We start from the raw sequence: 220262 nt of genomic DNA on the forward strand, positions 1-220262 counted from the left end.
TTTAACAAACTTAAAGCTGCAGAATGTAACTTTTACAAAAACATGATTGTTTACATGTTTGTTACAACTATCAGCATGTTGTCACAGTATGATATGAAACAGATAATGAGTGAAAAGATCAAGCTCCTCCACCTCGTCCCTGAACTACTATTGCCTTCTAAAAAAAAATGCACCGCTCCGGGTCAAGACACCCAATCAAGTCCAGGAGGAGGGTCTTAGCGCTGTCAATCAACTTGTGTTCATACTGCTAAATGTGCTAATGGTGGAGAAACAACTTACCGTTCCCAGAAAACTGTTCATCCGCTGTCATAAGTGGCCATGCTAACTAGCCTTAGCATTCAGGACAGGTTCTTCTGATGGGAAGAAGCTGTGGTGTAGAAGAGAGCAAGGGGAGGATGTGAGTCTACGTGAGAGTGATTGACAGCACTAAGATCCTCCTTTTGGCCCCTATTGGTTGTTTCTGATGAAGTGGTGTAGAGGAGCTTGATTTTTTTCACAGATAATACTGTCACAACATAATAATTTTGACAAAAAAATGTAAAAAAAAAAAAAATATATTGTTTTTATAAAAGTTACATACTTTGATCAAAAGTATGTAACTGTAGCTTTCAGAAGCAGGTTAATCTGCTCAGGAAGTCAGCCTGCAGTTGATGCCACTCAGCTTTTCTTCTCTTTGTTTTTCACAAGTGGCAGTATTTCCAGATTGCTGACTTTTCTTTCTACCAATCAAGGGGAAAATGTAGCCACCTTCTTTCAGCCAGCTGACCAGGAGTGTGCAGCAACAGCTGGGAAAGAGGCTGCACTTCATTACAGATGAGGTGGATTATTTTTTATCAGTTTTGAAACTGCAACCTCCTGTTAATATTAATAACTAGTCCATGTCTACTTGGTTGGGCTCTAAATGTCCAGATTTAATCTATAATGCTGCAGCGTAGGAACAGAAAAGGTACAAAATCATGGGGTCAGGTTGGTTAACTGTATCAATTAGCAGTGACAGCATGAAAAGCCACACAGTGACATCACATTTCAAATGTTTCACACCAGTTCCTGTTAGTGAGACGGATTACCTGAAGCAACATAAACTGGATTTGCCTCATTAGCTGTCCATGTTGACTTGATATGCAGTAAAACAAAGCCAGTCACTGCTAAAACTGCTCAAAATTGTCACATGAGAGGGACAATAAAATGTCAGAGTGGATTTCTTTAGAGAGTCAAATGCAGAGAAATATTTATGATTGATTAAAATGCGTGGATAGGTTCTAATGTTGACCCCAGATAAACTGGGAGGCAACAAACCGGCAAGAAAAGATAAACAGCGGAGTATTTATTCATGACCCTGCCTGCCAGAGAGGGAGACAATCCGGCCACTAAGTGGCAGTGTTGGTCCAGTGATGATCAGGCGGCAGCAGAACAAGCGGAGCAGCACCGCGGGGAGCAGATTCATGTCCTACATGGGTGATTACAACATGTTTGACATGCATTAAAACAGTCTGGAAGAAGATGCATTACACCTGATAAAAGAATCATCAGAATTATATTCCACTTGTGTTTATTTGTTGCTTTGTTTGCCAGCCCGATCCTGTCTCATCTCCTCTCGCGCCACCTCTTGACCGTGAAGCAGACGCGGCCTTCCGGCGCGTGCCATTACCGACTCAAGCGGCTCCTTCGGACGTCGCGCGGCGTCACCCTGGACTGGCCCCGGAGAGCAACGTCGCGTAACTCCTCTGAAATGTTCACGTTCCCGAGCCCATCTGAGGAGGATGTTTCCGCCTCGAGCGCCCCCACGAGTGTGACTTGTGTTGAATAGTAGGCAGAAAAATGATTGCCTCGATATGTGAGACCAATGTCAGGAGGATGAAAGCTCGACTGGAGTTGACGAATCAACAGTGGCAAGTAACACATTTACTCTTAACCACTGCCTTTGAGCAAGGTAGGATATTTTCAGCTTTCTTTTACATAACCTTAGACGTTTTTTTTTTTTTTTGGAGAAACTTTCTCCTTACTTTACCTATTTTAAAAAAAAGAAGAAAATGGGCACAACAGAAACGAGAAGCTCTTACTTTACCAAATATTGCATCATGGGAGATTGATTTTACTTGAGAAAGTAGAAATGGGGTCTTCCTGGAAAAATGACCTCTGTCATGGTGTCTGGAAGGATGAAAGTTGTGGCCCAGCAGAGATTTTCCCTGTGGTGACAAAAAGCTTCACATGGCTTCCCCTTGGTGCTTCGGGTGTCGCCAGCACGAATCCCCAGTCTCTCTACCCACGGGTGAGAAACGTACCTGGAGGAACCTGGACTAAGGTTTGTCTTCCAGCATGAGCCAGTCCTGCCATAATTAACACAGCTTCCCTTCTCTAAGGTTAGCACGGGGCGAAAACAGCCATTCATGAATTCTCGCAAACAATGCTCCACCTCTCTTTAGTAAGAGTTCACAGATTTGTCATGCAATGCCCGCAGGAATACAGTGCATTTTCTGCTCAGTCGCAAAATCACTTTCTGCTCCACTGCCGTCCTCTCGCCCGTTTGTTGGGGCCATTCCCCCACTCTCATGTGATTTATTGAGTCTGATTTCAAGGCACGCAGTAATTCACTGCTTCCCTGCCTTCATTAACGGCGTATGATCTCGGCAGAGGCCTGTCTAATACTTGCTCACTTCCTTGGTTACTTCTTTTCAAATTATCCAGGGCTCGCGTTTTATCCGTCTCCGGGTTTAGAGCATACGCTGCTTCACGCTCTGTTAGTTGACAAACTTTTTCTTGTGCGCAATTGCAGAACATTAAACCAGCGGCGGCGCATGTGAGGATGCCGTCTCCGGTACGCTTCCGTCACATCATCGCCCACTGTGTCACTTCTAACGGAGAGGGAAGGCAGAAAACACTTCCTTTTCAAATGATGTGTTTGGGAATAAAAAAAAAAAAAAAAGAAAAAGGCGATATGAGAGAGAAACCCGAGAAAACGAGGAGGAATTACAACAAGGTAGCCACGCAAGGCTCCGGGACCGGGGAGATGATGAAACAGAAGCCCACTTTAGAACAGAGAGACCCAAAAGTCTCACAAGCACCCCCACCCTACCACCACCACCACCACCACCACCAGGTTTTCAAAGGCAATTCAGGGAGGCAAAGCCGCCTCCTTCCCAGTCATTTCATGCCCTCACGCAACTTCTCATCTCACCAGGGAGGTGAAGTTTGAAACCAGATAAATAGCTTACCCCATTTACCGGCAAGTTGAACACCTTGATTTCACTCGGAATATTTGTTCAGTGTGGCTGGGTGCCGTTTCATCTGGAATTTTTGCATGTGCTTGTTTGCAAAAATGGGGGTGTGCGATGGCTACTAAAAATAGCTCCATTGACCCACTTTTTCAACAGGGACTCTCTGGCATTGTTGAAAAGGATATATCGCATCCCGGAAACAATATGACAAACTTTAAAAGGAATCATCTTCTCTTATAATCTGTAGCCGGTGAAGACATCACCTGCAACAGTTTCTGTCTATGCCACTTTCTGTTCCCTCTGCTGTTTCATTGATGGCTGTGAATCGCTGGGGTTTCTCTACAGTGTCTTAGGTAATTTTAAACTTTAGAGGAAAGTTCTGAGAACTACAAGAAAATTCAAATAGTACGTAGAAGTAAACCTGCAGTCATTACAGGTAAATATCTTTAGGATTTTGCCCAAAGACAGTAGCAGCTCTTGCTAGCAGTCCCTCCTTTTGTCGCCTCTTCCAGTCAATTGAAAAGCAGGAAATTATCTGAGACTCTTGGTGGAATAAATAGCACATAAGCTAGTTTCCCTATTCAACAGCAAGCAGAGTGTGCCTACTCCACACATGCACAAAAATAAGTGCCAGGACCCATGTGTGCTTGTGTGCACAAACAATGAAAAAATATTTTTTGGGTGTAACGAACACACCTTTTTTCCCATCTGGTACTTTTGTGCTCCCCTTTCTAATGCTGCCCTGGAAAACTGCCTATGTAGCTCATAAAAAAAGCCTCCGCCTTGGGTTCACTTTTGTTGCAAAATTTGTTGAAAAATATTTTTGATGCGCATATTTCTGTCCAGTAAGTGAATTTTTCAACCTAATTAAGATGGTGTCAGAAATGTATTTAATTTACTGTCATGGTAGCTGAAAACATACAATGGCTTGCCAAAAGATTTGTATAAACCCAGGAACATTTTCACATTGTCAACTAAACACATATCAAACAAGTGCTGCTATTCTCTTAGGATTTCGGACATTAACAAAACGTTTTCTTCTTCACAATTGCAGCAGACTCCATTTTTTTCCCCAAACCAATTTCTTTAATAATTGGGCATGAAAATCCTGGCAGATTAGCAATTGTGAATAAAACCTGCAGGCTGTTACATGGACTTCACAAAGTCCACCATCACATGACCAATAGAACTGGATGTGTAAAATTGGAGAGTTATTTATTACAGTCGATAAATTATACAACTATCCAACTTAAATAACATATCCCTTACAAGCTATGTTCTAATGAAGACAAAGTTGTGAATAATTTCCATTTCTGCTGAGAGTTTGTGCTATATTTTTTCTAGGGCCAGGGGTTTAATTTTGATCAATTACATCGATTTTAACACGCTAAAAATAAATTAACATTCAAAGGTTTTGGCCAGAACCTTTGCATTAGTGCGTTTCTGGTACATCCGTATATCTGATGCGCAAGAGATGTCCGCAAACAACAGCGATATCGACGACAAAGCCGCTTCACTTGGTCCACTAGGAGTTAATTTTGTGTCAAAAAAATGATACGATGGAAAGCTGGTAAAGTCTATTGCTGTGTGCAATTCGTGCTAAAAAAAAAAGTTAGCCAACCATCGAAGCTATTCAAGCCTAGAATAGCATTTAGTGCTAAACATATTGCAGCACAGACGACCCCAACGCTAATGTCAGCATCCAGTTCACATTTGTGAAGTACGTGTTTAAAGAAGTTCCATCAATGATCAGGAAGTAGTGAAACAATTGAAAGGTGAAAAGGTAGAATAGCACTTTGTACCAATCTGATGGTTGAGTAACGTAAAAACATTAACTGTCACAACCAAAAAATGTATTTGCAAGTCAGTATGAGGACACTGATGTCCTCATGACAGTTAAGGGTTTAAAAACAATTAAATATCTTTGTTGTTGAACTCATATGTAATTATTCTTTAAATTTGTAGCAAAAAGGGTCTTTGATTTTAAAATATTGCTGATTTTGTAGATATGTACAATTACAGACATAAAATTAAACATTTTGAACGAGTCCCACCACTCATTTTTTCCCTTCTTGTTTTTGTTATCTACTACTAATAAACAATCAACATCGTTGTTACATACAAACCAGTTTAGTCCAGATTAATTTGATTCAGTGATTCAATCCAGTCCAATTCTGTTTATCATACAGTGCAGATTAGGAAAAAGGTTTCTTTCAAGGAAAATCATCAGACCCCATCGAGCAGTTGGCAAATTAGCTAAATTATTTAATTGGCCAAAAGAGAGCAAAGCTGGCGCTATGGACCAAGAATTAAAAATATTTCAGACACAAAAAACGCTCAGGGGCCACTAATACAAGAGAAAAGCAAGCCCAGAGTGGAATTTTGACTTTTTCTTTTTCCACTTGATTTACAGAGAAGTCTCTTAAGTCTTTTATAAAGGAGTCATAAATCAAACGCAACATCACAAAGATTTGAAAACCTTCCGAAAGAAATCAAGGTAGAAGAACGACAAAGACACTTTAAACGTGTTCTCTTTTACAATAGGAGATTGATGTTCTCTGAAAGCAGGCAACACACACACTCTGGTGTCAGAGATCTGCCAAAACCACACTGCAACATCCTCATGAATGGCTCTGGAATAAAAACCATGTTCTCAACTAAATATTCTCTCCAAAGTGAGCTGCGAGTCATGTAATGGGAGCGATGATGAGTGTAAAATCCTGGACTACTCCCCTGACACCTTCTTGTTGATCTGAATCCAGACAGTGCGCTCTGAAGTGCTGCACTTTCAAGGGAGGGAAAAGGCAAAAAAAGGAGAAAAAAAAGACGCCTGCTCCTATGGCAACAGAAAATCAGTTAAATGAAGACAAACAGGAGGCCTCTGAACCTCCACCTACGCATGCGGTAAAAAACACAACCTCCTTTTACAAATCCATCAATGTGGTAACTTTGTAGACTCTCTGAATGCTAATGGCTCGTAGCATGCTCCACTTAAATAGGTCACGACTGGGAATAATTGTATTAACTGCTGTAAATAGAAATAAACAGGAGAAAGTGGAGAACAGTAATGGCTTGTCGGGATCTATTCAGAGGCTTTCTCAGAAAATCGGGGAGAAGTCTTGAGGGAGGCACTCAGTGTCAGAACTTGGCTTTTTTCTAAAAACTGCCATCTGCCTAAGAACGCCAATTATCAACAAGGAGACAAGGAGAGCAGGAAGTTTAAGACGCAAACATTAGACCTTAAAATATTCTTTGGAAAAACAAATTCCAGGGAGGTTATCATACATGGATTTTCTTACTTTAGAGCTCTTATTAAACTATTGTTTCTGGAGCGTACATTCAGTTGTGATTAAGAGTCATTCAAGGTAAGGAATACATTGGAATTAGTTCTTCAGGGTGAGCTGTCAGATCTACTCACTGTTTTTTTTTTTTCCAATCCTCTGTTCACTTCAGGACTGTCAGGACTGAGACATGAAGCCAAGAACGAACTGTTCTCTAAACAGCCCACAAGTATGTGCAGCAGAGGCTGTTTGCAGGGAAAACATCAGGAAGTTGCTAAATTCTTCAATCAGCCGAAAGGGAGCACAGCGGGTCAGATGTGCATGCATGAACTCTTTGCACATATCATCACGTCCATGGACATTATCTGGGCTTCAAACTAATGTCTTTTGTCAGTTGTGTCTTGGTTTCTAACTCACACTTCACCCCAGACAGAGATCTACATTTACTCGACAGTACTTTTTTTTTTATAGCTGTTGGTCAAGCTACTTGACTCTCACAGGCTGACAAGAGCAAGATATTCTTTAAATCTTTAAACAGATGGCTCCCAAGAAGTCTGGGGGTAAAAATAAAAACACGTGCATAAGGCCTGAGAGCTCAAGATGTCATCTATTCTTCATCTCCTCTTCTTTGGGGACCTGGCTGGAAGGGTAATGGTTGTGTGAGTACATGTAGCATTTTGCCTACAATATAGATGTGAATCATTACTTATGATATATAAAAATGTAATATCTTCTACAAAAAAAAGTACAAAATCTAAACTCCCACAAGAGTAACCTTGGTTCTCTGAGTTGCAGGAGAGAGATGTGTCACATTGGGATGCAATGTGAGCGTTCCTCCAAAGGATTTATTAAAAACATGAATCCTGATTGGCTGGTGGTTGTACTGCCTATGTCACCTATCCTTTAAGTAGTCTGCAATATGACAGAGCATCAATCAAGGAAAGTGACTGTTCTCCCTTCATTAAGAAAGCATGGCTGTCCAGGGACAGTGGTGGTAGGAGTTCGTCCCATAATTGGTGGGTTACCGGTTCGATTCCTGCTCCACCTGTCTTTGTCATTGTGGTGGTCAGAAGGCATTGTGGCTCCATTAAAGTAGCTTGTCACCTCCAGAGTGTGAATGTTGATGGTGGCAAAAACTATTAGTAGTATGAAGTACTTTGGGGTCCTTTGGATTTGGCAAAGTGATTCATAAGTACAAGCCAAGAACAAGAGTTATTCATTTTCATGTCTCACGATGGGATATGGAGGTTGCTGCCAGCAACTCATACAGAGAGACACAATTCCAAGGATTCAGACCAGCACTGCATGGGCTGGGACATGGAACTAAGATAAACATGCAAAGCAAGTTGAGAAAACCAACTAGTAGCCAGAGAAATTCCTCGATACCTTCACAAGGGGACCAGGAGTCAAGAAAGAAGGGACACCACTGCTAACTGGAGCCTTTTGCTAAGGCAAATTATCCTCTGATCCTAGGCTGACCCCAAAGAGAGAAGACTGTCTCTTGTCTGTCTCTCTGCCATGAGAGGGAGGCTAAGGCCCCTCTAGAAAACAAAATTAAAGTTACGTTAAAATTATGGACATAATTAGTTGTAAATGGGCTGAAGAACTGAAAAGAAAACCCTCCGTCACGCGCTTCTCATCCAAACAAGAAGCGCTGGTGAGGCCGGTCGCAAGTCCGCGTCTTTGGCTGGCTTCCAGCTGTCGATCTGACGGCATCCCTCTTTCCTTTTTTTTTCAATATATTCATTTTGAGAGGGCAATAAAACACAATTCAAGTGCCTCACCTTTTTGCTGACAGAAAAGCCAAAAGGTTTTTCCTAATACCAAACCTGGCACTGTTGTGCAATGTCAAAACGGCGTATACAAAGGGTATTAGGGCATTAGCAGGATCATACTGCTCCCCATGAGCAACAGTCGCCACCAACAGGGGTTGTAAAGTCTGCAAACAGTTCTTGACTTTGCGTTTTGATCTGACAGTGGCACATTTATTCTGGACATGAACATCTGCCTGTGTGGCCGAGAGATAAGACAGAGACCACTGTCCTGGCATCTAGCATTCCTCTGGAAGGGAGCATTGCACTCTGGCATTAACACACTTGTTTGGGCCAGTGGTGGGGCTGTCAAACTGAAAACACCCAGTCTCTTCATTGGGAAAGACGTGGATCCACGGGGTCACCCTCTTCTGTCCTCCTGACTGCCAACGTTGGTGGGTTTTCCAGACGAGGCAACAGACGGTGTCAGACTTTTCTGGAGCAAACCCAGCCTCGGCTCCCAATTGGATCGAACGGCCAAAAGAGACAGGAGCATCTGCCAATTGGAGATTTTAAAGTAAGTAGGCATATTATCTCCCAGACCTTTACTTAGTAGGAGGGTCAGTGTCTGTTGGAAGATAAAGAAAAATAACTTTGTCCTTTTTCTATGCGTCTCCCCTCTGCTGCATGGAAGTAAGCATGGCAACAAAATGGAATCAATAGTTTTTGGCGTGTCCAGGATATCTTGTTCTCCTGGTCTGACAGATTGAGCAAGCTCTTTTGCTTCTGCAGCACAATCACCATCATAGATTTAGATTCTGTAGCATAAACTGTGCAATTCTGCATACACAGCACAGTGGTTTCTTCCCATAGACCAAGGTCAAGTTAAGCACTAACGTCATTGCTTAGTCTTGAGATTCTTGAGTAAATATTTAGCCTGAACCATTGCTTTGTACATTCTCTCAATCAATGTTGACTGGAAGTGGCTAGATTTCATTGCTATGAGAGGTCTGAAATAAATCAACAGTCATAGTCCTGGGTGCAGGTGAGTTGATCTTACCAGTTTTCAGACAGTAAATGCCAGCTTTTTTCTTTACTGCTAAAGTCCTGGGAGGAAACTCTTTATATCAAGGCCTTGATGTGAAGTTATGGCTTTTCTGTATGACCGCAACCTTCTTCAGCAGGTCTGGGACAATTGGGAGAAGCTGCTGCTTTGAGCTGGTTGTCTGTCCTCGATTGTCAAGATGGAGGAATCCTGCCTGAGCCGGACTGAGTAGACTTGGTGAGAGTCTTTGCTCAACATCTTGCACCTGCAGGTGGAAAGCCAGGTTCCTGGGTTGCTGTCTACTCAGTTGTGAGCAAGGATAGCTTTTGTTTTAATGGAAGCTAGCATTCAGGTATTTGCCGCTACCTTCAGTTGGCAGCGGCAAATACTTAGCACTCAAGTGTACAAGCTTTGGTCTGTGGACAATTAGAGTGGGTTGCTGATGATCACAAATATATGCAGGCAGGCTGTTGCATTTTGAGTTTGCAGGAGTTTGGCTGGTTTTATGGGACCAGTTAGGTCCTGTATTGGTACTTAACTGCTTTTGTTACTGATTGCAAATTTAAAAAAAAAACTTTACTGACATTTGTTTCTGAGGAAGATACTCTGAAAATCTGAAATTGTTTTGGTTGCATTTAGAACAGGTTCAGCTTTAGAGTTTATCTATTACCTTCCAGAAATCTGCGCTGACCCAATAGTCTAAAAGATCCCAGAAATGGTTCTCCCCGTATCCTAAACCGTCACGATCCGCCAAACCCGGCCTGAAAGAAAAACATTTGACAGAAACAAAACATGGATCTCTCTAGTTTTCAATGTCTGCCTGGGGAATATGAGATGAAGATTCGGTGTGAAAGGTGATATGTATAAAACATGAGGCGGCTGGGAGAGAGAGGTGAGCGCTGGGCAATGCCTCTGAGAACAGACTAAATATATCGTGTATGTCAGATTTATGACCCTATAACCTTTTAACCTGAGCTCTGGAGCACGCTACAGTACAGTGCATGTCAAATAATTTAAATATGTCAGTTTATTTGCACTTGTTAAATTAATTTTTTATCATCGCTTTCTTTTGAAGGAGTAAACAGTGGTTCAGCTGTTATGTTTTTGAGAAGAGACATAAGAGTCTAGAAAGTCCAGTTTTACTGCGGAGCCACTGTGTGTACTGCATCAGTTGGCAGCTTAACACTTTACCTGTCTTTTGTTTTTAGAAGATATAAGAATTCAGAAAAGTAGAATCAACTGTAGTGAAACACAGAAACAACAGCAGACATCTCTCTTTTTGCCTCCTGAGTACCTGTAAAACATGAAGACAACATTAGGCTCATTGCTGGAATCCCACATAACTCCAAAGTCGTTACAACTCAAAAGGATATGAGATCAGACTGACATCTTCACAGGAAAACACATTACTATTTCAGCCTGCATTGCTGCTCCCGTGCTGCTTTCAACCATTACCAGTCAGCCTTTGCCGCTTCTTCTTAATAGTTAATGATTTCTTCAAGTGTGAGCTGGTGTCGTTCACACATTTCCCTCCGAAGGCTTCACATCGTAAGATGATATCCACGTTTAATCCAGAAATTAGCTCTTTTTCTGGCAGTGAGCGTCGATTTTGTGAGAGTGCGCAAACCTAAAACCACAGATTAGATCTTAAGAAATGACTCGGATCCTGTAAAACTGAAGAATCTGCCACAAGAATGTGGAAGATGTGGAACCTGGCCACTGAGCAATGTGTAAGCTGAGATACTGAAAAAACTAGACGAGTAAAACTCCAGAAGCTCAAGTAGAATGTGTATTATACACACAGGGCAGCAATATTCAGGTGGGCGCCTGATTAACTAGTACAGTGGTTCCCACATTATATTCTCTGCCATAGAGCAAAAATAAAGTCTAGTAGGAATAGTTCCAGCTTTTCAAAGGGAGGTTTTCTTGAAAACGTTTTCAAGAAAACCTTCAGTTGGCAACTTCATTTAGTAGAAATCCACATTAGTCAGTACTACAGGACGACGCCATCCCATAATGCTTAGCATGAATTATGTTTCAGACTTCCAGATGTTTCCTACATTTAAAAAAGCATTCTCTTTCAGAGCTAAAATTTATTGGCATAAATAATCTTTACATTTTAAAATAAATAATTTAATCATAGCGACACCCTCATCTTTATAGTATTCATAGAGTGATTTGGATAAATGGATTCTGATTACATATACAGTAGTAGTATATGCTTTGACAACCACATTTCTATGGAAAAAAGGGTAAAAATGTAATCTTTCAAGTTTCTTATTCTTTTCATCACAAAGAGAGCATTTATTACATATTTGGCTGTATTTAAGGATTACTTTTCTTGCACTTGCTATGAAGAATGAAGTCATATTTTTGGTTACCGAAACAAACTGCTATACGTCAGCTGCCACTGTCACACTGGCCACTACAAACAAACAATGCTACAGAAATCCTGCCAGAAATAAGTTGGATAATATCTTTGCTATTTCAACTTTACTAATGCAAACATGGTGAGAATTTAAAGAAAACAAGCCAATCTTTACATAAACCACTAGTTCTGTGAGAGTGAAGTTGTCTTAAGACAGCAGAAGTCCACTTTTATTCTTAGCTAACTGTTAGCTTTAGCCTTCTGGACCAAAACAAACAGAGACACCAAGATAATTATTAACGGCAAGTAAGAGGTGTGAACTACCTTTAAGATTTTAATAGAACCTAAATTGCTAATTATGTAGGAGGAAGATTTGGCGAACAGTTCTAATGTGACTGTATTCCACAACTGGTTGCAGAGGACATCCAGCAGAAAATAAAAAAAATAAACACCTAGCTACAAAATGTAATTTTAAAAGCTCTTCTCTTAGGTGTTTTAGAAGGTTTATGGAATATTTTGTAATAAAATAATTCCGTACCTTTCTGTGCTCATAAAAATTAATCCTCTTAAAGAATCCTGCTACTTGCCACAAAATGAGAATGTCTACAGCTGTCCAAAAAAACTGAATGTACTGACAGTGTGCACACATGCACTTTTGTGAGGAGATACCATTCGTGGGGACAGAAACCGCAGCTGGAAACCAGCTGTATCTCTCTTAGCAGTGCAGCTGCTACACAAATTGCATCCTGCTACTGCTCTGGTTGTAACCAAAGGTATTTCATCAAACCACTGAGACAGAGAATCCCTAAGTTCAATTAAAATAAAAATGGCACCATGCTCAGGTTCTGTGCACGGTGCTACCGCCTCCTGAAGAAAACTCAGATCACGTCTCAAGGAGACTCTGTGGAAGTGGAATAAAGTTCTTTGGTCTGATGTAAGCTAGCTCAGAGAGAATGGAACGTGAAAACAATTAGCTTGATGTGTCTAAAAGTAAATTTACTCGGCGCTGCTGATTTTATACCACAGACCAGATGATAAAGGAGCAAGATTTCAACGAAGCTCAGGTTAATTTGAGAGAATGTTACAGAAACAGTAAATGCTTCTGATTCCTGTTGTTGCGCTATTAAACAATCTTTTTAAAAAAATGTTATTAATAAATAAGTTTCCGTTACTATCGTCATCACAATAAGTACAAGATCTGTACAGGAAATGAAGACAACCCAGAATGACAGGTTGCTAGGAGACTGTGACACAAAGGGTCCAAAGAAACGACCTTTAACGAAGAAAAACGAAAAGCAAAAGAAAATTATGTTTCCCTTTGTCTATGCCTTGTACCGAGGATGTTAAAAAAGCCACGTCTATAGAAGTCATTCATTGATCTTTTCCAGTTATGATTAAGACTGGATCCTCAAGTGCTGTTGATGAGTTGGCAGTGGTGTGGGTACGGACAGGCCTTCAAACACATGGAGCTGAAAAGTAGATATTAGATGTTGACCACGTGTACTGCAGACAGACAGTCCTGCACTTCACAAATATAACCTTTATGGAAGAGTGGCAGAAACTGTGTAAGACTTGGACATATCTGGAATATGATTATGTGTTCTGCAAAGAAGAATAGGTAAGAGCATGGAGGATAAATGCCATAAAGCTGTTTCCTCAAAATATTAGATCAGGGAGCTTGAAGTCAAAGTCACAAACCACTTTGGATTTTTATCTGTAACAATTTTGGAAAAAAATCACCCCAACTCAAAAAGCACAGCCTACCAAAGAGGCTGCTGGTCATCTTCTGTCGCTCCATCATTCACCCTGTCCTGTGTTCGTCCATCACTGTGTGGTTTGGCTGGTCCACAAAACAAAACGGGTCCACACTTCAATGAACAATTCCATCTGGAGAGGGGATCGTCAGGGCTGACCTTCGAAGCTTGTAGAGGTCAAGGGGTTAGGAAAATGGCAGCTAACATCTCTGCAGGCCCCACACATCCTGGACACAAACAGAGCACTAGTTGCAAAAACCAATAGAGACAATTTCTTCCCAGGAAGACAGGATGTCTTTATGATGAACATAATGAATACATTAGTAGCCTGAGTAGTTAGCTAAGATTTTGTTTACACTCAGAAACACACAAATCTGCTCTTAACCCATTTAGTCCCAAATTTTTACCAGACATGAAAATATTAAAATCAGATGTCATTTATAGCTTTTTGAACTAATCAAGGGGAAATAATAAAAAAAATTGTGGAAAAATATATGAAAAGGTGTATTTTATGATCGATCACAATTGTGACCGGTGAGATAATATGGTGTTCTTACTGAGATGAGCTAAAAGTGCTTTTTCCAAATAGAAAAGATCATAAAAGGTCAACATTGTTTCTTTATTTGAATATACCTTGCAACTGCATTACTTTAGTGCAACATTTGCTCTGTAAAGTACAAATTTGACTATCTGTATATTCTAAACTAAGGTAAATTTGAGTGTTTATGCATAATTATATTGAACTTCAGTCTGCTGTAGTGTTATGTTATCACATTAACATAGATCATAAAGAGAACATCTATAGTAGAGGCCTTCATTTACATTACTAAAAACCATGAACATTTGTCAGTCACACTGTCATACAGTAATAAACTTAGTCCAGGGGTCTTAAACTCCAGGGACTGAGGGCCGGTGTCAGGCATCTTTTGCATCCGTCTCTGCTTCAATACACCTGAATCAGTTGATTAGCAGGACTCTGGAGAACTGGACTGCATAGGAGGTGATCCATTTAATTCAGGTGTGTTGGACCAGGGACACACCTGAAAGCTGTAGGATACTGGACCTCAACCCCTGGAATCAGAGGTCAGTTGTTCGGCTCCTTCTCACCATTTGGTGACTTTGGTATTCTTCAGTTTTGGGTTATTTCATCCCCTCCTTACTTTCCATGATCTTTCTTGAAGCACTCAATGTGCAATAAAGCCTTGAATTTCTCCCAGGCATGGGCGGGGCAAAAGCAACATCTCTGGAAATGATTCTTGCATTGACTGACCAGTAAGCGTCTTGGTCACATCTTGAAGAGAAGTGTCCATTTGAGATCTATTTCCATGACCTACTGACTTTGTGCCAAACCTTTGCATATCACAAACCATGAGAAGGTCAGCAAATCGGTCGTCCCTCCTACAACACATTTTTAAAATAATATCTAAAAGGTAAACTGCCTGTACTTGTATAGTTCTTTATCAAGTCCAAATGACCTGAAAGTGCTTTTCTCCACATTTAGTCATTCACTCATTCACACACACATTCACACACTGATAGCAGTAAGCTACTAGCACAGTTTGACAGCAGTAAGGAAATCATAGCCTGGCACCACCGGGTCCTCTGACTACCACCGGCAGGCATGGCGGGTGAATTGTCCTCTTGATCAAGGTCACAACGACTGACACAGACAAAGTTGGGGTTCAGCAGGAGACCCACCAGTTACAAGATGAACTTCAACCTCCTAAGCTACAGTCACCCTACTTACAGGTGCACTTTTGAGATGGGCCACCACCACTTCTTGGACCTGATCATGACTCTGTAGCTTGAGGGGTTTTGGTCATGAAGGTCTCATGTGCTCATTGATCTATTTGACATCACTCTCTGTGTAGTTGTTTCTCATATTTGTTTCCACTGTGAAAATATTGTCTTTCTAGAGGACCAGCGGTTTCTCATCTTGTGTCAGAACGTCATTTGGATTCTCTTGTTTTAAAAGGTACATCATAGAGACAGTTGTCCCTTCATCATGAACTTTGCAGGTGGTAAAAGAATACCACATAACTGGTGAAGGGTCAGATCATCCTCTTTTCCCATGAACTGATCATATACATTCAAAATCTGGCATAGAAAATGGCCTCTCTTTCCCTCATAGTCCCTGTCTAAGCTACCACTACCAAAATCAGTAAGGATTCCATCTTTCTCACAACTACATTGTCGTACACTTTGTCTGGCTATCACTAAGTCTGACAGATCAAGAACCACATTCAAAATTAATCTTAAAAAGGAAGAAGTTTGGAATAGGAAGAATATGGTTTGTATTTAAATAAGCATACCTAGATAAAATGTATTGTCCCACCGGTCACTATTGTGACCGTCAACATGTTCACACATCCTGCTCACACAACAAACCAATTTTTGTAAATGCAAAGGTGAATATCATAACTAGACACTTTAAAGATGATGTGCACCAAAAATCTTTGTCGTATGTTTATTTAAACACACGTTACTAACCTCTTCTTTGGGAGGTTTGTGGCAGTCTTCTTCTCGCCAAGGTGCAACCAAGATATAAACAGCTCTGGTCATGTGACCATTTACTCTAAACAAGTAAATTAGTGATGCTGCATCAGTATTATCCAAACACTCTAAACTTTCAATATTTGCTGAACATTAAATGATTAATCAGTAAGCTTTTTGGAGTCTTTGAAAGTGAAATTAATTTCTTGGTGACTATAGTGACCACTGGGTTTTATGTCATCATTTGTGCACATTTTCAGTGTACATTTTATGTGCACATAGAAAATTTGTGCACATTTTCTGTGCACAAACTTAGACAGAAAGAGAAATTCCATGGAAAAATCAAAGTACATATTTCTTAATTTATTCTTCTAATACTAGTTATACTTTAAACTGACTTTCCACACTCAAGGTTGCACCTTGCAGTGAAGAATTAAAAAAAAACCCACATCTGATATTTTTTCTTAAAGCAACATTGTTCCTATGTACAAGGTGAGGAGCTGAGTTTAACAAACAGCAGAAAAAGTTGTCTTTTCATGTAACTCAGGAACAAAGTTACTCTGACAAGGACAAAAAAAGTGTTTTTGTATGAATGTTATGAAGAAAGTTCTAAGAAACTCTTTCTTCATAACAAAAAAGCAAGATGCTTTCTCGGCTCACAAACACCCTTCACCTTTGGCGAAGCAGCTTTTTGTTCCTTCATGATTAAGACAAATTCTCAAACTGGTTCCAGGGGAACTGCTTTTGTAATTCATTTCACATCAGCAAAGACTGTCAAAGAAAACGAGAAATGATCAGTTTCCTGGTACATGTAATAATTGAATTCTTCAACAAATCAAACACTGAAGTCCCAAACATGTACACCAGAGATTTTCTGAAGAGTTTTTGAAGAATTTTTAAGAATTGCGCCACTCACGGTGGCAGCATGTTAGAGAAGCTCTGTTTGCCCCGCTATGTTAGTTCTGATTTGTTCTTTTTGTAGACTTTTGTTTATGTATATAAATATACTTTTACTTCAGGCTTTGCATGCGTATGCAATTGTGGCAACACTAGATGGAACTCAAGATTATGCAAAATAAGTAGCTCACCAACACTGCCCTGGGCATTTCACCCAGGGAATATTACCTTCTTTGTAAGACACACAGGTTCAAATATGCAGGGAATTGAGACAGAGTTTCAAATTTATAAAAACTATTTATTAAATTCTTCTAAAGTACTCTTTTTTTAAAATCAGTCCTTTATAACAGAAAAACAAATAAGAAAACAGAAGAAACTACAGTAGCTGAGGTCACCGGCATCCACCAAACACAGCGAATAAAAACCCTTTAAAGCACCAGATACAGCGAGACAACCCAAACTCAGGAATCACAGCACACAGGAGAGGAAGACCCCGTCACCACGCCAACACCGCCTCGGGACCTCAGCAACTGCAAACAGAAAAGACAGTTAATAATAATAATTCCTTTATTTAATCAGGTAAACCCCGTTGAGATCTAGATCTCATTTTTAAGGACCTGAAACAAACTTCACTCCCCGTCGGGGAATCGAACCCCGGTCTCCCGTGTGACAGGCTAAAATTTATATTTTGGCATTGTCCAATTATGGTGATTTGAAGGCGGAGTTGGACATCTAACCCTGCCCACTATCCGACCACGGCCCATTGCATAGTTGTGCTAAAAGAGAAGTGTCCAAAAGGATAGGAGGTTCTTAAATACACAGAGGCCAATTTCAAACCATTAGACACAGCTGTGATGCAAAGTCAAATTTTATTTCAGTTGTTTTTGATATATACAGAATTTTTATAACATCTGAAGGTAACATAGTTACTTGACTATAAAATGGCACCATGTGCCTAAAAAATACCTAACACCCCCTCCAGATTGATTCACTCACTTATTTAAAAATGTCAATATTTCTTTAACGTATCAGATGAAGAATTATTTTTGAGGGTACCCTTACATCACATTTTGCTGCATTCATCCTTCATCGACTCCAGTCCACATTTTTTCTGCCCTGCCAGCAAAACGATCCACTCAGCAGTGGAAGTGTAAAACTGTTATTTCAAATTTGGGAGAAAAGCTGTTTGGCGGTGTGTGGAGCATTGTGTTGATGCCTCTGCACTTAATCCACTCTGTCAAGTGGATTGACTCAGTCATGATAGCACACACAACCTGTGACATTCAGCTGTTTACGCACAAATGTCGCTGTGGTAATCCACCAAATCCCCCTCAAATCCCCTTAACCACAGATGGTCGCGTCTGAACAAAGCGCCGTTAGTTTCAATCACTCAGTCAGGAGCGTCTGATAAACCGGAGACCTCAGCCTGAAACAGGATATAGGACAAGCGCTAAGATCAGGTTAATGGAGCGGCTTAATTTAATTTTGAATGGGAGGAACTTAAATGTACATTAACACTGCATAGGCAGCATATAGAAATGGATCATTTAATTAACACGCAATGCACTAACGTGTGTTTTCTCCAACGTGAGCCACCCTGTTAAATAAAAATGATGTTTTTGTCTTGAGTGAATCCCGTAGGCTGTGAACATGGGAGTAAAGATGAATACCAGTCCAGGGTTTGGATTCACTGGACTTTAAGCTAAAGTTGTGAGTGGTTGTGTGTTTCTTTATTGTAGCTGCCTACCAGCTGCGTTCCTCCTGTTCCAGAAGCCAAACTTCCACTGTAAAACATTCATGTTTGAGGAGCAACAGCATTATAAATTCAGCTTTGTGCCTCGCTGATTATTTCCGGTGAATTTATTTTGTCACAGCTGGACTCTGCTGAAGCATCTCACCAGGAGTGACATGGTACTCAAACTGTGTGCTGCTGTTGCATGAATCCAGATTGACAGTTTAAAAAAAACCCAAAACAAACATCAGCAGCACACACTGCACAAGATTAACATTAGACTCACCGTATCATATCAAACTGCAGGAACCGGGTTGTTCTGTATCTGTGGAGCTGCAGGTTTGTCCTGGAGGATAAGAAGAGCTGAGTGCTACGCTACGCCACATGCTTCAAACTCAAGGCACAGGGGCCAAATCCGGCCTACTACAGCTCTATGTGGCCCTCCAAACACAAAATTGCATCAATAAGTCTCCCAAGTTTTTTGTAATTCCGCAAACGTGGGAAATTCATGCAAAATCAGCAGATCCCCGCATTTTTTTCATGCTAATGCATACTTGTGAATTTATTCCAAATTCTCCCTGAAAAATGGTCAAAAACATCCTGGGTTTATGGGGCTGCTGACCCCCACCTGTTTTTTACTTTTGCGACACTGTTGCCTCAGCCTTGCTTGATGTCAAGTTACAGTCCGCGATCCTTACAGCGAGTCACAAAAATGCATGAATACTTTTAACAAGACACGTTAACCTAACCCCTATTTTAACATGTTCAGAGGTGGAATTTGTCGGCACAGGTGGAAAAACAACAGTGGTTTGAACAATAAACCATCCTTCAGGGGTGACTGCTCCATCTGCCGAGTCCTCCGAGTGTCTCACCTTCGTGTTGTTTCTCATTCATATCACCGCCCTGCTGGTCAAAGAGCCCTGCTGCCTCCTCAGGTCATAACTCCCTCTTGAGACTTAGAAGTTAGAGATATAGATGATGAAACTGTGAGCTGCTGAATCGTCAGATTAGTTTTTATTTAATTTAACTAAAAATTTAAATTATTGTGTTTTTTTTTTAATGGCCTGTTTAAGTATCCTGCTGCACTCTCTATGTCATGCTGCCAGCACCTGCTTAGGGGACTTTGGGAACCACAGACAATTACTTATGTCATTTTTGCATCAAGCTGGAAGAAATTCTGATTTTAGACACATTGATTCAGTGACTATTGTTAATATAAGTAGAGGCACAGAATCCCAAAGCTGTGTGGCATCTCTAGAGATTATGGAAGAGACGCTATAACATAATATGAGCAAAGTGGACCACATAAATGCTGCATATAAGCGGGCCACATGTAATATATATATATATAGATAGATAGATAGATAGATAGATAGATAGATAGATAGATAGATAGATAGATAGATAGATAGATAGATAGATAGATAGATAGATAGATAGATAGATAGATAGATAGATAGATAGATCGATCGATCTTTATTATCATTGTCACAAGAAAAACGAAATTTAAAAAGTGCCATCAGTCAGTGCATATGCTTAAAAACAACAAAAAAAATAACTGTCTCACAATTCACACACAATGTAAGAAATAACAAATAACTGGAAAAAAACCCTAATAAATAAGAACAGCCACATTCTCACATACATCATTTATGATGATTAATGGTTGTTTTTGATTGCATTTAGTTTTGTTATTGCTATCGGGTAGAAACTGTCTCTGAGACGGTTGGTTCTTGTTCTGGTTGCTCTGTATCTTCTGCCTGAAGGCAGCAGTGTGAACAGAGAAGGTCCGGGGTGAGAAGTGTCCTTTGTGATGTGTTGTGCTTTTCTTAGACAGCGGTCGCTGTGCAGGTCCTCCAGTGAGGGGAGAGGGCAGCCAATGATTTTTTGGGCTGTATTCACAACCCTTTGGAGAGCTTTCCTTTGAGCCGTAGTGCTGCTGTTATACCAGACGCAGATACAGTGGATGTATGTTTTCCCACCCTAACTCTCTGCTGTCGGTTGGTCAGTAAGCTCAGAATCCACATGCAGGTGGAGTGAGGGAGGCCCAGGTCCCCCAATTTGTCCACCAGTCTGTGAGGGAGGATGGTATTAAAAGCAGAGCTGTAGTCTACAAAGAGCATCCACACATAGCTAACCTGTTGCTCCAGATGTGACAGAGCAGCATGGAGGGCCGTGATCACAGCGTCCTCTGTGGATCTGTTGGCTCTGTAGGCGAACTGGTGGTGGTCAAAGCCAGGAGGGAGAAGTGCTGTGATTAGGCCTGTCGCGATAAACGATAAATCAATCAATCGTACGATAAATTAAAACTATCGACTTCATTTTAATTATCGGCATTATCGTCTCTTCTGTCCTTTTTCTCTTTCTGTTGATGACACCAAATGAAAAAAGGCTCAACTCCGGTGCTCTCCACTGACCCTCCTTTCTCATTTCCTTAATGTAAAGCCCAGCTCACACGACACGATCTTACAGCTGATTGTTGGCCCATTTTCAAAACCTGACAGACCACACATTAGTCGACAGAAATCCTAGGTATAACGGTTCGATCTGGTCGTTCCTGCCCTGTGGTATCCAACAATGGGCACAAAATAATGGCTACAAGTTCAGTTAACTAATTTTAAAATCAGGCATTAATCAATGCTTTACTGTAGTAAGAGGGCTACCTTGACAGCAACAACAGCAGGCAGGTGTGGCAGGGAATCCAGCATCTCACCAACTACAGGACCAACCTTGCAGCTGCGGAAGGTGACGCCACCCTGGCAGAGGAGCTGAACCTCTTCTTTGCCCGCTTTGAGGTGAAGCTAACAGAGGTAGCCACACTACACCAAGCGACCCATAACACCACACCCCTCGTTGTAGAGGAGCATGAGGTGAGGCGCACACTGTGGGCTGTCAACCCAAGGAAGGCTGCTGGACCAAAAGTTTTTCAAAACACTTCGTCACCACAGGGATTAGTGCCATTGGTTGCACTCTCAGGTTCTCAATGAGCTGCAGATTCTCATTTGCTTTTCCTAAGTTAGTGTCTTTCTCACTTCTGACCTCCTGCTGATATGTTTTCAATCTCTTTCATACTTGCAGTCCAGGTCTTTGTATGAAAGCTTGAGCTGGTCCAATATATATATACAGTATATATACTGTATATACTGTATATATATATATATATATATATATATTGCCCCAAGAGCAATTTATTTTTCTTTTTATCAATAAAATAATGATTTCTACATACATTATCAAATATATATTATTGCAAAAACAAATCACTTCATAGTGAAATCGTGTGTTTTTGATATTATAATGACAGAAATTGTTACTAAAAAAAGAAATTCTGATCAGCAGATCAGATAAACTCGTCCCATAAAGCTTGGGCAAACAAAACTGTGGCGCTTATTAAAAACTCAACAGACATTAAATGGAAGAGCTACTACAGCTATAAATGATATCTCCCCTTTTGTCCCTCTGTATGCAGCAGAGATGTGCAGTGCAGCAGATTTAGCACGTCATGCAGGGCCGGTCCGAGGCTGTAGGAGGCCTTGAGCAGAATTTGATTTAGGGGCCCCCCTTGCTGCTATGAACATCGGCATCTCTAAAAGCAATTTAACATGGATTTAGTGAAATCTGGGTTTAGGGCGGGTTAATTTAATTGGCCAACCTCAAAAGCAATCAGTGATAATTGTAGTTTCCTGAGATGTGTTTGCGAACTAACAGAGCTCAAACTCAAAGATTAAACTCGCAGCATCAGACTGTAGCTATGGTAACAAAACAACTACGGATATTGTTCTTTGAACTTCTACAAAGTAAACTTGCCAGCTCCTTAAAATCTAACATTTAAATGTTGAACAATTTAAAATCTTTTATGTATGCTGAAACCATTATGTCAAATTTAGCAGCATTGATAGATTTAGCAAGAAAAATCCAAATTTAATCCAAAATTTGGATTAAACAGAAGTGTGTTTTAATAGTCATTTTAATTGTACCTTTTTAATTTGTTTTTAAGACTCTGTGGGTTTAAATAGTGTTTCACTGGCAATGTCTTCACGTAACATATAATTACCAAGTAATATTTTCACATTTCCTGTCAACTTCACATCTTTTAATCCTAAAACACGGTGAGCCGCGGGTGAACCGACCACCAGGCTTAGCAAGTTTTCTGGGGGAAACCCTGAAAATGTATTGTTTGTCCAAGTTCTCAGAGCAGAAACAGCCAATCACAGGTGGAAAGCATGAGACCTCTGACTAGTTTTAAAGGAAATGTTAAGATCAAAACACAAAGAAAAACGAGGTGGACTGTTAAAATGCTGCACCACAAATTCTCGAGGAAAACATTTAATAGTTTTCTTTGCGAACCAACTTTATGACTAGGACGAAGTGGAAAGTGTTTTGCCGTTGATCGCCTGCCTAATGTGGTCACCAGAGCATCTGTTCTGATGGTTGGATAACAACAAGTCTTTAACGGTGGCTTGTAAACTTTATGACTGAACACAGAAGGAAGGAAAGTTCAGGCACGACGCCAAAGAGGTGGAGCTGGATGAGTTTGGGGTGGAGGAGTAAAACAGTGAAGGGGTGGAGGAAGGGAACAGTGATGAGTTCAATGTGAATAATTTATTACATATGATTTTAGCCACTTTGTTCTTCATCCAAAGGATTGGGGTTTAAAGTTTGGCTGGACTTATTATGTGTGATCAAATTCCCATTCCTTGTATTTAATAAAGAACAAACATGATGGGAAATCACCTAACAGAGTACTTATTAACGTCACATGAGTGTAGTCCACTGGTTTCCAGTTTTCCTATTCGACTTTGTTAAACAAACAGATGTCTCCCTCTCCCCACCACCATCATAATCTAATGCCAAGTAAAAATATGGTGTTGCGTTTCCTGACCCACATCCAGAATCACACTGAGGAGACGAGTCATAAAAGGTGAAGAATTTATTACACAGTTTGACACAGAGAACGAGACGTGTAATGACGAGGCTCTTTGGCTTTTCAGGAGCAGGGAGCAGACACGTCTGGAGGACGAGAGAAAAGTTATCTGGGGTATCTGCAGGTTGGGTGAGAGTTATTTAAATTTGTTCGGGAAAGTGAGGCTTACGGTGACTCGACGCTGGGAAATGCGTGGGAGGAGCGGATCGGGTTCTGGTTCTGGTTCTGGTGTGCGGCGAGGAAAGAGGGTTAGTGGTCAAAAAGGTGAGCGTGGTGGTTTGAGGAGAGTTCGGTTTGAGAGTCTGATGTTGAAGAGTTTGGTTTCTGAAACAGGTGTCACACTGACATATGGAAACACACTCATCAGAATACTGACATTACGGAGGTGACAGAGATTTCTTGTTCATCTGAGGCAAAAAGTAGGAGTTGGTAGTCAAGAGGTTATTCAAAGCATTAAAGACTGTTGGAGCAGCACAAGTCAGACTGTTGTGGACAGGTGAATCCTTCAAGTGGAGCGGTGTGATGAACATAGACAGCAAAGTGGGACAACAAGCTCCCCATACATACACACTATGTCTAACCGTTAAGTTTGAGCTGGGAGCTACGTACCTTAGCAGTGCCAAACTCCTTCCAGATCCGAGAGACCAATTTTGGACCTTGTTCCACAATTAGCAGGAACGAAATGAAGACATGAAACATGTTTGGTCAGGCATCAGACTGTTTCAAGAGATGACAGAAGTTTTTGTAAGTGGAAGTGTAATGAGATGGCATGCTTTAGACAAACGGTCTATAATGGTTGAGATGATGGTGGAAAGGGAGTAAACTACCAACAAAGTCTAGACAAACATGCGACCAGGAGCGTCTGGAAACTGAGAAAGGCAGGAGAAGATGGCAAACAAAAGTTTCGTGTGACTAGGAAAAATTGCTGGATGGCAAGAAAACTTTGTGGCATGGGCCCAGGGAATAAGACAAGATCTGATAGACGATGCAACACAAAGCCGGTCAGGAGGTCCATTGCCTGAACCAGGTTCTTTTTTGATTAATCCCTCTATAATCAATACGACGTTGTGATCCATCCTTTTTTCCAACAAAGTAAAAACCTGCTCCTTATGGTGATCCCAGTTGCTAATAACTTATGTCCTCAATGATCTCTCTCACTGGTTTGGGCAGGTCATATAATCGGCTGGATGGTAATGGTGCCCTGGGAATCACATGGGCGGTAAGGAGGGAGAGAGAGAGCTTTAGACTTACTGAAAACTTGGTGGAAGTCGTGATACACCGGTGGGACCTTAGAGCGGCTGAAGAGACCACCTCCTTCTTGGCACATGAGTTCTCTGAAGACAGCAGTGCAAACTGAAGACATTACGCAGACATTGAGTGCTCCATGCCTCCACCCTGCCGTTTCTCAAATCTACAAGTGGATTGTTGGAAATGAACAATGGATATCCAAGAATGATGGGGGTCAGGGGTGAAATAACTTCCAGAAAGTTATTTCATGATGTCTCGTACTAAGAGCTCTACGGCTTTTGGTTAGACGCGTGATGACGTTTCTTCCCATTTTAATAATACTTCTTTAGTAAACATTTTGAGCATTAATAGCCTGTTTAAGGATATGCCACATCATCTCAACAACTAGGGGCTCTCCAAACCTTTTCAGGATCTTTCTGACTCTTTGTATATTTATGCAGAGCTTTATGGACCCTGCTGAGTTCAACTCCATTGCTTCTTTGGTTCCACAATCCTGGTCTTGAGTAGTGCGGTACTTGTCTTCATGGGTTCATGCCGTAAAAGTAGGCTACAGGTGGGGAGCTCAGAGTAGAGTGGGTGCTTCTCTCAGTTAAAAGAAGTCCGTTAAGGTGGTTTGGCCATCAGGTCAGAATGAGGGTGACTCCCTATGGAGACCCAATGGTAGACGATGTATTTTTTCCCCCTTACGCTTCAAAACTAGGCGCTGCTTTGTCCTGATCTACCACAGAAAGACCAGGTAAAATGTGACAATAAACATTTCTGTTTAGGTTTGTAAAACATCTTGTTAACCAAAGCAGTAGTTTTGTTTACTGAAAGTCATCATTGTCAACAGAGTCAGAATCCGCGAGGGATGCTAGTATAGTTTTCCAAAAGATTCTCTTCAGTCACTGTTTGCACCACCTTGAGATAACCTCTGTTTGTGATCGTGACAATCTCCTCTGCTTCACATCTGTGCATACCCATTAAAAGTTTACCCAAGCCCGTCCAAGCAAAACTGCAAAAAAACCAACTCTCAAGGAAACAAAGTTATTCATTTTGTGCCTGCTGCTCGAGTATTCAGATAACCTCGGCTGGCTTAATCAGTTGGCCTGCTTTAGTGTGAGAATAAGAGTTCAAGCTGAAACACAAGGTATTGCATTAAATCCACAGACGGCTCTCTGCTGCTTACTCTTAGGTCAAGAGGTGACAGCTCAAAGAAGGCTTTAAATCATGAGAACTGCTTTGCCTTCCAGTGGAGCTGCGGAGACGCACCTACATTAAGTCAGTAAAGTCTCCGGATTTAGCCAGGATCTGAACGCTTCCTCATGTGTTGCATATCAATAGGTCGGCCCCGACAGCGAGCGGCGTACGGGGGAGAGAGTGGCGAACGGCGAGCGGGTCTAGCGCAAGTTCTCACCTCCGATACGCGTTGGTTTGTATTAATAAGAGAGAGACGGGCCACACACACAATCAATAAGTTCAGAATGCATTTAAAAGATGATGCCAAAGAGTCAAATTCATTTTCCTCTGTTGAGAATAGAGAAGAGTGGCACATTTTTAAAAAGCTCATTGGAACAAGAATCTGTGACAAGATGCAAGCAATAACTCAACACATTACACTGTGAGAAAAAAATCATAAGCAACAAATGATGAAACCAATGATGAACTGTGTGTCCTGTTAGCTTCAAGCAACGCAACGAAAATACAGGAAACGTTTTAAATGTGGCAAATTAACAATACAAAATATTTTTTCAGTTTTCTAGCAGGATTTTGAGACATTAACAAGTTTTCTAGGATTCTTCTTTGTAGGACTTTTAGGTGAAATGGAAATGCCATAAGGACCCAACGACAGCACAGTGGACCCCTCAATATTTGTGTTTCGGTGTTTGCACATTTTTCTCAGTCACAAATAGGTGAACAGCCGTACTGTTGGCTGGCATTTGCATACCATTTCACAGTTACACGCTTCTTTGTGTCGGTATGTCAGATAAAATCGCAGTAAAATACACTTACGTTTGCAGGACACACAAAACATTTTGTCATGATTCATTTGTCTTCCACTCTGGTTTGTCTAGGTCCAGTAATGCCCAATGCAGAGGATGCTTACTATCACTGAAGTAATACGTTCATTTCTGGTTCAAATCAACAACAAAAAGTTATTCAATGAGGAAAAAGTACATTTACTGTAGAGGGCATCGTAAACCTCGAGGAGCAGAGAAACCTCACATTGACAAATGTTGATTTGAGCGATGAATTGAAGTGTTATTTTTACTGAATGCGGTACACTGTGTGTGTGTGTGTGTGTGTGTGTGTGTGTGTGCGTGTGTGCGTGTGTGTGTGTGTGTGTGTGTGTGTGTGTGTGTGTGGGAGTATGCGGATGTATGAATAAGACGACAACCAGGAGACTGATTTCTCTGGGAGTGTTGTATAACTGTAACTTAGTAACACGCGGCAGGGTGCCTCAAATGGTTCTCTGTTAGCGAAGAATAGATTGCCCTTTGGCGAAGCAGCGGCGCTTCCAGAAATCCTGGCACTTTAGGCAAATGTCCTTTGTTTTCAGTGTGAGGGGGCTGAAAACACACTGAAAGGTCCCTCCAAATCTGAGGAAAAGCACATTCATATTCTGGTCCCAAAACAAATGAGCCACAGTAATTAACACTAAATGTAAAAAATGTCCTGCTCGGAAGGGTTCGTCTCCGCTCACATGCCCCAAACCTCATCCGTAGTAAGCTCATTCTGGTAGTAAGCTCTGCCAGACTCTAAGAGGTGAAACCCGCCTCGTGCAGAACCGTCATGGCACACGGTGTTTTATTACACCCAAATCTTTGTGGCCGCACCTTGTGTATGTTAAAAAAAAATTACAAGCAGAAGGCTAACCTGCTCCATATATCAGCACTAATCCATCTGTCATCTTTGTCGTTTGCTCAAAATGTTCTTCCTTGAGAGCAAGCGTTTGTATTTTTGCTGTGACACCTGTTAGAGAGGCTGCCAGCGAGGATGAGCAAAGCAGGACAGGAAGTGTGTGAACGCTAAAGAGTTCATCAGCTAGAACAACTTTCCCCGACCATCTGGCCCCCAAAAAAGAAAAAAGTTTCTGCTTCCTGTTTTGGATTTTAAATGTTTTAAATCATTAAATAAGTGTTAATACCAACGACAGTTTGCAAAAAAAAGAAAAAAATCCTCAAAACACAAACACATCATGCGTCACTATAAAGAAATTTAAAAACAAGAGGGAAACTGAAGTCTTCTGGACTCCATCGAACCACAGAGTTATTATCCTTCAAATGAAGAAAACACAGAACAATGGAGAACGTTCCAGTAGCGCGAAGGTTCAAAATCCTCAAAATGAAAATCCTCAAAGGCAGAAATTTAAATTTTCTCTCCAATTAAAGATGCTAAAAGAATATTATTGTTTATTCTTTCTCCTTTACTTGTACAAGAATAAATTAAACAAATACTTTAGTAAAGCAGAACAGTGTGACATTTGCCTAAATGCTTACTGTAATTTAACTTATTGGATCAATTGGCTTTTAATTTTATTGGTCTACAAAATGGTTGTAGTTCATTTCCAGCAACAAAAATGAGAATTTCCTCCTAAAACCTTCGCTGTGTTTAGCCAGTGGCTGAGCCCACATGGGCTTCTGAGGAAAAAGGTCACTGGATGTTTGTGGCATGACTCTATATGAAAAAAAGGGCTAATTAAAGAAAAATTCTGTGTTGTGCTTAACATTTTCCATTTAAAGGGCCAGTATTGTGTTTTTCAGATACATAGTGGCATTTTATAGCACAATCAAATAACTATGTTTACAAATCAAATATGACTTAAACAAAATTTGACCTAGTAATTTAACATTTTGATATTGGGCATCTGTCTCTTTAAGAAACTCTTGAGCTTTCTGACATGCATCCTTCAGCACATCATCACAACAACATTCCTTTATCAAAAGTTTAACTTTTTTCTTCTTTTTTTTTCACTAGTGTTGCTCTGAGCAGTGGCTCCTATAATGAGCTCAGCAGATGTGCCGTTCCACCAGGTGTTTGCTAATTGCTGCTGGCTAGTCTGAAGGATCTGAGAGGGGAATTGGTAGCTCAGAAACTGCAGCTCTGCGGAGGAGCTGCGCTCGACGACGGCACCATGTCCAACCAGCTCTCTTGTACGGTGGCCGACAGGTGCAAATGCGCAGCAAAAGAGAAAACATGCAAACAAACAAAAAACACGCGCACAAATTAAATGCGGCAAGCAAAAAGCGAATAAAATCCAGCAAACAAAAAGAGAGACGCAAACAAAAAAGAAGACACCCCCGAATGAAATGCAGCAAACAAAAAGTGTTGAAAACGGAAGTGCTCCAGACCACTAGGGGGAGTCAAAGAAAATAGTATTCATTTCTATGGGACCAGATGCAAGATTCAGAGAGATACCTTTACTTTCTTTCAAATAGACCCTTTTCACAGTGACGTCAGACAATGGCCGCCATAACTCAAAACTGGGTATCTTTACTTCCGGTGTGATTTTGCCTTGGGAACCAAGCTGAAAACTTCCCGCATTCTCATAATCTTAAGGATATAATAAAAGGTAAGTTTAATAATAACAGCATTTAAGTGTTAGATAGCTGTTACTAATCATTGTAAATTCACCATTCTCTATCTGTGTATAAAATAAACAGCCTCCGATCGGAGAGTAAACCACCTAGCAGCAGCTTTAGCCACATTTAGGAAAAATATACTCTCTGTCAGCGCTGTAACGTTTAGAGGTTCACTTTCTGTATTTTATAAAACAGTGTTTATGTGCTAGATAACCGTTATCAGTCATTGTCAATTTACCATTCTCCAACTGTATTCAAAGGAACCAGCTTCCGATCATGAGTAAACCAGCTAGCAGCAGCTTTAGCCACAGTTAGGAAACATATACACCGCCGCCTGTCAGTGATGTAACGTTTAGAGGTTCATTTTCTGTATTAATGGAAAATAAAAACAAGACAAAAGCCACAAATAACAGTTGGGCTTGACGATATTTCTGTTTTTCCAGCAACAAAATGCGCATCTCCATGCACTGTTCATGTTTCTGTCACTGCTAACTGTCACAGAGTCTCTCCCAAAGACGCAAAGAAGGAATAAAAATAAATACACAAGAAAATATTAATGTGCAATGATTTGGATAAATAACTTTAATCTGATTACTGGATTTGAAATACGAACTCGTTAGATTATTCGTTACCGAAAAAGTGGTCCGATTAAAGGCATTACAAAGCAGCGGCGGCACCGGACATCTCTGCTTATAACAAACAAATCCCTATTTTATGGGATGAGTGGCAACTCCAGTCTATAATTTAATAATCTGATCAAGATTAGAGCCTAAAACGTTATAGTTCAAAAACAGTAAAAAGTTCTGGTTAAGGAACAGTTATGTCACGTAGTTAGCTAGCTAACAAAATTCACTAATGCTAAGCTAACGGTTACGCAAAACAAAAATACCTACCTTCATAGTCAAACAGGTATTGTTCGGTGAAGAATTTGTAGCCTTTGTCTAATTTAGATTTTTTTGTCAGAGAGAACTGGTTTGCAAATCGTGATATATCTTCAAATCTTATTTTAGGCAAATGTTTTAGAGACTGTGTAAACTCCATGCTCCGGTGATCTGTCTGATCAACATATGCTGTCAGATTTATACATCTCTCTCTCTCTCTCTCTCTCTCTCTCTCTCTATATATATATATATATATATATATATATATATATATATATATATATATATATATATGAAATAGACAACTTTATCATTACTTACTATGTACACCGGAACTAAGGATACACAGCTTCGAGCCAAAACGGAAGTTGTGTGACGTCATGTGAAAAGGGTCTATTTCTTTCTCTGAATCTTGCATCTGGTCCCATAGAAATGAATACTATTTTCTTTGACTCCCCCTAGTGGTCTGGAGCACTTCCATTTTCAACACTTTTTGTTTGCTGCATTTCCTTCGGGGGTGTCTTCTTTTTTTGTTTGCGTCTCACTTTTTGTTTGCTGCATTTTATTCGCTTTTTGCTTGCCGCATTTAATTTGTGCGCGTGTTTTTTGTTTGTTTGCATGTTTTCTCTTTTGCTGCGCATTTGCACCTGTCGGCCACCGTAGTCTTGCACAGCTGAATGGTTGCTACGGGAGATTAAAGAATTTCTCAAACATGCATGAAAGAAACAAGGCAACACTTCAGGTATGTTTTTGATGAGGTAATAAAAAAACGTTCATTTTACATAATACTGCCCCTTTCAGAAGATATAAACTTGCCATGAAAATCTCATCTGAAAACAAATAGCAAAAAGTGTCCAACTGCATCGACTCCATATGCTGGAGGGTCACATTTCTACAATTCTTGAACTGCTGTTAGGGGGGAAAAAAATAATTCCTAGGGCCACACTTTGGACATCTGTGCTGTAAACCTTTCTAAAGGACTCAACACGCTGGCTGCCTGCAGTAAGCAATAAATCAATTAATTGGCTGATAAAGTAAAACAATAAGCTCAATGATTATTTGTTGCATGTGTCTCAGACTTTCTGCCAAAATCTAGATAACAAACGTCTGCAGTCTGGTTCTCTGGTTTCAGCTAGCTTGTTTGAAGGACGACTTTGTTTACAAAGACTTCGGCATCCATTTTATTTTGTCGTTTCAGCTGTTTAGTTCATTTATTATACATTTAAAATCTCTTCCACTTCCAGTGTTAAACGCTCATTAGAAATTAAAGTTTGTTGATGTTTGAGGATGTGTTCTTGCATTATCATGCCATTACTATAACATCACTTGAAAATGGCCTCAACAATATTATCGTTTATCGCAATAACTTCTGGGACAATTGATCGTCCAGTAAAATGTGTCGTCGTGACAACGCAGCCTGGCTAATGCCAATGAACATGAATATTAATAACTTATGATTGACTTACGACGCCCCCAGACATGTTTCAAAGAGGAAGCGGGCTTCAGTTCTGTCAGAGTCTGGTTCAGCGGTGGTTTCTCGCCGACGCGCGGCTGAACTCCGAGTCGTCCCTCCGCTGGACGCCGGATCCTCTCGGTCCGCAGAGCAGAAGCCAGCCGCTTTCATGTGACGCTCACCCTGGGACGGCTCGGATTCTTCAGTTTCAGTCTAACAGAGAGCAACCCTGCCTCCGTCATTACATCACCGCCTTCAGCCAAGTCAAGGACGCACCAAAAAAAAAAAAAAAATCAATGCTCCTGATGCAAATGCACAGTGGGAACTCACTTAAAAGCTAATAACATTAAGCTCAGAGTGCCGCTAAGTCGGCCTACATTGTAATGTTATGTAAATCTGACCCGGATGACAGCTTCATTTAAATCGGAGTGCGCGAGATTATGCACGATAGCGGCCCCCGTTTTGCTGCCTCGCGCTCATCTCGGGGCTTCCCGGTAAATAATTCAGGCCCGTCAGTCTGAGCATTAGACGGGAGACATTCAAGAAATTGCCAAAGCGGGCCCCGGAGACTCTGCGGCGGATTTCTTATATGCAGAGGAAGAAATTGGAGGGAACATCATGTTGGCTGGAGGGTCCATCACTCATCAATTTGTTTGTAAACAGCAGATTTATGTGCAGTAAAGCAAGTCAGCGGCTCATCCGCTGGAGGCTCATCTCTCCCTCTCTTCTCTCTCTCGGATGCTCAGATTATATCCTCCAGTATGTTTAGGGGAAAAAAAAAAAACATCACCAGGAAATTTTACAGATTCCTAGCAGAAAGAGGTCAACACTCCCCTGTTTGTGTCAGAGGAACACTTAGTTCATGCTTACAAGCAGAAAGATACATCTTTTCTTTTTTTTTAAAGGGATAATTCAGATTTTTGACTGTAGATTTCACTACAATAGAAATGTCAAAACTCAGTTTGTATTAAAGTGGACTTTAGGTATTTAAAACAACTCAGTTTTTTTAAAGTACATAACTAGGACACATTTTTATTCGTTTTTTAGTTATTTTTTTAATTTAAGTCAAATATTTGCTTTGGAGATTTCTTTCATTTTTATTTTTTACAGATTCCTAGCAGAGAAAGAGGTCAACACTCTCCTGTTCACACTTAAAAGCAGAACATTTGTTTATTTTATGTTCAGATTTTTGGAAAGGAAAACATCGTTACGTTAACTGAAAAAATATTACTGTAGTCATTAGTAATATCCCGAATTATAGTAGAAATGTCAAAAGTGTGTGGAAGGAAAATTGAAATTTAGATGGTTTTAGATATTTAAAACAATTAAGATTAGAAAAAGTGAACAGCCAGGACACATTTTTATTCATTTTCTATTTTATCTATTTATTTATCTTTGACTACATTTAAGACGGAAATGTGTTTTGGGAATTCTTTGTTTTTGGCACAGACTTCTAGCACAGCGGTTACATCACGGACAGCTCTGTGACGTAACCGCTGCATTTAAAGTGAGCAGCAGGTCAGCTGGAGATAAACGAGGCTGGATTTTAATCTCATATTCCCTCGTCGGCCCCCAGACGACCCCACCGCGGCTCCCCGTGTTCGGCCCCCCCGTCCTTACGGTTCCGATCGCCGCCTCTGTCTGCAGGAGGAAACGAAACGCTGCGAGTAAAGATGACAAACGAAAGGGATTAAATCAAGCAGCTCCTGAAGAGGCAACAGCAATAAAAAAATAAACAAATAAAAAAATGGGTCTTTAAATTATTCTAACAATCCCATCATGCTGATCTAAGCAGTGTGCAAACTTTATCGCCGAGTGCATTTCCTGATTGTGTCGGCTACTTCTCTACTAGGAAAAAAAAAGGAGTCTGTGTAATATACACACATATTATATATATGTATATTAATTAATTAAAGCGTCGTAGCAGATGAAAGTTGTCGGATTTCTCTCAGATCAGTTCATTCAGATGTTCAAAACAAAGTGTGAGAGCGAGTGTTTGTGTCCACTGAGGGCTTTTTTTAGTGACTCTTGAAAGACGTGAAGCGGTTTCATTTTGTACTAAAGGAGCCTCTTTAGTCTGCAGGATGCCTGAGCAGGAGGTCGCAGGCAGAATCCAGGGGAACACGACGAGCAGACGGCGAAAATCTGCTCATTAACCGGCCCGATCCGACGGGCTGCGGGTCAAAAGGCCAAGTGTTAACAAGCGGCAGGGGAGGGCGATTGGGGCCTGCTGGACACGGATCAGAAAAAAAAAACATAAAAAACCCCCAAACAAACCAAGCATACTTTTTTTTTTTCTTCAGGATAATTAAGAACGCTAGAGGAAAACTAAAAAGAAACAAGGAGACACGATGTTTTTGCAAAGCTTTTATTAAAGAAGGAAAAGAAATACAGGACTACATGACGGCCCCCTGTCTGCAGATTCAGACCAGACGCTTTGGTCTGACAACAGGCTGGAAGAATTTACTCTGATCAACACAAAAAAAATAATTAAAAAATCAGCTGCTTGTGGCCCGAAGCGTCCAAAACGAGAAAAAACTGTATTTACTTTGGCTAGAAAACAAGTAAACAAGACCAAATCTTTGAGGCACGGCTGGATCAGACGTACGGCATCGTGATCTGATGCTGCTCTGATAAAAGGCACTTTTTACAGGCGACAACAGAAGAATAAGAACAGACCACCAATCTTCACAGCGTCTCTTTCAGAGGTCTCGTGTCGCACTGTAAACTATATAATGCTTAAAGGAAGTGAGAACATATAAGACATGAGGACACTTTGTAGATAACCTGCTCTTACAGCCGACACAGACGTGCAGGCATGATTTAGTTCACACTGAAAAGCAGAAAACTCCTCTTTATTTTAAAGGGATAGTTCAGATTTCTGAAGTTTGGGTTTAAAATAAAAGGAGATTTTAGTTGACTGTGAACTGTGTCTCAAAGCTCTGCAACATGGACACTTATTAACCAAAACGTCGCAGTGTGTTTGGTTTCTCTATGCGACGAAGAACTTGGTTGTCGGGGGGAAAAAAAAGAAAAGGGCCCTAATATTGACGTAGAACTCCCTGAGGACCCGGGGGTTCAGGTTGCCTAACCTTTTGGAGGAGCGGCCGTCGCTTCCTTCCTGCTTGAGGCGCTTCATTCTGTCCACCGACCTGCCGCCTTCTCGCCCCGACATCGAGAAGCCTCACATGTCAATTTCTGAGTTTATGCTGTTTTTTAGGGTTTATTTATTTATTTTTAAGGAAAAGCCAAATCAAGGCAGAACTCGAGAGTTAGGTAAAAGTCTCATTAGCAGAGTTATTTCCAAAGTGTTCCCATGGTAACGATATCGCCACGGCCTAATCACATCTACAGTAACGCCATATGCACTGCAGAGAGACGTTTTTTGTTGTCGTTTAGAACATAATAGGTGAAAGAAATAATAAGAAAAGAGAATACTATAGTTAAAGTGTTTTTCCAGAATTAAATCAGAAAATGGCTTTTATTGGTCTTTAGTTTCCCCGGTGTTTGCTGCTTGAAGGCAACCTGTGAAGTTTTCCAGTCAGCCGTCCGTCGGGACGCTCTAGTGTTACTCATCAGGATTGCTTCTTTAATTGTTGATTTACGATCACTCATCGGCAAACCCGATCATCCCCCTCTAGGAAACAACACTCAGCCAACAAAATAAAAACTGTTTCAAACTTCACACGGCACCGTGAACTCCCCGTCATAAATACTCACAACTCCAACTGGAGCAATTAGGCTGAAGAGAAAGAAGAAACCAATTGTTCATCTGGCACATTAAAGATGGTGATAAAAAAAAAAAAAAAAAAAAACTTTTCAGGAAATCTTTCTTCGTCCCTTGTTCTCCCAACAACTTTAAACTAACACTACATATAAAAGCTGAGGCTAAATACCGACATACAGCAGAGCGTACCGACATCAGCGTGGGTCTAAGGTTTTGCTATAAGGACACTTAAATTCCAATATGTACACGTAAAATATTTCCTTATTCATCATTTAATTTGTCTAAAGTGTCGATGCACTTAATGTTGAAAATTGCATAGGAGTGTTTTCATTTTTATCTCTTAAAACTCTCTTAAAATAAAGGGGGCGGTTCTACAGTCACATATATAGAAAGAAGTTTGAATCCATCTGAAGAGAAGTGGGATGATTTTACCATTTAGGCCACTTGAAGGTAACCTACTGAATACAGCAGAGAGTCGGAAAATAATGGGCCATAAAGGCACCAAACGTTTTGTTCCCGACAGAGGAACTGATTGTACTGAGAGTAAACAGCATTTAGCACACTTGCATATTAAACCGAGGAAACAGGAAACGCTGAGGCTCATCGCCGGGTCTTTGGTGTCGGTTCATGTGGCGGTGGGGTTGAATTCGACTCGTCGTTTTTACCCCCTAATGTTTGGTGTTTCTGCACTGAATTTTAGAAACACTTTGGGGGGAAGAGAAAAAGAAAAAAAAAGGCCAGCATTCAGAGACACACACACACACACACACACACACGCACCCAAACATGTCCAACCATGACCTCACCTGCTGGGTTTATCTGACTGGATCTTAAGAGGAAAGTCTGACGGAAAAGCATTTGGGTTGATGAATAACAAAAACTCATGCAGCCTGACTTAAATGAAGTCCATATAACACTTATAATAACACTGGGGGATGTATTATTTTCTGATTGATACCTGATAGGTTGGGCGTGAATATGAAAGGCAGCAGCTCACTTCCTGTAACTAGAAGCTGGCTTTAAAGCGAAGCTCAATAACACAAAGCTTCCCTGCAGTGGTTGTACCGCGTCGGTGCTACGTGTCGAAGGTGAACACGTGATGCCGTTTCTCGTATCTTAAGGTGAACATAAATACAGAGGGATATACAGGTGTGTGTCTGTGTGTGTGTAGCTTCAATGGATGGGTATGTGGGAATGAAAGGAGGAAGGAAGAGAGCGCTTGCTGGGTAATCACAGTGGAGCTGAGCGGGGCGGCTGGCTGGGCTGGCTGCTCAGAGATCAGTGGTGGCCTTGGCGGTGAGCGCCTGGATGCGGCTGGTGTTACAGTTTTTGCAGAGGACGTGTCCATCCAGAGGGTAGCAGCCCTGGTTGTCCCCCTCAGACAGCAGACAGCCGCAGCCCTGCAAGACACACGCTCACTGTTAGGAAGATGACTCGAACTCCAGGAAGTGTTTGGCCACCATTCAGGGTGAGCCTAAACACTTGCTTTCACGAAGCTCCTCCCATTTACCTAAACCTCCGCCCTGGACCTTACGTCTTCAGCTGAGCTCATCAGACTAGTGGCAGCAACAATTAAACACCAAACTGCGCTTTTGCTGAGCTCATTATACAAACCACTAAGCCTGTTGGGATGATACATTTTGTTGGACGATAAACTGTCCCAGACGTTATTGCAAAATGTATAGAAATAATCTGCTAGACAGATTATAACAAATAGGGTTTGTTTTCTTTTTACAAGTTTGTCTACAAACTTAGTTGGCGTTTCTAGATATGTTTTCAAAAGATTCTGCTGCTTTGATTTTGATGATGCTTTATGTACAGCAGGTAGAAAAAGCTACACTTTTTTTCAGTCCACACTTTGTGTTCTTCAGTGATGTGATGAGGCGCAGTGTCAGAAAGGATAGGTGGATCTTAAAGAGACAGAGGCCAGTTTCAAGGCATCAGATATGGCTGTGATGTGAAGTCAGTGTTTGATGTACAGTACAGACCAAAAGTTTGGACACGCCTTCTAATTCAATGAGTTTCCTTTATTTTCATGACTATTGACATTGTAGCTTCACACTGAAGGCATCAAAACTATGAATAACACATGTGGAAATATGCACTAAACAAAAAAGTGTAAAACAACTGAAAATAGCCCTTATATTCTAGTTTCTTCAAAGTACCAACCTTTTGCTGTGATTACTGCTTTGCACACACTCTGCATTTTCTTGATGAGCTTCAAGAGGTCGTCACCTGAAATGGTTTTCACTTCATAGGTCAACCTGCCCTGTCAGGTTAATAAGTGGGATTTCTTGCCTTATAAATAGTCATGAAAATAAAGAAAACCCATTGAATTAGAAGGTGTGTCCAAACTTTTGGTCTGTACTGTACACACAGAAAAACAACAACTGATAGTAACTTAGTTACTTGATTGTGTTAAAACATGTCACTATGTGGCTGGGAAATACATAGTTAATATTTAATATAGATTCCAGTAAACTTGTGAGGACACTGAAAATGTTTGCCCAACATACATTTTAAAGGCAAAAGGGAGTAAGATTCAAAACTTCTCTCTCCTGATTCTGGCATTGAACAACTAGAATTAATCGTGTTAATCTAGTTATTAAATCTGACAATTTAAGTCAGTGAAAAAAATGCTTCTCCACACTCCAGTTTTTCTATACATACTCAGAAACCTGACGCGTGCTTGTTATCGTGACTCAGTTTTACAGTGTAAACAGCGTTTAAAGAGTGCACTGAACTTGTCTGTCAGTTCAATCTTTCTGCAACCTTGGCAGCATTTACAGACTGGATTTTCAATTTGCCTTTTTTTGTCATTCACTGTGCAGCACCTTGGCCTTCTCCGCTGTTTTTTGACAACATTATGAGGAAAAGAAAAAAAGTGTTTCCTGAAAAGACCTAGCTATGTTATGACAGCATAATGAATCACGTCTTATCCTTGTCTGTTTATATCAGAGTGCAGAGCAACGTCTGCCATCTCTGATCGCGTCGGAGAACATCGGAGCAGCAGGACTGGAGGGAAGCTTCCAGGTTTACCTCAGCTGACCTTTTCTAATAACGAAAAGACAACAGACACCCTGAGTCCTATAAAGACCTCCGCATAGGTGCACAAAAAACGAGCGCTGCAGCTGTATTTATGATAAAGCACATCCTTTCCTGCTGTGAAGAAAACATTTCCTCTAGAATTAGAACATGACAACTTCATTTGTTTTCAGTAATTCAATGCAAAGAAGTGAATCTTGTGTATTCTCTGGGTTTATTACGCACAGACTGAGTTTATTACAGTGAATGAAAACCCAAAACCTGAACTATATGTCTGTGTGTACTGAATCTACACAATATGTTTTTGAAGTCAGCTACTAAATCGATAATATATCAACATTCAGTGACATGCACATCAATTCCATGGGAAAAACTGTTTCCTATTTGCTTAAAAAAAAAGTAATTTTTTAGTTTTATTTTGTTCAGGAAGTAGAAGGAGGGTAGAGTTGTCATTAACATCCCTACTGTCTGCGACTAAAGCCTACAGTCGACCTCTGCCTCCCTCCTTCCTGCCGTCTCCTCCATCCTCTTCTGGCTCCCTGGTGACAAACTTCTTCTCTTGTTGAGCCTCTTCAGCTGAACTAATCTGCCTTGCTTTCCTCTGACCTTTCCATCTGCCAGCAGCGCCGCGCGCTCGCACCAGCGCGGCTCTCTGACAACGTGATGAACTCCGTCTCCTTCAGCCAGGCACACATTGTCTCGGCGGCACTTATCGGCTAATCGCGCGGGCTTCTGACAGAATGGTTACTGTGTGAGTTCGTGAACGTCGCCCGGGAGAGAGCGAAAGTTATTTCGGAGCTGGAAAGAAGAGCGATGATTCACTCGTCTCTCCTTGGAAAGGGTGACTCGGGGACGAGCTTGCGAGTTCAGGCTGACGGCTTCACGCTGCGGATACCTGGCAAAGAAAAACACACACACACACACACACACACGTACCTCGCAGCGGTAGCACTTCACGTGGAAGTCACGATCCAGGGCCACGATGCGGACGGTCTCCTCCTGGCCCGGCGCCGGCATTATGGGCTCATGGCACACACAACAGCGCGGAGCAAACTTCCTGTGAGAAACAGCGGAGAGGAGCTCAGAACAGCAGCACATGATGATGATGATGATGATGATGATAAAGCACGAACTGAAACTCTGAGATTCACACCTCTTGTTAAAACTACAAACTAAAGTGTATCTCATTGGTATTTTACTCAACAGACCAACACAAAGGAGTGAATGATTGTAAACATGAAGGGAGGTGATGTGTGGGGCGTGAAAAATCTTCTACAAATAAAACTCTATTTTATGCATATACCCCCTTAATATAATCCAACTTTACTGGCCTGATGTAATATTCTGATCTTAAATGTTTCATTCGATGTAAGCAACAAAAAAAAAAGTAATAATTAACTGACATAAAGCCTTGAAAACATCAGTGTTTGTGTAGCTGATCTAAATAATGGAATTCACTCAGTGAACTTAATTCACTTCTCGATAGTTTTCTAATTTATTCAGATGCACCTGTGCAGTCAGAGCTACAATGAAATGGTTTAAATTAACATGTCAGTTTCAACTAATTACATGAATTTTGTAGTGCATTTAAAAAAAAAAAAAGTTATTGAATTACTTTTCTTTTTTTTTGGGTACAAAATTCCCAAGCAGGAACCTTTGTACTCGTGTGTTTCTGATACGCCCGTCAACTTGATGCGCAAGCAATTCAGGACAGAGCCGCTTCTCTCAGCCCACTAGGTTCATTTTTGGTTCAAAAAAACAATCTGATGGGACCCTGGAAAAGACGATTGTTGTGTGCAAGTTAGTTAAACTATCAGCGAAGCTATTCCAGCATACAATAGCATCTCAATGCTAACCATGTAGCAGCGACAAAGACGTCCCCAACGCTAATGTTGGGAACGTCGTTGCCAACCTGATGGCTGAATAACTTAAATAACCAAACAAGAAATATTTTTGTTGTTGAGCAACAAAACCCATTCAAGAGCAAAATGGGTTTTGAATTGAAAATGTTTATTTTGTTGAGATGTAGTTTCCAATTCAAATACGATTCATTTTGATTAACTGCAGACCCTGCAATTTACTTAATTAAAATGTTCAGTAGCGTTCCACCACTAGTTTAAATGTACTATAATGACACATGTACTTTAAACACATGTACTTTAAACACATGTACTTTAAACACATGTACTTTAAAGAGACTTGTAGTTGTAATTACAGTGGAAACAAAGGATTGACCCTGAGTGGCTGAATGCAGATGAAACAATTAATTAGAGTTTTCCAAGCAACTCTCCACTACTTTGTGTTGGTGTGCTGCGGAAAATTACAATAAAATACACACAGCTTTGGGGTTGTTTTGTGACAAAATGCAAAAAAAAAAAAAAGTGGAAATCAGTAAAATTCAGCTAAGACAAATTTTTTTTTCTTCTTTGCTTTACTATTGCTTTACAGGATTTATAAAGGACAAATCCTTGTACATTAGCATACATTTGTTTTCTTTTCTCTTGAAACTCAGTGTAATTCATTGTTCACCAACAATGAAACAATGTGGAAATATTCCCACAAATCAGACGGCACAGCAGGTGCTTTTCACTCTGTAGCTTTAGAAAAAAAAGTTGCTCCGTTTACCGACTGTGCATAGCAAACATTCGGAGCCTCATTTACAGAACAAAACTTCACGAGTGTAACTCTGGAAATGCCTTGCGGAGAAGAAGTTTTTCTAACAATAGCAATGAGGATCTGAAAAAAAAAAAAAAACTGTCTGAAAATGTAGGTCCCGCTCAGTGACCAGAAGTGAGGCGAACGCTTCCTCTATTCCAGATTGTCATTCAGTATCTGTCAGGAAGTGAAGGCTTCTGGTGTGGCTGTGGGGGAACCACGGCCGTGCAGCAACAGCACGGGCCGAGGCTCGAAGATTCCTCGAAACAAAGGCCCGGCTGATGAGGTCATACGTGCTATGTGAAAATACACAGCGTGCCATACTGTGTGCACACACACACACACACACACACGCCCACACACACGCAGACTGAAAGCCAGCGGTTTCCCTTCTGGTCACTGAGGAGAAAAACATTTCTGGTAAAAATGCTGCTTACGCAATTAACTGATGTCTGATACAGTGACAGGAATGCACCATTAAATTCATGTCCACATCTAAGGATCACATGGCTTTCTCAAAACGTTGACCGTAATTCCCTTCAAGGAAGTCGGAGATCCTGCACTACTGGCACGGGCGGCACCGCAGCTAGTGACGTGTCGGAGCGCTACGAAGGGTTTCTGTGTTTAAATGTTGACGAGAAAATGACCCAGATACTCTGGCAGTGTTTGGAACGTCCGGCGGGCGGAGCGGCGTGGAGCTGGTCAGGGCTTCAGGTCATGAACGTTTGAGAGAAAAAAAGTCCCACATTCAGAAGCAACATTTTTAAACAAAATCACAGGTGATTCCCTGCATGTACTAATATTCCTGCTGCATTTTGTTACTTCATACCAACAAACTTCAAAGAATTGCTTTGGGCTGAAACGATTAATCGGATTAATCAGGATGAATCGATTATTGAAATGATCATCAACTAATTCACTGAGTAGACAGACTCACCATACTCAGAGCAGTAATAAGTCAAAACTGTAAAAAAACAAAAAACACTTTGCATTTAAGAAAGAAATGTTCTTTGTCTGTAAATATGTTTATATGTTTACCTTTTTGAGGTAGAAGCTCTGCTTAGAAGTGTTTTGTGCAGCTGACCGTTTGCAAACAGAGATCAATTTATTTTGTATTTCTTTATTATTTTGATTTTAACTACTTTCACATTATTTCATTAACCAAAATGGATTTTGTTCTATAACGAAATGGCAAAATGTCAACAATTAGACCTCCACAGTTACAAACGTCTCTGAAAAACCACGACTTTTTATCCAAACAGTTTGATTTATGTTGACACTCTTATTTTGAAATGTAACCGGAAGCTCTGTCTTAAGATAGGTGGAAGAAATTGTCATGGCCGCTGATGTCAGGCGGGCCAACACAATCTGCTTCCCGTTGCATCGCCGTCTTCTGAAACGCTCGGTTACAACAGAAAGCTCGTGAAACTAAATAAATTAATCAAAGCCTGATGCCAGAGAAGTAAATTAGCGATATTTAGAAAAAGAAAAGTCAAATGACAAACGTTAATTTTGTCCAATCAGGTGTGGTCCTTGACAAGCGGCCAGGATGATGTGCTCGTCCAATCGTGCAACGCTTCAGCTTGCTCATCCAATCGGGTCTTTGAGAAATACTTTCCTTTAGAAACGCCTACATAGTCTCCTGACGTACCTACTCGGAAAATAAATCCCACTAATAAATCCCACGAAATAAATAAAAGATTGACTAGCCCCGCAACAGCAAAATGTAAGACCTGTGATCAGCATATTTAAGGCAAACATAAAAATAAATGAATTTAAGACATTTGAAGGTGATAATTTTGGATGCGTGAGTTTAAGCCTTTTAAAGATTATTTAAAGCTGCGCGGACACCCTGCTAAGAGGAATGAATGCTGCACTGGGACCAGTCGGGCTGCGTACTTGTGGAAGTCCTCGATGCAGTGGATGTGGTTGGAGGCGTCCACGGTGAAGGGGATCCCGTCCAGGCTGCGGTGACACACCACGCAGGTGAAGCAGTGAGGGTGGTAGGCCTTGCCCGTCGCCCGCAGGATGCGCTCCATGATCGGCTTACTGCAGATGTTGCAGGTCTCCAGAGTGTTCTGCGAACACAAACACACACACACCGTTACGCAACAAAGGCCTCTAATCGTCTAATGACTGGCTGACAGTCAAGTCCATTTGTACGGCACATTTCAGCGACGATGCAGTTCAAAGGGCTTTACATCATAAAAACACAACATCGTAACTAATTATGACGCTTGCAATAAACATTACATTTTGTCAAATGCCATCATCAAAATCCTCAAGTCAATACACATCAGATATGTTGGTCAATGTTCAAGTTACTATGAACTAAAGGCAGCTGTAAACAGGTGGGTTTTTACCCTTGATTTAAAGGAACTCAGTGTTTCAGCAGCTTTGTAGTTTTCTAGAAGTTTCCTCCAGATTAGAGGACAAAAACTGAAAGCTGCTTCAGATTTCTAGCAGCTTTCAGTCAACATCTTCTAACGTGGAACGTATGATTTGAATCTCGCTGGCGCACCCTCTGCTTCTGCAACAAACACAGTAGGCCTTTGCCTGAGCTGTCCTTAAATGCCTCTGAAGCTGAAGGAATCTGATTAGCGCCTCCCCTCAACCTCCAAACACAAACACAGTCATTTTTCAGCCGCTCTCTCCCTCACTCCATCCTGGCTTATGCAAGAGCGAGCGCTGTAAATATTTCCACTTTGTGATGACTGCAGGTTTTCTGCAGCCAGGCGACTGGGCAGGCAGCCCGCTAGTGGGGGTGTGGGGTGTGGGGGGGTGATGTGGCTGACGCCCGCCTCTGACTTATCTGTGGCATTTCTCTTCTTAATATCTGCCCAGAGAGGCCATTTGTTATTTCAATATTTCATAAATAACGACTAGCTCTCTAAGCGGCGGCGCTGCTAGGGGGGGGGGGGGGGGTGTATCATGGGAGGGTGATCAATGTGTGGCCTGATGAGGCCGTGTGTGAGTGAGCTGATGGGCCCCCGCTGTCGCAGCCTCTCGTTCAGGCATTTCCTGGATCTCTGCATCGCTCCCACCCCCACCCCTCCGCTCCGCTCCCCCATCCTCTCCCTCTGTCTGTGCGCTTGGCTGGGCTAAACAGAGCACGGTTCAGTGGCTCCCATTGGCCCCCGCCGTAGTAGCAAGCTGCCTCAGTGTTTCCAAACACAGCTTCGGGTGTGTAGCAACACTGCGCTGCGTCACGCGCTGCCTCCCAGATGCGCTCGCGGGGGCCCTGCCGTTTAAAATGACACTTATGTGACCGCTCGGCCGAGGTAAACCTAGCACCCATCCCCTCCGCCCCCACGCCCCCTCGCTCCGGTTGCGTCTCACGCGCACTGACATTTATAGTTTACATGCTAATGAGCGGGAAACGCTGATTCCCGTCGGAACGAGGGTAGTTCTCCCTGCTACGTAAAGCAGCCTCTTGATAAGATTCTGGCTACATGATGGTGTGGCACCGGAGGGGTTGAAGGAGGGCAAGAAGAGAGGGGGGGGGCTGATGTACGACCCGAGGCGGGAGAAGAAAGCGGTTTGAAAAACGGCCGTTTCTTCAAAGCACTCCTGGAGAGGCTGTATTTCATGAAAAGCAATGTGTGCAGACAAGCCCTCACCTCCCCCCCACACCCCCAACACACACTCCCAAACACCCCTCCACCGCCCGCACCCCCTCCTCCTCTGCCTCCAAGATGGTAATAGAAATAAACATTATTCCCAGGGCAACATTTGTGTGTAAACAATGTCCATATTGCAATTCTGCGCGATCCTGGAAGTGGAATAAAGCCTTTAATGAGCTCGCTGCTCCAAACCCTGGAGGTTTGCCTCGCGTGCACACACTCGGAGGTAGAGAGATGGAGGGGATGAGGGGTGTGTGTGTGTACGGACGTGTGGGGGTGTGGGCGTGTGTGTGTTGGGGGGGCATATTTACAACCTGAGAACGCGAGTAAGACACCAGGGCCAAGCAGCACTAAACCATCCTTAACTCGTCTGTCTGCATTCCTACTTCCTTATTCTCATCTGGCCTTCATGTGGGAATACCTTGCCCTTGTTTAGCTTAACTGGAGCATATGATTTCACAGCACACAGATCCTCCGGGCCACTGTAATGAGTTCGCTACTAAAAAGACAAAAAAAAAAAAAAAGAGAGAAAGAAAAATTCCTCTCGTTTCCTTCTGATGGTGAGATTCTATGACCTCAATTCGCTCGTGCTGCTGCTGCGGCTCCTGTTGTTCTGGCTTTCGCTCGTGACTCGTCTTGTTTGGGGGTTAGGTAACGTTTATCTGCTCTGTTACCCAAGCCCCCCGCCCCTTCCACCCCTCCACGATTCTGATGTCAAAACAGAGGAACGTGCGCGTGCTCCCGGTCCTTCTGGCTGGGCTCCGCTCCCACTCACGGTCTGAGTGGCTCTGCATAAATCAGAGCGTGCCCTCGCGTTCACATGGCGCCGTCCCTCTGCAGTCTGCCACTAGAGGGCTGTATACGTCTGCACATGTCCGGATGCAGCCTCTGCTTCTCCCCCAACCCCTCCCTCCACTTCGCTCCGTGTGATGTACTCAAGCATATGTATTCTCTTCTTAACCCCCACCCCCCACCTCCACCTCTCTCTCCCTCTCTCTCCCTCCTTCCTACATTTGTGTAAGTGTTTGCCCAGAAGGCTAAACAAATGTCTAGGCAGATGAGGTAAAGTGAATTTAGGTCAGACAGCCTCCTGCTGAACCGAGGGGTGAGTGAAGTGCGTTAAAGTCAATTGTGGCCCCCTTTCTCTTGATTTAAGCCGTTTCCTTTTCCACTCGAAAACTCGACACAGTCCGGCTCGGCTTCTCGATATTTCATAACAGGTTCTGGTACAGAGTAGCACACAGCTGTCTGTTAACATGAGGAATGTGATGAAGGGGGGAAAGAGAGTGGAAAAAAGGCTGAAAACCTCGATGTGATGGAAAGTTAAACCTAGCATGCTTACTCTTTCTTGTGAGTTACTAACTGGTGATTATCTTATTAGTTTTGATTTTATTTTAAACGGGTAGTATTATGTAAAAATCTGCCCTTTTTTAGCTTTACATCATGTTATGATGTTATTCACTCATCAAAAACATATCTGGGGTGTTGCTTTTATTCTTTCATGCATGTGTGAAAAATCCTAATCTCCCATGGCAACCATTCAGCTTTTCAAAACGCCTGGGTGGGCCAAGCTCCGCCTTCCTATTAGACCTATTAGAGAAGCAACAATAAATCAGCTAGATTTCAAAATCTGCCCATTGTCCTTTGACTAGAAGGTCTAATACTAAAAAAATCAGACACAAAACATTTTCAGTGTATAAGCACACATGTGATGATGAACTCGAACCACAACCTGGACTACATCCATTTTCATTTATGTCATATATTTCCTACGAAAAGACGACAAGCAGAAATCTGCACTGGCCAGATATAGCTTGTTTGGCCCATCTCTTAGACCTATTAAGATCAAAAAGATTCCTGATATATTCAGTTTTTACACGAAGTAGAGCTTCATTAATCAATAATACCAGGGTAAAAGATGGAAAATGTGATTGACTCTTCAAACAGAGAAGCTTTGATGATTTTACAAACCTACACTCAATCAGAGGTTAAAATAAGAACGCACTCTCTTCCCCTCTGATCAGAAATGCAACAGAAAAAAAAAAAAAGAGAAACAGTCCACAGCAGTCAACGCTGGTAAAACCCAGGCCTGAACCAAGGATGTCTTGCAGCAGAAACAAGTCAACACTTGGGAATGTGACGGAGCATATTGCTGAGATTAAGCTGCTTGCCAACACTATCAACACAGGTTTTACACCTATCTGTTCCCTTTTTTGTTCCGTGCGGCCAAGTCGGGCTGAAGGGAGGCCGGAGTGCGGCGAGAACGCACGCAATTCCTGTCCTGGCACGGTCAACTTCAGAGTGGTCCAAATTTACAGATGATCTGACGGCGTGTGTATGTGTGTGTGTCAAAGAATGTGACGGTCAGCGCCAGGCCAGGCTGTGCGAATTAACAACACCATGGTGAAGGCAGCTCAGTAATATCTAACAAGCGTCTGATGAAAGATGGAGCTCTGCTGCTGCTGTTTGGCCTTTCTTTGGAGTGAACAACGGATACTGACTCCTTGGTGAACTATGAGTCAAAACACTGACCCTCTTACTTCCTAAGGGAAGGTGTCTGCTGATTTAACAAACCCTGACAAGCAGCTTCTCTCCCTTTTTATTGTTTAATGTGGGCCAATCAAGGAGGACAAAAAAGAAATCCTTTCTCCCAAAAACCATCACAGGCTTAATTACCAAGCGTGGAAGCTTGCAACATGACAGGTGGTTTCATTAACCTGTCAGGCGTTGTAAAGGATGAGGAGCGGGGGGAGAAAAAGAGGAAAATGCTTCAAAGCAGAAACAGCAACAAGGAGATGGAGTCAGGATTCGGTGGAAATACTTTTTTTTTTTAAAGAGATGCTTCAGCGTGCTAGTCTGCACCGCCAACCTCGGACATTAGGAGGCGACTTTTGCTGTTGCACGCTTCAATCTAATTCTACGAGTCTTTCAGAAATCAGTTCAAGCCAGCATAAATACAGTGACACTAAATTATAAGAAGATCTAATTATACAGACATATATTCATGTCACCATAAAACTAAAAGTAGATAGCTAGTGGTCAACTGGGCAAAGTTTGGAAACAGGAAATCTTTTTGGTCAACGGCCAAGACCAGCCAATCAAACTTCATTCGTGGAACATCTTTCATACGGCGTAGTGTAGCACAAAGTGTCTAAGAACAGATATTAACCAAGTAAATGGACAAATAAGTTATTTTGGTAAAACAGCCAGGAATTAAAAGAGAAATCATTCAACTATAGAAAGTAAGGAACTGATGGAAACACAGCTGTGTAGGTTAGAAAGAAAACACTGGAGAAATATTCAACAAATTTAGAAAAGCAGTGAAGTAACGATAAAATTTACAATAGTAAGGTACAATTTGAAATATAGAAAATATAAAAAGATGTGTCAAACCAAATGATTACCAGACCTGGATTATTTTTAGGCACTGACCAGTGGCTGGTCATTTTTAAAGCTCAAAAATAAATGCATACAGTTAGTCATGCTAACCTCGCTAACATGAGATTCTAAAGACTAAATGTAATTTTCAAATACATTTCCTTGCTTTATATAATTAAATAAATACAGTTATCTTGCTGTAACATGCACTGTCGTGTCAAGTTTGCTTTTCATATAAATAATTACATAAATCTTAAGAACACTAGAAAGAAATATTTTCAAAGCCATCAATTGTGGAGAAAACCAAACCAGCTGAAATGTTCATCTTTCACTAATCAATAGATTAGTTAAAGATACTGATGTGTCCAAGTTAGGGGCCACATATTTTGAAGGCTAGTTATGTCATAGCGACAGTCCAAATTCAAAGGCTCCTCTAGTTTAGCTAAAACTAGTAAAAACTTGTATTAACAAATTAGCTAAAACTAGGTCAAATTAGTATTGGGAGATTAGCTAAAACTGGCTAAAACTGGAATTCACACATTAGCTAAAGCTAACCAAAACAAAGCTGGAAGATCACTGGAGAAAAAACATTGTAAAGTACGTTAGATATCTTAGATAGATGCTTTCATCTATTTAGTGGTGATTTACTCATCAGTAAAAATGTTGATGCTATTCATTTACTTTTCATTCAAAACCTTTGTCCTTAAAATAAATGCATCCTCAATTATGCTTAGTTTCAATAAGTAGCTCTGAATAACCCCATCCCTGTCCTCCAGCACTGAAGAAAACTAACAGAACTAAGGAAATATATTTTTGCATGCCTTTAAGTATTTGAAGTGAATGCATTTTTCAGAAGCAGACCTGACAAAATAGTCTCTTGGTTTCAAACATTAATGATGCTTTTAAGATTGAACTCTTAGTTTCCCCCCAACAAAAGAAGCTTCCAACTGTGAGAAGCAGCTTGTGAGATATTTTGCCTAAACCCCATGAAATGCAGAAAATGCAGCAAATGGACAGAGATTTCGGGAGCCACCTTTAGTCCGCTCGCTGAGCAGGAGAAGGATTTATCACATGTAGGGGTTAAAGGGTGTGTTACTGCGTTCTGAAGCCAAATCACGGCGGTGTTGGCCAGAGGAAAATGCCAGAAATTTGCTTTTGGTTGAGGGAAGCTCAGCCGGTTTTAAACCTTCACACATTTGTGAAAGTATTGTGGGAGCACCACCCTTTCCTGATCCGGGGTCTGCTCTGGCCATAGAGGTGGAGACGTTTAGGAGTGCATTGTTTCAGCTGGTCCAGGTCGATGTTTTGCAGCCCGACTCTGACCTGAGAGTCCTGATGTGTTCACATACACAGCCTCTGGCATTTGGCGTGCAGCTTTTATATCTGATTGCTTTCCAGAGAGCGATTCCGACACCCCAAGTCCACTCATCCGTCCGCGGTGAGTCTAAGCATCAGGATTGTATGGAGACACGCAAACAGGAATCAACACCTTTAGAAAATCTTGTCTTTTGACGAGCGTGTTATGTAAATCACCCACTCGAATCTTCTTGTCTGCTGCCCATAGTCGAGGTGTGCGTGCTGTTTTGTTTACGTGTGGGTGTGAGTGAGCATGTCATGCAGCGGAAAGCGATTCCACTAATGGTTTGCTAACTCTGAGGACTCAGTGACCTTAAAACCATCAGCTGCGGATGTCGCGGACGGAGGGCTTTGTGACACGCCACTCAGTCCGGACGAGCGATCCGAGGTTTGGGTGTCTTTGACCTGGAACGGTTTTATCTCCGAGTGTGGTGTGCCTGCCACGCTTGGCTCGGCTCATTGTGTCAGTGTGAGAAATTCACACCGGTTTATAGATGACCAAGCGAGTGCAGGAATGGGGTTGCGTCTTGCCAGAGCCTCCCAAGTGAAAGAACCCCGCTGGAGCCATCTCAGGAGTCCCAGCCAACTGAGATCCTGTTTCCGTCGACTTGAAGTTCTTTCACAGCCGTCCGGACAAACTAATCTAACAGCACACGTCCGGTGATGTTTGCATTCTGCGCTTCTGCTCTGCCGCGTGCTTTACTTGTTCACTCAGACATCTTATTCTAGCTGCGTGATAACATCAAACTAGATCCAACGTGGAGAGACAGGGTTGACATGCAGCTCATGACTTGCTCAGGCCTTTCTTCAAAATAAAAAAGGTGGCAGCAGGGCCCCTCTCTCCCCACCCAGATCCTTCTCTCCCTCTCTCTCTGTCTGAGTTGGCCTGCCTGTCTGCCTTAAATTCAGGCTCCGCAGCAGAATGCGACCCCTCTGGACTTTGGGCAATGTCTCCTGCTCTGGTTACAGAGAGAAACTGACAAAGACCCCGGCAGTAGCGCGCGCATGCCATGAGTTGGAGTGACATTGTGGTGGGTCAGCAGTGGGTCACAGAGATTTTCCTCTCCTGCTTGCTCCTGTCGAGGGCCGCTTGGGGTGTTGGACCAACAAAAACACTTCAGGAGGCAAACAGAAGATGGCCCGCTGCGTAAATCTGCTCACGTCTGTTGTCGAAACAATGGGTTTGCAGTTATTAAAGTGTTTTGCAAAACTCAATTTGCTTCTACTTCTGAAATAATTAGAACAAATTAAAGGCAGTTTGAAGGATCTCACATTAGGTGTAAAGTATTACTTACTAGTGAGGAGTAGAGATGCACCGATCCGATATTAATATCAGTATCGATCCTGATACTGGAAAAAATTCTAGATCAAGTATTGGTGGCATTGTGTCGATCCAAAAGGGCAAATCTAGTCAGTCTAGTTCTATGCTTTGTGCTCTGAGTGACATCATGCTTTATTCTTAACTTTACATTATATTTAGGATTCCTAATTGCCCCAATTGCCCTTTCTGAACCATTTGAAAGAAGGTTTATTGCAGTTTATTTTTTTTACGTTTGACCAAGGTGGTTTCTTTATTTATATTTTACATTGGCTATTATACACCTGATGGCGCTGACTGATCAAATGAAAGTTGTTTTTACATGTTTGAACAAACTTGTGATGCTTTTGGTGTATTTAAGCGTGTTGTACTGGTGGAGATTTATCAACTAAATATTTAATTCAGTACAGTCTGTGTTTTAACAAAGGAGAAACATTTTATGTCAATTCAACTCTGTTTCCCTGTATCGGACCAGCTATCGGTATTGGAATTTAAAAAGTAGATCGGTACATCCCTAATGAGGATTGCCTGATATTTTTGCAAAAAAAAAAAAATAATAATAATAATGTTGCTCTTTTAAAAATACAAAATATAAACCTTACAATTGTGTAAGGTTTATATTGGCAGCTTAAAAAAACAGATGTTGAATGAATTTACTTTGTAAGAAAGACACAATTGTATTGTGTTTTATAGCTTACCTTACAGAAGAAGAAATAATGCATTAATAAATTATTATTTGAGTATATTTGGATATACAATATGCAACAATTTACATACATATTCATTTTTTATGTCACTCAGTGTTTGTATGTCCAATTTAGAGGAATGTGTCTTTCTGCTGGGTTTTACAATCTGCAGCATCAATCATTGAGTTTAAAAGCATCGTTCCAGGATTCCTTCAGTCAGATGTTCTTAAGGTTGTATGTTATGATTTCTCAGGTCAGATCTTTTAGTTCTCTGATAAAGAAAAACATCTCTCTTCTTGATCAGATGTAGTTGCTGTTTGTGACTAAAGAGAGGTCAACAGAGACCTGACTCCAAAAATAGGTCAAAATCACTATGGTCTGTTTTTAGTGCAGTTTGCTTTGTGAATCTGGTGCAGAGATGAAGAAAACAGAGCAAACCAGCAACAAAAACCCTGAAAAAGGCTGCACTGCTTTGTGTATTCTAACACCCTCTGTGCTTCCCCCCTCACTCGCCTGTAATAGATAGGACAGCTGCATTTCCTGTAGCACGGGGTCAGTAATAAAAAGTAATGACTTGCTTCAATTCTGTGGGCTCACACCCACTGTACAGGACAAATTATACACGCACATAATTGTCTTGGCAAGTCTGGAGACACACGAAGATGTGAAACCCTATTCATGCGAGTGCTATCTAATTGGCTCTCTCCTTTGAGGAATTAGACCGAGTTAATCACGTCTGAATATACAGAACTCAATTAGAACTCGCCGAGCTAACGCAGAGAGCCATGAATATTTGATGACACAGTCAGCAGAAAGCAGAACCTCTGAACGAGCGTAAAAGCGGTGTAGGTGTGTACCTGCCGCGGCCTCTCGCCCCGTACGGCGAGCACGCGGAGGGCCCTGAACGCACCGCGCCGGCTGAGGTTTCTGGGGTCTGACTACCTGGATATCCATCATGGAGACGTGATAGACGTGTGGGCAGAGTGCAGTCATTTCCGATTAGTAGCGTATCGCGGCTACATTACAAACTTTCCCCAACTTGTATCTTTCTGCCGATTCCAGTAGAGTAGGGATGTTTTCCAAAACACTCATCGGTTCCTACGTCCTCGTCGTCAATGACAGCGGCGGTTGGAGGGGGAGTTTTTGGGGGATTTCCAATTGCTAGTTTGGAGAGTCAATTGTCCTGTGTTGTGAAGGACATTGATCGCTAGGGGCCCCCAATACAGCTGGCACCCTGTCTGTGGCCCTCCTGGTTCGCCTGGGGAACTTGCCTTTGATACATGGATCATTTGATGATGTTGCCCTCGTTGGAGCTCGATTTTTGAGTTGACATTCCGCCACCTTGCTAAGAGATGAAGCCAACCCCAACATAAGCACGCAATCCCATTCCGCATGCACTCATCGCAGCCCAAACAGCAAACTCAGTCCTGCAACCAAAGCACTTTTGTCACAAAAGTTTTGTTTCCATTGCTACATTAGAAAGTTCTGCAACGATCAGATGATGGAAATATTTACAAATGTGTTACAAATTCTAAGTTATACAAATTAAGACATATAGAAAGGAGGGCTTTTACAGAGTTTCCTTCCAGCTTTGCCCCTTTTTTAGCTAGAGAATCCCCATAGCATGATGCTAACCTGGCCATTGCCTTCCCATGCAATTCCATTTGATTCTCATCTCCCTTCACTGCTCTGTCTGGGACTTCTCCCATTGAACTCGATTCTTCCAGCAGAATTTTAACAGGGCCAATCAGCAAAGAGAAGGAGAAGTTGAGAACTATGACAATTTTTCTGCGCTGTTTTAGTAGAAGTCTGCCTGTAGTTTTAGCAATGGCAGTGGTGGAAGATACATCAAGAACAAATGTTAGTGATTGGGTAAAATTTAAAACCTCAACACAGTCCTCGTCTCCAGGAATAAATTGTTTCTCACTAGCTGAGAGTCCAGAACCTTTGGACGAAGCAAATAGAATAGAACAAGGGCCTGGTTCTTACTAGGCTACCATGATGCTAGCACCACAGTATTTCAACTTGGGAATGTTGCGTTCAGGCAAATGTGCAGCCTAAGTCTTTGTCTTTTTGCTAAAAAGTTCAGTTTTGGTTTCATCTGAGCAGAGCATGTTTGTTTGCATAAAGAACAAATCTTTATGCAAATCTTTATGAAGTCCATGAGTAACATTTGCCTCGTTGACAGATTCTTCTGTGGATCTCCGTAGCTACTGGAGATTTAAAACGGGCCTCTTTGCCGATTCTCTGAAAAAAGATTTTTAGACTTATCCACAAAGTTCTCCCTGACCTGTCTGCTATATACCTTGGTCTTCGTAATCCTGTTTGCTCACTAACGTTCTCTGAGGCCTTCATCATTAATTAATAGGCAACTCAAAGACAGTTCGTTGCTGTGTTTTTTATTTTATTTCGTCAAGTTGTATTTGTAAAAACGTAGAAAATCCTTGCTTTCTTTTCTTTAAATTACATTGTTCTTTTGTTTGTCAATCACAGAAAATCTGGATAAAAATACATCGTTTGTGATTGTAACAGCTTGACAACGTTGTATTCCGATAACAAAGTCAGCATATGATTCGTTATGTTTAGTAACACTGATTCGGTCACACCTTGTAAACTCTGCAATCACCTCAGCGGCAGGGAGCTGTTCACAGCTCTATTCATTTCTATCTCTTGTATTCAAATGAGGGGATGTGGTTATCTGACGCAGTCAGACAAGGCAGTTAGCCGGATTGGTACCAGATTAGATCAGCTCTGCAGTCTGTCTGTAGGAAGAGCTGGGAAATAGAAGTGGCTTCACAGCCAGTTCACAGTTTATCTTTTCGTTTGTTTGGCATTCTATAAAAGTACATCTGGTTGGGAATCGACTAACTTTGGGTGTGTTGTGGTGCTCCGAAGAACAGCGAAGATGCAGGGAGTAAAAACGTTAAAGACAGATGAAGTGAAGTACCTGAGGTCATCCAAAACGACAGGCAGGAGAGGAAATGAGAGAGTGGGTTGGAGCAGAGAGAAGTCAGTGTGAGGGGTAAAGTATCAGAGGAGGTTGTTATGGATAGGGTAATGAGGATACAGATGATTTGCAGTTTATGCTCATAAAGGGAGAAACTAAAAAAGGGCTGTAGTGCTGCAACTCTGAATATACTTCTTAATATATACTTACAAAGATTTTTACCCAGTTTGTTACATAGATTTAAAAAAAAAACCTGTTGTTTCTCTGAATCTCATTAAACATTAAAACACCAATTCTTTAACCAGTAATTTGAAATCAAAGCTACAGTCGCACTTCTGGCTTGCCATGTACAGTATGTGTGTTTTGAAATGGGTCTAAATGTGAGAAAGAAGGTGATTTTGATCTATGACGTTTTTAAAATGCATTCAGAGTTCAGCTGAGTCATGACCGGGCATGTTGCTTTTCAGTGACCTCCCTGTCTCTCCCCGCTCCTTCATACGACTGGATCAACTGGACATGTGGGAATGAGTGCCTTAAAGTGCTAATTAGTCGCTAAATAATGAGTAGCTAAATCAAATATGCACTGATGTTTGTCTTAGCTGTCTTCATGGGTAAGTTAATATTATGATGCATTTAGTGTGACAGTGGTGGTGTATATGAGGTTTATATGGTGTAAGACAATGGTCTGCAGACTAGCGCTAATCCGCTAAAAGCGGAGCTAACTTTTTACCTAGTTTTGAAAACGGTTAAACAATTAGCTAGCTTTGAAAACTTGGTTTCCCCCCCAAATTTTTTTAATATAAATTCTAATGTGGTAATTTACCTGGCTGCTTTGTGAAACTTTCAGTTTCAGTTTTGGTTATCAAGTCAAGTATTCTTTATGTAGCTAGCCGGTTTCTACATGGAGGAAGCCCGTTTATACAGCATGTTTTCACTCCTTATTTCCATCTATTTTTCCCCTGCAATCGCTTCATTCCAAACAAGAATCACATAGGAGCAAAATAAAACACAGACATTAGAGAACAAATACAATATCTAAGGGCATCAAAGAACACGTAAACTATAATGTCAAAATTAAATTGTAGTCTTTCAAGGCCAGATACAATTTTAGGGTTAATGATAGCTAATATTGAATTTAACACTTTAGCTTCTGCTGAATACTATGTTGGTGTAGTGCTTTAGCTTTAGCAGAACTCAGTATCAAGGAGGTGTTTAAGTCTGAGAAATCACCAAAAGTAAGCTAGGAAACTATTCAAGCACATTTAAGATATATTTAAATGTCAACTATAAACCATCTGTATAACAAACTTTGCTCTCACACATTTGGACCTTGTCTACTCTACAAATATATATAAATAAAACACAGCAGAAATGCCACAAAAATTCATTTGAATGCTGTTAATTATAGTTCTCAAAGGAAAACCTGTACTTGCTTAAAGTAGTACCTGCAGGTTAAACCTTTACACAAACGGCCACTAGTCTCTGATTGGTGCTTTTGTAGCGCTTACCTTGAAATTCCACTGAAACTTGTGGTCCTGGGGTTGAGGGAGACGAACACATATTTTTTCTTTCCATTAATAATGAAATTGGTTAAAGTAACAGACCAAACAGATTTAGTTAAATTGAAAAGCTATTGAAAGAGGGAAAACAGACAGACAGCGGAGGAGTTCTGACTTTCCAAGACACTTAAGCAAACTGCTGGGGTTAAACGCTCATCAGCCAATCATGCTTCCTAATGGCTACTAGTTCAAGGTGCTTGTCTTTTACAACAGCAGGATGGAAAAGCCAATTTATTTTAAATAACATAGATAATGAGCTTTATTATGCTTATGGCGTCCGTGACCTTGGTGGTCTCAAAAATTTGGTTAAAAAAAAAAACAGGCTGAAATAGATAAAGTTCTTTGTCTCGGCACATCCTTTCATTAGCTTTTCTTAAGAATGAAGCTCGCTTTGTTACTTTACCTCTAAACCCACTGCCCTCCGGAGGGTCTGCTTCTGAGCACGAGAATCAACAGGAAGGCAGAACGGCGGTTCTGAGTCACACGGGACCCGAAACCGTTGCTGTTCATCACCAGAGTCTCAAATAAAATGGTTGCTAAAGAACGCTTTGAAAAGAAATGAACCCAGAACTCGGCAGACCCAAAGTTGGCAGTGGAAATATGGCATTTAAGTAACGCGCTGCTGTGGTAACGAGGAAGATATGATCTGGAGAACAGTAGGCATGGTAACCTGCGTAAGTAATTAACCTCGGTGACGCTGAATCCCACTGCTGAACCTCTTCAAAGACCAGCACAGCTATCAGATATGTGACGGGTCCCAGCTGCTTTCAGCTCGGTTAACTAATGTGCTCTCATGGTTAGAGACACGGTTCCTAAAGTCAGAGCACAAAGAAAATCACCCTTCCTTCCTCTTCTTAATAGATGCCTTAACTCTTATAATCCCCACTAATTGAGAACATTTTGACTTTTAAAATGAAGATGTGAGAGCTGAAAGAACACAGAGCATCCATGTTCTGCTTTGGTTTCGGAGGTAAAGTAAGAACGCCATTTTATTGGGTGCAACTTGCGAGTACCGGATGGGACGGCCTTTCGTCTTTACCATTGCCTGAATTCGTTTTTTTAAATGAGATTCAACAAGATTTCACAATTCAGATTTTTTCCTCACAATTCTGACTTTAATCCTTTAAGATCAAAAGTCAAAATTCTGCAAAAAAATAAGTCCAAAATTCTGACTTTAATCTCAGAATTCTCAGAAACTCTGAACTTTTGTCCCCTCAGTGACCCTGATCCTCTTCCACAGACTTCAGTGTAATACTCAAAGAAATTTCACTTCATTGCACCTTGAATTTACAGGATATTGAATCATAAATGGACTGGCACTCTGTATCAATACTGCCTTTTCTCATCTGTCTAGAATTCATATTTTTGGACCAAAGCGTCCTGATTGGACGATCCGTACAGTGAGTTGTTCTGTCACTGGCTTCCTCTGGTATCCAGCTTTCCGAGCTCCCAGATGCCGTCTGATTTATCCGTTATGTAGCCAGCGATGCTCTGAATCGACTGGAAGTCACTTCACCAGAGAGCTTTCTTGGAAAACACTTGGTGGCAGTAAAGCTGAAAGCTCCGTTTGTCGTTTGCAGTGATGGACGCCTTGCTGGGTGGTGTGTGTGTGTGTGTGTGTGTGGGTGTGTGTGTGTGTGTGTGCTCACAGTCTGTCAGTTCTATTATGTTTATATACCAAGCAAGTGGAAGCAATAGGGATGGGGGGGGGGACACCATCCCTCAGGCAAAAGCTCATGAGACAAAGAGAGAGGAAACAGAAAAACAATGACGTGCCGATGCTCTCTCATTACCACAATTCTGAATCACTCCATGCAAAACGGGACATTAATTGCGCGGCTGTAGAGTTTATCGGCGACGAGGCGTATTCAAATAAGCGGCGATAAGTCCGGCGTGGAGGGAAGGCCGCAGCAGTGTGAGGGCCAGCGGTGTGACCGAGGTTGGCTAGAGAGAGAGATAGCAGCTTGTAAAAACCAGGAGGTGAGAGCCACAACGACAACAGGTGTGGGAGAGTTCCTCTACATTACTAAAAGGAATCAGTAACATCTAGGCAAACGGTCTGAACGAGGCAAATCACGCTGCGGAAGAGATACAGCTCGCCCGCTTCAAATGCTGCCATTGTTCCCCCAACCCGAGTATGTAAAGCGGAGGCCGAGATAAGCGCCCTGATTATCACCTACTATGATACACGGCAGTATTCTTTGTTGGACGGCAATTAATGTGCGAAAAGCGTATTCCTGCAATTCCTGGCAAATGGAGTGATGGCGTCTACTCAGGGCGAGTTTCCCCCAGTGGCGCTGCGTCCACCTGGAAGACGTCCTACAACAAATGTGACAAGGTACCGACACCTTGTTGAAAAGAAAATCCATTTCACATGAAGAGAACACATGACCAAAACCAAAAGTGGGAAATGAGCTTCCAGTTTATAAGACAACGTGTTCAAGCGGTTTATTGAGCGAGGACTTTGCATCGTTGGAGAAACGTTTACTAGATCCTGCCTGGTTTTTAGCTTGTGTTTCTTTCAAGTGAAAAGATGAGTGAGGAGAGTCAGGCAGGTGTGTTCAGCAACAAATTTCACTTTAAAAAATTCTGATGAAAGTTTGGATAAAATGAATGTGATGTGTACATAAAGCAACGATGAATTATCCTTCCTCTGAAGTACAGCCAATTTACAGTTACTATTTCTAACTTAACGTTTGAAATAAAATGACTTCTTTTAAAACTTCTTTAAAAATGAAAACCAAGATGTTTGATTTGAGACAATAAAAGATTTTCTTAGGCTTTTGAAAACTTTCTGAGGCTTAGAAAGTTAAGCATAGTGATTAACCACAGCGCTAGAGTGTGATTAATCTGATTAAATGTTATAATCGATTGAAAGCACTACTATATATAAACCTAATCAGTTACCAGTTAAGTTCACGGACATCGGATCGGTGTTGTATCCTGTTACGTACCTGTTGGCAGAAATCCGTTTCTCCCAAACAAAATCATCTTTGGCAAATTAAGAACAGCTCACCAACTGACCTGAATGCTGCTTTTTGTGGGGAAAACAGTTAGAAAATCTAAAATAAACACAACCAAACCACTTTGCCGAATGTGATCTGAGACGTTCCTGGACTGACTGGAGTTTGAAGTTTTGGCTCAGTGGGCTCCTACACTCCTCCTCGGAGGCTCAGGGCTTCGAGTTCGCTCCCTAATCGTAACCGAGGCGCACGGCCCTCAGGATGGGAATAAAAGAAAAAATTACTTTCATTAAGAAATTCAGATTTCCTCCACCCTTTTGATCTAGTGCCAGAAGAACATTTATGCTGATGAAATGCATAAATAAAGTTCTTAAATGATCCCATTCCTCTTTAGTGCGTGTGTCGGAGTTGGAGAACCTCCAGACGAGACAACCACAATCACAGTGAGTGCCCCCGAAGAGAGATGACTTCCGAGACGGCCTGCCTCGGCTCCGACTGTCATGAGGCTCGCCGTCCAGACCTTTTCTGCACATGATGGCGTTTTCTGTAGAACACTGAACAACTGTGTTTTCACAAGTACTCACATCGACTAATTAGTCTTCAAAATTTTGAAAGTGTCTGCTATAAATCAGCAGTTTGTTCAGAGACGCTCCTGTAATAAGACACTTCATTCCTAACTAACTTACCTACAGAAAACCTGAATTTACTGTGATTTTAAGCACTTTAAGCTCTGTCACTACCCACACCTCGCCCGACTACTGCCAGACCACAGTCACTTCGAAGAACCTGTCTGACGACATGAAGTAGATCAAAGAAATCCTGCCTTGATCTCAAGAAATCCAAGAACAGATGAGAAACGATGATGTATATCAGTCCGAAAAGGGTTGATCAATTTTGGGTGAACAGCGATTGGTTGATACTTGCATGTAAAATCGATCTTATCCACCCTCCTTATCTACCTCCTCAAATGCCTGAAAATCAGCGAGCGTCCTCCTCATGTTTCCAGACTGGGATGCTTTTGAACTCATTTGGCAGGAAAAAAACTACTTTGGGGCGGGTTGTTAAAATTTGGGCTGCTTTTCAGAGGGAAATTCTTTCGAAATAATAGAAATAGTTGTCATTGTGTGCCAGGAAAGCACAAAACCTTTAATAAAATGCTGTGTTATTGCACTTATCTTACCGGCTATTTTATTAATTTGTCGACCGTGACATCATCGATGATTAGTGATCGGTTCATCAAGTGTCACGATGTGGTGTTGTTGTAAAACAGCACTGCAAAATCCCAGGGCAACGTCACAATTTAAGGACACAAAAAAACTCAAGTGTCGTGTTCAAGGGGTAAAGTAGTTAGCAGTCCCTTCTGGTTCTGGTAGGAATATAATAAAGGACGACCTAAAATGTTGTGAATTGTCACAAGTCTGAATCCAATCAATGGCATATGGGACACAAGACTGACTACAGCCAGCGCTATCAACATGAATTTCATTCGAGGTTGAAATTTGGGCTGGTTCTTTTGGAGTTGGGCGGGTTTGATGTTGTTTCTGGACTGAAAACGGCCAGTCAGCTCTGGCAACCCTGGTGCCCTTTTGCTCTACCATGACAGAGCGCTGACTGACGGACCAACCCACCAGGTCACGTCCGCATATGCGCAGTTAGCAATAGTCTCCCAACAGTCTCCCTACTGCTGCCAACTTAGCGACTTTGATGCTATATTTAACGACTTTTCAGACCAAAAAACTGGTTCAAAATTGGAATTGCAAGATCGGCCAGAAGACTAATATCAGTGCATTCCTAGTTTTCATGATTCAACAATCAGGGAGACAATGGGAACAATTTAAGGGGGCGGTCCAAGGAAAAGTCACTACTGACAAAGAGGAACATGAAGACCCATCTCACATTTGCCAAATAACTGTCTCAATTATTCTCAAGTCATTTTAGAAAATATTCTGACGAAATAAAAGTGGAGGTTGAGAGAGAGAGAGAGAGAGAGAGTCCTGTTACATCTGGTGCAAAATCAAAACATTTTCAGTAAAAGAGCTAAACATAGTGGTGGTAGTGTTATGGTCTCTGAACGAGGCCATTAGTTCATGACCTTAAGCTCATTTGAGTTGAGCAACAGGACAATGACTCAAAGCACATCGTCAAGTCCACCTCCGACTGGCTTAAAAAAAAAATACAAGGAAGGAGGTAAAGTTAAGGTCTAAACGTATACCAAATGATCTTAAATAAGCTGTGCTCCTCCAAAGTGGCCGGAGGAAAATTCTCTAAAGCTGGTAACCCATTTTTCCCTCGTCAACTTGTTGCCATGTACGGCTGATCGTGAGAAACTCAAACCCTCTCAGTTCCAGCTGTTGGGGAGGGCTGGGCACTTCTGCTAAATGATTCCCCTGTGGTCTTACCGGATGATGCGCCTTTCCTGACAAAGGAAGCACTTTTACATTTATTGTGCAACGCATTGACAAGAAAACTGCTCATACATTTTTGAAGTGGAATGATAATAATAAATAAAAAAAACCCTGAAAATTAAAAATAACCCTGCTAATTCCTGGGACTTCTGGGCAGACGACTTTTCTGGTAAACTTTGGGTCACCATACAGATTAGCCAAAAAGTGGAGGAAAGATATTTCCTCCACTGAAGAGTTACATCCAACACGATCAGCAGTGATTGCAGAATCTCACACATTATCCTGTTGAGTCATGTGAAAAAGAGTAAAAGTTTTGTACTCAACAATCTCTGAATGCAAGTGAGGTTAAATATGGAATCATAACCTGGGATAGAAAAAGTCTGATCCGAAAGGGCAGAATAAAAAGCGTACGGTGTGGCTGTGTGTGTTTGCTGAAGCCCATTATGTAAAACAGGTACCAAATGTTAGTCTGCTGACCTGCTGATGGCAGAAACGCTGGGTCGGTTTCCATGGTTACAAGGTAACCTACTCTGGGAACCCAACTTAATTAGTGGCCGAGGTTTCTTGAATAAGCCCTTGCATTTTTAAGGACTTCCTGTGTTTTTTGGGGGTTTTTTTATTTTTATAAATCGTTCCTCTGGTTTGAAGGCAGTGGAGTTTGTTTTAGTACATCTTATAAAAAAAAGTTAAATGTAAATATTCAGAGAAGAAAAAAGCCTCAAAACGTCTCTTGCTGCTCAAACTGGTCCAGTTTTCTCCAGCCTCTTCAGCATTATCAGACTAAATTAGCCTGAATTCCATCAGACATTTTAAAGACATGATAATAAAAAATCTCAACAGTTTTAATGAGATACAATTGCAGGAAAAAAATAAATTTGGCTAATGTATGGAGACTGGTGGTGTGATGGGACCTTCCTTAATGTAAACACTACATTGTTTCTATGAAGTCTGTCTTGACGTATGTCAAGCATCTAGTTGTGGCTTTATTATTAGGAACACCTCATTGATGACAGGCTCGACCCATATCGCCTTCAGAACTGTCAATTCAACAAGATGTCAGAAACATTCTCCAGAGATTCGGTCCATGTTGACGTGATGTCATCAATAGCTGAGTTTCTGTGCAAATTGAAATTCCGAAAATAAATTTGCTTAATGGAAACATGACAATTTTGAAAAAAACAAACAAACAAAACAAAACTCACGTATTTTGATAAAACGTTTTCGCGCCAGGATGAGGTGCTATTTCAGCCGTATCTAAATATATGTATTTCGCAATGGAAACAATATTTTTTCATATAAATAATAATAAATGAATATATGTGGGAGTGTAGTCACTCCCACATATATGGGCCTTGTCGCTTCAAAGCCTAAACCAGATGCTGATGTCTACTCTGATTGGCTGATAGATGATGAGCGTCACGGCTGAGTCATGAATATTTCTCATGTAACTGTCAGACTGCATCTGTCGCTGCCATTATTTTTGAATGACTCATCGTTTTTTCATGTGTGATTTTAATTTAATTTCTTATGTAATGAAAGCACTACAATTGCAAAACATTAGCAGAATATCAGCAAAGATTTGCGCACATTTGAAAAGGAAATGCAGCTTATAATAAGATGTACAGGATTTGCAGTAAGTGTGAGAACACCATGACTGGCTGACCGCTAAAAATGCTTTTGTGGATCTTGGCTAGCTTTTAATAATCCCTAACTTAAAGTTTAAAATATTGTGAGTGACTGAACCTGTGACACGTAGAGGATTATGTTGAAAAGGGACTTAGAGACAAAAGTTGAGACAACTTGCAACAAACAGCCAAAAAGTACATGTCAACAATCAAGAGTGTGACACGGCGAGGCAAGAGTAATGGATGCAGCTTACGATGTAGCAGGGCTCACAGTACGCCTTCTTGTCCACAGCGTAGAAGGGTTTGCCACGCAGGGGTTTGCTGCAGGTCATGCAGATGAAGCAGTTGACGTGGAACACCTGGTCCATGGCGGTGCAGCCGGTACCCTCGCCCACCACGTTCTCCCCGCAGCTGGCACAGCGTCCTGGGTGGCAAAGGCAGAGAGGAGGGCCGACCACAGCCCAACCAAACAGTCAATTGAATGTTTTCGGCTTCAGAAAAATCCAGGAGACATATTCCACTTTTATGTAGGCTACAGTGAAATGTGACTCTAGCTCCATTAGCTGGTGGTTCTGACAGAAAACGCTTGACCTGATGCTTTTTGTAATAGGGATTGACCCCAAGATACGAGAGCGAAAACGAGAAGAGGTGCACAAGCATTTTGAGGTATTGGTGTTGTTTGATAAAAAGTACAGATATAACCTGGAGGGGAAGTATTTTATGCTGCCTCTGGGTAGAAACACACATTTAGCTTAACAAATTACTGAATCCACAAACAATTGACTGAAAAAATTAATTAATCAGGCCTGGGTTGACTGTAAAAGCTAATAGTTTCCCAACTGCAACAGATTGATGTGGCAAAAAGTGGAAATGAAAACCAGAAGCTCTTCAAATTTGCTAAATATTCTGTAACTTCAGTGTATCAAACAGATAATGAAGATGACAGTATTGCCAAACTGATGGTCCCATTTGGATTAGGTCTCTGAAATCACACTGCTGTTCAGATCAACAGTCCTCACCTGTAGATAGTCAGACTCCAGCTTGTGTAACCAGGCCTAGTCTGAGTGGGCTTTCAGAGACCATCTAACACATGTTCAAGTGGGGAAAGATGAGAGAGACCCACTGACCACAGGACCGTCAACGTGAAGCAGTCTGTCCAAAAACCCATCTGCCATGTGTGGACGGAAGACATTTTGATGACTGCTCTTCAGGGAGTTCTCAGGAAGAGTCAAGACATTCAGTAGCTGCCAAAGAATCGTGACAATCGTTTAAAGCATTATGTGCTTCATTACCGCCTGCCAAATCCCATTTAGCTCATTGAGCTTGCCACTAAGAAAACTTTTTCAGACTGACCATGTACAACACAGATATCTTTCTCCTCATTTTCCCCCAAATAATTCCCATCATACTACACCGACTCTGAGAAACTTTCCACCCAGTGGTGAGTAAAGATTTACACCAAGAAAACTATCACGGGACTAAACGATAGTCACACACGGACATAATGGCCGACGAAATGGGCAAATGAATTGGCAAAGAGCAGTTCGAAATGTCCAAGACAAGTAGTCAAAACTTCCATCATATGCTGATGATGCTGTGAAATCCATCTATGAGGATCTACCAACCCTTAACAAACCAAATTTATACTCCCACTGTACTAAATGTCAATCAAAACGTTCAACACGTCTAAGACAAGACGGCTCAAATTCTTTTACATCATCCCAGAAAACTAAAGCTGCCCCTTAAATCCATTCCCTAAAGTCAGAAGTGCCTCATCTTCATTTCTATTTCAAACCGACTGGATAAGGAAGGATTAAATACTATAATTATGGCACATTAAAGAGACCATACACATCACTGACGAGTGACATCTGCTAAAAAAGTCGGGCTTTAAACGATAAAAATAAGAAGAAAACTTCAGAAGTACAAGGAAGTCTTTGTAACAGGGGCACAAGTGAACTGATACTATTACTCCACAAAGAGCCTGATTGCATATTGCGGGACATGGCATTTGGATATCTTTAATTGAGTTGGAGATATCTTTAATTGAGTTTAAGATGTCCTCGACTCAATGCAAGTTATCTTCAACCCAATTAATGACACTGTCAATTTAATTACTGGTATCTCCAAATAATGGGGTTTGAACAGATATCTGAGAATGTTTTATGTGTTTTTTTTACACATCTGAGGACAGATGCAATCTCGCAGAGGAAGCATGATACAGTAATATTTAATTAATTCAAGTTCAGTTCAATGGATCGGGTTTTTTCTTTTCTTTTCTCTCCCCCCTGCATTTCGCTTCATCTCAGAGCTGATTTGGACCGATGATTGACGCTCCGTCTGTTCTGAACGGAGCGGTTCAGGCGCGTTACAGACACAGGCGAGACGCTAACCGGGGGCAGATGGAGTATCTGATGCTTGCTTTGCTTTTTTTTCTTCTTTTCCACAGTTCCACTCGCTGTTTTTTCATATCACGAATTCAAACGGAGTGGAAAGCGGGATCTGTCTCAGGTATCAGCGCAACTTTGGGCTGCCGAGATCAAACATCCGCTCGATCTGCGAGGGCTCGCAAAGAGTGCGCTAATCTCAGAGAAGTCATTATCTTATCACGGGGGGGGGGGCTCCGCAAACGGAGAAAAGCGTCTAGCAAGAAAAAAAAAAAAAAAAAAGGACGAGCAGAGCCGCGGCTTCACAGGAAGGCATTACTGGAATACTGAACATCTGTAAATCTGACTGTTAACGAGGCTCATCGTTCGCCGTCGGGGGGGGAGGAAAAGACAAGAGAGGGAAATTGCAAAACAAAGGCCCGACGTTTAACTTCTCGAAATTCTTATCATAGCCGCATTTTTTTTTTTTTTTTTTTTGCGCGTTAATCTCGAAACGACTGCCATCCCCGGCGAAGCCGACGCGCCGACAAGTTTTCATAAAGCCTGCAATCGGTTTTCATCTGCTCCCGCAGCTCTATCCACACCTCAATTACGGCTGCGTTACCTACTGTACGGGGAGGCAGATTAAACAAACTAGTGAAGGCGCGTCTCCGGGGGACATGTGGGTGTCAGTGGAATCACAAGCAGGGTAATCACTTCAGAGAGCCAGAGGGAAAGAGAAAAGGAGAGAGAGAGAGAGAGAGAGACGGAGACGAGCCTGTTAGTGGCTCCGGATCACAGGCCATCTTCAGTGAGTGGATGAGAATGCCAAACATGTCCCACAGGGCTCCCACTTTAAATAACGAGCAGGAAACCTCTCGGAAATCCTTTTTCCTTTTGGCGGTCTGTGATCGCGAGGGGCCCGAGGAGATACCGGCGCGCGGCTGTGGGTGAAACGTGCGCGGTTTTTTTTTTTTTTTGCCTGCACGTATTCACACATATCCTAACATCACAGCGAGGGAAGGGGAAGAAAAAAAAATAAATAAATCAATCTATTCGCCAGGCAACGCCACATATGTAGACGAGATCTGAAGTCAGAGACGTGTGTTGTACGGCGCGCTGCGCTGCGTTCACCCACACAGCAGCAGATCTGAGGCCGGCCTTCAGCCTACTGTACGCTCTGATCTCTGCTCTCCTGAACAAACATTAAGCTCCTTCTGTTGTTTGGAGGACAATGTTATTGAGGCTCTGAAATCCAGTGAACAGAGTCAAACTTATAGATGTGGAGAAACTCGTTAGCAACCCCGGTAAGGATGTGTAGGGAAGTCTTCAGACAAAATGTTATTTATTCGGCAGCAATAGTCTGGCACTGGCAAATTTAGAAACATCCAACTGTCAATTTGTACATTTATTACAAAGGGGAGAAAATAAAACACACTTTAAGACATAAGTGGTATCATTTATTGGCAACCCAGCTGATAACTTTCTACAGCTCCCTTCCTGGCAATAGAAAAGTTCGGTGCTTATATCTTTCGCATGGTTTGTAGCACACAAAGGGATCTTTGACTGCTGACTCCGGTTATAACAGGAAATATGATTAGTTACCGTAGCTACGCAGATGATACACAGAACTACATCACAATGTCAGCAGGTGGCTCTAAAGCCATCGATGCACTGAACAGATACTTGGTAGAAATCCATGATGTGAACAGAACTGAAGTTATTATCTTTAGACCTAAAGATGATCTGGAGTCAGAGCACAGCTTCAGTTATGACAGCTGGAAACTAGAGGTCAGGCCTCAGATATGGGTGTGAACATTCAGAGTCACATAAAAACGGTTACAAAGTCGGCCTTCTATAACCCACAAGACATTCCTAGAATTAAAGGACTAATGTCTCAGCAAGATCGAGAAAAACAGCCATTTGTTTATTTTTAGTTGCAACAGTGTCTTCACATGTCTGAATAAAAGAAAAGTCAATCCTCCAGCTGCAGCTGAACCAGAACACTGCTGCTGGTGTTCTGACTAAAACCAGGAATACACAGAGCACATCAGCCAGTTCTAAAGTCTTTACACTGGCTTTCTGTAGCTCAGAGAATAGACTTTAAAATACTGCTGGTAGTTTAGCACCACAATACACTAAAGATCTGTTGTTGTATCAACCTTCCACACCTCTCAGGTCTTCTGGTTCTGGTTCTGCTCTGCATCCCCAGAACCAAACATGGAGACGCAGCATTCAGCTTCTATGCGCCTCAAATCTGGAACAAACTTCCAGAAAACTGTAAAACAGCTGAAACACAGAGTTTCTTTTAAAAACCCACCTGTGTTGAGTTGTTTTTGTACCATAATAAATGGAACATTGACCAAAATATTTTATGTTTACTGGTGATTTTAATGAAGGAATTTGACAAAATATAATGCTATTGGTTTTCACGGCTGTTGACTGCACAAGGTGTTACGATGTTCTTCATGTTCTCACAATGCAAAACACTTTGAACTGAAATAAAAAAACAAAACTAACTTACTAGTGACTTTTCAGCAAGATATGGAAGCTTTTTAAGTCAATAATTCCTTAATATTGATGAAAACATACTAGTATAATTATCTATAAATATCTTTTTTCTAAGTGAAATAATCTGCCAACACACCCAGTACTTTTTCATCAATTTGAAGCAATTATTAACTTAAAACAAGGTTCATTATCTTGCTGAAAAGCTGCATGTAAATCAGTTCTGTCTTACTTCAAGCGTACTAAGACTTCTGCACTAGAAAGTAGAACAAAAATACTTGGCAATATTTCTTTTCTTTTGCACTGATCTTACTTCATTCAAATTTGGGGCTAAACTAAATAGCTTATTTAATAATTCTAATCATTTCTTATGAATTAGTCTGGCTTGATTTGATCATCTCTTGCTCAAAAGCTAAAACACTAAGAACTTTAGTTCTCATTTGCTTTTAACAGATTTAGATCTTTTTAGTTCTCATTGGTGAAGAAATGACATGACGAGCCCTTAACTTCTTCAGTAACGTGACACGTGTTGCTGAAGGTCAAAACTGTTCTCTTAACATATTTGTCCTGTTAAGTAAAAGAGAAAAATCAGATTTTCTATTTCTTTAACACAACTCCCAACAATTTCGCCGCCACTCCCGTAAAGTCGTCCGCGACGTTTCCCCCCACCCACAAAGCGTAAATGGTTTCAGAGTCTCTATGTTGTTTCTAAAAGCCTGGCTGTCTGATAACAGGGAGGAGCGCTTCTTTTTTTTTTTTAACCATTCCTCACATCAATTATTTCATACGGCTGTGTTGGAAATAAGCTTTTTCAATTTGGAGACACGACTTCAATTGACTCGTTGAATAATACAGGACAGCGAGTGAAGCAACTCCCCGTATTTACCCCCGTGGAGTTCATCCCAAATACTTTCGAACTATTTCAGCCGGGCATAAAGGAATCATGAAAAAGCCCCGGCGCTCCCCCTGCGTCCCCCTTTTATTTTTTTCGCGCGGGGAGTGGAACCAGAGTCTTCATATGAAAACTTCAAATATTTCCTGTAGAACCAACGCAATGGCGACGGGTGGGATGAGGAACGGGGGGGAGGAGGGGAGTTCATTTACACTTTACTCACTTTCTTTGCTTTCATTCTTCAACCCTCAGAAGTGTCTCTTCTCTGTTACATCGAAAGTCAAAAGGAGGACTGAAGAGAAGAATCTTTTCTTCTTTTCTCCTCTTTTTTTTTTTTAAAAGAAGCACATTCCCTGTGAGCTACAGAGGCTTAGAATGGTTAGACAATTTAATTGGATAAAAGGAAAAGATTAAAGCGGCCCTGACTCCGTTCCATAAATAATTGATTTCTAATGTATTTGTAGTGGCAGTGAGACGCCGTTGTTTGGGATTGGGGGATGTTGAGTGGCAGAACGCTTCAGATTTCCCTCAGTCTTTGCCTTCTTTGTTTTTTCATGCCGTGAGATTGAAGCGGCATGAAAGGCGGAGAGGGAGCACACTTGCAGCTCAATTTGATCTTACATAGTCAGAAATCAAAGATCGTGCATGTAAAGAAGGATCGCAAGGAACTTTTTTTTTCCTTTTTTTTTTTTTGTGGGAGACCAAACTTTTCACACAATGTAACCAAAGGATACAAATTCTGCTGGTGCAACCCTTGCAAACCCCCCGAAGGCAAAGCTAGCGACTGCACCTGCTATCCAAAACTAATAAAAGAAGCTCCACATCCATTTTGGGATTTCATCTGAACTTCTATGCTTGGATTAAAACAACTGATAGATGAGTTGGTAGGGGAGGACAAAGACACAACATTTGAAATCTTAACATCACTGCGAACGAAGAATCAAAAAAACGCATCAAACAGAAATGTGCGTCATTTAGCGCGCCTTCAACTTCTTCACATTTAGTCACATTACGGACGACTAAATCACAAGAGCAGATCTGTTGAATACCTGGCTGTTCTCCTGAACCGACAGGCTGAAGAAGCAGCCGGTACGCACGCTGCCCATCTGAAGGAAGCCATGTTCTGCTACAGCAAATACTTCGAGCAAAACCGGCAAATTTAAACTACTGGTTGGCCGCGAAATTCAATAAATTAAAAATGCAAAAGTTAGTTTGTGATTTGGGTAAGACTTTATTTAACAGGGTCTGCATAAGACTGAGAAGACACTGTCATAAACATGACATAACATCTGTCATGAACACAAAGGAGTCTTTATGAATGTTTATGACTGTTGTTATGAAGTGTCAATTGGTCAGTAGTGACACTTTTAATGCAAAGTTGCTTTAGAAGTTGCTTTAAAAGTGCCAACTTTTAGTATTTTGTAAATAATGACACTTTAATGCAAAGTTGGCACTTCTAATGCAACTTTTAAAGCAACTTTGCATTACTGGTTGTAATGCAAAGTTGCTTGTTGTTTTTTTGTATCTCCTTCTAATTCATGAGAAGCACTTTGAAGAGCCTTGTTGCTGAAAATGTGCTACATAAATAAAATGACCTTTTTTTACCTTACCTCTGCCTACATCTCCCAAAATGCTGTACGGTTCTAGATTGGAGTTCAGTGAAATTATTGAACATTTTATCAGACGCATTTTCTAATAATATTGATCACGTCTCCATAGCGATATATATCGTTATTTATTGGTTGCCCAGTCCAAAGTCCTGAGAATCTGACTTGAAATGTTCCGTTCACAAACACTCATCATTCAGCCTGAGCTGCTGTACGAAGAAGAAAGGACAAAAAGTAGCACACAGCTTCACAGTTATACATTACTACTATTGAACTACCACATAAACACCTAATTAAATACATTCAAGCTGAAAAACCTCTAGGAATACAGTTAACTCTATGAAACACTGTATTCTGGATAGTTTCAGTTCATGATTCTAAGGCCTCAGCAGCTAAAACTGGGTTCAACAAAAGGACGAAAAAGTTCTTGACCTAAGCAGTGGGCCGCTGAGTGTTTGACGGAAACAAAGCAAATGAAAAGAAGCCCGACCACCAGCCGCTGATGAGCCACAGGCCACAATTTGTGCGTTTTCATCTCTTCGCCCTCTGGGGTTAATCTTGGCTGTTGCGTCGGCCTGACAACGCCGCGGCCCTGCAGTCGGCACGAAACGACAAGAGAAATAGCTGTCATCGCTTGTGTTTCAATCTCCGAACGCTTCCGTCCTCGGCCCCGGAATCTCATTCTCAGCGTCAGCAAAAAAAAAAAAATGTAAAAAAAAAATAATAATAAAAGAACGGTCTGCAGAAGTGCTGGGGCGACGGCGGAGAGGACGGAGGAGAGGCCAGGCAGTGCCACGAAGCATTACGGCTCGGCCCGTCAGGCCCAACGGCCGGCAGCGAAGAGGGGGCAGGGAGGAGGCGGTGTAGGTTACATGTTTTGGGAGCAGGTTGGCAGGGGCGACATGGAGGAGCGCCAGGGAGCGAGGACAGGTGAGCGTGTTTGTCTCCGTGTTCACGCCGCTGCTTATCGGCGCGCACCAGTACGGGCTGCGGCGTGCCGACTCGTTGGCCGCAGTCAAACGTTCACTCGCAAGTGAAATCTAGCAACGTGAGCGCCCGCGAGCCTCAGCTGGACTCGCACGCCAGCTGATCTTGCAAGCCTCACTGGAGCTGTCTGATGGAGGCAGGGCGGCGAGCGTCGAGCCTGGCGGGAGAGAGAGAGAAGAGGCGGGGGAGGAGGGAAGGGCGGTCACCTTATGTGAACCGTTGCCAAAAAAGCGCTGAGAAAAGAAACCCCACGCTGGCTGGCAGCTGAGAGACTAGAAAGCAGTAAGGAGAGGTCAGCGGATGGGTGAGAAAAAAAAAAGGCAGCGAAGTCTCATAAACTGTTACAAATGTTGAGCAGAAAGCTCAAAAATACTGATTAAGTACTGAGGGGGGAAAAACACACGACATGAACAATACAGAGAGAAACGATGACACGGCAGAAAAACGGCTCTCCTCCCATTCATAAAAGGACCCAATTGTAGGCAGTTTAAAACAGCAAACAAAAGCTTGCTGGGTTTTGCAGAATTTCCTTCAATCTGGTAAATTTGTAGATTAAGACTGAAAGCATTTCATGTTATTTCCATGAGAAAAAAAAAAGGCTCTTAGAAATCAAATCCGTCGCTTCACACTGACAGGGATGCAGGGTTTTTCCTGTAAAAGGCAGCTATAATGGATCATCCTCGGGTATTGTGGTGGATAATTTAGCCCTTTGCTGTCGTACATTATAATCCACTGTAGGTGGTATAGTGATGCTGGGGCTTAAGACAAGTTGCCATGTCACCAGACTGCTGTGTGTGCTCGCCTCCTCCCCCCTGGGTGGTCCATGACCTCCTTCTAGCAGCATTATCCTTCTGTCTCACAGCCACTGCTGGATGCTTTCATTTCATTAAAAAGAAAAGGTAGAAACCTGCAGTCGTGGTCCCCTGGTAGCCTCCACATGGGGTTTAATACGGCCTGTCATAGTAATTACTGACTGTAAAGTGCATACAGACGACCTGAGCCTGATTTGCAGCGTTCGCTACGTGGGAACACTTCCCAGATTTGAGCCAACATGATGTCGGAATAAGCAGCGGGACGGCTAGCAGCGTGGTGTGAGCTGGGCTAGCATCCGGAGCGCCTCGCTAAAGAGACACAGAGACAAAGGAAGATGCTGAGACATCATCTGACGCTTCTGAACCACAGCCACGCTCCGCACCAGCTGACTTCTACTGTTAAGAGTGAGGTTAGATGACACACGGGTGACTTCTGAAACACACCCCACTGGATCTCAAATCAACTTTTTTGAGCTTTACGTCATGTCATAACGTTATTCCCTCATTCAGTCTGGGTGGACCTAGCCCCGCCTTCAAGACGAAGCTTCTCCTTGGAGCTGCAGCTTCCAAGCTTTACAAAATCCCCCACTCAGCTCCTTCAGACTAGCCAGCAGCAATTAGCAAACACCTGGTGGACCTGCACATCCGCTGAGCTCATTATAGGAGCTACTTCTCAGTGAAACGATGATAAAAATGTAGTTAAAGGGTTAATAGAGGAGTCGCAGTGTAATGACTTCCTGAAGGCGGTGTTTCAGAAAGTGCAGGAGTTTTTAAAGAGACAAAATCAAATTTCTTTTAAGTCATACTTGATATGTGTAAAATGACATTATATGCCTGGGAAACGCATCACATGGCCACTTTAATACAGACCCCACCAGACCCAAATCTTTATTTGTGAAATAAAATTTGAAAGTAGTTCAAATTTTATTGGCTTAATATTTAAATGTTAGGAATATCTTTGCGAGGTCCATGCAGCTGTACAGATGTGCTAAAGACAAAAAGAAACTCAAAGTCTCTTTTGACACTGATTTTCTACTCCATATCTGTACTTAAAGTTTAATTAGGACTTTAATAATGATTCTGAAAATTTCAGAATTTTCAGAATTCAAGGCTGACCTTGTTTTCAATTTATTTTGACCATTACATTAAATATACTGTTGGATTTTAAACACACTAACCTGTCTCCTCTCACTCTTCTAACCTGTGCATGTCAAGGCAATTAGCATTGACTGATTAGCACAGCAGTACTAGAACTCTATTTTAATACCTTTATGAATCATCTGCTTTATATCTGGTATACCAAGATAATATAGTGTTATATACAGTATAGTACATGTAGGGCTGCACAGTGGGGGCTGCATTGACGCATTGCAATAAGAAGGCTTTGGATTTGGAATATTCTTTTCCATAAGTGGGTTTTCTCCAGGTACTCCAACGTCCTCCACACACAGTCCATTAACATGACTGCTAGGTTAATTAGTCTGGGTTATCAAGCTAAGAAATAAACTCACAACCTGTTCAGGGTGGAAAATAATGTGATTTTTATGGTTGAAAAAGGGATGCAACCTTCCCCCACGACTGCCTTGTACAATCTGTTTTAAGCAATTCTTTTGATTTCCACGTTATGTCTCACGTCTTGCATATTTTTTCCACAAACGAGCAAACCTTACAGCCAAAGCTAGTAAACCTGGGCTGCACCGTCACGTTGCTAACAGGTGTCGTAAAACCCACTCCAGACGAGTTTATAGCAGCCAAGGTTAAATACTGAAGCTGCTCCATCAGAACTGGTATGTTTATTTCATTTTTAAAATGCAAGAGCAAAAAAAAAAAACGTTTCAGGGTCCGTGGAAAGCAAAAAATGTTGGATTACATTTAAGCAGACATCTTGAATCCAAGGCGAGAGGGAGGTGAAGGTATTCAGGAAAGCAGTAAATGGCAAAAACTATTAGACACACAAAAAAAGTGTTAAAAAACAGAAATTCTGAGAAAAACAAAAGTGGGGAGAGTGAAATAAGCACCGACGAGCAGGATGGTTGGCGTGTCGGAGGCACACCTTGACGTTGAAGAAGGTTGGCCAAAGGCGCTTCGGAAGTCGAGAGTGAGAACATGTCAGGGAAGATGATTGGGTGAAAAGGGAGTGTGGAGGGGTTGAAAGGGGGTGACACAAAGGTTTTCACTCTGACACACATCCCACTCGTTATGACATGTAGAGGCACATCTAAGAGCAAACTCCTGAGAGACTGCTGAGGGCGACCTCAGTAAAATGCAAATGAGCTCCACCGGAGTGCCGTCGACGCCGCGCAAAGCTGTCTAAACCGGAGGGTCTATTAATACATTAAGTCGTGATGCTTCTGTTGTGTTCGGGAGAATCAGGGAGAGCGGGAAACTCAACTTTCTGTGACCCAGTTACCTCGGTGCGGATACGTTCCGACTCCTCTGGCCCGTGGTGTTACCGGAGTCTCCGCCGCCAATCGTGTCTCTTCCAAGATTCCTCATGAACTTTTCATGCCGGGCGTCTAATAAATTATGAGGCCTCCTCCAGCTGACGTGAGGAAGGGCTGCCTTTTCTTTTCCCTTTTCTCACTCTTATCAAAAAAAAAGACAAAAAGAAGAAAACATGAAGAAACGGGCTCTTTCCCGACAGTTCAGAGTCCACGACGCGAATCTTTCCGCTAATTTGTGATGACTTCCTCTCTCCACGACCTGACAGTAACACTTACTCCGACGGCTCGACGAAAAAAAAAATCCCACTGGAAAATCTCCCTCTGTATAAATATTGATTGGGTATAAAAAATTTCACACTTATGTTAATTCTCGTCTATACAGTACAACACCCAGGAAACAGGGAATCACATGCAGGAATTCCCAAAACGTTGCATGGGTGTAAAAGAAGAAGAAGAAGTGATATTCTGCAGCAGAAGACTGCATAAGTATCATCATCACTAATTGTGAATAATGCAGAGCATCTGATCCGTTCAATTATTCAGCTTTACGTCCCGGTTTTTGGTTGACAGAAACGTAGCGACGACAAAATATTGTAAGTTCCCTCCGATGCACGAATGCCAAGGCATCTGAGTAGCTGTGTCTTATTAGATTTCCACAAACACAGCACACCTACGCGCAACCTAAGTGGATTAAATATGACGGATGATGACATTTGGAGAAAAGGCTCTTTCAGATTACTCAAATCTAATCTGGAACTCTAAATCAGGACTAATCAGTTGCTTTTCAAAGAAGCTTCAATCATTGGGGAACGGGGAAGGGTAGGGGGGGGAATTTTCTGGCTTGCAAACCGGGTTTCTCACAAGAAAAGACGTTCTCCTATAGTGCACCATCTTTTATCCCAACTCCCCCCACCACCACCGCTCCTCCACCTCCTGCTTCTCACAGCTCTACCAGACTTTAGGAGAACGACAGATTTCTCTTTTTTTTTTTTTTTAAAGGAGAACTCTTCAAAGACTTGTCCGGTGTAATTGCCGGACGGCGCAGCAGAACCGCGTCCTGTGGAACTCGGGAAGCTCGGACGAATCTGATGAAAAGTTTCCTGGTGACATCACAGAGCCCGGAGCATAACGCTAATTCGGTCGAATGAACCCCTCTGGACCGATGGGAACCCGCGAAACGGCCGCTCCGGATCGAAGTTCATCAAAGACGCTCAGTGACGGGGATAAGGCCGCTGCAGAATGGAGACGGCGATCCGGTCCGGTAGCGGGTTGAGAGATTGCAGCCACCGCTTTGATTAATCTCGCTAATTACTAGCCTCAGGGTGTCAAAAGCTACACGCGGCAGAAAGAGCCGCGGCTTGCGTGCTGCTGGGTTCTTTGTAATTGCAAAAAAAAAAAAAAAAAGTCTCCTGCTCTGGGACTCCCCACAGCCCTGGACGTACAGTAGGAGCCGGGCCGGACCGGAGCTCATTTTTCCATAACGGGGGTGACTCTGTGTACATTATTCAGCGGGGGAGGAGATGCAGAGCAGCGTGCCTCTGCGCTTGAACTCTCTGCTAATGAGTCCCAGCAGTCACCTCAGTCGTGGGCTTTTTGCCCTCCTCTCTTCCCGTCTCTCAGCTCACTCAGCTGTTGCCTTGTCGAACCACAACGTGACCCCCCCATCCCCCCTTTCTCTCTCCGCTCCTCTGCTCAGACGACAGTCAGCCTCCGTCAGCTGGAAGTGAACACGCAGCCGCTAACTTGCTCTGGCTACCTCGCGCCACTTGTGACCCGTTTTTCAAACTTCCATGTTTGCTCTTTCGCCTGCGGGCTTCATTTTCCACTGTATAGACCTTTGGAGGTGGATGAGATCGGTGGAAGAGATCGGTCTCACATGCGAATTGGCTGATCGCCGATCTCCCAAAATTCAGGAAATTGGGGCCAATTTATCGGTGCATCTTTTATTTTATACGCCTGCATCAGGACTTTATAGAAACACTTTCTGTTGCAATTACTTAGTAATAACAATGAAGCAATCACACATAAGCACAACTAGAGACTGAAAGGATTTTTGTCCGTTCTTACTTCAAGCTTGCCACAGCTTGTCAGTTGGATTTCAATCTGGGCTTTGACTAGGCCAGGGGGTCTGCAACCTTTGACTCGAAGGAGCCATTTTTTGTCTTGAGTCTGGCTTAGTAAGGCTCACTTAGAGCAACAAATGTTACATCACCTTTTGAAAAAAGAGCTTAGAATTTCTGATAAAATATCTGCTAAAATAAATGTCATTAAAGAACTGACTTTTTATTTTTTAAGGTTTTAGAATAAAGTAAACATTAACATTTGCTGAAAAAGGAAAATAATCCATTTTCTTTGCATATGGTGGAGCATTATGTGAAAAAAGAAGCAAATTTTCACACTAACTCGAAAAAAGCAGATGAGATGAATGTTGCTGGTACTTTTAGTGTCAATGTTGTGAAAATTCAATACAGCTTTTCCGTAAAAAACTGTTAAAACTTGCATGTATTATTGCTAATAAAGCTGTATTTAAAAATATTAGCTGAGCCGTTGTGGAAGATCCAAGGAGCTACTTGCATCCCCCGAGCCACAGTTTGCAGACCCTTGGACTAGGCCATTCAAATACATGAACCTGCGTCTATTTAAGCTTAAGAGCTGATGGAACTTTGTACAGGCCTCAGATCCTTAGAGTTGTTCGTAAATTCATGCACTCAATGAATTTCTTCTTTTCAATTTTCCATAAAGGCATCATATGTGTAATCTATAAGATTTTCATTTGTCATTATGTCAGCAGAACATAACAGATTTTCAGTGGCACCCTGGTGAAATAAGGCGGCCAATGTCACAATAAATTTCTCAAGATGAAACATTGCCCCGGAAATTATTGCAATAATCGATAAAATTGCTGCTTTGATACTATTTTCAAATAATATACAAATAACGGCATAATAATCCAAGTTCGTCCAACAAACAGAAAGCTCTACACTTCAACTGGAAGACATTTTAAATATCTAAAATAAAATTCAACAACCAAAAACGAGAAAAAGAAATAAAAAACACCCACAAAAGAAACCATAATTTAAAAAAATGGACTATGGAGTCTTTAAACAAAATTGCCCTTCAAGAATGGAAATTATGGCTCTCGTTTTAATTCATAAATTGAGTAATTGCTTTTTGTGAATCGCGTTCCCTCCACCGTGCTTCACGGTGCTGACAGTGTACCTCAGGGTCATGTGTGGTTACTTTTTTTTCCCACAGGAAGTTTTGCATAAAGGAAAAGAAGTTAAAATGTTGGGTGACTTTTTAAGGCTGCATAAGGCTGACATGACACAGTCATAAACATGACAAAACACTTATTATGAATATGAAGAAGTCTTCATAAATGTATCATGACTGTTGTCATAAAGTGTCATTTGTTCAATAATAACACTTTTAATGCAAAGTTACATTAAACATTGCATTACAAGTGTCAACTGTGCATTATTTGGCAAGTAATGACATTTTAATCCAAAGTTGCATTAAAAATGTCATTATTTACCGAATGACACTTCATGACAACAGTCAGAAGCATTCGTGCAGACTCCTTCATGTTCATGACTCATGCTATGTCAGTCTTATGCACACGCCTTGAAATAAAGTGATCCCAATTTTGGTGTTTGCTGCGCCTCCTAAATGGCTCGTCAGCAAAACGGAAAACTTTTTTTCTTTTCGTACGTCTTTTCTGATCACAGGAACTAATAGCCGCCCTCATCCCACCTGTCGCTGCAGACTGAGCCAGCATCTCGTTTCAGCCAGGAGATCCATTTGACCCAGTGTCTAATGTGAACCAATTAAGGTCTTTACATGCGCGAGCGCTCCACGACGTGGAGCCGAATCTCTCTTAATACCGGTTAAACACACGTCCCCGTTGCTATAATACACCTACACACACTACAGCGGTGTGCGCCGTGTGATTATGAGGCGATATAAAGCCTTCTGCAGAACCTGACTGAATGAGCTATCTAATGGGCATGGGAACTAATTCCAGGGCAAAGGGGATTAAAGGCTAAAGCAAGAGGGAGCAGCGCGGGGCTGGCGCTCTCTGGCAGCTCAGAGTGCAGAGGGCGGAAAAACAGAGATGATGTATAAACGCACAGAATCCCTGCCTCCTGAATCCTATTTTGCAGAATAGCATTAAAACTGGCATCTTGTTTAATCCTGACAGTTCTATATTTTCAGACGGGGTGAGGGTGGAAGGGAAGGAGAATAAAATGTTTAGTGATTCAGCCAAGAGGAGGGAAATAAAGGAAAATATGAAGTAAGCCTCGGAATTTGCTGAAAATCTACATTTTTATTTACTTTTTTTGTCACTGATTACATCTATTGCTTGTGAAATAATTGACAAAAGCTGTCTTGGCAGTTTAGAGAGTCTACAGATGAAGCCAGAAGTTTACATACACTGAATAAAAAGACAGATGGATTTTTTTTTCTCACTGCCTTAAGTCAAACCAGACCAAACTTCTCTTTTTTTTCTTTTTTTTTTAGGTAAATTAGAACAAAATTAGTTCTTCTTGCTAAATATGACAGTAGCAATAGAATGAATATGTCAGAGATTTATTTATGAATGTCTTCAGAATCAGAAGTTCACGTTCGTTTCCTCTGTGCTTGGCAGCGTTGTCTTTGAACTGAACGACTGGGGTCAAACCTTTTGGGTTTCCTTCCAGAAACTTCTCACGACAGTTTGCTGGAGTTTTGGTCCTCCTGACAGAACTGGTGGCTGCCTCACTCACACACACATTTTCAGATCTACCCACAACTTCTCCATAAAACAGAGTGGGGATTTGTGAAGACAAAACTAAAACATTGACTTTGTTGTCCTTAAGTCACTGTGCAACCACTTGGACAGCATGCTGAGGGTTCCTGTCCATTTGGAAGACCAATCTGTGCCTCAGCTTTCACTTCCTGGTTGATGTCTTCAGATGATGCTTCAATATTTCTACATCGTGTTCCTTTCTCATGATTGGTGCATTATTTTATGAAGTGCAACAGTTCCTCCTGCAGCATAACAGTCCCACAAAATGATGCCGCTACTTCACAGTTAGGGTGGTACAAGTATCCCGGTTTATCCTCCATATGTAATGATGGTCATTATGACCAAACGGTTTCACTTTAGTTTCATCAGACCACGGGACATGTCTCCAAATTTTGGTGATTCTAATTGACCTAAAACAAGAGAAGTTTGGTCTAACTTAACTTCAGACATTAAGAAGAAAAAATGTGTGTGTGTCTTTTTATGCGGTATATGTGAACTTCTGATTTCAACTGTATGTCAACATCCCTACATTACAGGAGTAAATAAAGTAACAACACTGCCAAAACATAATGTCTCACCAAGTATTTTTGGTCCAGTTTTTAGTGTAAATATCTTAATACACTTGAAATAAGACAAAATTAGCTCACAAGTAACTTTTAAAGAAAATATAGGAGCTTGTTTTAAATCAGTAATTCCTTCATTTATATGAAAAAGTAATGGTTCCACTGGCAGATTATTTTACTTTTAATAAGATATTTTCACCATGTTATAAGTGAAATAATCTGCCTGTGGAATTGGCACTTTTTTTTAATCAATCTTAAGGAATTATTGACTTAAAAGTTCCAATTTCTTCCTGAAAAGTTACTTGTAAGTTAGTTTTGTCTGTTTTTCAAGTGTACCAACATATGTGCACTAGAAACTAGACCACAAACAAATGGTAAGACGTTGTGTTTTTGCAATGAACACCTTTTCCTGGTTACAGAGACACTCTCTAAAAACGGCTTCTGGTGATGTAAGCTGAACTATTGGGCCTAATCTGGAAAACTGTCCTGTGATTCTGATAACCCACTAGCCCACATGCTCATGGCTCACAGGCTCACACTGGAAGGATTGTGTCTGTTTTTCTTCCGGCTCCACTAAATGTCACAGTGAAAAACACACAGTGTGCGGCCGTTGCACTATTATTTACATAATTACGCCAATGAAACGTGTTTAAATAGCTTTCTGTTTTCTCTACAAAGCTCTCATCAGCAGTCATTACGGATCCATCAGGTGTCCATTCAGACAGCGTTTCTTCGAGCACCTATGACAGCCGCTATCACGAGGAGACTGTTGTCATGCCAGCGGCACTTTGAGCCGAGGATACGAGTCCAGAAATAGCTAAACCTGCTGTTCAGCTCTGTTCAAAACACAATTACAGGAAGCGACTCTTTAAATTGTGCCACAGTCCAACACGGAGGCCATGAATCACCACGGTGAGAGACTCCAGCAAGAAGAAAACTTCAGATTAGCTTATGTGTATTCCTTTTTTTAAAATAATTTTTAGATTAGAGGTTATGGAGCTGGATCCTACGTATTCTCTGTCCTCTACTTCCTGTTAATTCGAAATGCTGGAGGAAAAGGAAGCCCGGTTTTAATCTTGAGGTAATCTTGGCCAAAACATGAGAAAAAAAAAAAATCTACCTGAAATCAGTCAAAAAAAAAAAAAAGTAAATGATTCTCTTCAGGAAGATATAATTGCATAATTTTTATACAGAAATGCCAAACAATAGAATCTGGACATGTATTAATTACAGTTTTGATACTATACTTATGCTTAGGGCTGCAGCTAATGATTATTTTAGTAATCAATTATTCTGTCGGTTACTTTCATGATGAATCGGATGAAGAAAATGGCACAATCTGCACGTTTTTACATCTAACCACTTGAGCCCTTTTTTGTACATAAGAAATACATTAAAAATGCAAATATACAAATAATTAATTGCCTTTTTTAAATAATAAAATAAGTATTTTTGCTGCCTAAAATGCTAGGACACCTCAATCGTTCGGTGTACGCTGGACAACATGTGAACGGCTCAGCAAAGCCTGTCACAATAGGCAACAAGTCAATTAATTGCATGATAAATTAAAATGTGCTCAATAATTTCCATTTGGACAATCAGAGAAATGCCCCCGTTTAATACTGTTGAAATATTTTTCCCCAACTGCACCGAAGAAACAACCTGCACTGGGGTGCTAAAGGAACTGATGTGAATAAGAAAAGGTCAAAACCCTGATTGTTCCTCCGGTTCCACTTGGAAAGACACACAAAGAAGAAAAAGATAATGGTGGGTTATAATGCTTTCACATTGATGTGCCTAAAGCATAGAAATGCAACTGTTCTGTTTGAAAAGTTAAAAACACAAGACAATCTGGGATTTATGACAAACTATTTGGGGGCTGCAAAAAAAAAAGAAAAAAAGTTGGGGGTTTGAGGAGTTTTCTTCTTTAGGAGATCATTAAAACAGGAAGACAAAGACCAGATAAACTGCGGACGTCTTACCGAAATATTCGTCGGACGGAGGGTTGTCCATGTCGAACAGCATCTTTTTGGTCAGGCGCGCGAGTTCGTCCTCTGGGTGCGCCGCTGGAGCTCCGCCCTGGAAAAAAAACAACAAAAAACAAACACAAAACGTCAGGGTTAAAACCTGGACGAGAGAAGAAAACTGAAGCACAGTCTCGAGGGCCAAACAAAACACACTGAGAGTAATTAACATGCAGCGTATGCCTTTGCCTTCTGGGATATCTGACCCTGGTTGAGGGCCCTGGCCAGAAGGTTTGCTTTTGTACCAAAAAAACCCAAAAAACAAACAGTGACACCCCGACTGAACCTGAAAGAAGAGGTAAATATTATCAGAAAGCCGATTTCAAGCTGGGAGCGTTTGGGGAGGCAGGTCAGGTGAGGGGTATTTAGATGAGATCTGAAATGGACTCTGGATTCGGTGACATAACCCTCTGAAGTCGTCTCTTTCCTATAAGCCCGCCCGCCTCCTTATCGCGCCGTCTCTGACATCTGTCCTCTGTCTGTTCTGCTTCGGGGCTGACGTGTCGCGTTTGACATATTCTGCCAATCATCCTTTAGAGCTTGTAGAGGAATAAATAAATACATTTTAAAAAGCCTTTTCTGCTCCAGCTCCGGGCCCGGGCTCGATCCCTCGTCTCAGGTGCCTGTTTGTCCTTTTTCGGGGATCCTCCAGGGGCGATGCGTTGGATTCTCTCTGTTTTGCTGAGCGGAGAAGCTTTTTGTTTTTTTTCCCCCTTCAGATAACGGCCACACGTCGATGGCCTTCCTAGATCTTTGCAGCAGATTTGATTTTCAATAACTCAGAAATCTGCGCCGACCTTTAAGCGGCTTCTAATTGCGACACCTGGGAGAGGTCGCAGTGGTTTCCGTCTCTTGTATTCACGCTTTCACGCGCAAATCTGCATCTTCAATAAAATATGTGATTAAAAAAATACTTGTGGAGACAGAATGTATGGGTAATTATCCTGCAGTTATCGAATGTGTATTATTTGACTGTTTGCCTCTAACCTTTAGGTACTTAGCCTGCGTATAATGAGGGACCCAAAATTCACCCTGGGAAATTTATTACACTTTATCTATTGATATTTATGTTTTTCAGTAAAATGTCAACAATGATTATAAAAAGCTTTTGTGTTTCCTATCTAAAGGGCAGAGAGGTGTTCACGGCACAAAGCAGAGTATTGAGTAGTGTAGATTGTCCGAATAGCAGGACGCTGGAATAAAATCCATAGAGATCAGTGAAGTGAATTTCACTCTTTCAAAATTATTGATGTTAAAGTAACATCACAACAATGTCCTGCAGCACAAAAATCAGTAAACAGATAAAAAATTTTGTTTCGCCTGTTGTGACAGTAGCTGATGGGAACGACGACGTGTTGGGGCTAACGTAGAACAAATTTTTACAAAAGAAGACTAAATTTCCGACAAAAAAAATGTTACATTTTTTAGATTATTTTCTGAAATTTTCTAGAAAAAACTTAGCTACAAAAGCTCAGTCTGTAGCGCAACCATATTGACTTAATATCCAGAGGTTATTACGCCGTGTGGCTTAGCACCACAACAACAGCACACAGGACTACTGAGTAGCAGAACTGAGGACATAAGTGCATCATTTGGGGGATTCGCTGTACTTTCTTTTTCTTTTTTTTCCCGCTACTTCTAGTTTAAACAGACGTTTCATTCAAGTTGCTATGCCCTTCAGTAGCCACAAGGGGGAAAGGAGCTGCAGTTTCTGCAACCCAAATGAGCAAATGCTAAATTACAACAGCTAAGGTAGAACACTACTGTATGTCTGGGATTGGACAAACTTCACAGTTTCACAATAAAGCAACATTTTATTAGGACTGAAACAATTAATCGGATTAATTGTGATTAATCAATCTTTTCAAATAATCGTCAACAAACTCAGTAATCGATTAATCGCTAACTGCAGTATGCAGACTCACAAATGGTCATTTGCTGAAAGAATACCTTCAGAGCAGTAATTATACCAGAACTGTACTAAAGATACATTTATATTTTGCATTTACGAATGCAAAGTGCAAAAAAAAAAACAAAAAAAAAAAACATTTGTATTTAAATATGTTTTACCCAGAACTCCTAAAGTGACAGTCTTTGCTTCACTTTGTTCAAATTCTGATTTTTTTTTTTTTTAAATCTCCAATTAAATACCTTTAGCTGCACAGCATGGATGTTAAGTCAAGCAGGAAGGGCTGAGCTTTTAACACGTTGAGGTTGGAAGGATTTTTCAGCTGCAAATGACAAAGCGTTCACTAAATGAATGCTACATTTAGGCAATAAAATATTTATTTTCTTATTTAAAAGAGGAATCGATTTGCTTATTTACATCTTAAAATGCATTTCTAGCATTGTATTAAATGGTTAAATAAAAAATGGGAAGAATGTGCAATTTTTTAAAATGCGATTAATTAATTAATCGCCAGAATAATCAATAAAATAATCATTAGTCGCAGCCCCAATGAGGACTGAACCGGGTCACCAACTAACAGCTTTTCTGAATTATATGTTCTGTCTGCCTTCTCCTGCCGTTTACTGGCATACTACGACAGAAAACAACACATTTCCATTTGGTCAAAAATCAACATCCGTTTTCCATTTCTAACCATTATGATCCACTTAAAGCACGTCTCTCTGATGGGTTGTACCCAAACAATCGAAAAAGCCTTTTCTTTTTTGCTTCGCTGTGCTTGAGTTTTCCCTGCAAGCCGTGGGAGGGTTTGCTCGCCACGTGCGGCGCGCCATCACGCTGCAGCTCCACGGGGCACACAGAGGTGAGAGAGAAAATGGGCTCATCATAAGGCTCCGCTTGGCAGCTGTGCAGAACTTAAGACCAAATGAACATGAGACGCGCTAGACGTCTTTCAGAAACACTCATGAATTTAAAAAAAAAAAAACCCTTCGCCGATATGTATGAACGATGTGAAGATGTGGTAAATTATTGAGATGACGTAAGACAACCCATTCTCACTCCCAACTCGTCATATATTGACGCATGGGACGGTCCGTCCTCGTCACATGTTGACGCGCAGGGTACCCTTTCGCGTCAATATGTGACGCGAGGGGTTTTACACTATGCCTTACCGTAATTTTTGCCCTAAACCTAACCAAATCGTTGGGTTTTGAAGGTTCGGCAGCAGTTACGAGAACCCTTCGCGTCAAAAGTCCATGTAAAACATGTGACATTCCCAAATCGTCAACATGTGACGCTGAAGGACCCTGCCCAAGTCGCATGGTCAGAAATCGTCCCAACTCGTCAATATATGACGAGTCGGGAGTGAGAATGTGTTGCGTAAGAAGATGCGGACTCAACGTTCCGTATGGAAGGCAAATTAATATTTTGTTTAGATGGACAGACAGATTTAGAGCGTTATTTGTTACAATGATTTGGATTTATGCTTGAAATTCGCACATTTTTGTTTAGTGTCATTACAATTTTTTTTTTTAAGAGTTGCCCAAGACTAGATAATAACTGCTCAGGTTCACACACACGTTTCTGCTTACGTCGAGGGTCGTAATGTTTTGCTGGAACTCTTACGACGTGTCTCATCATATTTACACTGGGGGGAAACAGAAAGTGATGGCGCAGTTGAAACAAGTTCATAGAAACTCTGGTTACATTAAAGCTAAATGTGGATAGTAGAATATTTCAGTTACTTCTACGTTAAAGGTATAGTTTGGTCACCAATGACAGTGCCACGGGTGATTTTGTTAAAAACACTATTTTAAGAGAACAAATGCACATAAATTCTTAAACAATTCTCGGTTGTGGATTTAAGCTCCTGCATTGAAAGAAAAATTTGTTTTTTCTTAATTCTTTTTCAAATAAATTCTTGGATTAGAATTATGTTTGTTCTTGGCTTAATTTGACACTTAGCAATTATATTTTAAGAACGATTAAAAATCCACGATCATTAATTAGCTTTAAATATCTTTTGACCTTTCAGCTGTGGTTTGTAACTCAGACAGGCTTGGTTTCACTCCTTATAAATATTATTCATAAGACTTGAGTCACAGAAAGGTTAAGTCACAAGTTAAAGTCAGAAATGTTTTTATTTTTCGTTAGCACAACTTCTGAAGAACTAAGCTAATACTTTTCTAAATTACCGTAGAAACTACCTGGTCCTCATACACAGAGATTAACATAAACGACCCAAACAACAGTGGAGCCATTTTGATGTACATCAAACGTGCTTTACTTCAAACGAAAGCTGAACTTAATGCCAGAGAAGAAAGGATAAATACTGTCAATTGATTTAGTCATTTCAAGGTTGTCTCCACCTACTGGTGCGGCCTAGGCATTACAGGATTCTGATTCGATTCCCAGACTCAACATAAACTGAGATTTTTTAAAATCTAAACCGGAGGAAAAAATATTTGTTAAAAAAATAACGTGCCGTGTAGCCAGAGCCTCTACTATTTTTCTAACTTATGTAGCCAGCTAACTGTGCTGCTGGTGGTAGCTTGTGCTAGTGCTAGCTACTGCTTTTCTAACTTACATTAGTAGCTAGCTATGCTGCAGAGTTACCACTAGCTTGTGCATGAACAGGAACTACACATTTTAGACAATCTGGTTTATCTGTGTTAGAGGTTAGATTGGGCCTAAAAAAGTCCAACCCGGACTGGCCCAAGCCGGCATTGTGTGTGAGCCCAACCCGAACATCAAGAAAATAACTCTGGCCTGAACCCGGTCGAGTTCACGCCATAAATCTAAACTCTAATCTGTGTTCCTCATCACCAAAAAGTGTTTTTTTTGTTTTGTTTTACCTAATTCATCTTTTGGCAGAAAAAGGCGATTAGTTTGGTAAGTTGACGTCATAGTTCAGTCCTCTCCCACCACTGGAAATACGTCTGCTGGAAATCCAAATTTGGCTCCAAAGGGATTTGAGCCAACATCAGTCCAAAAGCATCAAATGTACAGACATGATATTCTGCAATCTGACTCACTGTATATATAGAACCTGAATAATAGAATACAGAGGTATTCCAATTCACAGCATAGACCATCTATCTGTACTTTATATCCAGAGGGAGTGAAAAGCGCTCAGCTCTGCTTACTGCCCACCATGGATCTCGGAGTGTAAACTTTAGGACGCATGGCTGCTGCTTGGCCCGGCTCAGGATGCGGCCCCGCTGATAAAGGAAGCTCAGACAGTAGGCCTCATTAGCTGTGAGGGATCAACATGTCGGACGGAGGAGCGTGTCTGCACTGCAGGAGCACTTTCTTTCTAGAAAGCAGCTGGGCCGGGATGCCTTGGCACCCCGCGCCCCGCTCAGCCGTTATTAGCTCGGATCGCATGATGGGAGGATTAGTGGGAGATGAAAGGGGAGCTCTCGTCAGTGCTCCAGTATTTCTTTGTTGTCACCTTTAAATGCCGCGGCTTTTCTTAGAAACTGCTCACTGACCAAAAGGTGCCACGCGCCGGAAATAGACGCGTGGCACAAGCCGCACAAAGGAGAAACGCTGTAAATCTCTTTTAGAGTTCCCGTCGCCTCGCAGAAGGTCTGCGGCTGTCAACCCGTCCTGTTAATTTAAGACAGTCAAGTAGACAGTTGAACACAGTTAATCTTCGCTCCACATCAAAAGCGGGTTGGAGAGCAAACGAAATGCACCCATTACCAGAAACAGGCTCTTGACTTTAAGCTTCATTTATATCTTATCCAGCTCTCCGCCACCCCGCAGCAGCGCTCTGCCAGAGAGTTTAAAGCACCTTGTTAGGGAGTCTTTTGTGACAGCATGGAATAATTTTTCACTTGAATACGAGAAAGAAATTGCTTCCCTGCGTGTTTTATGATTGCTTCGCGGCTTCTGTTCGGCTTTTCAGAGACAACAATGGGAGCTGTAAGGCAGCTGTGCGTGCGGCGGGCGCGAGTTTCTTTTCCAGTTATGTCTGGCTTGGTTTGGTAAATTGTTTTGCCTGCGCCCTCAGGACACTCGGGCCCCGGTTTCATTGAAGTTGGGGCTTAAATTTAGCAGTGACTGGGTTAACAGCTGCACCTGTTGTCTTCTCTTATGTACAACGAGTCTGAAGAGGCAGAAGGGGGGTAGAAGGGGTTCAGGTCATCCGTCTGCTTTCTTTCATCAGCAGTGATCCTCCTTGAAAGACATCCTGATGGGCCGCCGAACGCCCTCGGACGGACCGAGGCTTCAGAGGCTTGTAAATGCCAGAGCACTTGTAATCAAAAAACAACAATAAGACGTGAAAGCGGCCGCTGCTCGATGCGTTATGACGGACTCTGGGAGCTGGTCGCTGCCCGGCTGCCGAGTCTATGAATAAAGCTGTGAGGAGTGCTCAATGTGGAATTGGCATTGTGTCAAGAGTGATTAAGTGAGTGGTGGAGTGGAAGTGGGTGGGAAGAAAGCTGGAGGGAGAGGGGTGGCGGAGGGAGGGGTTTTGCTCGTGAGATGTTCTCACCTGATGCCCTGACTGTCCTGCCAGGATCCAAACCTCAGGGCCTCTGTTTTCCCACCAAAGTGACAACAACTGCTGCTCACAGAGCATCAGAGGTGCAACGGAGGAGGGCAACGCAACGAGAAGCTGACCCTGTTTTACACCTCACTGCCCCAACTGTGCGGCTCGAGAGGGACGTACAGATCTGGACTGTCACCACAACGCAACTCACAGGTCTCTCTCCGCTCCGCTTCAACCCAAAGGAAGTGGAGCTGAAGACAGGACGTGATCAGTCAAGAACAGAAGTTACTGCTGTAGAAACTTCACTGTAATAGAAAAATTTGGCCGGGAGCATTTCACGTCTAAAAGTGTTACGTAATCAGTAGCCTGAATTACTGTACCAACAATTTGGTACAGCAATACGCTAATGGTTTGGCAGCGTATTGCCAAACCTGCGACAGCTAAATAAATCAAGATGATGAATCAGGAAGGGGCAATATCATGTAAAACTGACTCTTTTCTTTTAGCTTTACATCATGTTATAATTTTATTCCCTCATCTAAAAGTGTTGCTTTGATTCTTTCAAGCATGTTTGAGAAATCCTTTCATCTCCCTTGGCAACCATTCAGCTGTGCAAAATGACTGGGTGAACCCAGCGTCGCAACCTCGGAGCTGCAGTTTCCAAGCTTCCAAACGTCCGGCTCACAGAGCAGCACTCACCCAAGACTCCCACACTCAGCTCCTTCAGACTAGCCAGCAGCAATTAGCAAACATCTGGTGGAACTGAGCATCTGCAGAGCTCATTATTCAGCTACTTCTCGGTACAACGCTGGTAAAACAATAAAGGGTTAAAAGTTAATGTTGTGTTGACTTCGTGGAGGCGGAGTGTCAGAAAGAACAGGAGCTTCTTAAAGAGACAGAAGCCCAATTTCAAGGTGTTAAATTACAAAATAAAATGTATTTTAAGTCATATTTAATAAATACAGCATTTTTATAACAACTGAAGGTAACATAGTTACTTCATTGTGCTATAAAATGATTGTATGTGGCAGGAAACCACACAATACTGCCCCTTTAAGATGATCTTGCCCTATGTGCCCCTTTTAACTCTTAGCACTTGCCCCTCCAAATGTCTCTGCACGGCCCTGCCTACTTAGTTTCTGTGTTTGATGATGATTCAAAACATCTCTGATCCACATCCAGGACTAAACCTGCTGCCCGTCGCCCATTAAAACACCGGCTGTGATGGGAGATGGGGGAAGAAAAACGTGCCCATCCCAGTAATAGTTATAACTTGTCAAGATGTAACAGGGGCCAATAGAGACAAAAGGAACTGTGATAGATCCCGACTATGATTCTTCTTCTACCTTTAGTTGAAAACAGCACTCTGTGTCTACAGCAATATCCTTTGTTTGGAGTTTTGATCCTGGATTTTCTGACTCAACCTTGCTGCAATCCTCCTGGCCCCCAAAGTGTCTCTCTTTAGGCTACAACGAAAAAGAATTGCTAGTTTAAGAGCCAAAAAGACAATTTTACCTTTTCACACACGATAGTTTTCTTTGTAAAAACTGCCGTTCATTTAAAAGGAAGGTTTCTTTACGTGAAGTCATCGCTTTGGGAAGTAGTAGGTCTGAGCAAGAGGTTCAGGCCACTAACATCAGCACTTGTAGGCAGGGGGGGTCAGAGCAGGCAAACATGGGGACCATATGCAAGGTGATTGGAGTTTGACTCAGTTGTACATAATAAGCTGTAGGTCTGGACAGTCCGGACAAGTGTTTTAGTAAGTGATGACTCACTATGTAATCATGTGACATGAGAAAAACATCATGTCTCAAGGAAGTCAATGGGATAACCAGCATCTATTAATTTTCTTCAATCAAGGTCAGCAGCGTCCAGACCCTGAACAGAACATTGGTATTGTGCTCCTGTGAGGTGAGCAGATGACAGAAACACGGCGGCCATTATAACATAAGCAGTCATCTTGACTTTGGCAGTCATTAGAAGCAATAAAGCCATCCATGTTCAGTTCACTGGGAGTCTATAAATAATATAAAGGCACAAATCCTTAATTCTCACAAATATATTTAAATGATCGCTATCATGACTGTTACTAACTTATTTAAGACCTTTAAACGTGGGTATTTTCCTTTTTTACATGGCAAACATGAACAAAACCATTCTGGAGTCATTAAAAGTTGTTGGTTTCTTTTAGAAGTGAAAAAGATACTGACCTTTTGGGCAAACTTTTGAACAGTATTACCCTCAAAGGTGAAAACATGGTGACTGCTGTGTGTGTGTGTGTGTGTGTGTGTGTGTGTGTGTGTGTGTGTGTGTGTGTGTGTGTGTGCGTGTGTGTGTTTGTGCATGTGTGTGTGTGTGTGTGTGTGTGTGTGTGTGTGTGTGTGTGTGTGCGTGTGTGTGTGTGTGTGTGTGTGTGTGTGGGTGTGTGTTTGGGTGGGTGTGTGTGTGTGTGGTTCACTGTGAGGTTGTTATACAAACAAGTCAACTTTATGGGGATGTGACATCAAAACATTTCTCCCCTTGCTTTAAACTTTAAGCTATAACTGTGTTTTGTTTAAAGTTGACAGTGTAAAGTGAATGTTCATTTCCTAAGCATCAACTAAAATTGTTTTATTTTGACATTCTTTTCAACTGCTCTGCAATAAATTACATTCAAGATTTTAACTAAACATGATAGACTGATTTGTTCAGAAAATGAATTATTATGGGGTCTCAGATGTTTTACTGAATAAAGTTTTGTAAATGTTTTATATTTTACTGTTTTATACAGTATTTGTTATATTTTAGGTCAGGAAAATTTTTTTTGGCTTTATTCCCAGCAACGATGACAAGAACTTTGTTTGAAAACGTGTGCCGTCTTTCAACAAATTTGTGTTTAAGTCTGTTTTTAAGTTAAAAAAACAACAACAAAAAACATGGCTTACAAAAGAAATATACATTGTATTTGTGTTGCACCGAACCTTTTCTAAATAAGAAAATTGAAGATAAATGGCTCAGTGAAAATCAGCAGCATGCGGCTGCACCGGCTCCATCTGTTGGAGGGCCAAATTTCTACCATTCTTGAACTGCAGTTGAGGGGCCACACATGGCCTCTGCCTGGGCTGCACTCTGCGCATCCCTGGTCAAAACTAAGATTCTTGTTTTTTGGGGGAGGTTTGTACCATATTCACTCTGCAATCCTTTATTACCCCTTACTTATTACCCCATAGTTGTTAAAGGTTTACAGCTACTTCCTGATGTGGACCACGGGTCTAATTTTGGTGGGTTAAATTCAGACCCCCTTATGTGTTGAGACCTTTCAACTCACCGTGAGGAACAAATGTTCTTGGAGGACATGGGTTAGGTCAATTGGTCTCTCTAAATTGACCTTACGAGTAACTACGGTCATGCGTGGTTGGTCGTCATGTGTTTGTGTGTGTTGGTCTGTAGCGGCTGAACTGCAACGGGTGGATGGAGGTACAGTAACATGGGAAGTTGCTATTAACTTGTGCCTCTTAGGCCTTGTCCAAAAGAAATCATAATTATTCCAAATGTACCAAGGTGTCATTTCTTAAGTACCTCATATTTTCCCAGAAAGGTCATGAACTACACAAAACAAATCCAAACAAAATGGTAGGCCTGTATGTGGAACAGAAGTGCTGCTAAAGAAATACACACAAGAAAAACAGGCAAAGATGACGAAGAGCATAACTGTTGGGATTATGGATGGAAACGTTGGTGTGTGTATGTAGATTAAGAGGTGGGTTATATGTCATCATGTGTAGAAATGACCCTATATGAGAATTGTTTTGTATACCACGTATTAAAAAGTTTTGTTTCCAGGCACCTAAAAGGTTTTTCCATGTGGACGCAAGAATGAAACATTTTAGAGTCTTGCCACTAACAAAGAACATTTAAAAAACATTGGTAGTAAACTCTTTTTCAAAATTCCAATAATCTAGTGTCCCATTTTGATAGAAAAAGGTCTAAAACAACCTTTGCTACTTGTTGACTTGATTTTCTTGGCCGTCTAAAAATGGAAGATGCATGCTCAAAACAGTTTGCTCAGGTTTATTGACTGACGAAGGCCTTCATTGTCATGGACAGTAACATTTTGATGACTTAAAAGTTGTACCCTCCTAATTAGGTCGATTTTTTTCTTCTTTTTCTTTGTCCAGATGCAACAATGAGATCAAGCAGCTGGATAAACAACAACACCAACAAAAAACCCCACTAAGCTGAATGTGACAGCAACAAGAGAGGAAGCAGAGTCCCAATGAACAACAGCTAAACCCTAATCTGTGTCTGTATACCTGCAGCCATCAATCAGCCTCATAGTGCCTCTGTTCTGCTCACCAATGCCAAACTGCACTTCAAACCTCAAGCAGCCGCCTTACCTTTAATAACGGCTAAACATTCTCGTGCACCATCAGCACAAACTCAGGGAGACATAATCACTCGCAGCCATATTTATCCACAGATTAAATGATGATGGACTTCACAATGGAAAATGCTCTTTACTGTCAATGGAGCTGCAGCTTTAAGTCAAGCTTCAGTCGGCTCAATCTGACATCCGGCTTCCTTTTGTCTCCCCAAATCACAATGGAATTATCTGAAATGGACAGACGGCCCTGAAAAAGCAAATAAGGCCTATTAAGGGGTAATAATAAAACCCAGCAACAAGCAAACGGACCACTGCATTAGTGAGGGTTCATGAGGGGATTGGACCTTTATTATTGGATTGAAAACGTCTAAAAATACGTATTTGTTGCCGCAACACTAAACGAGCGATTACAGCAGCTTAGGCGACTCCGTTTTACCACAACAATGAAAGGATTGCTGGATCGGGCCCACTCTCCGTTCCGGGGAGTTTCTGCGCGCTTCCTGCACGTCTCTGTGTGTGTCGACAACCGAACGTCCGATCCGCTCTTAATTTGAGCCTTTCATTAGAACGAAAACACCAATCATCTGGTCCGTCCTCGGGGGAAACCGAAACTTGGATGAGCAACATAAAACCACTCATTATGTCAAGTTAAAGAAAACACAGCACTTCAGGACACTTGTGCTGATTGCTGGAGATTTCGAGCACACCGCTTTGTAAGTCCAGCATTCCAGCAATATTATTCCTCTTAGGAACTTGTAGAACAGCACTGAAGAGGTATTCAGTACAGTGAAATTGCACGAGCCCTATGATACCACACCCCTATGGTGTGGTATCAGTGCCTAAATTAAGGCTATTGTGCACCCAGCAGTGGCTACTTCCCTGTCGCATGAGGCTATATCCATTCCACAGCCAGCTACAGATCTGATTATTTATACTCCGGCCCCAGCAACTGAGCAACCGCCAGAGGTGAGTGGCCGGCTTGGGAAATGAGAAAATTACTCACTTTCCTTAGCATTAGAGAAGCTAGTGACTAGCATGCCTGGTGACCCGCTTCATTCTGGCCACTAGCATGGATAGGCTAGCGTTAGCATTGGATAGGCTGGCAACTAGCATGCCTAGGCTTGTCATCTGCGAGTCATTCTTTCTGTATTATACGGAGCTGAAGTTAGCTTCTGATTTGGTGACTTGTACTTGCAGTATTCACAATTTCTGACATCACTGGTGAAATTTTATGCGTTTCTTCCTTTTAAAGGTGTTTGTTGACATCAAACGTTGGACAATGACATTAAGGTCCAATCAGGTCGTTTCTATTATTTTCCAATGAATTCTGGCATCACCGGTCCACTGATGCCACCATTACTGTGGTCTCAGCTTTTGCCGTCACACAGTTCACTTCATGTTTGACTCCAGAGGCCCACATGATTGATTCTGCAAAGTGGCAAAGCAAGCCCACGTCATCACCCTTCCATCAGCATGTTTTTTAATTTTTTTAAATTTTTTTTACACATTTAATTCGCAGTTCATTTTTTCATTTCATAATGTTTTGTGACATTTTGTAAAGCTACTTTACGTATTTCATGGATTTTATTTTTTAACTTAGTTTTTTTCCCCCAGGGTCTTTTTCCTTTATGTTCTCATATAATAATAAATTATATATCTATATCTATATATATATATATATATATATATATATATATATATATATATATATATATGGGAACACTTACTTTATGGAATATTTATTAACTATTTATCAATAACAGCATTTATATATTTAGTTATGAATGAAATGTTTGTGAGAATTCTTGAAATCTGGCTGAATTTCAAGTGTAAATAATTTGTAATAAAGTCAGATTTTTTATGTTTTTTACTGGAAGGCATATGAATCTTACTTTGACATGACTACTCATTTATTTATGCTTTTCACTTTGACTTTGGGGGGGTTACAAGGCTGAAATCCAGGTCCATAAATGTACAGAGAATGGCTTTACTTGAGCCAATGCTGCAGTTTCACGGGCGTCCTTTTGTTTAAGTTTGCTTTTCGGTGACACAGCAGATCACTTTCACAGAAAAGTGGCGCCGTGACTCAGTCAGAAGCCTGACCAGGCACATTTCAGACGAACAGGGAACCCACTCGCCCTTCTGATTGCAGGTGCGCCACTTGAGATGCAAAACTAAACAGCATAATTTCCCGAGCTAAAGCTGCCCCGTCACTTTTCCATCAGCCGCATTATCGATTCATTTCATGCAAATGCCCACAAAAGGGGGTCTGAATATATTTGTGGCTTTATGTAATCCAGTTGATGAATTTGCTTGCCTGCAATGCTAAACAGGTTATGAGTAATCTGCGCTGCATTACACTTTGAGGAGAACCATTACAGCGCTGCAAAAATTAAGCTCAGGGCCACGTTCTGAGGAGGCGCAGATAAAGTATACATTCTCTCCAAACAAAATAGGTCATGCTGTTTCAGCTCCAATTAAGTGCTGAAGAAAAAAAAATAAAAAAATATCAGTCAACCGTAGAGCAGCTGTGTACAGAGCAGATAATTAAAAATTAACCGATTCTATAACTGACGGGTTTTTATGTTTTTTTTTTTCCCCACAGAAGCTGAAATCTGTGGCTTTAACAGAAATCACATAGCATGATCGACCCGGGCGCGTTCGCGAGACACGGAACGTGTGTACAAGGGTCTTTCTACGCATGGAAGATGGTGCGTGCATAAAAACTAGGTCATCTGTTCAGAACTGACACATCCCCCTGCAAACAGATATTTGAAAATCAGAGAGAGTTGAAGAGAGAGGGGTGCCACGAGCAATCTGGGGAGAAAAAACACCCCCAGAAAAAACAACCACAACAACAAATGACTGCACAAATTGCCGGGACTGAGATAAAACTTATTTGGCGCCTCTCGGTGTACCATTACAGTCCTGTGAACTGCTGCAAACGCCATATTAAAACAGGATGCAGGTTTTCCTGGTTTTGGGCGAGAGAGCCGCGCCTCCGTCCGGCTCCGGCCTCATCTGGGAACCCAGGATCTATATTTAAGGCCCCGTGCGGCGGACATAATGACGGCCCGCACGGGTCAGTCTCCTCAAGTCCATGTCCTGGCAACGAGCGCTTCCCTTCTGCGATCCGCGCCGCCGTCCACCTCCTGTGTAATTTCACTTCCTCGCCAAAATAAAACCATGATTTATCCGTGTCACTCCGCACCTCTAAACATCATCTGGATGACAGTCTGACCCAACAGCCAACACCTCAGAGGGGGGAGAGGGGACGCTTCCTTGATTAGACGGAGATGTGGAAGAAAAAAAAGAGAAGAAGTTTAGAAAGTGCACACGTTTCAGAGTCTCCAACCCGGGGGAGGAATAAAAGCCCCCCTATTTGTGGGCAGGAGGAGGATGTGAGGAGCTCAGGGAGGAAGAAAGTTTCTGCAACTCTCCGCAAACAACAGGGGGACTTGTTTGTGAGCTTTGCTCTGATTGGGGTAGTAGGGGGTGGGGGTGGGGTGTATGCACATGAAGAGCCAACAGGGGACACTGTTCATACAGAGGAAGATGGGTTTGGTTGGGGCTTTACAAGTTTGAAGCCTGCTTCTAGTCATACGGAGTAGTTAATGTGTCTGCATGTGGATTATCGAGGTCAAATACAGTTTACACAAGATTCCTGTTTATTTTAAGCTACATCTAAAACGATACATTTTTCTAGATTTTGTCACGTTTCTCTATAACAGGCAAATTTCCGTGTGTTTTAACGAGATCTAATGTGGCAAGCGGGGAAAATTTGTGAAGCGCAACAAAGACGGGACACATTTTGTTTAAATAAATTACAAACAAATTCATGACCGACCTTTTCTTAAGTTTGCTTTTCGGGGACACAGCAGATCACTTTTACAGAAAAGTGGCACAACAATCCTCATGTTTGTGTGGAGGATTTAAAATTTGACTGGGATTCAGATAAGCCGTTGTTTTTTTGTTGTTGTTTTCTTTACGTCCTGTCGGACGGTGTGGCATTATGAGCCGTTTGAGTGGCGCAGCAGATTTACTTTCACAAGTGGAGCATTACAACTTTTGCCATGTTGCTCCACTTGATATACAGTACAGACCAAAAGTTTGGACGCACTTTTTAATTCAATGAGTTTCCTTTATTTTCATGACTATTGACATTGTAGATTCACACTGAAGGCATCAAAACTATGAATAACACATGTGGAAATATGCACTAAACAAAAAAGTGTAAAACAACTGAAAATAGCCCTTATATTCTAGTTTCTTCAAAGTACCAACCTTTTGCTGTGATTACTGCTTTGCACACACTCTGCATTTTCTTGATGAGCTTCAAGAGGTCGTCACCTGAAATGGTTTTCACTTCATAGGTCAACCTGCCCTGTCAGGTTAATAAGTGGGACTTATTGCCTTATAAATAGTCATGAAAATAAAGAAAACCCATTGAATTAGAAGGTGTGTCCAAACTTTTGGTCTGTACTGTATATATATGTTCTTATGTACTGTATATATAAGAAACTTAAGTAGAAACTGTTTGGAATTTATTTCAGTTGCAACAGACAGAGGCGATTTAAAGTGAAACAAGGAGATAAGAGAGAAGGAAGAGAGAACAAGTCAACACCCTTAAGTCCGCTTCTACACCCGCAGAAAAAAACCCCAAACTAAACTGAGAGGGACCACAGCAACAAACAATCACATACTTATTATAATATCACTAAAAAAACACTGTAAAATGAACACAAGATGTTTTTAGTGGCAAACGCAGCCAAGTGTAGTGTTTCAATTATTTAAATGTGTGGCGTCCACTTGTGTGATTTAATTTAATGTAAATCAGCTTTCCGTAGGTTTCAAAACTTTTATTTTTGTCATTTATTCTCATTTTGTTTCCCATTTAGTCTACTGTATTCACATGTCAGACATGAACTACAAATGCAGTCAAGGTTTCTAAAAACAACAACAAAAATGTTAATATGGAATTTAAAGAGATGAGTGATAATCCACTCATTAGAAGAGTTTTGTTCAGATCAAAACCTTCGCAGCCCAACGAGACAAAAGTCAACTTCTCTCCTCTGCAGACACAGGAGCAGAGCTGGTCAGCCAAGAACAAACTCAGCTGGGATACTTCAGATCGCTCCAGCTCACTGGGCTGCAATGACAGCTATCGATCCGATGGGTTATTTAGCAGCTGTGCTGTTTGTCTCACAGGGTCAGGAGGTGAACGGGACGGCAGGGAGGGTGTTATTTAAGAGCAGGCAGAGTCACAAACACCTAAAAGAAAAAACACTCCACGGTGGGGAGTGAAGCGGCCAATCGGCAGCTGAGTAACCCAAACGTGACATTAAGCTCAGAACCTCCAGAGTGAAATCAACAGGCTGATGAGGAAACCAATCTGCAGTTTGTCACACAGCTGACTTCATCTGCTTTTACACTCCTACTGTCGTCAGACTTTAAAGGATCCTTAGAAATTCTGACTTTAGCTCAACACACTGACCCCACAAGTCAGGGTTTTGTGTGTGTGTGGGGATGCGGGGGTGTGTGTGAGTGGTGTCACTTTGCTCTTGAACTGCATCAGGGAAATCCAGATTCTTCATTTTCATAACATTTGTGCTGCAATACTAGTAAAAACTGTAGAGTACACTGCAAAAACTGAAATCTGACTTTAACTAAACTTCTCAGGTTAATGGGATTCATGCTGGTTTCTACTCTGTTAAGATACTTTTTATATAAGGTGTAATATATACACCTTATATATATTATCTATAATATAATATATTATATTATCTGTTATGCTATTTTATGTTAACATAAAATAACATTATTTTATGTTAGAAAATATTCTAATTTCCCATCATCAAAAGTTCTTTTCAGAATACGTCTAGAGCTCTCTCAATAAGACATTAAAACTTGATATTAAGAATTTATTAGTATATGCTAGAAACTATAAAATCAATAGTTACAAAGCAACTTCACAACTATTTCATCCGTATATGTGCTATTGTTGCTTCCAACATTTATTTACTGTTAAATTCTTTTCTTGAAAGGGAGGGTAAAGTTTAGTATCATGTTTCAAGTGGCTAACCAGCAGTGATCAACAGCAGGGGTAGATCTGTACTAGCTTCATAAACTTGGAGAAAACTCTAATCCTTTTAAAACCTTAATCCATCAGAGACAGCAATTTACTCCATGCGTGCTAATTTCTGCTAAACAGGAAAAGTTTTACAGCAATGCTACTTTAAAATCTTTGAGTAACACAACTCCGTGTTGGCCCTCCTGGCTCCGATCTCTCTCGTTAATGACTCTATTGACGCTGGAGGTCCGTTGATGAGCAGCAAAACTGTTTTAAACATGGAAGCAACCGCTGATGTGTTGCTATGAGAAAGGCGCCTATAAACAGACCCACATCGAGTTACAGACTTCAAGGATCAGGTCCAGCAGAGTGACCTTTTCTCTATAAAGCAGTCAGTAAACAGATCCACTGGGGACCACCACCATGTACTGAGTGATTTGACAACATGGTCGGTGGCACAGCAGTAATTTTAAACAGCACCACATACAGTACATGCCGAATGCCAGGAGAGCCTAACTGATCCCCGTCGCGGAGCTCGACCCGCTTCGGAGCAGGAAAAACACGTGAGGATCCTACAGGAGAATGTGCGCCGCATCATTACAAGGCGGTCAGTCAGTCAACTGATATGAGCCACAGATTTAGTATTCTTAACTAACATGAGCTGCAGGGTGAGAGGCTGGAACTGCCTTATGTGGTGCCCTTAATTGTGCATTACCGGAGCTCTGCTCACACTCCACTTATCACACAATTTCATGTCTGATTTTGGTAATTACGTTTTTTCACAGCCTTAATGTACAAGCAGAACTATTTAGGGGAATGGTGAAAATGGATACAAATACTTAAATGTGTTCAACCCAGTATAGCGATAGCTCAACCAGTGGTGTCATCAGATTAGCATAGCTAAACTGAAATCTGTAGACACCATGTTACAGAAAAATCTCACTCTCATTTGTCTCATGTAAATAGTAATACGTTATTTAAATAAAACACAACTCCTTTTCATTTGAGACACCAAAAAACAGAGATTGTTACATCAGACACATTGTCATCAGACAGGCTGCCATCTTTATTGTCTGAACTATTATGTTCAAAAAGTCAAGTTCAAAAAAGTGTCACCCTGTAGAAGAGGACAAAACTTCATGACACCAAAACTGCACAATATTTCTGAGAAATCTCAACTCTGACTCAAAGTAGCATCAAGTTGCTATGGGCATATTAATTCGATTAGGAAACAAACTCTAAACTGCTAATGTGATGGTGAGCGCCTTCAGCTACATACCATGTAGCTAAGTTTTACACTCTTACTTTGAAGTAAGACAGGAAATAGTTCTCCAGTGTCCGCTTTGTGCTGAGTCGTCTAACAAAGGCGGCTCACACTGGCTAGCACTGTGTGTACTCTGTAGAAAAACAATAGAAAAGCTGTATCTGCATTGTAAGAACGCCACAATTAGCCAACTGTTAGCCGCTAATGATGCTAATGTTGACATTTGCTTCAGAGCTTCTTATCAGCACATTTTAATGTGCCTGGGCTTTATTGAAAATTACTGGTTCAAAATCAGCCAGGTAATCTTTATGTAGATTACCTGGCTCTTACTAAAACTGAACAGTTTCTATGAAACATAGTGTAAGATTTATTAAACTTTCACTCCATTTGTGAAGATACAAAAGAAAGCATTTTCAGTCCATTTTACAGTATAAACACCATCTTAAAATCGAACAAGCATAAAATTCACAGTACTGGGTTATTGTACACTGACTACACAGTTTACCATTTTTGAAAACATAAAAAGTTATTTAACTTAAGCCGTGTTTTCTCAATACTGGGTTATCCTGTGGGTTGACTGTATTGTTAGAAACATGGACAAAAAAAAATCTTTGACATAGATCTTGTCCAACTGAACTGAAAACTCCACAGGATGTAAAAAATTTGACTTTTCTGCATATATTAAAATATTCTTGAAGTGTAAGAGGAGCACAGAAAAAAAAATAAAGACAGAGAGCACTGAGGTATAACTGGAGTATTAATTGTCTAACATAAGCTGGTTTGCTTTAAAACAACAACAAAAAAAAGAGGTAAAAATCACGCTTATGCTTTTAATTGGGCTGTCAAGACAATATCCCCGAGAAACTGCCTGGAAAATGTTCTAATTATACTCTTAGGTTCATTACCTGAACACATCCAGCCACTCACCCACACACAGGCTTATTTTCTACAGGCATGATTTTTCAGAGAGCTACTGCATGTTACTACATAAAAGAAAGTGCCGGACAGAAATAGACAATGCGTCCTTTATGTGAAACGGCATTTGAACGACCAATGAATACATGTGTTTATGAAAGACGCTTGAATTCGAGGCAGCTTTTTTTAATCTCACTTTGTTGACGTGGTAAAAAATAGAGAACGGCTTTAAGAGTTTTCTCAGAAAGTATTTATTGGTTTTTAATGCTGCTGCCAGAGGGAAATTTCTGTCCAGAAGACTATATAAAAAAGAAAGATTATATTTAGAGGAGCTCTCTCTCTATGATGGCACAGTGAAGAAATTAAGCTAGACTGAGGGTTATTTACAACAGAAAAAACCAAACCAATCTGACGGAAATGGTTTTTCTTCTTAACAGAAAATCTCTAATAGTGAAAAAAGTAAAAAGAAAGATGGGTTGATTTGTTTGAGTAAAACTGGCAAAGAACAAGTGCAATTTGTTTCAAGGTGTGTCTACACGGTAAAGATCACAGACTTGCAGATAACATGCCTTGATCTTGTTGAAGCCTTGGGCTCCCGCTTTGTAGTTACACATTTCAACTCTGCGCCAGCCGCACAAGCCTCTCTCTGGTGATCTGGAGTGGAGCAGGTAACCCTCCACTCTGTCTGCCTGCATGTTTTTTTAAATTTTTTTAAGGCCTGCCCATGCCATGCCTCTCATGTTTAGGGTAAGTGGGGTCGCCCAACTGAGGTGATGACATCACACGGGAAAAGGTTCACCCCCGATCAACTTACAAGTGCAAAGGGTTCAAGTTTAGCAAACAGAACAACCAGCCGTTTCTTGAAAACCATAAAGCTAAACTACAGTGCTTTATGGTTTACTACAAAACTACACTTTGACTTTATAAAAAAAAAAACACACGGTGAGGGAGGACAAAGTTAAATCAGCTATGCCACAATTCAAAACATCAACCATTAAAAACATGACTGATGAGATGGGACTAAAGGTTCCTTATTTCATATTATTATTTTATTTTGAAAGGCGAGCAAGTAGTTACAAAAACAAAAAAAAAGTATATTTTTGTCTATAATTTGTACGTTTTAGTTTTATAAATGTGCAATTTAATTCCAGTTAGTTTCCCCCATGAATTACTGCTTTTATTTATTTCAGTTGACAAAAGTGGTTTCTCAGTTTCAGTTGTGGTTATGCCGCTGGTTTCAGTCAACCATGATAACCTTGGAGGCCACAACCGGAGGGCAGAAAAATGTGAAACGCACTTGAAAGCTGAAGCCAAGGTTGACCTTCCAGAGGGGCTTTCACTGTCTGCGGTTCCAAAATAATCCTCGCCTTGTCAAACGTCACTCAAGCTGAAGCTGTTACACAAAGTTCCCATCCAGCTTAGCTTTCCTCTAATGTCACAAAACAAACAAAACAACAAAAAAAAAGACAGAGAGACTCGTAGAAATTGGTATGTTAGCTGGCAAATTTGTAAGAACTGCACTGGAGATCAAGCAGTGGTGAAAGTGAGCATCCTTCGTAGTGTGTTGGGATATGAAGCCGTCACACACACACACACACACACACACACACACACACACACACACACACACACACACACACACACACACACACACACACACACACACACACACACACACACACACACCCACACACACACACACACACACACACACACACACACACACACACACACACACACCTTGGTGGAGGCTTCAATTCAGGGCGACGCGGGGTGAAGCAAAGTGCAGAGATTACGGGTCTCCAATCCGAGCTGTTTATCTTGGACTTCTAATGAAACTGACCTTCTATGAATACCCCTAATTATGCGAAATGATCCTTTTAATGAAGTCTTCAATCACAGTCACAGATCCCCCAGCTGACAGAGCTGTTACGTAAAAACCGCCGTTCACATGAAGAGAGGGGGAGGTCAATTTTTTTTTATTATCGTGACAAATGGTAAATAGTTCCTCTTAATTGACTGTATTTTTGGCTCATTTCCACAACAAATTAACAGAAGAGCGAGCTTTTCAAGCAGATTAAGCGGCGTTTGTCGAAGGTAATGAACATGTCACAACATCGGGTCGAGCAGAGCGATGATCGTGAAGTCGGCTTTCTTTCTAATCGCCCTTTCGGAAGATCTTGGCTTAGTTTTTCAGCGACACATCAGAGGACATAGTCTGAAGATGGCGTTGACTCCATGATGCAAACGGTTTCGTGTGTTGAATTTTGGGTTTCCAGACATTTTTAAAAGCATGCAAATAAAGCAGAGAAGGTGGGGGTTGTTGGAGTTGGCGATGGAGCGTTACCTTGCTTCGCTGCATCCTTGGGAAAGCAAGACAAATATATACATAAAGAGCAGAAGCAATGTCTGCAAAATTAGCAAATTGCTTTTATCTGAAATCAAAGAGACTCCTACAAATCTATTAAATGCCACCTTTTGTTATCTTTTTTTTTTTTTGGTTTTGTTTTGTTTTAAATAATGCATCATACTGGGACCAAAGCCAGCTTTTCCAGCAAAATGTAGACTCTTTGTTTTGAACAAATATAATTAGAGTTATTTTTAATGTACTTGCTGCAATGCTGAAGCTAATTTGTATTTGGTAAAGCGCAGTCCTTGATGAGCTATTCCCCGAGGCTGAGAGGCCCAGTTTGGATTTTTGAACCAGCATAAAATCCTTGAATTAAAGAAAACTCAAGGGCCCTCTACTTTCCAGAGATCGGCGAAGGCTGGGCATGTTGAGATGTGAATAGATGTCTCAGTGGCATCCACCGCTCTGTTCTGAGCAACAGGACAGGGTTTTTATTATTCCACTCCATTAAGTTCTGTTCTATTAAAAAAAAAAAAAAGTCCCAAACACGATCTATTGTTTTGTAACATTTCCACCCAAATTACACGTCTCTTTATTTCTATAGTCGAAGAAAAGAATCTGCTTTTTAAATAGTTTACTGAAAGCCAGTTGGAGGACAGCTTTTCATATGAAAGAGTGACATCTACCAGGTTTTTTATTTTGATCATTTTTAAAGTCTTTTTTTTTGTATACTGCAGAGAGTACTGGGAAAAATAAAAGTGGACAAAAGAGAAACACAGAGAGAGAGAAAGAGAGTGAGAAAGCAAGCCAGCAAAAGAAAGACAGAAAGAATGATAGAGTGAGAGAGCAAGAAAGAAAGAGATAGAACGAAAGACAGAAAGACAGAATGAGTAAGAAAGCAAGCAAGAAAGAGAAAGACAGAAAGAACAAAAAAAAAGATCAAACAAACCAGTTTCTCGGTTGGTGACTGTATGTTGTTTTTATGACCTTTTGTGTGACTTGATGATGTAAAACACTTTGAATCTTATGGCTTTAATGTGCTTTATGCAAAAATACGTGATTGATCGACACCAAAATGTTTTGAATCAGATTGAATGTCTTCAATAACATCTTAAAGATTCTACATAAGCCTAAGTTATGATTGCAATAATCCAGGTCCAGAGCCAAGTTTGTGCTGGAGCTCAGTGAGCGTCTTACCTTTGGTTGAACATCTGGTCCAGCGGTGTACGGAGCCAAGCTTGGGGGAACATCTGTGATGTAGGTTTTCCTGGGGCCTGGCGGTTGGTACGCCGGGGCCGGGTCCAGGTCGGGCCTCCTGGAGCTAACTCCGCCCAGCTGTGGCCCCCCAGGGTACTGCTGCTCCTGATATGCCATGGGGGAGAACCCGGGCTGCGGCGGCCCGTACGCAAAGTCGGGACCTCTGGGCTGCGCGGGCATGTACTGCACCTGAGCGGGGCCGCGGATCGGCTGCTGGCCGTAATGGTGGCCGGCCGGGGCTTGGTGCTGGGGGCCGGGCTGGGCCGACCTCACCTGGACGTTGAAGGTGGGCTGGCTCGGGGTCGACGCTGTGGTGTAGGAGGCCGGGACGGGCTGAGGAGACATGTTGCCTTGAGGCCTGGCGACGGGGCTAATGGAGGGAGGAGGCACGGACGAGACGCCCCCTTGAGGTTGGGGTTTGGGCATCGTCTTCTTGGTGGCGGTCAGAGGCGGCTGATTGGGGATGACCATGCGCTTGTAACCCGTCACCGGAGCGTTGGGGGTAGAGCCAGCCGAGGAGCCGGCGTTCTGAAAAACAAATGAAAAGGCTCGGTTCAAAACTCAGAGGTTTATACACATTTCTGTATAAAACTCTTAACCTCGGCCCTTCTAGTTTTCAGATTCTAAGTGCTGGAGGAGAGAGCTGGAGTATTCGCAGCTTTCTGTTCCAACGTGCTTCTATGCCAGCACTTAGAGTTACCATGACCTGGGTGATTGGCGGTGTTCAACGAGAGAGATTTTATGTTAGAGAAACAAAAACCCGCACCACAACAAAGTCGTAATGTCACACACGAGTTATGCTTCCTGTTAGCAGGCTTCCTGTTGAGGATTCATCACAGACTATAATAAAAATGTCCACCCACAGCTGCCATACAACCGGCATACAGCACAAAAAACGTGAACCATGATATTTGACATTAGATTGTTGAGAATCATGTATAAAAGGATATGCTGCTGTGGAAAACTAAACTTTTCACTGTCTCAAAGTAAAAAAAAAAAATAGCATGATTGGTGGAAGAAGAAGCGAAACGCTAAGTGCTTTAACCTTGTCATTAGGAGGTGATGTTGTCTTAAAGTTTGTTCATTTGAAGGTAATTCAGCATTAACATGGGTTAAGGCTTATTTAATAGTGATTTTCCTCAAACAGTGCATTGTATGGCACAGCTGAAAACTTGCCAAGATGTGAATACTGAAAACATCAACCTGGAAACAAACACAAGAAAACCTGATAGAAGCTGCAACAGACTAGCATCCCGTCGATTCTGATTTGTTTGTGTTACAAGTTTTCTACAAGTTGCACCAACTCAAATTTAAGACATTTTAAGACCATTATGAATGGAATTTAAGACTGGTATCGCAACAAACATACACAAGAAATTTTATTACATGTTTTTTTTTTAAAGAATGGAAACCTATTGAGAACGAAACGGTACTTTAATTACCATTCCTTTGATTCTTCTCCCCCCCATTTGTCATCTGTGACTCTCTATTCTCTTTCAGCTCCATGTTCTTTTTCTCGTCCTTCTCAGCTGTACTTCCCTACATAGTAGCAACTTTGTTGAAATAAAATCCATCAACAGGTACGACAAGTGCTAGATCGCTGCGTTTAAAAACCACAAAATCTCCGACTTCAGAGTTCGTGTCTCACCAAACGCTGCTCTGATCAGTGCTAGCAGTAGCAGTGTCGAACGTTTTCTGGGAAGCTTTGGCATCAAAAACTGTGACATTTCTGGGGTCTTTTAGGTGACAGCAGCTTTGTGCTTTTCACACTGCATACGCCTTTCTACAGTCTTAACCCCCGCAGTGTCAAGTTTTATACCAAACAACACACGTAGCATCGTACGGGTTAGCAACAGAAGTGAGCCAGTGGCGAAAGCAAACATCGTCCAGCTCACCGGCAGTAAATTTGCACTTAGCTACGTTTTCATTACAAATGTATGCAAAACTTTGTCGATATTTCATATATTTATCATAATAGTTGTTGTAAATTAGAATATTTGTCAGTAGTTTGAAATCGTGATGTTTCCATTAACTCAGAAATGCAATTAAAATCACATGTGAATACGTTTGTTCACGCAATAAGTCACAAAAAAAGCAGCCGTCATTCTCCTACCACTTCCTGTTGCCTCCTTCAGGAAGTGAAGAAGGTGTTATTATTTAAACTAATAAATAATAATAATTAAAGATGATTAAATAGTCCTGCCATGTAACCCCTATGACTACAGTATTTAAGGTCAACTTACATTTTTTTAAAACAGCTTGAGACATTTTAAGGCCTTGATTTCAGATACCTGAATTTATAACTTTTAAAGAGTTTGTAAGGACACCTTGTGTTAGAAATATTGAAAACCACAAATCGATTTCCTCTCACTTCACAATTGTCCACTACCTTGTGCTGCAATGTACAAAATCCCATCTTAACAAAAGAGAAAAGTTTAACAAGTTTGAATCCTTTTGCGAGCCACTGAACTTTATGATTCATTCGGCTGCTTTTGCTGTTGAGGCTTCCTGGACAGCGGAAAAACTACCCCCTCCATGGCTCCCTATAATCTATGGATAATAAAGCGAGAGGGGAGTTAGGAGAGGGAAAAAAATTGCTTGGCAAAGGATACTATGACAGCCGACTGGCAGTGGCAAACGACACTTCTGCTGACACCAGCTGCTTGTACGCTGGAGCTGTTAAATCACTGAAATTTGTGGCGCTGGTGTTCCTGGGAAGAGATGGCAGTAAAGCAGCAGGCCTCTGCTGAGATCCTGAATGACTGCAGCATTTCGATCTAGCGTCCAACAAAATATAGCAGCTAAAAAAAAAACGCGGGCAAGCAGCAGAGAGCTTCACTGAGATGTCAGAGACTCGTACGGCGAGTCTCTCTCTCCAACGGCGTTTTTTTCACCAGCGCCGCATATTGGTGTCAGACGTTCAACCATTCTAAAAAAGGTCTATCATTAACCTTGGACGGCCTTATTAGGTTACCGCCTGAAGCCAAAACTCGGAGTCAATTAGTAAATTTGCAGCGCCACAAGAACAGGAAAAAAAAAAAGAAAAGAAGAAAAGAACACTTGTAGCCTTGTCCTCCAAAATGGGGCAATTGCTTCCCCCTCAAAGGTGATCAAAGCTGTGCAGACAAGTCACAAATAGGCAGGTTTTCCTCAATCTGACAAAAAAAAAAAAAGGAATCAGTGAAAACATACATCAATCTGTTATCCTCCTCATGCACAGGGATAAAGAAAATTCCAAGTTTTGGTAAAACGCATCAACTTTGTGTAAATCCTATCTAATCTAAGTCAGAGGGAAGCCCCAAAGGAACCGACGGAAAAAAGCTCCAGAAAATTTTTTATTTATCTTTTTTGCGCTCTCGCTCTGATTTCTGCCTCACTGATTAGCGCTGATGTTTATTTAAAAAGTGTGTCTGTCTGCATATGTATGGAAACGGCTCCACTATGCCCTTTAGGAAGAGATATTACTTAATTTAAATGTTTCATGGCTTTTAAATACTTGAGATTATTCATTTATCTTTGAGGCCTTAGAACCTACAGTAGCATTTAGTTTGCACGGAGCAGGCAATGCAAATCGGCCCCCTCAAAACGATTACGCTGTCATGGTGGGTTTTCCACAAATTACATTAAGAGAATAGATTCATCCTTTTCTGGGGGAGGAGCAGGGAGGGAAGCGAGGGGGATCGGGATGAAATTAATCAAATGTTTTAATATCGGAGCAGAAAATGTCTCTGTAGTGGAAAATATTGCCAAACGAACTGATTCTACAGTTTGTCTTGGACTGGTCAGCTTCAGTGAGATCAAAGAGAGATGGTCTCAGGCCTAAACAAGAAAAGCAATGAGTCAGAGAGAATAGATGTCAATTATTATGCAGTGTAGTAGAGTATCAATATGACATTAGCAGAAAGAGCACATGGTTTGAACAATCAGCAGTGGTTTGAGGGACTGACTTGGTTGGAAGTCCGGCCAGTGGACCAGTGGAGGTCCCGCCTCGCAACTTATGGGGAGTCAAAGATCCGCTGCCGACATTTCTGTGTCAGATACTGCAGCAAGCGTTCGGCGGTCCAGTGGAGTCTACAGCCCCGTTCAGATAATGGTTCTGCAATAAACAAGCAGTCACAAACCTACCACGCTGTCCTTTCACGTCATGAAAACTGATTCGTCAAGATCACGGTGGTGTGCGCTCTTACAGCATCATGTTGAGATTACAGAACCAAAAGGGCGTAGCATACAACTTGCAGAAATCAATATGTGATGTGTAATGGGCTCGACACACGGGGAGTGATGGACGACAGCGAGCAGCGAAGGTTTTCCGCCGTTTGGGGTGAGCCCAACACACTGGATACGATAGCGACAGAAGCGACGCATCAAAAGTTGAACATTTTTCAACTTCCTTTTGTCGCATTGCAAGCTTGCGAGTATGAGCTCAGAATTTTGCCAGTTGGAGGGCAACTGGTTGTTACTTCATCACACAAGTTCCATTGGAAATAAATGGACAGAGAGCAACGTCGCCTTCCTTGGGTCAAGACAGGAAGTCTTGGGAAAATTACGGAAGGTGCTGAGCGTATGTCGTGAACCTGATGCAGCAGAGCTATAGAGCACCATCGTGTTCATGTTGTTATCCACTTCAGATTCTGAGCAACATTCCTAAAATTACATATTTACTCAATAATACATCAAGAATCGGTTTTATAACAAAATATGTTACGGCTTTACAGAGCTGCTGCTGCTGAAACAAAGCTCACTCTACTTTCTTTTATTTACACTTTTTTTTAAACCTGAATTTGATTTGAATAAAACAATAACAAAATCCCATTACATTTGCACTTAAGGGTGAAAGGTCTGTTTTGATGCAGCTTCTGTATATTAGTGGCAGGTTCAGCATACGTGCAGCATCGGTGTGACTCCCTGCTGTTTCTCCAGCTACACACACACACACACACACACACACACACACACACATTAATTTCCCAAAAGTTTTCTCCAACACCTTCATAAAAGTTAACCCTCACTCCATACCATAATTCAAACTGACTTAGCAAACAACTTAAGTGTGAAATTTCACAGAGATCCTCAAGAAAGCCTTTCGACACATTAAAAAAGATTAGGAGAGACTATACAAGCCTTGAAGGGGGGCTGAGTAAAACTGTTAACTTTGCACTTCAAACCACACGGGTGAGGGATTTTTTTTTCTCCCCCCCCCTCTTTGTCTTTTTCTTTTTTTATCCAGCGAGCTCGGGAAAAACCCCTAAAGTAGAAGAAGTTCTGGTGGCATCTTTACAGACTCGTCTAAGGCCTTGGATATTCCTCTCAGTAAGCTTTCATCCTGATTCTCATTCAGCTGCTGTCGACGGCCGCCTCTGCCGTCCATTTGCATCTGCCCGTTTCAGCGTTTAGGGCGACGGCCGTGGAGGAGTTCACAGTCGACGCCGAGGCGCTCCCTCACCGCGCATCCACGGTCAGGCGAAAGCCGCGTTAAACGAGCCCCGAGCCGCGCCGTGATCGCAAAACACGGGTGTATCGGTCCTCCGCCTAAAATAGCTCCAGATAAAGCCAATTAAAAGATGATTAAACATTGTGTTGGGAAACGTCACAAGACCCGGAGCTGTTTTCTACTATCTCTTTAATTGCTGATAGTGAATTTCTTTTCTGTTTTACACATGGAGAACTTTTTGGTAATCTGTCTGCATATCTGCTGTTGTTCAGCTACTGTTAAGTGACGCCCTCAAACGTTCCCACGCACGTTCAAGAATCAGAGCACATATTCGATCAGCCAACAGAAATGAATTTTTACCAAAATACCACAGTTCTCAAAGGCATTAGTGCTGCTGCCCATTACACTACCAATGTGTTTTTGCTGCAATAACAACTCCATAGCACCTTGTGATTAGCACTGAACACATTCACTTTGTTCTTATTTGCAGTAGGAATTCTAAAAAATATGTGCAAAGGAAAAAGTAGCTACATTCTTTAAACAGTAAATGGAAATGAATAAATGCAAAGACCAATGCCAATTGGACCAATCTGTTGGCAGCACTCTTTCACATGGTCATGTGTTGCTTCATTCCAAACCTGCAGGACCAAAGCATGTGGTTCAAGCAAAAGGGGCAGGATTATATGTTTTCCAGGCACAGAGTTACTGAGATGTAGCTCCTATAATCAGTTCAGCATAAGTGCAGTTCCACCAGGTGTTTTGCTAATTGCTGCTGGCTAGTCTGAAGGAGCTAATTGGGGTAGTTGTGGGAGGACTGCTGCTCTGTGAGGTAGAAGTTTGGAAACTTGAAAACTGCAGCTTAATCAGCAAAGGTAGCGTTCGGTCCTAACAGACATTTTGTACAGCTGAATGAAATAATCAAGGCAAAACTCCAGGTGTGTTTTTAATGAGGGAATAACATTATAACATGATGTAAAGCTCAATTTCACATAATACTATCCATTTAATGTGTGGACAAACTTGCCGTGTTTATATTTGTAATGGTAGGACAGAAGGGTTTTTGTTTTGGAATCATGCCACTGTAACAGCTTGACATGTAGATGGTGCCTAATGGTTGATATGAGGGCTTGGTGGCCCAAAGATGTCACTCTGCTGAATTCCTTAGGAGTTTTTACCTCCTTCAACATCCAGATGAGTGTATTTGATGGAAAAATCTAAACAAATCCTCAAGAAATGGGTGACTGTCTTATTTATAACCCAGGGAAACAGAAAGTAGAAGATCACGCGAAAGCAGTTAGTCGTAACTCTGATTAACTTAAAAAACGTGAAGCATGTCTCAGTTGCACTTATTGGCAATGCAAAGAATCCCCGTTTTGATACGATTGAAAGCAATAAGTCCTTAATCTGGATTTTTTTTCTCTCCGAACAGATTTATTCAACTTAAAGGTTGGGTTTTCTCTGTGTGAAATGTTGGTACTACAATAAAAAGGTACATTTATTTTAATGCCATTGCTACATGATCCGTCTCACAGATGGCAACAGATTTGTCTGCCTTTACATGTATCCTGGCTGATATTTTCTGGTCCTGTGCCGGAGCGACACAGAGACTTACATTTGTCACACTGGCAACGTGAAACAAGTATAAGTGCTGTCTTTTAGTCATGTTTTCGTTCCCAGCTGAGGTTTGAGTGGCACCACTCTCTTCATCTAATCTAATGAAGGCTCTTGTTCAAACTTAATGGCATCTGACAGGAAAATTACACGCAGCAGCTGTTACTGGATTTGAACAGGAACATGTAAGAAAAACACACTGTTACTCATTTGTTCAAAAACTAGTTTTGACTCCTTCCTTCCTGAAACAAATTAAAGTATGAGCTGTGTCAATACAGGTAATATTTTTGTTTTGACCAAGTAAAATAAATTCCTGTAGCACTTCCTTAAAATGATGACATTTTCATCTCCTTTTCCCCTGATGAACTTAAATACTGTCATCAAGTTTTGAATGATCAAAATGATATCAAACACATTTTCATTTTTTGACTACATTTATTTAAAATTGCAGTATACTGTACATTTTCTCCATTATGTTTTACAATGTAAGAAATGTGGCTGTTAGAGATAATCCAGTCAAGACTTTGTGGTCAATTTCCAATCCCTGATTTTTGCACATCTTTGACCAGCCAATACAGATTTAAGCCAATTGGGATTTAAATAATATAAGAACATCACTGAAAATTAGTTTTCCATGTTTTAGTCGTATTAAGAGTAAAGGCATCAGGATACAGAATGCACATTTTAAATTTGGAAAATAACATCTTCTTTTGGTAATTAGCCCAGTTAGCATTGTTAGCGCTGCAAAAATATCAGTCTCTGTGTGTATTCGCCTTCATTCTTAATTTCCGGAACATTTCAGAATCAAGCGCGTCTCAAGAAAATATGGTTAAAATAAACAGAGAAAACAAATAACACAGAGAAACTTTGTCATACTTTACACGTTATGTATGTTACATGCTTTAAATTCTGCTCTCTCATGCCTTCTCGTAGCCAAGCTGAACAGCAGACGTGTCTTGGTGCATCACAGAAAGAAGTTTCATGTTTAACATGAAACGTCTCTGGGCTTTCGCGTGATTTCAAACACCTCACAGGTGCTAAAACTAGTTTGCTTTGAGACTTAGCTCAGTAGCGGCTTCCACGCTGAAGAGTGTTGTTGATAGTGCAACCTTGTAGCACTTAAGTATGAGAAAGAAACACCAGCTGATTTCGCACACTAAATGCCTAAATGAATAAATTGTATTCAATTAAAAAAAAAAAAGTCAAAATCATTATCAGTTTGAAATTAAACTAAAGATTATTATATAAATATTGGAATGACGTCATATTTATTGTTGAATAAGTTGAAGACAAAAAAGAAAACTGTGAAATAGCATTTACATCCACGTCCAGGCAATCTGTTATGCTCATCTTTTCTCTAAACCAGAAAGCACTCTTTGGAAATTAAACTTCATCTCATGTTGTTATTTTTTAGAAACCAAAAGAACATTCTGCTATAAATGTTTAAAACGTCGCGAAGCAACCAGTCTGCGTAAGAAAGACGGGTCAAAACATTAGAGCTGTCGCAATAAACAGATAATTGAGCAGCACATCCTGTCCTCTGACTCCACTCGGCAGACAGACATAATAACATCCGACACGCAGATTCGTTGAATTTAAAAAAAAAAATTCAAATACAGGTCAGGAGATGATGTGGTTGAACATGAAGTTTATGTTTTAAATTTCAGGTTATATAATCTTTTTTAAAAAAAAAGCTGGGTTCTAGGGGAAACGGTATGCAAGATTTCTGGGATGATGTAACAACATCATACAAAGTAGGGCGTATTACTCACTGATGCAACTGAAAAAATTATTTTCAGGGCTACCGCGCGGAGAGAAGGGGGGGAAAAAAAGTCGATGAGAGTCACCAATCATGACACTTCTGCAGGCTATCTGTACAAAAGAAGGGTATGTGTGTTTTAGCCGTGCTCCCACCGCAGAAACTAATTGTTTCACTCACCTCCTGCAGAACTGCAGGCCAGTCTCTCACCACACGGCCCTGACTCATCCCTAATGAGCTTTCATGCACTCGTGACCCCCTCCCATCCCCCTCCGCTCCCGCTGCGGGAGCCGTACACTCGGAGGGGAAAGAAAAAGAAAAAAAAACCGTCAGCCGCTTACAGTGTCCGTGTCATCAATCTCTGAAACGGTGACTGTTGCACCAGGAGCCACGGCTGTTTTGCGTGTTAGCTCCCGCGCGTTACCGTAGGGGCGGATGATGTGCAGCGACAGCAGCAGTTGATTTCAGACCTCACAGCGCCGTTTCCAGGACTTTCTGATGTAAGAAGGCAGGTTGCACTGACTGACACAACTTCCTGGATCAAGTTCAATTTATCGTCGCTTCGCCGCCATAAATGAAAGACAAAAGGATGATGGATTTTTTTCCCCCCCTTTCTTTCCTTCCCACTAACAAACAGTGAGATTACAAAACCGAGCGCCTGCGGGCACGCTCGTCTCCCCCACAGTTGGCTGCTCCTGTCAAAACTCAGAACCCGCTGCTGGATTGGTAAATAGACGCCACCGGCGCTATGGTTGCATCTCTGCTTCAGGCACCAACAAACCAATTAGACAATTGCAGCTTAGGAAAATAAACAAATGAAACCATGGTTAGGTTGTAGTGAGAAAAAGACATCCAGTACCACAGCCACAGGCCCAAACAGTGTAAATAACGACCTTTCACCTTCACCTTCTACTAGAACAACCAAGCTAGCTAGTTAGCTCGACCACTGGAGAACATTGAACTGGGTGTTTTGTTCAAGGTGCCAGTTTGAGATGATTTGCTTTTTGCGTCGTCCAGTATTGGCCCTGCTTGAAGTAGGATGAGTGTTGTGGCAGTTTTAAATTGGTAATTTGGTCCAAATTAGTAGACGATAAGATGAATAAGATAATATAGTTTAATCTCTGTGCTATAGCATGTTTCATCACAAAAACAACAATAAGCAGCTTTTTAGCTTTTGACGGCAATTATTTAATACATCACAGACACACAGAAACGTTTTATCAAACAACTCGTGACTAAAAACAATGCTTCTAAAGTTAACAAAAATAATAAATGATTATAAAATGTCTTAACAGTATACCGTGTAAAAAATACTTGACGTCTCAATCAGCATTACCTGTAAATGCAGGAGAAATCCAGGCTTTTCTGTTCACACTAAATTCTGACTCGTCTGCCTTAATGTTACAAAAATCAAGACTCATCGGACCGGGCAACATTTTCTAATTTGTTATCATCTGTGTGAACTGCATACTCAGTTTTCTGTTATTAGTAGTGGTGAGACCCAATGAATCTTTTAAATAGACTTCATTGGAGGGTCTGTAATAATTGAAAACAAAATAAGCAACATTTTTGATTCAAAAACCGTTTTTGCTGCTATACTACTGAATAAATAGACATGATCTCAACAACAAAGATAGTTGTTTTTAATCTATTATTTAGGTTATTGAACTATCAAGTTGGTGCAAAGTGAAAATTCCATTCAGCTTTCCAGTGTTTCAGAAACTTCTTTGAAAAAACACATCTTTAGAAATGTGGACGCTGACATTAGTGTTGAGGACGTTTGTGCTGCTGCTGCAACATGTTTCGCATTGAGATGCTATTTAAGCCTTGAATAGCTTCACTGATATGCTAACTCCTTTTAGCACAACTTGGACATTACAATAGTCTGTTCCAGCATCCAATCAGATCATCATTTGAAGCAAAAATTAACCCCCGCTGGGCCAAGAGAAGTGGCGTTGTTGATTGTCGCTGTTCTTAGTGAATGTTGTTTGTGCGTCAGATTTACGGTCGTACTTGAAACGTGAATATTTTACAGAGGTTCTGGCTGGAACTTTTGTATATCTACAGTACAACAACAAAAAAACCTGATTACAGTAAAAAAAAAATACATGTTAATATCTATGACTAATCAAAACTAAGGCATTTAGTTAGCTATTATTAGCTAACAGGAGTTGCCTAAGAGTCAGCCAGGACTCTGTGTGGTCATCATCTGCTGTAGTTCAAAAGGTTGGGAATCAAGATAGGATTTTCTGCACACCTTGGTTACAAGTGGCTTCTTGAGCTATTGCTGCTGTTCTATCATCTCAAACCTGTCTGTCCATTCTACTCTGACCTCTGCGAGGCATTTTTGATCATAAAACCACCATTCTATTGCAATTTTATCTTTTTTGTGCCATTTTCCATCAATCCAAAAGGTGAAAATTCATGTTTAAAGTTTCTCTCATCCTAACTCTTAGGTTTAGTCTGAACTTCATCACCGGTAGAAGCTTAAATGAATTGAACTCCTGACATGTGATTGGTTAAACCACTATTTGCGTTATCAAACCACTGAGTAAGAACGTACAACTCAGACGACTCAAAGAGGCCCCACAAAACATGCACTGACGTTGACATTTGGATTGGTTGTAAAACTTCCACAGATGGCTGTGTTTCAAAGTTTTATTTTCCAAAGTTGACCTAGATGCCAACCAACATGCAACGCATGTCGTCAACATGATGCACAATAACGTGGACGTGATGGAATAATTGATGATAAACTCCAAAAAGTAGTTTGCCTCTCTCAGGGACTTAAAAGCACAAATCATCATCAACATAAAGACTGACAGGGGAAAAAATGACAGCAAAGCTTTCCAGGAACTCCAAAGAGTGCCTCCACTCATTATTATTCCCTCAGTCACCTCTGTGCTTCAGCCAAAAACAAACGAAGCGCTGCTTCCTTCCAGAGGGATTTAATTTTCTACACTGATGAACATGTAGGTCAGAGCCACTTAAGAATTATGCAGGGAAAGTCAAAAGTTTGTTGTGTTGCTTAATGCAGCTCACCTCACAATTTCTCCAGCTGATGGAAAAGAAAGATGCTAAGTCTAACTCTGGAATGCAAGCATCCCTAACATGAAACCTACAACGCCTGTAGATATTGCTTTTGTGGCATATTTTAGGCCTAAATAATTTGTATTTTCAGATTGCACAACAAATTATCACACATTTTCTAATTTCAACACATCCACTTGTGTATATCCCCCCAAAAAAGAGCTAAACGTGACGTAAAGCTGCTCTGAAACTCGAGCGACTCCTCCTTTACCTTTATGCCCTAAAAGTACATTAAGAGAATATAAATATGGCAGAAAACATTGAGGACAATTCTAAGGGTCATGCATGCTGTCCTCTAACTTGATCTAAAGAAGACATCAAGTCGTATCTGCGTCTCCAGGGATGGTTTTGCATAGTGTGTGATCAGTGGGAGATTCAGGGGCATGCAGAGAGGGGCCTATCATTCCTGCCATGTTGTGACAGAGGGTGCCAGCTGCGATGCTCGGTCTGCTGAGCGACAGTGTGTCACGGCATGGCTTGACTGGCACAATGTGAAGTGGGGCTTCCTCGAGGCACTAATGTGATAGGATCCATCTCAGCAGCCTTTCAAGCACTCGGCTTCAGCCGAACTGTCTGCGGGCTTCAACAATGCCCGGCCCCTTCTGCGTGCACATGACAAGTTACTGAGCAGACGTTGGGCCATTTGGGTCCAATACAAAGTGCTTGACGAGACTCTTGCGTTTGATGCTTTATGGAGTACGGCGTCTTGAAAAGGTGCGACTTGATAAAAATCACAAGAGACGCGAGACTCGACTTGGCTTTCTACAGCAGTGACCTGTGAGTTTGCTTGGACTTGAAGCCAGTTGATGTCTTGCGCCAAAACGAAGCGCGTTGCGAGTCGGACCATGTGTGTGGAGCACGAACCAGTTCGCTGCTGCTGCAATAGGTCGCATCGACATGGCATGCAGGAAGGCAGAACTACCAAAAATGTTTGGGCATGATGGTACACAATGGATAAGTTATCGTGGTGGAGTTTTCCTTTTCTAAGAACCAATTGTAACAACTTAGAAGACAAATATCCCCCTAGGAACACAGTTCTCATGTCCAGCATTGCTAAATACAAACTACACTCGGTAGCTGCTGTGCAGGGTTTTCACAGTAATGTCTGTGAACACCCTGCGCAGACTTGAACACCCTCCCAGAGCCCATCGGGGAGGTAAAGCAATCAGAGCAACCACAGCGAGACGTGACAGGCTATTGGCACAAGCTTTTAATATGAAAACCTACATCTATGAGCTACACCTCATTCCTAGTTCTGCCAGTGAAAAAACTCAATGAAAAGAAAAACTGACTTTTGCTATATTTATTTGAAAATACATGTATATGAGCAAAGAAAAGTGTGTATCTCCAGCTGTTTAAAGTATCGAAAACAGACATTCAGTGTTATTAGAAGTTATAAATACATGGAACTAACATCTTAATGAAACAGAATTTAAAAAGAGAAAAGAAAATATCCGATCGTAAACGTGTGTGAACTGAAAGTGACCTAAAACTGGAGTTTCTGTCGCTGGCGATGTTTGGTCTTTTCTTTCAATCTCATCTTTGCCCAATCTAGAGCGCTCTCAACCATTAGCTGACTCTCGGCTCTTAATGTAGCCACCGTAGCGATATTATTCACTGTGTGTGAGTGGGGAGGGTTTGACGAGCTTAAAATATTGAAGGCGAGAACTCTTAAGTTCACGTCAGAGGAGTGCGAGCCATTTTCCTAAATGGAATCCCAGTAATCCTCAGCTCCATCCGTCCTCACAGGCAGATCCGACACGCGCGCAGACGTCTTCTACACGGATCCAAACGAAGCCAAGTAGCTTTTAATTGAGGAGGAGCCACGGCTGAGTCGCACGTCCTTGTTCCCATAAGTTCTGGCACTGCCAGAAGGCAGCCTAGTTGCAGTTGAATAGTTCTTCCTCTTTGAATCCATTAGGAAAGATGCTATTTCGCATAAAACACTCCACACAGACGAGCACAAACACACACAGAGACCCAACTGGGGGAGGAGGAGGGAGTTTTTCATGGAGCTAAGTTTGTGTCATTTAGCAAGGCTGGGTTTTCAATATTTTATTCACCGCGCCACACATTATTGTTTCACAGAGTGCGGATGAATCAGACAGGGAGAGCTTTTAAATTTCAACTTAAGTGTTATTAAAACAGACAGAATCAGATCAGGGTGAGTTGCTACTTCAATGGAAGAGGCACGCTGGAGTTTAATTGGGATAAAATGTCACCTTCCTAATGTGTAGAGATAACAGTAACCAAAGTGGTCATAGAGTGGGGAGCTACTTACGCACCTCATCTTAGCCAAAAGGAAAAGAAAAGAAAAGAAGAGGAAAGAAAAGAAGTCACGTCGCGGTTAAAGATGTTTTTATTCCTGACGTACTTTTTTGATATAAAAATAAATCCCTGGCATTAAGGGGTGACATTTGTATTCGCTCCATCTGTTGTAGGTTTTTACCGTGTGGAAGAGTAGAAGGAAACAAGAGCAACAATTACCTCCTGCGGGGCTTTGAAAATGCGACTGTTTGCTGAGCAACCGGGAGTGGGCTGACTCCATCAATCTGAGCCAATGAAGAGAGGGACTCTGAATACATACATGCACACTGAATCAGACGGCGCGCAGCTGCAGTGGATCAAAGTGATAAAAAAGAAAACCTTCCGGTTTCCTTTAAACAAACAGCTCCCCACGTTGGGCTGCTTGTGAATCTCTTGCTGATTCATTTGTGTACTAGAAATGCACCAGGGGTCAGAGTGACTTGGAGGGCGCGGCGGTCGGAGGTTCACTGTGCCTCGACGGAAGCGGCGGTGCGGCTCCGGAGCATGATGAGCGCTCAGTTTTGACACTCATCTGGACCTCCTTGTTAACTCCCCCACAACAGATGTGATTCGCTCAGACAGGCCTGTGCGGCGCGTGAGCGGGGGCCCGGTCGGGCTCAGGCTGGAGAGCGGCATACTTGAAGGATTTAACATGAATATGCTCTCTTGTATTTCCCCAATGTGGCCAAACAAGAGAATTAATGGCATATTAGAAAGGGGGGGTTTCCGCACGCAGGGTATGTTAGAGGAGATAGTGTAGGGTAGCGGAGAGGTTCTACCTAAACGCTGCGAAATCCAAACTCAGCTGACTCAAACATTAAAATAAGGACTCTCTAGGCCTGTTGCAATAACAAATTGTGCTAGATAATAAATTGTTCTAGAAATTATTGCGATAAACAATAATATTGTTGTTTTGAGACCATTTTCAAGCAATGTAACAGTAATAACACAAATAATGCAAGTACACATTCTCAAAGATCAATAAACTTTATATTCTAATGAACATTTAACACTGGAACTGGAAGACATTTTAAATATCCATCATAAAAAAACACAGAAACAACTAATCAAAATAATTATTGTCCTTCAAAATAAGAGCAAATTGATACCAAAGCACAAACTGAAAACTTTTTTCATCCAGTTTTTTGTAGAAAGTGAGAAAAAAGAAAAACTAAATCAATCAAATGGAAATTATACGGCATTTTAATTTATGTGATTGATCGATTGATTGACTGATTGATTAATTGAGACAGGCTTAGAAGTACATATACATCTTATAGAAACATCTGGACTCGTTTGGACAGGACGTGTAGAAAATTATTGGTATCTCTGTATTAATGACCATCAAATCCTGCAATTGTCACTGAAATACTGTAACTACAAACTGACAAAAGTAATAATAAATGAAAATTTACTGAAAATTAACCTATGAAAATCAGACACTGCTTTTAAATTGTAGCTCAACTAAATTATTTTAATAAATAAATAAAATAATGAAACAAGCCTTGACAAAAATGACGATACCTGTGCTTTAATATTTTGTTGCACAATCCTCGAGGCGATCACTGCAATCAAGCGGTTTCTGTAACTATAAACGAGACGTCTTTACCCGTCCACAGGCATTCTGGTCCACTCCTCATGGACTAACCGTTCCAATTGTCTCAGGTTTGATGGGTTCCTTCTCCAGATGTTTAACAGGATTTAGAACAGGTCTCACAGAAGGCCAGTTTAGAATAGCCCAATGTTTTGTTCTTGGCCCGTTCTTGGCTGTTTCGAGTTGTTTTGGGTCAGCATCCTGTTGAAAGACCCTTGACCTGGAACTGCGACCAAACTTTCAGACACTGGGCAGCACATTTTTCTCAAGAACGCCTTGATAGTTATGAGATTTCATCTGGCACAGATTCAAGACATCACGGGCCAGAGCTCAACCCAGCCTCCTGAATGTTTCACAACAGGGTCGGTGTTCTTTTCTTGGTATGCTTCGTTTTAACATCTGAACATAGAGTTGATGCGCCTCCCCAAAAAGCTCCAGTTTTGTCTCATCTGTCCAAAATACATTCTCCCAGAAGCCTTGTGGCTTGTCAATATTCCAGTTTTGATTTTTTATGATTTCCTTTCCCACTTTGGCTCAAGAAACGACAGATGGTGCATTCTAATTCTGCAGCACCTCGACCTTTGAGTTCACCTTTAATTTCTTTGGAGGTTGTTCTGGCTAATTGGTTACATTTGTTGTATCTTTCTCTTTAATTTGTTATCAACTTTCCTTTTGTGGCCATCAATTTATTTTTAAAAAGAAATCACAAATGATCACAAGTATTTTCAAATACTTGCATTTATTTAAGTCGTCCATTTTGGGAGTTGACTTGAATTTAATGCATAAATAAATTCAAGCTGTGAAACAAAAGAAGGCCGGCCCTGCATGTGCTGACGTCACTCCGATCTACTCAGGCCCAAGGAGCACATTGGTGAAAAAATGAAAAAATCCAGGTATTACAAAAGATTGAATAATCATAAATAGCTAATTTAATTAGTCAATAAAAACTATTTATCACCCATTTATCGCTCAATACTAAACATCCAGGCAGATGATCAAAGTGTATTCATGAGTTAGAATGGTCTACTCAATAAATTTTAACTCCTACTAGACTTGACGTGCCACATAAAGAGAACATGAACGTAATCTTGGTCGTTCCAGGATCGGCTCTAAAAAACCTTGTTGACTGTGTCCAAACACAAAAGGCAAGAACAAATGGGAATTACATAACACTAACATTTTATTACCCACCGTGATGTCACACAGAATACCAACAATGGCAAACAAAAGTTTCCTCTGTTGTCTGTGAAGTACCGTTGCACGTTTGTAGGAATGATGCTTGGATTTTTATGAATGAGCGCCGTTCCGTTTTCATTCGGCAAGATTCCTTTTTCCAGACACTCCGAGCGCAAAAAGCTGCATTTCAGGAGCGTTTGTTACTTGTTTGCTCGCAGGAGCGGAAGGTTATTGTGCAGCGGTTGCAGTGAAGCTACAGCACGAAAGCTGGCCTGTGAAAAAACAAAACACACACACACACACACGCTACTGTTACGCTGCAGAATACTGTATTAAAGGAGAGCCAGTACTGACTGACAGGAGCAGCTTGGCAGGGGAAAAGGTCAACCAGAGTTAATCAGCTACAATCAGCATCAGATGAGACGGGGGGTGAAGGAGGGGTCGGCACGAGTTTCTGTGTATGTCAAGGAACCAATCAAACGGAGCTAAATCTCCTGCACACGCAAACGGTTCTGATGGCCAAAGCATAAAAGGCCATGGAGATAAGAGAAAACCCAGAGTTGCATCAGAAGCGGATTCAGAGAAATTCCTGATTAAAACGTGTTGGAGAACGCGTGCGCACAAAACCCTGAAAGCCTGCAGAACGGTCAAGCTTTCAGCGACTTTGATCCCGACAGGTAGAACCACTCCGACGGCCTGACCCAGCCCGACCCAGCCCAGCCCGGTCCGGCACATTATGTCAGGCGTGCGTGGCCCCTCACGCAGCTGTACCAGTACTCATCCATTTTTAAACACCTGCTGACAAAAGCTTTCAGACTCCAGCTCTAATGTGGAAATCCACATTTCTCCCCCTAATAAAGATACGCACTTCAACTATATTCTACGCTTGGGGGGAAAAAAAGCACATGCAGCGGTTTAGAAGACCCAGAACCAGAACATGGAGAAGCAGCATTCAGCTAGAGTTGATGACGCGTCTTTGGTTCTCCAAACTGGTGGAGAAACCCGCCAGCTCTCAACAAAGCAGCAAAGTTTGAAAGCACCCAAACTGAACCAGTTCAAGAACGAGCATTATTTCAGAGGAGGAGGGCCATTATTGGGAGAGACACACCAATCAGAGTTTTGGCATCAAATTCAGCTTCCTGGTTTGTCTTCATGTTTTATTTTCACGTAAATTACATAATCAATAATGCAATAAGAAATTCGAACAGCATTCGTGATTTTTTTCCTCTCCCGCTTAGGGGAAGAGGCAACGTCACATAGTGTGTATGTATGAATGAGGAAAGCTGACATTCACTCACAGGTCATAAGTCATTTCTATGTTTCTGAGTCTATGCTCAGGATGTGGAGCACTTCTTGTTTTTGCTCCACAAAAAGAAGACACACACACACACCCCTACACATTCACACACAGATGAATTTATTTAGCTATATGTGTTCAGTGCAGTGATCAGTCCAAGAAGCAGGAATCCGACCGTCACCCTTTAACCAGAAAACACCTGCTTTCATCCAGAGCCTCGTAGGAAAACTAAAAAAAAAAACTCAAGATGACCGTTTTCTAAATGCTTGCAAACTTGTTCGACAGCTTTGAAAACATTACAGTTATTATCAGATAATACAATTTGTCTCTAACATAACCAGGGAGGCCCGGTAAGCCCTTTAGTAGAAAGTCTTTTTCTCTCACTTTCACCAATAAAGAAAAACATGTTTGGCAGACAGTTATTGCCATGGCGATGGACTCATCTGCCTCTGGAGTGTTTACCCATGTTTAAAAGAAGTACATGCTAATGTTAGTGTAACAGAGTGTTAAGGTTTTGGAGGTAAAATTGACCTCAAAAGGGAAGTAATTCTGCTAAGCTAAGCAGCTGCCGGTTGTATGCATATATCAGTATCAGGATGTCTTCTGCGTTTCCTTTTTCTCGCGGTTTTGCAGTGAAACCCTGCAAGTAGCACTAAGTGATGGATATTAAGAACATCTTTTTCTGTATCAAAATGGACTTGTATGGGTTTTCAAGCATAAATCTAAAAGTCTAACAACAGGAGGATGCTAACAAACCTGAGACGACCAAACCAACTGTGAAGCCAAAGTGGTTTCAAAGTGACTTGAGGGCAAAAAAGGCAAGATTTAGGAGGCCATTACAAAGCCCTGCTAATAAAAATAAACTGACTGAGCAAAGTTGAAAAGGTGGCCTTCAAACTGGACTCAATAATATCTGACTCTTAAGAAGGAATGGGCCAAAGATTCAGCTGCGTATTGTAGGTTGAAGCTGCTGCTAGGATTTCCTAAATTTTTGACCCAAAGTAATACAATGTAAAGCCAATTCAAATGCAAATGGATGCAGACTTCTGAATATCAACAAAATAAATACTAATAGTAATAATATTAATAATAGAAACTCTTTCATTTTGTTGAAATTTGGCAAAGAGAAAGAATTTTGAAAATGCCCCGATGCTAAAACAGTAAATATTGAGAAGTTACGTACAAATGACTAAATCAACAGGACTTCAGCACAAACACCTCTCTGCTGTTCTTCCTGGAGTCCACGCCACAAATATTACAGTAAAATGAGATTTTTTACAAACATCCCAAAATACCCTAAAACACACAAACAAAATCGTTGCTCTGAACAGAAAGCTGGGAGGTGTCGATCCAAACACACTATAGGAAAACATACAGAAGTAGTTGAGCAGTTTCATATTTTGTCATGTTACAACCAAATACTTCAATATTTTACTAACATTGTGTCTGTTTTGTTTGTTCTTGTCACAAATTTTCAACTGGGCCTACGTCTTTTTGTCCATTTCTTCAAACCATTCCATTATAGACTTGGCTACATATTTAAAGTTGTTGAAAATTGTGACTCCAACAAACATTTGAAACTTTGTTAACCATCCAAGTCAGCTTTAAACGTCCTCGCTGTTTTATTACTCCACCGTCTGCTGGGTTTCTTGGTCTTCATGTTGCTCTTTGTACGCCTGAAAAATATGCCACGACGTAAGCGTTTCATATCAGTCGATATCAAAAAATGATCAATTTGTTTTAGAGATCTGAAATGCTGCCAAACTGGTGACATGACTTTTCCTGTTTTATCCGCAGTTTTCACTCTGTTTTATATTGTTTAAAGAGTTATTAAGTTACTCAACAGGTTGTTGCTAGGTAACCAAAGAGGGAGTGAGTTAGTTGATGCTTGGCTGTGAGAGGTTAAGCGGCTAAAGCCTTCCCTCTGCCTACATCCCCCAGAATGCTTTGTGGTTCTGGATCCAAGTTGAGTGAAACTATTGGATATCAGACGTTTTATCTATTGATACTGATGACGTGTCTATTGTGACATATATTGCTATTGATCTATGGCCCAGCCTTTTACCAATGTAACCTGGACTGAACTCAAACACACACCACCCTTGTTGTGTTTTCCTTTTTTTTTTATAATTTATCATTTGAGTTACACTTCATGACTGTGTGCAGCCGCGTGTGGATCTACAGCCTAAGATCCCAATAAAAACACACTGAAGGTTGCGGTCGTAACGTGACAAAATGTGAAAACGTTCAACTGTAGCGAGGCGCCGCACATCAACACACTCACTCGCCTCATTCCTCTTAACGCGTATAATTTCAAAGCCACAATGTTCACTTCCTTTCTTATGGTATCTACTGTTTCTTCAGAGTGGGGCAATAATTGTAAGTTGGTTGATACTAACACCCCCCCGCCATCCCACCCCCTTTGGTTGTCCTAACCACAAAGTCGAGCGAGCCTACACCAAAGGACCTCAGCGCCAGCAGCCGTCGTCCCTTTTCTCTCTTTGTCTTGCTGCAAACTTCCCTGAAAACACCAGGTTCCTCAGACTATTTGCGAACCAAACTTTGTCTTGCGCCATTTCCCACAACGACGCCGTTTCACATTTGAACCCGACCGCAGTTGAGAGTTTTCCCTGCACATGAATAAAGACTCGTGCGCGCGCGCACACCCCTACACACACGTACACAAGGCCCGTGGTTCTAAGCATGTGCATCTTGTATGAGGGCACAGGCCCTCGTCTGTACCTAAATGAAACGCCGTGTCAATAATTTACCATCTTAGCTCTGTTTTGAGTCTTATGTTTGCCTCCTTCAATAAATAACGAAAACAGACAACATTGAGACATGGGAACAACACAGGAAACATCTACAGAATGAGCCTCAGAACACCTCTCAGACTTTTTAAACTTCAGTAACCTTTTCTCCGCCGTGTGCGCGGTCCTCACCGATCGCAATCCTTTCAGGTATTACAGTTTGCCTCAAATATTTCACTGGAGAAATTATCTGCATGCTGCCCCAAGCCCCAAAGAGCTTCCCCATTCTAAACACAATTGCTTTGGATGGTTTTTTTTCTGTTCTTTTATTCACATGTCCTACATTTATCATGTGTCAAATAATTTAGTTAAACTGCCCAAGGCTTTGACTTTCTCAAGTTGCTCTTAATATCGTTTAGCATCAACTAATGATATAGGTCAGGACTCATTTTGTCATGGCAGAATTTCTTCCAGCATACATGTTGGCATGTTTTCTACAGAGAAAATCTGGAAAATCTGTACATGTTAATAACTGGTGCCATCTGTCCAGTTTCCCTGAGCATATAACTTGTCGCGTTGTCAGGCTAAAGCTAGCTTCATAACTGACTCATTGATCTAGGCCTCAGGGTGCATGCGCATCAATCCCGTACATCCGAAACTTTTGTAATTCAGTGCAGACTGAACTCGCGCCGCCTTCCACTCAAAATGGACGATTTGTAAGGTGTTCCTGCAGAGCAGGTTCACTTGTACCGGCATCGGTATGATCCCTCTGTAGCTGTGCTTTCCTTCACAAAAGTTTGCAAAATGTTTTCCATATTCCACTAATGTAGGAAAAAAAATTACATTTTGTAATTGAGCTTTTTCCATTAAATAAGAACTGTAATCAAAATCACAAGTGAATAAGTCTGCCCATTAAGAGTCTTATTGAGGTATTGGTGTGACAAGCCCCTTATACTTGGAAGTGGTTATGTATATGTGTGCCGTTTTTGGGAAATTGTAGTTGGTTACTTTACAGAAGAGTTATGGATTCAACACTTTCGAATGACATTGAACTTTGGATGAACTGTTCAACGCTGAGAGACTTCTGGTGGAGACAGCTGGACCCTGTCCAAGGAGTCCAGTGGCTACAAAGAATCACCTTGATGCTGTATACAAAACACAAATTTCGATACGACTGAAAACATCACCATAGCGCAAAAACCTTTCATAAACAAATGTGAGGTTTTTCAAAATTGCCATGTATATTTTCATTATTCCAATTGGCACAACTTTATGGTCAATGGAAGCGTGTTAATTTTCTTGAAAATATCCCAAGACAACCTCCAAATTATCCATTTTGAGCGAACGGTGGCACACCTTTAAACAGAAAAGTAGGATTTGGGAAAACACAAGAAACCTTAATAAAATAGATAATTTAATTTTGTACCCTAAAAATATTAAATGAAGCATAAAGATAAGTGCAAAAAAATTATATTTATTCTAATAGTATTTTACTATGTTTGTCTTTTTAACATTACTGGTGGTGTGTAGGTATTGTTAATATTGTCTTCAATAACACATAATTTAGTCACATTTTCAAACTTCCTGTCAACTTTCAACATGAAAACACAGAGAGCTTACCACCAGGCTTAGGTAGTTTTCTGAATTCCTTCATGACAAACTACAAACTGTTTAGCTCAGGCAGCTGTGGTGCGAACATGCAATACGTGCCTTAAGAAAAATAAAATCTTCAGCTGGCTGTTTATGCAAGAGGTAAATAAAATTCCTGCTTGGATCAGAATGCTGCTTGACCAGAACGGTGGTGGTGTGAGATCGTTGCTCAGGTCTCAGTCAAACATGCCGACATTGTTAAGAAACTACAACTACCGCCCTGCATTTGGTTTTCTCCACAAACAAGTCAAGTAGTGATCGATTCCCAAGTCTGTCTGAACTCAGATGACCTATAGTAAACGTATGCTGTCTTCCAGTCAAATATAGGACTTCCGATCCACAGACAGTCAGTTTTTTTCTCAACCACCTTTGTTAATATTCCTCTGTAGTAGGAATAAATATGAATGTTTAGGAGCCACCTGGGAGCTTCCTGGCTGTTTTGTGCGGGTCGCTATGAGTTCTCTTCGGGTTCTTGCCAAAGTGTGAATCTGAGCCCGAGACTTACTTGCGTGCCTCGTGGCTTGTAGGGCGAGCTGCTCTCCAAGTCTTCCAGGATGCTGGTGAGAGAGTCGATCTCTGCATCCAGGCTGGAGCGCCTCTCCTCCAGAGTCTTCTCAGGTCGCTTCATCTGAGAGAAAACACAACACACCCGGCTTTAGAGAATGACTGACACACTGCAACCCAAATGTTGGACTTTTACATCGTCACAAACAGAGTACGAGCGTATGAACCGCTGATGTGACATCCTCCTTGTGCTGTGTTTAAATACCCTCAGCTTTTGGTGGAGAGAGCAGCTGAAACACCAGTCATTAAACTTTATGACGTTTGAAGTAAAGTGCAAAGTTATGCAGCAGGATAAGTTTTTCCACTCAGTTTTAACCAAAGACAATAATTGAAATTGTGCTAAAAATTATGTTACAAGCTTAAATATCAATGAGTCATATTAAAACAAAGAGCAGCCTATTAGTCTAGCACTTAAGCTAACTGCTCTGTATGAGAAGCAGAGTAGATAGAATGTGTTGGAGTAACATGTTTAGCCCATCCTGAAGAACCTGTAGTTAGGACAAAGTGTCTGTCAGGTGTTGGTTCAATTGGGGACTAAAGTTGCAACATTTGTTACATTTTTAGTTGATGCGGTTCTCTTTCACACTACTCTATGTCAAGTGATACAAACGGTTTCAAAAACCTCCTCGCCTGTGGTGGCGCTGCACCTAGAGCTACTGAAGGAAACATGAAAGCAACTTCCTTATCCACAAAATGTAAACAAAAATGGAGCGGTATCAGATTATAGCGATTGTAGGATTTCTTTTTTGTCTTTGGTAAAACACCAGGAGCCATTTCTCCCACTGGCGTTAGACTCTTGTGTTTGTTTTGGTTCAACCAAGAATGATTGGTAAATACAACCCTGCACTATAGCCATTTCCTGCTTTTAGAGCGGTCTCCCGTTCATATATGCATTCAAACCGCACCAGAGTTCACTTCGACCGAACCGAGACTTAGGTCTTTAGGCCGACCAGAGTTCTCTTTTGCAGGGAGAGCTTGATTGCTCTTTCACACCTGCCCAAATGAGCTGGACTTTCTAGAGAAACAAACTAGAAATGGATATCAAGGGCAACCTTGAGAAGAATGCATCTCTGACCAGAGTTCTCCTATGTGGCTAGCCTTGACTAATGTTAGCTAGCTACATAGCCAACATTACTCCTATTTCTATCCTATTTCTATCAGATAAACATTCCCCGGCCTCCGGTTCTTCTGGACGGGTCCTCTGTTAAAAATAAGATGATGCTGTTTGTCTGGAAATACTTCCATCCAAACATGGCTCTTTTTAGGGTTTTGCTGGTTTCGAACTATGATGCTGGCCACAAGCTGCAGGAGGTAACGTGTCTGTCTGGAAAAAAAAGCCGAGTGCGTTCTGAATGCCGGGACACATGGCATGTATAATTAACTCACTAAGCTTTACAAAGAAAAGAATGCTGGGAGGGGGAATCTATATTCAATGCGAAAGGCATATTTACCGTTTTACTTCCATACTTTTGTTCTTTCACCAGCAAGTTACATTTTTAAAACGCGCTGTTGGCCCTTGAGCTGACACCAGCTTAACATTAGATCTCATTACTAGAGAATGAAATGGATTTTTATTCCAAAACAACTAAACTTGATGTAAAAATCAATGCTTTGAATATTTATATAGGATGCACACTGACTGTTTGTGTCCCAATATTGATATTAAAGAGGAATCCATCAACTGGCCAGAGATTGTGATTAGCCTTTTTTCTGCTAGCCGGCTTCAAATGATAAGGACTAAAAGACAAACATACTGTATATATACTGTACATATATACTATATGTGCACTTAATGACTTATTCATTAAGTGCATCAAAGCTAGAACCTTCCACCATTTTCAGTCCATGCATCGTTTGCAACAATTCACAAACGTTACCTATTAGCCGTCTTTGTCGACGCATAATTGCTACAACCATAGCAACACATGGAGGAATATTTTAGAAATTAAGTGCTAAAAGCAGCTATTAAAATAGTCGATGGTTTTAAAGAAAGTCTGAATCAACAAATTTGACCTGTACCAGATCCAGAGGAGGAGACACAGATTTATGAGTGATTAGGTTGCTGAATATAGGGCTGAAACAATTAATTGAATTAATTGTGATTTATCCATTATTGAAATAATTGTCAACTAATTTAGTAATCGATTCACTGGAGTTAACTGGAGCACACAGACTCTGAACCAGGCCATGTGCTAAAACAACAACACAGTCAGAGCAGTAATGAAGCCAAAAGACAAAAAAGCAAATACATTGCTTTCTAGTTATTAATCTGTGAAATGACAAAATAGTGAACAGGTCAGCTCTACACTGCACTGATGTTAAGGTGAGCAGAAAGGGCTTAACCTTTCACATGTTGATGTTTGAAGCAGGTTTTTAGCTACAGGTCCATCCGTTACTACAAAATGATCACTAAAGGAAAGCTGTGTCATCGCATTTCAGGCAATAAAATGTTTATTTTCTTACTTAGAAAATAATTGAATTACTTCTTTATTTACACTTTAATGCATTTTGAATGCTGTATTAAAATGGCTAAAATGGTTAAATATCGATTTTTTTATCTGATCGATGGATTACTCATCAGAATTATTGAAAGAATAATCGACTACTAAAATAATTGTTAGTTGCAGTCCTAATCTGGAAATAACTTCTAAATAATACATATTTGATGTCACCTCTTTGGGGTTTTTTTTGTCATTTGTTGACTAGTTATTGCTTTGTTCTCCTTAAGAGTGGAGGACAGGAAGTTAGTGGACAAACTAATGCAAAGGCCCTTTGAGCAGATCAACAACAGTCTGATAAAGTTTGGAGACAGGTTTTATGCAAACTTGGAATAAACTTGGAATTCGTTCATTTGTGTTGGAAGAATACTAACAAACTTAGAAAATAAATCTGCCATTATTTAAATCTGGAATGGTGTAAGTCAGACCTCAAAAGAAAACGGTAATTGGTCTCTGCCAGGAAAATCCTGATTGGTGTACGTCCGATTGTTATAACTTCCTTTCTATTCTTCGAAACTTTCAAAATCCAAGTCTGTTAACCTGAGCTTTCTAAAAGAAAAGCTTTTAGCTAGACAGGGTTAAACTGCCTTTGCAAGCTGCTCTCTAAAAGTTAATGTCAAAGCCTTTAACAATCTCAGAGCAACTCTGCCTCTGTACCGCACAAAGACACTTTCCCTTCCTTTCTTTCCCGCCATCCTTCGACTTTTGGATTATGCTTTTCAAAGTTCCCGTTTCACCTCGACCTCACGCGATCCTTCCAAATGACGCACATCAATCGCGGAGACTTCTTGGAGGAAGAGGCGGCGAGAGGGAGAGAAAAAGAAAGAAAGAGAGAGAGAGACAGAGAGGCTTTCGTAAACTTGGTGCACTATTCACCTCCAGCTTCTTCCTGCTCTTCCATTAAGAAGCAACACGATCGCCGCGATCCCAGCTGGGGAGGATTCACTCAGAGGCAACAGCAGTCGAGATTAAAGCCGGATATTTTCTAACTAATATTGTCACCCCGTCTCCTCTTAATGGAGACGAGAAGCGCCGTGTTTGTGGGGGAGCTCGGCTTGAAAGCATCACGAACGCCACAACAGCGCCTACTGATTTATTAATCCACACATTTCCGTTTTTTTTTTTTGTTGTTGTTTTGCCTTAGAGAAATATGCTACCTCATCACATTATACGACCCCTAAATATTCCAGCAGAAGAAGCACAAATATTGTGACTGCGATATCTGGGAAACACTTAAAGTGACGTGACCATTAGTGGCAGGGATTTCTGCTAAATTCCCGGGAATTTCTCCACAAAAAAGACAGATGTATTTTTAGGGCCTCTGAACCGCGCTCGCGACTGCAAGACGACTTCTTGCAATCGCCTGCGGGGGCTTTTTGAGTTGCTTGGATCAATGACTGCTTCTCATTCTAATGTTATGTGTTTGGATTACCTGTCACAAGCCATTACGGAAGCAGGGCCTGCCTCCGTTTGGAGCCGAGCGTCTCCCTAAAAACATCTGAGGCAGTCGCGAGTGGGGGGTAAACAAAGAGGCGCGCTAATGGCTCCGAACGAATCAACAGAGGAATTTCACCCCCCAGCCCCCCCCCAAAAAATAGATATTCAAAAATAAAACAGCAGCCAAACTTGTTTAGGAGTGAAAACGAGGAGAAAGAGGGGAAGATGTCGCAGTCTTTGTGGGAATTTACAACGCGGATGGCGGCCAAGATGAGAGATTTGTCTTTTTGCGTGTCATAATCCACACGTGTCTCTCTGCCTGGGTGATGAAGAGCACTTTTTCTGCCTTCTCCAACATTAAATACACTTTAATCCATGCGTTACACATTTTGCATATAGGATTTCTCTGCTAGAGCCAAGAGAAAGACGTTCTGATTGATAGCCGTCATCTTTTTTTTCCCCACCTGGTAAAGAGGAAAAATGGAAAGTTGTGGTTTGATTAGGGGATCTATAAATAGGATAACAGTTCTTTATTAGGGAATTAGACTGTCAGCAAGAATCCTTTTAGAGGCTGAAGAGCAGAAAACGGGAAGTCCAAGATGAATAAAAGAATAAGACGTTAGTAGCTGGCATGCTTTTTTTTTTTTTTTTTAAATAAAGGCATTTAATGGGATTTTTTTTGAAAGTTTCAATAAATGTATTTATATGTGTGTGTTTTTCCATTTGAGGCTTTGAGAGGAAAGCAGAAGTGAGAAGGCTTTGGGTACTTTGTAACGTTGGCATTTCTTCTTATGACAGGAAAAAAAAGTTGACATTCTGACAGCGAGGCTTTCTGAGCGAAAGGATCCATCAGGTTGCATTTTTATCCCATTCAACGGCGTAAAGTCACATTTTGGACACTTATTCAGGCTTCTCCGTCTGAAGTGTGTTCAAAACGTGGTTTTCCTTTGCCTTGTTGAAAAATCAATGACTGGATCTTAATGCGTTGAGGTCTTGGAAACAGCACTGGTGGCACTTAGTCTGCCATTCTTAAAAATGGAAATCAGTTTTAGGTAAAAACAAAAAAAACAAAATCCTTGATATGCAGTTTTTATTTTGACTTGTTTCTAAACTCAAATTTTCCTGTCTTAAGTGTTTTACAGTCACCAATCATAACTCACTTAGATTTCCAGGCACACAATCCCCAAAGATTCACATTAGGGAATCTTTATATATCAGGGTTTTTCTATGCAGGGTTCTTCAGAGAGACTATGAACACTTACTATCTTAAATGCCTAAGAAAATGTAAAGAGTGTTTTAACCTTATATTAAGTTATGTTATAGGAGCAGTAGTTTTCTAGACACATAGTTATAGTCCAATCAAGAAACCATGTTACCTTCAGTTGTTATAGAAATGCTGCATATATCACATGTAACTAAAGAGGAATTTTACTTTGTCATTTAACGTCTTGAAGCGGGCTTCTGTCTCATTAAAAACTCTTTAGACTCTGAATTCAGGAAGTCATCACAACATGGCTGCTCTATTAACCCTTTAACAACATTTTCACCATCGTTGCATTGAGAAGTAGCTCCTATAATGAGCAGATGCACGGTCCACCAGGTGTTTGCTAATTGCTGCTGGCTAGTCTGAAGGAGCTGAGTGGGAGAGTGGGGGAAGGAGCGCTGCTCTGTGAGGCGGAAGCTCGGAAGTTTGGAAACTGCAGCTCCAAGGAGGCGGAGCTAGGTCCACCAAGGTGTTTTGCACAACTGAATGGTTGCCATGGGAGAATAAAGGATTTCTCTAATATGCATGAAAGAATCAAAGAAACACTCCAGGTATGTTTTTGGTTAAGCAATAACATTATAAGATGATATAAAGCTCAAAAAAGTCAAATTTACATAATACCGTCCCTTTAAAATCCATACTTCATCTTTACCTCTCAGATCTGGCAATATGTTATAACAACTGACGATAGCAATTCCTTGATTCTGCTATAAAATGGCACTATGTGCCTGGAAAACACATAATACTGTTGCTTTAAACTACAAGTAGAAAAAGGGAGCAGTACCATGAACTGAGAACTTGCCCCACAGCCACTGCGATTGTGTGGAGTTTTGAGGATTTGCAGAAACGTTCGTATAGATTTCTAGCAAAGGAAGCTCGTTTGGTTGGAACCTCCCTGCATTCCTCTGAGCTGGAGCCAAATCTGAAGGCAGCGCAGGGAGGCAGACCTGCCGGCCGGCTCGGCCCCGCGTTGCTCCGGCTGAGCAGAATTCCCCAACTGCACCTTACTCAACACGTTCTGTTATAATTTGGACAGAAAGCGTTTGGATCTCCGTTTCTACACTCGCTGCTTACACTGAACAAAAGAATGTGAAGCACTCGGAGGATTCTTAACAGAGGTCAAGTGCTGAGAGAGTCGATGAGAGCTGGGAGGCCGCATATCCCGAGGGGCCATAGGGGGGTAGATGCCTGTGGGTATTATGACTAGCAAGGCAAAGCTAACTGACCGGGCTCCACCATTAGGTGTCAGCCTTCTATCCATCCTGCATTAGAGCGGAGTGAGAGTCCCTGGGTTCTCTGCAGCTGGCCGCAGCTCAAACTGAAAGACAAGTGTTGTGTTGGAGCTCCGTGCCGTCTCTGCTTTCTGTGCTGACCCTACGAGAGTCGACGGCCAAGAGCACGCAACGCAGCGGCTCGTCTTACCTGGTAATCAAACGAGTAATCCGTCGGTGGAGGGGGGAAGGAACCGGGCGGTGACGGGAAACCGGTAAACTCTTCGGCAGGGGGCGGAGGGGGAGGGTAGTCCGCTGGGATGGAGGCGAAAACACACACAAAGAAAAAACAAAAACAATTTATTAACAACTTCCTATTTTTTTCTGCAAACTGTCATAATTATGTAAGAGTTTCTTCTGAACATGAAACCTAAAGAAAAAACATTCTTGGGGGACAGGAAAAGTAAAAGAATATACATCTATGACTGCAGACTAGCAAGCAGCAGGTTGTTCTGCACCGTCAAAAACAGAAACTCCTCCTGACCTGAGAGTATTGTTTCTGGCTGCAATAGATGTATTTCCATTGATCATATATAATTTAATTTAATGTGCACCATTTCATGTTTTTAGAAAAAATTGTTTAATGGAGACATGGCAATTTGAAAAAGAAAAACTCACTTTTCAATGTTTTTCAGTTAACAGGTGTGGTGCTATGGTGAGGTGGGGTTTTTTGACGACATCCAAATTGGTTCATTTCGCAAAACTGCAACTTAAACAGCTTTTTCACATCACAAGAGTCACATGATCAACAATTCAGATGCTGCCACTGGCGCAAACCACAAAGAAGACGGCAGGAAATAGATGTTGGATCAGGGCGCGGCGTGTTTATTAATTATTTATTGCGTGAAAAAACTTCCTCACGTACAATTTTTAATTGCTTTTTTAATTTAATGAAAACACTTAAATTGCGAAATTGTGTTTTTTTGACAGCAGAATACTGAAAGTTTTGCGTAGATTTGTAACGGAAATGCGGCTAATGACTCGTAAACATACCTAGAATGTTTTCCTTTCACAAACATCTCTGTATTAGGGATGTTGTATACAATTATTTAAAAAAATGTGATAAAATAAAGCGTTGGTAAATAATGTCATAACAGCAGTATTAAGGTTGGGCATCAACATCATCACAAATTTTCATATTTGTGCATCCCAAACAATTACTTTTCTGTAGTTCAGAAAATTGACGTGTAACCATTAGAGCTCACTTTTTAAGTTAACCTGGACAAAATTCTAAAATATCTGAAATTATATTCATTTTAATAATACAGCAGCAGGCTCAAAAGACACTTCTAAAAAAATGTTTACTTCAATTTTTACTTGATGTATTCATATTCAGTCAATTTAATAGATTAACTCTCACTTTGTCCAGCCAATTATAGCGTTTGTGTTCATGATGGGATTTGGCTCCTTCGTCACACACAGAAACACATATGCCATGTGTTATGTATTGTCACAGTGCGCTACACCACGCACTCATTGCGACCGGGACAGAAGGAAATTTATTTTCTGGTTCGTCCATAAAGCTACGCTAAGCATCAGCTGCAGTTGCGTACGTGTATCCATACACCCATAAACACCAGCCGCACGCTTTTCCACCGTTCGCTCCAAACCAGCCACTGCGCAGAAGCTCCGGAGAAAGAAAGTTGTTGCATCCCATGCTTCCCACCCAACCCCTCCGAGATGCTCGGACCAAACTTGAAAATTGGACGTTATGCTCATAGCATTAAGCTTTCATCAACAACTCAAAGGCGGAAGTGAGAACATTGTGCAACACAAATTATCACATACACACACCCCGGAACACAATGTGCTAAATAATAAAAACTTAGGAATTTTAATAATCGAGGTACTCAAATCATTCGAAGAATCGTTACAGCCCTAATCTGTACGTTATTGGGGTTTTAGATGGTAAAACACCTGCAAGTTGTGAGTAACTGTCATGGATGAAAAATGCTACTTGGTTTTAATTCACCAAGTCTGAAAAGTGCAGAGTGTGTCTGTGTTCATCATTCTGATTGGGTGAGGAGATTCTGTAAACCTCAAATTCAAAGTTTTACCCATGATTCACAACTTAGACTGGACCATTCTTACATACGCACAAGTTTGGATCTAAACAATGGGTGTCAGTCCACTGCAAATCTGGTCCAAAACAGATGCATATTTAAAACAAAAACAGAGGCTAAAATGTTTCCTTATGTAAGATCTTTTTAAAAAGGGGTAAATGCATTTCTTAAAATCAAAGGAATTGCATACAATTCAAAGTATTTTGCTTTAATTTTAATTGGAAGATGCGGTGTAAAAAGGATTGCAAACATTAAGCAACACAAAAGCAGACTTTGGTCCACCCATTTATCAAGCGGTTTCAAGCAAAGAGTGACCCATATCCTGTTCTTGCGGCTGAGAAAACTAATTTTAGACGGAGAAAACTGAAAACAATTCACACCAAACGTTTAGAACACTCAATGGCTTTTTTTTAAATAGGGAAAATATGCGAGAAAAGAGATTTACAAAGATTACCCTGTCCACAAAGATCACACTTTGCTAGCTTTATCAAAACAGTGTGTGTTTCATAGCGTCAGTTCAAAGAAGAGCAGATAGAAAATAACATTTTCTCATGTTTAATAAAAGAAATTCAACTTTTGTGGCCCACAAGTTCTTTCTCCTTGACACATTTGATCCAGGTGGTAAAACGTTTGGACAGCACAGATCCAAACTCTTCAGGTCATTGTCCTGCTGGAAGGTGAACTTTGACCTCTGTCTTTTCCAGCCTCTAACAGGTTTCTCTCCCCCCATTATTACCTTGAATTCAACTGCATCCATCTTCCCTGTCCTTGCTGAAGAAAATCATTCACACAGCATGACATAGCTACCACCATGTTTCACCATAGGAATGGTGTGGTCAGACTGAGGTGGTTTCCCACTCCACAGAGCGTTCTGCATGTACACCAAAATAACTGTCTTTGTCTCACCTGACCACATCGCCTTCTTTCGCTGGTGTTCCAAAGTGCAGCCGGGGGGCCGCTCGACTGATTTTGTGCAGCTCCGCCCCCCCAAATACAATTTAAAAAATGACTGAAATTTGGCCTGCCAACACATGTGGTTGGTGGAACAGATGTTTTAGTTTTTAATTGTAGCAAAATTATTACAAACAAATTAGAATCATCTTGGATTGGAAAATGTTTGATCTTTTAGTAGTCAGGCTTTTTGCATACTCTTTAATTTTCTAGTAACTAATACTTATACTTAGTGAGTCTTACTCCAAAGAAGACTTTAGTTGCCCCCAATTCTGCTTTTGACTAATTTATTAAAATTTGGCTAAACAGTAAAAGTGATCCAAATTCTGTTCCTTTAGTTGAAACATTTTTTTTCTTTTTAGTTTTTTTTCCCCCCACCAACATTTGATAACTGGAGCTGGTTTTTGGAGAAGGTGACCAATAGTTTTAGTTCAGCTGTGGAATTCTGCAGCTCCTCCAGAGTCACCAAAAGGCCCTTTTGGTCAGATTCTCTGAAGAATTTCCCTTCAATGCTGAAAACCTTGCGTTGTTTTCCTCACTTAATTATGTGCACCTCTGTGCCGGTCTATCCTGGTGAAATAACCAAATCTTTCGGGTAGCAACGTGCCAATTTCCACATAGTTTCAGACACAAGAACAATCTATCCGTCTCATTCCAGTAGAGAGGTGCACCGTCGTTTAAATCCAGCGTCTCTGCAAAGTGCTGAGAAATTAGCACTAACAGCTGAATTAATTGATTCATCTTCATTTGCCAGAACCGTTATCTGTCTCCAGCTGTAAAATCAAATCAGGCGTTTTCAAAGAGGTCACGGAGTTATTAGAGAGAGAAGGAGAGTGGAGGAGACAAAAGAAGCAGCGCCTCGTTATCCCTCGTCAATCGACTGACACACATAATTGCAGCAATTTGCTTAACTAAGAAGTAATAATCTGCAGTAAGCACGGGTGTCCCACCTCCCCTCTTCTCTCCCCGAGATTGAAAATGTAAAATGTCGTGTTACAAACCGGCACACAAGGTGTCTGCTCTGCTAGAGGATATGAAACATGCCAAGTGTGCGCTTCTGAAGGCCGCGCTAATCCAAGGATTGCGTCCCGCCACATGTTTCAGACGGGATAAGGAGGTTCCGTGCCAAATTAAATTCTGATTTGGCTCTTCTCGGCGCAACGACTTACACTGAATCATTTGACCGTGTACTTCTAAGTACCAAACCAGACATGAGCTTTGCAAATTAAAGGCTTTTATGGGGGACGTAATGGGAATTTGTTCCAACGCGGAGACTTTGATGAGTCCTGCTCAGAAATTCCATTTGCTTTTCTGTGGCTTTTATCTGTTTTCATTAGGATCTAATTGATGTCATCAGTGTAGTTTATCCAAGGCAGCTGACCAAATTAATTAAGCGCGGTCTTCGGGCTGCCTCTGCGAAACGCGCAGCAAAGGGGGAAACGGAGGCGGGGAGATAATGCGGCGCGGCGCAAGCCGGACACGTCTGCGTCTTTACTCCGAAGGGGGGAAAAAAATGCGAGCGCTGCATTAAACATTCCCGCTGGGCGTTTGAGGCCGTCCATGTGAATTGTTTATATAATAACCTGGTGACCTCCATAGAAAAAAAAAACTAAAAAAAAAACCCCAGAGTGTAACAGCTCCTCTGAACCTCTGGGACCGAACAGAAGACATACCTCTCCACAACAAGGCTCTGCCTCGCCACCCTCCTGCTCCTCTTCCTCATCCTTTTTGAGAGAGTATGTTGCATGTAACTTGTGGCTTAAAGAGAATTAGAACACTAAGTTCATGTCTATTTCTCTCAGACATCCAGCATGTTTAGGACTTATCGTTTCATGGAAACACAAGAGCAGTAAATGTTTCAGATATGCATGATTTATTGAACAGGTCTTATGGTTTCTGCATGCGGAACGGGAGCCGCTAAGCGTCTTTGCTGAAAGGTTCTTGACCTTCTTTTCCTGCCGCCGCTCCACCTCGCCGCGCCAGACGTTTAGGACAGGAACGCGCCTGTGTTTGCGTTCCCTGCAGTCCCTTCGAGCGCAACCGTCATCTCCCAAATGACTGCACCCGACCTTGGAGATGTTTGTTGCCCACTCGGGGTCAGCGGAGAAGCAGTCGCTTAACCAGGAGCCGTGCCGTTCCCCGGTCGAGTCACATGTGATGTTACGGCTCATTTCCATGATTGCACGTTTTTTTTATGAAGGGAACTGCGTGGCTTTGAAATGGAGCTGCGTGAAAATGTTGTGTCAGCATCGAGTGCGCAACAAATGCACGTGTGGCGATCCTTATGTGAGATGTCAGTTAACGCCAATTAACTCAGCTGTGCTGCCTGGGAACAGACTCGTAAATGAAGTCTGTCACCTTCAATTCGGTGAAATCTACATTTGAAAAACGGCAAAAGGACAGGTGGAGTGCAACGTTTCAGATCATTGTATTTTTACTGAGGCGCAAGAACGAATTGGTGTTTTACCAGTATTGGCTGATTTACATCTTTATAAAGAAATAAAACCTCTAATAAAATCAATTAGAGGTTTTATTTCTAAAGAAAGTTTTTTCTACATGTCAACACATGCATTTATCTGCATTTCGTTCAGGCAGAGAGAGAGAGAGTAAGGTTTGAAGATAACATAAAGGCTAAACAGAGCGCAGAAAATTTGCTCTACCATGGAACATACTGGATTTGGTTTGAAGCTTCTTAGAACATATTATCCGCTAGAGAAAACACACAGAGGCCACAGTTTTATCATTGCTAGCCATGGTAATATGCTAACATATGAGATGATAATGTAATTTTTACATGATAGCTAATACTTCAGGAATTGCTATTCAAATCTTATGATGTTTTCACATTTGATAGTCCGGTAAACTCGGTTGTATTGGGGACCAAAATTGAAACATTTGTTCCACTTTGAACTGGTGCTGCCACTGAGTCAAACAAACTAAACCTGTGAGCAACCTGTTCCCCTCCTCGCCTGTGGTGGCGCTGAAAATACTGAAGGACGCGACACAAAAACCTCTGAAGTAAAAATGAGCGCAACTTCGTTCTTCACAAAATGTAAACAAAAATAGAGCGGCGTCAAATTTTAGCTGTTGTAGGTTTTCTCTTTTGTCTTTGGTAAAATATTGTGAACCATTTTTCCTGCCGGCATTTTGGCTGCATTTACCCAGAATGCCCTGTGCTATAGGCTGCTTCCTGCTTTTGGAGTGGTCTCCGGTCACATATGTATACAAACCATGCCAGAGTTCACTTCAACCAAACTAAGAGTTAACTTTGAAGACATACCAGAGTTCATTTTCTTATATATTAATACTTAAAATGTCTTCATTAAGGGCAAAGTGGAATTATTGTCAAATTCCTTATTTGATTGTACAATCGTGTCAAATAAAGCTGATTCTGATATTAAAAAGCCTATAGTACTATAATCTTTGTGTCACTGATATTGTACTTTCACCTTGAGAAAAAATACTGAGTTTTGCTAAATCACTTTATATGCCTCATTTAAAAGTTGTACTGAGTATTGCAAAAAAAAAAAAAAGTCATTTACAGAATAAAAAGTTAACTTTTCAGCCTTTCTTATGATTTGAATCTTCTAAGATGATACCTTCCAAAGTGTCTCTAATGCGCCTTGTATAATTCAGGCATTCCAAATAGAGCCTTTCAAGTAGCTTTATAAATATTTCAAGCACTTTTCATACAGTAGAAAACAGAATTTCTCAGTGTCGCTATTTTCTAGTTTGTTGCAGCTCTCCTAAACACAACCAAGAAAGAAATTTGTGCGCTTGAAGCTCAGCTGGCTTCTTTCATGCATGTTTTCTGCACACAGTGCCTGGGAAAGCTACTCATGCTTATTGAACCTTTTCACATTCTGTCACATATCACCCAAAATCCTCTGAGTGTGTTATTGGGGTTTCATGAGATAGACCTACACAAACTAGCTCATGGTTGGAAAGTGATAGGAAAAAGTGGTTTTCGACATTTCCTACAAATAAAAGTGTACAAGACATGCATTTGCAATCAACCTCCCTGAGAGGATACAGTCTAGAACCACTGTTCACTGAATATACTTCGGCGAAGTTGTTACGGGAATGCCCCTAAAAGCTTTGCCCATCTACAGACATAAGGTTTTGGACTGAAAGTCCTGGAACCAGGATTTAGGTTTGAACTTTGACTGGGTCACTCGAACACCTAATGTAGCTTTGATCCATGTAGCGTCAGTTGTATGTTTAGGGCTGTTTCCTTCAAGCATGAAGGAAAACGACTGAAAATTAAACTGCCGGTTTTATTCACAAGGCTTTTGCAGCCAGCCTCTAATTCAGGGTTAGTCAAAGTCCAGTCCTCCAGGGCTAGTATGTGGAACCACTTTGACACAACTGCACTGAATGGCAAACTTCTACCATTCAGTGGGTGAATCCTTAAGGCAATTTGTTGCACCGGATTTTATTAAAAAGGATAAATACACACAAAAGAAGGGCAAAATATGTAGTTTTACTTCCACTTGTAAATTATAATAATTGGAAAATCGTGAAACATCTCATGAAATATTCTGTTCTTTTTGTAAGAGATGTACATGCAAGGACGTGTAACCTCATAATTTACCTCTGAAATAGAAAGTATTTTAATTTCCACGTAAATAAATGTATTTTATTCATCTATCGAGGGACATCAACAAAAAGGTGTACTGTAACTGAAGAAAAGGTTAGGACACCCCAGGCCCTAGCAGATGGTGTTACCCCTTTGGTTGAAACAACTTCAGTGGAAATCTTCTTGTGTCAATTTATCAGTCTCTCACAACAGTTTCTTGCACTCTTGGACTTTCTATTTGTGAACTCTCAGCCAGTCCTTGGTAGATTTACTGGAATGTTTTGGATCATCATTGTGATGTGAAGCTGTAGGAGAACCTAAGTTCTCCTTCAGCTCGGGAATTCAAGCTGAAGGAATTCAAGATGAATGGATGTAAGTCCCATGATGACCATTTAACGTTTTCTGAAACTTCCTTTAGCATCTTGTGGTCTGCTGTGAGAGTAAACTTGCTTGGACGACTACATGTCTACATGCTAGTCTTTGCTTTGACTGTCCTATCCTTGTAAACTCACTTCACAGTGGAGTGGCTGATTTCAGAGTTAAATCCCTTTAAATCCCTTACCACACACATAAGCTGCTACAGTCTTGTTTCTGAAGGCTTCAGAAAACTCCGTCAATCTCAACATCATGTTCATTCTCACTTCAACAGTCAGGAGCACACCAGACTAATTAAAGTCCGAGGTTTGACTGAATACATGCAGCGTGTTCTAATTTATTCAGTACATTCTTCTTATTTTTTTATTATGGAAAAAAAAATCTTTAGATTTTAAAGTAATTTTTTTCTGTTTTGTTAATATTAATTTGAAACAATTCGAAGGATTTATTTACATATACAAAAAAATTTAAGCTTTGGATACTGATTAGGTAATTACAACATACTCAGATTTATTAAGTTAACTTAAGTTAGGCTCACTAAATTGCTTAGTTAATTTAGCGAAATCTAAAAAATATTGAGGTGATGAGTTTGTATATATTTTTTAAGTATGGAGAACTAATTAGGTTTTACAGTGCAGGAGGTGGTTTGTCTCTCACTTTTTGACTATTGGACAATATTGCAGGCCAACTGGTGTATAAAAGTGTCTGAATTCAAGCAGGGAGAATTTTGTGTAATTAGTAACAGAAAACATGCAACAACAAAAAAAAGACCAAATGAGGTTTTGTTTTGTTTAGTCCTGTTTTAAATATTACAGAAAGGAAGTCTAAAATCTGAAATATTTGACATTCAATTGGATATGTCATTTGGGTTTTTTCCTCTATTTTACCACTTCTCTTTTCCAGGAGGAAATTCCTCAGCTGCCTTTTTCCTCATCAATATCAGACATTCTTCTGGTCTCTACTGAAATCATGGCATATTTGAGATTCCCCCACTTGGAACAATCTTAAAGTGAATGTTCTGAACTGAAAAACTGCTTTGAGAAAACACATTTATATTTTTATGAGTCACAACAAGGGCCCATAAGTTTCCACCGCAGCTGCTGCATTTGCTGAGAAACATTTCCACGCTCCGGACAGCGCCATCAGAAATCAAACCCACTAAAAAAAATTTTTTAAAAACTTCCCTTTTACGTCACTCGGTATGATCTATTTGCAATAAATCAGAAACCAACAGAGCTCAAAGCAGGCGAGCTCCCTCTGTGCTGCGGGTTAGCGCGGCCGCTAATGGCGTCGCACTTTATGGCGGCGTGCGGCAGGCTGAAGGGAGCTGCAGGAGGAGGGGAGGACGGATCCTGTGCTGTGAATGAAACCGACTCCATTTGCGACAATTGGGAGATGAAAGCTCCGAGTGAGCCACTAATGAGAGAAGCAGCAGGAACACCTCCTTAATACGACAACTTCCCCTCCCTTTATTGAGCAATTACTTTTAAGTAGCTGCTTTGTGAACGAGGAATCCTAATCAGTGATTAAAGCTATTGGAGGGGGCCGTAAGAGGTGTAATTGGTTATCGGGCCGACCAGTGTTGTGGAGCAGACGATAAAGAGCCAAGCGATGGGTCCAGCTGTGACACTCATGCTAATATTAGACTTTGTTTTTCATATTAGCGATGTTTATGACTGGCTTTCGCGACCAAATGTGGCTAACAGTGGCTAATTAAATTTCCTACTAAATTAAACGCTTTAAATGTTCGATGTCAGAAATTTCACACAGCAGAAAATCTTTTTCATTTCAAAGTAGTAGGTAGGATTAGTTACATCAGTAAGCGGTGAGGGGAAAGAAGATTATACATTGAAGGTTAAGCATATGTTAGCAGATTTGCATATGTACATTTTTACCAGAACTCTCTGTGTGTACGCGGCGGCCATCTGGCTTGTAAAGATTTAGGACAAAAGCCATGAAGTGCAATTCTCACACAAAGTGTCCAACACTTGACAGAAAGGAAAGGAAGAAAGAGACTGTGAACTGAAGAAACCTAAAGTACAGGGCGAGGGTGTTCTTGGCCGCACACAGTGGAAATTATCTCCCGACAACCTGAGCCTGATTTACGGGCTGAAAGCCGAAGTCGCCGCTGTCTGAGAGCCTCAGCGGGATCCAAAAAAAAAAAAAAAGAGAGATAGTGTGTTGGGTTTGGGACTGTAGGTCCACATGGGGAGCTGAACTGTTAAAGTCACAGAACCGGGATTTCAAGATTCCTGAGAAGGAAGGAACTGGATTTGTTTTTAGGTCTGCAAAGACATCTTATCCAAGAGGAATCCTCGGCTCCGGCTTGCTCTGGTATTCAACCCCGTGCGGGGGTCTTCAGCCTCTTCAGGGTCAGTCGGTTCGTGTACGTATCGCAGCCCTGTGCCCCACAAGCTATGAGAGTCTGCAGGCTCAGACAGATAAGGTCTGCAGACTCGCATTACTAAACTGTAGCAAATAAAATATGGGATAGTTCTGAAAGTGAAATACTGATAAATGTCTACAGTGAACTCTCTTAGCATCTAAATTTTATAGAAATCCCAGAGGGTAAAGCTAACGGGTAGTCCGAGAAGACCCAACACCAAAGAGGGCTTCTACTGACTTAAAATAACTACAAACTAGTATTTCAAAGCAGTTGACACACTTTGATAAATCTTAAAAGGTTTCCTTTTATTGTTATTTACAAAAAAAAGTAAGTACACGCAGCAAATAGAAGGGAGGAGGCTGTGAGCCACCTATGATCTTCCTGTGTGAAACACAAACTGAGAGAGGAAAATGTAAACCATGACCAATATAACTACACCTGAAACAGTTCAAGAGAATAAAGTTTTCTGTCAGGTAGTTTACTCTGATGGAAAACCTGTTACATCTACAAGTATTTCACACAGGAAGATCCAATGTGGCGCACAGACTCTTTCCTTTATTTCCTCTATGAATAATAGATTTCTATATGAACGATCACCCTGAAACAAATACTGAATTATCCAGTTCAGACCAGAGAAAATCTAATGCAGTCCAACCGCATTAAAACTGCTATAAGTAAATAGGCTTTGGCCAGGACTACCTTGAAAAAGAGTTTTTTAATCTTAATGGACTTTTTATTCTGGTCAAATAAAGGTTAAACGAGAAAAAAAGAAGTAAAATAAAGTTTTATTTCACAGATAACACCATCACAAAACAATGTAAAAAAATCCTTTAGACAGTCCTTGTCTATGTAAGAGGAAAAGAGGAAACTCCAAAACAAACTTTAGTGGTATTAGCAATTATCCGATTAGCTAGGTATCACATTGTTCACATATCACTTTTATCTTGCAATTTTTTTTCTTTTTTCGGTTTTTGCTGTCACAAAAATAAATGTAAAGACACGTGTAGCCAAGTGTCATTGACCACAGCCAACAGTTTTTAAGCAGACCGTCAACAAAATAAATGTCACTTTTTAAGCTAGGTTTATAGTTGACACTGTCCCCACCACTAAGCATTAGCCTCGCACGCTGTAGCAGCGCCTGGTTGTGGAACTCTGAATTTTTGTAAATCTGAAGAAATACTTCCTTCCTTATTCCAAAATAAGAGTCTCAAAAATATCTACAAAGGGTGTCAAGGTTAAAGCGGTTGACTGGTGTGCAAAGTTCATGCTAGCTTACAGCTGCTTCATAAGCGCAACTGATTGGCATTTTGTGAAGATGAATCTCATTCTCACTCAGTTTTGCGACACCTCCCACACTAAATCAGGACTCCAACAGTTTTAAGATTTTAACAAAACCTCACTTCAACAAATCCACAACGTTGTCCTTTAAGGAGCCAGAAATGTGCAGCCCTTTCCACACAAACAGGACAAACTCTTTTTAAGTCCTTGGTGACCGTCCACATGTTTCGTCTCCACATCCTGGACCCAAATGAGCTGTGGCAGAGGTGGAGAGCACATTGTTTTGACATAATTATGGACCAGTTTTTTTCTCCCATCTTCCGCTGGAGAAGAGCAGCTGAGCCCAGCTCTTAATTAGTATGATATGTATAGAAGAGTGATTTATGACTGCGTTTAGTTTGGAGATCCTATGGAGGGATTCTTTGGAGATGCTCTTCTTTTAAGCATGAAAGCAAGCAAAATTAGCTAATCTATGAACGAGAAGAGAAACTGAGATCAGGACCGACAGAGATTATCTTTCGCACATAAAAGTGAAGAAACTAATATTGAGAGAAGGGTTCAAAGCTGCAAGCTTTCGTATCCGGGAGCCCAAACAATAAATTGCCCTCACATTCACTGAAATGTGTGGTCTGTGAGGTTTGTCTAATGACTCAAAGAGATATTCATCAAAGGTGGGAAGGAAGTCTTTGTTGTCTTTTCTTCTAAACACGCCTGAGAGAGGGTAAACGAAGCCAGTCAAATGTCACTGCAAGCAGCCGCTGCTGCACACACTCAGCTAGTTTCAGAACACGACACCTTCGAGCCGCTGCCATGACGGGAATCCTCCGCTGCAGAACCGGGTCCTGCTTCTACTTTCACAGGGGATTTTCTTGTCTGTTAAAATGGCATGTGGTGTGTGTCCAGGAGCATGTGGCACACAATCCGTTTTCTTTCATTCTAAGAAACCTTAAAGGTTTAACTGTCTCACTGGCTGTCATTCCTCTGCTTGATGTAGTTCGTTTTAATAATGGACCAGAACATCCAACTTTTTTACATTTAAGGACATTTTTATGACACCATTAGCTGAACTCGGTCCCTTTGTCTTTGTAATTGAGCCTTAAGATATAAATCCTGAAGTGAAATAGCAGGACATCATCATTAAATGCTTGTCTATATAAGGTCTACAAAGATTTGGAGTTTGTTAAAATAGCATGAACGCAAAGCCTGGGTTGCACCAAGGAAGCGATCTAGCAAAAGAATGAAAGGGTTTCTCCTTTCTGGACGGCCGCCTCCACTTTGAAATTCAAGAACTTGGCCGAACAAACTGAGAAATCTCTAGATAAGCAACAAATGGAAGGTTTCATGGTTTGTAGAACAATAGACTAGGAGCTTGGCTGACACTTTGTTTCGTTCTTTTGGGTCGCCTCTGTCCAAGCCCTTGTCATAGAGTCCAACTTACTGGTCAACATTGTTAAATCCGGTCTGATAGAGAACAATGATATGTTGGAAAGCTGGCTTAGCAACCATCCATTAAAAAAAAAAATAAAGCAATCTCACCAGGATTTAGATTCATTTTAGTGTTGGTCACTCTATCTTTTTTTGTCATCTGGGTCATGGGTGACTTCACTTCAATAAAAAGTTCCTCAAGACGAAACAATGGTTAGAATGGAATAACGGAGATTCATATTACAATGAAATGCCTACAGATGTTGTCAGTCAAAACTTACAAGATAATTACTGAAACATTCCACTAATCAACTCTTTTCAGCCAGAGAGAAGTTATTACCCAGTGTAAGACTAAGGAAATTCCTCTCCACCAAGCTTCCACAGTACTGCTGTAAAAAAAACTAAGAAAAATACTAAATAGTATATCCAAAATCCTGTAGTTCATACTTGAGTTAAATGTTTGCTGAGTCGGGAGGAATTATGTCCTTGTACAACACACTTTTACAAAACTTTGAGAAAGCTTGGAGACTCGAAACTGGCTGAAGGTTTTTTAAGAATATTCTTAATGGAGAATGTCTTAACTAGGAACTTTTACCTCTGCCTGACACTTCCTGATTTCTGAGCACCTAAACCTGCAAATGTTACCATAAAACGTGTACAAATCAACAATAATAGACCATTGTCATTTTAATGTACCGGAGGACATTCACCACCCTTGAAAGTAACTCTTAGATTATATCAATTGGTCCTTCCTTCCAAAATGAAGTGACGTGAAATACTTCATTCTGGCGATGTCAGACTTTAAACATTTCAAGTTACAGAGCAAAAGATCGACTGGAATACAAACGTAATACAGGAGCAAAAACAACCACTGTTCCAAGATTTACACCCACTTTGCAGAAGCTGCAGACACAAGGAGAAGTTGAGAGAGTCTGCTGTGCTCCACTTAGAGAAAAGTTGCCTTCGTATGAGCCCAGAGCCCGGGCCTGTGGTATCTACAGGGAGGCCGATCCACTTGATGGTGGGTTTCCTGTAAATTCTCCTGGTGACACCCATGAGGGACTCTGACATAACAACCGGTAGTCAGTTTGCCTCTGGCCAGTCAAGCAAGGAGGAATAAAAACAGCTTATGCACATGTTTGAACTGCTCTTAGCAAACAATTAGCAACAGCTTTTGTTGGAACTTCGTGTTAAAGTTGCTCCTTTTTTTCCCCTTTTCTCCCCCTCAAACTAAAAACAGCACTTGTCGGATGTTTAACTTTCACTTTGATAAGTCTCCCCACCGCCCCAAAAAGAAAGAAAAAAACAAAACGTAGTGCCCTGGATGATTGGCGAGCCAGACATTATGAAACCGCGCTGAGAGTTACATATTAGTCAGTAATTAAACAAGTGGGTTTAGGGCTTTTTCATATGATCCTATCCGCACACAGTAGATTCTTATCACTCAATATGACATTTTGAGAGAAGATGCAGAAAAATGACTAATTGGTAAGAACGTTTAGCACTATTTGTTCGGCTCACGCACGTTTCTAAATTAGTTTCAGACAGCAAAAAAAAAAAAAAAAGAGGATTGTGAAGAGAGATCAATCAATCTATTAAAATTTTAAGAGTTCGCTTTTTGAAAGGCGATCATGACTCAAGGAGAAATCGTTTTCAGTGTCTGAGTTCTGCCCTTGACATTGCGTCTTACACCCACACGCAAACCTTGTCACCAGCGCACATGACCCCAGGCTGGCAGCAGCTTTCCACTCTGCTAACAGCTATGATCGACTATTGGCGACATTAAGGATGAAGCGCATTTCGAAGTTTGATCACGTTTGAAAGAGAAAAGTCATCGGTGTTGAAACTAAAGCGTTATGAGTGCAGGGTGTTATACTGGGATGGGAATGCAGGTCAGGTTTACGCGTGAATCGGGTCAAACGACAAAATACAGCGAGGAGAGCGCTGCGCGTTTTCTCCAGCTGACCAGTTGGGGGCAGCAAAGTGCCAAAACCGGAAAAAAATAATTGCTTTTCAGAAGTAGATGTGGGTGATTTCACCTCTTTGTCATCAGGTGCTTTTGCGGTTTCGGACAACATTTTTCAGACATTTCATGCTCACTTTGATGAATTTGAAGTAATTTTATATCTAAAATAAATAAACAAATATATAAAGAAAGTCCAGAATTTCCCCAAGTGTATTTTAATCTTCAAAAAACACATGATTATCAAGTGATATTTTCAAATTTCCTGTCAACGTTTAACATTTTTTAACTCAAAAACACGACGGGCCGCTGATGGCTGACTGTCCTAGTGCCCAACCACTGGGCTTAGCAAGTTTTCTGGGGGAAACCTTGAAGTCTATCAACGTAAAAAATTTAAAAGTATTTCAAGTCCATGTTTTAGTTAATATTTTACTTTGTGGTTTAATTTATTAATTAGTGTCTTATTGTGACAGTCCATCTATTCAAGTTAATTTCAAATGGAAAAACATCGTTGTTCTACTACTACTCTAAAGATAATACATATTAAAAAAACTAAATCACAATTGACCTTCACATATGTCTTCCAGCATATATAGGATAACCCTAAACCCCAACATGTGACCTGATGTAAGAAATTTTAAGTAAAGGGTCACTGTCTGAGACTTCATGCACTCCTGCTGGGCTTTAATCAGAACAAGTATGTCCCTTTGAAAAAAGAAGATGTGTGGGGCCTCGGGCCCCCACCGCCTGCACAACCTCCTTTGTCCCCACAATAAACACGGCCCCTGACTGCTCACTGCAGCCCTGATGCCGGCCCCTGCTAGACAAAAGACACATCCACTCGCTGCGCCAAATTGACTTATTTTTTATGCTAATCCCAGATTTTTTTTTATCAGACAGTTCCCCCCCACCCCTTACTTGACATAGAAGAATTAACTAAAAAAAAAAGAAAGAAAAATGAGGAGAGACCCCCGATTATCTGTTCATAAAGCTGTCTTATCCCCTGACAAGAAGAGAAGTCTGCAGAAGGCTTTAGCGCTCCTGTTTGCATGTTCGAAATGCAGATGCTAATCTAAATCATATCAAAGACACATGTTTAACCAGAAAATGAACGCGGATTTTAACGGATGCATCACCCAAAATCTAAGCAGACCCGAGCAGTGTGGAAGTGCAAAGTGTCTCCTTGACATTGCTTTCAACACTAAAGTCCTGCGAAATAGATTCTTGATCAAATCAAAAGTAAACACAAATAGTTATCTACTGTAATATTCCTGACTCTTGTAAATAATAGTGTTTTATTAACCCTGTAGCATGTAGAAGACGAAGAAAAGCTGCAACAGAGGTGAAAGGAAGTGATTTCATGCAAAGTAGGGAAGTGATATTTCTGCCTTAAAATGAGACAAAACATTTTACTACTAGAAAGTTACAGTATTTAGTTTTTTTGCAGACATTTACAAAAAGGAGCAAAGCATATATATAATCCAAATAAAATCTAAAGAAAAGACCGGTACCTCTGTTTCATGAGATTGCAAATCACTATTTTATTGATTTAAAGCAAGTAAGTAAAAGAAATGGTGCAGAGGAAGTTTTAAGAAAAGTTCAGTTTTATTTCTGTAAAGTTGGGGAAAAAAAATCCTGCTGTTTCTGCTGCAAAAAGTTAGAAGTGTTTCCGTAACAGCTGCTTATTATTTTACATGCAGCAGGTTGCCATCACACGTCTCAAACGTTTCACGCCAGTCGACGTTTAGAGAAGACCTTTGACCCATGTAGACGTCAAATTGTGAATCCCGCCCAAAGAAAAACTGAAATAAAACTAATTTACACAACTCCTCCAAAGTTCCTGCACTTTCGTTCAGAGTAAAAAGGAAGACGATTGCATCACGTCATCCTTTTTGTTTTTCCCAGAAACTAAAAGGAAAACCCAAGTAGTGACTTCCCTTTCCGGAAACAATTTATGTTTTGCAGTTGACCTTTCCATCAGCCTTTTAAGAAGTGGATCAAATGTACAAAAACCTCAATATTTTAGGTTCATTGTTAAGTGGAAGCAAAAATCACAGCAAAAAAAAAGTCCTAGTCCTAGCTGCCAAAGCTACATTTTATTTTGAATAATATTCTAGAAATTCTCTACGACAAAAATCTTTGAAATACATGGTTTCCGTGAATAATTTGGAGTTACGATTCGCAGAAAAATTCTGAACCGTAATTAGACGCGAGTTCACTGCAGTTCTGTGGCATAAATATCCAGTTCCTTCATGAATGAGCTGCTGATGTCACTTCACCACAATTTACTTGTATGGTGCTTCCTTCTACACTGTACGTGGCGCTAAGGAGGCCTCAGAACGTCGGTGGGAATGAGAAAAAAAATGCTCAAGCTATTGAATGTAACACATTTTTTACCATAAATTTTCAATGACTTTTTTTTAAATCATAAAATCTAACCTATTTTTCAATCATTATCAAAAACAACAAAATAAATTAACTTTAAAATGTTATTTGCCTCACTCATCTTTCTGGCTGGCTAGCAGTAAAATTCATCAAGCTGCTTTGCTCCTAAGGTACCAAACGAGGAATGGACGAGTTTCTGACCAGAAAAACTTGTTGTGACAGCAATAGCCCTCTAGGAGGCGCAGCACTTACTTTGACACTAACTAACTGTGATAAAAACAGGATAAATCTAGTGCTGTCTGATCTGCAGATGACTTGGTGTCCTGGGGCAGCACTGTGTAAACAAAGAGCTGCCTTATGTCTGAATCTGTTTGTAGTTTTAAAGGTCCAATGAAAAAATATGCTATGAACACGCTCCATTATGGTTTTCATTAAAAATTTGGCAATAAATTAAGAAATAAGCAGCAATAAATGCGTCTTCTGACACGTTAGCACACCAACTGTTTGTTAGCTGGCCTTCTGAAAAAAAAAAAAAAAAAAAACACCCAAATTGATTAATGTCGGCCTACGGCAAGTCTTTTTTTTTTTTCTTCTTTTTTTTTTTGTCTTCAAAAATAAAACAGGGTTGGATTAACAAGTTGTTTTAAAAATCCGTCTGATTTTGAGGAAACGCTCACTGGGAGTTTGTTAACTGAAGCCGGGAAACAAAACATGAAAAACAATGACACTGCTGCAGGCGTCGGCGCCACAAAGTCCAACTCTGTGAACTCAGAACGGCCGTGCCAATGAGCTGCTGAGCAATCTGACTCACAATACACACACCCAGAGTAAAAAAAGGGCTAAAAACGTTATTCAGTGTCCCCACGCTGCTGATAATTAAAGCTGCAACAGCAACAATACAAGAACTTTTCAGGGATAAAGCCCTATCATTATGAAACTATTATCAAACAGATGATGCAATCAGTTTTGTTCAGCTACTCAAATCGCCCTTCACTATATCCTTGAACTTTGCCACAGAAATTATTTTGAGTTAATTGTTTTGATTTTTTTTTTCTTTATTTCAAACAGCTGGAAAACCAAAGTATTGTGTGCAGCAGCTTTAACTAAATAAAACAACTTTCTAATCGTCTCTTCTGCTGATAATGTCCTGTACAGATGAAGTGAATCATTTTCTTTAGATTAGTTCTTAAAAATTCAATTTACCAATTCAATTTTGACAAGCTTCATGCAAAATTAGGGGCAATTTGGAGCCGGGGTTTAATTTAGTAACACAAAATCAAATATTCCAAAATAATGTCACATATTAAAGCTGCAGTATGCAACTGTTATAAAAAAATATATGGTTCTATTTTTACATGTCTGTTAAAAATTTTGCTAAGTCCTGACAGCATAATATGACACAGATAATTTGTGAAAAAAGACCAACCTCCTGTGATTTTAAACCCATCTGCAGAAATACACCACTCCTGGTCAGAAACAATCAATCAGAACCAGGAGGAGGGTCTTAGCGCTGCCAATCAGGCTAGAGCTCACACCCTCCAAAGAAAGGGGGAAAAGTAAAAAAAAAAACAAAAAAAACAACAGAAAACTACTAAATTTTGTTGAAGACTTCAACAAATTTGAAGTCTCCATATAGACAGAGAGAACTCCACGAACAGTGTGATGGAAAATCAAGGTGGTTTTAGAACTATTTATTTAAAACTGAATTAAATCATGCACATGGTTTGCAAATTTTAAATTCATTCCATGTTTTCATGATCAGAAAGAAGATTATTTACAGAACTAGGCCAGCTGCAGTAAGTAATAAATCAGTTAATCACAAAATCAAAATCAAAACGAGCTCAATAACTTCTATTTGCATGATTTATTGTTTTTCTCTTTTCAACCTGGTGCTCTGGTCTCAACCAGACGTTTTTTTTTTTTTTTGACAAACACTTCTGTTTACAGAGACTTCATAATTCACTTTATTTAATGTTTCTGTTGTGTTGTTAATTTTGGATTTTTAAAATGTCTTCCACTTCCTGTGTTAAATGTTCATTCGAATTCAAAATTTATTGCTCATTGAAAATGTCTTCTTGCATTATTTTTGCCATTATTGTTATATTACTTGAAAATAACGTCAATAACAACAATGTTATCATGTATCACAATAACGTCTGGGACATTTTATCGTCCAGCAAAATGTTTTATTGTGTGATGCCTAAACACAAGTAAGATGTGTGTGTAACAGCCTGACCATGTAGTGACTTTTGTGAAGGTTCTTCAGTTTACAGCAGCCATTCGCTCCTAACTGGTTTAATGTCTCTATAATGAGTCAAAGTCATTTCATGTTCCTCAAGTAGAAACCAACCCAGCTATTTTACCATTCAGAGAAATGACTGATGCAGGTATTTCAATGGCATTGTTTATATGTTTGATTTACTCTTTTACTCTGCAAAACTCTAATTTTGTCCTTCAATGAGAAGTCTATTCATCAGAGAGCAAATATTTAAAAATTACCTTTGGTTTAATGCAAGAGTATAGAAGCAAAAATGTATTTTTTTTTTCAGACTACACATGCAAGATATCTCCTTACTGAATTTCTCTAATAGTTGTGTGTTAAACATCTTGTTTCTTTTTGGGGGGTTTTCTTGTTTGTTTGCCCTCCTTTCAGCGGTGGGCAAACCTGAAAAAGCAGCCGTCTAAGAACAATTTTCACAAAGCCAACATCTGCAGCAGAAGAAGATCTGAAGTCAAACCGCAAACCCCCACTGACAGCCGTGTTTTCAGCCTCACAGTGTGATCACTACACGCCGAATTTCATAACCGTTTCCCCTGTTTTGGAAATCTAGGTGCTCTCAGGGGGGGTTTGAGGGTAGACGTTTAGATAATGCTCATGTTACAACACATCAGCCAGACAGGAAGTTGGAAGACGCACGGCTGCGCGCCATCGCCTCTGTGCCACGTCCCGCCGTTAGAACATCTTGGACGCTGGAGACTTCACAACAAATTCTGAAAAGTTTGCAAACGTTCCTAAACGGCAAATGACTCAAACAGGGCGTGGCGTTTATTACTTATTAAAGCATGACCTTACTTTTTCATTTCAAATAAACAAGCCTGACGGCTTTGACTTTTCACCGCTCTTGTCCATCTGCAGCCTACTTCCTGTGTATCACCATACTCTTATTTAAATAAAATATTTTTGATATAATTTGCATAAATTCTCCCAATGTTGTTCCTCTTTGAGTCAAAATCCTGAGCTTGTAAAATTAGCTTTTTAAAATAGAATGTTTTACCTTTTTAAAAAAAACGACAAAAAAAACAAAACAAATGGCTCTCCTGGAGTAAGCACAAAGAATCTTTCATAAATATGCTTTTTCTAAACTAAAATACACCAATTATCATCTATTATTCGCTCAAAACTCTATTACCCTTTGCAGACAGTTGCTTTAAAAAAATTTGAGTTTTACAAATCAAAGAACAAAGCTATTAGCTTAATATTTCAACCTGCACTAAAAAGTTAAACACCCACACACTCACTACGTGCAATTACTGTGTTAAAACTAAGACAGAAGTTTTTTTTTAAATAAACCATCGTGTCCCCGGGGACGTAAAAAAAAAAAACAGTCAACATAAGGCTTCCTGAACTCACACATGACTGCAAACCACAGCACTTGCATTGTTTATTCAGTATTATTCATGCAGGAACTCCACCTCCCTCCTTCCCTCCCCACATCTAAAATGTCAATACCGTCAACTGCTCAGAGTCCCTCATTCTCACCACTGTTCTTAAATTAACGCCTCTAACAGAGCCTCACTCCAGGACGGGCTTCAGCACAACGGCTACAGAGGAAAAAAATGATGCGAGTCAGCACCTTTTTAAGCCGAGCGCTATTCTTACCCCTTGAACTTTCTCACATTTTATCATGTTCCAGTTGCAGACCTCCATGTATTTTATTGGGATTGTCATGTGGCAGATTAATGCAAAGTAGTGCATAATTGCGATGTGGAAGAAAAGGTGCAACTAAATGCCTTTGGAAGCCGACTTGAGCTCGTAGATTTTAACAGAGATGGGAAGATGGATGAGGCTAATTCAGGATAATTTTGGAAGAAAACCTATTAGGCTGAACATCAACCGTAAAGCGACAGCAAGACGGGGCCATTGGCTAACTCTGCCAACTGATCCGCTGTTCGTGCTGGAAGGTAAGTCTCCAAACTCCTGGAATAAGCAGTTCCCCTCCAAAACAGGCGGTGGCAGCAGTAAATATCAACACAATCCCACATTTAATGACATAGAAATGCCCTCAAGAAAATATTTTCTATCTGTGATGAACCATTTTGAAAATATGGATGCGCCGAAGTGGCTCCAATGACAATGTTCTTGCACGGAAACTGCAGCCGGAGCGACAAGACTTAGAGTGAACCATATTAATCTGTTATTCTCTGTGTTAGATAGAAACAAAGGGGGAAAATAAGCAGCATTGGGTGTAAAGGTTACCACAAAAATAGAAAGTGTTAAAAACAATATACATATAAAAAACAAGATTAACAATGACAACAATAATAGTAATAATAATAATATACTTTACTGGACTATAGCAGAAAATACTGTTCAGTTATTAGAAACAGGAATATTGGACTTGTGAGCCAGTGCGACCCGCTGCTGCAAAGGTGCTTCTACATAGTGCCAACTAAAGGAGACTATTTTTTTAAATAAAAAAGCTGAATATTACTTATCCTTTATGAATACTTTAGAAAGTTACTCTACATTTATTTACTCATATTTTTTTTCCATTTTGAGCTCAGGTCCCCTGAGCTTTCAAAAAAGGCTGAAAAGCTTTAGCCAAACCTCCTCAAGGTCTAGGTGCAACAGGTTTTGTAAGACTGAAAAAAAAAAAAAAACTAATTGACAGCATGGAGACCTACTTTAAATACATTTACCAAAAGGACTTGTTCATTACAGACATTTAGGAAATAGACTTAATAAAGTTTATCTGCAACAGACAGAAGATTTATGAATGTCACCCTCAGCTGGAAAAATTAAAGTTGAGGGATGCGGTCGAGCAAGTCTGATGATTTACGACTTGATAGTAATTTATTAAAAGAGCAGTATTACATGTTTTCCAGCTCCACAGAATCCTTTTATAGCACAATGAAGCAAGTATGCTACCCTCAGTTGTTATAAAAATGCTTTTAATATGGCTTAAAAGAAATTTGACTTAGTAATTTAAAGCCTTGAAATTGGGCCTCAATTTAGTTCCACCAGGCATTTGCTAATTGCTCCAGGCTAGTCTGAAGGAGCTGGGTTAGAAAACCGCTTCGAAAGCAGAGCTAGGTCCAACCAGGTCTAGCTCCTGGTCCAACCAGGAGCTGAATGGTTGCCATGGGAGATTTAAGGATTTCTCAATCATGCAGGAAAGAGTCAAAGCAAGACTCCAGATGTGTTTTTGATGAGGGAATAACATTTTAACATGATGTAAGGCTTAAAAATGTCACATTTCCATAATCCTGCCCCCTTTAATAATGTGCTTGATATCAACACTTTTAGGCATTTTTTTGTTTTGTTACCTGCAGGGTCAGGCAGGCCGGCATCTCCCATCTGTTTGTATGGGTTGAACTTGGGCTTGGGTGCAACCATGGGGGCAAACTTCTTGGGGGCCTGCTGCTGAGAGACAGAGATGCTGGCGCTTCCCAGAGACGGAGTGGTCTCCATCCTGGCAGCTACCTGTCCGCTCTGGTCGTTCGGTGGGTTCCACATGGCTCTGAGCTGGAAAGACACACATCGTCAAATGAATCTGTCTCGCACACAAACGGCAAATAAGTGAAGTAAAATTCTCTCTGGGTTCCGGAGGTGGAAGTAAGTGATTATTTCTGTGGATTTTCTTCCCCCATTAAGATTGTGCAAGATTTAAAGCAGCTGGCAGATTTACGGTGCAAAAATAAGAGAGCGAAGGCGATGCTCTTGACGCTCAACAACGTGTCCGTTCTGATAAAGAACCTAAAGCGGAGAGGAAATCACTTTGAACCCTGACAGTGATCGTCGTCTACGCTCACAATGCCTACACGCCATCAACAAATCAAAAGTGTGATACGCCAGACAAAGAGCGGCGAAAAACAAAGTATTTTAAAAACAGAAAGAGTATTGAAAAATGATGTAATGCATATGCAACCAAAACATTTTTAAGTGTTGACAGCTGTCAAAAAAGGAGATAGAATCAGTCATTGGAGGAGATATGGATCATTCTGATTTATAAACCATGAAGGATTATGAATTAGATTATGGTACAAATTTTTTTTTGTGCGTGTTATTTTTCCGGTAAGAAATAATTAAAATCCGTGATCAAAAGTGCCAATTTGCACCGTGCGGCATTCAGACTTTATTCATTTAAAATATACATGGTGTAAAATATACAGTCATAGTATAGCGAACATCATCACCAGACACTAATACAGACGCTGAGGACACACACATGCAGTGTTTCACCAGAACCTTCTGAAATCGTTTGAAATACTTCAACTATTTATGCACCGCTCTCTCTCTCCCCCCCTCTCTAGTCCTCCTTTTTGTTTGTGATTTGTTGTTCTGATGTTTCTTGCTCTTTATTATCCTCACTCCGTCTGATGCGGGGTTTGCATTCTTTCTCGGGAGCACGGCAGACAAGCCCACGCGCAATCATCCTTTAATACCTGCTCAAATTCCCCTGCGCCCCCCCCTGCCTCCTCACTGGCTCTTAGTTATGATTTCTTTCCTCCTGCTCTGCGTGCTGCACATTTCAGATGAGCATCGCTGTGTCACACCCACTTGTCTTTGCAGACCAAATTCTGTACTTTCCCAACACAGTCATGGTAAACAGACTAAAACATGGATTACAGAGTAACCGCTTTGGGGGACAGAGAAGGAGCTTGCATAGTAAGACTTGATCTGCAACAACCACCGTCATCAAACACAACTTGGGTTGGGCGATGTGGACTTAAGAGTTTTATCACGATATTTTGTGATATTTTGTGGTACTTTTGTGATATCAATAAGAACTATTTATTACTTACTTTTTAGGTAACTGTGTGGCTGCAACTGCACGGCCCCACAAACACTGCTCTCGAAAAACAGATCGAGAAGCAAATTATATCACTAAGATCCACAAGGTAACTTATTGGTATTTGAAAATATATCAATATTTTTTCACTCTTTGTTCCAGTCATTGAACAAAGAATGGAGAAAGAAGTACAACTAGCAATCTCCACAATTTGGACAGTTTTGAGGGTTTTAAACATAATTTAATTTGAATTTATTGTGGTAACAATAAATCAGAATTCCAATGACGAGTATTTTATATCGATAAATGATAAAACGATATATGCCCCACTCCTAAGCCCCAAAACTACCAGGTTGAACCAAAATAACACTGTTAAATGATGGATGCAGTTGCAGAGAGAAGAACAAGTTGGTTATTTTCAGTGTCACTAAGATGTTTGAAAACTGAAGTCAGAAGAAGCAGATGGACGGTTGTGAGAAACGTCCAGGAAAATAAAGTATTTTTCACAACATGTCAGTAAAAACGAAAAAGAGAAAAGGAGAGAAAGAAAGAGACACACGACTTTCAGCAGGTAACAGGAAGGATGATTGTAGAAGTGCAAACTGGAGCATTTATCATCTGGAACTTAAAGTTCTGAAGTCTCTAGCAGAGGTGCACAATATATTGGCTGATGTTAGTCACTTTTTAACATATCGGTGTCGGCCCGATAAGTAAATAGGTCCTGATATTAATATAATACATTTATTTCTATCTTATTGATGTTTGTGTATGTTTTTCAGGTTTGGGGGCCATGTGGTATTTTTTCAGCACAATAATAGTTCTGCAGGATTTGGAGTGTTTGCCTGAAGGAAAGGAAATGTGAGTGGTGTGGTTGTTTGTGATGGTGCTGAAGGGTTGGGAACTATATACGCATAATATTGGTATCGGTTATCAGCCATAACGGTAACATTAATATCTGACATATCGGCCCAAATTTTCACATCTGTTCACCCTTGTTTTCTAGCATGGAGTCGTAAGGGGACTAGGCCTGTCACAGAACAAATTTTGCAGGACGATAAATTGTTCCAGAAGTTATTGCAATAAATGATACTATTGTTTTGAGATCATTTTCAAGTAACATAATAGTAATGGCATAAAGATGCAAGAACACGTTCTCAAAAATTAATCAATTTTAAATTGTAATCAGCATTTAACGCTGGAAATGGAAGACATTTTAAATATCTAAAATAAATAAAACAGGGACAACAAATAAAATGAATTGTAAAGTCCAAAGCACCAGACTGAAGACTTTTGTCATCTAGTTTTTGGTGGATGAAGAAAGAAGAGAAAACCAAAAAAAAAATCACAAAAATGGAAACTGAGCTTGTTTTAATTCATCATGAGATTAATAGAGTCATTGCTTATTGCGACAGGCCTAATGGGGACGTTTGCTTACTTTGAAGTTTTAGCTAAGCTTTCCACACTATTTACTGATCTAAGATCCCAGAGCAAGTTTTCATTCTGTATTAAAGATGTTATAACCTTGTTTTACAGTGTTTGACATTGCCTCTGCTCCTGGCATAAATAATAAATAACCATTTACAGAAAAGCGGTTATGTTCAATGATGTTCGCATGTCTTCCTATTGGCCTTCAAGACATCTCAGAATTGGTTAATAGCTGCGTTTGCAGGTGAAATTCTGATAGCTACATTTCCCGTTTGCTCAGGATGATTTATGTTGCTTTCTATCAAGGCCAGATTTTGGAGGGAAAAAAACAAACAAAAAAGCCTAGACAGTTGCATTTCCAATTTCCGATCTAAAAGGCCAGAAATTGACCTTTTGTCATTTGCACAAGTCGCAAATGACTGAATATTCTTTAAAACAGAATACAGCACAGCAACAGGCTTTCCATCATTCTTCTGGTGATTTATGACGACCACGGCCGGACGGTTTAGATTACCTTTACTTTTAAAAACCCCATTGGTGTTCTATGTCATTATCGAGCTGATATACTCGTCTTGCTCCCACCGGACAGAGAAGCATCATCTTGTCCAATAGCTTTTGTTTTCTTGGAGGCTCACATTATCACATCTGTTTGGATGGTGCATCCACTGTGGCAATTCAGGCTCAGTTCAAATCTGAACCACTACACATCGTTGGAGCCGAAAATGTTCCTGAAACAGAGGAATATTTCAAGTATTCGTCAGGCTGCATTGTTCAGCTGAAAACCTGGATCCTACAGTTTGCTTCTGAAGAGAAAGCACAGCTTTACTCAACAGGACCATGTTAAAGCATGTCTTTTTGCAATGTTTGGACTTCATACAGATAACCTTGGTGCCACATTTGATAAATCCTACTGCCTGTTTTTCATCAAACTATTTCCTAAGACTTTGAAGGTCAGCTGAAGCAGTTTTCTTCTGCAGCATTTACTACAAATTAAAGTCAGTGCGGCTGATGGCAACAATTTGATTGCATTTAAGGTGTAAAAACGCTTAATGCATAATTACCATGACAACATCTCAGACAAAATTTTGACTACACAAATGCACCGGATTAGGATGTTGTCAAACTGTTTTCCATCGGGTCATGTATGCTAGCGTCTTGATAAAATGGGTCTATGTGGGTTTAAACAAGAGCAAATGAAGATTTTTCATCTTTTGTACAAACATGTGTTGCTCTTGGTGGACCAGCATGCTAAATAGAGCATGGTATCAGGATCAGAAATGTGGAATTTACAGTTTTCTGCTGTGTCAAGACCGGGTGTGCTACTTTTGCCATATTCTCACTCTTTTGCTACTTTTTCTTCATATTTTAAGATCATTGCAAGGTAAAATGTTGATTTAAATGACCACAAGTGGTCAGACGATTTGAAGCCAAACCGATCAAAAACTTGGGCAAACGTTTAGTTCTACTTTCAGTTTCAAGCATCCTACAGAGCATCTTCATAGTGAGCCTGAGCAATGTTACTATTGGGTTACAGCAGCAGCATTTGAGCTAACGGTCGAGTAATTTCGGTAGCAGTGTTGCACATATGCAGCCTCCGTGGTTCAGCAAAATTTCTCGACATGTCCAGAAAAATCCATGGCAGCCTGACTTATCTGGCCCAGTAAGAGTGTTACTTCCTGTGGCGCGGTGTCTCCCTGTGCGACACAAGGCAGAAATGCAATAGTGTGAAAGGGGTATTCCAAAGTACAAGAAAAGGTTTGGGGAAAAAGCCACTTTTGTGCTTTTAGTTTGTCTTCATATTTCTTTGAACTTCCACAAGCTAACCCCACCACAAAAACACTAGCGCACACACACACCCACCACACACCAGAGTACATACACAACACTCTAGTTAAAGTGGAGGCTCATGAAAAGGAAAGCCTTTTGTGATTGCCGGGGCAGTTTGAGATGACTCTCAGAGGCGTGACAGCACATTAAACAGTTCGCCTTACGAGGGCACGGCAGTCAGAATGTCTTCTATCCGTCGTTTCTCTGCACTTTTACAGCTGTCATTGAGAAACTGCTGCAGGTGCTTCTGTCACATTAATCTTTCATATCCACCAAGGAAACTATCAAACAAAGCCATCCGAAAGAGGACCACAGAGAGTACGGAGCTCTAACATAAAATGGCAGGGTTCAGAGATTTTTCTTTTTCTGTTCAGGGGAAGGCTTGACATGCTTTCTAGCAAATATTCTCTGAGGCCTGCAAACCGGATCGCACGTTGAAGACATAATCAAAACCGCAGACGCCAGAGTGATCGGAAGCTCCCGTAAAAAAAAAAACTAAAAAAAAAAACACTGTGCCGACTGGTGACTGACTGTCAGCATCTCCTTGTGCCGTTTTTAAAAGCTCTGCTGTAAGAATTTGAGTTGAGGTTAAACCAGCTGATGCATAAAAGAGCTTTTAATTTTATAGCCTGTAAAGAAACTGAGGTTTCTTTCTTCTTTATCCTAAAATATCTAAACGCAACTGTTCCACACAGACATGAACTACTACATCTGCATCATTCAACCGCAAACAAATGGTTTTTTTTGTTTTGTTTTTGTTTGTGTTTGTTTGTTTTTTTAAGGGGAAAAGTTGTTCCAAGTGTATTCACATAAATTTCAGAAATTGCAATCTCGGAAAGAAGGAGTCAAAAGGCGTATGCCTGCTTTTGCTTGTTGTTTTTTCCAGTAATAGTTGAGTCTGAAAGGTTCATTACTGACACTAATCAGTTAAACATGTGGAAATAAAAAAGTAATTCATGGTTGGGTGTCACTAGAATCATCTATCTTTGTGTTGCGATGAGTAATATAATGAGCAACTTTTTAGGTTTTTTTGGGGGGGGGGTGCAGGAGGGGCTGTGGGATATTTTATTGATTTGAGAAAAAAGGAAAAAATGGTCGTTCTACTAAATGACCCAGATGAGAGCAGCTGAGTCGTAGTGGCAAAGGAAGAAAGAGCAGTTTGGTATTATTCATGGGCTACCAGGAAAACACAGCAATGAATCAGTCATGATAAAACACTATAAACCTAAAAACCTGTTTGTATAATTTGACACATTTTCCACTGTTCTAGGAAAACAAACACTGTTTCGTGTTGTGTTTAAAAGGGGTTTTGACCAGCTTAAGGTCCAATTGTAGGCTTTTTTTTTATAGGAATGTTTGTGTTTGGTCTTAAGCTCCTCTTTGGTAGTAAATGTTTAGAGAAGGCCATCCCTTTACAAGTAATGTTAAATCTAGGTGAATAAAGTGAAGAAGCAGTGTCATTGCATTCCTCGCTACAGAAGCTCAGGCACCTTTTGACAAAGGTTCAACGCGCAGTTGATCTTTGGTCAGTTTACTGTTTAATACTGCGTGCAATGCTCGGCTGGTTTGCAGATGATGAAACGTGCTATGGTAATAGTAATGCTTCCATCCAATTGTCATGTGAATTTTGAGCAAACTTTTAAAATGTTGAAGGAAATAAAAATGTGAATTCCATCTTGTCGTTTGGAGTGAATCGACCAGGAAACACAAACTGCAATTTTGGCAAATGTTGACGCTACGCATGGCTGCAATTAACAAGACGTAGAAGTTGTAAACTAGGATTGGCAAGACATGTCTGAAAAATGGCGAGTTCTTCTCTCTGAGCTGGAGATTTGGGCTTAGAATTTTTTTTTGAGTTTCGGGCACAAACCCACCAGTGGATGGGAGCATTCAACCACTCCCAACCCAAACTGGGTTATCCGCCGCTGGCCACTCCAGGCTGACGGTCATCCCCTCTATGGTGGAAGTTTGGACTCTGATTTGCTGCATCAAAACTTATTCAGTAAACCTGTTTCCATCTCCACTCTAGCTTATTAAATATTTTTCGAAAAAGTCGAGAACCATCTTCAGCATGCGTAAAAACATTTTTGCAAAATGAAGGAAGTTAATTTTTGTAATGCCAGGAAAATGTTCACACCAGACAAAAATAACGTTGCCCCAAATCCTAAAGGTCAAAGATGGAAGGAAACACAGATGAGAACGAAATATAGAAAGATTTTCCAACATGAGCCCTAAACATTACCTTCTATTTTAATCCCTGTACAAGCAACGTTATGCCCTGGCACAGGTTTTTGCAACCAATCACAATGTTATTTTCCTTACACGTACCAAAACCTCTATTTAATTAAACATATCTCAGAACACGGCCTCGTCCCAGAAAACCGAAACATGAACTAAGACTAAAAGGGTAATTATGATCCCTTTCTCCCACCTTGGGCTTCCTCCCATGAGTAGATAACACTTAAAACTACACAGCTTTTGGCTCAGTAACCACCGATCAAAACAGTGCTTCAAACATGCACTGCAGACATGAAGACAGAGACACACTTTGGCTGGCAGATTCTCTCCAAATAAAGGCCTGGAAGGCGACTGGGACTTTGCACTCGCAGTTCGTGACGCAACCTGCGCAGGATCAGCCGTGCGGAAGGAAAACTCTTTAAAAATTAAAGGCTCCCATCTGCAAGAGGTTGTTGCCAAGTCTTCCCATGCACTGGACTCGCCCTGCATTGGAGCGCCGGTTGAATGGCTGAACAGGTGAAAGCGGCATTAAACAAACGAGTGCGTTCTCCGCTCGTCCCTATGTTCGGAGACAGGGAAGAGGCAAGAGGTCAAATGGTCATTATGGATCTGAAAATGTTTTTTGGGGGTTTTTTTGCAGAAGAGCACATATTTGAAGGTGCTGTAAGTGCAACACTATGTTATCTGCTGACATATTAATAAAAGCAAAAGGCTGTTTAGGAGCTTTTTCAAGTGTTAAAAATTGAAGAGATCAGGTGCAATAGCAGTCTCAGGACATCAGATGAGTGGGCAAGTCAAACATCGTGTTCTGAAACATAGCCACCGCAAACACTACAGTGGACGTGACAAGACTCTTCCGGCAGCAAGACCAAAATAAACACCGGGATCTTATCGCCGAGATTGTCAGACAGCTCACCTTCTGCCTCTTTTCATTTAAGAACTTCAACAAAAATACAGACCTGCAAGACAGATCTATAAATGAAGAAAGCATTCTAAATCCTTGAGACATGGTGGACACTTTTATCTCTACCCAGCCTTGTTTTTTTTTGTTTTTTGTTTTTTTTTTAGAAGATGAGCCAATTTTACCCTTTGCGGCTGAATTATTGAACAAGTTCAAGGGTTCAGCAGGACCTTTTACAAACCTTTCAACTGGATTCTTATGTATAGAAAAGCATATGCGCAGTTTCATGGCCAAAGTTGGTTTGGATTCAGTAACGATGTTCACGTTCAACAAAGACGGCGTGAAAGTATGTCCAAATTATAATATTAATAATGAAAAAACATTAAAGTAAATAAAATTCCAGTGTTAGGAAACAAGTAGGCAAAAATACATCAATTATGTTAATAATTCTAAATTCTTTACTGAATAAATTGTTGGGTTGCATACTTGGAGATCCTGAATGCAGCACCTAACAAAAAAAAAAAAAAAGCAAACTGGATACACGGATGGTTCAATGCCTTCTGAATTTGATTCGCTTTAAAAATGTAAGTTGGAATATGTTTCACTGATGTTAGTGCCCTGATCTCCAGAAAAACAAAAAAGCATGGAGATAGAAAATCCATTCATCCATCATGTATATAAGCTTGTCCTTGCAGGATCAGGGGGAGGATGGTGCTCATCTCCAGCGGTCATTGGGTGAGAGGCGAGTTATACCTTGGACAGTTCGCCCTTTTTATCACAGGGCAACACAAACACTTACAGGACAAACAACCATGGAAATACTCTTAATCTAGGTCAATTTAGAGAGAACAACAATCAACAATCAATATATCTGGCATATATGGGAAGAACAGGCAGAAAAGCCCTAAGCTGGGATTTGAACCCAAGACCTTTTTGATGCAAGGTAGCCTTGCCAACAGTTCTAGTTTTAATCCTATTGAAACACCACAGATATTCTACATTTTGTGACGACATAAATGTCGGCTAAGACAAAGACAAAATGCCCAGCCGCTCTGTTGGTGTCTTAACACAGCCAAGTTCAACGTTGCTGTGGACACAGAAAGTTCTCGATACCTTAACGAAACAAAATCCCCTCTAATACAAGCGCCGTCCGTCGGATTCCAACACCTGCTGTAAGTCAACATCTTAACCAAGTCTGGCAGCTTGACACAAACCAAGAGAGACAATGAGGAGAAAGCCAGCAGGCAAAAATCACCTTTTGTCGCGTCAAAGCAAATGTGCTGGGAGCTGGGTGAGGAAAGAGGGTTCCGATCAGAGCTCATCCCGTCAGCGCCCAGACACCAACGCGCCGAGACGAAGGTCTGACAAAACGAGACAGGGCAGAGGGGCAAGAGGGGAAGTCGGAGGGCGTTTCTGTTGCAACGGCCTTAAACCATTCCAGGTGTAGTTGTGCTTTGCTAAATGTCTGTCACCTTTCGGGTGGTATACCTCCGCAACTGGTCCTTGAAGTATATTTTCTATGAAAAACTTCCGCTGAGTCATTTCCAAATATTACAGATAAAAAAAAATTTAACCGCATTAGGAGACGCAGATACGCTCTACCTGTCAAACAGGACTGAGCCACTGGTCTCAGGCCAGGAAATTTCAGACCTGCTTATGCGAGGAGCTATCATACGTTCTGTGTAAAGCCTCGTAATTAGGCTAATTACACAGGGATAATATGAAGGTTAATCAAATGATAAACACGGCAAATAGAGATTTGTTTTCCCCCATTAGCTATTGTGGAAAGCCCATCCAGTTGATAACCATTACAAATGAGATTTAGAACTGTGACTACAACAAAGACTTACATCCCTAACCCTCCACTCACCACCACCCCCCAAACACCACCACCACCAATAATCACCACCACCCTGAGCAAAGAGAGAAATGAGGGAAAAATCAAACAGAAGCTCCGCAGTTTCAAATTAACTGTATCAACATTGTGTAAAAAGCATCCAATGGACAAAAGGTGTGAAATTTTAAAAAGAAACAGCACAACATGACCCACTTGGATTTCTGAACAGAGAATATTACACAGCTATTAAGTGGCAGCACTTCTCTAATTTTCTTTATCACAGAGATCAGACAGCAACTTGGTCCGTAGCACTTTTTTTTTTTATTAAAAATGTGTTTGATTATAGCCAAATGTGTGCATGTACATAAATGTGTACCATAATAACCATAATAAGTGGAAGATTGACAAACATACTTGATGTGTATGGATGATTCTGACATTGCCATCTGACCAAATGCATTGGCTCTCACTGGTTTCACAATAGTTGACTTTATGATGTTTTACATGTTTTCACAATGTAAAGCACTATCAACTGCCTTGCTGAAATGTGCTAAATTAACTTGACTGAAAAAAAAAAAAAAAACTTACTGACCAGGGACCAAATAACCAACAACAAACATAAAAAGATGCCAAAAGCTGCGACAAACCGAGAAATTGGCTGGAACCGTTTTTTAGGTAATCTCAAGAATCCAACACAACATATGCAAGTGCTGACAACACTTTCTGGTGTGGGAGTTGTTACTGAATGAAGAAAACTCAAATCTAGCCACATCCATTGATCAGGATATGTGTAGCAATGAAGTCAAGAGAAAGACAGAAATGAAAGAAGCTAACAAAAAGAAAACTAATTCCTACAACTTCTCCGATTCATTCAGGATGCGAGAGCGCACGATTTTAGACAGGCTAAACCAAGTGAAGTAAAACTGCTCAGCTTTATTTTATTGAGCTTTCCTTCCTGTGTATCATATCTAGGAAATTTGGCGAGCTATGGAGAATCTAAACGTCTGCAGTCTCTTGAACACCCACACCAAGAGCATGGTGTTAGTGATGCTAATTACTCTGATCATCCCAATTAGTAAAAGGTGATAAATATGAACCATATGTTGTTTCATAGACTTAATAAAGGGTATGTAAAAATGTACTTTCAATGCGCTACGTATCCTCCTACATCCTGTACTTAGTGGTAGGTATTATGCAGAATCAACTTGTTGAGCCTTATATCTTGTTATAATGTTATTCCCTCAACAAAAACATGCCTGGAGTGTTGACTTGATTCTAAAGGTTCTTAAAGTGACAGAGGCCAATTTCAAGGCATCAGATACGACAACGATACAAAGTCAAATTTATTTTATATATACAGCATTTTCACAACAGCTGAAGGCAACACAGTTACTTGACTGATTGATTAACCTGGAAAACACAGTCCCCCCATTTAAAGAGAAATGATAATCAAATATGATCAGTGGCAAATGTGCACAAAAACTGGAAATTAGAACTCAACAAAATTCTGATTAGATTTAGACAAAATGATGCAATGTGGGAGCAAAAATGCACTTAAAAAAAAACAAACTGTCTCATCGGTGTGGTTTCAGTAACTGGACCGGAGTTGTTAGTAATGTAGTCAAAGATTTTGACCCAAAGAGAGCAAGAATATCTGGACATGAGCGTAGAGTGACACATCTTTCCTGCCGTTACAAGTCTTAATACTATTTGTCACACCAGAGCTGTCTCGCTTTGACAGAAAAAAAAAGAAAAGAAAAAAAAGTTTTCCAAGTCAAAACAGTTCCTGAGAAATGATCCTGTTATTGAAAATCTCCCGTGTATTAAAAGTATGTTTATTACTGCATCACTTTTCTGTCTAAATACCTACCTATTTTAAAATATAACAACTCTGCTTATTGCATAAACACCTTAAAACTCACTAACGAGCTTCGGAGGGGTTTTTTGAACAAGCTTTTGAGTCGTTTACTTGAGTTTTTGGCCTTTGCTCCCTAATGAAAACAAGACAACTTTTCTGTAAATATGTGAATTTGACTTTAATGCCGACTGACAGCTCCTATTGGCTTGGGATATATCAAATAGAATTGCATGGCTTGCATGACTGCGGTATCTGCTCCTTGAAACTGCGAGTGGTGGGATGCAAAGTCTCCAGAGTTTATCTTATCCCAGTCTCGGGAGGTTACTGACTGACAGCTGTAAATATATCACAACACAATCTTAACTGAGTATCGCATACCTCAGCGGTAGAATACTTAAAAAAATATATATATATATATCTGGATCAACAACAAATAAAGGAAGAATCTGTGTGTTTCACCGATTTTTTAGAGAATCAATGGCAAATGACAGAAAATAATCTCATTGCTTTAGATGATTGTGCTGGTGAGCCACACACACACACACACACACACACACACACACACACACGCCCACACACGCACACACACACACACACACACAGTGGAAAGGATGGCAGAAACCAAACAATCTCAGCTTCCCAACGCTGCAGCTTATTTGGTCTGAAGTTCTATTAATCAAGTTGGAAAAACTACGGGAGTTCACATAAATAGCAATAGGTAGAACAGGTGCAACACTGTCAATCATTAGTGCCAATATGTGGATGTGCTAGCAGGCTAACATTTGGTAATGGGACTAAACAAGTAAAAAACGTTAAATAGGGCCAAAACAAAAAAAAAGACATTTAAAAAGTTGTATTTTTTGTAACAACTGGTGAAAAAAAAAGAAAATATTATGATTTATATCCACGTCATCCTGAAAGGTCCATGGTTTTAATTGAATTCATCTCATTTATATTGTCAAGTTCACAACAAATATCTAATTGAGGCTCTAAGAACAAACAGATGTAGTTTAAATTAAAATGTGAACCGAAGTGAACTTGATCATCTTTTTCCCCCTCATACAGCACTAATGTACAACAGAGTATTAGCTCCACTGTAGAAGGAAGAGACAAATACGGTAGGAGTATGTTTTTTGCCAAAAACCACAGAAATTTCAATGTTAATTTGACATATTTACAAGGAAAAAACTTGGACACTCTGTCAAAAAGTTCTACTTTGCAAGATTTTTTTATTTTCTACATGGCATAAATTTCCAGTATTAAATCTGAGATATTCTCTAGACATTGTAAAGCCATGAATTTGCATAAGATAAACTTAGATGTTTACTTGGACTATAAAGTCAGACATTTGTAACAAAAATGGCAGAAGTCCTCTTAAGTTTGAAGAGATAAAATTATGCGATGCACGTCTGGATATTTTCCCAAGTGTAAGTGATAGATCCGAACTCTTTTACTGCATCAGAATGACTTCTTCCAGGTGCAGACTGGTCATGAACGACCTCTAACTGGATCCAGAACCGCCTGAGACGATATAGAAGAACTGCAACGTGACAGAATCAAGTCTGGATGAGAAAAGTTGTCTGATTCACCTCCTAAATTTACCACATGGTGTAAGACTAACGTCTGACTTTACAGACGCTGAATGCTTGTGAATGCTCTTTAAATCCCAATTGTTTCTAATCTTTGTCCACTAGATGACTCATGAGCAGCGATGTTCACAAACAGCTTCAAGCTGGATGTTTTTAATGCTTCTCACTCACCAGTGGTGGTGAACAGAGTTCCAGATTGTGTTTTTGGATTTAGCTGAATGAAACACTTTCTTGTTTATTTTTTTTCCTCTTAAAGAAGTTAAATTCTTAGGAAAACGAACTTTTACTGAAGTCTGAACAGTCATGTCGCATTTCATCTGGCTGATGTGAGGCGTGCTGGTGCATAATTCTGCACCAGAAGAAGCCAGACGTGGTAAATGTGGACATGAACAGTGGCTGAAGTTAGCAGCACTTTCTCTTTTTATTTTTTAAGCAGTTATGAGGGTGACAAAACATGAAGCTGCTGCCGCACAAGTAACCAAAGAGTGATGCCACCAACCTCGCTTAGTTAACTGTGAGAGGTTGAGTGTATAAAGCCTTTCCTCAGCCTACATCCCCTACATGCTTCTTAATCGGACTTCAGTGAAATTATTGAATATTCGATGAGACGCATTACCTGTTGAAATCGATCACGTGTCTATTTCGATATGTATTCTTATTCATTTATTGTTCAGCCCTGTCTGGGCTACAACAAACAAATTGAACGACACATTACAGCTACAAATTTAAACGGGACTCTTGAACTTCGACTATTCTAAAGATGAACAGCACATCTTGAAAACAAGAGTCTTTTTGTGTTCAGTTCTTTACACTCACAGAAACCCCTCTTACCTATCATGCTGCTGTTTTATTGCATATGCGGTAAAATGAAAACGGATTTAAGTGGAGAACTTTGGTCCTCGCCCTCCAAAAATACTTTAGAGCTCCGCTGCACAAAACGACAGCCCCGAACGAAATCAACCAAAGGCCCGTTATTCAACAGTGGCCCGGAGCGCCACTGTCACTCCCGGATAGGTCGCTAATGAGAGCGTTTGGTTTGGGAGCAGACTGGGGCAAAGTCAACAGAGCAAAGGCTATCTGGGAGGTAGCAGCAGTGAAAGCCTGGCAGAGATAAAGCATCACATCAATCAGTCATTAATTGCCCTCATTTGAGCATTAACCCAGGGCTCAGATCAGAGAAAAGGATTGCTTATGAAACAAGAGATAATTTTTTTTTTTTTAATTTTAAAGCAGTTACCTGCAAAAGGTCAAGAAAATTAATATGAAACCATCTTTAACCTTGATGTGTTAATTACCGCCTTTCCGGTTGGAAACGAACCGTTCTTGGGAGGTGACCGACTTCTTAGTTGAAAACATGTTCTCTCTCTCTCTCTAAAGGTGTTTCATGCTAGAAATGTAAAACATTTAATCTGAAGGAGACAAACGTACACTGGAGTTCTTTTTAGTTCAGAAAGGCAGTAATTAAGTTTACTAGGTTTTCTCAGAGGGGGGAAAAAAACAATAAAGTTTCTCTCTAAAAGCTTTCTGGAATGTAATTTATGAAGACGCAGACGGCCTGGAGCTCTTTTCTCACGGCAAAAGCGTGAATTGCAAAAGGACACGTTTCGATGTCGGACAGAGTTAATTATAATCCCAAAATTCACAAACAAGTCAATTGTCTGCCTGCGCAGCTGTGACTGCTCGGTTGGTGAGGGTTTCGAGCGGTGAAACAAGATGGAGGCAAGCTTCCAATTTGAGGGATCACGCTGTCAGATGTGTGTGTTTTTATAATTGTATATATGTGGCATAAGAAGCTGTAAATCAATTCTGAATCAGGTTTATTTAAAACTTCTGAAGGCTGGATTGCTCGGGTTGGCTCGCTGCTTTGATAATGAGATTTGTGACGCGTTTAGTCATGTCTTTGTAACACTAATGTGATTTGACGTTGAAAAGACGAGCGTTGACGTTCCAAAACCTACAGAAAATGTTATGCAATAAAGAATTTTAAAAGGGATTGGCGAACGGTGATCGCCTCATTTGCTTTCCAAAAACATTCTTATATGTCACCTAAAAATTTCAGCCTGAATAATTACAGTTTCTCTAATATGCTACATGGAAGCCATTTAAGTCATTTGCTGCTATTTGTTCAAAGAACTGAAATGATTCCCTTAGAATCCGAATTCCTTGTTACTCATCTTTATAGATTGTTATTTTTATAAAAGTCAAAATATTGGCTCACAGGCAATTAAAAATGTGACAGTATATATTACAGATAGTCTTCAGTAACATTCCATAATGTTACTGAAGACATGATGTGAATTCAAAGCGTGGAAGAAGAAAACAAAGAAAAGAATGTTGATTTTTCCTTTTCCTTATCTTCTTATTCTTTTTCGTCAGTCACTTCCTCCTCTTGTTCGCCCTTAGTCTAAGTACCGTGCTGTCTGTCACCGGATTTCAGCTGAGAATCCAGCCAATTGGATTAATCAGAACAGGCTCCGCCCCCAAATGACAAACACACCCACTAAACAGAGAGCGAGTGCAGTTTTCTGGTGGAAGCGTGTAGATGGGTTGAGCAGCCGTTTTACTGTTCGCCATGATGCACAAATACGCAGAAATGCATCTGCAATCAGAGCTAGTGCTCTAATCAATATGCTGATGTGATCGTTTAATACGCTCCTCGGGGGGTTTTTGGCAGGAATGTGATGCCGTAGGTTTCCCAAATTCTAATCCCAACGGTAGCAACTAGTTATACACAATTAGCAGTGGATAACTTTTACCTGAGTGCCACCTTGATTTGGATAACTTAGTTTTCTTAATAAATTAAATCCTTTGTGTTCAGGTTATCTTTGTCTGATAAAAATAAAATGCTGTTAAGACGATTTGAAAAATTTTACGTGACAAAATCTGTTAGGGGTGAATGCTCTCTCAAAGCCAAGCAAACTGCACATCTTTAAATGTCAATAGGATATCTATTTTTTAGTATTTGTTGGTACTTACATTGTTTTAACCATCTTATTTAGAAATGTTTATAACATTGTTATATGTTTTGTATTAGAAAAATTAAGATTTTAGTAGTTATGAGTTAATACAATTATACTGTTTTATATGTTTTACACATTTGAGAGCATGAATTTTCAAAAGTTAGAAATTACCTTTTGCTTCTGTGTTTTGGTGGACATTTGTACAATTTTAACTTGAATAAAATATCCATAAGACTTTGTTTCTCATTCAGACTCACTAATATAATTTATAATTTAAAAAAAAGAATAACAATTCCGAGCATAAAATTAACATTACAACGTTGACTTAGAAATTAGTTAAAAAGTTAAATGTTACATTTTCTGTTAAGTCAACTTGATGTAATAAGATAAAACCTTGATTAAATAAGCTGAAGCAACTTTTTAAAAATTCCCTGAACTAATCATTTTTAGTTTAATATAAATGCTAAATACAGTTAAGTCAATTTAATTGAAGTTGTAGCTTTAATTAAGTGTTGCTGAATTTAAAAACTCAAGTAAAGTAAGCTTGGGAAGTTTGTTCTCTTTAAGCAAGCACTTGAAACGTGTTTTCATGCAACTATTTACTGAAACTAACAATTTCAAAATGTCTAACTTACTGGAAAAAGTTCTGTAATGTTCAAGCCTTCATCCTTGAAGAGTTTCAGCAAAAAGGAAAAACACACAGGTGGTTCTTTCAGTTCTCATTGAGCGTAACGCAACAGTCCACACACTAACAAAACAGACAAATGAAAACTAGATTATCTTCTAATATTAGTTTCTTCACTGTTTGCAGTTCACCTGCAAGAATAAAAGTCACATTTTGACAGCCGATATGCGTTTGAATAAAGTAATGCATTTAACCTGATGTCATGGTTTGCAATTCTATAATTTACAAGCAACTAAAGCAAGATCTTGATGTTATTCTCTGAGATTCATGAAAATAAATTTCATTCCAGAAGCAGTGAGAGTGCAAGACAGTACTCTGATAGGAAACCTGAGCTTGGAAAGTTTTATGCAGGGATGCAGAAAGTTTGAAAAGTTCATAAAATCAGAAGCTAAGTGACCACATAATGCAATAGGGTTCCACTTACTGAACTTGTTTCAGAAATCCAAACAGAGGAAAGTTAGACTAGAGATGAACCGATCAGGCTTTTCCTGACCAATATTAAATTTTGGTTTTCTTTGAGCTCTCATCAGCTGATTCTGATTTGGTTCAATTTCTGATTTAAAGGAATAAAACACACAGGGGAAAAATGTATTTTAGGTTCTTTGACAGAGGTACAGCAGAACTGTGGTACATGAGAGGTTAGGGAACACAAGACTGCCTATTTTAATAGTTCAAGCACCAAACATAATTTAAAATAATACAAAGTGGAAAAAATCTTGGCACTACCATAGATGTGAACATACACAGTCTTCCTTATCTCTGCTCTTTTCGATACATCACCAAGCAAAATGTATGACAATCATTGATTGGTTGCTTCACAAACACCAGCCAATTGGGTGTCAAGTAGAATTGTGAAAATTTAAATATATTAAGAAATTCACAAATAAGTGACATTTCTGCGAATAACTTGGCTCCATACAACAGGTGAATTTATAAATACTGGACCTTCAAGCAGGCAGTCGTCCACTGCAGCCTCAAAATATATGTATCACTACAGTATTAGTATAAATGTGTGCAGTTGGTTGAATAATTTTTAGACCAAAATTGTGAGAATTCTTGGTTTTTGTGTAATTAAAAGGAAAAACAGAAGGTTTTCAGGTTTTTCCATTTTGGTCAGAGTTGTAGGGAAAACCATTTATTTTTCAGTTACTTACGTTGATAGAAATCATCTTAATTTAAACTTAAGGTGCCATTATTTCTCTTTTTACCAGAATAAATGTAAAGCTTTCCGCTGTCCTTGTCCATAAAAATAAGAAAACAGGACGTTCAACCATCTGTTCCTTAGACGGTTGGTATCAACAAGCGGACTTATCGCGTTTTTCGGAGTAGCTGTAAATAACAGCACGGTGGAAAATCTCTCCTGGCTGAATAACAACAGGTTTAAAACAAACTGCAAAGCGAGATGTAAAAACAGAGGAAAGTGGCAGAGGGTATAATCCCTACACTGTACCAATGGTGGATTAACAGATTTCTGGATTCTTCCCAGCCTCTGCCATATGGTGCAGTAGTTACACCTTTCTCCCTTAGTAAACTGTTTGGGTCGTTCTCTAGATGAAACCTCGGAGAGTCTGTTACATCACTCCGCCAGTTGTTATCAACACGCGCCGAGTCTCAGTTCTCAGAAAACATGGTGAAAACTCTCGGCGTTCCCGTAAAACTTGCGGATTTAACTTTCTGAGACATACTTTCCACCAACACAAGTCTGAGATTTTCAAACCTTTTCATATTGCACGCGTATTGAGCTCCCGTCGAAATGTTGAACACGGCTTATCCTCTCTCGCCACAATAAGCAGTGCACATCTATCCCCTTATTCAAACTTCTATTGGGTTTCGGCTGAAGGACATAATCCTCTTGCACCGGGTCCCTCACTGCCAAAGCCACATAGAATCAACTCATCAATAACACTTTGTTTACTGAATACAGATGACTTTGCACAGGAATCTCCTTAGCGTGGCACAGATGAATGAGTCGAGACAAATTCATCCGAGCTCTTATCAAATGCTTGAGCTGCCGTTTAAGCAATTGCAGCAGATGGAGATTTCACGTTGCAATTGTGCAAACATAATGGGGGCTTGGCCCAGTGAAAGATGCAGATAAAAAAAAAAAGCCGTAGCGTTTTGCCCCTTTGTCGAGACTTGAAGGTATTGCTTCACCTGGGCAGAGAAATGGGCACACTGGGTTGGCAGCCGCAGTGCCATTTCCTTCTCCCTCGTTATATCAGGCAGTGCTGGATTGTACCGCGTCGGCTGCACATACATATCAATGAGGGGGTTTGTGGCCAAAGACTTCCTCATGCCACGCAAGCCCAGGGTTTCCTCATACTCTATAAAAAAACAAGCAGCGGCTGAACTTACTGTAAAGTGTCTCAACTCTTGTGGAGGGGAGGGAGGCTGTATTTACAAAAGATGACAACTCATTCCTGTATGGTGAGAAAGTACATTAGGAAAATTGCTTTGTAGAAATGACAGGGACAAAGATGAGTATTTACCATGACAACGCAGCCATATGATTCAGCTATAATGACCTGGTGAGAACTATCATTTTTATCTAGATCATGACTACAAGAGAGGATTACAAGGGCTGACCTTCCCTCCGTTCAGGACTTGTATAGTTTTAAGGTCAGGAAAGGAGCAGTTAGCATTTCTGCAAACCCCACACATTCTGGACACAAGCTATTTAGATGTTGACCTTTAGCCTGGCGCTACAGAGAACTTTGTGATAAAACCAGCTGCCACAGAGGCAGTGTCTTCCCCCAGGCTGCCCCTGTGATACACTCTGAGTGGCAAGTACCCATACTGCCACTCATTCAACCTCATCTTTCCCTTTTGTTAAAACACATCTTTACATCAAATCTTTACAAAAAACAAAACAAAACCTTTGTTTTGACGTTTATATATATATATATACACACACACATTTTATATCCCTTCTTTGAAGCAAAGGGAGCTGGGAACTGGGAACTTGTCTCCAGCAAGCAATCGTTTCTCAGTGGTCCAGATAATCTGTACGAAGCAAAGCATATAACAAGGGCTTGGTTTGTAAAAAGCTCATAGCTTCCTTTAACCCAAGAAACTCCATACAGCCAAAGAAAACTCTGGTCATTCAGGGAAAAGGACTATTAATAGCACAAACATTACAGTGGAAAATCTTTGATGGTTTGGAACCAAAACTTTAAAATCTTGGCTTAACTTGATAACAGCAACCGGACCATATCTACCGTAAATTCCGGATGCTTGAGCGCACGTGAACGAATATAAGCTGCAACCACTAACTTTGAAATGAAAAACAAAAAGTGTAGATATATAGAGGCCACACTTGTCTATAAGCTGCAGGTGTCCACATTGTAACAGGACACAACTTGGACACCTAAAAGGGCGTCCTTTTAGTCTTAATTTTTAAAGGGTTTTCAGAAACCCTTTAAAAGTTAAAGGGTTTTACCATTTTTAAACAGATGTGTACATCAATGTTTTTTCCAAATACTGCCTGTAATATAGCTGCTTAAAAAAGGTGATCAGTGAACAGCTTTGGGATTGAACAGCCTCATACACACTTCCTCAGTCTCTCGTTCATTGTCGCTCTCAACATCACCTTCGTCTCGAAGCAAATTCACTCCCAAGCTTGTGCAGTCCAACCTTTCAAAACTCAATGTTGAAATGCCTTGCATTACCTGCATTGCAGTGTTAAAAGTACTGGCTTATAGTCTGAAAATTATGGTAATGAAGACATACTGTACATCAGTATTCTATATTCTGAGAATATTTGTCTTCAAAGCAGGTAAAAGGAGGCTACTTCCTACTATTAAAGTTGTAGTTAATAACATTCAACAAATCCCTAATCCAGAACCCGGATGTTTCGGTTTTCATAATGACGCCACACCAGCATGTTTTCTAATGGTTCTCAGCCGTAAACACTGAAGCATCATTACTGGGACAAACACACAATGTCACAGTCATTCTGAACACTGTAGCACTGCAGCTCACGGACTCGGCTTCATGGATCACTGCAAACGTTACATAACAAATGTGTTTATAGTTAAATGTTCCAGAACATTGTTAAGGGTAAATAAATGCAGACTATAAATCTAGACACAGGACCCGTTTGAGCTCCGGTGGATCAGCACTGAGAGAAATCAGATGTTTTTGATTCTCTTGCAGAAAAACAAGGCGCTGAAATCCAGCTTGGCCAGAAGCATCTGTACAGCATGAGCTGAGGGGCTTGATTTAAAGGCTTTGGGCCTCAGTCCTCATTCCTACTTGTTTGGACTCTTACTTAATCTTCCCCACTGCTCACTCTGCAGCACTCTGACCCGCCGTGACACCCAAAGCAGATTATTTGAAAGGCAAAAGTTAAACTTGTTGTTTTTAAGGAGGCTTTATGCTTAATTGACTGACAGCTTCTGCTGTTTATTTGTCTCGGCTGCTTAGAAGTAATCCAAACCAGCTCACTGGTCTGTTGGCAAAAGAAAAAATCCACCCAGGGTATCTATGTCAACTCCGTTAATCACTGTGGGCTTGTTTTAATCTAATCTTTCCATCTTAAACACATCTTATTTACTTGTTTTCTGCTTCTCAGTTTCCTTGTGAGGATCTCAGCTCAGCTGTGGACCATCCATACTCCAGTTTCTCATGTTTGGAACTGGCTTGATTTAGACTATATTTTATCTGCTTGGCTAAGACAAGATAACAGAAGGAGGGATTAGGTTTAGGTAGTGCAGGCTACCAATATTGCATTTTATTTCCACCCAGTGTGTTGATTAATACAGTGGACGACGAGAATTCGCGATCGACGTTGTGTTGCTACTTCAGGACCTGCTGACCTGATTTTTAATTCTGCTAGCTGCAAGGCGATGTCTGGCAGGCAAGTTGGAGACTTTAAGTCACAGGTGTCAAACTCCAGTCCTCGAGGGCCGGTGTCCTGTAGTTTTTAGATGTGCCATGAGGTACAAAACACTGGAATGAAATGGCTTAATTACCTCCTCCTTGTGTAGATCAGTTCTCCAGAGCCTTAATGACCTAATTGTTCTATTCAGGTGTGGTGCAGCAGAGGCACATCTAAAAGTTGCAGGACACCGGCCCTTGAGGACTGGAGTTTGACACATGCACATGAAATCAGTTTTTACAAGAAGTTGTGAAAACTGATGTAATCAAAATTGATTTTCAGTATATTTATTTTATCTTCATCAGATTTTGAACTAAGATCTTTTGGACGTCCTAAAGAATATAACCCACTCCTAGCAACTTAGCCAATCCTACAAACTATATCCGGGAAACTCTGCTAAGGAACAGATAAATAAAAAATAAAAAAACATGAAAACTAGTATCATAAAATCATGAATGTAAGATTTATATTATTGCAAACGCTAAAGAATGCAATGCTGTTCTTATATGCAACAACTTCTAATTCAGTTGGCATTTTTGGGTCATTTTGTTGGATATGAAAGGGAATGATCTCTCACTGGATGTTTGGATGGAAGGAAAGAAGGAAGGAAGGAAGGAAGGAAGGAAGGAAGGTCAGTCCTTCCTTGATCACAGACATGTGGAAGGAAATAAAAACCATACCAAGACAGATTTTATGTATCATTCAAATGCCTGACCATTTAAACAGATTTGGGGACCAGAATCGGTGCTTCTGTGAAAGATGGAATAGATTTTTTTTCCTGCTGCAGTCCAGCAAATATTGGGAGGATTTATCCGTGTAAATAAACTCTCGCAGTCAGATGAGTTAAGGATCCCCTTGGCTACAGCAACAGTCAAACCCAACAAAGAGTTAAGCATTTGCAACTCCACCGTGAAGCTAAACGGTTCTTAAAATTCAGCTGGCAGCCAGCCTCGCTCGTCATCCGCCAATTTGATGCGTGCTTCAAGGATCTGGCCCGAACAGATGAACTGCAAGCCAGTAATCCAAACAAACACAGTGAGGAACCATGAAGCATCCCTGGTAAGTTATGTTAGCACCACTGTGGCCCGATCGTGGAGGCGGGTCTGCGCTGGTCCACTTCGGTTGCATTACAGGCTGGAGAAATTTAAGCAACTTCAGCAAGAGGAGCAACATAAAGTGTATCAGATAAGAATAAATGATAAAAGTTAACTATTTCTTCCAACTGTGTTATTCTAAGCTAACACTTAGCTTAGAATACTCAGTGTTTGTCTAGCAGTTGTTGCCAAATTAGTTTTCAGAATAAAAAAATCCATTTGAATTGGTAAAGACAATACATATTATCTTTACAATATGGAAGACCATCAATTGGTCTTAAATTCTCAGAGTGCGATAATCTTGGGTGTAAACTTTGCTGTTTTATCGGCTCATGATATTTAAAGGGTTTGTATTATGTAAAATTGACTTTTTTGCAGATTTGTATCATGTTACAATGTTATTCAATCATCATAAAGATACAATAAAAATCCTTTATTCTACTATGTCCACCACTCAGCTGTGCAAAATGCATGGGTGGACCTAGCCCCGCCTTCGGGAACGAAGCTCCTCCTCTTAGCTCCAGTTTCCGAGCTTCTGCCTCACAGAGCGACTCCTTCAAACTAGTGTGTATATATATATATATATATATATATATATATATATATATATATATATATATATATATATATATATATACAGTATATATTGTATATACAGTACAGACCAAAGGTTTGGACACACTTTCTAATTGAATTCAATGAGAAGGTGTGTCCAAACTTATATATATATATATATATACACTTATTAATTGGTATTTTTATTTTGACCCACATCTTAAGAAAAACACAGAATAAACACTACATTTGAATCATTCTACTCTTCACAAAGGTTTTGACAAGCTAACATTAGCTTGTTACTAAATAAGGCTATTGGCTGAGGTATCTAGCCTGCAATCAGTTGCTTTACAAACATGATGCTGTTAGTTAGCCAAATTTACTGTTACAAGAACGATGAGTGATGTTCCTTTAGTTTCCACATCATCACCATCTGTTTTTCTCAACCAACGACATTTCCTAACACCTGATTTTGTCTTTCTCATCTTCGAGGGAAAAATTGTAATAGCCTTATTTCAACATACTGATAAGAAGTGCATAGCAACAAGTGAGGGAGGGGCTTTGTTTCTCTATACTCCATAGAGGAAGTTGAGCATTCTAGGACTTACTCTGGTGCCTCTTTAAGAAGAACTGTAAACATAGGAATAGCAGGACAATTTTTAGCTCACAAACCTTGGTGTAAGTTCTGAACCATCATCAGCTCATCTCACTTATGAGACACACAAAGTCTGAAAACATTCTCTGATAGATCGATTTTTTTTGGTCACTAAAGCTGGAACTAACTGGCTCTCAGCTTGGAAACAGCTGGTCTAAAAAGCAGCCGGATATGAAGGACCCTGACAGCCTCACTTTACTCTTTCACTATGTAATATTCTCCCTGATAACTCTGACATACAAAAACTTTCTGTCAAATGCAAACCCTGTTTCTATGGTGCTATTAAAGCACATAATCTGAGGGTAATAATGGACTCTTTTGAAGTACACATTAATATGGAACAAAGAGCATTCAAAGCATCTCATTATGTACTTATGAGCAGATGGAAAGAAGAAATATTTCATCTTGATATTTGATTAGAAGCGTCAATGTTTCTAGAATGCAGGCATAATGGACGGAGTATTTAAGGGACACTTAATTGCTCAACAGCCAATCAATTAAGCATCAGTTTACTTATGAATAAGTATAAAAAGTGTTTGTGCTGCACGACCAAATCAGAGTTTCACCGGTGGCCGTTTAGAAAACCTATAACATGATGTTTTCCGACAAAGACGTGCCAGCTTCTCCCAGTCTGTGCTGCGTGACACGGTCCGAGTTTTCAAATCAGTATCAGAAATTAAGAGCTGCAGAAGTGAGTAAGGCTTCCTTGACCACCTGTTCAACATTTTCACATTCATTGGAGGAGTGCTCCGTTCCTCATGGGAGCACCTCACCATCTGTTTTTATCTAAAATATATAACATTTTGACATCTAACTACAGCACACGCTTTGCTAGGCGCAGCCACCTTAAAGCTTCCCAAGAGCTATAGCGGGTGTCTTTTTATTTAGAAATATGTATTATCAAGTGTTTCGTTAATGCCCCATTTAAAAAATAAAATTTTATAAAATATGCAAACTGATTTGGCACAGAACAGATCTTTTAACATGGATGTTTACATCCAAAACAAGAACTTTTGCTTGTTTGTATCAGGAAAAAGAGGGTATGTATATTAATTCACACTCTTGGATTTTTTGACTTTTTAATTGCTCTTTTAAATCAATCATAGTTAACAAAATTTAGCAAATCCATTTAATGTCAAAGTGAAAATTGACTTCTACAAAATAATTACAATTAATTGTAAATATGTAACCTAAAGTAAGTGGCAATGTGATCACAATCAAATGGGTGCACCCAGGTCAACTTGAGTAAATGCTTAAGGATATTTATGGTTCTACTAACTAGGAAGTTAAAAAGACTTCCTACTTATAAATTCTGAAAAAAACCGAAAGCATATTATCATTTATGAGCAGCTATAAGTGTGCTGTGATGTCATTTCCTGCAGAAAGCAGTCTCAGCAACTCAACTGTATTCCTCATAGGACACTGTTGTGTTCAGGACATCACTGCAGTTGGGTGTGACTGCAATAAAAAACAAAACTAAGAACAACAAACTAACAGAATTATTCTGTTTCTCCTTCTTTAGCTCGGCTTTCCGTCATTGTGCATTTAAGAATCAAATCTGACCGCTGGAAAAACGTCTCAGAGCGCCTTGTACTTTGGAAAAGTACAATTTGCAACTAAATTAGCTCTTGTGTAACGACAATCTGTTCAAAGCATCCACCGAAACAAAACCGAGAAGGTTTTAGATTAGCTTAACAAGGAGGCTGAAGGACTGCAGAACTGTTGAACTTGGAAAAAACATCAAACTAGAACTGGAGAGACGCTGATTTTTCCAACTAAATCAAGACGGCATCGTGGGGCCACTTCCTTAATCTCATTAGGACAACTTGTTGCTTTTTTTAGCCACTTTCTCAGACAGAAAAGCAATGACAGGCCAGAACTATTATAATGTAAAATGTCCATATATATAGTGTTTAACACCTAAAAATCTTTTTGCTTAGGAATTAATCAGGATCTGAATATCTTAAAGAACACAACTGTAAAATATTTTACTCTTAAATTAGTTAGACCTATTTTTAATACTGTTCAATTTTTGAGGCTTAACTATAATTTTCTAAATTTCTATCCATGCATAAATGACACATTTTGCCCACCAAAGTCTAAAAATACTACATAGGCTTTTTTCTTGTCATCATTTAGTTTCTCTGTTTAACACTGATGAAAGGAAAGACAACACTGCAGTAACTGAGCTCCTGGTCAAAAGAGGTCATACACTTTTTATAGTAAATTAAGGCCTTATACCCTCATTGTAGGGCCTTTATAAAAACTCATTTTTCTACAAAATTATTTAGAAAATATTATTGTACACACTGGATCGGCTTCAGGAAAGTTTTCACCCGTTTAAATACAAATCCGCCCGTAGCATTGTTTTTAGCATGCCAAACCCATAGGGGGCAGTGTAACGCAAAGCCAAAACCAATCAGCCAATCAGATTGCTTCAAAACAACTATGACTTTCTGTTAGGAATTTAACATGACACCGGGAGACTTACTTGTGTGGACAAATCTGTAGGTTGTACTACTTTTAGAATATAAACTTATTAAAACACAAGAACTTTGATTGTGAATCATGTCAAAGCAAGCATGTGGATACATTGGTGCATTATTTGTCCAAGACTGTAATGTGAGGGACTTAAATCTCTGTTTTCTCTTGTACACACAAATACAGACTTTTCTGAAATCTCTACTTTGGTGGGAGTTTTTATTAACAACTGTTTTTCATGATAAAAATAGTGTTTTTGTGGTTGAAAGGCCAAAAACGCATAACGATGTGCTCCTTTTTCCCCATATATCCAACTATATGTGGACTTGGCTTGACAAGGAGGAAGTAAACAAAACATTTAGAAAAACTTACCTAAATACCAACACTAACGACGGTCAGGATCACAGATTAAGTCACCTGGAAAGAAGCACAATAGAGAGTCAGTTTTAACAAATGAATAATCATTTCCAGAGAAAAAAAAAACAGACCAAAACCTAGATCAATAATGTGGTTCGGTGTCGGGTTGCTGCAGCCGTTTGAATCCGTCTCCGCTTCAGTTGTTTACTTAAAGAAAGTTAACATTAAAGTGCAGCTCTGCCTCCTGAAGTGAAACACCAAGTTTTGACTGCAGGGGATAAATTCAAAAATGATAATTGTGAGTGAAATTGCTATTTCTGGTGTTGTGAATGTCCTACATTCTGTTTAGATGCAGGTACGGGTGGGTGGGGTGGAGAGGGAAGGTGGAAGGATTTAATTTTTTTATTTTATTTTTTTGTCTCCAGGGCCCTAAGATGTGCATTCCTCTTGCTGAGGAAAGCTTTTGTTCTGATAAATTGACAGTGTCAATTTCCCACATTGCCACCGTGTGGCATATACTACAGGGAGCAGCAGTGGGAACACAGATGCTACGCACGATTGGCATCACTCAACCTGACAGCTCTTGTTTTTTGGGCCTTTTCTTCCTTTTTTCTTTCAAGGGGGAGGGTGGGCTATTTTTTTTTTTCTAAATCTGAACTTCCAAGTCGAGGAAGCAGGAAGGAACGGGAATTAATACACCTACACATCCCTTCTCCCTTTGGAAAAGGGAGAAAAAAAAGGAAAGAAAAGGAGTCTTTGTACTCGCATCATAATTACTGGTGGGCGCCACTTCTGGATTGTTATACTCTCCGCCCAAGTTGAAAACAATATTTTGAGGACGCGCAGCCGACAACTAGGTCTCGTTTCCTTAAGTTTACTTGGGGTTTTTTTTTCCCCCCCAGCTTAATTTTGCAAAGCAGAGTTCTGGAAGTTCTATGCTCTCTATTTCTCCCCCCAATGTACTGCTTATCTGCAAGCATGCAGTCAGGCACAGAGGGGCAGTATTCAGATTCAGCAGCAGCCTGAACCTGGCATTGGCACACAAATATTACTTCTACACTGTGTGCACAATAACTGAACGAGTTACTTTGACCGCATCACCATTTTGGGCCACGTTTTTCTAACTTCAAGCCGGATAAACGTGAATGCTTAATGGAGTTAATCATAGCAGGTGATGTGTATCTGCAGGACAATGCTCCATCACATGCATCAAAGCTGCGTGGCTAGCCATTAAACCCTTTAAATAGGAACATGACCCCCTTCCTCATCTGACCCGAACCCAACTGAGAACTGCTGGGAAGTTCTTGTGCAGCAGAAATCCAGTGAAGGGAAACAGGTCACTCCTCTGAACAGTGCAGCACCGGCCACTGATTCATTCTTTGTCCACGTCAGAAATGTTTTATTGGAAAGCTTAAACAGATGAAAATAATAAACGAAAATGGGTGTTTTTCATTCAGTTGCGTAATAACCCTGCACAATAACAGTTGCCCAATAATCGTGCACACGCTAAGAAAGCCAAAACTTTACTTTCTGGAACATTCGTGTTTGAGGTTTGTTAACGTTTTTTTGATTAATTGAAAGCACTGTGGTTGGTGATTCTGATAAATGAGACTCGCCAAATAATTGTGCACACAGTGTGCTTATTACTGAGGTTTAAGGTCCAAAGAAGCTTAAAAGTTGTTATAAAGTCGGTCTTCTATCACCTGAAGAACATTTCTAGGATTAAAGGACAAATGTCCAACAAGATCTAGAAAAACTCATCAATTTTTTTTATCTGTAGTCACATTAATTACTGCAATAAAGACTTCATAGGTCAGTTCTGGTTCTGCTCTGCATCCCCAGAACCAGAACCAAACATGGAGAAGCAGCATTCAGCTTCTATGCACCACAAATCTGGAACAAACTTCCAGAAAACTGAAAAACAGCTGAAACACTGAGCTCCTTTAAAACCCCACATGCTTAGCATTGCCTTTTATCAGTAATAAATGGAATATTGATGAACACACAGTACAGACCAAAAGTTTGGACACGCCTTCTAATTCAATGGGTTTTCTTTATTTTCAAGACTATTTATAAGGCAATAAGTCCCACTTATTAACCTGACAGGGCAGGTTGACCTATGAAGTGAAAACCATTTCAGGTGACGACCTCTTGAAGCTCATCAAAGCAGTAATCACAGCAAAAGGTTGCTACTTTGAAGAAACTAGAATATAAGGGATATTTTCAGTTGTTTTACACTTTTTTGTTTAGTGCATATTTCCACATGTGTTATTCATAGTTTTGATGCCTTCAGTGTGAAGCTACAATATCAATAGTCATGAAAATAAAGGAAACTCATTGAATTAAAAGGTGTGTCCAAACTTTTGGTCTGTACTGTATTTCATGTGTAATTGCTTACTGATTTTGATGACATTTGACAAAATGTAATGTTTATTCCTTGTTTCATAATTTGTGACTCCATGCTGTTTTTCATGATGTAAAGCACTTTGTTCTGCCTTGTTGCTGAAATGTGCTACACCAAGAAAATTTACTTCAAAATCTGATTTCCCACTCTTCCCCCCTTGTGTTCAGGAAATGAATGCAAAGTTGAAAATTATGACCTTTGTGTTTGTTTTAATTTCAGTTAAATAATTTAAAAGGTCAGGGAGAGGTGCTCTGATGCATAAATGAGAATTTATATATATGTATTTTTATACAAAGAAACATAATAATTCTGCACCCTACTAGTTGCCCAGTATTTGAGTCACTATGGTCAATATATAGTGGATATTCTTTTACCTTCCTAAATATATTCAGGTTTGATGAGGAATTGCTGTTTCCTAATTATTGTAAAAACAGAGAAAAACACAAATTCTCATGTAGCAGTTATTTTTGTTTAGGTCCAATACTGTGGGGCCGAGCAGCGGACGGTCTGAGGAACACATTCAAAGCTTTGGAGAAACTTTTATTACAAGGACCACCTCACATATCAGTCACAAAAACACTGCAGAGTTTCTTATGCAGATTCTATTTATATTAACCGACCGCGCCTAAAGTCCTGCCAACCTGCATCATACAAAGAAACTAAATAAAAACGCAGGTTTTTGGAAGATACTGAGAACTACTGTTAAGGGTAGGAGTGCTTTTACAAACTTTGGCACTCGCTATTCTTAACTAGAGGCTGCTGAGAGCGCAGAACTGTGAAATACTCACATCTATGACCTGCTGGACTTTACATGTCCGCTGAGCAGATTGAGCCATCTGTGCTTGTAGATTAGTCTGAGACAACAAATACTAACCGAAGATCTTTAAGAAATAATTATACAGACCTTCATTTACCTGGAGCAGATTGAGTGAGTGCTAATGTTTTAATTAACCTTGAGATTCGCACACTGACAGGTGCTCATGTTCTGCCTGGACGGGATCCAGCTCACAAAGTTCCGCACCGATTTTCTGTTAAGCAACTCTTATCGGAGAAGTGGGATGAATAAAGGTTTGGTTTGGAGCGGAAAAGATTGTTGCACATTAGCTAATGGGTAACTGACGGCTGAGGGATTCTTTGTTGTTTTTTTTTTTCAAATCAGATTAGGAGAAGTTTTTGGATGAACTTGTATTACAAATGGCATAGGAACACCTACATAAAAAGCAGGCAAAATAAACAAATGAATATTTATTAAGATAAAATTAGAGAGCAAATTTGACCTAAAAATAAACAATATTTAAAGTACATTTTAACAAAAGAACATGTCCAGTCTCTGTTTCTGCAGGGCAGGTAGAACCTCTGGCAGAACCTTGGAGAAAAAATACAAACACATTTAAAACAAAAACAAACAAGGATGTGGTCATATCAGATCAAGGTGGAAATAAAGGTAAAGGTAATTTTATTTATATAGTACATATTCAGCAACAAGCTGGGGACAAACCAGTTGGACTACAATACCAGTTTGAACAGGAGAGGGAGTTATGTTACTGATATGTCTAATAAAGAATAAATAAATTATATTTGATACATCTGAGTAAGGTTTAGATAACAAACAAGGCAGGATCCAAGCATATTATCAATATTATTTTGATCAGAAATATATAATCTGTTGCTTTCCGATCAAACAGCTCCACTCTTCTGTTTTTCACGTCTGTCCGTTTTTGTCCTGACTATTTGAGGCAGGGGTGGGTCATGGGTATCGAGTTATGTCAGGGATTTAGAAGATTACAGCTTCAAAAACGGCAAATAAATAAATAAAAATCCATCCAACTGCTCCTATTGTTGAGAAATCTCAAATATTACTGGTGGGTTTCTTTCTAGCTGTAGGGAACATTAGTGCTGAGCCTTCTCCGTGTGTTGCTGCACACTGCTAGCCAGCTGGCTGAAAGAGAGCTCACTTTGGAGGCAAACTAACCCTTTCAGAAATATTTCCCGGCCAAAACATTCAATATAAAACTTGTGGAACAGCGGCATACAGGCTGACTGCCCAAGCAAACAGCCTATTTAAGTCAATTGAAAACAATTAAATAGAAAAATACATTATTTATCCCAGATGGATGTTAAATGTCTGCAATGGACTGGTGACCTGTCCAGTCCATACCCCAGCTCTCAACCCCCGATCGCTGGAGACACGCACCAGTACCCCTGGCGGCCCCACTTAGGATAAGCATGTTTGATAATGGATGAATGGATATTAAATGTTTATCTGAGTGTTTTCAAAGGGTTTTTGTGAATGCTGATGCTGTGGACAGGAAGATGCTCGAGTATCTTACATCAGCCAATGGTGACTTTGTTAAATCTTTAAACTTCCAAATAAAAGTTCAAGAAGTCACAGAAGATTGTTCGAGTGTATTTGGACGCAGCGGCAGTGGATCGTTCCAATGTGGTAGTTATTGTCTGATTTAAAAGCTAGTGCAGTAATAAAAGCTGTTGTACTAAATCATACATCAGTCAGAAAGAGTTAGCCATGTCCTGGATCTTCTTTGGCATAATGTTCCTAATATGGACACCGTCCACAACAACCGGACCCATTCTAATCTGGAATACCCAGAATACAATGCATTTTCCAGGGTTTTACTCTGGTTTTGAGACTACAACTTAATATACATTAAGCAAAATCTTTTAAGACGTTCTCAAAAACATGCAAAACCATATTTAATGTTGGTCAACCCGAGGAGTAACGTAAAAGCTATGATCTGATGGTTGACATTGCTGAGCAGCACTGTGTATGTGCTACTAAATTATTATACTGCCAGTAAAGTTCTATTAATTTAAGCATTCCAAAGTCACTTTCATCACCAATTGGAAAACTCGCCATGGCTTTACAATCTAACCTGGACATCCTTGAAAATGTTCTGCCTTACTTATATATTTTTTTTCCATAGTTAAATAAAATGAGGCCATTTCCTTCAATGCCAGCCCCATTATGATAACCTCTGATAGTCTTTTTAGTCTCGTAGGCCAAGGCAACAAGACAAAGAGCTAAATGCTGGAATTATCAAAGCCATTAAATGTTCAGATAAAGTAATTCGCTATCAAACACAACTGATCATCCAAGAATATTAGACCATTACAGCAATTCTAAAGAACCACGATCTGTCAAAGAAATGCAATTTCAGTTCTGAAAAGGTCTTTATTCGTCAGGTCATGATGGCTGGGATTGAAAGAGAATTAGAAAAACTTTGCCGTCACGTTGCCGTCCGGGTTGCTCTGCTGTTTCGCCTACATTATGTCGGCTGTAAGCTACGGAGTTATTTTTTTTAGCTAAACAACAGCCGACACAAACATGCTCATCATTCAGCACCGCTTACACATCCTTGGAAATGCCTTCACCTTTTTTACTTAGCTTTACTTTATACGTGATCCTATGGGTGAACTCCAAACATTCAGACAAAATTTGACAACTAGATGGTTTCTTAGTCAGCGTGGGCCCCATTCAGAGCCAGCGGGGCTAACAGGAATCTGCCTCAGGGCAACAGGGAATGCTGTCAGTGGGATTATTAGGAAAGGCTCACTGACTGTTTTCCTGACCGCCTGTTCATTCAGGAGAGCTTCCCCTGAAGAAAAGCAACGCAACACAGCTGAGTGAATTCAAACGGTTTTATTTAGACAGATTTATACTAAAATGAAGCAACTAGTGAGCTGAAAAGTACAAACTACTTGATAAGAGGCGTGGAAAAAGTAAAATAGCTGTCCAAAAACCCTACTTGACTATACCGGCTGCGTCTCAACACATATCTTGCGTCTGACCAGCCTCAGCAGTAAACGGCAGAGATGTAAGCAGGACAAGACAAGGTTTCAGCCATGTTTGAAGCAAAACTGAGAAGCCATTTTTCCTTGTTGCTGCTTTCAAAAACAGAGTTTCATCGATCACACACCGTGGGCGTGTCCAAATGCAGGGTCTGCATCCTGCCAAGGCCGTGTTGGAAGGCCGATTATGTCACAGAGATAATTTTGAGTTTTAATATAATTTTGTGAACAGCCTTGCACATTTATTTGGTAAAAGAAGGCAATTAAAGCAAAAAAAAAAAAAAAAACACAGCTAGTCGAAGACAACTACTTTGTGCTGTACCTAACAATTTACATTTTGGAAACATTATTTGTCTGCATCTTTTTTAAAAGAGCTTTGAATCAGTGAGATTTCGACCTAAACGCCATTAGAGGGCCTCAAATGACCCGCACGCCACATTTTGGGCACCCTTTTTTAGTTCTAAAACAGATATAATATTATACGGAAGTATCAATGTGTGAATAAAATATAAAATAAAAATACTATACACTCTGTACATTATTGTAGTACGACGGAGTATTATGGCTATGCTAAGAACATTTAAAAAAATAGAATAAAATTACAGGAATAAAGTCGTAAAATTAAGAGAGTAACAAGAATAATATTACAAGTTGAAATGGCATGAGAATAAAGTCGCAGTATTTACTAGAATGGTTATAACATTATGACTTTATTCTTGTAATATAACTTTATTCTCAAAATAATGTTATTCTTGTATTATTTTTTGACTAATCTCATAATTCTTTAGTCTATATGTTATGGCTTTTCTCAAAATTTTATGACTTTATTCTTGAAATAATTTTTTTTTTTATTGTGGCCCTAATAATCCGTTGTAATTATAGCATATAAGATTAGTCATCTGATATTTTCAACTGTTTTTTTTTTATACAAAATGATGACCACTATAAATGTGTGCAGAGTAATCATCTTATGAAAATTTTCATACCACTCCATCCCTATTTAGGCACGAAAAATGAAAAACTGTGACGTATTGATAAAGTCAACGTCATATAGTCCCAAGAATGCTGTGAACGATGCGGCGAGGTGCAGCAGGGCGACTAAAAGGTCAGACTGGAGTCCTGAGGAAACATGAACAGTTTAAGAAAAAAGCCACACACCGTGCAATTCCTAAATTCAAAAATAATCAAATCTTCTTACTATTATACAAGCTTTATATTGGATTCCTAATAATATCTTGAAACATTATTATTTTCCGGCGCAAGGAGGCTAAGGTCTTATCTCTGAGTAATACATTTCCAGAGGGTTTTCTGGAATTTTCCTCAAGTGACCAAAGGTAGCCTCCGCTGGGTTTCACCTGACCCGACTACCTGCCCACCTGCCAGTTTGTTGCTACCTTACATGCAGCAGTGGTCCTGCGTTTCCTGCGGCCCTGTTGCCTCTCTGCTTTGTTTTGCTTGCCTACAGACTTTCCAGCTTGGTTGCCTGATGGCACCGGTATGCTCACTGCACACAGCAAGCCTGCACTCTGATCATGGCACACACACACCCACAATGTTCTTTGTTTCTTTATATAAACTACTATGCCACCTCTTTGCCAGCTGCCCCTCTGAACCTGTCCCAAGTCCAGAGAGGCTGGCTCTAAACTTTTCCGATGACAATGAAAACAGTCGGAGGTGCACAGTTAAGATGCTACACAACTTTCTTGCTATATTTGGCGACATTTCAGACAAAAAAAATAAATTGGTACCATCCAAAGTCGGAATCGGCAGGTCGGGCTTTTTATAAAGATCGATGATCTGCCAGAAAACTGCAATCGGTGCACCCCTAATAACTGCTGTCCATATTGAGCACCGTTATGGACATTCTTTTGATGTTTGTGTGAAAGTCGGGGATTTAGGAGATTAGGGAATGTTTCTATTGTGATGGATCCATGTGAAATGAACACAAGTGACCTCAAACCTGATGCACAGGGTTCGTGTCGTCCTCGGTTTTCACCCAACAAGCCCTTAAACTAATAACAATAAAAAAAAATTAAAATCAGTAAATGGGAAGCTCAGACACAAGCCATCCAGATTTAGCACAGAGGCCAAGAGTCAACGCTGACTGAACAGTACAAATACGCACAATTAGGTAATCTGTTAATAAAGTAGATTCTGGGACAAAACACTTACGCCCAGACGATAGCCTTTGCCCCCTCTCGTGCGTTACATCGGACAAGGAAGCGGTGGCTTCTCTTTGTACGCTATGACAGTCCAACAGCATGAGGAAGTCCCCTCCGCCCCCTCCGTTCTACTCGTAATAGCATTAGCGATGCTCTGAAGACCACGCATGAGTGCTCTCATCAGCACAGTGAATAAATGCTTTCCATCCAGCTAAGCCTCGCCGCTCCGTCTCTGCTTATTTGGACTGGAAGCAAACAGAAGTTAATCAGTATGAGCAACTGTTCCACAATATGGGAGGTGTCAGACGAGATGAAGGATTCACACTGAGATGACTCTTTCTGACAAACAACACAAACCCCAAAAATAACCTGTCAACATGTAAACGTTCCCACTCGGCCGCGGACCATCTGACGGCGAAAGAGCCGTCAGAAATGAGCTCCAGAGAACGACGGGAAAGGATCAATTATGTAACTGCAACTTTTTTTTTTTTTATCGTTTGGTTGTTCCAAAACGCTTTACTTTTCTGTCTGAAGGCTGAAGGACGAAAGGAAGGAAACCCTCCAGTGAAGCTGATGGAAATGGCAAAATTTGAAATGATTTCCTCAATTTCGCAAAAAAGGTTTTTAACCTCCACTGATTCAGTAAACAGATCACTCTAATCTCTGAATTGAGACACCAAATTTATTTTACAATTTAATTTCAGTAATCATTTTGAAAAAACACAACTTATTATTTGACACAATTTTTTATTTTAAATTAGAAAAAGTTTTAGAAAAAAAAAAAGAATTTATTTTTCTATCCATTTGATATTTGTGGGAAATTTTGTTAAAGCACAGCACACAGTTTTCAACTTAATTGCAAAAACTTTTCTTCTAAAAAAATATATATATTAATTGTACTTTCAGCATCATTTTGTTGTGGAAATTCCCCAATTTTTCCATGTACAGAAATATCTGAAAACTGGTAAAACTTGCATTTTTTTATGCAATTTAAAACATTAAATGGTCCTGCATAATTTTTAGCCAAAGTGATTTCAAGAGCGATTGTGGAAAGCCTATAGAGCCACAGGATGCAGACACCTGGACTAGATGATTAGTGGGTAATCTATATCTTCCATTAGTAAAAAAGACCATGTCCTCGTCCCCAAACCACTACGTCACTGACACATGCAGCCAGTCGCATTTCTGTTTACTTTGATTTTGTCAATCAGCTTTTCCCTCATGTGAGTTCAGGGTTCAGGTTCAGTGGGTTATGAACAAATGATGTCATTCGTTGCAGAGAGAGTCGCCACCTTTGAGACCGCCTCTCCCTCTGCCCCTCAAAACTGTTGGGCAAACCATAAACTCCTCTCTATATTTAAGTATTTCAGAGTCAAATGAAGTCAGAGTTAAAGCCTTGACAAAACTGGGTCATCAACAGAGCAATGACACCAATAGAGAAGCAAATTTGAAACAGAATGACCAAAAGAGAAAGACTCAAGATGTCGTGCTGATCCAGTCCAGACCTGGCAGTATCCTGAAACCCTTTGCTGTTATTGTTCAAAAGACTATGGGTGCATTCACACCAGCTGCTTTAATCCAACTCTAGTTCATTTGCCTAGAAAGTTTGGGGAGGTGTGAATGTGAAGTCAAATTCTCATGCCTACAAACCTCTCTGTTTGGTTGAAGTTAACTCTGGTGTTGTTTGAGTCCATATAAGGATGCAAGACCGCTCCAAAAGCAGGAAACAGATTATAGCGCTAGGCATTCTGGGTAAATACAACATGGATAAACTCAAGAGTCTGGCGACAGCTGGAGAAATGGCTCATGGCCTTTTACCACAGACAAAAGAGAAATCCTACAATCACTTAAAAATCTGACACCACTCTGTTTTTGTTTGCAACTTGTGAAGGAGGATTCTGCGTTTGTCTTCTTCTGAGGTATTCCTGTTGTTTCCTTCAGTGGTTCTTTCTTGGTGCAGCGCCACCACAGGCGAGGGGGTAGAACAGTTTTTTCAAAAGCTTTGATTTGCTCTGTGAAAGAGAACCACAGCATTGTAACAAATGTTGCAATTTTGCTCCAGAATCTAGCGTACCGGACTATCAGGCGTGAAAACGCCCTAAATCTAATTACCCTCAGCTGCAAACTAAAAATTTACTAACTTATCTAGCAGATGGCGTCTGCCTAGCGTTTCGCTTCAAGACGAGGGCACCCCATTTGCAACACGTACCGTCTGAATTCAAAGGACGCATATTCCTGAAAAGAAGATATCAAAACCCATAAACGAGCCCCAAACCATGAGCTTGAAATCCCAAGGTAACCGGATACCTTTGCTTACCACAAAAACGGCCTAATGGCTTAAAAAAAAAGAAGAAAAAAAGAACCTGTCAGGTCTCTCCGTCTTGCGCCGCACACACTGCGCCTATCAGAGGAATCTAAAATTGAGCCGTGATGCCTGACTGTGGGAGGGGGCCTTGTGCGAGGTTATGTGGAGACTGTGTCTCAGGTGTAAAGCTGCCAGAGCAGAGACAGTGACTTCAGGCCAAGAGAGCGATTTGGGTCAGTTGGTAATTGCGTTCCTGGACCACAGGGGACTTGTTGGCAATTAATCCTGCCAATGAGCCATGTGAAATATGCACAGGGGACTGATACGTGCAGCTCTGTTAACGCCGCTCTTTCAAAGAGTGATGGGGTAAAATCTCTGCTGCTGACACCACAGTCACAGCGGCAATAAGAGAGCTGTTAAAAAAAAAAAAAAAAAGAGTTAAAAAATCCAAGCTCTTCAGATAAAATCTGAAATTGACCCGAATAAAATTTCACCAATAATATCTACACATTTTAATTTGAGCCGAACATCCCTAATCTAATCTGGTCTCTCATTACTTACCTCATAAAGTTCCCATAAAGAAGAGGAAGCATAGAAAAAAACACTGCAGCGTTTCCCCTATTTATAGTTATTTAAATTTTTAAAAATGCTCCGCAAAATGCAAAATAATAAAATAAAATGAATAAATCCATGTTCTTTTACAGCTTTCAGTGTGTTTCCATTCAAACGTCTTTTCATCATCCTTATGTCATTTATGTTTTTTTCAGTTTCGGTGTTCTGGCACGTCATTAATAGCTGTGTTTTGCCAACAACACGCTCCAGTAATCTGACGGCCTCCAGGGGCCGCATCTGTCACTGCGTGCCGAGCGAGCCGATCGCTCACTCCTCTGAAAAAGTGTCTCATTAGCCCCCGCTCTTTTGTCTAATCGAAGATTACTCACAAAGAGGCATCTGATCTTCGAAGTGACAGGGCCACAAACGAAATGTCACACAATCACTCCGCCGTTTGGAACTGGTGCCGTTATGACGGCGTTAACGATGGCAGCCGCTCGCCAGCCGCCACGAAGCGTGACGGACGACGAAAGGGAAGTTCTCAACAGAAACTTGTCTTGCAAATAAGGCAAAGCAGCGTGAACCGGCCTTCGTAGTTGTAATATGAAACATGAATCTTTTCAGGAAGTTTGGTGGCGTTGTCATGAGAGTGGAAAACCAGTGAAGAAGTGGACTCTTGGCAGGGATTTCCTGCCAACGACATTCTGCCACAGTGGAAGAAAACGCTAAATAATGTCTGCTATTACTGACAAGTGTGGAGAGAATTTCAAGACGAGAGCTGGAAAGTACAGTGATGCCATTATCATTATATTACTTGAAAATGGTCTCAAAACAACAATATCATATTTAATCGCAATAAATCCTGGGACAATTTATCATTCAGCAAAATTTGTTGTCATGACAGGCCTGTTATGACAAAGTTTTAGCATGCCATCTTGTATTTTATTGTTTAAATCACGAGAAAAAGTTTAAATTTGAAAAAAAAAATCATTGCACCTTTAACATAATACATCTACCACTGCGTAGAGCCAGAGTCTTCAAAAATAAAATGGAAGTAGTACAGCTGCATCCCTAAAAACAGCGCACATTCATTTTTCAATACGTTGATTAAATCTCTCATTGAACCAACAATGATACAACAATTTACTGTTCCTAATTGCGGCCATCACCTGCTGTTATGAGACATCGGGACTAAAAAAAAAATTAAAAAATGTGCAACTCCAGATAGACGCGAGTCAAATGATCGTTCTCTGAGGACGGGTCAATCCTCAGAAGTACGGTTAGCAACTCCATCATCATCACGTAAAAACAGTTGGATGGTGAAATTTCATTATGAAAATAAAACCTAAACTATAAACTTTGTCATGGACCTCTAGAGGCAAAAATAATCTTGACATTGGAAGAGAAACAAAAGATTGAAGTCTGCATTGTGAGAAGTTTTATGGTTATAAAATGGTAATCGACTCCATCAGCTGTTTCCAACAAATCTGATAACGACATCAGAGCGTGAAGGTGTTTTTTTGTTTTGTGTGTGTGCATATGTTGGGTGGAGAAGCAATAAGTGCAGGCAAAGTCTTCTAAAGAATGCCATCAAAGTGCCGAAGACCTTTAAGTGAGGTAATGACTCATGTTCCAACACAATAACAGCTACCAGCGTGCAGCCAAACCTTCCCTGAAACGAGCGGCCCAGCCAAAGCTTTGAAAGCTACTGAAAAATAATACGTCTGAGATTGTTTATTGACTCGGTCTGTCCAGCGTAGCAAGAAAAAAAAAAGAAAGGGGGAGGGGGGAATTCAACCCAGGAGTGGAAAGAATACCCAGATGCACAAAAGAAAATAAATATATAATGCCATGTTTATACTAGTTAAATAAAAAGAGGCGTTAAAACCGAAGTAATTATTCCCAAACAGAAGCGACACGTTTGTGATCTCAGCCTTTCAATCTGCATCCTGAAGCTCAAACAGGACACAGTGATAGCAGATAAGAAGGCATCAATAGCTGTAAGATAAACACAAATTGAAACTCTTTATAAAAAAAAAACAAGAAACACACACACACAAAGTAATCAGCCCCTTAAAGTGATTCTCCTTAATAAGAAAGATAATCTCCGCTTCAGCTGGACTCTCCTCAGCTCTGTTCAATCCTCTGGGCAATTGCACTTGTTAATCATGCCTTAATTTATTGACGAGATTCATTTGGAAGGCTCATCTTAAAGAAAAAAAAAAACACGCCATCTCCTTTCCATCTGTCCATGCCAGTGTCTTGAAATTAAGTAGAGATACCAGATTAGTTGAGTTTAAGAGCATTGGAGGAAATAACTTCTTAAAACCTCTAAACTAGCTCTAAACACTCGGCTTATCAGACATTCTTTGGAGCGTTCTTGATACCGTTGTTGTAAATGACTTTTATCAGCTCGGTAACTCGCAGTTAAACATTAATGTGGCATACTTAACAATCTCATGCATGCTCCGTTCAAAGACATCCGATAGTGTGGAAGAACGAGCTACTGAATGAACGAGGGCTGCTCAGAAATCACAAGGTCGACCAGTGAAGAGTCTGTCTCCGTGCTTAACTCTCAGCTTCCTTCAGTCCCTGATGAACATTGTTACTGTTTGATATAGAAAACTAAAAATGTCAAAAGGAGACAACTAGCAACATAAACACAGGACCTAAACTTCCTTGCCTTTTGATCCATACTTAACACAATTAGACACAAATGAACGTTGACAGATCATGTTGCACTGTTAAAGTGGCAGAGTTGTGTATTTTCCAGGCACATGCTGCTATTACAGCACAATCAACTCACTATGTTACCTACAGTTGTTATAAAAATGCAATGTATATCAAATGTGACTAAAAGAAATTTTACCACACACCAAATTCCTTACTTTTGGTGCCATGTTTATTTGATCTAAGGAAGTATTTCTGTAACATTACAGCTGACATGAAGTGTTTTAGTTAAATTATTAAAAACAAACAAAAAAACAAGCATACACTCTAAACAGCTGTTAGTTTTATTAACATTTGCATCCAACAAACACAAAATTCTGACTTTTAATCAGACTTGTTAACAAAGGAAGGTGGTTATATTAACATGGAGAGAACTTTCAATGATCCAGTGTTTGTCACCTTGGCGCTGTGGTGGGTTGTGTATTGGGCGCCTCAAGAGTTTTGTTTCTGCATCTGCTTTTCCAAAGTTGCATAGTTTTCACTTAAAGGTCACTGGAGATACAAGCCGACTTAACAGATAGTAAAGTTTCACAGAACCTTCTGGAGAGTTCTGTTTGTTCAAGAGCTTATCAATAGGTGAATTTGACTGAAGGCAGCACCGCATAGTGCTGAGCTGACATGTAACGCGGTGCGCTTTAAACAATCCAAGCTGGTGGGGGATTTTGTCTCAGCACTGTGGAACATCACCGTATGGCCTTCTATTAAAACATTTAAAGAGCAGCATGGCCACAGCCCTCTGACAGTCATAATCTATAGCCCCGTTTTCACCTCTAAAGGAGATCACAAAATACCAACAATACACGAGGTTCTCTTTTTAACAGGACACAATGTGGAAAACGTGAAGCTGTATGAATACAATAATATATAGAATATTTATTATACAGAGACAGTCGTAGAAAAGCAGCGTGGCTTCAGTCAGAGGTTTCTTCAAATTTGCCACAGCCATCACCTTCTACAACAACTCTTTAGAGGGGCAGTATTATGTAAAATTGACTATTTTAGCTTTACATCATGTCATAATGTTATTCGTTCATCAAAAACACACCTATAGTGCCGCTTTGATTCTTACATGATTGAGAAATCCTTGAATCTCCCATGGCAACCATTCATCTGTGCAAAACCTGGATGGACCTAAAACCTCCTTCAATCACAAAGCTTCTCTGAGCTGCAGTTTCCACCTCACAGAGCAGACTTCTCCTACAACCTCTACACTCAGCTCCTTCAGACTAGCCAGCAGCAATTAGCAAACACCAGGTGGAACTGCTCATTAGCTAACTTATTATATACAAGCCTCTTCTCAGTGAAACGCTGGTGAAAACATTGCTAAAGGGTTAATAGAGGAGCCATGTTGTGATGACTTCCCGAAGGCGGAGTCTCAGAAAAAGCAGGAGATTTTAAAGAGACAGAGGCCCAATTTCAAGGTGTTAAAAAACAAAGTAAAATGTATTTTTAGTTATATTAGATATATATAGCATTTTTATAAGTGAAGGTAGCAGTTACTTGATTGTGCTATAAAATGGGACTATATGCCTGGAAAACAAATTATACTGTCTGCCCCTTTAATTAAATGAGTTACAACATTTAATTCCCCTTTGGAAATTATTTTTGAATTGAACTGAATTCCCCTGCAAGTCTTTGTATAAATGGTATGAACAAGGAAAGTCAGCGAAAAGTTGATTTACTACAACCTACACAGAGGTGGACGAACTGACAATCTGCAATAAATGTTTAACCTTCATGTCTCAACAGTAGCCATGCTGAAATACAACAAGGAAGAAGAGAGGAAAAACAAAACTGAAGGGACTGGAGGCAGGGAAGACGACTGGCGGCTCGTTGACAAGGTGCTGGGGGGAGTGAAGGGGGTTGAAAGAGGGGATGTGCTGGAAAGAATGATCCGCAACAACCTCAGGTCTCGCTGCTGAATCTTGGCGCCAATGGAGACGGAGCACCTGTTGGAGATTGCCCCGCTCTGCAGCTGATTGGGCGGTATGTGAGGCAGGAGCAGTCATGTTCTCGCACATGAATGTTCTTCATAACACGCGAGAGCAGGTGAGGCGGGTTACTAACGGTTTAAAAGCAAGGAGTTTCTGGTAAGGCCTGTTTGGACCCATAAAACCACAGAAGCAATGAAAAACATTCTCATTTTTTGAGTAATAAACATGAATACGAATGGTGTTTTCTTTACTACCCAAAATGTATCAGCTTTTCAGAAATAAAATAACTAAAAGTGAAAAGCAGAGGGACTCCAAGTGTAATTTAAGCATAAAAACTAAGACAAATTACACTCATTTATTCAAAGGAAGACATTACATACTCTATAGATAATGAAAATATGCAGTTGCATTAAATTAATATTACTTCATTAGAAAAACATAAAACTAGAAAGGCTGCATTGCAATGAGTTGAGAAACAGGAAGTTAACTGTTTCTCAATAAGTCGCTCCAAGAGTGATTAAGCTTTGACATTATTTGGCAACAAACTACCACCATCATGTCTGACTGTAGGTGTGATGTTAATTTTTTTTTATTATTATTTTTCAAGTTTTTCTGGGAGACGTTCCACTTTTCTCTGTTGAGTCCACACAATATTTTTCCAAACGTTTTGATGATCATCAGAATGCTTTTCGGTAAGTGGGATTCGTTTTGGTCAACAGACGATTTCGTATATGGATGCCATTTTTGCCATTTGTGCACCAATTGCAGTTTTCAGGCCAATCACCGATCTTTCAAAAGCCTTACCTCCCGCTTCTTTCAATATCAATTTTGGCCGACATTAAAGGAATCTTGGTTAGCAAGCTGGTCTTGAGACGATTCAGCATGGTCCCACGTTTTCACCATTTAGCGGTTAATGGCTTTCACTGTGGTCCAAAGAAAACGTTGTTACTTTTTAAACCAGGCAGTATTATGTGTTTTCCAGGCTTGATTGTGCTATTCTAAAGCACAGTTGTAGCACAAGTGTTGTGAAGAAAGTCTTCTGAAAAGCTTCACATGAGCTCATAAAGAATAAAATGATAAAAAAAAGACATTTCTTAAACTCGTATAAGGCTTCCAGGGACCCAGCCTGCAACGCGGCCAGTGTTAGGACGAGAACACTGACTACGTAATCGTCGGCGGTTATAAAAATGTTTTATATAATAATTGGGCCTCTGTCTCTTTAAAAAGTCCAGCTCTTTCTGAAACTCCGCCTTCAGAAAGTGATCACAACATGGCTCCTTTGTTGATCGTTTAACATTTTTACAAGCGTTGCACCGAGAAGTAGCTCGTAAAAGGAGCTCCAGGGATGCGCAGTTCCAGCAAATGTTTGCAAATTGCTGCTGGCTAGTCTGAAGGAGCTGAGTGGGGAGAGCTGCTCAGAAGCTTGAGAACTGCAGCTCTGAGAAGGAGCTTGATGCTCGAAGGCGGCGGTCGGTTCCACCCAGGCTTTTCGCACAGCTGAATGGTTGCCACGGGAGATCCAAGGATTTCTCAAACATGCATGAAATTATCAAAGCACCACTCCAGGTATGTTTTGATGAGGGAATAACATTACAACATCATGTAAAGCTAAAAAAAAAAATCCATTTTACATAATACTGCCCCTTAATAGATTCTGGCCTATTTCATGGTGTCGTTAAAGTTCTAAATCTTCACATCTGGAACTGGCAGAAGTGAAACTGAACCCCCAAAAGAGTGCTTAATTACAGTAAATTAATGATTAACTGATTAGTATTTCTTAAATTACATCATTATCAAAGATCTCCAAAAATGATGTTTCTTCAGCGTATTTTTGTCATGAACATTTCTTCTGCGTTTAGAGAAGAAGAGAATGGGATTAAAAGCAGATATGCTGCTTCCTGTTGCTTTTTCAGACATTATATTGATATAGATATGCACTTTCCTGCACTGGCTGCATACAGTATGTTCGGAAAAGTCTTCTATCAGAAAAAACAACCCCAATCACAATAATTGCATTAAACCATCAGTATGGGCAGCAGCAGCAGCAGCAGCAGCAGCAGCAGCCCCCACAGCCAAGTAAAATCATTTAGCTCTTCCTTAACTTGTGGTGAAGAAAAAGCTGCCAGGTAGGCGCAATAAAATCTTTGAAGTGTGAGAAATAGAGCCAGGAGGAAGGTCAGACTTGTTAAGGTGTAGCTATCAGTTAGAGTGGATGTTTGCAAAGCCACATTTATTCAATGAACCAAGCTGTCTTGTTTACTTTTTCTCTCTCTCTCGCTCTCACACACACAAGCAAAATATATCCACAGTAAAACAAGCCAGGCTTTTTACCAAATTGGAGCCAAAAATATCTAATCTATTAAATCTCTGAGCTTTTGTTTATCACCTCTAAGCTCGAAGTGCTGCCCCGTCAGACACACTCAAACCGGGAGGTTAAAGGAAACATCCAAGTGTCAAGCAGGTCTGCTGCTGGAAAAGGGAAAAAGATTTCCAGATTTCCTAGGTGAGCCGGTGAAACAATCCCAAACAATTGCCTTGTCTTTTCCATATTTACAGATACAAACTGGAACATTCTGTAAAAGCAAGTAAACAACAATGACACCTGCCTGACACCACTCAAGCTTCCTATCAAGCAGCAGCTAATAATGACAAACCTCCCTCCCCACCTCTAAAAGCAATATGATCTACAGTGTTTCAGGAAATGCAGCAGGAAACATGGATGAATCAGCCATTTTAACGTTGTTTAACTCGCCTTATAAACGAAGCCTAAAATGATACTCACAGCTTCTCTTTAGATCTTTGCGGCACACAGAACTGCTAGCTCTACTAAATGGCACTCAGTTGGAAGACTCCTCTCACCCTTAGAAAGGCTTTGCGCTGCTGAAATGACTCACATCCCCTCTTCCATCCTCTGTCAACCATCACGAGGAGGTAAACATTTCCAAATATGGAGAAAATATGGAGACAGTATTGAGGGCAATATCAGTTTGGTTTGCTTTTAGCTAGGAATGCCAAACTATGCGAGCCACAGAGCCAGTTCTGTGGTGCATACCTCTCACTTGGAATAATAATGATGATGATTGCAGGGAACTTTTCGCAGTTGTTTGGGGTTCAGTCTGACCTAAGATGGATGAAAACGGGAGACTGTTATCTCAACTCTTACGTTTTAAGGATGAAACTAAATAGATAGGCCGACGAGAATTTTGAGGCTGACTTCCACTCACTGAGCTGCTGACACCAATGTTAGGTTCCAATTTATCTTTAAAAATGACCACACAGGTAGATATAAGAGATTTATATAAAAAGATGTTCTGCCCTTTCTACTATCACTTATTCACTAGGGGAAGAAACAGCTTTCATATCATTTTAGGTAACACAAAATGACTGCTGAGTGGACACTTAAAGGGTGTTTTCACAACAGATAGTCCGGTAGATGAGGGACCAAAATTGCAACATTTGTTACATGTGCTGTTCGCTTTCACACTGAACTGTCTTAAAGACCCGAACGTTTCAAAAAACAGTTCACCTCCTCGCCTGAGGTGGAGCTGCAGCAAGAACTACTGAATGAAACAACACAAAAACCTCATAAGAACACACTGAGGGTAATGAAATGTAAACGAAGATGGAGTAGCGTCAGATTTTAGTGATTGTAGGATTTCTCTTCTGTCTTTATTGAATATTTTAGAAAAACATTCTAAAATAGGCAAATTATTTAATAATTAATTAATAATTTGGAGGTAAGTTGCACAGAAAAATCCTGAAAGGCTAAACTGCAAATAGGTGGGGGCCCGCCGTATGTTACAACGTCATAAAAAATAAAAAACCAGAAACAGCAAACAAGCTAGCATTAGCATGGCACTCCAACAAAATGCTCAGCATGAAGACGGAGGAAGACGTGAGTTTGCTGAAGACTGTGTGTTGAGTCAGACATGTTTAGAACTATCCCAACCGTAGCAAGGCTATCCTTCAAAAAACTCCAAATGATCCATTTCTAGCAACAAAAGAAAACACATGCTAAAGAGTCCAAGTCATCAGCAGAAAGCACGTGGTAATACTGATGAACAGAGGAGAAGTATTTTCCTTTTCAGAGAGAGTCGGATCAGGCTTAAAGTTGGACAGGATTAGGTCGGTGCATTGCTAAATTGCAGAGAAACAGAATTCACCCTGCAAAAACTGGCAGGTAGAGATTGCTTATTTACCACATGAAGTCATCTCCCTGCACAGACTGTCTTCAAGTGATTAAGAAGGTGTAATTAAAGTCTGATTACTCCCATGAGAGCCATGGGTCAAAAGCTTAACAGCTGCTAAGGGAGAACATTGCATCGACCTTCCTGGACTGGGATTGTATTGAGGAGTAGCTTGAGAGTCTTCATTTCCTGAAACGGCACAACCTACTTTACACAAGTCCCTCAGGAAAGGACCACCAATCAGTGCAGTTCATGTTCACACATTATTAGCAAAAACGTTGTTCCTGGAGAAATATGCCTAAATATACTCTGTGCAATATTTATTAGGACACCAAAACAAGGTGGAAACAGGATTTCCCGATTGAGTGTGAACAGAGTTTTTTTCCAAATTGTGGAGCTTTTAAGAAAAGAGAAGAGTATTCGGAAATGAAAACTAGGAGGTAGTTATTTTCAAGAATAAGCAAATTTCCACAGACTGTACTTAATACATGTTTAGAAGGACATGTCGGGACATAAAATAAAAACATTTGAAACAGATATGTGGGAATGTTTTTATCTTTATATTGAAAAGCCATGACGCCACAAAATTTTCCATTTGGTCGATACAGAACACCAAGACATTAAGTAAGGTTTCTGCATGCGGTCAGGTTTTTTTTTTTATTTATTACATCTGTTTTCATGGCAATTTGTAGAAAGAAAAAAAAATGCTAAGACCATTTGAAAAGATCACTTTTCTAAACATCCAACTGTGTTCACTGCATTGTGCTTCAATCTGAACGCCAGAGGAAAGCTGGAGACTCTGCACTCCTTACATTTGCTGTTTGTTCAAATATGAAGTTATGAAGAAAAACTGTGACTCTAGTGATAAAAAAAAAAGCTATTCCATAAATATCACCTCATTTGTCTCAGTGAGGAAACCCAGAAGCCAGCATACACTGTGTTCCAAAAGTATTCACACCCTTTCTCACATGGCAAACTCACACTTCAATGGATTTCACTGGGCTTCTGGAGCAACACATATTTTATAAATACAACTCTGAAAGGCTTTAGTGGGCATTTCTAGTCAGCCCCTTTTTATTTTAATACCGGTAAATAAAGTCCAACTGCAACATTTTAAGGAGAAATGCTAGACAGGGTAAAGCCGTGGTGCAGGTTAAAACGGAGTTTTAAAGAAAAGGGAGGCAGAATTGTGCTGTGTAGATGCTTTTTTCTTACATAGGGGAGCTGCTTATAATTAAGAGCTAAACATAGGGCAGTACTGGCAAAATAAAACTGTGGTAGAGGCCATGACAGACGTGAGACTGAGGCGATAGATCAACTTCCAGAAGGACAATGACCCTAAGCAAACAGCCAGAGTTATAATGCAATGGTTGGCATCATGGGTCCCCAACCCTGGTCCCTCAAGGCCGATGTCCTTCCAGTTCTGGGTGCATCCCTGCTCCAGTACACCTGACTCAAATTAGGGATGCAAATATATGAAAATCTGGGCCGATAATATCTCATATTAATCTTGCCATAAACGATAATCAGTATTTACCAATAGTATATATATATATTTTGTGAATAAACGACCGCACTGTTGATTTTTCCCACATTATCACTGTCACACGTCCAAACAAATACTCCACAGCCAATCCCGAAATACATACACAAATCGCAACAACATGGAGCGTTACATAATAATATAAGACAAGTATTACTTAATGAGAACCAGAACCGAAACACTAAAAAAAGACGTGTAGTGATGTTAACAGCGACATATTGCATCTGAATAATTCAAATTATCGCATTACTGCCTCAAGAGCTACAGAAGTCTGGTAAAAATCCACTGACTATAGTTCAGCTGTGCGGCAAAGGGGAAACACCTACAATATCAAAGTCCAGACCTGAATCCATCCTACAATCTGCGAGACTTTAACTCTGATGTCGGGGTTCTGTGTGGCTCGGCTGGTGGACCAGGTGCACCATGTGCAAACTCTACAGTCCTAACGTTTTAGATTTTTGTTTATAAAAAAGAATAACCCATGTCGCTTCCCCTCCACGTCACAATTCTGTGATACTTTGAGTATCACTCAGCTCATGAATGAAGACTTTTTGCAAGACACTGTATATGCAAAAGCTGGCATGAATCTATTCCTCCTTATTTCTGGTTCGAATCAAGGCAACAGTGCCTGGAAACTAAACACAAACATTTCTCACTTCATAAAACATATTCAAATTTATTCAGCATTACAACTGTCAAAATTATCACATGTATCTTAGTCGGAACAAAGCACTTCATAAGCTTAAGTATCACTTAACTGGTGTCCTAGTTGAAGTTTAGGGTGTTTCATCAGCATAGCTGTAATAAACCCTGGTGACACCATGCTGACGCAAATTTCTTTCATACTTTCCTGCTCCCTTCTTTTCTAACCATGTGTCTGAATGTGGCCTGATGTGAAGGTAACCCTATACTTTATGTGCAAAAGCACAAACAGAAGAGTAATCCTGTATTAATTGAATGGGTGCACATGCTGAGTTTAGGGTTACCTTTAAACTTCCTGTAGAACATCAAGTTTACCATAATAGAGTGTGCTAAATATATCCATATTTATGTTGCGAAAGTGGACACAAAAAAGGAACACAACATAACATGCAAGTAACAATACAGAAATACACCAAAAGTAATCCTACCTTTATTTCCCTCTTTGGGATTACTGGAAGACAGCTGAAGCCCTTTGCAGTGTGTTGAAATCTGCAGAGATTGAGAAATACAGACAACTCTGTTACACAGATTACCTAACTATAATTTGGCTGTGGAGGACCACGCCAGCATAGTAAACAGACTCTGTCATTTGGGAGCCATGCTTGTTCTGGGTTTCTGTCATTCATGAGTGGAAAGAACTCGGCCAAGCACCTGCATACTCCCCCTGACGACCACAGGGCAGCTAGTCCAGTATGTCAAGGTCCGGTTTGAACAAACTGCCATTTAAATAAACCAATAAATTAGTTGATATGTTTAACATGCAGATTTCTGCTATGGCGACCCATACTACACAAACTTGTCCCCTAAAACATGTGAGTAGCTGCTACACTCGAAATTGCCCCAACCAGTGCCACTCATTGGCAAAGTCAAACATAACCATTTAGATCTGGTGCCTAAAGAATCAGTTGGAAATATGTGTCATCAGTCAAATATTGTATTCATCTGAGGCAATGTGAGTATGTGTTTAAAGTCAATTCAGGTCCCTGGTCTCTATAGTGAATGCCTAAAGCAGAAATATCAGGTGAGCGCAGGTGTTTGAACGGAGCTAAAGCCTAAATAATGCTCCAAAGCACAATTAATTCATATTCAGTCATAAGTGTATTATAATAAACTTGTAACAAGATTACAAGTTTATTCATGCCAGTGATCATTTTGGTTGCCAAGCAGGGTAAACTGTAAAGAAATGTTGTTTCAATGAGCAGAAGCCACTTCCTGATTGCTTGCCTTTACCTAAATAAACTCTTTCAACAACAGAACCAGGTGAGTCAATAATGTCAGTTTGTTGGCTCAACAATTCTGGTGTCTGGTTACATAATCATTTATGTATTGTTGACAAATCCGTTTAGTGTGTAAACAACCCACGCAGGACACTAGCAACAGTTCATGGAGGATCCTGTAGTTGGTAAAAACATTAAACTGTCTTTTCAAAGACAGAACGTCAGAGCAAAACAGCCAATGGTCCTTCAGTATTTCTCTTTTAAACTACTAACTAACAAAAACGTCATCTGCAATACGGGGAAAGGCACCGTGTTACATGCTGCACCCATCCTTGAGAGTAGTACACACATTTGAAGCATATACTGCATGTGTAATGGCACGTTAATGTTATGCCATGCATGTTGTGTGAGGAGCTAAGAAATGCTTGTTAGGCCCAAATCTGTTCAAACCAACATGTACTCGACCTTATTTTGGGTACACCACAATATCTTATTTATTAAATATATACATAAAAGACATGATTTAAATTATTCAGGGAGGCTGCCAAACGCCAGACAGTGGAACTGGAGGAGCTGCAGGAATTTCTGGTTCGTACTGGTTGTGTTCTACATCCGACACTGGTTTTCTGGTTTCTCCCAGACAAAGTCTATTCTTCCAAACCAAACATCCAGTCCTAGCTAAAATCTTCCAGAAAAACCCAAAACAAATCAAAAGTTATGCAAGAATGTGTTAATGTCAAGACTCATTTATGAGGAGTTCCAAAAATCAGTCAATTTCCACCCAAACTTTCAGGTTTCTGCCAAGTAAGCTGAAGATGAAAATGGCTCCCAATTTTCTGCATCAATGTAAGTAAAACTGCATAATATATCAAAACACTAACTGATATCATAACTTCAACGTGTACAATATTACAACTGCAATTAAACCCTGTCACAAATAACATTTTGCCAGTTTAATTCACATCGTTTAAACCAATAATGTAGATAGTGAGGTGTGGACATCATAATGATAAAAAGAAAGAGAACAGTGAAGGAAATGCACAATTGATATTAATACAATATTCAGCAGTAATGCCGTTTTTATTGTTATTTTCCTAATCTTACTCTTCCTTTAGCCACAAGAGGAGATCTCAAAGGGAAAAACTCCCTGAGCAGCGATCTGCTTGAAAACCATTTGCAAAACTACGTCTGGGTATTAAGAAGAACAGATTTTGACAGTTTTTGACTAGCATGAACATATTCTCCTTTAATAAATTATCATTTCTTCTTAAATATTAATGCATTATCTGTATCAGCAAGTTAAAATGATGAGTTGTATATCAATTGGCTGTTTTTTCTCCACTCATTCTGGCAGTGGGGGGGAAATATATGCCAATTACAGAAACATTATGTGGTAATTTTTTGTTAACTACATCTAATCTGACACACTTTTGCTCATGACAACAGGTGGAGGGTTATTTCCCCCCATCCTTTTAAAAATCCACCACCCAGAATCAAACTCCTTCAAGAGTATCCTCATTAAAATATGCCAAGAAACACAAACAGAAGAAGCTACCAGGGGGGCCCGGGCTCAAAGGCAGCCGAGGCATTTATCTTTCAACTTAAACATCATCAGCGCTGTCAAATGAGCCCCTTTTTAGCCTGAGATTTTAAAAGACAGTTCTGTTTAATGTTGGTTGAGTTGAAAATGTGTCGCAGTGATGCAGATGTACTCGGTTTGATGACAGCTCTCCCTCGGGGGACCTTGTGTTATTGATTTGAAATTCACATCTAAGCCGAACTTTGTGTTCGGTCTTTTTAAGAGAAGAAAGTCAGGATTTATTTTTCATTTCATAACGGAGTCACATCTAAGGTCTAGACCGACGTTCTTGTTGCTCTCACGAAGAGGCAGCGGAGCGGAGGCTCTAAACTTTCACAAAGGTTTTCGGTTAAGGCGGCAGGAGGCCTTCACATGAATAACAGAAAACCTACCCACCTAACATGAGGAACCTTCACCGACTCTGTAACTATGGTGTACAAGTTCATTCACACTACATAAGAATTTCATAACGCATCTCTTCTTAGACACACAGGGTTTTGCAAGCCAGACGGTAATTAGAAGGTGAATATAAAGAACCCTCTAGGGAGGATCATTATAACAGCGCACACTGCATATTTCTGTCCACCATAACCTAGAATCCATACAATTGTATATAACTTCTATGCATATTTGACTTTATCATAACACCCTGACTGATGGGGAAAAGTAGCAGTGACTTTCCGTTTCGGTGTAAATCTCCCTCGACGAACCAGAACTAGTTAGTGTCATTTGGGAATCATAAGTCTGAGCGAAGCAAAGATGTGGGGTGCCTCAAGGATGTGTTCTCAGCCCATTTTCATTCAACATTCACACGCTCCCCCTTGTTTAGATCATGCAGTGTTGCATCATCTCTTACCACACCTTGGCTGAAGACGTTTACATTTCTTCGTCACCACAACACTACAGTCCTTCAAAGTTATACAGTTAGTGACTACATGCAATACACTTGAGTAAATGGGGCAGAATATACTCAAGCTTAAATCTAAAAAAGCATGTCTTCTTTTTGGGCTTAGAAATGCATATTTGGGAGATGAGCACCTAATGATATACTGTACTGTGGTGCTAAAACTTACAGTGTGTCATTAGTATGTTTAAAGACTAAAATCTACATTTTTACAGCTGTTATCTAAAAGGAAGGAAAAAAAAACTCGAGCATTAGTTTTTTAGTACAATAGATTAGCGTAACATACCAGTCATGCTATACTGACATGCCTATGCAATATCAAGATAAACAGCTTTAAGTAACGAGGTTGCCTTTCTACTGACCTGATATTGCAGCATATGTAATTTGATCTCAAGCAGCATATGTAACCATCCCAGTTATTTTGAACTTCTTGAAGAAATTTTATAACATGACTTGCAACTTTTAGGCACATATATACACTCCACAAATATGCATCCACCTCAGAATTTAAGGGAATTGTATGCAGATTTTGTAACGAGATGTTCACATATAAATTAAGTCGAAGTTCATTTTGCAACAATGGAAATCTAAGCATTCTAAATGCCAATTCCCCTGCTGACACTGCAGGGGAATTGGCTCAGTTTTTCCGATCATTTCAGCAAATAGAAATTTTGAGCAATTGGGAGGAGTCCGAATAGAATAGAATTTACTGTAAAAGCAAATAAAGATACGTGGATATATTCACACAAAAGTTAATATATATATATATATATATATATATATATATATATATATATATATATATATATATATATATAAGTACACTTTTACCACACAAGAAAAATAATAATGTGCAGTTATTTAAAAGACTATATAAACAAAGAATTTTTCAGCCAAACATGGTCTGGTCCATGATTTGGAATGGAACAAGTTAAAAAGTATCACTGCACTGTAAATGTTTCACCCTTCAGCCTGAAACACACACATAATAAACAATACTTTATGTTTTGCGAATGCAATTAATTTTCTCACATTCAGACCCAAGTCCCAAAAAAATTTTGATAACCCACCATAAGTGACTGGATAAATTAAGATAAAAAGTGTCCTCACATATATCAGATATAACTCAATAAAGAAGAAAAATCAGAGAGGCAGCGGAAGCCAGAGTCTTGATTAAGGAAAGGGATTATAGGACACCAGTCTCTAAACTACTGCGCTCCCCGTTAGTAAAATGGAAGATTTAACATCTCCTTATTGGTTTGAGCACAACCGCACTTTGGAGTTGCTAATCAGGTGTAATAGAAAATCAAAATCGCTCAGATCATCAGAAACCTTTGTGTATCCAGGACAAGAACCAGAACCAAACAAGGCACCAGACCGTTTCTCTGCTCCTCAGCATTGGAACCAACTTCCTTAAAAAGTTGGCATGTGCAGAAACTAATTTAAATCAGAACCGACAACATTGTTCTTTAATGCAACTTTTTCTACAAAGACTAAAGCTTATCTCAACAGTTTATCAGTTTCTGTCATTGGTTCTTATCAATCTGCTTCAATTTGTATTTTACTACTTCCTTTTTTTTAAGTCATGCATAAAGCTGAATGCAGCTCCATTAATGTATTGTTCGTTGTGTCAGCTTATGCTTCAATGTGCTGTTTGTTCTGTAACAGCACTTTGTATTGGAATATGTATGAATCGTGCAACAGAAAATAGAATTAAACTCCATTTTCACAAGGACTCTCTAATGCGCTTCCTCTTTTACAGAGCAGGCTGGTAATAGATTCTCCTGGTGTAAAAATACAGCAACACAAAAATTGAAAATTTAAAACAAAAGTCACAACTTTATCTAATTGCCCCTTTCTAAAAGAAAACTACTAGTTCACTGTTCTTTAAGGAACACATTACATCTTACAGTCATAATTTACTTATAATTAAATTGTCATTTTTATCTGAATGGCTCACAAAAATGGACCTCGGTGTTACAAAAAATTAAGCCTGAGTTCGATTCACGTAGTTAAAGTGATGTCACAGATTACGTATGACACCTTTTGGGGTGTGTGATGTAGTAATACTCGAAGAGACCAAAATTAGTAATATAAACTGAAAGTCCTGCAGATCGAGGCAACAGATGCCTTCACTCAGCCAGCTGACAGAAAAGCGCACAGCAACATCTGGGAAGAAGAAGATTACAGAACTTCTCTGTGCTACACAGAGCTGAAACAAACCGGAGTCAACCCGGCTCGTTTTTTCACAGCTCAATGAAAATGGCCAAAACCACTTTGTATTTTAGCATTTGGACTTGCGTCCCATTTCCATGCGCAGGAGAAAGTTTTGGAATCTGCAATGAGACTGTAGTTGGTAGTAGTAGTTCCTTGGTCAAACATTGAGGTTCAAATCTTTTCATCAATTGTGGTGGAAGAGCATCTACAGCATCAACTGGACAGGGCAACAAACAAATATACCAGGAGATTTCAGAGAAACTGGCCGCCTAAGGGTGCATGCAAAAAGTAACACTGGAGCGTCGACTACAGTAGTGTTTCCCAACCCTGGTCTTCAAGGCACACTGCCCTGCACGTTTAAGGTGTTTCCTTGCTTCAGCCTAGGTGATTTCAACCGACAGGGGATTGCTGAACTGCAATCAGCTGAATCAGGCAGAAAAACATCTAAAACGTGCAGGCCAGTGTGCCTTGAGGACCAGGGTTGGGAAAAACTGGACTACTAAACCTGCACACCCACAGCCTGTCCACGTTCCTCCATTTTAGTGAGGAACAGCCTGCCATGAGGAGACACAACCACCTTGGCTAGAACCAAACCTGACATTAACCAGCTAGTGTGAGACTTGAAATTGAAGAAGGGGCTACAGCGCACCTCTATAGGTACCAAACGACACCGACCCATGCTGGGTTTCTGTGAAAACAAGGACGTAGCTCCTTGAAGTGAATGTTTTATTCTTGATGTCATTACAGCTGCATCACTGTGAACTTCGCAGCATCTTATAGCCCGGTTTCCTTATAGTCAGAAGAGTGATGAAACAGGTAAACATTAAGTAAAACACAGAGAGGGCATCTAATATAATGATTCTGCTATATATGGCATGATGCTACATATGAAGAAATAAGTTCCATTAAGCTGTAAAGTGTCTGCCTGCTGATCTCAGAGCAGCGCCCTGAGGATGACACGGGCCCACTGTCACGTCTGCTTAATTATCTCGCTGCCTACGTATCTGAGCGATAGGGGGTCTAAAGGACACGGCCTTCGCAGTAACCCCACGATGACATGCAGCCGCCTGCAACTTTAAGGACACACACCGTGAACTGTACTAACGTGGCAAATCTGCGCTGTCGTAAACACCCAGCCATGTCTTGTCATACGTCACGCCTGAAAACGAACTAAATAAATAAATAAATAAGGACAGACGCCGGGTTTCTGCGACTTTCAGTGAACGCGAGCTTCTTTATAGTGAAACTCGGCGACATATTTCTGTGCAGAAAGGGGGCTCCCCTTCACTCTCCGGTGACAGTCTGCTCTTCCGCATTGCTCGGCTTGCGGACCACTAAAGCTAAAGCAGAACCCACCACCCCCAGACCCTCTCTCTCTCTCTCTCTCTCTCTCTCTCTCTCTCTTCAAAGCAGGGAGTCCCGAAACTTTTGACGGGCTGCACACGCTGTCTGCCTTTTTTTTTTTTATCCCCCCTCAACGCATGAATGAGCTCCTCTCTCAGCTCCAGCTAGCGACATGTTAGCTTTGTTAGTGCCCTAATGTAACATTCCTACCGGGCCACGGCTATCCGCGTCGAGTCCACGCCCTCACTGTTAACTCCGTCCGAGCTACAGTCAAACTCACACTCGCGTCCCGACAAGGCCGAACAAAACCGCAGAGAGGAGCCGCTCCAAGCCGAGCGGCGCCCGGTCGGTCGGCTTAAACCGTTTCAACAAAAGAAGTGGAACCGGTGCTCGGGCTTACCTCGCTTTCTAGGAAACGAGAGAGAGGCTGAAGTCCCAACCAAAAAAAAAAAAAAAAAACAGCCCCCTCTACCCCCAAAAAAGGGAGAAGTCCAACTTTTTCTTGATCCAAATTGTGGGAGAGTTGAAGGCAGTGACGTCACGCCCTGAAATTCCAGCCGTCTCAGTCAGATCAGAGGTTTGCCCATGTAAGGCAGCAGGCCAAAACACTGACACACACACACACACACACACACACACGGCACAGCACTCACACACTGCTGTCTGCACGGAGAGGGAAAAGAGCAAGATACTTTAAATGACTTCTCCCTGCGATAACATGTGTCGCCGAGAAACGGAGACGCATAAAATGAAACATCTCCGCGTTTATTGCACAGTCAGAGGCGTATTCAGGATTCCCCGGGTCTCTGGGCTTCAGGCAGTTTTAAGGGGGCTCTACCCCGGCCTGTGCATGTTTTTACCGTCAACACAAACCAGAGGTTTTTCATTTTCAAAGTGAAAAATATTAAATTGAAATACGAGCTGTGTTTCTTTTCATGGCACCAAACTGCAGGAGATGTTTTTGTTTTGCATGCCCTTATAGGGGGAAATTCTCAGAGAAAACTCTGTTCAAAATCCTATGTCGTTTACTTGTTCAGATGTTTCTGTGATCAAAAACATGCTGGTAAAACTACTCAAGCTTAATGTTACTGTGCTTGGATTAGGCCCAAAATATTCAAACCAAGAACTTTGCTTCCCATAGGAAACGAGAGCTGCAATGTATTCTACTTTAAAAGTAAAATCTATTTCTTTTTTTCCACAGGTATTTAATGAAAAAAATAAAACCATTGATACGTCCGCTGACTCTACCCACTTTTTTCAAAGAGTAAAAGTGACAAATAATGTTTAAAAAGAATCTCTCTTGAGAATAGAATGATCCAGTTGAGATTTGATCAAAGTATTGTAGTGTTTTAACAACATAGGAGCAAGTATGGTCCAGATTCATTTCAAAATTGCCCTTTAGTTAGAAACTAAAAAGCCAGTAGCTTCTGCGTCATTAGCAGCTCACATTTAGCCTCTTTTGTTATCCTCAAAGTTGAGTCATATCTTATACTATGTCACCATTATTTTTCCCTTCATATAATGTCAGACAAACTATTTTACAAAGTTTTTAACTCTGTCCATATAACAGGGCAACTCAAGAACCACTTCCTGTCTTACTTCAAAATAAGAGTTTCAAGTATAGCTTCAAAAAAAAAAAAAAATTCTAGCTTCCGCATTTAGACTTCATTGAAATAGCTCACATTGATTTCACCAGACAAGTGACAGGAACCAAAGAGTGGTTCGTTGCAAATACTTTGACTAGAAAATTACTAATGTTTATTAATAATAAGGTGTTTTTTTAATCTTGAGATTTCATACCACAAACTTTAATTAAATAAGGCTAATAGGCCTCATTCACATGAAAACAGTTTTTCTGAAAGCGTCTTTTACTATTAAATTATTAACTCATAAATAATTGACGCAGTCAACTTTCACATTGTTTTGTTGTTTTGGGGGTGGGGGTGGGGTCTCGCATTGTTGCTGTTTTTTCTAAATGAAAACAGTAAAAAAAAAAATAATAAAAAAAAATCTGACAAATAAAAAGCACTACTACTACTTGTGATGGACTTGGGGTTACGGGTTAAGTTTGAGGTGGAGTTCTCACAGCATTGCTTTAAATAGTCACATGTGGCTATCCATACCTAGATAAAGGGGATTTTTCCAAAAATATTTAATCATTAAAAAAAGAAAACCTTATCTTGGGAGCCCCCCCAAAAACATGCTGCCCTGGGCTACTGCCTGGCCAAGCCTACACTAAAGTCCAGGCCGATGTGCAGCGAACACCTATAAAGTGAAAATCAAAAAGCAGCACCACACAACTAGGGCTTTATGCCAATAGACTTTAAACATTTATTTTGAAATCTGCTAATGAACGGGTGGTGGGGCGGTTGGACTCAGCATTTCACAAGACGGCGGCTAAAATAAGGACGCAAAGCATCAAAGCACTCATCCGGTGAAGTGTGAATTGGCATATGTTATAATATGACCAAATTCAAATGCAGACAATGTGCACTGCATGCTGCAGTGCTCCCATATCCTGTCATGCACCGCCTGTCTTCTGGAAACGTGAGAGAGGGGAAAAAAAGTGCTCGTCGGTGTCTGTGGTTCCATTCTTCAACCATAATCTAAAATTAAGTGGATTTTCTTCTGGTAAATATTACAGAAGTAACACTTACCAAACCTCTGAGTTTAATGGTTAAAAACCAGACACCAGAAATGACAAGAGGGTGGGGGGGTGGGGGGTCTACAGCTGGTTCAGAGTCTGGGAATTACTCGGCAACCTACTGGAAGTGATTTATTTTAGCATTGATTTGCTTGGTTTATCAGACTTGTATAGAAATAGCCATCAGCCCTGTCTGGTTATGGTTTGTGAGCTTTTATAATGTCCCACCGCAGTCTCCAATTTCTGTCACTTTTTCATGAAATATTCACCATTTCATCGTTTCTGCAGAGCTACATTAACCTCTGCAAGCGTGAGTACAGTGAACCTTATTTACCCTTTACCTTTTAGATGTAAGCAGCTGTGCGTCAGCTAGCTGCGTTAGCCACTTTACCTGATAGAAGTGATTTATCAGAACTTGTAAATATCGACACTTTGCAATGTGGAGCTGAGCGCTTTTGTTCAGGTGTGAGGAGAGCTACAGCAGTGTCATGATGAGACAGGGAGCATCAAAAGCTCTTAACCTGTAGCAGTTAAGTGGGATCTGGCTGTACAATAAATCGCTTTTCTCATTTATTTTTCTGGCTGTTGTGACAAAATACCTTTTGTTGTTCTCTTACTGTGTTTATCCTTAGACTATATCTAGAAATTCTGCGTGTAATGTCAGTGGAGATTAAGCCAAAACGATGACGATAACAGTGAAAGGAGAGGCACTCCACGGTCCATAAAGACAGTTTTTCTTTGCCCACACTCTAGCTAGACGCGGTTTAGACGCAACAATAACACAAAGATTCAGCAATATTGTTAATGGCTTTGTTCCAAGCGCCTGCGGGTTTGTAACTGTTGTGTGTTTCAAGATAGTGTGTGACAATAATGAAAAAAAAAAAAGTTCCGTCCTGCCAACTCAGACGTTCGTATTAATCCCTGTGGAGAATTTCTAAAGACTGCAGCAGCTGATAAGGCTGCTTGTTTACATGTACGTGTCAAAATTATTACCAGTCATATAATTATATTTCCCAAAAAGGTAAAATCTTTGACTCAATCCCTGAGCTCTGGTGGCGAATTTTATAGAAATGAAAGAGACAAATAGACATTAAAGGGGCAGTATTACGTACGTTTTCAGCTTTATGTCATGTCATACTGTTATTCCCTCATCAAAAACACACCTGCAGTGTTGCTTGAGTCTTTCATGCATGTTTGAGAAATCCTTTAATCTCCCGTGGCAACCATTTATCTGTGCAAAATGCTCGGGTGGACCTAGCTCTGCCTTCGAGGGCGAAGCTCCTCCTCAGAGCTGTGGTTTCTAAGCTCAGCTCCCGCATTACATAGCAGCCATCCCCAACTCCGCTCCTTCAGACTAGCCGGAAGCAATTAGCAAACACTCTGATGGAACTGCACATCTGCTGAGCTCGTTATAGGAACTAGTTCTCAGTGAAACGATGGTAGAAATGTTGTTAAGAGGTTAATAGATTAGCCACTCTATGACCACTTCCCAGAGCCAGAGTGTTGGACAGAGCAAGAAGTTCTTAAAGAGACAGAAGCCCAATTTCAAGGCATCAAATAACAAAGTCAAATTTATTTAAAGTCACATTTGATACATACAGTATTTTTTATAACAGGTAACATACTTGGTCATGCTACAACATGACCAAGTATGTTATAGCATACTATAACATACTTGGTATAGCATAGCATACTATATAGTATAGCATACTATAACATACTTGGTCATGTTTTAGTATGCCATGCTATTGGCACCTTGTGGCTGGAAAATAAATAATACATTGAGTATATATTTAATTTGATAATCATGGGACAGACTTCAACTGAAACTGAGTGATTATATTGGAAGTAGAAATCTTTATCATTGTAGTATGTTTTACTAATTAGCTAAGGTAATGACACAACATGCACAAACATAAAATTCTAACTAATTCAATTGACATTTTCGAAGGAAACATTGAGTTCATTAAAGGTTTGAATTGATCAGAATTTCTATCAGCGACTCTCTTTGAAAATTAGGTTTTTGCTCATAGGCTGGAGTTCCAAAAACCTGAGAACTTAAAACATCTTTCAGTTTCCAACCACAGTCACTACAGTCATACAGTAGAACAGGATGAGAAAGCGCATATTTTTGGGTCAGATGGCCATTTACATGCCGTCTCTCTCTCTCTCAGTGTGTGTCTTTCTCTTTTGGCTGGAGGGATTGTCGGCGTTGGCTCCATCTGTTCGCCCGATGAGGTCAGTCAGAGGTTGGTTGGCCGTCAGTTCTGCGGTGCAGTCCGGTGGAAATGGCGGTTCCACTTGTTGGAGTCAGAACCGAATTATGACCACCACCAGAAAGTAACCTTGCTGGACTGTCTGAATGTGCATGAAGGCAAAAAGGAATGCAGGCTGTTTTCTGGAACAACCTTCCAGAAAACTGTAAATCAGCTGAAACACTGACTTCCTTTAAATCTCGACTAAAAACCCACTTGTTTAAAGTTGCATTTGAAACATAATCAATTTAACGATGGCACTTGACTTAATGTCATGTTTTGAGTGTCGATTCTATGTCGGATGACTTTGTGTTTTTGAGTTTGTTACGATCTAAAACATTTTGAAATGCCTTATTGCTGAAATGTGCTATACAAATAAATTTGATTGATTGACTGATTGATATTAAGACTATAGCATTAAGCAGTATGGTAAACAAAAATAATTGTGCAATCAAATCTTAGGAAACCTTACAGAGCTTGTATTTCGATACCTTCTTGGTTCTGTTACTGTGTTATTCTTAGTCTGACTCAACACATGAGAGCACGACTCAGTCACAACAGCTCTCATCAGCAGAGAAGTTTAGAATAGATATAACCTTTAAAAAAAGACAGTTCGACAATTATGTCAAATGCTATTGTTTATGTTTCCAGGAAGAGATGGCTCCAAAACACAAACCAGGTGAGATATTTCACAGGCATGAGGCTGAACACTAATATAAGGTCTGCAAAAAAAAGAAAAAAAAAAGAGGAAGTATGCATTCGTTTTAACACTGAGGGTTATAACTGATACTGAATTAACTGAGTCATTTCAAAAGCTCACTGAGCTCTAAGCTAGCAGCCTGGCATGTCTTCACAGACGTAGGTTGAAGTTCATAACCATTTACGTTCCGACTGTCCCAGACATATAATCTGGAATAAAAGATGATTTTAGCTCAATGTGAATTCAGAGCGAAGGCCTTCTCCACTTGCAACATTATAGAAGTAACTACATGTGCAAAAAGTCCGAGGTGAGAGGTCCAATCCACGACTCCAACATCAGAAATTCTTTTCAAGACGGCCAAGAACCTCATTGGTGTCTTAGCATGACCCATGTGAGGTCATACTTTGGGAAGGGTTAATATCAACTCCCTCTTCCAATACCTATTAATTGCAAATAGAGCTTAAAACTGCAGTATGTAACTTTTTTTTTTAAAGTGATATATTTGTTAAAACTATCACTTCGCTGTGCCAGTATGAGACAGATAATCTGTGAAAATATCAATCTCCTCCACCTTCTCGCTGAGCTAGTGTTACCCTAAAGAATACTGACCAAAAACAACCAATCAGAGCCAGGAGGAGGGTCTTAGCACTGCCAATCAACTTCATGTATGCGCCACTAAATGTGCTAATGGTGGAGAATCAACTTACAGGAAAGCTGTTTATCTGCCATCACAATGCTAACTATCTTTAGCATTCATGACCGGCTCCGCTGTCAGGAAGAAGCTGCAGTGTAGCAGAGAGCAAAGGGGAATGAACAGCGTACACCAGCTGACTGACAGCGCTAAACCCCGCCTCCTGACTCTGGTTGCTTCTAGTTAGAAGTGAGAGAAGGCAGAGGAGCTCAATTTTTCACAGATTATCTGTCTCACAGATTGTCTCACACATCATACTGTCACGAAATAGAGTCCGTTTCAACAATTATATATTTTTAAATAGAAGTCAGAATACAATTCCATAATTTTTATTTTAAAATGTTTTTTTCCCCTCGTAAAAGTGATTATAACAGAGCAATTTCAGTCCAGTTCTGAGCAGCGTCTGGTCCGTAGG

At 40.5% G+C, this 220262-nt stretch overlaps 1 protein-coding gene across 6 annotated transcripts; it reads right to left on the reverse strand.

The window, feature by feature from the left end:
• Window positions 1-33956: 33956 nt before the first annotated feature.
• On the reverse strand, window positions 33957-214224 carry LOC102221655 (lipoma-preferred partner homolog). Of its 6 annotated transcripts, none has more exons than XM_023339732.1 (12): window positions 213958-214224; window positions 206725-206785; window positions 183986-184030; window positions 157164-157362; window positions 134363-134466; window positions 127683-127805; window positions 104453-105040; window positions 81842-81938; window positions 63146-63315; window positions 42931-43109; window positions 39313-39433; window positions 36603-36731 (listed from the first exon to the last, which is right to left on the reverse strand). In XM_023339732.1, exons 4-12 carry the CDS (start codon window positions 157351-157353, stop codon window positions 36603-36605), a joined length of 1701 nt encoding a protein of 566 aa, XP_023195500.1. In that variant the 5' UTR covers window positions 157354-157362; window positions 183986-184030; window positions 206725-206785; window positions 213958-214224. The 6 variants fall into 6 exon arrangements, with proteins under 6 accessions (XP_023195498.1, XP_023195500.1, XP_023195499.1 ...); XM_023339731.1 differs by lacking the exon at window positions 213958-214224 and adding an exon at window positions 213768-213946; XM_023339733.1 differs by lacking the exons at window positions 206725-206785; window positions 213958-214224 and adding an exon at window positions 202647-202727.
• Window positions 214225-220262: the final 6038 nt, after the last annotated feature.

The sequence above is a fragment of the Xiphophorus maculatus genome, chromosome 9 (assembly GCF_002775205.1).
Source record: "Xiphophorus maculatus strain JP 163 A chromosome 9, X_maculatus-5.0-male, whole genome shotgun sequence".
NCBI lineage: Eukaryota > Metazoa > Chordata > Actinopteri > Cyprinodontiformes > Poeciliidae > Xiphophorus > Xiphophorus maculatus.

Coding starts and splice junctions, on each gene's coding strand:
- LOC102221655 (XM_023339730.1), bottom strand. CDS start 160,589: ATGGGGTTTTTAAAAGTAAAG. Junction 81,939..104,452: donor GACCAGATGTTCAACCAAAG/GTAAGACGCTCA, acceptor TTTTTTTTCCAG/GGCGGAGCTCCAGCGGCGCA. Junction 39,434..42,930: donor TGCATCGAGGACTTCCACAA/GTACGCAGCCCG, acceptor TGTTTCTCACAG/GAAGTTTGCTCCGCGCTGTT.